Source organism: Dendropsophus ebraccatus, chromosome 6 (assembly GCF_027789765.1).
Source record: "Dendropsophus ebraccatus isolate aDenEbr1 chromosome 6, aDenEbr1.pat, whole genome shotgun sequence".
In the NCBI taxonomy this organism is placed as follows: domain Eukaryota; kingdom Metazoa; phylum Chordata; class Amphibia; order Anura; family Hylidae; genus Dendropsophus; species Dendropsophus ebraccatus.
In genome coordinates, this window is record NC_091459.1 from 104,364,346 (window position 1) to 104,636,518 (window position 272,173).

At 43.0% G+C, this 272,173-nt stretch overlaps 6 protein-coding genes across 24 annotated transcripts; 3 read left to right on the forward strand and 3 right to left on the reverse strand.

Moving 5' to 3' along the window:
- Nucleotides 1-380: 380 nt before the first annotated feature.
- Nucleotides 381-105,465, forward strand: KIF1A (kinesin family member 1A). 12 transcript variants are annotated; one of them, XM_069975489.1, is made up of 50 exons: nt 381-466; nt 32,594-32,702; nt 46,598-46,674; nt 47,776-47,955; nt 50,136-50,201; nt 53,012-53,190; nt 53,698-53,809; nt 56,025-56,102; nt 56,891-56,956; nt 58,060-58,077; nt 58,468-58,543; nt 59,277-59,355; nt 62,298-62,440; nt 63,584-63,783; nt 64,696-64,775; nt 64,895-64,970; nt 67,332-67,411; nt 69,803-69,909; nt 69,990-70,073; nt 70,688-70,868; nt 71,253-71,325; nt 72,469-72,562; nt 72,761-72,909; nt 74,533-74,711; nt 75,695-75,832; nt 76,475-76,702; nt 79,384-79,502; nt 79,578-79,663; nt 80,039-80,174; nt 80,503-80,668; nt 81,009-81,099; nt 82,882-83,000; nt 86,169-86,224; nt 90,020-90,128; nt 90,307-90,373; nt 90,458-90,542; nt 91,790-91,895; nt 92,642-92,668; nt 94,036-94,059; nt 95,875-95,989; nt 97,748-97,881; nt 98,858-98,919; nt 99,228-99,373; nt 99,785-99,997; nt 100,518-100,595; nt 101,178-101,302; nt 101,966-102,103; nt 103,260-103,452; nt 103,787-103,905; nt 104,439-105,465. In XM_069975489.1, exons 2-50 carry the CDS (start codon nt 32,597-32,599, stop codon nt 104,479-104,481), a joined length of 5,406 nt encoding a protein of 1,801 aa, XP_069831590.1. In that variant the 5' UTR covers nt 381-466; nt 32,594-32,596; the 3' UTR covers nt 104,482-105,465. The 12 variants fall into 12 exon arrangements, with proteins under 12 accessions (XP_069831590.1, XP_069831593.1, XP_069831591.1 ...); XM_069975492.1 differs by having other exon boundaries at nt 63,650-63,783; XM_069975490.1 differs by lacking the exon at nt 94,036-94,059.
- A 17,422-nt stretch (nt 105,466-122,887) lies between these two features.
- On the forward strand, nt 122,888-137,833 carry ILKAP (ILK associated serine/threonine phosphatase). 2 transcript variants are annotated; one of them, XM_069973904.1, is made up of 10 exons: nt 122,888-122,974; nt 126,512-126,634; nt 132,334-132,448; nt 132,607-132,713; nt 132,784-132,877; nt 132,965-133,052; nt 133,907-134,028; nt 135,838-135,957; nt 136,179-136,260; nt 137,217-137,833. In XM_069973904.1, exons 1-10 carry the CDS (start codon nt 122,932-122,934, stop codon nt 137,343-137,345), a joined length of 1,023 nt encoding a protein of 340 aa, XP_069830005.1. In that variant the 5' UTR covers nt 122,888-122,931; the 3' UTR covers nt 137,346-137,833. The 2 variants fall into 2 exon arrangements, with proteins under 2 accessions (XP_069830005.1, XP_069830006.1); XM_069973905.1 differs by lacking the exon at nt 135,838-135,957.
- Nucleotides 137,834-138,377: 544 nt separating this feature from the next.
- On the reverse strand, nt 138,378-148,428 carry LOC138794969 (adipolin-like). Its single transcript, XM_069973906.1, has 8 exons — nt 148,142-148,428; nt 147,114-147,320; nt 142,847-142,958; nt 140,487-140,644; nt 140,018-140,126; nt 139,781-139,865; nt 139,613-139,685; nt 138,378-138,678 (listed from the first exon to the last, which is right to left on the reverse strand). Exons 1-8 carry the CDS (start codon nt 148,265-148,267, stop codon nt 138,580-138,582), a joined length of 969 nt encoding a protein of 322 aa, XP_069830007.1. The 5' UTR covers nt 148,268-148,428; the 3' UTR covers nt 138,378-138,579.
- A 3,788-nt stretch (nt 148,429-152,216) lies between these two features.
- KLHL30 (kelch like family member 30) lies at nt 152,217-166,959 on the reverse strand. Its single transcript, XM_069973907.1, has 8 exons — nt 166,909-166,959; nt 159,183-160,001; nt 157,570-157,726; nt 156,705-156,791; nt 154,931-155,086; nt 154,623-154,811; nt 153,720-153,865; nt 152,217-152,951 (listed from the first exon to the last, which is right to left on the reverse strand). The coding sequence occupies exons 2-8, from the start codon at nt 159,954-159,956 to the stop codon at nt 152,694-152,696; spliced, it is 1,767 nt and encodes a 588-aa protein (XP_069830008.1). The 5' UTR covers nt 159,957-160,001; nt 166,909-166,959; the 3' UTR covers nt 152,217-152,693.
- Nucleotides 166,960-191,657: 24,698 nt separating this feature from the next.
- SCLY (selenocysteine lyase) lies at nt 191,658-214,535 on the reverse strand. The gene is made up of 13 exons (XM_069975512.1): nt 214,445-214,535; nt 211,248-211,325; nt 211,050-211,162; nt 207,318-207,418; nt 206,448-206,613; nt 205,591-205,718; nt 197,583-197,747; nt 197,227-197,333; nt 196,814-196,850; nt 195,879-195,962; nt 195,413-195,512; nt 193,943-194,018; nt 191,658-192,359 (listed from the first exon to the last, which is right to left on the reverse strand). Exons 1-13 carry the CDS (start codon nt 214,480-214,482, stop codon nt 192,182-192,184), a joined length of 1,371 nt encoding a protein of 456 aa, XP_069831613.1. The 5' UTR covers nt 214,483-214,535; the 3' UTR covers nt 191,658-192,181.
- Nucleotides 214,536-214,556: 21 nt separating this feature from the next.
- AIRE (autoimmune regulator) lies at nt 214,557-254,649 on the forward strand. Of its 7 annotated transcripts, none has more exons than XM_069975508.1 (16): nt 214,557-214,843; nt 219,987-220,044; nt 220,298-220,448; nt 225,743-225,917; nt 226,551-226,688; nt 229,756-229,824; nt 231,576-231,674; nt 233,271-233,368; nt 235,189-235,269; nt 236,064-236,111; nt 236,243-236,358; nt 241,353-241,443; nt 242,922-242,995; nt 243,792-244,302; nt 248,602-248,670; nt 254,458-254,649. In XM_069975508.1, exons 3-16 carry the CDS (start codon nt 220,299-220,301, stop codon nt 254,473-254,475), a joined length of 1,737 nt encoding a protein of 578 aa, XP_069831609.1. In that variant the 5' UTR covers nt 214,557-214,843; nt 219,987-220,044; nt 220,298; the 3' UTR covers nt 254,476-254,649. The 7 variants fall into 7 exon arrangements, with proteins under 7 accessions (XP_069831609.1, XP_069831605.1, XP_069831608.1 ...); XM_069975504.1 differs by lacking the exon at nt 254,458-254,649 and adding an exon at nt 250,543-250,768; XM_069975507.1 differs by lacking the exon at nt 254,458-254,649 and adding an exon at nt 250,567-250,768.
- Nucleotides 254,650-272,173: the final 17,524 nt, after the last annotated feature.

Consider the following 272,173-nt stretch of genomic DNA (forward strand, 5'->3'; position numbering starts at 1 on the left):
ACTGACTACTTCTGGAGTGCATCCCCAATCTCTTTCACATCCATCCATATATGACGGTGTCTGATGAGTCTGTGTTGGGGCCCTGTAGTATCTGCACTGACGTCACGGCTCTCTCCTCAGCACCACCAGTGGCTACAGCATTGCTCCTCCTGCTCAGTATGGCTCTCTCTCCCCACCTGCTCTCCCTCCTCCTCCTCCCTATTCAATTCTCCATCTCTGCTTCTCTATGCATTCCAGCTTCAGCAGCCTGACCATCCCTCCTCCCCCACAACACAGCTTCAACCAACCAGCACAGACAGGCAGGGCAGGGACCCGGAGGGACAAACAGGAGGTCCAGGACAGCAGCACACACATACACACTGGGAGCTGTGACACAGCAATAGAGCGTTCCCACTAGCTGTCAGTCCAGGGAAGTCTGTCTTGATGCTCTACCGCAGAGGGAAGCAGTGACAAGGAAGACAGCCAGGTACCGCCCTTCATCCCTGTGTCTTTTTCATCCTTGTCTCATACATCCTCATCCAACCTATGGTGTGCCTGATGCACTGAACTGCTATTTGTTTTCCTATGTACCGATGGATGATCCTTGTCATTTATGCTTGTCTCTCCCCGACATCATTTCTGCATCCATGATACATTTAATGTGCCTTTATGTTTCGTTTTCTTGATCCTTTCCTTTGCTCGTCTTCCATGTTGCCTGCACTTTCCTTCCTTTATATATACCCAACACACTATGCCTCCATTCTGTTTCTAAGATCTTCCCCACCATCTTTCAATGCTATGTCCTTATTTTTCTTCTTCCATTGCCTTCCCTTCCTCCTTCTTCCTTGCTCTGTCTCCCTCCCTTCTCTCATTCCCATGGGACATTCCTGCACCAGGCATTTAACCCATTCATTACTGCAAGGGCCCTTGGTGCATCACTTTCTACCTATCAATCCGCTATCGCTTCTTGTCTATGATGTCTGACCAAATGTTATAGGGACACCTTGATGAATGATTGCCATTATTATAGGTGATGGATCATAAATGGGTCTTTGTAGGTCAAGTACAGATACTGTCGGTGGGCAATTGTCTATGTGGCTTCGCTTGATACATTTCTCACCAGTCATCTATTGCTATTTGTATTTCTCTTTTATATGTATCTAATACAATATCCAGTACATCATTAATGCATTATGTAATATATTTCCAAAGCACAACATGAAAACAAAAGACTGATATTGTTTATATAGGAACCTATGGTTTCTTGTCAATATCATGTATGTTTATATGACGGCTGTTCTGTTATTATATGATGATCATTGAATGAAGAGCTTGCCTTTGTGTCTGTTGTGGTTTTTATGTGACGTATGTATCCTGTTGAACAGCTGATGATACCACCTTATTTTTCTTGGTCCCCACCCGCCATTTTTTGCTGAGCTCAGGCTTGTAACAATACAGAGCGGCGTCACACCTGGGCCGACATTGTGATTGGGATGAATATACACTATCCATGGTTGGGTGGGTCAAGGTGGGGTAGTAACCACCCTCCTGGGGTATGACACTGCAAACTCTGGTGATCAGCCCGCCCATTGCGCTTGCTTCGCTTTTCTGGCAGATAATGTGTTTACAGACGGTACGGGGAGAGGTTCCGGGATAAATTATATGTGGATCTTTGGCAGAGCGATGATGGCTGAACGGTTCAGCAGGGAGCTGCACAATGAATCAAATCCTAACAGGATAGGAATTGCTACAGCTATGCTTTGCTTCTGGGTCTACATGACTGGTGCAATCACCTGTAATGTTGTGCCAGTGATATTGATCTCGGTTAGCCACTATATTGGAAATGATAGATGGTGAAATAGTCTGCAGATATGACTGGGCCTGAAAATGATATACCGACACAGCATGAGGCAAAGCTATTGGGTTTTGCTGCTATTTTTGTTTTATTATTGTAAATGTTATCATTTTATTCAGTTAAAAAAATTAAGACAAATCATGAGATGTTACAGCTTGAAATATACTTGGATGACTGAGCTTTGGCAACTGAAATCATTTTAAGATCCCTAATAGATAAACTAACATTGGCCTCTGAAACACATTGGTGTCAGAACTCAAAGTCATCATAGGTTTGTGCTAAATCATTACCTTCCTGGGTAAAACTAATACTGGAAGAGCCTATGTGACATGGCTGGACGGTGAATGTAACTTTAGCAATCAGGGAGCTACTGCTAAGGCAAATGGAATCATGGGGGACCTCAAAAGAAGCAAAGATGCCCACAGGGGACAGATTGTTCTTTCCTTAGATTGCACATGGAATATTATGTATATTTTTACCACTTGTTGAGGGCCACCATGGAAATTGAGGGAATAGGTGGTTGCAATAACAAAACGCCAGACTTGGGGTCATTCAGCTTGTTACAGAACAGTTAATGACAATCCAATCAGGGGCGTAACTGGAAAGGGCTGGGCCCCATAGCAAACTTTTCCTCTGCCGCATCCCATTGTAGGTAATCGCGATGTGTGTTAGCCCTCTTCTCTCCTGGTTTTCCCCCCAGTAGATAGTGCCCCTATAGTAGGCATCTTTCCTAGTGTCCCCCCTGTACATAGTGCCCCCCAAAATAGACATCTCCCCCATTATTCTCCCATGGTAGGAGTCTCCCTTGGTAGTATGATGACAGCACAAGAGGCCCATTGCATTGCAGGGATGGGCCCCCCTGATGTAGTGGGCCCCACAGCGGCCGCTATGGCTTCTACAGTGGTACTTACGCCCCTGAATTCAAAGTTCAAATATATCATTGGTCAGTACAGAGACCTGTCTGGAAGGTTTTACCATCATCATGATTATTTACTGTAAACAAGGAAAATATGGAAATTTCTGCCAAAAGATGTAGTGATGGTTAAAGGGGTATTGCAGATGTAACAAAACATAAACATACTCCCCCTGTAATGTCTTCTGGCTTCTCGCTCTTCTTCCTGTGTCTTAGGAAGTAGCAGCCCACTCAGCCAATATCTGGCTATAGAAATATGCAGAAATGGCATTGTCCTGTTTCAGTCAGTGATTGGGTGAGTGGGCTGTCCCTGTCTGATGAGTCGGTCTCAGAAATAGGAAGAAAAGTGACAAGCTGGGAGCTGGAAGACATCACAGGGGAACCATTTTTATAGTTACCGCAGTACAATAAAAGAAAAGTATACGTCCAGAATTTCTTGAAAGTGATCAGTTGAGCGATGAGTACATCCTAAGGCTATGTTCACACAACATCAAAATTATAGAAAAGACAGCCAATTTTGATATTAAAAAAAAGTCAGTTTTTTCCACAATTTAACTGACTGCAATGGCGATGCATTTAAGTCAATGGGAAGATGGACTTCCAATGCAAACAGTGTATTGAATAACTGACGTTTTTACCACGGACGTCAAAATAATGAATAATGCATAATGATCATTATTTTTGAACATCTTTTGCAAACAGCGGACGTTTTTTATTAGTAGTTCACACACAGTTGTTCTTTTGTCACTGTTCTTTCTCCGTTTTTACTATTAAATTCAATGGACTTTTCAATTAAGCCACACCCAAAGGGCAATTCATAACCCAAACTAGAATAATGTGCAAACACCAGTCATTGCAGTCAAGTGGAGGCCAGGCTGCTAAATGACGTCCGTCATTTTAGACTCACAATAAGGGACGTCATTTTAAAGGGAGCTGAAAAAAAACGTTGTGTGAACATAGGCTAATAGGTCTAAAAATCTTAGACAGGCAGGGGGTACGCAAGCATAATACAGAAAGCATTTTTACCCAGCCTCGTGCCAACAGAGCACTGACCGATTCCGCCAGTGTTCTGCAGCTTCTCCAGCTGCAATGATACATTCCCCTCTGATAAACTGCCCGTTCGGCCTATCAGTGACTGTGGTAGGATACCGCTGCACTCTATGACTAGCTGAGCGGGCAATCCCTCAGCCAGGCGGTGATAGTGCAGCTGGAGGAGCGAGGTATGTGACGTACCCAATTGCTGACCAAGAAGGACATCTGGCGACTGACAGCAGTGAGTGGGAGTGGTGCGACGGGGGCACAGGCATGGGTAAGTATACTTTATTTATGTTCCCACACACCCCTGCCTGCCTGAGATTTTTAACTTTGGTGGAAGTGTTCTTTAAATGTAGCTATATATATATATTACTGTATATAAAAGTTGGCCAAGATAGTTACCCCAGATAGTTGGGGAAATTTGTTGAATTTAAAAATGTCCCATACTTTGTTCCCATATTTTATAACTTCTGACAGCTATCTGCCCATGTCTGCAGCTCTGAGCATGGTATAGAGCTGACAGGTTCCATTTAAAAGACTTGTCCACTCTTACACATTGACGTCATAGTGGGAAACTCTGTGTTTGCTACAGCTGCTATATTAGTAGGATCATGGATACCACTGCTGTCTATTCACTCAGTTTTTAAAGCTAAGTAGGGGTTTGATGATATTCATAGCTTGATATTGTACCTCTTAATGCATTACTAAATAGAGAGCAGGTATTGACAATGAATATATACTAGCGTGTATATTTTATCTTTATTCATATTGTCATTAACAAGGTCATGTGAGGCCTATTGCCCCCATACCTGTTACCCATACTGTCTACCTTACATGTAAGCACTGTATATTCCTTGGTTTGTTACTACAATACAGTAGTTCTTAAATATGAATATATATACTTCCTTGTAGAGTAGATTTGGCAGTATATAGGGCACTATTTCAGAAACATTCAAAATAATAGCAGTACCATGACTTTTTGCTTTTTGGGGTATGTACCCTAAGTAGATTTTCCAACATATTATATATTAAAGTTTAAGACATAGCTGTTTAATCTGGTAATTTTGAGAATAAACTGGACTACTATTTTCTGACCATTACACAACTTGGATATGACAACTTGGATAAGTCTCCCATAGATTGAACACACGGAAAAGGTATTCTGCTCCCTCTTATCTCTATAGCATTCCCTCAAAAATAGCAGAAGTATAGAGGATATTATAGAGCAATACTGAGCAGTGTGTGCTCATGTAGTCTTTACAGTAGCTCTGCCTCTGCTTCTCTTCAGCCACCCCCGCCCTTTCCATAGACTATGGACAACAAGTGACCTAATCCCTCAGTGAACTGATACCCTCCAGTTTTTTTTTAGAATGAATGATGAAATTGGGGGGTGGAGGAAAGAAACAAGCCTCATAAGAAGAAAAGATGCATCTTTCTCTTCAAAAATATATATTATGTTTCTCATATTTGCTTAAAGTATTTTTTTTATTATTTATGCAAAGCTGGTTGAAAGGACAGCGACCATTTATATACTAAGATCTGAATTTCCTCTAAATGTCGTTCCCTTATCACATGTTCTTTTCTGTTCATGTGGCCATAAACATCATGTGGATGACGGCTATCAGTTCTGATGCCTCCATTAATAGACATACTTGGCATTAGAGCAATAGAGAAGGCAGCATGGAGAAATAAGTGGCTGCCATCCACCTCTTTGGAGAAACTAGAATGGATAGGAAAATTACATCCTGTCGGATCTGTGTTCCTCCCAGTGGCCAAGGGTCTGCCAAGCCTTAAAAATGTTAGATTCTCTATGGCCATATTTACTCTCAGATGGTAGTGCATTTCTGTCTGCTGGAGTACAGCACTCTGACTTATATATTTGTCTTTTGTTTGCTTATATTAAAGTCTTTGAAGTTCCTGCATCACTTGGTGTTACATATGAAAAGCCATTGCTAAAATGGTATGTATCAAAAGAAATGTATGATTCTGTGCAGGTAATGACACTGGATATGGAGACTACAAAAACATCTTTATGTTGAACAACCCATGCAATAATGCACAATACGCTCAGCTGTCCTTTGTGAATGGAGAACCTTAAGCAGGGATTGTTTAATATATGTACTATAAGTATACCCATGAAGGCAGACTTTCACTGCTAATGCAGCAATAAGTGTAGGTGATATCAAATGCAAGGTATATGTTTTCTATAGATGTGTCCAGGTATTAAAAATTCAAATATCTAATATTCACCAATGGATCTTTGTCAGCTCTGCAAATTTGGCCTAAATTAGAGTGCATACAATAAGTGGAACCATATTTGCTTACATGCTCCCGGCAGTGACTATAAGAAGGTTCTAGTTTGATAGGTAATGGCTAGGGATGTTTACATAAGGACCCAGATTGTATATTGCCTAAAAGGCAGAGTTTGGGTCCATATTTTTTTATTGAGAAAGCTGCAAAGTTTGGTGCAAGTTTTAAGCACTTTTTTGACACTTCTCTTTTTTTACAGAAGAGGCCTGATCTTACTAAAATGGGTAGGTTTTAGTAAATCTGGGCCATGGTTATGGGTATGGTTAGTAATAACAAACCGACAAACTACTTACCCATGAGCAGTATTAAATCTATTGCTTGTCATACCACGGGTGTTGCTATTGGTGACACCCCTCGCAAAAGCCTGTACTTATTGTAAGTCAGTGGTGATGTAATATAGTGATAAAGTTTCACCACTAGATGTCGCTATTATAGATATATGCACTTAATCTGTTGACACTATACAAATAAAATTATTATTATTATTATTATTATTATTAATAGCTGCACGGCTGAAATATGGAAAGGGATCTGTGGATCTGTGAACCTATGGGAGTATCTTCTTCTTTTGTCCTATCATCTCTCACTTTACTTCTTCTTATGCACTCTTCACCAACTAACAGCACATTTTAGATATGCTGGAGATAGGAAGTCACATGGGTAGAGGAAGTGTAGAGTAGTCTTAGTCAAGTTCCTGTATGATGAGGAAGTAAGACAAGACGCATCTAACAGTTTCTTCTCAAGCACTTTACAAAACACTATGCAGTGTTAAACCCCTCACAGGGGAGGACACGTCAGAGATAATCTAAACCCACGCCGTGGACTAGGAGAGTCACAGTGCAGGACGGTATCCACAGACAGAAAACAAGCTAGGAACTGATCCGGTCAGAGCAAAGTTGCTAAAGCCTACGAACTCTATATCGCAGCACGGTTGTCAGCAGTGAAACCTCAGTATTCCGCTCATCCCAGGTAACAGTCTGGGGCTTGTGTCACCCTCATAGGACGGGACACCCGACACTGGTGGGCATAAAGCGGTGCGAAGACCCAAAGGTCAAAAGACGGGCACATCATTCCCCTTTCTGTGGGTGGCGGTACCAATAGTCTGGGAGGGTCACTACACCACTCCGGCCCACCGTAATAACAGTCCAAGGGACCCCTCAGCAGCCCAGCAGGTCACTGACCACAGGGGAACAAGGTACAACCGGCCCTTTAAACTAAAAGCAGGTGTGCCACCATACCTCTGTGCCCAACCAACATTGGCATCACAACATAACATCACTAGGCCAACCACCACCACAGAGGAGTCACACTCTACCATCTAGCAAGTGAACGGCCGTACCTCCGCCATAGCACCGTGGGGGCTCACCACAGAACACTACCATAAAACATTGCCATGACGCAGAGCTGCATCCATCGCACAGTGGTGACCTATGGGACCCAATATGATCCATTGCATTCTGCTGCAGTGTCTGTTTTGATGATGTTGTAAGTTGACTAAACCTGCTTTGGCCACTTAGATAGTACAGTTGAAAAAAGACCATCAAGTTCAACCAAGGAGAGGATGGATCCTTCAGAAATAATGCCTTACACTACACTGTGCTACAACTAAAGCCCCGGGCCAGTCATTGGGCAAATGAGCATTTCTAGGAACACTCCTTCCTGCTATAAAAGGACCAGCAATCCATCCTGATTGGATTTTTTATTTGGCCTGCATGAAAGGGTGAGGTGGATGAATACACTAATTAAAATTGCTTTATTATATACAAAAATTATTATTGGTCTTAAAAGTGAGAACCCGTAGCAAAAACTTTGCTTTACATTTGAAAAAGAAAAAAAACTGCTTTCCATTTAATCAAGTAAATGAAGCATTTATTATGTTCACTCTCGAATCAGGTAAATGAGTCAAAAAGGCAATAAAAATGCAAAGCAATACACTTGGGCCACTGAGCACAAAGGCTGTGTACCGGATAAATTACATAATGACTCACACTTCAAAGGGAGCTGCACGCAATATAAGAAAACAGGTTGACACACAGATTGTTGGGAATATGGTACTTGGGAATTTAAGTGTAGATAAAAGATATTGATAGATGTGCTACCAAAGAGGCATATAAAACCCCATAACCACCAATAAGGCTCCAAGGTGACAAAATAATCATGTGCTTCTTAATAGAAAAAATATGTGATGTTTAACTTAGCAGCAAAGAGAGGATGGCATTAACCAAAGGCCTGTAGAAGGTTATGGCTGCTACTGCTGTCGCTTCCACCATCTCATGGGCATTTTTTACTTTACTGATGTACTGTATGGTTTTTGTGTTTTTTTTCCTTACACATTGTAAGAAAAGTTTTTCAAGATAAACCCTAGTCATTCCTAGCCTCTTAAGGAGCTTTTTAAAAAAAAAAAAAAAAAATCAAGCAAGACACTCTAGTATTTAATCATATAATCCTACTCCTATATTTTATCTCTACTCTCTCTTGCACACCATTAAATTATACATATTCTTCATTTATTGTCTATCTATACGATTTTTAAGTCCCTTATAATTCCATCTACATAAGACAAGATCATTCAAGACTCCAATAGCACATGGGTTAAATGGACGGCACCGTCAGAAATGTGACCTGTACTGTAACATCTGGCCCAGCCATGCATTGGATGGTGTAATATGAAAGCCGCAGCTGCAGTTTCATTGATTACTTCCTAGGGTTTAAGTTACTTGAGGTTACTCAGTAAACCTTGCTGTGTCCTTTCAGAGGTGAAATCTAGACGGTTCCTTCTTGTAAATGGAAAGGAATCAATATTGCAAACAGACTCCCTATATGTTCAAAGTATACTGTGACCTTTGGTAAACCTACATATCTATATTAGTAAACTGCATAAATAACAAACTTCTAATGTATTTCTTTAGATCTTTAGATTAGATTTAGATTAGATTAGATTAAATCTTTAGATTTAATAATGACGAGGAATAATATTACAGATTAAGACCCCGTTCACACTACGGAATCAGCGTGCAGATTCAGTACGGAAACCCCACGCGCAGACTCGACGCCAAATCCTGCCGTAAAGAATTGACATGTCGATTCTTTGAGCAGAGAGGCACGGAGCGCGGAGGCGCTCCCATTCAGAGAGATTGAAGGCAGGATTTGGCACCAATTCCGTAGTGTGAGCAAGGCCTAAACCTGTGGTGCTTTGTGGTCCAAAATTAGCTATATGGACCTAATGGACCTTGTTTTCAGTAATATTGTTGTAGCACAAAGTTTGTTAGCATTATGATCTCTACATAGTCTGAGAAAGTCCTAGCCATATCTTTTATCGCCAATATAATCTATATCTTTGAAAGAGAGCTGACCCATAATAAGTGCAAATTCCTACCCAGAATAATTCAACTCTAATTCAACTGGAGTCGTAATTGAGCAATTTGAGTTACAATGGCATATATACAGTGAATGGACACTTTATTAGAGACACCTAAACCATCACGATTGAAGCTTCCCTGTATGGAACATGACCGAAATTAACTAAATCAAGACCGGTTTCTGTGTATGTGTTTCAGTGTTATTCCACATTACAATGGAAAAAACAAGCAACTTCGAGCAAAGCTTAGAACTATGTGCTGATTGGGCCCAGGAAACTGTCAACATTATGGGTTTTCTCTTGCAGCAGTGTTAAAAATATACCAAGATTGGTGGGAGCGAGGAAAAACATCCAGCAAAATGGGATTCTGTGGATGTAAATAACATTGGATAGATAGGGTCAGAGGAGGATGTCAAGAATTATTCTGATTGGGCAGTCAGCATAGTCAAACAAATTACAGCCGAATACAACGGATGGTGGATGTGCTATAAATGTGCTATAAATAGAGATGGGTTCGGGTTTGAGTCGATCCAACCGGAACGTTCGGCATTTGATTAGCTGGGGCTGCTGAACTTGGATAAAGCTCTAAGGTTGTCTGGAAAACATGGATACAGCCAATGACTATATCCATGTTTTTCACATAGCCTTAGGGCTTTATCCAACTTCAGCAGCCCCCGCCAATCAAATGCCGAACGTTCGGGTTCGGATCGACTCGAGCATGCTCCAGGTTCGCTCATCTCTAGCTATAAAAGCAGAAGACCACTGGAAAGACTCCAGTTAGAAAAAGAGCAGAAAAGCTGGATCACCAGAAAAATATGAATCAAGATTTTTGTGGCACTATGCTAAGGGGATGGTCAGGATATGGCACGGGAAGCATGAGGCTAGGTTCACACGTGGTATTTTGGGCCTTCTTTAGGTCAGTAGTTTTACCAACACCAGCAGCTAAACTGACAGTGATAAAAACTAGAAATGAAAAGATTTCAACCATTTTCTGTGTTTTGGACCCACTCCTGGTTTTGGTACAAATACAAAAATAATGATCAAAATATGTTCAAATATACTATGTCAGCTGTGAACAGTTCAGGCTGGTGGAGGGTGTAAGGGCCCATTGACACTACGGACTCAGCGCTGAATCCAGCCTTCTATCTGTTTGAATGTTAGGGCTTGCACGCCTCTGCTTTCCACGCCTCTCCGCTAAAAGAATTTACAGAATTTCCATATTGTGAACGGGCCCTAATGGTGAGGGGAATGTTTTATTGGCACATCCTGGGTCTTCTGATACCTGTTGAAGGATGTTTGGACAATAGGGCTTAAACACTGTAGCCCTGATAAATATACTGTTAGTGTATACAATTAATCTTGTGTTACAAAAGTATATCCATAGATAAAGATGAGCAGATTTCATGAGCAGATTAATTTAGAGAGGTTTTGTTTAAAGGAGAAGTCCGGCGAAACTTTTTATTAAAAAAAATGTGTTGCCCCCTAAAAGTTATATAAATCACCAATATACACTTATTACGGGAAATGCTTATAAACTGCTTTTTTCCCTGCACTTACTACTGCATCAAGGCTTCACTTCCTGGATAAAATGGTGATGTCACGACCCGACTCCCAGAGCTGTGCGGGCTGTGGCTGCTGGAGAGGATAATGGCAGGGGGGTGGTCAGTGTCCCTCCAGTGCCCTGTGTCCCTCAGTGTCCCCCTGCCATCATCCTCTCCAGCAGCCACAGCCCGCACAGATCTGGAAGGCGGGTCGTGACATCACCATTTTATCCAGGAAGTGAAGCCTTGATAAAGCAGTAAGTGCAGGGAAAAAGCAGTTTATAAGCATTTCCTGTGATAAGTGTATATTGATGATTTGTATAACTTTTGGGGGGCAATACAATACTTTAATAAAAATTTTCGCTGGACTTATCCTTTAAGGTGAGCGGTAAAAATTTGTTTCATATTCAGGCTATGTTTATATTATGTAGAAACAACTGTCATATTGTTATGAAATATGGCTATTGTTTTTACACAGTGTGAACATAGCCTCAAGGTCATTCAGATTTGGCCCTATACTTCCTTAGCTAGACCACAGAAGAATTCCTGCTCTCCATATAGTTTCTATGGTGCGGTGCCTTTACTAGAATACTATGGAAACTATATACTGAAGAAGAGGCTGTATTTGTTATCTAGTGCCTAACAGAAGAGGGATAGTCTTATACAGCGAGTATATCCAAAACTCTATTCTAACTGGAAAAGTTGGGGGTCATCACATATGCCGGAAAATATCGAATCTGTAACACACATATATTTGTATATAGAAACTGCATAAACAAGAAACCGCCAAAATATTTTCCTACATGTGAGTTTTAGAAGCACATGTGATGATATATAGAGTAAGCTTAAGATACTGTGATATATACTGGGTATATGTTCCCAGACAGACCACCAATAGTGAGGATTGTTTGTTCCCTGTAAAAGGGCCAGTGATCAGCCAATGTACTAAATAATGCTCGTTCATTGGTTGATCACATCTTTTATACAGACCCCAAAATTTTTTATATTAACCACACATTGTATAAACGATGACAATAAAAAGCTACATGAACATATGTACTTGTGGAATGGATTTCTAACATAGGAGGTTCTACAATTGGAAACTTTAAAATGTTCCCGTCATGGATAGGACTGGTCTATAGTTGTACAGGAGGTTTCATGTTCTTCTGCACTCTGCAGCTGCAGAGTGCATGTGGGTGTTTATTTACGCAGTGTGTACGGTATAGGCACCTGCATGATACTCCGGCTGGGTCTGCATTGTGCGAGAGCGCAGTCACCACTACCAGTAACATTCTCATCCGCCATCTGTAACATCAGAGGTTTATTAGCCAAATCACACATGTAATAACAAGCAGCTGTTGCATATGACTGGTGGACGTCATCCTTTGACCTCATTCACAAATCTCTCATGGTAGGTACAGCTGTAATGGCCGACTATAGCTTCATCATTCATTTAGTGCTATGTAATACATGCAGATCATGTCACACCCTGTCACCAGCCTGTATTACATCATGCCAGTATTAACCCTTACTTGTAGTTTAGCATTCTAACAGTGGCAATAATCATTAAATAGCTGCAGTTAGTGATTAGCTGAGAGGCCATTACTGCTGTATGGTGTATGGCAGGAGATGCAGGGGACAGAGGGAGCTCCAGAGGATTAAGGTTCCGCAGAACAATATCTATGAAATGTGGTGTAGTATTGGGCACTACTGTACAATAAAGATATAATCATAATAGACATATACATGGCCAAGCTGGCAACCAGTGTTCATGGAATGAATATACTGTAGTATATAGAAAGATTAAAAAAATTGGTCTGGGTGTATGTATTTTTTTTTATAGTACTTTTAGCCAAAACCAGGAGCGAAACCAACACAGATAAACATTATAATGAAATGATTTTAACCTTTCTCTGTGTTTTAGATTCACTCCTGGTCTTGGCTAAAAATAAGCTCCACGATGAGGAACCACAATACTACACATGACCCCAGCTTTGGGGTTATTTATTTGGGGAAGACAACAGTTTAGGGGTGATTGAATAACTACTGTATATGTAAGGGTATGTTCTCACAGGATAAAAATGCTGATAATTTTCCAAAGCAGAGATTCCACAGCATGCGGTTTCCCTTAGGGTACATGCACACTACGGAATGGCGGCGAAAAACCTGTCGCGCATTCCACAGCTCGCACCCGCTCGCGGACCATGGTGCGTGCGTCTCCGCCCATGTCATAGACATCATTTTATGCACGGGCGGATTCCGTTGTCCATCCAAAGAATGAATAGGTTAATTCTTTTGACGGAAGATGGAATCCACCCGTGCATAGACTGGAATCTATGACATGGGCGGAGACGCGCGCACCATGGTCCGCGAGCGGGTGTGAGCTGTGGAATGCGCGACAGGTTTTCCGTCGCCATTCCGTAGTGTGCACGTACCCTTAGAGCATAAAACATTTGGTTTGGATTTGCCACGTAAGATTTTGAGTATATTAATAGCTTAAAATTGGAAAAAAGAAACACTATAGGGGATAGCTATCATGGTGTGTGCCTGGTGCAAAAATTTGTAACATGTTATGGTTACTAGTTTTCTGGAGAAGGGTTGTTGATTTCTGTTTTCTAAGATGCTGAAAATGGGCTTCTGCCTAATGTGGGTATTGCCTTGTTCTCTACACTGCAGAAGCATGTACTGAACTGTATAAGCTTTAACTAGAGATGAGTGCAACTCGCCCCATAGGCTGTATCTATGTTTTCCCAGTCCTACTTGGGCTGCATCCAACTTCTTCAGCCACCGGTAATAAAATGTTGCATACTTGAGTTGCTCTCATCTGTAGCTTTAGCTTACCATTCTACCATGATATATGCTGAAATATGACAGATTTGAGGTATTAATTTTCCCATGATTTTTTTCTTTATATACATTCTAAAAATATCACTTCACACAACTCCAGTGAGTACGGCAGTAAAGCATCAAGTTTATATAGTAGTGCACAGTATTAAGCTGTCTATTGACCCATCTTCTATATGGTTTATTTAAAGAGCTTAGTCCTAGCTATGTTTGCCTCTCTATATCCGTAGTTAAGTAAATACCTTATATCACTTATCTTCCCTTCCCACATGATTTTCTAGCCTCTCGAGTTCATCTGGCACCCATTTGATTTGTGAGTGTCTTTGTCATACCTGTTACTTATGGTCTATGGCTTGTAATGATTGCAGATCAATTTGTGCAGCTATATTGGAAAAGCTGACAGCTTTGTGGAGCCATTTTATTTTACTGTAGATGGTGCTGACTGATGTCTTTTGTGTGCGTGACGTATACCATCCCAGGGCGAGCATTTATTATAAAAACATGACGCATCCCGCTTCGGCAGCACAACAGCAGTCAAGGCTCGTACTTCACAATGGAGTCTAGAAAGATGAAATGGAAAGATTGAAGTGGAATTTCTGTATTCTTCTATAATATTGTGGGCTAAGTAAGAGCATGGTGCGGGGATGCTAAAATTTCAAGTTCTCTTTGGAGAAATGATGTTAATATAATGAAGGAGATAGGCTATATATATATATATATATATATATATATATACACACAGTATATATATATATATATATATATATATATATATATATATATATATATATACAGATTTAGCAAGTCCCAGAACAGATGGACTGGTTGATAAAAATATTTTCCTTTCAAATCAACTGGTTTCAGAAAGTTATATACTGTAGATTTGCAATTTACTCCTATTTGAAAATCTCAATTCTTCCCATAGTTATCAGCTGCTGTATGTCCTGTAGGAAATGCTGTTCTCTTTCCAGTCTGACACAGTGCTCTCTGCTGACATCTTTGTCCGAGACAGGAATTGTCCAGATCAGGAGAGGTTTTCTATGGGGATTTGCTGCTGCTCTGGACAGTTCCTGTCTCAGCAAGAGATGTCAGCAGAGAGCACTGTGTCATACTGAAAAGAAAACAACATTTCCTGCAGGATATACACCAGCTGATAAGTATGGGAAGATTTAAGATTTTTAAATAGAAGTAAATTACAAATCTATATAACATTCTGAAACCAATTGAGTTGAAAGAAAAAGATTTTCACTGGATAACCCCTTTAAGTTAGAACAACCAAGGCTACCGGCTGATCAGGGGCATAGTAAAAAAAAAAAGTATTTATAATGTATTCATGCAAAGTGGCGATAGTTTCAAGTTGCGAATGTCAAACAGCAAAAAAAAAAGAAAGAAAAAAAAAAAATAGTGTTGTTCAGTCACCAAAAAGATTGAGATCAACTCTCTGGAATCAATGAGACATAGAGGAAAGACAGATGAGGGCTGAGATCATTTGTGTGATTGACCATCGATGTGAATAATTCTGAGCGCATTTCTGACTCACTACCTGGTAAACATCTGATGCATGCTACATTGGGAAACTGAAGGAGGAGGAAGAGGAAGTTCAGCACTGGGCACATGGTCCTATAGCACCTGGGTAACCAGACTACAGTAGGTAGGTGAGCCATCGCACTAGAGTGACTCAGCTGCTGAGCTCACTGCTAACAGCAGAAAACGGACAATGCAGCTTGGCAGCAGCCATGCCATGTCATTTCCCAGTGACAGTATAAGGCCTCTTTCCCCAGTGCAGGTTTGACCAGAATTTTGCCACCTGCCACAATCAGGAATGACACACAAACATAGATTTAATTAGTGATCACTTCCCAGTAGATCTCGAGTAGAACATACAAAGTCCCATGTATATCAGAGAAAATATAACATAAAAATATTTTTACTCAACAAGGGGACATGCCATATAAATACTATTAAAATGTAAATTTTATTAACACATAAAAATACATAATACAAGTATATACGAAGAAATCCACGCAGAAATTATTGGGATACTGGGTGCTAGTAGAATGAAGATTTAAGCAAGGGTCAATTTGCCCACTGAATCTCATAGAACATAATAGTATGCATGTAACGCTGAAAACTGATCAGTATATAAGTATACAGGAAAAACATAATACATATACCTGTGCCTTTAAAGACAATATAGTAAAGGGTAAACAAAAGAAACCCCTTATATCAAAGAGACACAGAAAGGCTGTATGGAAAAATTACATTACCAAAATACCATTAGGTCAGATCTAAGATAAACGAATACACACAGAACAATACTGACCATGTTTTGCAAATACGCTTCATGAAAGAATGGTAGATGACCATAAAATTTAAATTTATATATACACAATAACCAATAGGGAAGAAAATATACACCTGGACCTGTTAACATATAATGCCTGCAGCAACGGCAGTGGAGAACACTATAGAAACTGGAGTGATGTAAAACGCTATAGTAGATATCAGTTCACTTGTTTAATACATCATTAAAAGAGTGCACTATTTTAATTTGTGTGTGGTTTTTTTTATATATACTTTTATAATGTTATTAATAAAATTCATATTTAAATGGTATTTATATGGTGCCCCCAATTGTATAATACTGAAGGGGTATTCTGCTTAAATATAACTTTTGATATGTTGCTGCCCATGGTGAGCCTACCAATTCCTTCCATGCTTGTTATTATCTATCTAGTCATCTTCTCCCATTTACTGCACCATAATCTGCATGGGAATTAACTCCTCTTCGAAACTTTTCTGGTTTAGCTTTAAAGTACTCAAAATATATAAGGTTTTCCAGTCATCATCTCCAGTCTGTCTATTACTGGAAGAGGAGAAGCAGCTGTCTATGTACTAGGAGAATAATCTGTCAGGGCCACAGAAATGCTTTCAGCGTCTTCTCATTTCCTTTATGTTCCACTTGCTAATCAGCAGAGGGAAGAGATATAGAGCTCTCAATAATAGAAAATATATTGCAATGTCTCTACTGGCATATCAGTAATGTGCATAACCGAGAGGGTCGTATGAGCTTCTATAATGAAAAGGTGTTTACCCCAGCTAACCTTACATGTGCTGTAAACATTCATTTTCTACTTAAAGGGAACCTGTCGTCACTTTCATTCTGCTTCATTTAGAAGTTAACAGGGCGATCCTAGGAAGGTTTATCTTTACTTTTCTGGTTAGTGATATTTTGGGTTGTGCAGATGATAATTCTCTAAACTGGCGGAGCAGTGTGGTGAAGGGTGCAAAACATTAAAGCGAATGTACCATCAGGTATATTCCCTTTAAGTATAGATATCAGTTGAACGGTGCTGCTGCCACAGTGCTTTTTTTAAACCGCGGCCTGGTTCCTGCACATGGTGCCGGTCTAATACCAGGCACCAGCCGGGCTGAAGCACTGGAGGCAGGCTGGCCCGGCCCCAGTGGAAGGAAACCCTTGACGTGGCCCTATTAGAATCAATGTGCATGGGCAACCTTAAAGTTGGCACATCTGCGGCCGCGCACATACCTCTCGCCGCACTGCTGCTGCCCTATCTCCTGCTCTGTTCCGGGGCTCCTCCTCCGGCTCCCTGTCAGCTCAACGGGCGCGTCCCTGTCTCCTAGGGAGCGCGAGCACCAACTCTGCTATTATTTAAAGGGTCAGTGTGCTTTTAGTTGGCTGCTGCTCTGCAGATCTCCTATAAATTGCAGCCCTGCCCCACCACAGGTGTTGGAGCCTCTACATGCTTCCCATTGGTGTGTGGCCCAGCTCTCCTGTATCCAGCCTGTATCCTGCCCAGCGGTTCCAGCCATTCCTGGTTCCTGCCATCTGACAGCTGTCTCTGTTCCAGCCGAGCAACCTGCTGAGTGCCTGTGTATTTGCCTACTTGTCTCCAGCTGCACCTCGCCACCGCCACTAGCAAGCCAAGCCAGGGGTAGCGACCTGGAGGTCGCCTGCCGCAGCAAATCCATCCTGCCTTGCAGCGGGCTCTGGTGAAGACCAGCGGCCCCTTAGACTCTGCTCCCTGGTGCGGCTTACGTCATTGCTAGTAGTGGCACAGGGGAACCACTCCCAGCGTTACAAAAGTCCCCAAACACCCTATACTTTTGTCAGCCATACCTGCCAGTTCTTGGTAGTGTCACTGTTGGGCCAAATTTTATCCACTTCCTGATGACACACACACACACACACACATATATATATATATATATATATATATATATATATATATATATTTAATGCCTTTGGTATTCAATTGTACAGATTATGGGTCACATGGAATCTCAAATGATTTGTCAGATTTTTTTAATGTATTTTCTTTTAATAAACAATTCACCTTTATTACTGAATAGAGGCATATTGAATAGGTAGAATGCAAAAGTGGGGTCATCTTTAATGGACTTTTTTTTTACTGAAAGAAATGTACAAGTAGATGGGAACCTATGTGAATAAATGATATGTACGTATCAGAGTTGGCACATGAACAATCCAGGTAAAACATGATCACTGTCCCAGTAGTAATATTTATCTGAAATCTATTTACATCACAGAATTACTTTATTTTAATAGACTTTCCATGAAACATCAACTTCCCATTCAGACTTCACTAATATTATAACTAGAATTCAAATAACGTCAAAGTCTCATAAGCCTATAAATAGCCCCTTGAAATGTTTCATGCATGATGGTTAAACAGTGAGGCCAAGACCTTGTGAAAGATTTATCAAATGAGTTCAACTTTCTTCACTTTGAAACATCTGATCAGCATTCAGCAGCAGATCTGTGATTACAGTATACGGAAAACTCCAGCTCTGCCGTGATTCCCAGACACAGTCTCCTAGGCAATGTCAAAGGCAGCCTGCATGATAAACCATAGACTAATAGGAATGGAAACGCAGGCAGTAGGATGGGGCCCCGCACTGACAAGGCTCTCAAAGAAACATAAGGAGTTTGTGCTACTCAGGCTTCAATACTGTAATCTATTACTGACCCTATCAATGACCAATGTGCTGGTCAGTAACCATACTAACACATTTATGTAATATAATATTTGTAGCTAAAAGATAAATAAGGGACCCATTACAAGGGGTGATTACTAGCCAGACAGGTGGATATTACCCCGCGTGGGCCAGTGTCCAGTTAATAAGCACTCATTCATTGACTTTGTTTTTACCCATCAAATAAAGTCACTCATTGGCCACACATCTTCCCAGGCAATAGGTACTGTATTTTCCGGTGTATAAGATGACTCCTGACTTTTAGGGTACAAACTCACTGGGCGGATCCGCAGCGAGTTTCTCCCTGCTTGTTTTGGGGCTCCCGGTGTCTTCACGTCCCACTCAGCCAATCAGTGCGCTGCGGCGGGGCAGTGCACTGATTGGCTGAGCGGGACATGCCGGGGACCCCCGAAGCAAGCCAGAGCGGGGACCAGGTGATGTATACACTCCAGCCGGCGGGGGGTTAACGGGGCGGGCTGCGGACAAACTCGCAGTGGGATGTGCATCCTGCTTCGAGTTTGTCTGCCCATAGAGGGTACAAGGCAGGGTTCCGCAGCAGGTCTTACTGTGAATTCTCGCTGCGGATCCGCCCAGTGAGTTTGTACGCTTAGGGTGCCTTCACACCTACCGGATCCACAGCGGATCTCACTTCTGCGGATTCAAAGTGAGAACCGCTGCGGATCCGGGATTGACATCCTGCTGTGAATATGTGCTTTAACTCCCTGGTGCCCGCAGCCCCGCCGTCGCATTCCCGGCGCATCCCTCCATCCCGGCCACATCCCCCCATCAGCCCACCCCCAGCCCGGCTGAGTGAGGCTGCCGGCTCCGGTCCCGCTCAGATCAGCTGAGCGAGACCGGAGTCGGGAGCCTCACTGCAGCCGCGCCGCCGAGCAGGTAATGTATGCTCGCGGCGGCGGGTCGGAGATGGGCTGATGGGGGGATGTGGCTGGGATGGGGGGGATGTGCCGCCGCCAGGGATGGGGGATGCGACGACGGGGCTGCGGGCACCAGGGAGTTAAAGCACATATTCACAGCGGGATGTCAATCCTGCTGCGAATATGTGCTATCATAGGGGTGAATTGATACCGGATCCGCAGCGGTTCTCGCTTCGAATCCGCAGAAGTGAGATCTGCTTTGGATCCGGAAGGTGTGAAGGCACCCTTAAGAAGATTGTGAGGGGTTCGCCTTATATGCTGGAAAAAGTTAACTCCTGCCTGTCCACAGTTCTGCTTCATTCAGGCAGGAGTTAACTGCAACTAAATAAAGAAAAAAAAACACAGTTAACTCACCAGGGGCCTGTTCCCGGCATCCACGCGTCTCCTGTCCCGTTCCCGACACAGGCAGTGTGATGTACTCTGCCTGCGCCTGCGATTCCCGAAGCTCTCCCGAGCAGTCGAGCGTCTCATCGGAGCTGCGGGGAGAGCGACAGAGGCTTCGGGTAGTGTGTATGGAGGTATTCTCCCCTTGACACCCTAAGGCCACATCCACAAATTTACGTCCGCAAAGCACCCGTATTCAACCATCATTTTGTGGCTCCCATTGACTTCCTTTGAATAACCTGTGCTGGATAACAGCCAAAGCCAGACGTGTGAACAGGGCAGTATAGGAATCAATGGGACTATAGTTTGTCTGTAATTGCGCAATTACGGACAAAAATTGTGAACACGTGAATGTGGCCTTAGGCTATGTTCCCCCTACATTTTGGTGAGTATCATTACCAAACCAGAACCTATACAGAATAAAACCATAATAAAAAGATTTGCACACTCTTGGTTTTGGTAAAAATACTGACCAAAATGGGAGCATAGCCTCACCCCTCTTTTTCAGTCATGATTATAGGAAAAGATGCCATAGCAGTTTGCCATCAGTCAGAAATATGTCACCCATACATTTTCACGTTGTCACTTCCTATAATATATTTTGCATACTTCATTGTGTGACATCTCTATGTAGGATCTTGTACATCCACTCTCTTTAATACGGTTTGGAAGACATGACAGGAAAGCAAAGCAAAGTAATTTTCTCTTTGCCTGCATGCCCTGGAACATTGCCCATTCGGCTTCTGAATGGATGATATTATGTGCAGAAGGCCTGGTCGGCCATGCTGTGTGAAAGAATGGAAGCCGGGCCATAGATGAGAAGGACTACTGTTGCCTAGCAACTGAGGTTTATGTTAATGAGCCGAATAATGACATTTCTAAATAAATCGTCTGATCACTACCTGTGCCCCGTGTCGGACAAGTGACAATGACCGGCCTCCGCACATGTACTCTTATTATCAGGAACATTTCTTGCCTAATAATAAAGCAATGATGTTTCTGCTGTATGGATATAGCACAACTTCATGATTATATCGTGAATCACAATACATGGCCGGTTAAATTTAGGAACAAAGTGTTGTTACAGGTCTACTATAATGTTTCTTATAGATATTTGTGACGTTCTTATGACGCAAAGAAAGGGGGTAATTCATCCAGAATCCTATAGAACAGGGAGGAGGAACCTGTGGCCCACCATCTGTTGCAAAACTACAATTTACATCATGCCTAGACAGCCAATGCTTAAGCTTTGGCTGTCCAGGCATAATGGGAATTGTAGTTTTGCAAAAGCTGGAGCCTGCCATAGTGAAATCTAGGTACAGCCCTATTTTTATCAACGAACTGTATCTGCTACTGCAACTTAGCCCCATTTAATAGAAATATTTTTTGAAGTGTGTGTGTGTGTGTGTTGGGGGGGGGGGGGCTAGGAAACCAGAATAGCCAGAGGAAACAGAGGGAGAATGCATTAACACTCTGCAGATGTAGTCATTGGCCTTTTATCTTAGCAGTTGAAATGTCATAGAGGTGGTGCTGAGCCACAGCATGCTTGCCTCCTCCCCTGCATGACTCATGTACAACTTTTGGTTTCCAGCTCTGTATGTCAGTCAGTAGCGTGGGGGAGGGAGAAGACATGCATGCTGTGCTTTGGAGCAACCTGTGACACAAGCTACTTCAAGATGATTTTACACCTCTATAATTGGCCATTTGCAGAAGTGTAGTTTGTCATACCCTCTTATCACCCATCTAAATGGAGCTGACGGATTAGCTTTATATTAACATAAAAACTATTTGTACATTCGCTTTAAGCTCTTCACATGGATAGAAGGGCGCGGGGATGCTGATGCCGTAGTCCCTGTTTTGAACAGCAGCCCGATTCCCGCGTACGGTGCCGTTCTATTCCTGGGCACCAGGCAGGGGTGAAAAACTGGAGATGGGCCGGCCCGCCCTCAGTGAAAAGAAAACCCCCATCCCTCTATGATGCAGCTCCATTGATTCTAGAGGGGTAGGGGTCTGTCCACTGGGGGCGGGGCGGCGTTCCCCTCTCCAGCACTTCACCCCCTGGCCGGTACCCAGGAACTGTGTCGTGGTTCAAAAAAAGGACTGCAGCACCGACTTCCCTGTGCCAGCCCCATTCAATTCATCTGATGGTACATTCGCTTTAAATGAACATGGGGATTGTTGATTCATACTGAAACGGCTTTGGTCTGTAGTAAATAATGTCTTTAAAACCCCTTCCCGCTAAAGTCAGTAAATGTACTGACTTGTAGGATGAGAGTTCCAGCACCAGTCAGTACATTTACTGACCTGCTTCCAATGCTCGCTGTTTACACAAACAGTGCCCGGGAGCTGCAACTAAACTGTCAGCTGATAGCTGACATCTTAGTGTAACTACCTCTGGACCCCCAAAGGGGGTCCAGCATCGGCAATCGTCGGCATTGGTGGATCAGTAACGGTAATTGGTGTGGTAAAAAACACATAGGATTACATTGGAGTCTCTGGAAAGAAAATGAAAATGTTAACTTTTCACTCCTACTTTGCAGTTATTCCTGTGAAATGTCTTAAGGGTGAAAAACTGGTATGAATGTCAATTTGAATACTTGAAAGGGTGAAGATTTCAAAATGGGGTAAATTATGGGGACTTCTAGTATACAGGCCTCTAAAATATACTCCAAAACTGAACTGGTGCCTAAAGAATTTCTGAGTTTGAAGTTTTCATGAAAATTTTGAAAATTGCTACTAAACATTTATGGCCTCTAATATCCTTAAAAAAGTAACAGCATGTTCACCAAATGCTGTTAATATAAAGTAGACATGTTATAGATATGAATTAATAAATAATAAATGACGTATTACTTTTTACCTTATTTGCAGAGACTTTCAAATTTAGAGAAATGCGCTTTTTTTAAAATTTTTTACAATATTTTGGAGTTATTCACAAAAAAATTCTAAAGATATAAACTCAAATTTACCACTAACATAAAGTGGAATATCTAACGAAAAAAACAATCTTGGAATCACAAGGATATGTAAAAGCATTCCCAAGTTATTAATGAATAAAGTGACACATGTCATATTCATAAAATTTGCCTTGGTCCTTAAAGCCATTTCAGGCCTGGTCCTGAAAGGGTTAAATTAAAAAAATTTCAGGTGAACTTTGCCAACAGTAATAGCATACTTCAATCAATATAATAAATGATCGTAAAACGTCAAGTGCGCTCTACTCTGACCCCACTAATATTTCTCAGTATTAGTCTGTAGTGCTGCCTCTAGACAAATGTATCAGTTAACAAGACATAAAATATCTAGACATCATGGAGGAGAATTAAATTAAAGAGTATTAGTGCCTAGTAGAATACAGAGCAGAGTACACTGTGCAGGTGGGAGTTCTGACAGGGGCTCATTGTACAGTAGCACTATACTGTACACCGAAATCTCACCAGCACCATCCTCTCCCCTGGAACAGTGTACTCTGCTTTGTGGATCGGCACTAAACCTTTAGAGCTGATGGGACCTTTAGGGCTGCCACATCTTCCCCCAGCACAGTACTCTGCTATGCACCGTCACAGCGGACCAGCGCTACCATCTGTGACCTGGTCCCAATCCATGGACTGGTGATTGAGGATTTCTATGAGAATTTGCTACTGCTCTAGACAGTTCCTGTCATGGACAGAGGTGGCAGCAGAGAACACTGTGTCACACTGGAAAGAATACACCACTTCCTGCAGGGGATACAGCAGTTGATAAGTACTGGAAGACTTAACATTTTTAAATAGAAGTAAATTACAAATCTATTTAACTTTTTGATACTAGTCGATCTAAAAGAAATAAAAATCAGCTGGAGTTCCCCTTTAAACACTATATTCAACGTATAGAAGAACAAGGATCCCTGGAAGTGATGATAAGGCCCATACAGAGCACTAGATTTCAAAATCATCCAGTCTGTCTGGAATTACAAAAGGAAATAGAAGGACTTGAGCATCTGCATTTATAAAACATCTGTGGTTAGTTCTCCAAGATGTTAGGAACAACCTCCTATAAAACTCTTAATTGATGAAAATAACGGTGCGTTTACACAGGCAGATTTATCTGACAGATTTTGGAAGCCAAAGCCAGGAATGGATTTTAACAGAGGAGAAATTTCAGTCTTTCCTTTATGACCTGTTCCCTGTTTATAGTCTGTTCCTGGCTTTGGCTTCAAAAATCTTACAGGAAAATCTGTCTGTGTAAACGCACCATTAACTATTAACGCGTCTATTTCTGAAAGCCTTCTCACTTTGCAGCATTTTCCCACACCTGTCTATAACTTTTGCACAGTTTTGTATAAGCCCTGTGGTCCCTTTCCTGCTGTGTGCCTTCACCTAATATTTATAATGAGAGCATGATAGGTCAGTGCAATCTCTAGTGCATAATCTGAGCGCTCAGTGGGGAGCCACCTGATCAGTATTCCTAAGGGTGCGTTTACACAGAAAGATTTATCTGACAGATTTTGGAAGCCAAAGCCAGGAATGGATTTAAAAAGAGGATAGATCCCAGTCTTTCCTTTATCACCTGATCCCTGTTTATGGTCTGCTCCTTGTTTTGGCTTCAAAGATCTGTCAGATAAATCTGTCTGTGTAAATGCACCATAACACACTCACTGTGTATCTGTGACTAAACTGGACAAGGTTCCAGGCATAATTTTATTTAATTACAGATATTCTTCTATTTTAAAGGTAAATAATCCTCCAAAGAAAAAAAAGAGACCCTTTGTGTAATGTATAAATCAAAATGAACTAGATTCTTATATAGTAATCCATACCTTTATTATCTAAAATAATGTATAACAATAAATTGCAGTAAAAAATCAGAGAACCACACATGGAAGACAACAACCCAGGAAAAGCAGTTTAGGGTAACCTCATGGTACAGGCTGCACAATGCTGTGAAATAGTGGATGAGGTGAAAACATCGCACAAGTCACCGTGTAAAAATAAATAAATATCCAATCTTTCTAATACATGGAATCATGAATGAAATGTATAAACAGCCATCTACAATAAAGTGACTAGTGCTATATGGATAAATAAAGCAAAGTGCAGAGCATACCCATAACACAGTATTACTGCTGGTCCTGGATGCCGCCAAAATGCCGCCAAAAATGGGGTTTGGCGGCATCCAGGATGAGCAGTAATACAGTGTTATGGGTATGCTCTGCACTTTGCTTTATTTATCCATATAGCACTAGTCACTTTATTGTAGATGGCTGTTTATACATTTCATTCATGATTCCATGTATTAGAAAGATTGGATATTTATTTATTTTTACACGGTGACTTGTGCGATGTTTTCACCTCATCCACTATTTCACAGCATTGTGCAGCCTGTACCATGAGGTTACCCTAAACTGCTTTTCCTGGGTTGTTGTCTTCCATGTGTGGTTCTCTGATTTTTTACTGCAATTTATTGTTATACATTATTTTAGATAATAAAGGTATGGATTACTATATAAGAATCTAGTTCATTTTGATTTATACATTACACAAAGGGTCTCTTTTTTTCTTTGGAGGATTATTTATATTTTGTTGAGACTGTGTTGGTTACAGATATCTCAGTAGCTCTATTGAGAGTATACTATTTAGATAGAAAGTGTGTCTTCATTTTGGATATATTCTATTTTAAAGGGCAGATAAGTATCCCAATGTATTCCGGGTTTACAGATGTCAAGTACTTCTGTCACTGAATAATAGAGTGTTACAGTGGGAAACAACTTGTGAAGAATACATGTACGTTTAGTTGCTTATCTAGTTATAGCCTTTATAAGAATTTTTGTAATAGATCCCTTGCTTGTTAGAATTGCTGCCCATGGCAACAGAACACAGCAGAATTTTTAGATTTACACATTAAAGTCTGGATAAGTTGTTGTTAGGGTGCATTTACACAGAGAGAATTATCTGACAGATTTTTTAAGCCAAAACCAGGAACAGACTATAAACAGGGAACAGGTCATAAAGGAAAGACTGAGATTTCTTCTCTTCTCAAATCCATTCCTGGCTTTGGCTTCCAAAATCTGTCAGATAAATCTGTCTGTGTAAACGCACCATAAGGCTATGTTCACACTACGTATCTTTCCGGCCGTAGTGCGAACCGCGAATATACGCACGTAGTTTTGAGGTTGATGCGTTTGCTTGAAAGTAAATGATATACGGCCGCACAATGCACACTACGTATGAACTTACGACCGGATCGTATACGGCGCCGTGAAAAATGAACAAGACCATTGTTTGAGGATGGATATGTTCGAACTCACGGCCATGGATTTCCATGCGGTCCCGTACGGAGTACTTATTTCAGCCAAATTAAACTTGATTTTTCGATCCAAAAGGTTCTGTGAGTTTTATTGGGCTGGGCGAAGATTTCCAAGTAAATGACCTGCTTCAGATCACTTCGAAACAAGCTAGGGAAGCAGAACTGTACTACGGGCGTATGTTCGCGGTTCGTACGCATCTGGCCGCATGTCGATTTTTCCCACGCCCGTAGTTTCAGCCGCACATATACGGCGGCGTACGAAATGCGGCCGGAATCGTACGCAGTGTGAACATAGCCTTAGACTATGCATTCGCATAGCCTTCAAAACCTTTAACCTTTTTCACATTTTGTTATGTTGAGACCTTGTAATAAAAAAAGAAAATATTTCCCCCATCATTCTGCACTAAATACCCCATTATAGGAAAGTGAAAACAGAATGTTAAAAATTATTAAGGTTAGCTTCACAAGTACCGTATCGCTGCGTTTTAAACGCTGCATTTTTATTGCTATGTTTTTGGTGCGATTTTTACATGCGAGTTTTGATTTTCACATGAAAATCATGTGAAAATCAAAACGCGCATGTAAAAAACGCAGCGATAAAAACGCAGCGATACGGTACGTGTGAAGGCACCCTTAAAGCGAATCTACCACCAAGTTCCTCACTATAATTTTTTTACACACACTGTTGGTGGTGTGGTTCTTTTTTGAACTACCACCCAGTTCCCATGCACAAGGGCAGTTTACTCCCAAGCTGTGACCCAGCATGAAGCACTGGAGGCAGGCCCGCCGTCCCCCCAGTGTGACGATCACCCCTCCCCTCTTTGACACTGCTCCATTGACTCTAGTAGAGGGGGTTTCATCACACGGTGGGCTGGCGGGCCTGCCCCCAGTGCTTTGTGCTGGGCTGGTGCTTGGGAATAGAACGTTTCTGTGCACGGGAACCGGGTGGTGGTTCAATAAAAGGACTACAGCTCCGGCAACCCTGGGGTCGGCACTGGTCTATTAATGTAATAATACCCATTGCGATGAACCTGGTGGTACATTCGCTTTAAATTTCTATTAAAAAAAAAAGGAAAACTAAAATGTTGCATGAACATACGTATACGTACTATGACACTTGAACTTTAGCTTTTGTCTCATCCCATTTCTTAAAATAATCTCTGAGATGTTTATACACCTTGGTTGGAGATACCTGCAGTAAATTCAGCTTGGACACGCTTTGGACTTGTCTGTATAATGTGTCACAGCTGACAATGCATATCAGAGCAAAATCAAGCAACGAGGAGGAAAGAACTGCCTGTAAAGCCCAATCTAAGTAATCAGGGGAGAAGTGCATTGGTAAGAGGGCTGTTTTTCAGCTGCTGGGAGAGGGAGACTAGTCGGGGTTGAGGGAAACCTAGATGGAGCAAAGTATCGAGATTATCTGTACTTTAAACTGGGCTACCATGACAATGACCCTTAGCACACAGGAGTATCTTAGGGACAACTCTGTGAATGTTTTTGAGTGGCCCAGCCAAAACCCTGACCAGAATTTATTAGAACATCTCTGGAAAGACTTGAAAACGGCTAATACATACTGTAGCAAAATATGAAAAAGTGAAAGAGTCTGAAGACTTTCCGAATGCATTGTATGCATAGTAGTGGTGACTGTACAAAGCATTCATGAGAGTACTTCATGCTAACTTGAATACTCCTTGTACCAACTTGTTAGTCAGTAATGGCCTGATCTACAGGGGCTGCTGCGGCTTGGACGCATTGTACTCAGCCTCATCTGGTGATAATCTTTTTTGCTATATTCATTTAACAAATATTCTGTACTTGCAGTTACTGATGAACTACTCATAATCCAGTAGCTGCACGCATTGTAGCAAAAATTATAAACCATTGAAATCAAGGTAGATGTGAAAGAAAAACTCTAGTTGTATATATATTTTCGAAAATAAGATTCTTTGCCATTCTTAACCAGACACAATCCTCACCCTCACGTGAAAGCTACAAGCTATGCTCTATAATTGAGAATACCCACAGAAATAATGGCGGCACATAGGGTTAGGCCTTAATAGATTAGCTAGATGTATGTGACGGCTATTCGGCTGTCATTCAGTTATCCTGTATCCTCAGAATAGGGCATAACAAGTGTATATGATGCCAAGAATGGTGACACAGGTGACCCTGGAATGAATGGAGCTCACCGAGCTTACGCCACCACCGCTACATTCATTATCTATGGTCCCAGCAGTTGGACCACCACCAATCGGTTTGTTTCCCCTATCGTTTGGAAATGAGATGGAAATGTGGCATAAAAGTATTGGCCTAACTGGTGCTAGATGTGCTATAGCGTTATATTAAGGAATATACACTTATTAAGGAAAATACACACATGAATGACATATACCTGTATAGTGTCTACTATGATTAAACCAAGTACGTTAAATAGCAATGTCTGACCCATAAAGTGAGTTGGAAATAGCTCACTTTCTTTAGGCATCCATTTTCTCCTATAAGAATCATGGCTAGTATTATATCTCAGTTCTGTGATATTTATGAACATCTACTATCTTCTATACCTGATCATATAGGATGCAAAGAATGCCAGTGTGAATGTATGCTTATACGCAATGACTGTAAAGTGAATAAAGCTATAAAGGAAGCCCTAATCTGTGTGGGTGCTGGGTGCTGCTGGCTCCCGTCCATAGAGGTCTCACTCCAGGAACGTGAGGAGGATTGGCAAGCACCTAATGTTGTTCACACACCTTAAGATACTTTGTAACATGATCTATGTAAAGCCTCTGGCCCAGGTTTATGAAGTGTGTGCCTTACTGGGTTACATTCACCTTCAGTCTATCACAAACTGTTCAATAGTTTAGCAAATAAAGTAGAGAGGCCATTTGGTCAGGAACAACCATATATGTGTCGCTTTAAGGGATTGACCTATTAAAAAGGTATTCCTAGCTCATACATTTATAGCAAATCCACAGGATACCACATCTGGAACCCAACCTATGATATTTAAAGGGGTTATCCAGCGAAAATCAAATCAAATCAAATCAACTGGTGTCAGAAAGTTATATAGATTTGTAATTTGCTTCTATTTAAAAATATCCAGTGTTCCCATACTTATCAGCTGCAGGAAGTTGTGTTTTCTTTTCAGTCTGACATAGTACTCTCTGCTGCCACCTCTGTCCATGTCAGGAACTGTCCAGAGCAGGCAAGATTTGCAGGGATTTGCTGCTGCTCAGGACAGTTCCTGTCTCGGTCAGAGATGTCAGCAGAGAGCAATGTGTCAGACTGAAAAGGAAACAATATTTCCTACAGGACATACAGCAGCTGGTAAGTATGGGAAGACTTGAGATTTGTAAATAGAAGTAAATGACAAATCTATATAACTTTCTGAAACCAGTTGATTTGAAAGAAAAAGATCTTAGCTGGACAACCCCTTTATGATGTATCCTGTGGTATAAATGACATAAATGGGTAAGATCATACTACTTCTTTCAAACAACGCCTCTCTATATAGTAATGTCATAAACCATTGTCTATATATGGTAAACTATAGTAAACTTTTGAAAAAAAACATGTATAGTTATAGTAAAATCCAACACATCTTATAATAACTACTTGGAGCTCTAATACTGTAAGCACAAACATGACATGAGCTTAGGTAGTGCAATGATCTGCAGATCAGATATTTTCCACCTCACGCACAATAAAATACACGAAGGATATTGTAGAAATGATCTTTATATTTCTATAGCAATAATGTGCAGCTGTGTGATGTCATCGTCCTGCACCAACCAGATCCTCTAACACCACATAGATTGCATCCTGTTTTGAGTGCAGGGGTGTCCATACCAGTATAACCACAAAGGCTTATCTAGTATAGCAGCCATTGAGGATACTATGTGTGTGCCAGAACTGAAGAACATCCAATTATTTATAACAAGCTTCCATTTAAAACGTTTTTAAGATTCATATAATACGCTAGCATACATCAAATGGATCTTGACTTTTGCCTTACAACTAAATGATTGACTTTTATAGCAAAGCTCTTTATATTTCTTAAAAAGGTCTCCAGTTCATCTGTTTGTATACCGTCCCGGCTTCATCTCCTCCCTTCTATAAAGCTAAATAAATCCAGTACGAGGGGCCGTTCATTCATTGTATGTATAAAACATAGTATAACCTGTTAGCTGTGTATGTCATATAATGCTAGGCACACCACCAAGAGTTACAAAAGAAATATATCCTCTATTCAACATGTAAATACAGTACACACATAAAGTAAGACTCTAAGACCCGGTTCACACTACGTTTTTGCAATCCGTTTTTTTCCCCCGTTTTTGTAAAAAACTGATGTAAAAAATGGATGAAATTGTGGGCATCCATTTTAGGCTATGTTCACACTTTGTAAAGAAACACGGCTGTATTTCATAACAACAGACGTATTTGCGCAAACAACGGCTGTTGTTGTTGTTATGAAATACGGCCGTGTTTTTTACGTAGTGTGAACATAGCCTTAATCTGTTTTTCCATTGACTTCCAAACAACATTTTTTTTTTTAAAGGAAACAAAAATGAGGTTGACTACGTTTTTGTGTACGTTAAAAAAAAACGGATCCATTTTGATCCTTTTTTTTTAATATGGGAAGTCAATGGAGAAACGGATCAAAACGGATGCACACAAATGCATCCTTTTTTCTGCTGGTTTTCATCCATTTTTTTGCAAAAAAAAGGATGAAAAAAACTGAACCCAGCCTAACCCAGTTGAAAACATTTAAAATAATTTAATCTTGGAGAGACCTATCCAATACAAAGAGTCCCTACAGCCAACAGACAGCCAAAATAACGTAAACACAATGGAGGAGATTTATCAAACTGGTGTAAATTAGAATTGTCTTAGTTGCCCCTAGCAACCAATCAGATTCCACTTTTGATTTTTCAAAGAATCTGTGAGGAGTGAAAGGTGGAATCTGATTAGTTGCTAGGGGCAACTAAGACGATTCTACTTTACACCAGTTTAATAAATCTCCTCCAATATATAGACCAAGCCTCACAACATGTATATCTCTACTAACATTCCATAGTGCCAGTGCATGATCATAAAGCAAGTGTAAACATATAGTAAACCTCATATGTAAAGAAAGTGACAAGTGCTAGTTAGAGGCTGGATAGATATCCCCATGTGGAGCATCCCCAGCTGACTTTGGCTCTAAACTAACTGATGCGTTACGACTAGAGATTAGCGAACCTTGAGCATGCTCGAGTCCATCCGAAAGCGATCGTTCGGCATTTGATTAGCGGTGGCAGGCCAAAATGGCGTGTGGCCAACTCAGTGCGAATGCGTAAACAACTATGGTACTGGCTTGTCCTCAACCAAGATGGTGCTCTGCTACATTATCAATATTATGCACATGCGCTCAAATCATTATTGAGTAGTGGTTACTTCAAATCCCATGTCTGAACTCACAAACCGAACCAAGATGACACCCACAGTGTATGAGAACTCTAGCACTAATATGCCTTAAATTCAAATGGGGTTCTGCTACATTACCAATGTTAGGCGCATGCGCTCATATCAGATAATTGAATAATTGGCTTAGATAGGAGTGATTATGGCTTTATATTTAGTTTGTGCAGTTATGGTACATTTAGGCTACGTCCCCTTTACTGAAAAGCCCCCTGTTAGACAGAATGCAGAACTCTTCTTTCAGGGGGGAATATTATCATGGCTTCATACATATTTAGCAGTATTATGGAGCTCCACTTTTTACATAAAGTGCTGGTATTAGATATGAACAATAGCCCAACATGTTACTAAATATGGCACCTTTCATAAAGGGATAAGCCTGCTTATGTCTTCCCTCCTTCCACTGTTATGCGTCTTTACATATGACATGAATAATTGATATGGTGAGCTCCCATCTGCTTGGCTGTAATAATGTCAGCTCCTCAGACCCAAGGAAGACGTCACCGCGGTCACACAGCATTGTCTGAATGTGCAGGAGAACAAGAGACTGTTGTATTCTATGCGTCTAATCCTTATGTGTATACTGTATGTCTCCAGTGTTATGCCGCAGTAGAGTCACAGTTTGCTGTAAGCTATGAATCACGCTCAAGCTGCTTCTTTACTTTGCAGGAAATGGCGGGAGCATCGGTGAAGGTCGCAGTCAGAGTGCGGCCATTCAACTCACGGGAAATCGGAAAAGATTCAAAATGCATCATCCAGATGTCTGGAAGCACCACCAGTAAGTGTCATGTGTATTGCTGCTATCACCCCCACAGGTAGATGGGAAAACTCCATCCATTCACAGTGACAATCATTTCTATTCTGGAAAATGTTTTAGTAACCTGTGGTACGAGTAACCATAGTGGTCAAGCCTGATAGAGTAATCTAAAGCAGGTGTCCTGTCTGTGCATTAGGATATAGCAAGCAGTGCAACACTAGTGCAACATGGTGGGATCAGTCCAGACCTCCCCCCTCCCTTAGTAGTCTGACCGCTAGGATCCGAGAACTGCGCTCCTTGGACAGATTGACGGCCTCTCTAAATAATACAATAGAGATCTTTGAGTCCACATGGTCCCTGTGGGATTCTTATGATGTCTCCCCGACTCTTGCTGATGGACGGCCCTAGAACTCCCTACCCCCCTTCTTTGTCCTTCCTGTCTTCCCTTGTTTGTCCTGTTTGTATGCTATCTTTGGTAGCGGAATGGCGAGTTGGCTCTGTTTTGAGCTGGTGGTTTCAGCCTTGTGCCTTTATCCTACCATTCCGGTCATGGTTATGGTGATGACCCCCTAGATGAGAAGCTGTCCTCCTGATGTCCTGTTTTTCATTTAAGCTGGTTAGTGACAGTTTTTGCTGCTGTCTTTATATTGAAAACCTTTCATAAAAAATAGTTATAAAAAAAAGAAGTTTGATGCAGGCTAAAGGAGTCATGGAAAACATGAATACAGCCTATGGTGTTGGGATAATGATTGACTGGATGTCTTTGGTTGCTGCCTCCTTCATCCTGGCTGGCTGTAATACAGGCTGGTGTGCTGTTCATTTGCAGTTGAAAAATTTGTGTATTGTAACCCCAACAAAACTTTTTCAACACAAGCTTCCTTAAAGGGGAAGGAAGATATGTCTCTTCCCTTCCTTCTTGGTGCTATTCAGTGCAGTTAGTAGCTGAATCCACAGGCTGGAGCACCGTTAGGAGCACTGCCCCGTCCCCATCACCCTGAGCCAGCCAGCTGCTTCTAATAATAATCATTGGAGCAGGCCTCCAGGCTCGGTGCGATGGCGGGGCTCAACTACTAACTGTACAGGAACTGCATAGACATACCATCCTTCTTGGCACTCCGTGCTCATTAGGGGGCTATCAGCAGCTTAGATTAGTCTAACCTGCTGATATTTCCCCTTTAAATTTTGGGCATTGAGCCAATAGATATAAAATAGTTGGGCAATGGGGAAAAGAAGCCTATGGAAAAGTTAGAAAGAGATGAAAGCAGAGAAGAAGAAAAAAAAGAAATGATAGTACATATGCGATACATTGACTATTATAAATGAAGAACGGTTCAAGAAATCCAGCACAACCAAGGGCATCACGCCAGAAAATTTCTTTCTAACCGTGGCCATCAAGGCCATCAGTCCAATGTATGTGGTCAGCTTCAGACAGCGTCCAATCCATCCTGAATAAAATGCATATAACAGAGAATGTATCTACTTCTGTGTGAGGAGTGCCCAGTACTTGGCAAACAACAGGGATTCCCAGTGCATACAAGGATACAGAAGAAATGAAGAGCCGAGTCGATATGATAGATGGGAAAAGTCAATAAACAAGGAAAGAGCAAGGTGGCTTCTCTTCCTGCTGCAGAATTGAACTGCTGTATCGCACAGAGATAAAACAGCTGGATAGTCTGACATTATTTAACAGGAATCTATTATGCAACGTAAATGCCATGTCTCAGTAACTGCAGGAACCACTAGAGGGCGTTTATCTCTGGAGTGTCTAGTTTCGGGTCTATTTGAGGGAACTGAGGCTTTAGGCTGCACTGATGGCCGCTGGTGTTATTTTATTCTGCTATGACCCTTCCTTTTTCCTGTGCCCCTTGGCTCGCTCTTTTGACTCTATCATTTTGTCTCTATGGTGTCGCTGGGATTTGGCATGGGTCAGGACATGCTGACTGGGCACTGTTTTCCTGACAGAACAAAGGGCGTCTCTGTACGCACATAATCCCCTACTGTTGGGCAGAGGAGGCGGAGGGCACTCGCTGTCAGCTGGTGCATGAGCACAGAATGAAAACCGGTCACTACAGACCCATTAGCTCAGAACAGAGTTAGGCGTCGGATGCTAGTGGGTTAGATGAGTTAGTAAAAAAAACTATATGCTAAGAGATGGGTGGGTTATATGAGGGTAAAAAACTATATGCTAAGAGATCCCTTGCTTTCTTTATCAGACAGTTTTAATATTCACAATCACTTACAATGTACAAGTTAGGAGTGTTATCTGTGCAGTTGCAGCTACAGATTTATCATACATAATAAGGGTATTCCACTCAAACATAACTTGTCATACGTTGCTGCCCATACTGCGACTAACAATTCCTTTCATACTTGTTATTATCTATTTAGTCTCTTTCCCCCAATTCTGAGCTGCTGCTTTCTGCTAAAGGCACATAAAACCGTGTGTGAGCTTTTCTCTCCATCTCCCACTCCTCCCCCCACCTACTGAGACTGATGTAAACAAGTCCCTGGCCGGCTGTATCTGCAACTTTGTAGCTTCTTTATAATGCTGGGAGAGTTAAACTGAGGTCAAGTTGTTCATGAACTCATTGTAATTAATCCTCACAACATTACAGGTTTGCAATAAAATAGCAGATAGGGACTTGTTTACATTAGCCATCCCAGAAGAGAGGGGGAGATGGAGAGAAAAGCTCACTCACAGTTTTTTGTGTCTTTGGCAGAAAGCAGCAGCTGGGAGAAGGAGACTGAATAGATAATAACAAGTATGGGATGAATTGTTGGTCTCATCATGGGATGCATATAAAAAGTTATGTTTGGGCAGAATATCCCTTTAATAATAAGAATTTTTTTTTTTTCATTACAAACTCCCAATGCAGAACAGTTCATACATTACCCTGCATGTATCTAATGTCATCCATTAGAGAAGTGACGAGAGAGGCTGGGTTACCTGCAACGATTCTACCTATATCTCATGATGGTGCTTGGGATTATTATCATAACTGAAAGCACTTATGTACTGTATATTCTTCATCAGGGGACTGTCAGATATCTCCTTATTTTTCAGATCCTAAAGTTTGGGCGCCTTCCTTATAAGCGCTTTCTCGCACTTATATTTTTAATGTGTTAAGCCTTTTTTAACAGATTGCTGCTAGTGCATATAAAACAATAAAAATTATTACCTCTTCGCAGTCCCCTGGTGTCCTGCTGTGGTTTCGCTGGTGTCCCCTGCTGATTTCTGAGCCTCCACTTCAGAGAGGAACTCACCCGGGAGTGACAGCTTGCTCAGCCAATCACTGGCTGAGTGTCTGTTACATCTCAGTCAGTGGAGGCTCTGCAGTCAGCGGGGGGACTTCAGCGAAACTGCAACAGGACACCAGGGGAGCGCAGACAGGTAAGCATAGGATGTTTATTGTTTTATATGCACCAGCAGCAGTATGGTAAAAAATGGTGAACGCCGGAAAACCCCTTTAGGCTAGGCTTACCATTTACCATGGTGCACTGCAGCAGGCCCATCATACGCAATCAGTAAGGCCACTTCCTATGCGCATATGTTTATTTAGCTGGACTTGGTAGTACAGCAGAGCATGCTTAGTATCAACCTTAATAAACATAAGTGCGGGAAGTGGTCACTTGTTGAATACATTCAGGTCTAATGAATGAGCCCATTGACATATATTGCTATATACCTCGGTATCACTTTTTCAACAAGATGCCAATGTATACCTGGCAAGCACTGCATTAATGCAATATGGAGCCTGGCCTTAAAGTGACTGTACCACCAGGCCCAGGCTGAAGCACTGGAGGTGGGCCGACCCACCCTTGGTGGGAAGAAACCCCAGCCCCTCCATGACGTGACTCCATTAGAATCAATGGAACCAATGGTTTCCTCCCCCTAAGAGTGGGTTGGCCCGCCTCCTCTGCTTCACCCTGGGCCTGGTGGTACAGTCACTTTAAAGGGGTACTCCAGCGGGGGGGGCTATTTTGGGATCTGGCCGGGGAGGAGGTGGCTGAGAGAAAAGACGTCCACTCACCTCCCCGGATCCAGCGGCGGGTCTCGTATCGCGGCGCTCCGGTCCCCGACCGCTTCCTGGTGTCTGACACGGGCTTAAGACGCGACGTCTCAAGTCCGCTCAGCCAGTCAGTGAAGGAGGCGGGATCTGTTTCAAGTCCGCTCAGCCAGTCAGTGACAGAGGCGGGATCTGAGCGGACTTGAAACGTCATGTCTCAAGCCCGCATCAGATACCAGGAAGCGGGAACTGGAGCGCCGTGATACGGGACCCGCCGCTGGATCCGGGGAGGTGAGTGGATGTCTTTTCTCTAAGCCACCTCCTCCCTGGCCAGATCCCAAAATAGCCCTCCCGCTGGAGTACCCCTTTAACACAGAAAGCAGTCTGAAATCGTAAAGTCATTAGTCAATCAACGACAGAACAGAGATCGGATGATCAATCGCATCTCTTTTTTAATCAGTGTCCATCGACTAATAATGGGATCACATGTTCAGGTTTTTAAATTGCAATTATTGAATATAAAACCAAGAATGGAGTCTCGGTCTTTCCACTATAAGTGTCCTCCATTCAGGATTTAATTCTGGCTTTGTATTCAATAATTGCAATAAAAACATGAACGTGTAAGCACACCCTTAGGCTATATTCAAACAGTTTTGTTGCTCAGTATTTTGGTCAGTATTTTTCAATCAAAACGAAGAGTGGATTGGAAACACAGAAAGCCTATATTCACACACTGTTTAAATTGACTGGATGGCTGCCATTTAATGGAAAATAATAGTGATGAGCGAATACTGTTTGATCGACTAGATATTCGATCGAATAGTAAGGTATTCGATCTATCGAATATTATCGAATAGTTTGCCGAATATTCGATAAATATTCGATAAGCGTTCAAATCCCCCAGCTTCCGGTCTTCACCTCCAAGTGGTCGAATAGATGTTTTTTAATAATCGAATACTTGTTCCCATAGACTTTAATCGATCGAATATCCGGGAAATATTTGTGTGAATATTCGAATATTTCAATATTCGCTCATCACTAGAAAATAAATACCATTATTTTAAAACAACTGCTGTTGTTTTGGAATAACAGCCATTATTTTCCATTAAATGGCGGCCATCCAGTCAATTTCAGCATTGTGTGAACATAGGCTTCCCTTACGTCCCATTGGCATCACAACATATGGGGTAAATTCGCCCCTGCGAGCCCCTGGGACGAAGGAATATTTAATGAAAAAATAACAATTAAATTTTAATCCCCTCCTCCATGAGGTATAAATAGGCTCCACCTCCCCCTAGACCTCAGTCTTTTTTTACTTCGTTGCTGTTAGCCCTAGGGGACTTTGTCCCTCCTCCGTTTTTATGCTTTGTTAACCTGTTGCATTCAGGTTTTCTCTCCAGGTAATGATTGCTGGGATGCCGCTGGAGCCGGTGTCCAGGTAGTATCCTGATATTTGCTTCTGCAGGTCTTAGCTTTTAAGTTTTTCTTACCTAGTGCGTCTTGGAACGCACTCTGCGTGTCACCCGAGCCGCTGGCTTTTCTTCCAGTCGCATTCGACTGTGGAACGCATCGGCGATGCGTGCGTCTCAGCACTGCGGCATCAGCATCATGTCACTTCCGGGGGCCGGCAGCGGCGCGCGCTCTCTGCATGCTGGATTAGCTGTGTGTTCAAGGCAGAAGGTAAGCTGTTGCTACCTCTAGGTCTGGCTGTCTTCCTCTGGAAGGATTTTCTGTGGCTCATTTGGATCTAATAGAAAACATCTGAGTGCAAAGTGCTGTGATCTCTCTTCTATATACTTAAAAGTAAGTGTTGCTGCCACCTAGTGTCTCTTTCCGATATCACTCTAGCCAGGCTAGTGGTTTATATGTATTGTAATACATTGATTATTTGCAGATGTCTGAAATGGAGACCAGTCCTGCTGCTGGTAAAAGACCTTCTAAGGAAGCACTTCATGTGCCGAGTGTGAGACTCCACTACCTGACGGCTATGGATACTGTAGGAGAATCATTTTTTCCAGATAAGATTCATCCTTTCTTTCATAAAAATATTTATGAATGCCTAAAAATATTTATAATGCCTAAGTACGCTGTCCTTCATGCAGACCTAAACCTATGAGGAGCCTGATGTTCAGGATGTAGTTGTATGGGTCAAGGACTATGTGCAAAAGACTTTAGCGGCTAATGAGAATCGCCGCCCATGTCCTAAGTTAAAGACCAAATGGAGTATTTCTCTCTCTACTCCCAGCCTGTGAGTATATTACTTTATGGCTGTAGGATTATGGTCATTTTCAGTTTTACTGTGATTGATGAAGTTAACTCATCATCTTCTTCTAAACCTCTTCTACTTCTGAAGATGAGAGAATTATTCAGGGGGTATTTCACAGCTGATAGAATTCACAAGCCCTGCAAAGCTGTGCAAGCTGAAATACACCCTGAGGAAATAGAAGAGGATAGGATTGGTCCTCCTCAAAAAAGCCTAGGGCTTTTTCTGTGGGTAAGACTTCATTGTCTATGTTACAGGCGCAATGGAAAGAACCGGAAAAGGCTCCGGGTTTGAGCAAGAGGTTTAAGACCTTATATGTTCTCAAGGAAGAACAATGTAAGGACTGGATTGAGCCTCCAAAGGTGGACCCGGCCATAGCCAAACTGTCGAAATGTACTGTGCTGCCTGCGGAGGACGGATCCAATCTTAAGGATCCGATGGATAGAAGGGTGGAGGTAGCCCTCAAGAGATCATATACGGCAGCGGCAGCCCAAGGGGCAGTCTCCATTTCTTCTTTTGAGGTTTCTAGAAGCCTAAGAAGATGGCTGACCAAGGTCCAGGAAAATTTGGAAGGTAGAGCTAGCAGGGACAAGGTCCTTCGCTCCTTAAAAAAGGTCATTATGGCCATTGACTTCCTCTGCTATGCTGCATCTCAGGGAACCAGGTTAGCGTAAAAAAACTAGTACGCTCTCAACCGCTGCCGAAGGGCGCTATGGTTAAAACCCTGGGTTGGAGATGCTAACTCCAAAATTCAGCTCTGTAATATGGAGTTCCAGCCAGGTAGGCTGTTTGGCTCTGAGCTGGATAAATTAATGGAGGAATTGTCTGACAAGGAGGGGAAGTCCCTACCATTGTCCTATAAGAGCGGTGATTCCTTTCGCAGAGCAAAATCTCCTCAGCGAGGCAAAGGGAGATACCAGTACAGAGGTTGAGGAAGAAACTATTCCAGAAGAGGTTCTGGGAAGCAGCAGAATAAGGACACCAACAAGAAACCAGACTTCTGACGCAGAAGCTGTCCAGTGGGAACACGTCTGAGTTTGTTTCTCCCTGCCTGGGAAGAATTAAGAAAAGATCACTGGGTGTTAAATATTATTCAAAATGGTTATGTCCTTTATTTATCATCTCTTCCTCCTCCAAGATTTCTTCTGTCAAGAAATCTTAAGCCAGAAAGACACTTAGTCCTAGAGACAGAAATTCTTTACCTCCTTTCCATTGAGGCTCTAGAGGATGTTCCTCTTTCCGAGATCGGTCAGGGAGTTTACTCCCCAGTGTTACTAGTGCTGAAGCCATCCGGAAATTGGAGGCTTATTATAGATTTGCGATATCTCAACAGGTGCATCGTAAAGAAGACGTTCCACATGGAGAACATAAGATCAGTAAAATCTATCCTCCAGGAGGGAGATTTTATGGTCACCATAGATCTACCGGATGCATATCTTCATGTACCGATTCTGAAGGCTCACAGGAGAGCCTTCGCCATCCAAATCCAGGGGAAGGTAAGACACTTACAATTCAAAGTCCTTCCATCCGGAATACCTCCACACCCTTTGTTTTCACAAAGGTAGTGTCACCATGATGGTTCGCTTCCGTTTACAGGGGATAAAGTTATCCCTTACCTGGATGATTGGTTGATTATGACTCAGACTCAGGATCTTCTGAGAGTTCAGTTGAACTATGTCCAGGACATACTTCAACAATTAGGTTGGCTTATGAACATAGAGAAATCAGACTTAATTCCTAATTCCTCCTCGTCAGGTATCCATAAGAACATAAATGCGCTTTCTATGGCTCCTTGCCTCAGCTGCGGACGCGGTGCCATGGGCGTTATGGCACATGAGATTTCTTCAGAGAGAAGCACTAACAGTATGGAACCGAGGACTGAAGGACTTGGATGCGATGATGTTCTATCGACTCAAACAAGACATTCTCTAATGTGGTGGAGACAAGTCAAACATGGAGTTTTATTTTCAGAACCACACTGGATAACCATCACGACAGATGCTTCAGGAACAGGTTGGGGAGCTCATCTGACAGTCATCACGACTGCAGGATCTTGGAGTCAACAGGAATCCGCTCTGCCGTCCAACGTGAGGGAGCTTAGAGCGATTTACCTAGCTCTTCTTCATTTTTCTCCTCCTATTTTACAGAGAGCAGTCAGAATCCGGATGAACGACATGACCTGTGTGGCGTACCTAAACAGGGAGGTACCAGATCCCCTTCTCTCCTCAGGGAAGTAGAGAAGATTTTTCTGTTGGGCAGAAACCAGAATAACCAGACTCTCTGCGATTCATATCAGGGGTGTCGACAATATATTGGCGGATTGACTGAGTTGAGGCCTGACATTACCGGGGGAATGGTCTCTCTCAAGGAGAGTGTTCATTCAGTTAACCCAGAGGTGGGGGCTTCCTCAGAGAGACCTCATGGCATCAGCAAGCAATGCCAAACTGAGGAATTTCTGTTCCCTTTACAGGGCAGACAATCCCACGGTAGTGGACTCAATGACAATACCACGGACATACCAGCTGGCGTATATCTTTCCTCCCATAGCCATGATTCCCACAGTTTGACGAAGATCAGTCTAGATCAGTCGTCAGTAATAATAATAACTCCCTTCTGGCCGAAGGGGTCATGGTTCACCCTGCCCATGAATATGAGCAGAGGGGAATTTTGGAGATTACCTCTGCATCCGGATCTAATATTCCAGGGTCAACATCTGTGCAGGAATCTTTCCAGCCTCAGCTTGACAGCTTGGAGACTGAGAGGACCGTATTAGACTCTAGTTTTTCTGAGAAGGTATAGTATACCCTTTCTCACGCTCGTAGTAGCACTACAAATAAATCTTATTCACGGATTTGGAAGATTTTCAAGATTGGTGTGCAAGCAGGAGTATTGATGGACTTAAACCTTCTACTCCACAGTCATTGGAGTTTTTACAGGAAAGCTTCTATAAAGGATTAAAACCTAGTTCCATCAAGGTGCAGATAGCAGCCCTCTCTGCACACCTAAACTCACGTTTCTTTCAGATCTTGGAGGTAAAGAATTTTGTCAAGGCTAGACTAGGCCTTACCTGGTAAAGCAGGTAGACCCATGGGACTTATCCTTTGTGTTGAGACGCCTGTGTCTTCCTCCCTTTAAGCCTTGGGAGGAAGTAGACTTCAAGTTAACATTGAAAGTTTCTCTTTTACTAGCCATTACCTCTGCTAAGAGAGTTGGAGAACTTCAAGCCCTTGACTCCGCACCTCCATACGTGATTTTTTCCCAAGACAAAGTTATCCTTAGGTTCCTTCCAGGATTCCTGCCTATGGTGGCTTCATTTGCCAACATCAACCAGCCTATAGTATTGCCTGTATTTTCTCCTACTGGATCATCTAAAGAAGACTTGGATCTTTCTTTATTGGACATATCCAGAGCTATCAAGATCTATCTACATAGAGTAGGTGATTTTCGTAAAGACGAGAATTTCTTTATCCCTTTCACAGGAAAGAACAAGGGGAGAAAGGCTTCAAAACCTTCAATATTCAGATGGATCTGTGACTCCATTGCCTTATGTTACTCCTCTGCTGATCTGGATCCACCAGAATTTACCAGGGCTCACTCTACTAGAGCTGTGGCCTCCACTTGGGCAGAGCGTGCCGCTGTGCCACTTGAGGACATATGCCAGGCAGCTACCTGGTCGTCTTTGACTACCTTTGTGAGATATTTCAGGCTGGATACTTCTTTCTTGTCAAGAACAACCTTTGCAAGATCTGTTCTTAATGCGGACGTAATAAATAACCCACCCATTGGGGATAATGCTTGCTAATTCCCCATATGTTGTGATGCCAATGGGACGTAAGGGAAGCTAAAATTATTATGTTAATTTGTTTTCCCTAAGACCCATTGGCATCACAAGACTCCCTCCCTGTGTTTTATGTTTCTTTATAATTAGACTGAGGTCTAGGGGGAGGTGGAGCCTATTTATACCTCATGGAGGAGGGGATTAAAATTTAATTGTTATTTTTTCATTAAATATTCCTTCGTCCCAGGGGCTCGCAGGGGCGAATTTACCCCATATGTTGTGATGCCAATGGGTCTTAGGGAAAACAAATTAACATAATAATTTTAGCTTTCTGTGTTCTTAATCCACCCCTGGTTTTGGTTGAAAAATACTGACCAAAAACTACTGTGTGTGTAAATATAGGCCTGAGGCCTATTCTCACATACCTAGCAATGCATGCGTCCGAAACAACCCCCCTATGCATTCACCAATAGCCATGGGATGTTATTAGGCTTGCAAAATACAAAGGTATTGATATGCACAGCCAGAGGGGCAATGGTATAGATATACAGAAAACAACAAGAGATATGTAAAAAAAAAAAAAAAAAAAAGCACTAGGTGTATGTCACACTAAATGACAGGCATACCAGAGTAGTAAAATCTAAAAAAATAAAAAATAGTAAAATCTTTATATATTACAATATAACAGCACAAATATATAATGCCCCCATAATTAAAAACTAGAAATTTACATTAAGTTTCTGTTTGCAAACTTTCTTCTCCAGGCAGCAGGGGTCAAATGCCGATTTGTTTGGGGGTTTGCAAACCCGAACTTACTGTAAGTTTGCTCGTCAGACTTCTTCAGGTGTAATAAGGAGAGTATGGGGCATATATCAGTCATAGGGTGCATTTACACAAAGATCTGACAGATTTTGGTAGCCAAAGCCAGGAATAAATTTGAAAAGAGGTTAGATCTCAGTCTTTCCTTTATGATCTGATTCCTGTTTATAATCTGTTCCTGGTTTTGGCTTCAAAGATCTGTCAGATAAATCTGTCTGTGTAAACTCACCATTAGATAACATAAATCATTAACAATAATAAAACAAACCTGCAGTATGGGGGATACCACTGGAATGATTGTACACTTGTATAAAGATGGCTGCTGTCATCTGATCAGCTATGGACTGTACATGTGTAAGCAGATGTCCTGGCCACACTGGTGACTATGCTAAAAACAAAGTAATATGTCGCACATATTGATGTATTAGCCTTCAAGCAGTAGCTGCCTGTAGCCAATTCCACCCATCTGAGCGTAACAAACATAAGCTGGTCATTAAGTTAACTCTTGCTGTGCTGAAATACTAAACCAGTTGTTCTTAAGAGCCACAACACCCCTGGTCTGCAATATCTGAGGTGTTGTTGCAATGTAATGACCACTTGGTATAAAAAACATAGCTCCCAGAGGACATCAACAACTAAGAAAGCTGATATTGAAAGAAAAATCTCCCAGACATAGAAAAATACATGAATGCGACAAGCGAATCGCTTTGTTAGCTCAGCAATCTGCTTATCAGCCGGCTGCCTTTTAAAGGGGTTATGATCCAGCGCTACAAAAACATGGCCACTTTTCCCCTACTGTTGTCTCCAGTTTGGGTGGGTTTTGAAACTCAGTTCCATTGAAGTAAATGGAGCTTAATTGCAAACCACACCTGAACTGGAGACAACAGTAGGGGGAAAAGTGGCCATGTTTTTGTAGCGCTGGATAACCCCTTTCCGGTTGCCTGGAGAAGCTGGAAATTACCCAGGTCTGGATCCAGCTTTTCCAGGCAACCGGGGTGGAGCAGCACAGAGCCGCATAGACTTTAAAAGCAGCAGGCTGATAATCAGATTGCCGAGCTAACAAAATGATTTGCTTTGTTTGTACTGCAAATTCTCTAATCTCCAGTGATAATGATGAGTGGCTTCATATTAATACATATAGGGGGAGATTTATCAAACATGGTGTAAAGTGAAACTGTCTCAGTTGCCCCTAGCAACCAATCAGATTCCACCTTTCATTTCCAAAGAGTCTGTGAGGAATGAAAGGTGGAATCTGATTGGTTGCTAGGGGCAACTGAGACAGTTTCATTTTACACCATGTTTGATAAATCTCCCCAATAATGCATAACATTGTATATAAAACGCCTGGTACTTAGTTAGAATACTTTTAAAGCCAGGGTGTGGGAATAGTATTAGAGTACATATTAGAGTCCATACAATTCGAATTCCGATAAACAGAATATTTGATGCACAGTCCTTTTCAGGTACATTATAAATCAGCCAACTCCAAAGTGGAACCTCCTATGAGTTCTCCAACCAGTGAACAGTTAGGGTCCTATTAGATGAAGTGATTTAGTTCAGACGTTATCATGCAGGCAGGGTCATGGTCAGGAGTAACCTAGTAAAAAAAACCCACAATGGTGAGATATACGGTACATCCCCACCCAAATAAAAAAAAAGAAGAAACTGGGTATAAATTAAATGTGTACTGAGTGTAGACACATCAGTTAAAGTGGAATGCATGTAAATGATTCCCTGTAACTAAATATTGGTGAAAAGTAGTGAAATGAATAACTAGTGATGCGTACACTAATGAAAAATATAAAAAAAAATACAAACCTGCACATTCATGATAAGGTTCACACAACGTTATTTTTCATGATGGGTTCACACAACGTTATTTTTCAGAAAAGAACGGACACTGATTGCAATGAAATCAGCGCCCGTTCTTTTCTGCAGTTGCGACATTGCATTTTATTCAATGCAAAGCTGTCTGCTGTGTGCCGACATGATTATTTTAACGTATGCTCTTTAGAACATGCCTATTATTTCCAGTTGCTGTTCACCGAACAGCGTCTGTAAACAATAACTGTTCACAAAATGTAAAGTACGGCCGACAGCTACATGTTACTTTGTGGTCAATGGTAAATTGAATTGCGGGTACACCCAACAGTGCCCTAATTTAATTGTAAAAAGATAATGTTCCTGCAGCCGATACTGCTGTATCGGCTGCAGGAACATACTGAACGCCACCCGCGTCTGGTGTTATAATATGTGTGAACATAGCCTAAAAGTGTCACACAATATATCCTAAAGCCAAGCAGGACAAAATATGGTCTAGAGCAAAGGTGTCAACTTAATCCCTTCAGCTGTTTCAAGACTACAATTCCCATCATGCCTGGGCAGCCAAAGCTAAAGCTTTGGCTGTCCAGGCATGATGGGAATTGTAGTTTTGAAACAGCTGAAGGGACTGAGTTTGACATCCCTGGTCTAGAGGCAATTATAAAATAAAACCTATACACAGTAATTCCTTAATACATGGGTCTCCAAACTGCAGCCCTCCAGCTGTTGCAAAACTACAACTCCCATCATGCCTGCACAGCTAAAGCTTTGGATTTGGCGGTCCAGGCATGATGGGAAATGTATTTTTGCAATAGCTGGAGGGCCGCAGTTTGGAGACCCATGCCTTAATAGGACGATGAGGGACAAGGCTATGTAAAGTTTTTATCCTTTTTTTATTGTATTAATTTTGTGTTCCGGCCATTTATTGTGACATACACTTTGTGCTTTTTTACAAGCGATAGGATTGGTCAGCAACATTGCATGGCAATTGGTGAACGCATTGGGGGGGGGGGGGGAGCTGGTTTTAGCCTCATGCATTTAAGGTCTGTAAACATTCCCTACATGATGCCTGTAGGATACTCATTTACCACTAGGGGTTAGGAGTATGGTGATGTTAAGCGGTAACAGAAGATTTTGTAAGCAGCAATGTCCTGGCTGATGTATATTGTTGTCTTTGTCTCCATTTGCATTGAAATATTCCTAAAGTTGCTTTTCATCTTCTTTACAGCGATTATCAACCCAAAACAGCCAAAAGAAACTCCAAAAAGCTTCAGTTTCGACTACTCCTACTGGTCGCACACTTCAGTGAGTATCAATGAGCTAAACCTACACATCCATACATTGAATAGATACATAGAATTTCTGTTCAGTAGGTCGGACTATAAGAAGGACCCTATTACCAGATGGAGCAGATCCAATGATTATTACAATCTGGTTGACAGTGATCGTTCACAGATATGGAGAATAAGGAAAAAGGCAGCGGCATATAGATATGGCCAATTCTGATAGGATCTACCGACACTTTAAAGAGCAGATGCCACCAAAATTATCCTCTACTTAGTCCACAGATCTTTAGCCAGCTATAAATGGTCACAGGAAAAAACTTATTATACTAAAGATGAGCGAACTTCAGAAAAGTGTCCGGGTTCAGCCATGTTGCCAAACCAAAACTCTCAGCCTTCAACTCGCGGCGTCTGGAGAAATTGTATGCCGCCCTACTAGGACTGCCAGGAAAACATGGATACAGTCCATGGCTTGGGTTTGTCCACATGGCTGAACCCGAACACTTTTCTGAAGTTCGCTCATTGCAAGTCATATGTCATAGACATCTTGCATCAAGTTACGTGGCAATGATACTACATACATGCGCTTTGTAGGTTCTTCACAGAAATTCTAAATATAACAAGACACTATAAGGCACAGGTGTCAAACTCGCATCACTCCAACTGTTGCAGAACTACAATACCCATCATGCCCGGACAGCCAAAGCAAAGCTTTGGTCAAGGCCTGATAAGAAATGTAGTTCTGCAACAGCTGGGGGGCTCAGCTGTAATGCTGCAGGTTTTCTGCTTCCAGAAATGGATCCAGCAGGCTGGAGATATACTTCTCACTCCTTTAGAATCCACTTCTGGCTTTGGTCTATTTGCCGCTGCAGCATTTCTGCTATGGTTGTTCTTAGCCTGACTCTTCAGTTCTGCACTGTGCCATAGAGAGAGGCGTTGACTGCAGTAATTTTGCAGAATTTTGAGGTGAAAAGAGATGGAGAGGAAAGCGGTGACCATCACTGTTACACTGGTAGTAAATATTTTGTCTTATTCCCTGTGAGATTCTTTAGCACCTTAAATGATATTGTGACATCAAATATTGAGAGTATACTCTGAAACAATGATATTGTCTCATACGCAGGATGAGGACAGTCAGTTTGCCGGACAACAACAGGTCTACCGTGATATTGGGGAAGAGATGTTGCTCCATGCCTTTGAGGGATACAATGTGTGCATTTTCGCCTATGGACAGACTGGAGCTGGTAAATCTTATACCATGATGGGCAAACAGGAGCCAAACCAACAAGGAATCATACCCCAGGTAATAACAAAATAGGGCTTCTCCAGACATCTATGGCAGCAGCTTACTTGGAAAAAAAATCCTTTACTTCTTACAGAGGTATGCAAAAATATTAGAGATGAGCGAACCGGGTTCGGGTTCGAGTTGATCCGAACCCGAACGATCGGCATTTGATTAGCTGGGGCTGCTGAACTTGGATAAAGCTCTAACATTGTCTAGAAAACATGGATACAGCCAATGACTATATCCATGTTTTCCACATAGCCTTATGGCTTTATCCAAGTTCAGCAGCATCTGCTAATCAAATGCCGAACTTTCGGGTTTGGATGGACTCGAGCATGCTCGAGGTTCGCTCATCTCTAAAAAATATATATTTTTAAAATAACTGATGTCAAAAAATAATACAAATTTGTACAATTTCTCTATTTAAAAAAAAAAAACTTCCAGTACTTATCAGCTGCTGTATGCCCTGCAGGAAGAAGTGTTTTCTTTACAGTCAGACACAGTGCTCTCACCTCTGTGTAAACAACTCAGCAGAAAAAAAGCTAGCTGTGTTGCCTGATTCACCACACCTATAGTAATAGTAATTTTATTAAGGATTATTGACTAATATATAAATACTTGACTTGAAACTTTACTATTGGCTGGGTACCCTTGGATTGTATACGTCAACATCCTATTTTGATAGGTTGGCAACAAATATGTGCCATGTAGGGTAGAATATTGAAATGAACGTTGCCTTATGCCGTAATATTGTTGTTCCTAAAGGAGAAGTCCCGCCCTGGCAAAGTTGTGAAAGGCAGCAGGGGCAGGGGAGAAAATAACAAGCTACCGTTGCTTACCTCTCCCCCTGCCTACGATAAGCAGAAGGCATTTTCCCCCAAGTTGTAATGATGTGGGGAAAATGCCCTTCCCGGCTGATGGACAGCCCACTCAGCCAATCAGTGACTGGAGCGGTGTCCCGTCCCAGTCACTGACTGGCTGAGCGTCCAGTCCATCTGCCAGGTCATGACGTTGGCTCTGCTGGAGATCCTGGAGCCCAGCGGGGGTCCTGGAACAGCGATCCAGCGCTAGGAAGGCACAGGGAGAGGTGAGTAAGTATTTTTTGTTATGTTCCTCCCGTACCCTTTAATTTGAAAAAAAATCCTGAGGCTGGACTTGTCATTTATTATAAAATATTGTTCTTCTGCTATGAGATACCTGGGTCAATTGTTGCTATTATTTTTTTTAAGTTTAAATACAATTTATTAGAGCCTTTTAGACTAAGTTTTGCTGCCTGACCAAGAATATTAGCAGCAATATGCAAATGATCCCACTGGATCAATATTCCTTCAGTTCTTGTCATTGCTATAACTATAATGTGCAGTGGGAATGGAATAGGGATCAGCCAAGTTTTATTTTGCTCATATTATCCAGACGCCTTTATGTTTGGAAACAAAATCACTTGGTGTAAACCCCAACTTTATAAGTCAATAAACACATTGGGTTATGACTGATGGGGGTCGGGCTCTATATCTACTGCCCATCACTGTTTATACTCATTTTTATGACATTGACCTCAGTTTCTACAGCAACACTGTAGATCTGCACCAATTCTCTTCAGTACATAAAGCTATAAACTATAAAAATATCCACGTATACAATAGTGAGGTTTTATATACATTCGGCCTGTCTCACCATGCTAGAAGGTCGCTGTAAGTCACAAGGTTATCCAAGGCAATAGACGTCATACCGTGAGGCACGCTTGTCATTCACATCATTATATCCAGCCGAGATGACATTTATTGTCTCTAAAGGTTTCACCTAAATAGCCGAGAGCATCTTTCTCATTTCCTGTCATTATAACAATGACATCACATATAGAAAATGAGCGTGCGGCGGTGTGTATGTATTCTCCTTAATTCTCCTATGTATTCTCTTTAAGGGTTCGCTGTCCAAGTGGGGGTTAACCTGCTGCTTTTAATCTCTTTAACCCCTCACTATCTGAATTATTCATTGATGCCTCACAGTCTATGAAATATTCAAGATATACTCTGCGTCTGTGAATTATTAATTAACCCTACACTGTCTGTAAAGTGTTAACCTCTTGATGACTGTGACTTGATGGCCCAAGTGACAAGTCATGTATATAATTATATGTATATCATATTTTATGTATGTGATGGGTGGCTAAGGGACATGATCAAACCTTTGTGTTTCAGCTCTGTGAAGATCTCTTCTCTCGGATCAGTGACACGACAAATGACAACATGTCTTACTCTGTAGAGGTATGTGCTATCGGACTCCATGACTCCACATGTAATAGGGATCAGGAGGAAGGTGGCAGAACAGTACATGGAATAAAGAATAAAAGTTGATTCTTCTTCTTCTTCTTAATATTATTATTATCATTATTATATGAAAAATGAATTTTCCATAGAGCAGTCTAAAGATCGGGTGACAGCTCCACAGCTTATGAGTCAATCCCACAGGGGGGTCTGGCTGATAGAATGCCAGAAGTGGCAGGCGGCTCCAGATTTCACTGCAGTAGCACATTTCGTATTACATGGAGCTTATTGAACATAATGGACAAAGAATGCAAAGTCACTGAGAGCAAAAGACTAGATAGATAACTGAGGTGCTTTCCACCTACATACTAATAGATTGGATGGCTTCTTATTCATCTGTATGTGAGGCAGGAAAATACATGTAAACTGCAAGCCCTGTTGCAGCCAGAGATTGATGGGGATGATTACAATATGTGTACAGCACTGCGGAATGTGTTGGTGCTATATTAAGATAAGGGGTAAATTCATTACACACCACACTACAAGTTCTAAAATATTAATACAGTGGTCCCTCAACATACAATATTAATTGGTGTTAGGACGACCATTGTATGTTGTAAGATAAGGGGTAAATTCATTACACACCACACTACAAGTTCTAAAATATTAATACAGTGGTCCCTCAACATACAATATAACTATGTTCACACTACGTATATTTGAGGCTGTATGTTTGAGGCTGTATAGCAACCAAAACAAGGAGTGGATTAGCCCCTTAACGACATCGGGCGTAAATTTACGCCCTGATGCCGGTAAGGGAGTTCAGAGCGGGGCCGCGCAGCGGCCCCGCTCTGAACCGCGCCGGTCCCGGGTGCCGCGTGTAGCCCGGGACCGTAGGTATTAGCGGGCACGGTCCGATCGCCGTGCCCGCTAATACAGTAATCGGATGCAGCTGTCAAAGTTGACAGCTGCATCCGATTACCGGACGCAGCGTCATCCCTGGTGTCTAGTGGGGAGATCGCTCCTCCGGGATGTTATCCCGGAGGAGCGATCTCCGCAAATGAAGCCGGCCGGGGACCGCTCCAAGATGGCGCCGTCCCCGGCTCGGCACTCGTTTACTTCCGGCTGCAGCAGCCGGAAGTAAACGAGTGCCTATCTCATGGATCTCTGCAGCATATCTATGCTGCAGAGATCTCAATGAGAGATCAAAGCACTTATACTAGAAGTCCCCCAGAGGGGCTTCTAGTATAAGTGTAAAAGTAAAAAAAAAAGTGTTGTTAATAGTAAAAAGCCCCCTCCCCTAATAAAAGTCTGAATCACCCCCCTTTTCCCAGGTTATAAATAAAAGTAAATAAATAAATACATAAACAAACATGTTTGCTATCGCCGCGTGCGTAATCGCCCGAACTATTAATTAATCACATTCCTGATCTCGCACGGTAAATGGCGTCAGCGCAAAAAAATCCCAAAGTGCAAAATTGCGCATTTTTGGTCGCATCAAATCCAGAAAAATTGTAATAAAAAGCGATCAAAAAGTCGTATATGCGCAATCAAGGTACCGATAGAAAGAACACATCATGGCGCAAAAAATGACCCCTCGCACAGCCCCATAGACCAAAGGATAAAAGCGCTATAAGCCTGGGAATGGAGCGATTTTAAGTGTTGTATATTTGTTGACAATGGTTTAAATTTTTTACAGGCCATCAGATACAATATAAGTTATACATGTTACATATCGTTTTAATCGTAACGACTTGAGGAACATTTATAACAAGTCAGTTTTACCCCAGGGCGAATGGCGTAAAAACACATTTCCCCCAAATAAACAAAATGCGTTTTTTTTTTCAATTTCACCACACTTTGAATTTTTTTCTGGTTTCGCAGTGTACTTTATGGAAAAATTCAGCCTGTCATTGCAAAGTACAATTAGTGACACAAAAATAAGGGCTCATGTGGGTCTCTAGGTGGAAAAATGCAAGTGCTATGGCCTTTTATGCACAAGGAGGAAAAACCGAAAACGCAAAAATCGAAATTTGCTCTGTCCTTAAAGGGTTAAAAACACAGAAAGGCTCTGTTCACATAATGTTGTAATTGAGTGGATGGCCGTCATTTAACGGCAAATATGTGCTGTTATTTTAAAACAACGGCTGTTGTATTGAAATAATGGCAGTTATTTACCGTTATATGGCGGCCATTCACTCAATTACAACATTATGTGAACAGAGCCTTTCTGTGTTTTTAATCCACTCCTGGTTTTGGTTGCTATGAGGACCTGACATGAGGACCAAATACAGCCTCAAATATACATAGTGTGAACCCAGCCTTAGTAATTAATTGGTATTAGGACGACCATTGTATGTTGAAACCATTGTATGTTGAGACCAAAACTCTATGGAAATATGGTCATTGAATCTGAAACCCCAAAATGAGAAAAAAATAAAGATTTAAAGGAAAATAAGCAGATAACTAATATGGGTAAAGCAAGTTCTTACATACAACAGTCAGAAAGAGCTACTGGAGACTGTAAATTGCTTTATAGAGGACTGAAGCATTTTCAGGGTCCTGTACAGATTACACAGGGTCCCAGAAAAATAAAATGGAGCTGTCTTGGCACAGGTAAAGAGCAGTGCAGGACATGTAGTATTGTACTGTAAAGAGTCACTAATAGTCAACCATTGCAGGCACTTCAGGGTGCCCACCATGTACAATGCTGGATTATATGTTTCACTGTAATTTGGTGTTTTGCTTGAGTTTCTTTTTCTTCCCAGAAGATTACTTATATATGCATATATATACCACTGCTTCTGCAGGTCAGCTATATGGAGATATACTGTGAGCGTGTTAGAGACCTGCTAAATCCAAAGAATAAGGGGAATCTTCGTGTCCGTGAGCACCCCCTTCTAGGACCTTATGTGGAAGACTTGTCAAAGCTGGCTGTTACCTCCTATCAAGACATTCAAGATCTAATGGATTCTGGCAACAAAGCTAGGTACTCTGCAGCATTATTGGAATGAGGGGGGTAGTGTCATAGTCTTAACTAAAAGATGATATGACCCCATTTACCTGGCCAGATTTACTTAGAGGGACATGCCTCTTGGTAAAGCCAGTGGGACCTGAGTCTGTCGGAGCCAATGGAAAGGACCAATTTTAAGTGGATTCCGCATCCAATTGGAAATTCCACCTCTTTTCCGTAATGAGCATGTTCCCTCACATAGAGAGTTTGGGGCTTGTAGTCACATGACATATGCAGAATTTCCCAACACCTTCTTTAGCAATCAGTCTCGCTCATTCTGTTGGCTTCACATGAAATAAAAACCCTGACCCAACATGAACAGTATAAGCAGTCTTTAATTATATACAGCACTAAAGAATCCCAGCATGACTTGTGATCCGGGGTACCTCAATAATAAACATGGGAACCACTCTTACAGGCCAATGGCCGGCACCACATCTTGTATGATTCTATATGCTGTAATGTTTGCTTGTGTCTTCACAGAACTGTTGCGGCTACAAACATGAATGAGACGAGCAGTCGCTCCCACGCTGTGTTTAATATCATTTTCACCCAACGTAGACACGATGCTGACACCCAGACCAGCACAGAGAAGGTGAGAATGGTCGATAATATATTGTAATCAGCACAAATAAAATTTCAGCTAAAAGTTTGTGGCTTTGTAAGTGTATTATAAGTACAGGTCTGCAATATGGCTTTGTGCTAAATGGCACATTGTCAGTAATATTTTTACCATCAGACTAGATGTACTGACATGCTAAAATCCACTGTACTTGTGAGGACATTGTTATTCCTAGCCTTTATGGTCACCTCTGTACGGCAGCCATCATTGGCTCTGAGGAGTATGACAGGACACATGAGCAGCTGTTTATTTTAAAGTGTCACTGTCGCATTTTTTTTTTTTTGCAGAAATCAATAGTCCAGGCGATTTTAAGAAACTTTGTAATTGGGTTTATTAGGCAAATATGCCATTATCTGCATTCAAAAACTTTCCCCAGGTCCCCCCCTCCCTCCACTTTCTCATTCACTGCTCATTATCAGGAAATATGGACTCATTTACATCAGACATGCCCTGTGTAACCAATGGAGAGGGTAGGGGGGAGGAGTGAAATTAGTCTCCAGCAGAAAACAAAGAATTACACTGCGGGACCTGTGTTAAAGCCCATATTCAGAGGTCAGAGAGGTCAGCGCTGACTTCAGAGGAGATAGCCTGGTGATGTAGCTGTAAATTAACTCTTTGTTGTCCTGTTTTGATGCCTCATCTCCTTCAACCCCTCCCCTCTCCATAAGAAAACCATAAAGACAGGGGGGAGAGCTTCAAACTGCTTTTTCATGATAAAAATGCATTTCTCGGTTAATAAACCCAATTACAAAGTTTATTAATTAAAGTTTATTATTAATCGCCTGTACTATTGATTTCTGCATTGTGCTGACATGGTTCCCGGCTGCTAAGTATAGATCTACTGTGCAGCTTCCCGACCATACCAGCCATGTCTGCAACAGTACCTTTACAAGGGGGAAAAAGGAGTTTTATTCCAGAAAATGAGGCTGGGAAGGGGCGGAAACTAGTCATATAGGCAGGGAGCCTCTGCAGGAATGATTGACAGGCAGAGAGACCTAGATGACTCATTGCCTCCCTTCTCCCAGCCTGGTGGGCCAGAATAAAACTCCTATTTCATCGATGTAAAGCTACTGCTGCAGACGCGACTGGTATGCTCAGGCAGCTGCACAGTAGATCAAGCTGATTGGTTCCCTTCAAAGCAATTTCTTTATTCTATTTTTTTAAATGTTAAGGGTGCCCTCACACACATTGGACTTCACAATGCAAATTCGGCAGCAGGCTAGAGAGTGAGGGACTTCTGGGGAAATGTGTCTCAACTTGACAGTATCTATGTAATTTAAATTCTTTGTACATAAGGTGTAGTGAGCCCCACCTGTTGGGTTAATATTAAACTGCAAGTAACTTTCCTACACTTAAAGGGAATCTGTCAGCTCACGGGCCTTACCTGAGGCACTGACAGTGTACTGTAGTTGGCAGTCCCCTAGTGAGCATGGTGCCTTTTTGAAATTTGTCGGGACAGTGGATCATGCACAGCCTTGGGTCTCCTACTGTAATGGAGAGTCAAAGAGAAGTTGAGCGTTTGTGCCGCACTCTAGCACTCCTCACCACTCCTTCCACCTTTTTTTAATAAAATGAAAAAAATAAATACATAGTAAACTCAACTAATTCGGACCTGATTGGAAATTCTTTGCACTTTTAGGCCATATTCACACATTGTGTAAACATCGATCGTTGTTTGACCCGGCTAGGTCAAAAAACGTCCGATGTCTGAGATGTTCACCTGGCCGATACAGTAGTATTTTCTAGAAAAAGATTCTTGCCTTGGATATCTGCTGTGAATCTATAATACTGGTAATTCTATTCTGCATCCCATCCTACTTCTATATCCATCCTTTTATCTCCTCTTCCAGTCTCCTCCTGCCTAAAAACTAAAATACTATATTATGCAGAACCCATTGGCGAAAAACTTCCATAGCGTTTTTAAAACTAAAACTCTATTCTATATATAGATTATATGAAGATGGTGGCAAATAAGGTTGAACCCATCAAGACTGATATTAAAGCTTTAGTCATGAAATATCATTACGGCGGCAGCTCTAGTGCTGTGGCGTCTGAGACAGTCATTTTGCAGACCGCAATACACAGATAACTATGCCGGACTTGTTCAGTGTCAGAAGGAGCCTCTTATGACATGCAAATTGTATTATGCTAATATTATTTGAGAAAATTGTATCCTTCTTCTTCACAGGTTAGCAAAATTAGCCTTGTGGACCTTGCAGGAAGTGAGAGGGCAGATTCCACCGGAGCCAAAGGAACAAGATTAAAAGTGAGATTCTTATATGCTTTATCTTGTTTGAAAAATGTTTCAATATAAATTACACAATGGTTCAAACAATAATGACTTCATCCAATTGTGTTGTCTATCATGTGATCTATTGTGTGGTCTAATAAATCCTAATAATTGTGTCAGCTAGACCAGGTATATAAGCCTATACAATTGCTATTCTGAAAGCTAGACTGTTCACTGTTATTTGATGCTACATAATTCCTACTATAGACATAGTTAGGTATGGCCACCATATGTAACAGAAGGCCTACAGGTATACTTATGCATGGCTTATATGCACCCAGGACATCTAGAAATGTGTTTTTATTCACAGTTTAACCAGTTTAAGGTGGCCATTTAAAATTTAGATAAAAATAATTTTTTGTCCTTCACAGGACTAGATGTTTGAATAAATAAAAGAAAAATCTCACCCAGATCAGGATGGTCTTCCCTTTAGGTATAGTTGTCAGTTGTTTGCTATAAAGACGTGTCTAAAGTTTTGATCTGACAGGTCTGAGTTAGAGATGAGCGAATCTAGAGTAGGAACGAAACAAATCGCTTTATTCCTATTGGGATTCTGCTAGTTTGGCTGCTGGCTTTGAAGTCGGCCTTGTTTCCTGCCGTTCCTCCCCGGGTGCTGGAAAAAGATGGATCCGGTCCTGGGAAACTGGGAGAATGTGGGGATGTGATAAATCCCGCCATATTTTATAAATGTGCATTTATGACCAATGCTGCCCTACATATATTATTCACTCTTGGTTCTTCTTCCTTTTCTTCTCCACCTAAAGGAAGGCGCAAATATCAATAAGTCTCTTACAACCTTGGGGAAAGTTATTTCTGCTCTTGCTGAAATGGTAAGTGTACCATAAAATTTCATACATCCTTATTGATCACAGATTAAAAGCACCAGCAGCCTTTTATTGTAGTCACATACTTAGGCCTCATTCACACCTCTATAGTTTTTATCCACAATTGCAGACAGAACATAGGACCAATACATTTTAATGGCTCCATTCAAACGTCTGTATATGTGGACGGAGCCATGGTTGACGGAGTGCAGACCAGTAACTACGGCATGGATCACTGTCTTCTATGCAGTGCTCTGTGAATTGCAGAGCACTACTGATGCACATCCATAGTGCGGTCCGCAATTGTGGGGCCACATTTACAGGCTTCACTAAGGATGGGTGTATGAGGCCTTAGGCTATGTTCACACAATATATATTTTCGTAAAACCATGGCCGTTGTACGTTACATTGCTTCCTGTGGGATCCCTGCCGGAGATTCTGTGGCCGCTATTTAGTGAATAGCGGCCGCAGAAGACTCGTCAGTTCTCACAATAGAGCGAGATGCTCAGGGTGCTTACTCTATTGTGTGCTGTGGGAAGTTCTGATGTGGGCGCGCATCAGAACTCTGTGGCTCCAAAGATCATCCGAGACCGGTCGTTCCGTGTCCTGGCCGGGTCACGGAACGGCTGGTCTCATACGCTATGTGAACATACCCTTACATAGCTAGTGGTTCGAAAAAAAGGCCACCCTATGAATGTCATACAACAAAAAAAAAGTGATCACTGCTTTTTTCATAGAGGCAGTTTACATGTTTATTTATAGTACTATATCACCTGCTTTCCTTTCGCTATAGTAAATTGAGTTTTGTCATCCATTATTCATAACTAAGATATTTCATACCTCTTTCCAACTTTTTGTTGGCCCTTTAAGAGCTGCCACCAACTCTCTCATATCTTAGTTAATTGATGCCCAAATGTGAATGTACAGTATATTTAAGATGTGGCCTAATCACTACTTTATAAAGGATATTACTGTCTTCTCTCGATGCTATACTCTTTGCAGTACAAGATAATATCCTGTTAGGGTTTAATGCAGTAGACTGGCATTGAGCGCTATAATTTGGGTAAATTACACCCATAGCTAATATCATTTCTCTTGTTTTTCCGCAGGACTCTGGAACAAATAAGGTGAGATTTTGGTTATTTAATATATTGGCAATAAATCAAACGGTCACATAGATACACACTACATACATATATACTGTATTGAGTAAGCTGGTATTAGAATATTAGAAGGTGCAGAACCACCTCAACCCCAGCTTTGAAGTTTTAAGATTCTTTAGGGCGGGTTCAGACTACGGAATTCTCGCGGATAAATTCCACGGAATTCCGTTGCCTGTGCACGCTCACGGCCGCGCGTCTTTCCGCCAGATCCATAGACACCATTCTATGGGCCGGCTGATTCCGCATTGTCATGTCAATTCTTTCGGCGCAATGCGGAATCAGCCGGCCCATAGAATGACCACAAGAAGCATTGGTAGTTCTACCATCTTACCTGCTGTTTATCTCCTTCGACAGAACAAGAAAAAGAAGAAGACAGACTTTATTCCATATCGAGATTCTGTACTCACATGGCTACTAAGAGAGAACTTAGGTAATGCATTTACATTTTACAATACATTTTACATATACACCATGCATGACATTCTTCTGTTGTAAATCAACATGGCTGATAAATGGCTGTGCCATCACTATAGTAGAGAATTTTGAGCAACAAAACAGGACTTACTGTATGTATCCTGAACTAATATATTTGTTCTAAGGAAAACATGTTTTCTGACAATATTAGGTGATTGCATATTGGTAGGTTATGCCACTACTTATTGATTGTGGGCGTCTGACTACTCCGACCTCCATGGATCTGCAGAATGATGGGGTTGCAGAACTGGTTTTGCCATTACTATTGATTGTTGGGGTCTAATTGATGAGACTTCTAAGGATCTGTAACATAAAGGTGGTGCAGCACTAGTTAAGCATTTTTAGCTACCTTAATTTTTTTGGTTCTGCATGTTGGTGCTCCTGGTCTATAATTTAGTTGTGTTACAGTTTATTTTTACAGTCATAGAACAGCTGTCCTTTTGTTCTATAAACAACCAAAATGTTATTGCAAATCCATATTGTGACAGATGGACCTATTGACTGATAGTCAGGGTTTTGTTAAGGCTTCCACACTTTAGTCAGAAAGCAGGGCTCCTCACACAATACTGTCCTTACTGTCAATAGTGGTAAGAAACTTATGACATAGGAACAAATGTATGATTGTTTTTAATATGTAATTTTTCTGGAAAACTTCAGAAAATGACCAGTTTTTGTATTGTGTCCATCAGGTGGAAACTCCCGCACTGCTATGGTTGCTGCTCTGAGTCCTGCAGATATCAACTATGATGAGACCCTAAGCACCCTACGGTGAGATGTTCTATCTTTTCCTCACCTCTAAAGCAGACACATGTCACCCAAACCCAACAAAAAAAGCAACTATGTATTTTCAATAGGATCCTGCTTTTAAGGTAGTCGTGGGTTCCCAAACATACTGGGCCATGGTACACATGCCATGTCTGCCCTTGGTGTGGATAAAACACCATATGCTTTCACAAGTTGCATAAGGGATGGTCATGAGCATGGCAGTGCACCAATTTCAGGAATTCTTGAAGTGGGAAATAGGGAAAACAAATAGAAGCCAAATGAGGTACATGGCATCATAAAAAGGCAAACACAACCTGCCAAGAGAAGGCGATATCGGCCTGTGGCAGAAGGAATACAGTCAAATGCATAGTAAACAGAACCATGGAAAACATCATGTCAACTACTAGTACCTATGAAAATGAATGATTGGTGAAGGCAAGACGCCAGCCCACACAAAAAACACAGAGACACACCGACGTGGGGAAAAACAAGAGGGTAAGGTGGGGGAGGGAGTGGTAGAAACGGATCAGCATACCCAGGTCACTATCCTTTTAGTTAGGTAGACCAGTGCGCACACAATAAGCGGCAGTCCCAGAAGATGTGAAGCAGGGCATCCACTGAGCCATTACATCTCCAACACACTGAAGGGATATTGCTATTCAGTTTATGAATTAATTCAGGAGTGTGGTACGAGCACATCAAGAGTTTGTAGTGGGTCTCCTTATAATTCGTGCAAATAGAAGAGGTAGTTGCCCTGCTCCATATCACCTGCCAAAGCTCAGGGGAGATTGTTATACCCAATGAAGCCTCCCATCTGTCCATATATTTGTGCCGGATCGGTGAGTCCCCCATAGGCGAGTTCAGAATTTGGTAAATAGCCGAGAGTAGGCCTCTAGTGGAGCCGCCTGCCCGTATCAGCTGCTTAAAGGATGTGGGTTTTGAGACCGTGAGGGAACCAAAGGCTGATCGCATAAAATGTCTAATACTAAAATAAGCAAGCAAGCATGCAAAAAGGATTGCAAGCAGCACAGCTTGGAGCTCAAACATCTTGTGGGTGCCGGCTGGATGATCCTGACCTTGGATCCTGGAGGATATATTCAAAAAATTCCAACAGCACTTCCCAATATCTTCAAAAACGTGAAATATTTATTCAATCACATCAAAAAAACAAACAGTGTGGCATAGCAAAAAATCAAGCGACGTTTCTCCCGTCTCACACGGGCATTTTCATTGAAAAGATCCAAATGATGTGGATAACATAGTGCTGTCTATCCTTCTTCGTTGCTACACTTATGATGGACTTATTTTATTTATTACTGTGTATTTCTTATTACCTTTATTATGAGGAACTTGCTAGTGGGTAATTTCAAGCAGTCACTCACTTTAGCACAAAAAGGGTTAACACTGCACATTGCCTTACAAAGAACTCACTGAAACACAATGGCACAGATGGACTTTGATTGCCTCCTATCAGAGAACACTTGTAAAAGATGGACACTTGAAACAACCAATGGAATGTAAATTTTAGTCACTTGTTTGATATAAAAGTTTGATTATCACTTGGGGATATGAGCTTGAAAATGCCCGTGTGAGACGGGAGAAACGTCGCTTGATTTTTTGCTGTGCCACACTGTTTGTTTTTTTGATGTGATTGAATAAATATTTCACGTTTTTGAAGATATCGGGAAGTGCTGTTGGAATTTTTTGAATAATACTAAAATAAGAGAGGTACTCTGATCCAGGGAGGTAATACTTTTCTCTAAGGGCCCTATTCCACGGGACGATTTTTATTAACATAATCATAAACGATCCAAACGACCGCTATTGCGAAAGACCTGAAATCGTTCACCCATTTACATGGAACGATAATCGTTACTTATGATCGTTCTTTTGGTCGTCTTGTTGTCGCTATTGCGTTCGTCACTACTGCGAACGACCGTACGACGTCTTATTCAATTCGAACGATTTGCGAACGATATTAAACGATCAACGATTTCTCGTTCGGTCGTTAATCTTTAACTGCTATTCAAACGAACGATTATCATTTAGATTCGAACGATTTAACGATACTCTGAACGATAATCGTCCCGTGGAATAGGGCCCTAAGTTTCTCAAAGGGCAGGAGGTTTTGCATAAGGGGGTCAACTATATCAGCGAATTGAAACAGTTTTTTACCAATCCAGTGCCGCACCATCGGGGAGGACATGCCAACCTCAAGGGAGGGCGTCAGTAGGAAGGAGATGAGAGGAGAATCCCGGGAGTATAGACCAAACTTTGATGCACATGCAGACCATATTTGTCTAGTAAAAAAGGATTGGGCCAAGCATGGGAGAAGAGGGGCAGGCAGGAGGAGCAGAAGTCCACAGAAAGGAGTTCGGGTGAATAGGGGCCAGCCACAACTTTTCTATGACTGTCCACAATTTATACGTAGATGGCGAAGCCCATCCTGATACCTGACATAGGTGAGTGGCCCAATAATAGTGAAGGATGTTAGGGGCCGACAGGCCGCCCTGAGTCTTACTATACATCATCACAGATTTTGGAATCCTATGACACTTGTTAGCCCATATAAAGCGGAAGGTCGCTCCCTGCAAAGCTTTCAGCTCACTCAGGGGGACCCGAACCGGGTTTCAAAGTAATTAAGGAGTTTTGGCAGGATGGTCATTTTAACTGAGGCTACGCGACCCAGGAGAGAGATATATTAGGGAGCCCACTTCCCCAAAAGGGCTCTAAGATCCCTAAACAGTTGTGGAAAGTTTGCAGCATATAAGGTGCTATACGTGGGAGTAAGCCTAATACGCAGGTATTTCAGGGATGAGGTAGACCACTTATATTTGAAATGAGGTGTTACTATTTCTTTATCCATGTTATGTCCATTGTTGTATTCTTTGAATAGTCTAATCACCATTTTAGTAGTCTACAATAGATGTTGTATCCCCTTGCAGATATGCTGACCGTGCCAAACAGATCCGATGCAATGCTGTTATCAATGAAGATCCAAATAACCGTCTGATCCGTGAACTTAAGGATGAGGTGGCACGTCTGAGAGAGCTGCTGGGAGCCCAGGGACTGTCTGACATCATTGATAGTGAGTGGCCCACCCCTGACTACATGGTTTTTGTATTAAAATACTTATATAGGTTAGTTACATGCCACACCTCTAGGGCATACTCAAACTGGCCTCATGGCAAACATACTTAGGAAATACATAGGAAAAAACTATTGTTGTTGAAGCAAATGTGTCATATTGAAAAACCAGTGTGATCCACCAACAAAAGTTATAGAGCAGGAGGAGCTGAGCAAATTTATATATATATAGTTTTGTTGGGAATAACTAGTGTTTTGTTCATTTCTTTAATGCTTAAGAGTCCAGGGGGTGGTCCCGCTCAATGATTATGGTGGGGCTTCTGCAGCCAGGGCTTGAAGCAGTTGGCTTTGTTAACTGTGTAGTGGCGATGCTCCGCATAAATCTGGCAATGGCACCAATGACGGCCATAGAACGCGTTAAGTATAGCTCTTAATACATTTTGGTTAGGTCTACATAGTAACACACCAACATGTTTTACTGTAACTTTGGCTAAAATGTGCCATGGCTTCTTTGTTATTTTATTCTGACCCATCTTGATATGTTTCTCTTTACTATTGGTACTATATGTTGTATAGAAGCCATATAACTTCTATAATCCACCATATAACCTAATGTCTCTGCTCAACACATCCAACTGTAGTCCTGAAATGCAAATATAATCTGATACATTGTGCGCACTGGATAAGGCGTGTGATGTATCACGTGACACATTATATTTGTGGCTCCTTGTCTCCTCTCATGTGATGTATCTACAACATCCAAACAAAGATTTCTTCTCTCGCTTCCCTGCTTGTCCTCAATCCCTGCCATCTACTATGACAAACTTCCCTTTACCTCCACTATTTCTCTACATCCTATATTTTATTTCTTTCTTCTCCCATACCATGAACTTTTATCCTTGTGCATTTTCGTGTATCTCTTTCATATAACACTATTACTTCTTTATTAACATTTCCTTTTCTTTTCTTTAACTTTCCTTTGTTCTTTTTTTCCTATTCTTCACCTCTTGTCTCATATCAATCTATAATATCACTTCCACTGTTTTGTACATTACATTGTACCATTTGTGTCTCTTCTTGTCCACACCTTGCCATGTCCTTCCTGTTCGGTGCCCCCCTTTTCTCTGGCTTCTGCTCTTTATAGATGTGTGTCCTGTGGATAACGCCAATGTCCTACACACGCGTCATGCTCCTGACAATCTCTTCACAGCGGTGAATGCCCTCACGGGTATGAGTCCTTCATCCTCTATGTCTGGTTTGTCCAGTCGAGCTGCTTCTGTCTGCAGCCTACATGAGCGTCTTGCATTCACACCTGGAAGTGAAGAGGCCATCGAGAGGCTTAAGGTATGCCCTACAAACCCAGTCTGCTATATGGGCTATATGGATGTTCAAAAAAAAAAAAAATTATAGTTATGAAGACTTAAAGGGGTACTCCAGTGAAATACTTTTTCTTTCAAATAACTTACTATCTACAAAAAAAATGTTTTTAATTACCATGTTCTGATCCCTATAACTTTTTTTATTTTTCCGCCTTCTAACCTGTATAAGGGATTTTTTTGTAATCTGTGGGGGTTTTTTTTCCAGACAAACAGTAGATGGGATTTTTTTGGTCGCTTTTTATTCCATCTTTGATAAGTGACCAAAAACAGCAATGCTGGCAAAAACATGATATTTTAACATTTACCCAATATGATTGTTTTTTTTTTTGGTTTAGGTTTCCTTTATATAAAAAAAATTGTAAACTGGTGATTTAAAATGTTAATGTTTGTTGTTTTTTTTTAAATATTCTAAACAAGTTCAGGTTTTGTTTTTTTTATAATTTTTTGTTCCTTTAAACATTTGATGCCTATACAGCTCACAGTAATACTATGGTATTACCTCGAACAGTTAAATTACCAATCTATTAGTACAGCCTTTCTGTGGTAAATCGTTCTTGCCAATCTACCAGGGCAGCCATGAATACCTTTAGAAGGCCTCAGACTAGTATGACAACGGATTGGCACCCCACAGAACCTTCACATATTGACATACAGAACCCCATTGGTACATGAATTTTTACCTCACAGGACTTTATGACCTTGATAAAAATTCCTCTGATTTCACAGACGTTCTCTTGTTTGTTTGGCAATTCCTATCAAACAACTTTTAGAACCATTTAGTCAACCCCAATGTCCAAGTGACCAATACTGCGCATACTATATGTACGTTACTTCAGCAGCCTTTCACTTGAAATAGTCTTTTATTTTCATTAAATAGGAAACAGAGAAAATTATTGCTGAGCTCAATGAGACGTGGGAGGAGAAGCTACGACGCACTGAGGCTATACGTATGGACAGGTAACTGATATAATAATCACATACTCTTATATAGATGTGTACCCCATTATTTCATGTTTTGAGCGGCAGAGACCTATGTGGTTGGCTGATGTCCATTAACAGTTTTCTTCTCCATACAGAGAAGCTTTACTGGCGGAGATGGGGGTTGCCATGAGAGAAGATGGAGGAACACTTGGAGTGTTTTCACCTAAGAAGGTAAATTAAAAAATTTTTATGTCCAACTTTTGTATTGTACGATATTTCATTTCCAGCGTATATACATGTTAATATGCATACCAATGTGATTAAATGGGGGGGAGTTGACTATACAGAGGTCCCTTGTATCCAGAGTTAATGTTCACACTACGGAATTGGTGCCAAAATTCTGTGGGAAACCGTCACACACAGACTATCCTTTTGAATGGGAGGGCTCGCACGCCTCCGCTCTTGAGTCCGCACTCGGGGGTTCCGCACGGAATTTTGGTGCTGATTCCGTAGTGTGAACAGGCTTTTAGTTTTTCAATTTGTAAAGACCTGGCTTAAGTGTAAATGGCTGAAACAGCCAAAATGCTGTTGTGGAGTAGTTATAGGTTTCCATTATAGGCATTTACATTCATTCTCCATTAATTACGTTACTGATATTTTTACTCATTTTTTATTATTTTGAGTTTTAATATGGTTAGCATTTTAGCACTGTTTTATATGGTTAATATTTGCTGATAGTAAAGTAAAGTTCTTCGAGGGCATTATAATTCTATGTGAGAGAATGATGGAAAATGAACAAGCTAAAATCAGGAAAGGTCTGGATATATCAGCCCTACCTTTTATATGCAGCATCTCAATCTCTGTAGAACCCTGCATTATCTCAGTACCAGAAAATCATATTTGTGTTGCTTATTTGCTGTAATCCTACTTGCTTCCAAGCTAGATGCACATTTTCCAAGACTGAACTGTAGAATCCAATTCCAAATAGCTGTCATGAATGGACAAGCAACTTTTTGGCCAATGGGTGGCTGTATTATTGAACGTGTATCTAGAGTAGTTGGTATATATATATATATATATATATATATATATATATATATATCTCAAACACATTTTTAATGCAGTATCCTTTTGGACTACACATAGCACTGAACTAGTTAGTTATTAATGATATGTTACACTGAGGCTGGCCTATGGCATATCTATACAGAATTCCCAAAATAATGAACAAGCTGATTTTTTTCTAAGATCCTTCCTCCTGCATGTGATTGGGATATGCAATTCACGATTCCCTTCCATTGGATGCAGAATGTCAACAGTTTTGATGAGTATTTTGGGGTGCAGAACCCCTGGGGAACATATAGCTGTAGAAACACAATAACAGAATAAACCTATAATAATAAAAAATATATTTGTGATGGTGGTCAAAGGCTAAGGTTGTAAGTTTATCACCTATGTTTTAATCCCTCACATTCTCATTGCATGGGAATATCAGATCAACACGGCACCTCTGGAAATGTACTCAGAGCTTGTTGGGGTTTATTCCCCCAAAGAGGTTGGTGCAGTATTGGTGTGCTCCTTTACTTTCCAGCCTCTACTCTTCTTCGCTGCATGCATAATACAGTGAATGTCAAATGTTATACAGATGATCAGTGCATTTACTTTAAAGTGACCATCGAGGCTCCACGCTCTGTATTCTCACTTCATTTACGGCATCTTTCTCAATGGTGGCTTAGCGGTCTGTAGTTATTAATCATACTGCACTAGCTGATCCACCTCTTCATTCACTGACTTCCTGGTGAGTCTGTTATGGGCTTGTGCTGATACACAGCAGACAGTCAGAGGAGGCAGAGCAGGGAGGAGGGAGAGAGCAGGATGAACCAGTCACGAGACTGGTGGTGTGCACCTTAGGTTGTGCCAAATATCGGCAATGTTCCTAGGAATAATTGTCCTGTGCAAAGGAGCCAGCGATCGGCTGCTTGAATGTTTTGCATGGCCATTAAAATTATTATTATTGGCCACACATCTCCCTTTCTAAACGGTGGGTGTGCTACTGATAACAATGCATTTAAATGGCCTCACAAACAATTCAGCTATCATTCATGCGGCCCCATGATTAGCCGAGCCTTGCGATCTCACAGATCATTGCTCATTTCCTGCGTCTCGTTGAGCAATGTAAAAGGGCACTTACAATCCTTGTACATACAGAAGCCTGTATAAACAGTGGGTGACCATCCCCTATCAATGTTGCACTTCTGACTGGACAGTTACTTTATTGTTTGTAATGTAGAAAGATCCCTAAATATAGTGTGAGATTGCAGACTGTTTTGGAGGGCATGCACTTTTCCAAACTGAACCATGTGAACGTTGGTGGACTCTATACTGTTGGAACATACATCTTACATACTTTGCACCATTCTATCCTGAGTATTTGTAGATTCTCTTCTAAGGTAATAGTCAACACTTGCAGGCAGAACTTATATTGCTGTGCCTTGCTAGTTGTATTGTAATCTACTATTATATCTATTTGTTTCTATGACTACTGTATATTTTTGAATTCTATGTCTACCATACCTTTTTTGTGTTCTTCAGACTCCTCATCTTGTGAACCTCAATGAAGATCCTTTAATGTCTGAGTGTCTATTATACTACATCAAAGATGGTATTACAAGGTGAGTACAGTACTCTCTCCCTATTTCTTTTCTCCCTCATTTTTTAGTGTTTGGTTTAGCTTTTTATGTATACAGTCCATGGTGGGCATTTAGGATGTGGCACAGACGCCATTTTGTGGAGAATAGGTCCCAAATGTGATTATTCAGCCGATACCAACCGTTACGGACGATAATTGTTTAGTGTAATAGAAGACAACGATCAGCCAACATGCACCATGTTGTCTTTCAACAGGCTGAAACGGCAATGATCAGGGGCTTTAATAGGGGCTTTAGAACAATGCCGAAAATGCGACAATGTATTTACACAGGGAATTATGCAAACACTGAGATTGTATGAACAGAATCCCTAGTGTGCCATACAGTGGTGTATGGATGATCTTGTAAAATAATTATGTATGTAAGTATGTGAACTAAGAATAGGCCAAAAGGTGTGGATGTCCTACTCTTAGGTATTCTTTTCCTTAAAGGGGTAGTGCGGCGGTAAAGAATTATTCACAGAATAACACACATTACAAAGTTATACAACTTTGTAATGTATGTTATGCCTGTGAATGTCCCCCTTCCCTGTGTCCCACCACCTCCACCCGTGTACCCGGAAGTGTGGTTCGCTATACATACCTGTCACGTGCCGACCCCCGTCTCCGATCTTCAGTCAGTGACGTCTTCGGCCGGCCGGCGAACAGCTCCGACTGTCCCGAATGCCGGCCGCACTCTGCAGCGTCATCCGATGCTCAGCCGCGATTGGCTGAGCATAACTGTGCTCAGCCAATCGTGGCTGAGCGGCTGATGACGCTTTGAGAAAACTATATCACCCTTCCTTCCCCCTTTTTTTCTCTTGTTTGCTTTCCTCTATTTCTTTTTTATGTTCATTTAGGGGTTACCTGAGTCCTGACATATTGCACACCTCTGTACATTATATTGTATGTGATACACTGAAATGTGAAATCAACATGTCATATGTATTGCTGGCCAATTTCGCTAAGTCCTCATGAACTGACTGCATAGCTGATTTGTCCCTGCTACCTTTATATCATTACAGTAATATATACAATAAAATGCATCAATTCAAGGCCCCTGGTAGCAGTGGCAAATATGGGAAGACGACAGAGCTAGCCGGCGGCCAGTTGCAAAAGAAGGGTCACATGACTCCTGTTCTTCCACGCCCTTTCCAGCCACTGCTTATCAGTCATTTGTCTTAGTACTTTTGAGAATCTAAATCACTGCAGACTGTGAATAGAATTACCAGGATGGATTCTGAAGTGCATGCAGTTAAAATTTCTGATCAAAATTAGTCAAAAGCTGTAAAATAGATAGCACGATAGTTTATATTACAGATAATGACGCAAAACACCTTAAATTCAACCCAAGTGCTTTGTAAGACAATGAAATATAGTAGCGCCTATTACATAGCCCCATGCCTAGCTCGATATTCTGGATAAGCGAGTGCTGATCTGCTAGATTGGCGCTCACTTACTGAGTCTATTATACGCTCGACTATCATATGGCAAGGGCTGCATGGACATCATTGCCTTAAGTTTAAAAAAGGATAAAATAATAAATGTTATACATACCTGACCACACTCCCCGGCTCCAAGCTTTTGCCAGCTGCTGCTGGAACTTTAGAGGCGGTCTCTGAAGTGACAGGCCACTTAGCCAATTACTGGCCATCGCGCTGTCCCGTCTCGTCAAGTGACTGGCTGAGTGGCCTGCCACTTCAGAGACCGGCTCTGGAGTTCCAGTGGTTGCTGCGGGACTGGGCAGAATTTTGGAGAACACTGGGGACAGGTATGTATAAAGTTGTTTTTTTTTTTTTATTACACAGTCATCAGCCATCGGCCACACATTGCATGGAGCTATGAGCGGCTGGAGGCAGATGATTTTTCTGTGTGTTGAAAGACAACGATCAGCCGATGATCGTTACTTTGGATGAACGTTGTCTTTATTACATGGAGCCGAAACAGAAAACCTCTCTAGCTCTGGGCAGCTCATGATATTGACAGAGGTGGCAGCAGAGAGCACAATGTTAGGCTGGAAAGTGTACATCACTTCCTGCAGAACTTCCAGCAGCTGATAAGCACTGGAAGACTTGAGATTTTTAAATAGAAGTAATTTACAAAACTATAATATATATTTTTTTCTCTGGAGTATCCTTTTAAATACTAGGTAAGTTTCAAATTAGAAATTTAATAGAATGGAAGATGCATGAAAGACATCCAGGAGATGAAAAAGACTTGATATTAATAGAGGACAAAAGAAGGTCAGACAGGTTTACATAGAAAAAAATTTTTTTATTCTACAGCATGAGGAATTATGGTTTTCGTTCTGTTTCTCTACACATGATTATCGGGTATGTAATATGTGCATTATTATTATTATTTTTTTTTTTTACAGAGTTGGACGTGAGGATGTAGAGAGGAGACAGGATATAGTCCTCAGCGGACATTTCATCCGTGAAGAGCACTGTATATTCCGAAGTGATATCACACCTTGTGGATCAGGTAATAAGACCAGATAATTAGAATAGCAAAATTGTCACCTGTAATATTTGTTCAATGTTAATATTTCTGCTCTATTACAGTTATAGTGACACTTGAGCCTTGTGAAGGGGCTGACACATACGTAAATGGGAAGAAAGTGACAGATGCGTGTGTGCTGAGATCTGGTAAGAATTCATTCCCTGTTTATAATTATTAATAAAAAAAAGAATACATTCCCTGTGTTTAGCCCATGTGATAAATAAAATAAATAAAAAGAACCCAATAAATAAACTACATTCACAGATTACATTCTTGAGGCACAGAGTAATAAGCCAGTGTCTATACTTCCATGTTAGTAATCTTATAGGTTTTTCAATAATGATAGTGTTGGCTGAATTGCCAGCTAGAGTGTACAGCAAGGATAGGAAGTCAATTACAGGGAAGCATGAAATACCACATTAAAGTAGCAAAATAACTTTATTTACCAATATATGTTCATTTATTTCATAGCTGAAAATAGGTTTTATTGTTTGAAAGGTGTAAAGTTTAGATTCTATGACTGTTACAGTAAGAGGCTGTGGAAGTATAGTCATAATCATTGAAGGTGCTGATTCATCAGGTGTAGCTTGGTAAGGAGATGACTAGTCAATGATTTACTGAATTATATATTACTGGTGAATTTTTGAACCCAACAGACAGGGGAGGCACAAAATGCGTATGGCCCATAATATAGTTACCATCTTATTTCCTCCTGGTACCATGTAGAATATGTGTTACCAGTGTTCCTTTTTCCATTTAGGTAATCGAATCATTATGGGGAAGAGTCATGTATTTCGCTTCACCCATCCTGAACAAGCGCGCCAAGAGAGGGAACGTACTCCATGTGCAGAGACTCCTGTAGAGCCGGTGGACTGGGCTTTTGCTCAGCGGGAGTTACTTGAGAAGCAAGGTATAGACATGAAGCAGGAGATGGAGCAAAGGTGAGTCTGTAAGGAAAGACAGGTCCTGGAAAATGTCATATATGATCACATGCCAATATAGTCAAATTATTGGTGTTCTAGCAGCAACACCCACCAATGATGACTATAAATGGATCCATTGTCCATTCGGGTGGCTTTGTGTTCAAAACCACCTCTTCATCCTCACAAGCTTACTGTAATTTCTACTGATATCAATGAAATGTATACGACTTTTCTCAGTCTATGAAAACTAACATCTATGAAAACTAACTTTTTGGTTGGATTAGATGTCTATTTCATGACAGGATAAAGTTTATGACGTATTTACATGTTCACTCATACGTTAGACATTATCGTAATCCTCCTCTGTATAATAAAGCTATGCCTCTACTTTTTCTCCATCAGACTTCAGGAGTTGGAAGACCAGTACAGAAGAGAACGTGAGGAAGCGACCTACCTTCTGGAGCAGCAGAGATTGGTAAGAAGAACATAATATGTACAGTCTTGGTAATGCCAAAACACTGTTGTTCTCCATTAGGCTATGCTCACACAACGTTTTTTCAGCTCCGTTTAAAATGACGTCCATCACTTTGAGTCTAAAATAACAGACGTTATTCTAGCTTGGGGTTACTAATTGGCCTTTGGGTGTGGCTTAATTGAAAAGTCCATTGAATTTAATAGTAAAAATGGAGAAAGAACGGTGAAAAAAGAAAAACTGTGTGTGAACAACTAATAAAAAATGTCCGCTGTTTGCAAAAGACGTCCAAAAATAATGATCATATCCATTATTTTCACGCTCGCAGTAAAAACATCTGTTATTCAATACATTGTGTGCATTGGACGTCTGTCTTCCCATTGATTTCAATGCATTGCCATTGCAGTCAGTTAAATCGTGGCAAAACGGACATTTTTTTTAAATAGTGAAATTGGCCGCCTTTTTGACGTTGTGTGAACATAGCCTAATACAGGCAACCTATGGATACGAATGGGCACTGTGTCGGTGCTAAAATCTAACACTTCCCACCAGACCTCCTCATAGGTTACAGATAGAGATGAGCGAACCTGGAGCATGCTCGAGTCGATCTTAACGCGAACTTTCGGCATTTGATTAGCGGTGGCTGCTGAATTTGGATAAAGCACCAAGGCTATGTGGAAAACATGGATATAGTCATTGGCTGTATCCATGTTTTCCAGACAACCTTAGAGCTTTATCCAAGTTCAGCAGCCCCAGCTAATCAAATGCCGAAAGTTCGGGTTCAGCTCGACTCGAACCCGGTTCGCTCAACTCTAGTTACAGCTGATCACTGGGAATCTCACCAGATATTTGACACTTTGCATTAACTCATTCACAATAGTATTGCATATTTAACTATAGAGACAATGATATATGTACATAATATACACACACATATATATATATATATATATATATATATATATATATATATATATATATGTGTGTGTTCTGTAATGCCTTGGCTTCAATGGTGCAAGACAATAGCACTCACCAGTAAACCATGTTGTTTCGTACTTGAAGGCCTACATGCATAGTAGCCAGTTGACCTATCCCTAGCAAGGGGACAACATATAACATATACACTCCTTGTCATTTACTCTACAGGATTATGAAAGTCGTCTGGAAGCGCTACAAAGGCAGATGGATTCTAGATATTATACTGAGGTCACTGAAGAGGAGGAAGAACCTGAGGACGATGGTAAATATGCTAAAATATCTGATCTGCATTCAGATGAATAAACCCTTCACATGAAATAGTAGCAAAGCACTTTCCTACATATGATCCAACATGCACATTTTTGCGTGATAATCCTCATCTCATTGCACCAATTTGTCATACGACTATTTCTCTATGAGGGCTAACCTACAATTAAACATATATGTTATTATGCTTTAGTTCAGTGGACGGATCAGGAGTATGATCTGGCTCTATGGGCTTTTCGAAAGTGGAAATGGTACCAATTCACGTCACTGCGTGACCAGCTTTGGGGCAATGCCATCTTCTTGAAGGAGGCCAATGCCATCAGTGTGGAGCTAAAAAAGAAGGTAATACTGACTAAAGATTGGAGAAACCTTCAGGATGTCTTCCAACCCCAACCCCCTCTCTATTTACGTTATATTTTTGTGTTCTAGTTTTGTTAAGTTAAAAATGTTCATTGATGTTCTTAACATATGGAAGTATGTCTAGTTCCCTAAATTGGATAATTAAAGGGGTACTCCAGAAAAAAAAATTAAATCAACTAGTGTCAGAAAGTTATACAGACTTATAACTGACTTTTATATATATATATATATATATATAAACCTCAATCTGTCCAGTGCTTATCAGCTGCTATATGTTCTGCAGGACGCGATCTATTCATTCCAGCCTAATATGCTGCTCTCTGCTGTCACCTCTGTCCATATTTGCTCTGGACAGTTCCTGACATGGACAGAGGTGGCAGCAGGGAGCACATTTTCAGACTGGAAAGAATACACCACTTCCTGCAGGACATACAGCAGCTGATCCTTGGTTTATATTCAGTAACAGCAATTAAAAACCTGAACGCGTGAGCGCACCCCGATAGAGCACCAACATATTCCTTAGTGCCAATTATCTTACGGTTTCCTTTCCCTATCTCAGACACACATATATACATCTAGGCCAGTTTCATAGATTTTCTAGCATGTGGGAATACATAGGACTACCTTGAGGAAACCCGTGCCAAACATAGGGAAAGCATAAAACCCTACAACTATATAAATAAAAAATATTAGTAGATTATAACCAAAGAAGAGATAATAAATGAATCAGTTATTTACTGATTAAAGGGGTAGTGCGGTGCTAACCATTTATTTACAAAATAACACACATTACAAGGTTATACAACTTTGTAATGTATGTTATGTATGTGAATGGTCCCCTTCCCTGTGTTCCCCCCACCCACGCTAGACCCGGAAGTGTTGGTGCAGTATACTCACCGCATCTCGTGTCGACCCCCGTCCGCCATCTTGTGACAATAGCGTCGTCTTCGGGAGGCCGGCTGAACCGCTCCATCCGTCCCTCATGCAGGCCCCCCTCTGCCACATCACCAGCTGCTCAGCCGCGATTGGCTGAGCACAGTTATGCTCAGTCAATCGCGGCTGAGCAGCTGATGACGCGGCAGAGGGCGGCTGGCATGAAGGACGGATGAAGCGGTTCGGCCGGCCTCCCGAAGACGATGTCATTGTCCCAAGATGGCGGACGGGGGTCGACACGAGATGCGGTGAGTATACTGCACCAACACTTCCGGGTCTAGCGTGGGTGGGGGGAACACAGGGAAGGGGGCCATTCACATACATAACATACATTACAAAGTTGTATAACCTTGTAATGTGTGTTATTTTGTGAATAAATGTTTAGCGCCGCACTACCCCTTTAATAGTTATGATCATATGTCAATATATATATATCTATCTCCAGAAAGTAAAGCAACTTACTTGCAGCAAATAGCTGGATGTATGAGACAACATTTGAACTTGCAATATGTAGAAACATGGGGGGCCCAGCCTTGCATAGTAAAATTCACTGGCTGTTTTATTAGACACCTGCTCTACCTAACTATAATAAAGAGCAATGCATCTTTCTACTGTCCTACCATTTCCTATAGGTATAATATCCTAACATTGCAAACTCCTCTGTCTTTCCAGGTCCAGTTCCAGTTTGTGTTGCTGACTGATACTCTGTATTCACCACTACCACCTGACTTGTTGCCCCCTGATGCCCACTCAGAGCGTGAGAAGCGTCCTTTCCCAAGAACCATTGTGGCTGTGGAAGTTCAAGACCAGAAAAATGGTGCAACTCACTACTGGACGCTTGAAAAACTCAGGTAACCTTTGTGCTTTATTTGAATAAAGTGACTAGTAGAGATGAGCAAACCTGTGTTCGTCCGAACCCGAGTCCTCTGCGTTTGATTACCGGAGGTTGAAGAAGTTGGATGCAGCCGTAAGGTTGCCTGAAAAACATGGATACAGCCATAGGCCATAGAGGTCTCTCTAGGGCTGCATCCAACTTTCAGCCTCTGGTGATCAAATGCTGAGAGTTCTGGTTTGGACAAACAGAAATGTGCTTGAGGTTTGCTCATCTCTAGTGACAATGTTAACTGTACTATGATATTTTTCATTGCTTATAAAAGTAGCCCAATGGTGGAAATTACCAACATAGAGGAGGGTTGTCTGCTCTGGATCCCCCCACACAATGAACCAGTGGAGAAAAAAGCTCTGTACTGGAAAATAAAAGAAAAATAAAATAATAATATAGTATATAAATTTGAAATTAGCTCATAAATAGGGATAGTCCACCTACTGAGATGGTAGTTTCCAATTTTAATGTTTATACCCAATACAAGCTAGCATAGATCTAGGGGAACATTTATGAAATGCGCCCCTTCTCCCTGGCGTCTGCCTCCGAACGCCTGGCTCGCCCAAAGGGCGGACTGACAGAGCTTGGGGTGTGTGAAAAGGCAGGGAGAAGGCGTGGCCTCCTCCCACGCCTCATTTATCATGATTTACGCCTCCTCGCAGGCGTAAATCATGATGCAAATCTACACCTGCTGGAAGCAGGTATAGATTTGGTACGCAGGTCATATATTAGGCCCTGCCCCCTTTTCTTCGGCCGGATTCACTAAGAGGCGTATGCTTCTTAGTGAATCCTGCCGGAGAAAAGGGGGCAGGGCCTAATATAAGACCGACGTACTTGGCGTCTTCGAAAATCCCCACCCTTGTGTTCGGGGAAAAGGTAGCTCATTGGATAGTACTTACATCTATTACAGTGTCCTTCCGTTTCATCAACCATACTTCACTATGTTCACAGGCAACGCTTGGACATGATGCGTGAGATGTATGACCGTGCAGCTGAGCTTCCATCTGGACTGACTGAAGACTGTGATAATGTAGTGACTGGAGGAGATCCATTCTATGATCGCTTCCCCTGGTTTCGCTTGGTGGGCAGGTAAGTTGCTCTTTTGTCCCAACATGGATACACTGCAAGTTCTCTTGGAAATCCGATAAACACATTTGGTTAGAAATTAAGCTCCCTGTTTACGCTAGTAATGCCTTATGTACCCAGGGCTTATGTATTGGGTTCTTGATTGTCCAATAAATAAATGCAGATTTGCTTTCTATTACTAGAACTCTACACTTGATTTATTATTAGAAATTTTCGGTTACTAAAATCCATTGGTAACAAATCGTGAGATGTAGAAAAATCTGGCTACATAACTGTATAGATCCAATGAGGATACCATTATTCATTGGAATCAGACACAATAAATAACACTGATCGTTGATAATCTACTGTTCTCTTCTAACAATATCTTGATTCATTAATGTAAGCTTATTTAGCAGGGAAAATTTTTCTTTCTGCTCTCGACCTTGCTTACTCATTCTTCCCTGTTCCACAACTTTTCTCTGTCCATTGGTTTGTAGCCTTTCACTCATAAACTTCTATTTTTCTGTGTACCCCTGCTATTTTTTATATCACCAGTTTGTATTCCCAAGCCCTTTTCCAAGCTCCCTTGGGTTTTCCAGCCCTGGTGTGGAATTATCAATTCTGTTTCATACTAACCTCCACCCTCCCCCTTTCTGATCTCAGCTCACCCTTATTCACCACATGCATGAGCGACAGCATGGCCGAAATAACCCCCTCCCCCACCCTCTCAAGCCCTGGCTCCGAGGGCCCTGAGCCAGCCTCTCAACTTGAAGAGGAGGAGGGTTTGGAGTATGATGAGGAAGAGGAAGACGGATCCCAGAAGCATCTCTGCTGTGCTGTCAGATCCGACCCGTTTCACGACCGTTCCCCTCTGTTCAGTGTAGTGGGAAGGTTCGTCAGGTCTGCCCAGAGCATGCTGGGAAGCAACCAGCTCTTTCAGGGTGATATTCTTCCCTACAGCCGCACTGCTGGTGTGCACCAACGTCCAAGGTCTCAGACCATCTTATAGACCTGCAATGCAAAGTAGCACCATGCAATAGGTCACTTTTTTACAATATGACTTGGTTCTCTAATAATTAGTTATTTATCCTCATCCAAACAGTAATTGACAATATACACATAATATCAAACTTTTTCGAGCTCTCTGACCAGTCATGTTGCTAATGTATAAGCAGGGGGCTACTGGAAAGCGATCTATACAGCATTGCAGGGAAATGTAACACTAGTACATAGCAAAAACAATAGCATCTCAGCCTCTCTTCCCTGTTGAATGACTTTTACATAGGTCACAAAGTTTAACCCTTTCACGACCTGGGATCATTAATTCCTCAATGCCCAGGTCATTTAAATACATCAGCTTATGGGATCATAATGATCCCATAAGCTGATGTCCCTTGAGTCTGCCCCCTCTCCGCTGTCCCCTGCCGCTGTGCTTTCCCTCCTGACCCCCACCGGCTTCCGTAGCCTGAGGCTTCCAGTTTCCATGGCTACCATCGGGGCTCTGCGATCACTTCGCAGAGCCCCGATGGACACTGGACAGAGAATTCTCCCTCTGTAGAGGGAGAATTATCTGTCTGGAGCCCTATAGATGATGCGGTCGTGCTGACCGCAGTATCTATAGGGTTAACTCTCAGCACTGGAGCGTGGCTCCGATGCTGAGAGTTGCGTTGGGACCCCGACTATTACCGATAGCCAGGACCCGCCAGGGATGACACAGGCACAGCTCCTGCGCCTGTGTCATCCTGGATCGTTAATTAACGTCGCTGCAGCTTCAGCTATGGGCTGCAGCGACGTTAATTAACAGTGGAGCGGCGGGAGGGAGTTAAAGAGCATGCTCACAAACATGTGCCATAAAAAGAAATGGGGTCTGGAGATGTTCGTAGTGTCTAGGTCCATGTGGCTTGCCTTAATGTATATAAATAGAATTTATAAAATAAAGAAAAAAGAAATAGACTGGAAAAAATTCTAGTATCTGGATTCAATCAGTAAAAACAAATCTAAGCGATATATTCTCTTTAACGGTTTAGCCTAAATACTTGAATAGGAGAGTCTACTGTATATAGTAAAAGAAAAATATAAACTATCAACAAATGATTTCAGTCTAATAAAGCAGTGTTAACTGATATAATAGTTTACAGGCACCTTATACACGGAGCAGTATCATGCTGGTCCCAGTGCTCCCATACTAGTGTTTTCATTTTATGATACGTGCTTTGAAGAACAAATACATTGCAGGCCATTGTGATAGGGAAGGAGCTAATGATCCCTAAACAGTCTTAAATGACTAATACATGGAAAACTAATTTACAATACAAACTAGGTGCTGTCTGTTTTGGATAATACCAAATAATCTGTGAGGCAAAGACCTCTGCCATTGGGGAAGAGTCATGAGCCCCCCCCCCCCCCAATAGACATTACATGGCTGGTTGTTGATATATGGAGAATATATACGCTGAACCACCAGACTTGGAGAAGATGACCAGAACGAGAGAATTACCACACAGCCATTCTTCAGCTTACCCTGAGATTCTAGGGGATGGGGGGATTTTATATACACCTAGTATACCTATACACAGCACTCACTTGTCTATCCCCACTGCATTTTGTGTTATTAAAATACAAATGAAACCTTTCATACCTTGCTAACCTTGCTACTTTTATAATGATAACTTTTATTATGTCAACTGTCCCACCACAAGTAAAATTCAAGGTGTTTACCACATTCAGAAAGGACAGCCAATATGTTCCAATAAAATACCATAGAAGTTTATTCTCTCTAATGTATTGTAGTTTTATAGTCAGGCAGACATCTCACTGTATGTCCATGGCATGCCAACCGCAGCAGATTCAGTATTATATAATAAATTCAATACATTTTACTGCCATGGACAGTTGCACTATATGGTGTGATTTATAAGGACCATCTTTACCAACAATCTAAGGAAAGAGCTGGCTCCTTCTCATAGGTCTCTGTTTCTTTTTGCTTTGTTCTCTTTTTCTTTGATTTGTTTCAGGTTTTTGCCGGCACACCCATACACCTTTATGCTCTTCTGCTGGCCTTTCCCTCACACAGAACACCAGGGTCCAGATGGCCCTCCTCACTGCCTCCAACCCTCCCTCACCTTCACGTTCCTCCCCATGTTTATCAGTGTTCACCACCTGGTCTGTCTTACCATCCCATTCCCCTATTTTCTGCTGTGGCTGACCCACTTACCCACTAGCTGCTAGTGGCTGCCCACCTCACATATGTGTTTTTAGCTTGGCAGCTCTTGTTGTGGTGTGAGCTGTATCCCTCCAACTAAATAATTGCATTGTGTATCCTGACCTTTTCTTTCTTGTTTTTCTTCACCCTTTTCATTCCTTTCTACCTCTTACTTTCTCAATGATTCTTCATCCTCCATCTCACTCATAACTGGTCCTATCACGCTATCCCTCACCTCTGTGCTCATCTCATCATCAATCTCCACCATTCCACGTCCTACTGTCCTGGTCTCCTTCTCTTCCATCTACTTCTACTGTTTTCCTTCTACCTTCTCTTTCTCTCCTCCCGTAACCTATCTCCCACTCTGCAGGGCCTTTGTCTACCTGAGCAACTTGCTGTACTCTGTACCTCTGGTCCATCGAGTCGCTATCGTTAGTGAAAAAGGAGAGGTGAAAGGATTCCTACGTGTTGCGGTTCAGGCCATTTCTGGTAAGGACTGCCAAAGCTCTCATATGGTAAAAAAACTTTTGTTTGTAATTGTGATAAGTTACTGTTTGCTTTCAGCGGATGAGGAAGCCCCTGACTATGGCTCTGGAGTTCGGCAATCTGGAACAGCCAAAATCTCCTTTGATGATCAACATTTCCAAAAGGTGAGAAATGTTCACTCAGGCTAGGTTCACACTATGTAAAAATGATGGACGTCTTGCATAACAATGGGTGTCATTGTGCAAATAATGTCCATTATTTAAAGAATGCGGATGATGGATGTTATTATGAAAGAAGGGCGTTATTTTTTACATAGTGTGAACCTAGCCATTTCCATTTTATTTAAAGCTTATAGTAATAGATTTTAATGCTGGTTGTTCTTCGTTATCTTCATACAGGTTTTTTTTTTTTTTTGTTAATCTTTCAATATTTATTTAATTAATATAATTAAGCTAAATGACTCAAAATCATTTAGCATTAGAAGATTTTTTTTTACAGATTTTTTTGTGTCTAACTCTTTTTTATACCTTTTCTGGCAGTTCCAGGCAGAGTCCTGTGCAGGTATGACCCGCTCAGGCACATCTCAAGAGGAGTTACGAATAGTTGAAGGGGGACAAGGCCAAAACCCAGATTCTGGCCCAAGTGCAGATGAGGTCAACAACAACACTTGTGCAGGTAAATATAACACCTGGGTCTAGTGAAGAACACTGTGATAGTGCTGTGGTGTACAGAAGAACCATAGACAGCAATATAAGCTCATACTCAGAGTTGGATAATACAAGACTTCGACTTACTACTGATTTTACATGGAAGGCACATGCAGATGACAATAAGAATGCATAGCACTATGGAAGCTCTCAAGTATCGACATTGCTAAGGCAGATCCCTGCATATTGGTTTAGGCCAGAGAATGATTATAAGAATAGGACATGTGAAGTTACTGTATGCTTATTACAGCTTTTGCATTTCTAAATATAATACTATGCTCTTATTTGTCTCCCAGCTTCTCAGCAGGCTGCTCTCCTTGACAGTCCTATAAAAGCTTCTCTTGACCTCACAGATGGAGGTGGTCATCCACTAAAACTGGGCACCATGTTTACATTCAGAGTGACCGTCCTGCAAGCATCTAGCATCCCTCCGGAATATGCCGACATATTTTGCCAGTTCAAGTTAGTGTCTAGATGAGTCATAAAACTTTACTTGGAAATATTAAATGAATGAATGTGTGTAACCAGTAGTAATGAGCACAACTGGAGCAAGCTCTAGTCTGACTGTTCAGCATTGGAAAATCTGTGGCTGAAGAAGCTGGATGCAGCCCTACGGCAGGATCCATGTTTTTCCGGACTCTAATTTTTTCAGCCACTGGTATTCAAATGGCTAAGAATCGGACTTGCGCATGCTTGTGTTGCTCTCATCTCTAGTAACCACTGAAAAGATTCAAGTACGATGCAAGGAGTTATGCCTTTTATCCTGAAACACATGCAAGGTAATAAATCTTATATCTTATAGCTTCATACACCGCCATGATGAGGCATTTTCTACTGAACCCTTAAAAAACACCGGTCGAGGACCACCCCTTGGTTTCTACCATGTCCAAAATGTAAGTCAATGGGCGGTATATAAATGATGGTTTGTTAGAAAATTTTATTAAAGCCTATGGACTCCTTTGTAAACATTTTTAAAATTCTTGCTGCATGCATAGTATGTCGGGAAAACACTTTCCCCATAGGTATTTTTTGCTTCCTTTGGCGTCTACAGCCTCTGCAGCTTGCTGTGTGAGCTTTACTTTCTCTCTATACTTTCTCTCTCTCCTGCAGACTGCATCGTATCTGTTCTCCTTTCTTTCTCCAGCTTGTCTACTATCAGATGTGTGTAACTTACTTTTCCTCGCTGCTGCTAACAGTAAGGCCTTATTCACATGAAGTCCCATAAAGTAAAATATGACATGGCCTAGTGCGGAGCGTGATCATGGCACGGATTTCCCAATACAGGTCTATGGGATCAGTGTTTTTCATGGATTCCATGGATGCCACATCCATAGAATCCATTAAAAACACTGATGTGATGGCTCTAGTACTGAAATTATTTGGGTTGGGGGGGGGGGGGTGAAGGCAAACAGGCAGTGACTCCCTAGCCCACACAGATTTTGACTCTCCAGCTCCCCATCGCCCCCTCACCTACCTTACCTCACAGGGTCTCCTTGCTGCCTCAGTGACAGCCTGCATGGGGGGTCAGCTTACCCAAGGGGCGGAGCTTGCTAGCAGACATAAATTACAATCCTTAAAAATCAATGGATGTGTGAATGAGGCCTAAGAGAGCAGAAAGTCCATTTGACAGACTTGTTCTTTTCTTTTTCTTCTCGAGCAGCTAAATGAAAGTTGCTTTATTACTAGAGATGAGTCCATCCGAAACCGAACTTTCGCCATTTGATTAGCGGTGGCTGCTGAAGTTGGATAAAGCCCTAAGGCTATGTGGAAAACATGGATATAGTCATTGGCTGTATCCATGTTTTCCAGACAACCTTAGAGCTTTATCAAAGTTCAGCAGCCACAGCTAATCAAATGCCGATCGTTCGGGTTTGGATGGACTCGAACCCGAACCCGGTTTGCTCAGCTCTATTTATTATACATAAAGGAAACAGATCAAGAAAACAAAAATAGGTGCAAAGATGTCCATATCCTTTTAAAAACATAAATTAACAATTAAGATTGATAACCAAAGAAATTGTACAATTGGATAGAGGTATACAAAAAACTTTATTACAATAAATCAATTCATAAGAACAGACGGGGGCTGTTGTGCCAGACAAGGGGGTAAGATTTCAGTGTGGGTCCTGTGGTATAATTACTTTTTCTGTATGGATATATAAAAATTTCTGCCTGTATTTTGGGTTTATTTCCAAATTTATTTATTTGTTGCACTGTTGCATGCTCCCTGGGGTCACATACAGTCTCCGCTCTATGTGTATGTATGCACTTTGTTTAATTTCATCTACTTGGCTTTTAATCACTTGTTATGAGCTCTTCTTGCCATACAAACAATGACCACTAGATGGTAGTGTTTCATTAACTTCTACCACAGTATACTTGTTTTCCATTTCTGTTATGCCACACTGACATCATCCTCCCCCTCTGGTTTGACCTCTGTGTTCTATCCCATACTTCATTTTAATCTGTTCTTATGAATTGATTTATTGTAATAAAGATTTTTGTATACCTCTATCCAATTGTGCAATTTCTTTGGTTATCAGTTTTGTATTTTTGTTGCACAGTAGAATACTGTAGGCAGGACTTTGTAGGTTTTCTAACAATTAAGATTGTTTGCCTCATAAAGTAGAAAAGGGATGTAGGACATATTGTAACCCACAGTCTTTTTGTATTAGATTGCAGTGGAGGTTACCCAGTCCTTTGTGGAATATGTGAAGACGCAGCCAATTGTATTTGAGGTATTTGGACATTACCAGCAGCACCCATTCCCTCCATTGTGCAAAGATGTACTGAGGTAAGTTCTCTGGAATGGATAATCCCTAATAATTGCACACTTCTGGCAGCACCACTATACAGTGACACCTGTACACCTTCATTCACCCCCTAATTCAGGCCAGATTTCATGTGATAAATTTTCAGTTGACCATATATAATTTATGATATCCAATTTCTTTGAGGAGATCGACGCTATAAAACTCCACTTTTCAATGCTATGGCTGATTGTCTTAAAGGGGGAGATTTATCAAACATGGTGTAAAGGGAAACTGGCCCAGTTGCCCCTAGCAACCAATCAGATTCCACCTTTCATTTTTCAAAAAGTCTGTGAGGAATGAAAGGTGGAATCTGATTGGTTGCTAGGGGCAACTGAGCCAGTTTCACTTTACACCATGTTTGATAAATCTCCCCCGAAGTGTTTAACTCTACTCTGTTAGGCCTAGATCAGGGCTCAGTGGGTGGTGATTAACATAAAGATTAAAGGGGTGTTGCGTTCAAACATAATTTTTCCTATTTTCCTTGGTGTGACCAGGGCCGCTTCTGCCACGAGGCAGAATGAGTATTCCGCCTCAGGCGGCAGATTCTTGCGCCCTGCAGGGGGCGGCAGACAGCAGCCCTGCAGCCGCTCACCTGTCCTGCGCCAGCCGCCCGGTCCCACCACCAACGCTCACCCCTGTCCCCCGCCGAGCTCCCGTGCTGTCAAGTCAGCAGCTTTCATGGTCCTCCAGCAAGTTGTGAGTGCCCGGGGTCAGCGGGGGCCGCGATGAGCTGGGACAACGGTTATCGTTGGCGGCAGGATGGCGGCGATGACAGCCGCTGACTGACGGCGCAGGAGCACGGCAGGGGACAGCAGTGAGCGTTGGCGACGGGAGTGCTGCGGCAGGACAGGTGAGCGGATGCACGGCTGGAGCGCGCGCGCGCGGGGGGGGGGTGTTTGTATAGGGGGGTGGCGGGTACGTGTTGTGGTCCGGGGGGGGGGGGTGGTGCTAGTGAGGGGGCGGCCGCCTGTGGTTTGCCTCAGACGGCGAAGACCCCGGAATCGGCCCTGGGTGTGACTAACAATTCTTTCCATACATGTCATTATCCTTTCGGTCTCCTTCTTTCTGGTGAAGACCCAAAAATCTGTGTGAGCTTTTTTCTCCCTCTCCTTCCCCCTTCCTTCCAAGATGGCTGATCAAGTCCCTGTCAGGCTTTTTCTTCAACTTTGTAGATTCTTTGTAATGCTGGGAGGGTTAAAATTAAAGTCAAGTTGCTGATGAACTCACTGTGATTATCTCTCCTGGCATTACAAAGTTGCAGATAGGGACTTGTTTATATCAGCCGTCTTAGAAGGGAGGGGGAGGAGGGGGAAGCTGAGAGAAAAGCTCACACACAGTTTTTCATGTCTTCAGCAGAACGTAGCAGCTCAGAACTGGGAGAAGGAGACTGAATAGATAATAACAAGTATGGAGTGAATTGTTAGTCTCACCATGGGCAGCAACATATGAAAAGTTATGTTTGAGTGGAATACCCCTTTAACCCCTTAGCGGCCCATGACGTATCTGATACGTCATGGTGCCGCGGGGGGTGTTCAGAGCGGTGCTGATCCCGGCTGACTTGTGCAGCCGGACAGTGCCTCTATTAGCAGGCGCGGGTCCCGTTTCTGTGCCGGCTAATTAAGCCTCTAAGTGCAGCTGTCAAACCTGACAGCTGCACTTAGATGCTGTGCTCTCCCTGTCCCTGGTGTCTAGTGGGACGGATCTCCCCCCAATCGTAGGGGGGGGATCCGTTCTGCTGCCCGTGCCAGGCCTCAGCGTCAGAAAGACGCTGATCCCGCCTCGGCTATAGATTGCTATGGCCTGCAGCAGGCCATAGCAATCTATGACCGATCTGATGGATCTTTGCTGTGTATATACACAGCATTGATCTCTATGAGAGATCAGTGCTTTTTATATACAAGTCCCCCAGGGGGACTTCTAGTTAAAGTAAAAATAAAAGTAAAAAATTTTTTTATTAATAAAAAATCCCCTCCCCCATTAAAAGTCCAAATCACCCCCCTTTTCCCATTTTATAAATATAAATAAACATATTTAGTATCGCCGCGCGCGTAATCACCTGAACTATTAATCACATTCCTGATCTCGCACAGTAAACGGCGTAAGCGCAAAAAATCCCAAAGTGCAAAATTGCGCATTTTTGGTCGCATCAAATCCAGAAAAAAATTTATAAAAAGTGATCAAAAAGTCGTATATGCGCAATCAAGGTACCGATAGAAAGTAAACATCATGGCGCAAAAAATGACACCTCACACAGCCCCATAGACCAAAGGATAAAAGCGTAATATAAGCATGGGAATAGAGTGATTTTAAGGAACATATATTTGTTAAGCCATCAGATACAAGAAAAGTTATACATGTTACACATCGTTGTAATTGTAACGACTTGAGGAACATGCATAACAAGTCAGTTTTACCATAAGGCGAATGGCGTAAATGCAAAACTCCCCGAAATCAAAACAAATTCCTTTTTTTTTTCAATTTGACAGCGCAAATGATTTTTTTTCAGTTTTGCAGCATATGTTATGGAAAAATAATGCCTGTGATTGCAAAGTACAATTGGTTTCGCAAAAAATAAGGGCTCATATGGGTCTCTAGGTGAAAAAAATGCAAGCGCTATGGCCTTTTAAACATAAAGTGGAAAAAGCAAAAGTGCAAAAACGAAAATTGGCTTTGACCTTAAGGGGTTAAACATTAGTAAGGCGATCATCATTCACTTCCCACCGAACGATTCATAACACAGTGTATACATTTTGTCAGATGTGTTCCATAAAACCAAGGGCCACTCTTGTCTGTATGTGTGACCTTAAAGGGACATTAAACCTAGAAATGACTAATAATATTATTGGGATTGCAGTATTGCAACAAACAGTCTGCAGTATTCTGTGGATGTTCTTGAAACAATGATTCTTGTAGAACTCTCACAGAGAATGCTGGGCTTATTCTGCTTCTAATCTGTTGCATTTTTGGCTGGGGAACAGCTGATGCGCCGGACTTAGCCAGGGGGGTGGGGTTAAATAATATTTTTGTTCTCCTGCAAACATGGAAATGGGTGTTGAGAATTTTACATATTTTTTTATACATTTTACCCATTGCCAAATAACCTACTGTATATATGTCTTCTTTAATGAATGTATATTTTCTTCCTACAGCCCCCTGCGTTCCTCCAGACGTCTTCTTCCCAGGGTCATGCCACTATCCAAACCAGGTAACAAGATGCATCATGTGTGGCCAAAGATTTGATATTGAAATGGATTCATTCTTAGCATACACACTCAATACATTCTGTATACGATTATTAAGTAATTTATATCATTTTATTACCATAGCTCTATTATCTATTTAGTAGTACAAGTCTATAAACTTAATGCTGTTGAATTCATATACTAGGCTCCACTCACACCTAATTTTAATAATGTAGCAATTGGCGCTTTGACTTTATTTTGCAAATGGTCCAGATGGGCATTGACTTTAAGGCTATGTTCACACAATGTAATACAGCGGCTGTAGTTTACTATGGCCGCTGTATTCAGCTGCAAACTACAGCCGGTGTACTACATGTTCCTGTGGCCAACACTGCCATATCGGCCGCAGGAATATTACCTTTTTCACATTTGGATTGCAGGAACCTTTGGGTGTGCCCACAATCCAATTAATCATTGAACACAAAGTAAATTACACCCGGCAGCCATACTTTACATTGTGTGTGCAACTATTTTCAACAACAGCTGTAGTGTATACTGTGTGAACACACTACGGCCATTGTTGCATTGAAATCAATGCAAACATATTGATTCAGTTAACAACGGCCGTTCTTTTCACTGGAAAGAATTAATTCATTGTATGAACATAGCCTTAATGGTGTCTGTTGAGAGTCCTGCTCACCAGGTTATTCTTACCATCAACCAGCTAAACAAAAAAAAAACTATAACTGGGACCTTGTAGCACAAGTGCGACAGAGCTTTATATGAACAGGAAATCATAGCTGAATTGAGGATGAGGATGGGCTATGTCAATGAGTTACACAGAAAAAAAAATCAGTTAGGGGGGCATTTATTAAATGGTGCTGATTTTTTGGTGCAGATGGGCCTCTGCACGTGCCGCATTTAACATTTTTCAATAGGAAAAAAGTCAATGAAACCTCCACCAGCTTTGAGCTGGCTTAGGTTTCACTATGTGCGCACAGAGGGGCTCTGGTGGGCACAGGATTTATGTAGGGGCATTGGGTCTCTACTTAAATCCTGCGAGCTTCTGCGCCACGGGACGTTTTCAAGCTCAGCGCAAAAAAAGCCGGATTTAATAACCGTCCCCATTAAGCCCCTAATACAAGGGGCGATCTCTCGGAGCAAGCGAGCGCCGACCTGTCAGATCACTGCTTGCTTTTCCCTCATTTCCCATGCATTGGAAGCTGGAAAAAAGCGACTCTGTACCCACAATCTGAAACCCCTAAACCGCTTGTACCGTCAGATATCTGCTTTTACTCCAAGATCTGTCCTGGGGTCCGTTCGGCAGGTGATGCAGTTATCTTGCAGATCTTGGATTAAAAGCAGCTATCTGACGGTATGAGTGGTTGTGGGGGAGGGGGGGTTCAGATTGTGTGTACAGAGTCACTTTAAAGAAGTTATCCAGCGCTACAAAAACATGGCCACTTTTTCCCCTCTCTTGTCTCCAGATTGGGTGGAGTTTGGAACTCAGTTCCATTGAAGTAAATGGAGCTTAATTGCAAACCACACCTGAACTGGAGACAAGAGAGGGGGGAAAGTGGCCATGTTTTTGTGCTGGATAACTGCATTAAGGATTGTAGTGACTTTAACACTGGCCATATTGTGATGGATACATGACGGGGTCACCATAACACCATAAACATATGGGTCACCATAACAGCAGGTCTTCTGGGGTTTAAGCCACCAATGACATTTAATCAGGGAGCTCAGTGCCTCAAACTACAGGCCCATCTGTCATCTTGTAGATTTACAAATACAAAAATACTCCTGAGTTGTCTTACTAGAGCATCTACTTTCCCAATGCCCTATGATAGACATCACAGAGAGAGCTGCTTGTCTTAGGACCACCACCCACCACCAGTATCCTGAGCAGAGAGCCCAACCTCTTCATATATTACATGGAAGACCTTGGCAAGCTGCAGCTTTGCTGCTATAGAAGGCTTGTTTTGATGACATGATTATTATTATTGTATGCCTTCAGAATAATTGTATTTCTTTTTTTATAATATCACAATAAGACGCCATGTGAATTTCCCTTTGTATTTTTTTTCTAACACGCACTATTTTTTTTTTCTTCACTCTCACTATTTACTGAACTAATTATAATCTACAATCTATTTCTATGGCTCCTTTCAATGCAACTCTATTGGCTGCTCTCCATAGGCTTGCATGCCCCATTTCTTCCTCCTTCATTACACTCTACTTTCCATATGCTGAGTTCACTGGTCCCTATACTATCTGCAGAGGAGGAAAACCTAAGCAGCTGTATTCTAAGCTCAGTTAAAGGGCCAGCACAACATGAGCCTTCAGTGCTAAGAATGGCTGGTGCTGTGATGAAGGCGCAGAAACATGGTGCGTTTGGATCCTCTTAAGGTCACTGACTCTGTGTGTGTTGCACTTTAGCCTCCTTGTTGCATGGGCGGTGTGTCCTTCACCACTACACTATATAAGCTGTGATTGTTAGTACACTGGGTGCTTTCACACCTCTGGGTGCTTTCTTTTCTGTGGATTTATAGTTGTTTGCAGCTTTGTTCCTCGTGACCTCCAGGTTAGCTTTTAGTCTTAACTAGAAATGAGTGAACTTTGAGTACGTCTTTGACTTTGTCTGTAACTGAACTCTTGGCATTTGAATACTAGTGGCTGAAGAAGTTGGATACAGCCATAGGCCACATTCACACAACGTAAGTTTACATTAAACAATGGCTATTTTTGCAGCTTTGCAACAATGGCCGTTATTTAATGACGGGACGATTGCATTGAACTCTATGGAATCCCAGCCGGAGTGTATACACACTGTTGACATGACTGTTGACATGTCAATTTTGTGCGCCCACTATTCATTGAATAATGGACACACAAAATTGACAGTGCAGACAATGTAAAGTGCAGCTCTGGCCGCACTTTATATTGTGTGCTATGGTTAATTGGAATGCGTCCGCATTCCAATTCAAAAGAAATGAAGTTCTCCCAGCCGATACTGCAGTTCAAAGACGTTGGCCGCTCAGTGACACATCACAGAACTGCCACTTTCTTACAGCGTGTGAACCCAGCCATAGGCTGTATGCATGTTTTCCAGAACTCCCTAGGGCTGCCTTCAGCTTCTTCAGCCTCTGGTAATCAAATGCCAAGAGTTCGAGTTCGGACAACCCCGATCATACTCAATGTTTGCTCATCTCTAATCCTAATCCTGTAATTGTAACCAGAAGAAGCAGATACTGTATACATAGCAAGACCCAACTAGCAGTAACAAATTACTGGGAGAGTCTAAGAAACTTATTACCTTCTTTTATAATCAGAACTGTGGTTAAATAAGAAAAAAAACTATAGATTATTATTTCAATAATAAGCAACACATTATATATAGACTTACAATGGAGCCCTTCTCCCACAACGGGATGGAAATCTCAGCGAAACCGGGAATGATGAAATCCAATGTGTATATTGTAATTCCTCACGTGTTGTTCTGCTGAAGATTCTAGGTCCCCTTTTTCAGCGTTCTGCTTACTGTCGAGTATTTAAAGTATTTAGCTTAATTCCAATCGGTTTATATTGGGAATAATTACAAAGCAGGATTCAGTGCATTCCTGTGTCTCATATCTACATTAGATTCTACAGATTTGGACCAAGACAATATTATTTCCAGAATTACTCTGTGCAGTGCATGGAAGCTACAGTATTTATATTACATTTATATTATTCACACTTCAGACTCCTGATATTAGTGAGGTTTGCACATTCTTAGCCATTTCTCAATAGATATTTGTTGCCTTGTTTTCTAGTTCCAGCCACTAAGTTAACAAGACAGCGCGTTCCCAGTACCGGCCAGTGCCATTGCAAGTATGACTTGATGGCGTTCTTCCAAATCTGTGAACTGGAAGCAAATGGAGAGTAAGTACCAATGATGCATAGTTTTATATATAGTGTGTGGGGGGGGGGTTCATTTACTGTTTGTGGTGCCCCCCCCCCCCCCATAGACCTCAATTGGGTTTTTCCATGCTTTAAAAATCTTACTGTATATTGCCAGTTTGTAATTCCTCTCGGATATGATTTTTATTCTCCGTTACAGTTATATTCCTGTGGCAGTAGATCATGGAGCTGGTTTACCCTGTCATGGCACCTTCCTTCTCCATCAGGTAGAAGTATCCTTTGTCTTTTGTCTCTTTGGATTCCCAAAGTTCTGTGATCATTCCGTCTGACCAATACTGTCTCCCACGCAGGGAATTCAAAGACGCATCTCTGTGACTCTTGTTCATGAAGCAGGGGCTGAGCTGAAATGGTTAGAGGTGCGGGAACTAGTAGTTGGTAAGTATGTCCTCTCTAAATGGCCTTTTGAATTTGAAATGTTTAAAGGGGTATTCCACTCAAACATAATTTATCATTTGTTGCTGAGACTTATAATGCCATACTTTCAATATATTAAGTCTCCTTCCCCTGAGCTGCTGCTTTCTGCTGAAGACACAAAAAACTGTGCGTGAGCTTTTCTCTATGTTTCCCACACATCCCAATTCCCTTCTGAGACTAAAGATGTAAACAAGTCCCTATCTGCTACTTTCTAGCAACTTTGTAATGCTGCAGGATAATCATGGTGAGTTTATCAGCAACTTGACCTCAGATTACAAAAATATTACAAAAGAAGTTGCAGATAAAGGTAGCCAGGGACTTGTTTACCATCTGGAAGAGGAGTTGGAGAGAAAAGCTCACACAGTTTTTGTGTGCCTTTAGCAAAAGCAGCAGCTCAGAACTTGGGGAAAGAGACTGAATAGATAATAAGTATGGAATAAATTTTTAGTTTCACCATGGACAGCAACATATGAAAAGATATCTTTAAACAGAATACCCCTTTAAACTATCTGCATGAACATATCAAAAACTGAGATTTCAAAAACATTTTAGGAAGAATTTATCAAAACTGGCGTATCCATATGTTGGTCTAAAGTTAAATTCCTCCCCTCTTACCAATGTTGAAATCATTGGGGCCTTTCCGTAAATCCAGTGCATCCAAGGCTCCCCAAACTGGATAATCCAACCTTACAGAGTGCAATGCTTGGCCTTTAGTTGAGTGGCAGCCACAAGGGCAGTAAACTGGACCCCCTGTTGTTAGACTGCATCAAAGAACATGTTGTAGGGGACTTCCTTTGGGCAGGGGGAGTAAAACTTGGGGAAATTCACCATTTCACACTAAGATTTTGGGTTAGTGTAGACATAGCACCATGAATCAAGAAAGAGATTTAAAAATGGGCAAAAAGTTATAAAGTAGGAAGAAAAGTAGTAACTAGAGCAATGAACTTAAACCTGCAATACGCAACAAAAGAAGAGGCACGCTATCCTTTACAATGGTACAAGAAATGTGTCGTCTTGCATAGGGACCATGTGAAAATTTCACTTACTTACTTCTATTAAAGCCATTAAATATATTTTGCCCTTTACTTATTGATTTTGTCTGGAAAAATGAATAAAGTGAACATTCACCTTGACCATCCTTTTCATATTTCATCTTACTGAACACGTTTGTAGAATAAAACCTAAATCTAAGTCTTGTCACTTTTTAGGAAGGATCCGTAATACCCCAGAGGCGGATGAGTCTCTAATTGACCCCAACATCTTGTCCTTGAACATTCTATCTGCAGGCTATCGTCCCCCAGAAGGGGGTGACAGGTAAGTTTTCATGTTGACCTTAGTGGGCGCATAAGATTGAGGACAAGCCTTTATGGAATATGGCATATGGGAAATACTAGAAAGGTTCCGCTATGAAGCTTTGTTTGCCTCCTACTCTGCTTTCGACCTCTTCATTAAGCATGAAACAGAGAAACTAGCATGAGCTTCCCCCACACCCTCACCCAATTTTCCTTTTTACCTCACATATCCCCAAACCCCAGTCACAACATTTCAGGCCCTGTATCATCATCCTTGTACTTTAACACTTGACCTTATTCTTTAGCTCCACCTCGTCCACCAGTAATCCCAGTCATTCCATCCCCTGTTCACAGCCCTCCCTTTATCATGCATAGTTCTTTTCACCATATGTGTTAACTTTTTCTTACACATCATCTGCAAATGCCTAGGTTGTTCATTCGACTCCTTTCACACCCGTCACATTACCACTGGTGACGAAGATCTCCTTATAACACCTATCTCCTTCTAACCCACATAATCCTCCTTTATTAGTTGTCACAAAGCCCCCCTCCTAGCACTCCCAATCTCTCTACTACACTGCCCTATATAACCAAGGTTGATGGTCGCTTCCAGGCAAGAACTGCTGTAGTAGTGCTCTACTTACTAACACCTGTCCATTCTCCATTGATTGATATGCAGACCTCTGAATGAATGTGTTGGGATACATTGGGGCTGATGCTTCCCGTTCCCCTGATGCCGGCACTAACGTCTCATTATTTGTATTTCAGGCAGTTTCTTGATTCTGACACACCTAGGTATTTTATTTTTTTTATCATTTCTCAACCCAACTACCGATCTTCTCCTTCCTCCCCTCATGCTGCCATTTTCCCCCACCTGTCTTGTTTTTCCTCATTTCCTGCTTCCCATTTTGAGTTTCCTATTCTTTACTATAATTGTTTTAATATGCACTTTTGGGGCTTTATTAGTTCTAACAATCTTATTGATGTTAGTGGTCTTTACCCTCCATTACCAGCCTTGTCTATTTCCTGGTCTTCGGTCCATGCTATTCCCTGATAGCGACAGACATATATGTATATATTATGTATAACTAATATCCAGTAATGCATGGAGAAAGAGAATCCTACGTTTAGAGCTTTTAATGCCAGAGGGAGAATGGTGTATCTGTAAACATACAGCACTGTGTTGAAGTATTATCCCCCTTCCCAATTTTGACCCCTTCTTCTATTTTTGCATATTGTTCACACTTGAATGTTTCAGATCATTACAATACTTTTCAACTCTTGGAGACATAGGCAGGCTCTACAAGTAGATCACAGATTTGCCAATTCAAGGCAGTGCAGAATTTTATAAGCACAAAGAAAAAGTGGAAAAAGCGGTGTCTTTCCTGGCACAGTCTGTCTGGACCAGGAGTCTGATGTCTGGATCACTGGGTTTCTTCAATGTTACCAGACACTGACTGCAAGTTCTGGTGAAAAAAGTTTATTTGTATTCAGCTATGCATTTTGAAGAGGCCACCCTCCTCTTAATCAGGCAACCACATGCCACTGCTGTTGAAGGCTATTATGGTTGTAGCGGGGTCCTGTCTCATCCGCTGAATGGCTGAGCTGCCTTGAGACGTCACATCTCAAGCCGCAGATCAGACCAGGAAGCAGCAGCGGGACGGGAGAACGGGGCGGTGCGATCCAGGACCTGGCACTGGAATCGGGGAGGTTAGTGACCGTCGGCCTCTATTTCCACCCCTTCCCCGGCCATATAATAAAAATAACCCCAGCCCGGAGTACTCCTTTAACATGTCTATTAAGTAATCTATGATTTCCATAATCCCAGGATGCTGGTGTGGTAATTTCAGTGTTGAGGAGTGCATATTGCTTTGTAAAGAAAAGCAAATTACTGTGTATAAAAAGAAATGACCTCACTGAACAGAGTGCTGTCTGTGTTGGATACATTTACTATGACTGCTGGATATTTTGTAGAAGCATTTATTTGGTTTTAGAAGTGGAAATACATTTCTAGAACCTCAGGGACATTGCTAGATCCCTCTCCCTCCATGCATTGCAATGATTGATCTTTCGTGTGTCTGGGTCTCCTGCCCCACATTGTATTGTTTTGCCCCTGCCACTTGCACTCTCTCACTCTGTATATTTGGGGCTCCTACCTTCAGCAGCCAATCCGTGTGGGGCACCAGGTACTCACTTCTGATATTCTGCCCTTGTCTCTCTTGTTTGCCTTTCCTACGTCCTATGGTTATTTCTACCTTCTGTTTTATTCCTTCCTAAAGTCCAGTTCCATAATACTTCTATTCCCCATATAATGTGTTTTTCAGAATGAGGTTTATTGTTCCTTGTATCCTTAGTCGTAACAGAACCATTACTTGTGCCAGAACATTTAATGTACAGTCCATTTAGACCTTACGTCATTGTACGATAAGTCGATAAAGCCATGTTCTCTTCCTTTACCTACCACCAACCTTCCACTAGTATATAGTTCATCTCATTTTTCCCATCTCCCTATCTCTTTAATATTATCCTAGATCCTCATATATCGTCATACAGTACGTTTCCAGCCTCTCCTTTTGCTCCTCTTACCTGTCTCCTTCCCTCATCCGTTGCTACTCTATATTCCTCTTCACCATTATATCCTAAGAGCTAGATCTTAGTCTTGCTTCTTCCCATCAGTTTCCTGCTCATCTTCTCCTTTCTATATGCCTTTCTTATTGGTATTGAGTTGTTTACTGTGTCATATTGTGGGGTATTGTTTGAGTGTATAAGGATACACATTTAGAGGCAGTCTATGCTTGCTATATAAGCACCAAACAGTAGCTGAGAACCTGCCATCAGAAAATTGTCTAGTTTTAATTTTCCATTTTACTATCTGTATTATAAAGTAATCTTGAAACCTTAATAGTCACAGTTTCCCCTCCCCTATTGGAACAATGACTTCTGTACAGGTCACAGGGCAAGCTCTAAACACTTTCTTATAAAAGCCAATGATCCCCCCTGCCTTCCATTGTTTGTTGTAATACATGCGGCTGCTGTAAAGCATACCTTCAAATGCTGTTAACAGAGCAGAAGCTCAGATAATATGGGTGCCTTTATAATAAAATAAAAGTATATAAACTCTTCTCTGCATAATTGTATATTGGCATTGCATCTTTAGCCACATTGAGGCTATGTACCCACAACGTCTTTTTTGGCTCTTTGTGTCCAAATAATGGCCAATATTTTAAAATGACGACATGATGGCCGTCATTATGAAATACTGGCAATTATGTGGATGCAAATGGCCAAAAAAAGCCATTGTGGGATCACAACCTTTAAAAAAATTTTTTGTAGGTTTAGGCCTTTTTCACACTAAACTTTTATGTAACATGAAAATGTGCAGGTTACTAATACAAAAAGAAAATTTCTTAAACCCACAAAAAATATAAAGAGGGAGAAATGTAATGTAAAGCCTGAAAACACACATTTACTTTGACCACTTTGCACATAGACTGCTGTACATATGTGTATCGCTATACAGTACATGGATAAAACTATTTGTCAGTAATGGTCTTGTGATGTACATGGCAGTATGCTGCTTCACACTCTATTTACCACTAGTACATATGTTATCATTAATGCAGTGTTTTAGCTTTTTCATTTCTGATTTCACCACTTTTACTAACACAGCCCAAAACCGCACCAGTATCCGAAGACCCTCCATAACTTGTAAACATTACAGTATAGCATGGAGGCAGTGAGCATTGGGCGCGTTGTTTTTATGGTTCAACAATATGTATTGGATCAACCTCCTAAGTAGTAGAGTCTGTTCCCCTTCGCTGTTATTTGGGGTTGGAAAGTGTCCAAAACCTAGCACCTCTAAATTTTTAATGTAAAGGAACAGATTTACCTTGGTAAATAGAGTTTTTGGTGTAATGTATGTTCTGTGTGTCCCAGTGAGTATACAACCTAGCACCTATATATATTTGCATCAGGAGTTTAACCATTTCCTCTCATGACAGGACATTCTATCACTTTGAAGTAGCATGGGACAGTTCTATGCACAACTCCCTACTGCTGAATCGTGTCACTCCATACAGAGAGAAGATCTACATGACACTGTCTGCCTATGTAGAGGTAGGACTTCACAAATGGGTTGCAACACATTTGGACCATATGGGTCAACATGATGTACTCTTTAGGCTGGGTTCACACTAGGTATATTTCAGTCAGTATTGTGGTCCTCATATTGCAACCAAAACCAGGAGTGGATTAAAAACACAGAAAGGATCTGATCACACAATGTTGTAATTGAGTGGATGGCCGCCATTTAATGGCAAATATTTGCTGTTATTTTAAAACAACGGCTGTTATATTGAAATAATGGCCGTTATTTACCGTTATATGGCGGCTATCCACTCAATTTCATCATTGTGTGACCAGATCCTTTCTGTGTTTTTAATCCACTCCTGGTTTTGGTTGTAATATGAAGACCACAATACTGACTGAGATATACGTAGTGTGAACCCAGCCTTAAAATGTAAAGTAGGTCCCTTTCTTGAGAACTGTGAAGTTGTCATCTCGAAAGCTTGCATTTCCTAGTGCAGTAAGCCAATGAAAAAAGGTATCTTGTATCTACTGGTGGCCAACACTCTACTACTGTGTCTATTAAATAGAATGCTAAACAATTGTATAGTCTATAAACAAATGACACGCTTATCCATCACAGGGGGATCTTAGTCCTAACATGCTACGACTAAGATCCCTCTGTGATCGAAACGTTTCAGTGGTTGGAATTTGCTGTTTTTATGTGGAACTTTAATCAGAAGTGCCGGATTATCCCTCTACTTATCTTGGATACATCCACATGGTGGATTGAGCTGCGGTGTGTGGTGGGGTCTCACTCATACTGGAGGTGTTACTGCATACTAGGTGGAAGAGTACCACCAACTCCCTTTCGCTCTTAGGTGACCATGATTAGAGTTTGCTTTAAAAAACTGCACTGTTCTTGTGAATGTAATTCAAACAATGAGATGTGACTATGTTATGCTTGACCAAAAGAAGCTCAAAGCCAATGTTTAACTGTATAACACACAAATTTAGTTAATAACTATAATTTCCAAAAATAAATATTAAGATAGCAGATAGAAGCTATGGATACCTTTGCACTGATTTTTTTTATTGTTGATTTGTTTCCTGAATGCAAAATGAAAAGAAAAGAGAAAAACTTTCCAAATAGTCCTTAATAAAATGTCCTGTCATTTAGCTGTTACTCAGAGAAACATAAGCCCATCAGAATAACCTTCTTCTCTGTGTGTAAGAGATAACAGTCGGAACCAGCTCAAAGAGTGGACAGAGGGGAGAAACTTTGGGGGACAGCTCACACAGGCTGGAGAAAGAGAGGAGAGCAAACAGAAGTCAGCCTTCTGGAAAAAAATCACATAGGCTGTGTACAAGTATAGGGGAAAAAAAGCTCATAGTGCAAGTTGAGGAGGCTGTAGAAGCAAAAGTAATCACAATTTTAATAAACATCCCTTAAGATTTTTTAGTTTTTGGAAAAAACACATTTCAAAGGTAACCATAGCTTTTATTTATAAATTTAAAGGGAATCTGTCACACAGGAAACTGGGACAGAATCCACCCTACCCCTCGATAAAGCTTTTGTTACTTACCCTCTCCTCTTGGTGACGTTCAGGATGTGTCGCTGGGAGCAGAGGGTAAGTAACAACAGTTTTATTAAGGGGAAGGCTGAGTTTTGCCCCAGTCTCCTGAGTGACAGGTTCCTTTTAATGGCACAATATGGGCCCCAATTTGTTTTTTCACATGTTCAACTATATTTTGGATAAAGGAATTTAATTCAAATAAGGCAAAATGAATAAAATCTGGTCCTTACAGATGGAGAACTGTACACAGCCTGCTATCATCACCAAAGACTTCTGCATGGTCTTTTATTCTCGGGATGCCAAACTGCCTGCATGTCGTTCCATTAGAAACCTATTTGGTACAGGCAGTCTCCATGCTTCTGAGAGGTGAGTTAATAGAAAAACAGATGACTGTTGTTGCATACTTATGTTATCAATGGGTCGAGCTCAATACAGGGGTCTGGAAGTGCATGTCATAACTAATGTAAGAAAGTGTTGCTGTAACAGTACTCATTACAGTGTCATATGTACTTAATATTTTATATGGTTCCTCTGAAAGATGAAAATACTACGAGGGCAGGAATGGGGAACCTTTGTCCCTCCAGCTTTTGCAAAACTACAATTTCCATTATGATTGTACAGCCAAAGCTTTAGCTTTGGCTGTCCAGGCATGATGGAAATTGTAGTTTTGCAACACTTGGAGGGCCAAAGATTCTTCACCTCTGCTCTATGGTGTAGAGGCATAAAGCATAATGTTAATTTTTACCCATATATACTGTATAGTTGTACGAACTCTTTTATGTGTGGTAACACCAATTCAGTATTTAATACAATCAAATTGTACCTGGAAAATTTTCAAGAAATTTCTAATAATGTAAAAAAAAATTACATCAGAAAGGTTTTTCTGGAGACCACAAAACTTTATAAATTACTGGGGATGGACTGAAAAAAACCCAACAAAAACAAATACTAACCTGTCCCGCTGGGGTTCCCGCTGTGATGTCATGCTGTCTCCTGTAGCTTCAGCCACTTCAAGGCAGTAACGGCCTGCTCAGCCAATCACTGATTGGAACGCGCCCCCCCCCCCTCGCTCATTGATTGGTTGAGGAGGCTGTCACTACAATAAAAAGCTTGTCACAGAAGTGACAAATAGCTGGAGGTTCGAGGAACAGGTGACATCACAGCTCCTGGGCACCGAGGTAGGTGAGTACTGTGTTTGTTTTTTCCAGCCCACCCCCAGGAATATACAAAGTTTTTTTAGTCTCTGGAAAATCCCTTTGAAAGCATAATGCCCCACATGGTGGCATCCGTTTGATGTGTCTACTATAGCGTCACACCATGATCTTCATTCTTACTTTTACAGTAACCGTGTCACTGGAGTATATGAGCTAAGTCTTTGCCGGGTTGCAGAAGCCAGCAGTCCAGGTGAGTGGCATTTTAATATATTGTGATATAATGTGCATTTTTCTATTATCTGAAAATACAGTCAAAATGTACTTGCCGTATTTATTGGCGAAGTCTGAGATCTTAGACCACCACTGATTTTAAGAATTAAATGGCTCTTTAAAAAAAAATGCCTGTGAGCATCATGTAACTTCTAAGCCAACATTAGAAGTCATGGTTGGATATAAAATTTTAAAAATAAAATCAAATGCAAATTTTACAAATGCTCCCAAATTGACGCTTATGCTATTTTGTTTTTCTTACCATCCTTCCTTGTCACATTTACCCAGGGATGCAGAGAAGACGCAGACGTGTGCTAGATACTTCCGTAGCATATGTGCGGGGTGAAGAGAACCTTGCAGGATGGAGGCCACGAAGTGACAGCTTAATTCTTGATCATCAGTGGGAACTGGAGAAGCTCAGCCTACTTCAGGAGGTATCTACTAGATCCTGTCACCTATAATGGTTTCCAAACATAGATCACATTGTATTTATATTGAGCTGAATATACAGTGTCATTCCCCATTGTCTTCCAGGGGAATGGCAGTCACATGACATTGTGTACCAGTTTTCAATTGTAATACTTTGATGACACACAATAACCTCATACACGCTGTAAAGTCAGTATACTCACCATCAATTCAGTATATTGCCAAAGTACATGGACATGGCAACCACCACTACCTTACAGAGTGACAAAATTGTGATAATATAATATATTGCCAAATTATGAAATATAGAAAACATGGAATCTTCCAGAGGTTTATTATTGATAATAATAATAATAATAATAATAATAATAATAATAGTTAAGTGGTTTATTATCTATCTTTGTTGTACTTTTTAGGTTGAGAGGACCCGACATTACTTATTGTTACGTGAGAAACTGGAAGCCACGCTCAGGGGAGCGACAGACACACTTACGCCTTCTCCTACCGATGAGATGCTTCCCCTCAGCCCCACGTGTCAGCTGGCACAGCCCCAAGAGGAAGGCTCCCCCAATGTGGAGGAAAATCCTTTGGAGATGGCTAGTGAAAGGCAAAAAGAGCTGGCTGCCAAGGTAGTTGGGTGTCCCTTTATAAGAACAGTATAATGAAATGGATATCCTATATACTAAGAGATTCGACTCCCATTTTCTACTGAAGGCTCTTTTTTTCTATTAAGCTGGCCATGCACATTAGATATGTCAGCAAAACCTGCCAATTCTAGCGGGACCAGTCAACCATCTAATCGATATGGAAGTTTTGGGGAAGAGAGGAGTCAGGCATGTTGTCTGATGATTTTGACCTTGAGAAAATATGCTGCTGCCCAAAAAGTTTTACATTGTTTTTCTCCCTTGAAAGCACATGCACATTGGGCTATTTGTACTTGAGGAATTGGGAGAGATAGCTGTTGGTTAAACAAATGTCTGTCCAGCTGCTTTCTTATGTGACTGGCTAGCTTTAAACACTAAAAAAATTTTATAACTTGTAACAGTTGTCCCAAGTGCAAAATTCTTATTCACATGCTTTAGAAGGATGTTATATAGATCCAGAAAAAAAAACAGGTTTTTATCTCTAATCTCATAATGTTTTTTGCAGTGTCTTCGTCTTCTCACCCATACCTTCAACAGAGAATACACCTATAGTCATGTGTGTGTGAGCGCCAGTGAAAGCAAGGTGAGAAAATGTCGATGTGTCTATCTTAATACAGGCTTAAAAAAACTCTATGGTAAGTTCAAATTCTACAGCAAATCCAACCTGAAATCTACATTTAAGGGGTTGTCTGGTGAGCAGAAGGCAGCTAAAGCCTTCTGCTCGTTGGCACTCACTTTCTGAAATTCCACGTCTTGGAAGTAAGCCTTATGAGATGTGGTGGAGGGGGCTAAGTCGAGGTCATTGCATGTGGGTGAAACTACAATGGCACTTGATGTCCAATAGCTGCATAGTGCCTCCTACATTGACACTGTGCAGCTATTGGACTCCATGTGCGGGCATGTTTAGCGACTTAGCCCCACCCCCAATATCGAAAAGGAGGGGGGGGGGAGAAAAAGTTTCAGCACCAGCAAGCAGAAGGCGGCTAAAGCCTTCTGCTCACCAAACAACCCCTTTAAATCATGCTGATATTGGTGTAGAAAAATTCTGCTGCTTGGGTATGAAATATCATGCACATATTCAATGGACTTTTGTACAGTACTGTTTGGTAAGTAATGCTATTTACATAATGGATAAGGAATAACTTGTGATAATGTGTATTTTCAGCTGTCTGAAATGTCAGTGACTCTCCTACGTGACCCCTCTCTTCATGGCCTGGGGGTCTCAACTCTTACACCCTCTAGTACCTGTCCCTCCCTGGTAGAAGGACGATACTGCAGCCCAGAGAACAGGTCAGTACGGACCACCGAGAAGATCGTAAAAAGCAATGAGGCAGCAGCTGGGGGGTGAGGGGGGCATATGACTGCATTGCAATAGCCTTATGTCATCAATAGGTTGAAGGAAATGGACAGGATCTCTGAAGTGTCAAATGCAGGACAACAGTATATTAGAGATTTAGGTTGTAAATGGGGGATGTGCGGCCGATAGCAATATATTTATTGGAAATATTTAAATGGCCACAGGAATGACACAGTTATTGTTCTTGTGGCCCGGCCATTAATTTTGCCTGAGGGCACTGCAAATAAGTGCTGATTTCGCACAGCCTCATATCAGTCTGTGAAAGAGGACCCTTTTTTCTGCCACTACCACTACTCCTGTTTAGCAGAAAGTTAGCTACAACTTTGTGGCAATGGACTGGTAGTATTGGACAGTATGTATCTCCACACTGGAAAGCTATTTGCAACAAATGCATAAAAACTGCACAAAGAAATGTAATAGTAAGAATTACAGGCATTACTATGCAGAATATGAAATGGTTTATTTCTGATGTATATGTAGATTTAGAGTCGTTCTAACAAGGTGTTCTAATGTAGAATTAATGTAATGTAGAACATTTTATTATACAAGTTGCATATTGGTGTCCTAATTTAACTACACTTTTCTAAACTTTTCAGCCCCCAGCCTTTCTCCCGTGCATTTAGCCCAGAGAGGGATCTTCCTAGCCCCTCAGGAGAGCTGCAGAAGTCTCCCAGTGGTGGACTCAAGACCCCTCTTAGGTTGTTTAACCCTGATATACAAGAAATACGGGTCAGGTATGTATTAGTTTAGACCGGAGGTAGCATGGATATGGTAGTAATGTAAATATATATATATAATTGAAACTACCTGCAAATAGCAATAAAAGTTAAAGAAAGACACAGTATGTCCATTCAGGACAGGGAGAAGATGTGGATCAAGGGGAGCGCTATGGGTAACTTTAGAACCCCAGGGGTTCTTGGTAAAGCATTAAACAACCAAGGGGACTATGTATAATTGAATAATCCTAAAAGTATATTATTGAGCCCTGTACAGTTCAAGAAATATAGTTACAGAACTGTATGGAGAACATCGATACATCATTACCTTTGTGTATGAATAGAGATACATATTATAATAATAACCATTGTAGAAGTACACAGTGGTGTTTATGGGGACTTTGCAGGTACAGATACATATATATACATATTACAAAATGGATACAAATACATATTAAAACAATAGCTATTAGAGCTTTACACGGTTAGGCTATGTTCCCACGTAGTATTAGACCGGCTGTTCCGTGACCCGGCCGTGTCACAGAACGGCTGGTCTACGAAAAGATCATCCTGGCCGGTACTGCAACACCGGCCGGATGATCTTTCACGACGCAGAGTTCTGATGCTGGCACATCTGAGCACGCACGCATCAGAACTTCCCACAGCACACTATGAAGCGTGTGGCTGCAGCCGCTCGCTCCATAGTGTGCACTGACAGGCTTTCTGCGGCTGCTATTCACTGAATAGCAGCCGCAGAAAACTGACATGTCAGTTTTCTACGGCGACGCAAGAAATCCCGGCTGGAGCGCGTATACTATGTGTATTTGCTCCGGCCGGGATCCCATAGAAGATAAGGCAGCGTGTCCTTTCATACAAAGTACGGCCGTTGTTGTCGATTACAACAACGGCCGTACTTTTACGAAAAGATAAGCTGTGGGAACATAGCCTCTTTTAACATATTTTTAACCCCTCCATATGGCCTACAGCATATTTAACATCTGAAACATCATTGTTCCTTATGATTCTGGGAGCTCAGAAACTGTTAAAATGTTTGTGCTGCCGTACTGACTCAGACTGTGCACAGAATGCATGAATGCCCCCTTACAGTAACTATAATATCTGCCATATGATTTAGAAATAACAGAAACATTCTCTTCTTGAATTCTTATTACAGCCCTATTGTCTCTAAGAAGGGGTACCTGCACTTCCTTGAACCCCATACAGGGGGCTGGGTAAAAAGGTATGTGGTGGTTAGACGTCCATATGTCTACATCTATAACAGTGACCGTGATCCGGTGGAGAGAGCCATTCTCAACCTCTCACAGGCCCAAGTGGAGTACAGCGAGGATCAACAGGCCATGCTGAAGGTAGGGGCATACTGTATTGACCCATATTATCGGTGGAGGAAAGGTCTTGTAACAAGCTGTCCCCTTTGTTCTTTGAGAGATAAGCTGCCACCAAAACAGTCTGGTTGTAGCTCTATAGAAACACAGGAACATGTGACTATGCTTAATGTTCCTGTGTATGGAAAGGATGTGAGAGATGTCTTTTATCCTGAAAGAGATAGGCTGCTGCCAGAGCATGCATATCTTACTAAAATGTATCACTGTATAATGGACACTCTGTAAATAACGTAAAAAAAATCCCTAATTCTGCTTCTCATTTATTGCTCATGTCCAATCTATGTTTTTACCCCTGCAGACCCCCAATACTTTTGCTGTGTGCACACAACATCGTGGCATTCTGCTGCAGGCCAGCAATGATAAGGACATGCATGACTGGCTCTACGCCTTCAACCCTCTCCTGGCTGGCTCCATTCGGTGAGGCTGTGGGATGGATTACAGGGAAAGAATGGTCCTCTACCTTACACGGGTAGAAGTGATCATTTCTGAACATTTTTGCAGAGATTCTTTATGAAGGAAATGCAGGCTGGATGCAATGTGCTCAATCGAAGACATACTTACATATTTATTTAAAAATCTATATTTATTTAATCTATGATCAATTGCTGTAGTGTACAAAAGGTTCCATGAGTTACTATTATACTATATTATTTATATATATTCTTGTACTACAAGGTGTCATTTGTTGCTATGATCTATATGCAGATATAGAAGCTATAATCTATAGGTGTAGGTTATATGTTATAGCTTGCTGTAGGTTGTATATGTTGTAGGTTATAGGTAACCTGTCTTAGTTCCCTATGGTTACATATAGGACTAATAGAAGAATAGACTAGAATCAGACGTAGGATTGGTCATATGTACTCAGTGTAGGTTGTACAGGAGAAAACAACTCATCTCTAAGTTACTTTCTTTCTTTCTTTTTCTTTGTTTCTCTGCTCCTCTCTTAGGTCCAAACTGTCTCGACGCAGAACAGCCCAAATGAGAATTTAATGGGATCCCTGCACTCCTCTCTATTTTTATCAACTTGTTAATCCATGAATTAATTCTCCCCATACCTGCACATTACAACAACCCCTATCCTCTGTACCCCATGCTCACGCTCACTTCTGCTCCCACTGATGATCTGCACTCTTCTCACTGCCCAGGGAGGTATCTTCAGGCAGTCTAGATGTTGCTGATAGATAGCTGATGGTTATGCCTTACCAACATCTGGAGAGTCTCAAGGTGCCCTCTGCCAGTGTAGGGAATCTTGATGTGCTGCACTCTTAACTGGCTATTTTCCCTGTCTTTCCTAACTATACCATAGGCGGGGGGCAGGGTGGTTTGATGTCTATATTGAGGAAGGTCTTACTTGGCTTATGTAATGTCTTTCTGGTTTTATTAGACATAATTTGTTAACTCTTAACAAGTGTTAAGCTAGTCGCCAGAGAAAGTGTAAGGTAAGACCAAGAGCAAGCTGAAGCCCACCGTCATACAATGGTAACCAAATGATATAGGTTGGCACATGCCTAAGCAGCACCCATCATCACCTACACAAAGAGAAGGTGGGTCTAGTTTGGTCTAGTCTTAATACTTACTAGTACGAGGCTTCTGGATTCTCTGAAGTGAAGGCATCACAATGAGGATTTAGGGAGGTTTATTGATAATGTTATAACATTTACCCTGCATAATCTAGCGTACCATGAGGGTAGGTGAAAGACACTTGTATATACTTCCATCTTTGTAATATCATACTCAACATAAGACCTTACAATCCTTACACTCCTACACTTCTTGAGGCACAGAATGTTGCAGCATATCAGTTTCCTATATGGATATACAGTATGGGGTAGCAAGCAGGTTTAACTTAACAAATTGATCATGTAAAACATAAGAGGCACAAGAACTAGAACATTTAGAATTCCTGGCTCCAGGGGCATTACTACCACCATAGCAGGCATAGCCGACTGCTATGGGGCCCCCCGCATCAGGGGGCCCAGTCCTGCAATACACTGGGTCCCCTGAGCCGTTATCATTTGCAGAATCTGATGGCCGATCAGGCAGCGAGCACTTACAGTAATATGTTAAAGGTTACGACCACACTTGATGAGTTTGTGGTCAGCCTTTGGGAGGAGCGGGTTATGGGGCACCAAAAGTCAAAAGTTTGCTTTCGGTCCCAGCCATCCCTAGTTACGCCCCCCGGCTGGCTCCATGATACTAAAACCCCACTGGCTAATATAATACAAAACTATATAATACTAGGGCATACTTATGTCATTGCTGTATGTGCTAGTCAGAACATTTATGCTTAGTATGAATTAAAAGGCATATTATAAAATATATAATCCTTTTCTGCAAAAACATTGCGGACCATTTCTTGGATTTTATTGTGTATTACCACACTGGTGATATTCATGCATGGATGTGTCATAATGTTCTCAGAATGGATTACCACCGCCTAAAGCTAAGACCTCATATAGATTAGAGAATTGTATTTCCAGTTATTAATGCCTCCATCATTACAGTCTATGGATTTTCACATTTTAATCAAAGATCAATATATCTTTAGGCAATCCAAAGACAGGCCATGCACTTTAAGCCAAAGAAGGGTAAAGTTATTTACAACGGTTTCTCCATTCTTATGCACTTTAAGTATAAATCTCATAAGAACCAGTGTCTTATAGCCCACTACCACCTGTGCTTTGAAATATAAGGGCAGTGTATAGCACACTGCTTCCTTACCCCGTTGCCTGCTCGTACACTTTCCTACACAGTGAATGGCAAACAAGAAGAACCCAAGATACATAAGAAACAATGATATGAAGGCGATAGAGAGAACATAAAAAATAACATACGGCATGGTTAATAGGTTCATTATTGTGGGCCACTCTTGGCTTGATGTGAACTTTGTTAAATTTGATACTTGGGATTCCATGTACTAGCAGAGAGGACTTGATATATTCTGAGGGTCAACCAGCCCTAGAGACGACAAAGTCCGATCATCTCTTACATGGACAAGTGTATATCTTAGGCCAGCAAACCTACAGAGGATACAGTCCAAGAAGCATGAGATCTTGCTATAGTTTATGTCCCGACAAGAGTGGCTGCACATGAAAGTGACTCCATATTCTCCATAGAGAGAGAAAAGTATACACTATGTGAAGTGGGTTCAACAGCGAGTAGGCGCCATAGCAAAGAGAAAAATCACTTTCTTTTTCATCTGTATGACACACAGAATAGGAAGACTAATGGTGCTTATTTGTTTCCATCTACTTTCCATAATCCTTAGGTTGATCCCCCGCACATTTATTTAATAACATTGTAGGACTTATGGAGAGGGGTTTCTGCACAGATTCTCACCACCCTTTAAGGGATTACATGGGCCCCATAGGAGCTGCACCGTGTGCCTCATAGTACATTCACCTTTCCACTCATGTTGTTACATTGTCATTTTTTGATTCATAGCTTTTTCATTGAAATACAAGTAACAATGTCATGACGTTTATAAAACCCTTGTCCACATTCACGTGAAGTGCAGCCTTCTGGAACCGCGAAGAATCATCGTAAATTGTACCTAGTGTTAAAATGAATTATTCCATGCACTATTGCTTTGCTGCTTGGGTGAGAAACTTGTTGCTTTCAAACTTAACAATGGCTGTCTTGTATACTCTGTTATTGTCATGTCAATGATTGGTGGGAGTCTGCCTTGTAGGATACAGAATTGTGTATGTTGTAATGGTTATAGTATAATATTCGCAATCAGATTTGTGTTCCGATCAGATCAGCGAGGAATCACAAAGATGTCACACGTCATATTTCTACACAAGTTTGTCGGCAAAATAAATTAATGTGATAAATGATCCATTTAACATATACCCTTACTATTTGTCAGCTTCCTTATTCAATGCAGTGACAGCAGCATCACAATAAGAACTGACCGCAATGACCTCCTACTCAAGAAGACTGTTTGTTTTTGATGTATGATACCCACAATACCCCCCCAAACCACTTGTACCTTTGGATAGCTGCTTTTAATCCAGATGATTCAGTTATTGTCTTAAAAAACAACTTTTAAACTTGCAGCCCTGTGTCAAACTGGCGTAGCCTAGAGTGTCTGTGCCCTAGGCCTGCGACACTTCTCAGCCCTCCTCATCATTAGGAATGCCCCGGCAGAGATTTTTCCTTTTCATCACTGTGCAAATGAGCCTTAACGATCCAGCACATGTACAGTGTTTAGACAAGTGATGAACAGGAGAAATCCTTCCTGGGGCATTCCTAATGATGAAGAGGGTGGGGAGGAGGGACGGAGGGTCAGTGCAGGCCTAGATCACAGACACTCTAGGCCACGCCAATTAGACACAGGGCTGCAAGTTTCCAAGTTGTTTTTTAGGACAATAACTGAATCACCTGCCGAACAAACCCCAGGACAGATCTTGGATTTAAGGGAGCTATTTAAGCTCTCTTAAGCTATATAAGGGAGGGGGGACAGATTGTGGGTACAGAGAAAACCCGCCACCATAAAAATAGTTTATTTTAACGCCATACTATAAAGCAGGGATGATGAATCTTCGGCCCTCCTGCTGTCACAAAACTACAATTCCCATCATGCATGGACAGCTAGCTTTGGCTGCCCTTGCATTATGGGAATTGTAGTCCCAAATAGGCATTAGTGTGGGCCCCATTCTCTTTCAATAGGGCATTGTATCTGAATCTTCAGTGTGAAACAATGTTTTATTTAAATCTTGTGGCAGAAAACAATAGTGATATAGAATGTTAGCACATCCCTAGTAAGTACAGGGTACTGGGAGTCGGTTGAGTGGTTGGGCAACTGGGCATTATTGGACTGCCTGGCAGCTATGGGTACCCAAATCTGAATTATGTACAGTAACTGGTGGAGCCAGCTCAGTCAAAGACAAACTAAAGTGTACACCACCTTAGCCAGGGGGTCTCAAGGAGTTGTTATGTTACCCTTAATACTCAAGTACTCATTTGGTGCTGTTGCACATGGCTATATGTATTGCAGAGTAGTGTAAGGATGTATATATACAGTATATCTTGTGATAAAACTATAACCCAGCTGTGTATATTCACTTTTTATTTTCCATGTATATTAGGACACTTCATGTAACACAGCACAGTACAATACTTAACAGTCACTAAATTCATTTTAAGAGTAGTCACCTAGCTGCATACTATGTCAATTTCCAGCTTTTATATTTACTGTGGCTTATGACTTGAACCAGGAAAATGTCATTTACAGTTGTGGCGATTACATTTGTGCTTGTTAATATGCCTTAAATGGAAAAAAATTCTAAAAACTACAGTAAATAAATTTCAATGACTGCTTATGCTTCAAATGTTTCTCTAACTGGCAGATGCTATTATGGTCTCCTGTTGTATAATAGAACTTTGTATGTAAAAAAGTATGTGGGAAGTGTTTCATACATGTCACAGTTTACATGTGTTTAAATGTAATTTATTACACCGTGACGGGTACAGTATGGTGGATGTTATGACCATATAACAGAATGGTTTACAAAAAATATTTGGGATTTGCTATGACAAACATTCTTACACAGCTTACATTACATTTGCCTTTAAAGTTCTTCCAGTGACAAAAGTATCTGAACAAAACTTTGGCCAGATTACTGATAGTATATAATAATTATTTTGTTATAATTAAATATAATTATTCATTGATTTTTATTCTGGTTCCCTGCATGTGATTATGGGGCACTCATCTTGCCTGAGCACTTATTGGCTCCTATGGAAGAGTATTCTAGGAATGCTCTGTGACCTATATATAGGTTATTGTGCAGGAAGAGGCAGGCAGTTAGCTGTGACCATCACCATTTTCAATGTTAAATACTGTGTTATCTGAGTACGGAATAATAATAGAGGTGTTAGCTCCCAGGTTCACAGACTAGAAAATGTTCCTATTAATATAGACCATCGGCAACAACGGCTGTACTTTATGCGCCTGTGAACACTGCCTCTACTTCAATAGGATTCCGGCCGATCTGATACAGAGTGTGAACATAGCCTTAAATGGTAGACCATTAATAGACCAACAACTAAAAACAAGCACCTTACATTTTTAGAACATGATTCAAAGTTTTTTTTTTCTTAAAGGAAATCTGTCATTATACTGCATTAAATGCATAAACTAGTGACAGAAATACAGAACAATGTATTACTTTCATTATTCTGTACAGCCGTTCTCCTGATATGCAGGAGAATGGGCTTTGTGCTGCACCACTCCTTCACCCTTCAGCTGCTGACTGACAGCTGTCTGCCTATGCACAATATAGATAGACAACTGCCAATAAGTGGATGGTGGGCGGAGTGTGCTGGTGCTCATGAATATATAGAACTACTGAGCCAACACACATAATGGAGAGGACTAGTTATCGTTCTTGTTATTTAGGAGGATAACTTCAAATCACCTGCAATGTAAGTGATACATCATTCTGTTCAGCTTCTCAGATGCATGCTAAGACTACAGGGGAAAGTGCATACCTGTCTATTCCACACATCACACAGTGTTCCTTCCATAGTCTGTGCTTTGGACTGGGTATAAAAGTCAGGGGCAGGCCACTCACAGTACTGACGAACACTAGTGTAAATCTCTCTAATAAAGATTAATAATTATTTTGGCTAGGAAAACTTAACAAGGCAAAGAGGACGACAGCTAAAGTCTACTTACAGTGTTAGTTGTGCTTTTAGGTCAGGCTCCGTGACTTGGACACCAATCCAGATGAAAATTCAATTTACATGTAACAGTTGTCTAAAAATTTCCAATGAGATCTCTGGCTCTTCACCTTCCATATGGGCAACTATATTCACCTTATTTATTTAAATATGTATGTATTTTACTGACTATAGTACAAATATGTTTTCTTTATGCACTGTATCATGTTATACTTGGCAATGTAATTTTAATGAAATAGATGTTGAAATACAAGTGCAGCTAAATGTGCAGAAAGTATTGATGTTTCATTCTGTATCTCTTAACGCTTCACCTTATAACCTGCTGCTTTTTCCTGGAAAAAAGGTCACTTTTTGGTAACATCACATTTATTATATTCTTCTCTGTTGTAGTGTATGTCCGTAGACAGTATATCCATTTTTACATTTAAGATGAATTACAGATGTATATGCTTAGGTTGTTAGCCCCACCGGGTGGTGAGAGGTATACAATGACTTATACCTCAGGGGCATTATTGGTTCCCTTTGATAAGCTGGGTACTGAGAACACTATTGTCACGTGTAATAAGAATTGCCATTAATTATCTAAAAACAAAAAAATATTTCCATAATATATCCAAGGATCAGTTCTCCCCATGATCTCAGAAATCTGTGTTCTCATCTTTAAAAAAAAAAAATCCAATCTGAAAAGATCCAAGAGGAGACAAGAAGTGGAAAAATACCCATAATGGTTTGGGAATAAATCTATCCTGGAGGAACTACTTTATACCCAAGAAGATCCTGTACACCTAAAAGACTCCATATTCCAATAGAGATGAGTGAAATTTACAGATTGGCCAACGATTAATTTAGTCTGAATACATTTGTACTGCTTTCAAAATTCTCTGGAAAAGTCAAGGATGACTAGCTGAGGTCTGAGGTCTCCTGGGGCAACTACCAAACTTTCTGCAGTTTGTGCAGACTAAGCTAATCAATAGCGGAACCATTGGTTTCCACCACATTAGAATCAATGGAGCCAGATCATAGCGGTGTGGGGGTTTCCTCACACTGGGCATGGGCCGGCTCGCCTCCAGTGCTTCACCCCCGGCCGGTGCCCGGGAAAAGATTGGTGGCGCTCGCGGGACCAGGCCGCGGTTCAAAAAAAAGGACCACAGCACCAGCTTCCCCGTGCCGGCGCCGTTCTATCCATGTGCAAAACTTAAAGTAGATATACTGTAGGTACATTCGCTTTAAGTGTTTAATGTGTGTCCATCAGCTGTGCCTGGTATTGTAGCTTCTACTAAATGGGGTGAAACTGGCTCAGTTGCCCCTAGCAACCAATCAGATTCCACTTTTCATTTTTCAGAGTCTGTGAGGAATGAAAAGTGGAATCTGATTGGTTGCTAGGGGCAACTGAGCCGGTTTCACTTTACACCATGTTTGATAAATCTCCCTCAATGTCTTTAAAATATTACATCACATATTAGTCACATGCAGAAAATTATAGAATATAAAAATATCCCTATATAACCTGTCATATTTTTACTGACTACACTTTCAATGCTGGATCCTAGTTTAAGGGGTTATCCAGGGGGGAAAAACTGCTGCTTTCTAGCAAAAACAGCTCCACCCATCCTGTGTGTGGTATTACAATTCAACTTATGAAACTTTATGAAACTTAGCAGAAAAACCCACACCGAAACTGAGGAAAAGAGTGGTTCTATTTTTTGGAAGAAAGCAGACATGTTTTTTTCAAGCGTGGATAACCCTTTCCAATGATGTACACAAAGGAGTCTTCATAGCAACATCCCCCTTGTGAGACCTTATGGCAAAGCAAAATTTCCCAAAGCGCACTGTAGAGTACCAGGTTCATTGTGAGTTCAGCAGTGAAGCACAAAGTCCAGGTATAATGCCTCTCATCAGCCAGTGTTATTAAGAACTTACTACTGTACTAATATTAAAGTGTATCTCCAATTTTTTGATACATTACCTCATTGCGGCTAATGTAACACCAAATTCCCAGAGTTCCTATCAGCCAGGCACAGACCGCCATTTATGATAAGACTGCTGTCTAATATTTTATGTGGCACATTTCTTATTTAGAAGTACTGTAAGCTGCCACTATATCCCCTACTGTATATGACAATGACGGAGAGCGGGAGTAGTCTAGAACTGTATGTAATCTAATATATGACCTTCACATGCTCATTTAATTTTTATCACTGTACAGTGCATGAGAGATCGCTGTGTATACGGTAAATCACAATATACAATGTAAAGTGTCTACCAGTAAGCACCATTGAATAATCTGTCAGCTCTCGGTATATGAGAATGAAGTATATGTTATAAGATGATAAGAACTGTGTAATATAACTGCACCCCTGAGTGCCTCATTGTGTTAGTCCTGCTACATTAGATGGTACTGTAACCAATGAAACTTAATGTGTTCTGGGCCAAATAATTCTTTAGAAACCTTATAATTCATGGAAAATAAATTATTAAAAGTATGAACAATAAATGTTTGAACAAAAAGTTTTAAAAAAATTTCTCTCTTCAAAGTCTTTTTTTCTGGGTGTTCAGTGGGTTATCGACCATTGTTGTCTCGTATGCTCTTCTCGGCCCTGTTACTTTGGTAGCCACCTCAGGCTTTGTGTCCTTTGTCTTGTAACTATGATATGTAATACTTGGGATACAGGTTTGTACAGATCAACGCTATTTTATTTTCTTTTGAATTCTTTTAGTTTCAGAGCATTGTCCAAGAGATTGTGCTGTAGGTGGTTCCTAACCGGGAAAGGATTCAAGATCCAGGGCTACCAGGCTCTAAAATACTTACTGCTTTAATAAATGTGTAAGTCATGCAAATAATTATTTTGGATTTGTCGTCTTTATCACAGTTACATAGTAGATGAGGTTGAAAAAAGAAGGTTTACCATCAATGTGCTCAGGGATTCTTTACTGTACAAGTAGTAAGCAGGATTCTTTACTGTATGACTTTGATTCACTAAACAATGGTTACTAGAATCCCAGAGATAGGATGTTGATCCGTGGATCCTAATATAAAGCAACTCACATTTACCTCATTAGGGTGTTTGCCATTTTCTGGATCAACCGTTTAGGATAGTAGGTTGGATAGTAGGTTTTCAAATCATTTAATGTGAGAAAGTTATACAGATTTGTAATTTACTTCTATTTGAAAAAACAAACAGACTCAAGTCTGGATACCTATCAGCTGCTGTATGCCCTGCAGGACGTGGTGTATTCTTTCCAGTCTGACACAGTGTTCTCTGCTGCCACCTGTTCGAGACAGGAACTGTCCAGATCAGTAGCAAATCCCCATAGAAAACCTTTCCTGCTCTAACAGTTCCTGTCTCGGACAGAGGTGCCAGCAGAGAGCACTGTGTCAGACTGAAAGGAATACACCACTTTCTGCGGGACATATAGGACTTGAGTTTTTTTAAACAAAGGTCATTTACAAATCTTTATAACTTTCTAACACCAATTAAGTAAAAAATCCTTAAATTGTACTGCAGTTCCAGTAAAAAAATTCTTTTTTTACATTACTGGAAACAAAGAGGAAAGTGGCAATGCACCAGATATCTTTCTCCCAAGCATCTGGGCAGAAACAGGGATGTGTAATAAAGGCTCTGTTTATATATGAAGGACACAGAAACTGTGGGAGCTGCTCGTGCTTGGCAGCAGATGAAGCAATATTCTTTACTTTTGGGCTCGTCTACAGCCTGTTTACCGTGTGCACATACCCTGATATACCCACTTTTCCCAACACCAGCCAACAGCTTGCACAAAACAGCCTAGATGCTGGGCAGTTCATCTTTTAAGGCTGTATCACACAGCACAATAAATAGGGGGAAGCAAACTGACAGCAAAAAGTAAAAAATCCTTTAATTGTACTGTTTCTGCCAGCAGACTGCCGCTGACTTCACCGGGGAGACCCTCCTGATGCTCCCTGCAGCCCCTCCTGCTGCTTGCTGCCGTGCGTGGAAAAGCACATGAAGCGAGCAATGAGCTGTCAGTTTGCTTCCCCCTATCTATTGTGCTGTGTAATACAGCCTTAAAAGATGAGCTACCCAGCATCTAGGCTGTTTTGTGCAAGCTGTTGGCTGGTGTTGGAAAAAGTGGGTATATCAGGGTATGTGCACACGGTAAACAGGCTGTAGACGAGCCCAAAAGTAAAGAATATTGCTTCATCTGCTGCCAAGCACGAGCAGCTCCCACAGTTTCCGTGTCCTTAATATAAAAAAAGAACCTTCACTACACATCCCTGTGTTCTGCCCAGATGCTTGGGAGAAAGATATCTGGTGGCATTGCCACTTTCCTCTTTGTTTCCAGTAATGTAAAAAAAAGAATTTTGACTGGAACTGCATTGTCTTTAGTAATGACCCCAGGTTCTGTTTGGGATCGGATGATGATCGTATTGGAGTATGGAGGCCTTGTGTCGAGCTCTTTAACCCTGCCTTCTCTGTGGAGTGACACACTGCCTCAACTTGTGTTCTGATGATCTGGGAGCCATCACATATAACAATCGGTCACCCCTAGTAGTGATACTAAGGGACACTAATTCACTGAATTCCGGCCGCAGAAAACTGACGTCAGTTTTGTTCCGGCGCCGCATTGGGCTCCCGGCCGGAGCGTGTACGATGTGTGTACGCTCCAGCCGGGATCCCATTCAACATAAGGCTATGTCACACCGCAAAACTACGGCCGTAGTTTTACGTAGTGTAAACATAGCCTTAGGGTATATCCACACTACAGAGTCCCGGCGGATCACCCGCCACAGATTTCGCAGCTCAACTCCACTGGCGGGTGCGTGCATCACCGCTGGCCCCATAGGATTCATTCTATGGTTTGGCAGATTCCGCGTCCACCCGAAGAATGAACCCGCTCAAGCCCCTTAAAGGAGAAGTCCGGCGAAAATTTTTATTAAAGTTTTCTATTGCCGCCGAAAAGTTTTACAAATCACCAATATACACTTATTATGGGAAATGCTTATAGAATACTTTTTTCACTGCACTTACTACTGCATCAAGGCTTCACTTCCTGGATAAAATGGTGATGTCTCCAAAGGCGTTTTAGCTTGGGGTCACAATATGGTTGACATAGTCTGCATGGCATCTGCCCACCTTGCTTTCAGGCTTTACTGGATTTCTCCCATCATTCGACTCTCCTCCTGGAGAATCTTCCAAGACACGTTCCCTTGAAGAGGGTCTGAAGATAACGATTTTTCATTCTGTTGATGATCTAGTAGCATCGCTGTTGCATTCTGATGTTCAAACTTTGAATAGAAGGGAGGCATTTCCACTTCTTCCCATTTCAGCCCTAGGTGGTTCTACTCCTGTTGGCAAACAGGACAAAGCTCAAAATCCTACCTCCCCCACTGTTGCAATGTGACATGTCAATTCCTTGAGTGGAAAGCAGCGGCGCGTAACAGATCACATTGAGATCACAGGCAGGCAGGTGGGATTTAGAGTGGAGTCCACGACGCGGGTTCCGCTCGGAATTTCCACCTGTTTTGCTCAGAGTGAAAGTACCCTAATAAGTAGCCTGAACCTAAAGGTACATGCATAGTCAGTACAATGCTTTGTAGCAACATATTACCTAATTTCAGTGGCCTCTTACAGCAGAATATTGCATCTTACAAAATAGTTCAGGAAAGGTCTGCAGAAGTCTTCAAATTCCCCAAATCTAAATCTCTGTGTGATAAAAAAAGGAGGCTGCAACTTAAAGGGGAACTCCGGATAAGAAAAACTTGTTTTCTATTAAAAGTACATTAAAAGTTAAATATATGTGTCTATACAATGTATAACCGTATCTGTGCGGTTCTGCCACACTGGTAGCTGATAGAAATCCAGGAAGTGAAAACAAAAATGGCATCTGTGCAAATCCACATTGTCTCCTGGCTGGATCACCCAATCCCCTGAGTGATTCACCATCTCTGACTGGCCCCAAGCAGGTGTTGCACTGATTTCTCTAATTGTGCAGAAGTGTGCAGTAAAATTAGGGCTGTGTTCACACATGTTGGAGTGTCATTGCAGTACTGCAGCGTATTCACAAAAATGATGCAGTAACACAAGTAAATGATGCTAAACGGCAGAAAGGATCAGAGCCTTATTGTGGGGCTCAACTTCAAAGATAACAGATGCTTGATCATAATACTGTATGTGCATGAAAGTGAAAAGAAAAAATAATTCAAAAAGTTCTTTACTTTATTCCAATATCAGCGTTACAGGTAGAGAATACAGCGTGCTGTGTGGTGTTACAAGTAGAGAATGCAGCATGCTGTGTGGTGTTACAGGTAGAGAATACAGCTTGCTGTGTGGTGTTACAGGTAGAGAATACAGCTTGCTGTGTGGTGTTACAGGTAGAGAATACAGCGTGCTGTGTGGTGTTACAGGTAGAGAATACAGCGTGTTGTGTGGTGTTACAGGTAGAGAATACAGCGTGCTGTGTGGTGTTACAGGTAGAGAATACAGCATGCTGTGTGGTGTTACAGGTAGAGAATACAGTGTGCTGTGTGGTGTTACAGGTAGAGAATACAGTGTGCTGTCTGGTGTTACAGGTAGAGAATACAGTGTGCTGTGTGGTGTTACAGGTAGAGAATACAGTGTGCTGTGTGGTGTTACAGGTACAGAATACACCTTGCTGTGTGGTGTTACAGGTAGAGAATACAGCATGCTGTGTGGCGTTACAGGTAGAGAATACAGCATGCTGTGTGGTGTTCCAGGTAGAGAATACAGTGCTGTGTGGTGTTACATGTAGAGAATACAGCGTGCTGTGTGGTGTTACAGGTAGAGAATACAGCGTGCTGTGTGGTGTTACAGGTAGAGAATACAGCGTGATGTGTGGTGTTCCAGGTAGAGAATACAGTGTGCTGTGTGGTGTTCCAGGTAAAGAATACAGCGTGCTGTGTGGTGTTACATGTAGAGAATACAGTGTGCTGTGTTGTGTTACAGGTAGAGAATACAGTGTGCTGTGTGGTGTTACAGGTAGAGAATACAGTGTGTTGTTCAGGTAGAGAATACAGCGTGCTGTGTGGTGTTACAGGTAGAGAATACAGTGCTGTGTGGTGTTACATGTAGAGAATACAGTGTGCTGTGTTGTGTTACAGGTAGAAAATACAGCGTGCTGCGTGGTGTTACAGGTAGAGAATACAGCGTGCTGTGTGGTGTTACAGGTAGAGAATACAGCATGCTGTGTGGTGTTACAGGTAGAGAATACAGTGTGCTGTGTGGTGTTACAGGTAGTGAATACAGCATGCTGTGTGGTGTTACAGGTAGAGAATAGAGCGTGCTGTGTGGTGTTACAGGTAGAGAATACAGTGCTGTGTGGTGTTACAGGTAGAGAATACAGCGTGCTGTATGGTGTTACAGGTAGAGAATACAGCGTGCTGTGTGGTGTTACAGGTAGAGAATACAGTGTGCTGTGTGGTGTTACAGGTAGAGAATACAGCGTGCTGTGTGGCGTTACAGATAGAGAATACAGCGTGCTGTGTGGTGTTCCAGGTAGAGAATACAGTGTGCTGTGTGGTGTTCCAGGTAGAGAATACAGTGTGCTGTGTGGTGTTCCAGGTAGAGAATACAGTGTGCTTTGTGGTGTTACATGTAGAGAATACAGGGTGCTGTGTGGTGTTACAGGTAGAGAATACAATGTACAGGTAGAGAATACAGTGTGCTGTGTGGTGTTACATGTAGAGAATACAGTGTGCTGTGTGGTGTTACATGTAGAGAATACAGTGTGCTGTGTGGTGTTACATGTAGAGAATACAGCGTGGTGTGTGGTGTTACAGGTAGAGAATACAGCGTGCTGTGTGGTGTTACAGGTAGAGAATACAGCGTGCTGTGTGGTGTTACAGATAGAGAATACAGCCTGCTGTGTGGTGTTACAGGTAGAGAATACAGCGTGCTGTATGGTGTTACAGGTAGAGAATACAGCGTGCTGTGTGGTGTTACAGGTAGAGAATACTGCCTGCTGTGTGGTGTTACATGTAGAGAATACAGCATGCTGTGTGGTGTTACAGGTAGAGAATACAGCATGCTGTGTGGTGTTACAGGTAGAGAATAGATCGTGCTGTGTGGTGTTACAGGTAGAGAATACAGCGTGCTGTGTGGTGTTACAGGTAGAGAATACAGTGTGCTGTGTGGTGTTACAGCTAGAGAATACAGCATGCTGTGTGGTGTTACAGGTAGAGAATACAGTGTGCTGTGTGGTGTTACAGGTAGAGAATACAGCGTGCTGTGTGGTGTTACAGGTAGAGAATACAGCGTGCTGTGTGGTGTTACAGGTAGAGAATACAGTGTGCTGTGTGGTGTTACAGCTAGAGAATACAGCATGCTGTGTGGTGTTACAGGTAGAGAATACAGTGTGCTGTGTGGTGTTACAGGTAGAGAATACAGCGTGCTGTGTAGTGTTACAGGTAGAGAATACAGCATGCTGTGTGGTGTTACAGGTAGAGAATACAGTGTGCTGTGTGGTGTTACAGGTAGTGAATACAGCATGCTGTGTGGTGTTACAGGTAGAGAATACAGCGTGCTGTGTGGTGTTACAGGTAGAGAATACAGTGCTGTGTGGTGTTACAGGTAGAGAATACAGCGTGCTGTGTGGTGTTACAGGTAGAGAATACAGCGTGCTGTGTGGTGTTACAGGTAGAGAATACAGTGTGCTGTGTGGCGTTACAGATAGAGAATACAGCGTGCTGTGTGGTGTTCCAGGTAGAGAATACAGTGTGCTTTGTGGTGTTACATGTAGAGAATACAGCGTGCTGTGTGGTGTTACAGGTAGAGAATACAATGTACATGTAGAGAATACAGCGTGCTGTGTGGTGTTACATGTAGAGAATACAGCGTGCTGTGTGGTGTTACAGGTAGAGAATACAGCCTGCTGTGTGGTGTTACATGTAGAGAATACAGCACTGTGTGGTGTTACAGGTAGAGAATACAGCGTGCTGTGTGGGTGGGACCACAATGAAATCATAAATTACTGCAAATAATTCAGTAACACAATGAAACTGCAATGTGTGAACACAGCCTAGATGTTCTGCAACAGCTTTGGGTGGGGAATAGGCAGGGTGAGGGACAGCTGAGGGAAAGCATTGCATCCTGGAACCTGTAGTACTGTGTACAACTGATAAACCAGGAAGTGCAGAAACACAAAACAGAACAAACCCCCCAAAACAAATGGATTTTTGGTAGTTTCAAAATTGTAAAAAGATAGGTAAGTAATGCTTTATGCTTCTGCATGTTTAAATTTTTTTTAACCTCTACCTGGAGTTCCCCTTTAAGACTTAAAAGGAATGTGTCAGCACCCAGGCCTTACCAAAGGTGCTGACAGTGTGCTCTAGGAGGCTGGCCACTTGCGAGCACAGTACCAGTGCATTCTATACAATCTTGGGTCCTGTACTGTATTCAAGAGTCAGAGAAGTGTAGTGGTTTGGTGTATGTGCCGTGCTTTGGCACACCTCACCACTTTCTCCTCCCTCTTTGCTATTTTCAACTGGCTGGCCTTCTGCTCGCTCTAGTCATTATTGCTGTGTGTGCATGCGCCACAGCTGACAAGGGCCACACACCTTCTTTACAGTTTCTGCCAGGCCAAGCACTTTTAAGTCCCTGTTTGCGCAGGTGCCATAGAACAGAGGAGCGGCACACGCACAATGAGTATCCCAACTGAGGGCATTGGCTTTATGTCCTCAATGCATGTGCGCCGCTTGTCTGGTCTATAGCGCCTGCGCAAACAGTATCTAAGGAAAGAGCATTGCCTGGGAGAACATGGCATATGTGCAAACTGTAAAGATTCACACACAGCAGTAATGACCAGAGCTAAAAGGAGGCCGGCCAGCTCAAGGGAAAAGTGCTGAGGCCTGCCAAAACACCAGACTACTACTCCTTTTTGACTCATGATTACAAGACGGTACAGGACCCAACATTGCATAGAATCTACTTCACGAACGCACTAATGAAAGGCAACATGCTCAGCCACCTACTGTACACTGTCGGCACCTCGAGTAGGTTACTGACTAGAGTTGAGCGAACCTCGAGCATGCTTGAGTGCATCCGAACCCGAACGATCGCCATTTGATTAGTGGCGGCTGCTGAACTTGGATAAAGCTCTAAGGTTGTCTGGAAAACATGGATACAGCCAATGACTATATCCATGATTTCCACATAGCCTTATGGCTTTATCCAAGTTCAGCAGCCACTGCTAATCAAATGCCGAAAGTTCGGGTTCGGATGGACTCGAGCATGCTCCAGGTTCGCTCATCTCTATTACTGACAGATTCCCTTTAATGGAGTCCTCTAAGCTTAGAAAAACATGGACATTTTCCTCCAGAAACAACACCACTCTTGTCCTCAGTTTGGGTATGGGATTTTCAACCCAGTCCCACTGTACTAAAGCCAATCATTGACCATAAGGGTCACATGACATAGCAATAGCTGCATCATATTTCAAGTGTAAAAAGACTTAGGGGGATGGCTGTTTTTTGACATTCTCTGTCTGAGGACAGGTTTGGTGTCCACTAAAAAAAAAAAAAAAATCAGTAAACGGTCATTTATTTATAGGATATTAATAGGCTTGCCATGATAGAAGAACTTTAAAATAGTTTATTTAAAAAAGGCCATTATTGCATTCTTCTTGGAAATTGTAGAAACTACAGGAATTCCCTGGAGTAATTTTGAAGGTTGCATCTGTTGGGAGATGTAGTGAAACTGTATATAGGACTTCCGCAGCTGTTAGCCAAATCGTCTCAGCCAACCCCATCATCCTAATCCTACTAATGTCCTAATTTCCCATTCTAAGACTACAATGCTCCTCCTGCATGGGCTGGTGTTAGATATGTTAGGTTGTGGGTGTATTATTTTCTAATTCTGTACTTCTGTGTGTGCATATATGGTCACCATTTTGACTTGTGTCTACCCATGCCTTCCATGTGTGCTTAAATAGCAAATGTAGATCAGTTTCTCAATGTCAGCAAGTTGCATACAGAATGCTATATCACATAACGTGAAGGGATTGACAGGGAATCTTATGACTGAGACCCAGAGCAGTCTTAACTTTTGATATGCCTCATCATGTTAAAAGTTAATATAAATACCAGTGTAGAAAAGATGATAATCCCCTATGTCACCACTGGTAATCTACAGGTATTATTAGGCAAGCTCCTCCTCTCCATGCTCCTCTCTATCGGCTCAAGAACTTTGCTCTCTCCTGGTTTTCCTTCTACCTCTCTGACCGCTCCTTTAGTGTATCATCTTCCTTTTCTCTTACTGTTGGGGTTCCCCAGGGATCAGTCCTGGGACCCTCTCCTTTTCTCACCTTACACTCTACTCATTGGGCAAATCATCAGCAGGTTTGGTTTACAGTACCATCTCTATGCTGATGATACCCAACTGTATACCTCCTCCCGTGATATCACCCCCGCACTCCTACAGAACACTCCTATCTGTCTGCCGTCTCTAACATTATATCTTCTCTATTCCTTCAATCTTGCTAAGACTGAGCTTCTTGTATTTCCTCCCTCTGCTAACTGCCCTCCACCTGACATCTCCATCTCTGTCTGTGGTGCAACCATAACCCCTACACAAGAAGCCCGCTGCCTTGGGGTTACGTTAGACTCTGATCCTCCCTTTACTCTCCATATTATATCTCTTTCCTAATCGTCCTTCCTCTAAACTCCCCCCCCCCCTCCAGTCCATTCTCAATGCAGCGGCCAGGCTCATCTCCCTGCCCAACCCCGACACTGGCTCCAATACACAGGATACAATACAAACTGCTCCTGCTCACACACAGAGCTCTCCACAGTGCTGCACCTCCCTACATCTCCTCCCTCATCTCAGTCCACTCCCGTCTTCAGGACTTCACCCGAGCTGCACCGGTTCTATGGATACATTACCCAGACTCACCACCAATACCCAAAGCTTCAAACGTGCCCTCAAAATCCTTCTTTTCAAACAAGCCCATCAGGTTCTCTAATTTGGTCAAACCCCCCCAGTCAAGCACTAAGACCTGTACATACAGGCACTGGCAGATTTACCTGCACTGCCCAATCTATAAAGCTGGCCGGACCATAGCAGTTTAGTCTCCAACCCTTCCCTCATAGTCTGTAAGGTCCTCACTCCTCCTGTATGCTTTATAAGTACACGTGTAATGTCGGACTTCTATGTATGTGTGAACCCCTAGAATTGTAAAGTGCTGCGGAATCTGTTGGCGAGATATAACTAAATATTATTATTTTATTAAGGGGAAAAAAAATCTGCTTCTCTGTATGTCAGTTGCTATGGAGTGAATGCAGAGAGGTGCACAGGGATCAGCTGATCACTAGGACTGCACAATCTACAGCACTGGGTGCAGAAGCTCCAAGACTTGTCATCTTGTAAAGGAATAAATGGGGATAACATACAGTCCTATGTAAATTACATCACTTTCTTCCCTTCTGCCTCTGAAAAACACAGTCCTATGTAAACAAGGACAGTGCCATGTAAAGAGAACGCTCACCCCTTCAGCAACCACTTATACAGTCCCATGTAAATTACATGTTCCCTTCTATTCAGTCCCCTTCTCCAAACAGTCCCATGTAACAGTACAGTCGCAGTACGTGGCTCCCTGCAGTCACATTCCCAGCACAGGCAGAAAAGCAGCTACTTCCGGGTTTGTTCTGTATACAGCGCGGCTGGTCGGAAAGCTCCGCCCCTTCCTGAGGAGGCTCTGCCCATTTGTCGTGACGTCATCCCGTCCAGGAGCGCTCCATTGTAGACACGGCCCTCCGGGATGGAGCTGTACGATGAGCTGCCCGAGCCGCCGCGGGCTCCAGGTGAGCACCGAGTACACGCACCGCTATGGCCGCATGCACACCCGCAGTCAGCGCTGGGAAGGACACCATAGGAGTCGCACTGGACGGCGCTGTGGTCTCTATACGCTGCAATGCACATTACAGTCTAATACTGCTATGCCAGGCTACAGGGCAGATAACGCAGGACTGACTGAACCAGTAGGGGGCGCAGAGTCCTAACTGGCCATCACACATAGCTGAGATGGGACAGCAGCGCCCCCATGTGGTGGCACAGAGCCTGTAGGGGGAGCTGATGTCAGGTCCCTCCAGTGATGACATGTCCACCACTGCAGCCAATCACAGCTGAGACCTTAACACATCACCACTGCAGTGATTGGCTGCAGCAGTCACATGTTGCGTCTTGTGTCACATGTCATCACTAAAGTGGAATAATAAAGGCTGGCAGGGGCCAAGGGGAGGTGCAGCAGGGCATCAGTGAGGTGAGTATTACATCTTTGTGAGCTGCTTGTAAACATGTCATGGCTCTGGACAATGCCTTTAATTAGATAGCCTATTGCATTTAAAGGGATTGTCTAACACCAGGATTTGTGGTTTACAGGCTCGGGTTGTAGTAATAAATTAAAACACATCCCAGCAGTCATCTCCCAGCTGAACAGCTCTGCTTATGTTTAGGAAGAGCCTATTCAGCCATTCATTGGCCGTAGTGGTGACCGGAGATGCCTGATGATAAATACCGGAAGTCTCACTGCACCTCACATAGAATTACATTGAAAAATTACAGATCTTCACAGCAAAGAAGCAGTGGGGACCCTCACAATGCTTATGCCTCTCCTGTCAGAGGGACAGACACACATTTCCCCAGCAGTGTCATATTAGACAGGGACCGTTATTACATCTAATAGGGTATATGGAAAGGAACACCTGCTTACTGTTATACTGTATATGCCTATATATATATATATTCTTCCATCTCCAAGGGCTGTGACCTCTGGAAAATGTTTATCATTAATGATTAATAAAGACCTGGTTTCAAGGATTCCTCATTCACAAACACTCTTTTTCCTGTCATATGTAAGTCACAGTCCCTCTGCACACAGGATGTACAGTTTATGGCTCTATGAAGAGAATTAGAGAGTACTCGGGAGAAAGAGTTTTCAAATTAACTGGTGTTATAAAATTACTAAAGTTTATAAATTACTTCTGTTTAAAAAATCTCGAGTCTTCAAGTACTTAACGTGTTTCCCTGAAAATAAGACACCCCAACTACTCTACCCGCTTGCCTCAAGTAAGGCATCCCCCAAAAAATAAGGCACCCCCTACTCTAAACTCTGTTTTGTGGTATTTCTCACTAGCCAGAATCCTGCTCCACACTGATGAGGGGCAAATACCCTGAAACAGCTGTCTGTGGATGGATACCTGGGTGGGGTATTTCCCTGGTCATGTCATGTTAGAAGGTGGTTTCCTTGATTGGAGACCCCCTTTAGCTTGGTTTTTCTTTCCTGGTAGAAGGTCTGGCGAGTTCACTGACATTGAGAAAAACATGAGGACATTTGTGCTGTGTTCTGGTTGATCTCCCTGAGGGCAACCATCATTCCTTTAATAAGTACTGGAAGACTTGAGATTTTTAACCTCTTAAGGACCCATACTGTACAGGTACGTCATGGAATCCTGTCACTTAAAGTGACACTGTCACTCCCTTGGTGCATTCTGACATCTCTACACAGGTGTAAAGGGTAAATTTAGCGTTGTTCATACCTTATTTCATATCATACGTCATGGCGTTTGTTCAAGTAAAAAGTGTCCTTTTATCAACAGCAGATTGTATTAAGTGGGCGTGGCCTCACAGCATTAGCACCACTTAACCCTGCCCACAGCGGCACAGTTATCCCCGCCCCCTTGACACCTATTGTAAAGGGGGTGGGGTCTAGACCTTTCGGCCAGCCTGCTCCAATGGCCGGCAACTTTTTACTTGAACACGCACCATGACGTATGATATAAAATAAGGTATGAAAACCACTAAATTTACCCTTTACACCTGTGTAGAGAAGTCAGAATGCACAAAGGAGGTGACAGTGTCACTTTAAGGACCCGTACTGTACCCGTACGGCATGTAGCCCGCCGGTGCTTTGAAGTGAGCTCAGGACCTGAGCTCACGTCAAAGCATGTGGGAACCGGCTGTTATATGCAGCCAGGTCCTCACAGTCAATGACGGGCCGCCGTGATCGTGTGGCCACCCGCCATTAACCCCTGCAGTGCCGCGATCAGAGCACTTACATCAGTGGCAGGAGCTGTGCTGTGTAACTGCGGGGGTTCCGATCGTTCTATCTGACTGCGGAGGTGTCTTACCTTCCTCCCGGCAGTCAGATCGGCAATCACTGTATAGAGTCTTCACAGGCAGGCTCTATGCATTGATCGCAGATTGCACTGCACTGCTATGCTATGGCATAGCAATGATCAGTGTGAGAAATCCAATGTAAAAATGTTAGTCCCCTAAGGGGACATAAAAAGTGTAAAAAAAAACAAAAAACACACCATAGCCCATCCCAAAAAAAAGTTTAAATCACCCCCCTTAACCATTTTATAAATAAAACACATAAACATAAATAAACAAACATATAATATACCGTAGCGGGCATAATTGTTCGATCTAATAAAATAAATTAATATTGTTCCCGCACGGTGACTGGCGTAAACAAAAAGCGGTAAAAAAAAAAAAAAAGGATTGATTATTTTTATTACATTTTATTTAAAATAAAATCAATAAATATTGATCAATTATGTCTCATGGTATTAAAAAAAACTAGAGATCATGACGTCCCATACAGCCGCATACGTGAAAAAATAAAACGCTGTACGAGTCACAAGAGGGCCATTGTAATCACACCTATTTGCAAAAAAAAGTTTTACTGTTAATAAAAATAGTAAAACATAAGAAAAGCTATATAACCTGCATATCGCTGTATTCAGACTGACCTATAGAATAAAGATAAAATGTCAGTTTTACTGTAAAATGCATTACGTAAACGGAACCCCCCACCACACACACAATTTGTAGAATTGTATTTGTTTTACCCCACTGTTCCTGAAAAAAACAAGCCCTCACACAGCCCAATAGATGAAAAAAATAAATGAGTTATGGCTCTTAGAAGACAAGGAGGAAAAAACAAAAACGCTAAATTGAAAATTGTCCTGGTCCTTAAGGCCATTTTGGGTTCTGTCCTTAAGGGGTTAAACAGAAGTCATTTACAAACTTTCTGCTACCAGTTATTTTACTAACCTTTTTCTTCCTCGGAGTACCCCTTTACATTCCCTGCATCGGTCTACCTTTCTCTAGGATTTGGTTCTGTGCCTATAAATCTTTACCCTCTGCTTCATTCTCATGTGTTCTTCTCCCTGAGAAGCATGGTGACTAACACAAGCAATGCTCTTAATAATAATAATAATAATAATATTTATTTGTATAGCGCCAACAGATTCCGCAGCGCTTATTTAAATATATATATAAATACATTACAGGTTATATATTAGATTATACTATTATATTTTATTTTATACTAGCCCCAGCAGGATCTCCCCCTGACCCTGGACCTCCAAACGGTAACTCTAGTGTGAAGCGGAGAGCAGAAGCCAGCGGCCTGGACAGCTGTGAGGGCGCCCACCAGGAAAAGAAAGTTTGTAAAGGTTTTCACACAACTTAACACTGCACATGGCGTTTGTGTGTCTGTATGCCGTGTATTTATTGAAAGACTTGTCCAGAGGTAGATTTTTATTCCTAAGCATGCTCATGTTGGTACCTGCCACCAATCCCTACTGCTACTATACAGACTTTGCCAGTCTTGCTGCTAAGAGCTTCCCGTTGTCCAGCCCAGCCAGTGGCTGAATGCGCAGTGACCCACCGCGGTGAGTGATAGGATTTCTAGGACAGGATGATCTGAGCTGAAAGGCACCAGCTGAGGATTGACGGCTGGAGACTACATCTGTTCTTATTTTTCCTTCTACCCTGGGGATATTCCATCCTGGGGATATTAAAATATATCTCTGGACAAGTTGTTGTGTCCCTGTCAAAAGTTTTGCTTGGTCAGGAGAATTGTGTGCTAAGCGCTTCACTTACCACTTCCTTGCCTATTCCATCTTGCTGCAGCAGACGCCTCCATTATAAGTCTACGAGACAGACAGAGAGGCGAGGAGAGAAGTGCCCAGCTGCACACTTCTGCTTGTTTTCAAAGTTTATACACAATAGTTCCAATGGACATTTACATCATTATATTGGTTTCTGCCTAGCAGAGATTGATTCCCAACATTTTACTCTGTCCAGAAATTTACCATATGATAGCCTTTCTTAACAAACAATTACACAAAATAAGGCTATGCGTTTTAAAAGTTTACATAATTTTATTAACACGATTAAAAATCTCATAACATGTAATAGTGTAAAAATGATCCAGCAGAGACAAACAGAAACCACAGTATTACGGTCATATAATCACATAATCAAGTATGGGCAAGCGTCTACAGGGCATAAGTATCAGCACATGCAGTGTATCCACATGGCCTCAGGGCTGCTAAACGCAGACTTGCATAACCTGAGGATGTCTATCTAAGATGGAAAGTATAAATATCCCTTACCCATAGTGGAGTCTGGCGTCTGTAACCCCCTTTTTACACTGTTACATGTTATGAGATTTTTAATAGTGTTAATAAAATTATGTAAACTTCTAAAACGCATAGCCTTGTTTTGTTTTCAAAGTTGTCAAAGTAAAAAGTTTTTTGCAAATGACAGGGACACGTTAATTCTTATAAGTAGGTTTACCTCTCCCATGTTACCTCCTGGTCTTGGGACATGATGTTGCAGACCCACTCAGCCATTCAGAAGCAGGACACCACTACAGCTGCTGAATGCCTGAGCGAGCCTGTTACGTCACGTCTTGACCAGGAAGCGACCACACGACAGGGGACCGGAGCAGCAGAATGGGGGCGGCATCACTGGTGCCAGGGAGATAACTGGATGTAATTGTTTTCACCCAACCCCTCCCTGGGCATTGCCAAACAAAACATGAGAACATGAGTAAAGCATACTTGCCTATCCTCGTGCCCCATGGCACCACTACCGGGTCTCACTGACAGCCGCTGAGCGGGCAATTGATCAGACGGGTCATGACATTGCAGCTGGAGGAGCCAGGAACGATGAAAATGACAGCTGGCGTCCGGCAGCGAGACCCGGGAGCAGCACTATGGAGGCACAGGGACGGATAACTATAATTTATGTTCCCGCCTTCCTGATCTATTTTTTTATATAATTTCATGCGACTTTTTTTTAATAGCCATCTGAGTGCTACCAGGAGAGTGTGTGTCCCCCTCACTGTCTGACAATGTCTAGTCAATGTTGCCTCCACCAGTGAAGGGGCATGCTCCCTATTGGTAACACCCTGTTGGCTATTGTCTTATGCATTTCTGTTGTAAATAACAGAGGAACAGCACAGAGCTATAAGAGAAGATGTCCCAGAGTTATTGTATAGGGATACATGTATTTACCAGAATAGACCAGTCAGAAGAGGTCACAGGTCATCTTGTTTTTGTTAAAGGGAACCCGACAGGCTCCCGACCCCCCGCTACAGCCCCCTATACTCACCTGATCCCACCGAGTCCCGCTTCTGGATCCGGTCGGGTCACGGAGATATCAGCCGCTGCAGCCCGGAGCGCGCGCTGAGAGATGAGTCCAACGCTCATAGAGAATGACGGAGCGCTGGACTCTCCGTCATTCTCTATGAGCGTTGGATTCCTCTCTCAGCACACGCGCCGGGCTTCAGGAGCTGATATCTCCGTGACCCGACCGGATCCAGAAGCGGGACCCGGCGGGATCAGGTGAGTATAGGGGGCTGTAGTGGGGGGTCGGGAGCCTGTCACTCCGGCACGGGGGGTGACAGGTTCCCTTTAAAGTAACAATATTTACATTGATGCATTAAAAGCTTATGTGGCAGGTAGATTAGTTATACTGGGGCCATCAAGCCTAATTTTCCTGCGGTGGTCACCATTCATAGCACTCACAATGCTGCTGTCACCTAAATCCTTGTTTTATCATTTGTTATATTTATATTTATAAATATTTATTTTCACTGTATATATAATTAAAAGTTACACTTTAATTCCTTACATCTGCCCCCCACCTCCTCTTCCCTTTCCTCAATATGTAAATCTGGATGGTGCTGTAAATTTTTGTGTTACATCAGAAATAGTGTTCTGTTGTATTTTTAATAATGTAATCAATGGAAAATGGGTTTGGCAGTATGGCATATAGCGGCATTTGTACGTAGTACACATCTAATTTTACCAACCTGGCTTCATGGCACAACCTATCATACTTTCACGTTGTTGTTGTTTTAGGACAGCTCTACACACGCACATTGCAGATCGATTTCTTTGCTGAAATTGTACTATCTCATTCATTTTCCTGTCACTGTACACCATTGCACACATATGGAGCAAGTCTATCCTATGTGGACTTTATTGGCAATGATGTAAATACATGGTGTGATTTTGACTGTCAGGGCTGCTCCGCTCCCTGCCACTCCTCCCAGGATGCCAGGGAAAAGCTGGATCCAATCATGGGCACCTGAGGTGGAGCGGCAGGGAGCGGAGCAGCGCTGACAGGCAGCCAAGTTGATCAAATGAAGCACCTTGTTTGATTTAGACAAGCGATTTGTTCATCTCCAGTTTTGATATTACACACCCTCACGCCACTGCCATGTTATCGAAAAAAGTTGCTTTTAAATCAACTGGTGTCAGAAAGTTATACAAATTTTTGAGTTGTATTTATCAGATTGTATTACTTATATTACTTATGTATTATATATATCATCATTCCAGTACTTATGCCCCTGAGGAAGTCATGTATTCTTTCTAGTCTGACAGTGCTCTAAGCTGCCACCTCTGTCCGTGACAGGAACTGTCCAGAGCAGCAACAAATCCCCATAGAAAACCTTTACTACCTCTGTACATTTCCTGACATGAATAGAGGTGGCAGCCAGAGCACCATGTCAGACTGGAAAGAACACACAACTTCCTGCAGCAGCTGATAAGTACTGGAGACTTAATTTTTTTTTAAATACAAATCTATAACTTTTTTTACACCATTTTTTTTTTTTTACCGGAGTACCTCTTTAATATATGTAGGCGTCTGTTACAGCCTATATTTACTAGAACTTTGTTTTCTTTAAAAAAACAAAAAACAAAACACATAGCTTGTGGTTTTTTAGAGCAGATGGGTGAGATGAGCCCTGCTGTAAGCTGAGGCCATGAGACTCCTAACCCTCATACACAAATTGTCACATAAATTAGGAGCTACAACCACAAGGGGGCAGAAGGGAACAGAGGAATCTTTTTCTCCCCCTATTAAGCATTACTGTGTGTTATGTTACAAGATGACTTTCAGACACTTCAGATGGTATCTTTGTACAACCAGTATTAAAATGACACCTCATGAATAAAGCTTAGAAAGAATCACAGGCCTAAAAAGATGGACCTCTACAGCTCTGCACATTATATTTACTAGGAAGGAAGAGGAGATTCTTAAAGGGTTCATATTGTATTAGAAAAAAAAAAGTCTGACATGTCTTGAAGACAAAGATTATACCATACTTCTGCCACATTTAAAACAAAGTGCATATGATACAAATTAAATAAATGTAATTGCTATTACATTTATTGATTTAAGTAAATCCTTTAATTAAACGTCGGACGTCTGAATGATCTTCAGGCTATGTTTCCACATCTGCATTCTGTACGCAGCTGAAATTTCGCTCCCGTTTCTTCTCCAATAGCCGTGTGATACCAGCAGTACTGTTAGTGGGGGTCCCAGCTCCCAGACCCTTGATAATCAAAACTTCAGACGTGTCAGATTTTTTTTTTTCTTTTTAGCAGTAGGTACACTATGCCATCATTTTGACTGCTTGGGGTCTGACCTTTTGGACCACCAACAATCCAAAGAATGGAGGGGTTGTAGTTCTGTTTTAGTGCCATGACCCCTTCAAAGTCTTCCTGTGATGCTGTGCAGGAAAAAACATTGAAGTGGCACAGTGCTAAACTAGCATATCTTTGTACCATCAGTACATGTAGTGTTTCACTTGAATTGCGGCAAGGTTCCCGTGTACGGTGGCGTTCTTTTTCCGGGTATTCCCTGGGTGCCCAGGAATAGAATGGTGCCGTACACAGAAACCTGGCCGCAATTTAAGAAAAGGACCGCGGAACTGGCTTCCCCGCAACGGCACCACTTTATCATGTGAAACACTTAGAGTGTACTGGTGGTACGTTTACTTTAAGAGGTGCACAACTGCTTCATCCTGGTACCTCTCAGAACAACAACCATCACTCCTTTTCATATGCCTGGGTGCAACAGATACACTGCTGGTTTAGTGGTGAGGCTATATGCTTCAGAACCTGGATGAAAATCTGCCCCTTCTAGATCCTTTCATTCTTTATTGTAGAATACAGAGCATGTCATGCACATACATTAGAAGACACAGAAAGAAACTCACAATGCGTTTACAACTGAAAGGTCCTTCTTGACAGTCCTTGTCAGGTGAGGTCTTATTCACACGTCCTGTAATCTACGAATCTGTATTTCTGTACTTGACTTAGTGCACATTGATCACCAACCCTGAAAAAAAGAACATGTCCTAGTGTGGTCCCAGATTTTTAATTTTTTTTTGCAGATTCTCTCATAGAAATCAATAGGATCCGCTATTTTCTACAGATTGTAAACTTTTGGCATGCGTATTTTTGTAAAAAAAAAAAAAAAAAAAAAAAGATGAGTCATTAGTTACATGTGGAAAGGTTGTGTTTAGAGATGAGTGAACCTTGAGCATGCTCGAGTCCATCCGAACCCGATCGTTCGGCATTTGATTAGCGGTGGCTGCTGAAGTTGGATAAAGCACCAAGGCTATGTGGAAAACATTGATATAGTCATTGGCTGTATCCATGTTTTCCAGACAAGCTTAGGTCTTTATCCAACTTCAGCAGCCGCCGCTAATCAAATGCCGAATGATCGGGTTCGGATGGACTCAAGCATGCTCAAGGTTCGCTCATCTCTAGTTGTGTTTCTAAAAAAAAAAAAAGGTTTAAGGAAATATGGCCCAATCCGTAATTTTTAGTTAATTGTACGGGTGAATAGTGAGAGGAATCTACAGACATGAAAAAAATACTGACTGTGTGTATAAGGCCTGAATTCTTTAGCCTCTTCTAAGTGCAGGATATGATAAAGGGAGGGAGGCAGCTGCCCTGCATTTGTTTATATAGTAGGTGAGGTCCACTGTCCATCTTATGCAGTAGTGCAATGTATATAAGCACAGACTTAGCTGGAACCTTTTCTTTTGTCTTATATGTAGAAATTGTCTCATTGAAAGCGCATGTAGCAGAAAGAAGGGGAGAGAGGGAAGAGTTACAGGATGCACACACGGTTTGTGATCTGACCGAGGAGTGTCGGCCGATGCTGACTAACATGTAAGTATAACAAGAATCACCATTTCTATAGAGACTTTATTATTTCCCCATTTATTTTTGATTAGATATAATGTGACAGCATATGTAGACAGCTGCCTACAAGAATAGTTTATTTCTTTCCTAGCACTATTAACCCCTTAGCTGGTTTTCTCTTGTAGATATCGATTTTCCTACTATGCTGTCTTTGACGGTCACGGTGGGAGTCGGGCTGCACGATACGCAGCACACAACCTGCACCGGAATCTTGTGAAAAAGTTGCCACGAGGTTAGTAAAGGTTGTTACGTTACGTCACCGTGTATTAGAGATGGGAGCCTCATACAGCCTTCCTTTACAGGAGACGGAGGCAGTGTGGACAAGACAATAAAGAAGAGTCTGCTCGATGCCTTCAAGCTGACCGACGAAGAGTTTCTGAAGCAGGCAGCCAGCCAGTGGGTGTCGGACAGATTGCTATGATCGTGAGATCCAACTTATATGTGGATTCTTACCTTGTCATTTCCATCTGTTCTGCTCTGTAGGAAGCCTGCATGGAAAGATGGCACAACAGCTATTTGTGTACTGGTTGCAGATAACATCCTTTATATTGCCAATCTTGGGGACAGCAGGGTGAGCACTAAACCTAACACTTTCTCTCATCTGAAAACAGCCTTAGGTGGAAATAGCCATTGTGTTATTTAAAGGGAAACTAAGAAGAATCTAACCTGTTTTTATATTCCCATAGGGCCGGGCCACTAAGAATCAAGGTCATTTTCTTACCCTCATTATGAGCGCCATTTTCGGTGTATGTAAGTTGGGCTGTATGGTGCACTAGGGACGGGACTACAGCCCAAAGGGCCCGTTTTGTACTGAGCAAAACAGGCCGAAATTTCAAGCCGAAACCCCGTTGCGGACTCCCGCTTGGAATCCCGCCTGCCTCACTGTCTCAGTTTGATCTCTTGCTCGCTGCTGCTCTCAGTCAATGTCAATTCTTTGAGCGGAGGCTGCAAGACATCACATTGAGAAAGTGAGGCAGACGGAATCCACAGTGGAGGTTCGCTTGGAATTTTCACCTTTTAAGCTCAGTGTGAACGGGGCTCTTTGTGCACCACTCCAGCTTGCCCTTCCTTATGAATATCGAGATGGTGCTCTGCAGTGATGTATTTCCGTTGCTCATCACAGCATATTTAAAAGAGAGGGGGCAGATTGGTGCACTAAGGGCTCTAGTCCCACCCTCACTGCACCATACTGCCTAATGTACACATTGATTAAAGTAAATATTTACCAAAAATCAGGATTTGATAGGAAAATTGGCTTCATACCCAGCGACCCTGGCCCTATGGGAACATAATAGCGGGCGCTTTATTATTATGTATATATCTGTCATTATTGTTATCAATATTGGATTTTTATTGGGATTCTGATGTTTTATTCCGTGCCAGACCTCCATTATAATGCTCCTTTGTACTGTTTTATTGAGCTAGGCTTTGCTGTGTAGAATGAATGAAGAGACCCAGAAGCCCACCGTTTTAAGCTTGAGTAAAGAACACAATCCCACCCAGTATGAGGAGAGGATGAGAATCCAGAGAGCAGGAGGAAATGTGAGGTGAGCGTCTCTACCATGTGTCACATACGTATGTATACCTAGCTGTTCGGCCGTATATGGGGACACTATAAAACCCTAGTCTCTCTACTCTAGTTCAATCCCAAATCTGCTTATAGTAACCTACATATTTATAGACTATGGATTTGTGGGAGAAACTGGCATATGCAACCTGGCATGTTCTTGAGTTTTGTGTCTACAATTATTTCATAACATTCTCCCTTCAGGGTGGAGGAGCCCCTAGCTCTCGGGTGTGTACAGTTTTCTGCAGAATCAGCAAATTCTGTGAAATGCCAGGCAGTTATCTGTATAAGCCACACTGCAGGCTCTGCTCTGCCCGCGGGTTAAATTTGCTGAAAAAGTTTCACCAAGATATGGACTGTGCGATGCCTCCCAGCTGAAAATCTCTTACAAAAGACTCCTGGTAAAGATATGCAGGCTGAGTACTGAAGGAGAGGGTTTTTTTTTTTCCTTTTGCATTTTACAGCATGTATATTTGCCTGCACAAAGACATTGCTTTATATAGTGTGAGTAAAACCACATAAAATCACGGCTGCGCTATTAAAGATTCCTGGAGCGTTCACATGAGAAAGTTTGAGTAATTTTTTCGTTTCATAGACTTCTCATTTAAAGCATACCTGTCATTAGAAAGAACATTGGACTTGTCAAAAGTTTTCATCAGTCGTGGTCTGAGTTTTCCTTTTCCTGCTCTGTGTCCGTCCAACCTGGACAGCCTCATAGACTTATTGATTGATTGTGTGGGCGTCCAGCTCAGAGAACACAGAGCTGGGAGAGAACGCCCTGCGTACAGACTTTGGTTTGTTCTGTTGATCGGTCGCGGTCTGAACTCTCAGATCCCGACCAATCAAAACTTTTGACATGTCCCCCCCCCCCCCCCCCCCCCCCCCCCCCCCCCCAATGACAGGTGTTCATGAAGCACTCATCAGCCCTGCTATATAGGGGGAGATTTATCAAACATGGTGTAAAATGAAACTGGCTCAGTTGCCCCTAGCAACCAATCAGATTCCACCTTTCATTTTCCAAAGAATCTGTGAGGAATGAAAAGTGGAATCTGACAATTCTACTTTACACCATAAAAGTAAATCTCCCCCATAGTGTATATCTTTATGAAGGTTATTGAGCAGTCAAGCAATGAGAAGATTTCTCTGCAGATTGTCACTCCAGACTACTGAAGTATATAAGCTGTAGTCTGATCAGCAACAGTGGTAAATGTCATTTCCTGACTAATAATCTCAAAACTTTGCAGCTTAAGCCAACTAAAATCTACAATTAGACAAGACAGTTAAGTTTACACTAAGAATTAATTAGTGTCCCTGTTGCTTAAAAAAGGAGATTTTTTTTTTTTCTACATGTCCTTGAAAAGTGCCGAAACTTTTGATAAGTTGTTTAGACACCCAAAGATCATTACATATAGCCAAGAGAAGCACATTACTACACATTTGTCTCTGGCTCACAGCAACCTGCTACTCCTTGCAGGAGAGGGTCTCCATAGATTTACAAAGGCAGACAGAAAAGTCAGAGAGTGAAGCACTTAACTAAGCGTTTCTCCTAGCTATATCTAATGATTGGTGGTCTGAAAGCCCACTCCCTGTCTGATGAAAATATTTGGCACAAGTCATAAGGTTTTTTTTTTTCTCTCCCTGTTTTTAAAGTAACAGTGCACATTTTAATCGTCTCTAGTCTCTTAATTGTCTCTTAATTGATCTCTAGATTTGGAACATTGCTACTTTTCCATTTTGCTTCTGCTTTCCTGGCAAGTTTCTTTAAGAAACACATACATTTGTTTGACAGAGACGGACGAGTCCTTGGGGTGTTGGAGGTCTCACGTTCACTGGGAGATGGGCAGTATAAACGCTGTGGTGTCATAAGTGTCCCAGATGTGAAAAGGTGTCCACTTACTGACAGTGACAGGTAGGTGTGCCTATTGTGACTGCACAACCATCTATCTCTGCAGCCATATGCGCTTTTGAAAGGTCAGACATGGTCAGAATCGCAGTAGCTGGCTTTGTTCTGGGTATTAGATTTCTGGTGATCCAGAGATTTATTCTGATTGCCAGATTTGGAGTCAGGTTAAAGGTTGTACTTGATGCACATATCATCAAAGTTAACATAATTTCTTTTTTTGTTCTAAGGTTTGTTTTATTGGCCTGCGATGGCCTTTTCAAAGCCTTCTCAGCAGAAGAAGCTGTCAATTTTATCCTTAGCCACGTACAAGTAAGTTTATCTAACTGCAAACGTGTACGTTAGCCCACAGCACCATATTGGTATAGTGATGGGAGTGGGCAGATCCTGCAGCACGCTATACTATAATAGAGTTGGTGTTAGCTGGAATAAAGGGCTGACATCCTGTTGTAATAGTTGGGATTGGAGCACAAATCAATCCTGGTTGTTTGACAATGAAGATTCCGTGGCCAAACTGAGAGCAGCAGCCAAGGTCCCTCTATAAGCCCATCAGTGGCCTGCAATGGGCTTGTGGTCTAATGGGTTACCACTGGAGGTCTAATAGGCTCAGGTCTGTGCATGCAGCTACTAGTGTAGCACAATCAGGTATAATACATTGCAATACACAAGTATTTCTGTGTATTATCCAAACAATCAAGGTTTTAGATGCCATACTTTGACATTGTAATTGTCTGATTAGTAACAACTTGCATAAAAAGCAGGAATAAAATGTGTTAAAAAATTAGCATTTTTTTTAAATTAAACCTAGCAATAGGAATAGGAAGACTGGGCAATGCATGACTATGGTCTTTGATTGGCTTTGTATTCCTGTGTCATAACACATTAAGGAAAGCCTAACAGGGCTTAGACCCGCCTCCCTCTTGATTATGTCATTGTCACAAAATGGCTGCCACAGAGCAGCCTGGGGTCAACAGTCATTAGGTAAAAATGAGTTTACTTCACTTCCTGGTGTGGGGTTGAGGGAGGAAAAGATAGGGAAGGGGGCAGATAGGTGATTGAAGCATATTACAAAGTTATATAACTTTGTAATGTGTTTCAGTTACTGGGAAAAAGCTTTTTGCTGGAGTACCCCTTTAACATTCTTTTTAGCAGTCAATCACAGCACTGCTTTTATATATGAGAAAATAAATTCTCATGATGTTTTCTTGGAGTTTCCCTTTAAATTGAAGCTTGCTCCAGTACTTTGATGGAATCTTTCTCATCCACAGGATGAAGGCTCTCAAACAGAAGACATGGATGCTCGATACGAATCTGCCTGCCACCGCCTTGCAAATGAAGCAGTGCGAAGAGGCGCCGCTGACAATGTCACTGTGCTTATAGTGCAGATACAGCACTGATGTTTTGGTAGGGGAGGGTGGGGTTCTTACTAAGCATTTGTTAAGGCCAGGTCCATATGTGCTGAAGGTGGTGTAACAACAAGCCTCAACAACACAATAGAAACCATGGCAAAAAAGTGCACATTATCGCAGGCGGCCAAATATTTCTCCCATTGTTCATATTAAGTGGGAAAAAAATGTAGCAGCAAAACATCCAAGCCAGGATGCGGGGACCCTGATGCAGGAGCAGCCGTCGTTCTTTTTGGATTGTAAATAAACCTGTGAAGTTCTTGTCGATCCAACACAGTGCCATTATGGAAGCTTTCTCTGAAATACTGGGACATTACTTATGTTTGGATTTATATTAGGGCAATGACGTTATTTAATTTTGAAAGCCTTTGAAATATATATTATACAGAGGGCTGTCATTGAGGACCTTTGGGGGTTATGTATGTTTGTGTTGGTTTTATTCTCCAATATATTTCAGTAAAACAGTTTGACATTTCATGTACTTGGTGCCCGTTTCTGTGTTTTATGAGAAACCACCCTTGGGTCATATAAAGGGGTTATCCAGTGAAAACCTATTTCTTTCAAATTAACTAAGTTCAGAAAGTTATATAGATTTTTAATTTACTTCTATTTAAAAATCTCACGTTTTCCTATACGTATCAGCTGCTGTATGTCCTGCAGGAAATGTTTTCTTTTCAGCCTGACACTGCTCTCTCCTGACATCTCTGGTCAAGACAAGAACTGTCCAGAGTAGGAAAGGTTTTCTATAAGGATTTGCTACTGCTCTGGACAGTTACTGTTTCTTACAGATGTCAGCAGAGAGCATTGTTTCAGACTGAAAAAAAAAAACATTCCCTGCAGGACATACAGCAGCTGATAAGTAGGGGAAAACTTGAAATTTTTAAATAGAAGTAAATTACTAATCTATATAACTTTCTGAAACCAGTTGATTTGAAAGAAAAAGATTTTCTCTGGAGTACCCCTTTTAATCTTGATCTTGATGGGACAGAGCATTTAAACATAATTTTCAGCCAAGTGAAACAGTTTTCATTTGCTTTCTTTATTTAGAAACACCCAGAAACATCCCATTGGTCCCATAGCCATCATTTTTTTTAAGTTATAAAATATTAAATGGAAATTATTAAATTATCATAATAGAAAATATAAAGGTTACTGTCCTGGATATTAAATCTTCTGCCGTTCATTTGAAGAGGGGAAAAAAACAAATGTAGAAAAATGTCCGGGCTCACTGTCCTAAGAGCACACCACTGAAGTCCGAGCTCTTCACCACCACAAGCCAAGAGTCCATCCTGTTCTCCAAGAAAAGTGACACATACTGGCCCGCCTGTGGGGAATAAAGCTCTGTTAATCCTTTATCATATTGAAATCTATGGACATCTCGGCGATGTTTTCTTTGCACTAATGTTGATAAATCCCATCTGTAGTCCATTATGCCTCAAAGCAGCTTTGTTGCACTTGGCTTGTTTCATTAGGGAATACTGCATACAAAGACTAGAGAACAGCTAGGAGTTTGATGGCTGTAATCATTCTTCCATGCTGCCGGAACCACAAGTCATTAGGGCGGTCCCCGGTGGCTTCTCCCCACTGGCCTTAATGGGGTTGTTCACCAAATTTCTTTTTTTCCTTCAAATCCAATGCTGCTATAAGTACCAGAGATTTGTAATTTACTTCTATTAAAAAAAATCTCCAGTCTTCCAGTACTTATCAGCTGCTGTGTGTCCTACAGGTAGTGGTGTATTCTCTTCAGTCCGACACAGTGCTCTCTACTGCCATCTCTGTCCATGTCAGGAATCGCCCATAACAGTAGCAAATCGCTATAAAAAAACCTCTCCTCTCCACACTGCAAAGAATACCCCTTCTTGCAGGACACACAGTAACTGATAAGTACTGGAAGACTTGAGATTTTTTGATAGAAGTAAATTACAAATTTCAGGCACCTTCTGGCACCAGTTGATTTGTCAGAAAATTTTTGGGGGTAAACAACCCCTTTAGTTGATAAATCTCTCCCAGTCTGGACATTGGAAGAGATCTATCAATCAAAGCCAAAAGAGCGGGGAGAGGCTGCCTGGGGACAACCTTGATGACTTGTGGTTCGGGCAGGTTGTTATGACAAGTTCTCTGTATGCCGTCGCAGTGATACGCAAGCAGTTTTGGGTCATTTAGATGTACAGTTAAATTCAGGACTCGTGTCACAATACAGATGCAGGAATATAGCTGTATTACACTTGCCTTAAACCAGTATAAGGCCTATACTTTACCTGAACATACAGTACTCCATTCAGTGTGACTGTAACCTCATTGCTGGTGAAAGTGCCTATTTGCTGCAGGGACCTAGAGAAAAAAAAGTATTTGTATGTGGCTAGAACCAAACTCACATTGGTTTAGAAAGTTATTGTATTTTGCGTTGATCCAATAATGTTACTTACAGATTGTCTTGGCAGAGGGACAGGATACAGAGCTGCACTCTAAGAAAACCCAGGACACCCCTGTGCTGAGCGTATTCCTGAGGCTCTGTAAATACACAAGTGTCTGAGTTATTCACATGGTTGTTTCTACATCTGCCATTGACTTTGATGGCACAGCTTACACTATACAATCTCATTATTAACCATAGATCTCATGGTCCAGCTCGGCATTGGATGACCTTTCTTGCTGTCACTTACCAATGCGGAGTCTTGCAAAGAAGGCATAGAGTCCGGTGACTGGAGCAGTATATCGGCCGCTGGTCACATTCAGGCCAGCTCCTCTGTAAAATGATCCCTCTAAAAGCGGCTGCAGACAGAGATGTTATTGTGTTAATACCGTGAGAAGAACGCAAAGGGCAGCTGTCATTTTTACATGTATGTTGGACATTGTTTAGCCTGTGGACCATTGTAGAAAACCTAGCATGTGCTCTACCACCATTCTTGTTATAATGATAGCGTTGTAGCTAAACGCTTCAGATTCTTTAGTGGCAGGATGTATTGTGGAGGATCAATAGCTCTCTGATAACAAGCCCCTTCTATTCTCTCCTTTTACTCTATGATCTGTATTTATAGGAAGGTGGAGGAGCAAATTTTTTAATTTCATAAAGAACAAGGCCAGAAAGTGGTAAGAACCAGAAGAACCTCTTCCTCCTCTTTAATCGCTCACCCGTTGATAATTCTGAAGTTCTTTTATAATTCCAGGTTCCACATGAATATCGCTGTCAGTCCTACAGGTGAAGGCAGCCAGCACTTTTGAAGGGAGCACAGGTGAAGGACTTTCAGGAGTCAGGGCATTCTCACCATCCTTCTGTTTCAGCAGAATATCTGTCAGGAAATGGACATTTTATGGCACAAGCACTTTACATCTGGAATAATTATAGGGGTATTCATAGTTCAGTTTTGTATCAAATCATTAAATAGTTTTTCTGGGATTTTGTGATGTGCCCACTTCTTGGTGGTGGGGTGCCAGTACCTGGCAACACTGCCAATCAGATGCTGAGCCTATATGTGCACAGTAAGGCTGGGTTCACACTACGTATATTTCAGTCAGTATTGTGGTCCTCATATTGCAACCAAAACCAGGAGTAGATTAAAAACACAAAGGATCTGTTCACACAATGGTGAAATTGAGTGGATGGCCGTCATATAACAGTAAATAACTGCCATTATTTCACTACAACAGCCGTTGTTTTAAAATAACAGCAAATATTTGCCATTAAATGGCGGCAATCCACTCAATTTCAACATTGTGAACAGAGCCTTTCTGTGTTTTCAATCCACTCCTGGTTTTGGTTGCAATATGAGGACCACAATACTGACTGAAATATATGTAGTGTGAACCCAGCCTAAAGAGAGGTGGAAGCGCATGGCTCTATTTGTATAGTGGCCACGCTGAGTAACAGCAGCTCTGCTTAAATTCACTTTAGTAGCCCAGCTAACACATGGTGTATAGACCTAGACCGTCTGCTTTGGCTCCATTCGTGGTGTATTATAAGTGCCACTGCTCTGACAGATTAGCAGGGTAATAGATATCGACATCTCCCACATAAGATATTAATGACAGTTCCTGAGTATAGGCCAAAGTCCCTGTCAGAAATCCCTTTAAGATCTCTGCCTCCTATGGTTAATTGGAACTGTCCTGACTCAATACCTAGGCCGCAAGTGTGAGGGTCTTAAGACATTCTTACTGTGGATGTCTGTACTGATCCAGTACTCACACCAAGGGACAGAGAGTCAAAAAGTGACAACTCCACTGGAAACAAGGATGACGTTTTATGGATGAAATTCTTGTAGTCGCAAAAACAGCAAACACAATGGGGGAGATTTATCAAACTGGTGTAAAGTAGAATTGGCTCAGTTGCCCCTAGTAACCAATAAGATTCCACCTTTCATTCTAAGCAACTAAGACAATTGTACTTTACACCAGTTTGATAAATCTCCCCCAATATGATTATGTGCCAGAGAAAATGGAATCAAACGTGACCGTCTTACTACAACATGGTGCTATACAAGCAACCCAAAATATATAACCTTTAAAACAGGATTTTTTGTAATATAAATAAGTTATCCCTTAGAAATTAGAAATACTGTTTAAGGGCCCTATTCCACCAGATGATTATCGTTTGCATAATCATTAACGAGCTCAAACGACCGCTATTGCGAAAGACCTGAAAACGTTCACTCATTTCCATGGAACGATAATCGTTACTTATGATCGTAATTGCGATCGTTTTTCTTCGCTATTTATTCGCTATTGCGTTCGTATCTATTGCGAACGACCGAACAACGTATTATTCAATGCGAACGATTTGCGAACGAGCAACGATAAAAATAGGTCCAGGTCTTATAAAGCAATCAACGATCTCTCGTTCGGTCGTTAATCGTTAACTGCATTTCAACCGAACGATTATCGTTTAGATTCGAACGATTTAACAATAATCTGAACGATAATCGCCTGGTCGAATAGGGCCCTAAGTCTCAGCTTATTGAGTCTATGAGCACACTATACAAATCTGCGGCAGAATCTCACAGCTGACCAGCAGATCCGCATGTGGATTATCCTCCATTGTCATTCAGTAGAGCTAATCTGCAGTCTATTGTGACAGTGTTAAACATGCTGTGGATTTTTAATTTTTGCACAAATTATTTTCCTTCGGTTGTAAATGCCAATGGAATTTTTGTGAACTTGGGATTTCAGCACAGAATAAGGACCTGAATTCTGGAAGAATCTGCAGCATGTGAAGTTGGCTTTAGAGTACTGCTAGTATATTGCCTGATATATGAATGTTTATTACTACTACATGTAAGATGCAAAGCCAGATAATATCAGACTTGTGCTATATTTGCTGCAAGAAGAATGAGAGTAGAGGCATAGGGAAATGATACAGGATACATAGGGGAAATGTCGGATATATGGGTTATAATAGATTATCAGCTATTATTTTCTCGGCATGACATGTTAGTAACAATGAAAATGTCTTGCTCGCCACTACATAACATTAGGTTCTGACCAGCAATGGTACTTACCGCTCAGGAGCTGCAGGAACTGGGAGAGCTTCCTCTCCCTGAAAACATGATTGATATGGTGATTGTTGTGCCTTGATGGTGCTGGAGGACCAACTGGGCCTGAGTGATGATTCTGAGAGTATACAAGCGGTATAATGAAGTTTATTCCAGGCCTTCATAAGACACATTTAATCAAAGTGTTTGGAGAAAGTTGTAAAAGTTAACAGGGTTGTATGAGATTAGAAATAGTATCTCCATTTTTTTTTATTTTTTTTTTTAGTAATGGAGCTATATGAGTTACATTTACTCTAGGAACTTCTTTTTACATAGGTTTTTTTTGCAGGACATCTCACTAACCTGTTTAAAAGACAGATGAGATGGTCTCTGCTGCCCATAGTAACCAGTCATAGCAACTTTTGTTTCATATTCCGCTGTTGAAAAACTAAAGCTGCACTGATATTGGTTGCTACAGGTAGCAGAGAGAAAGACCCTTTTTTTTTTTTTTTTTTTTTTTTTAAAGCACTTTATGAATCTGGCTAATGGAGTCCAACATCATAATCTGCAGCAATCTTTTAGTGGCTAAAGGTCCTTTTAGATGGCCCAATATAAGGCATCTATGGAAGCAAACGAGTGGCGAACAGTGAAATCAGCGCTAGTTTGCAGTGCCTTTACACTGCACGAATGATTATTTATTGGCCAGTGCAAAAGATGTGATCAGCCAATGAGTGTGTGTTTTCCCATTCCTTGGCTGATCACTGACACTTTTAGTGTCAAACATATAAATTTTATTAAAGGACAAAAGTTAGCAGATATATCATATAGTGGCCTACATGGCCATCTCCAAACAAGGAAAAGGTAATAACAGGAAAAATAGATCCAGTGTACCGTTACATATCATGAGGTAATACATGCATCATATAAATGACATAAAGTGGGACCAGTTATGCAAACTTAGAGAGATACATAGTAAGAAATATCCGCGACAAACGAAGAATTAAACCAAGGGGTCCAGGTCTTCTCATAGAGGGCAACCGTATCAGCACGTATGGCTGCTATCTTTTCTGAGAGCATAATTTCGTTCACCCTTATTATTATTTTCTCTAAATGGAGTTGGGATTGCTTCCAACAAGACGCTATATGGATACGTGCTGCCAGGAGAATGAATTGTGAAAGCTTAAATAGCTGGTTCGGCATCTTAGGTGGGCGGACGCCAAAAAGACAAGCTTTAGGGGTCTTAGGGTAAGTGTGTCCTATAGTTGTTCTGATTACATCTACCACTGATCCCCAGAGCGCTTGCACAATGGGACATGACCACCAAATGTGGTGCATAGTGCCATTTACCAAACAACCCCTAAAACACAGCGGAGAGACGTCTGGGTATATGGCATGAAGCCTGGCCGGTGCGTAATAAGCTCTATGGAGAACTTTAAGAGCAGTTTCTATCAGAGAAACCTGCCAGCTACCCTTGCTAAGAAATTCACTGCTTGTCCTCCACTGGAGGGGGGATAGGGAAAAATGTAGGTCTGCCTCCCATTGTACCATATAAGGCAGTTTCACATCTATCGGTAGGGTATTAAGCATAGAATAGAGTAGAGATAACATACCAGTTCTAGAGGGGGTAAAGAGTGCTAGCCTCTCAAAAGTAGTCGGAGAAATCTCCCTAGATTTAGGCAACAGTGACCCAAAAAATGAGAAGACCTGGCGAACCCTGAACATTTCAGAAGGAGGTGCCTTAGAATAGGCCAAAAACTCATCCATGGTATACAATCGTTTGCGGCATAGGAAGTCGTAAGGCTTAGTATACTTATTGGTAGTCCACCAGTGGAACGCATTACGGGACAACCCTGGTGGGAAAGAGGGGTTGCCTAACAATGGTAGCAAGGGAGATACCGGTGACTGCAGATTTTTCTTAAATCGGACCCTACGCCATAGGGCCAAAGAATATAAAACTATCTGGGCAGAGGTGTGCAATTTGGGAAGAGTAGGTGTATGGGACCACATGAGAGTAGGCAAGGTATGAGGGGCAACCAGGTCAGATTCTAATTGGACCCACTGTGGGCGACCACTAGTAACATTTACAAGCATCAGTTGCGCTAGCCTGGCTGCCTGATAATAAGTAAAGAGATGAGGAACTGACAGACCCCCCGACCTTTTGTGTACAAACATAATCTTTTTTGCTATCCGTGGCCTACGTCCGTTCCAAATAAAGCGAAGTATATCTCTCTGTAGGCCCAATAGGTCTGAGCGAACTAGGGGTATTGGGAGACACCGAAAATGATAAAGCACCCTGGGTAACACAACCATCCTCACCGCGTTTATCCTTCCCAACCAAGACATATGAGGAAAGTTCCATTTAGACAGATCAGTTCAGATTGCAGAAAAGAGAGAGGGGTAGTTGGAAGAATACAAAGTGGAGAGAGAGCTAGTGAGCTTAATGCCCAAATAAGCAAGTGACTTGGGAGGGGGGGGGGGGGGGGGGGGGGGAACCAAAATTCAGTGACAAGAGTTTTTGCTGAGACAGGGGAACATTACAATATAGAGTCTCTGACTTCGCTTGATTGATTCGAAGGCCAGACACTTTCTCAAAGTTAGACAGGGTCTGAAAAAGATTGGGAAGGGAAACCAAGGGGTGAGTCAGTGAAAGCAGAGAATCATCGGCAAATAGATGAAGTTTATAGGAGTGGGAGGCTATGTCAACCCCTCGTATATTGGGATTGTGACGTATTGCTGCCGCCAGGGGCTCCATTGCCAGCGCGAAAAGGGCTGGTGACAATGGACACCCCTGTCGGGTGCCCCGGGAGATAGGTATTGCGGACGCACAAGAAGAAGGAAGCTTAAGAAAAGCTGAAGGAGAAGAGTATAGAAGGTGTAAAATCTTAGTGAACGTGCCTCCAAAGCCCATACGATCTAACACTCCAAAGAGGAAGGCCCAGGAAAGGCTGTCAAACGCCTTCTCTATATCAAGTGCCAATAACATCATCGGCGTAGAAGAGGCCTTGGACCAGCTAATAATGTCAAGGACTTTGCGGATATTGTCCAGGGCCTGCCTCCCAGGAATGAATCCCACTTGGTCATTGCAGGTTAGATGAGGGAGAAGAGGATTGAGGCGAGTAGAAAGGATAGAGGTGAGAATCTTAGCATCTAAATTAATTAGGGAAATAGGCCAATAGTTCGTAGAAAGGGTAGGGTCTTTATTAGGCTTGGGGATAAGGGTTATTAGAGCATCTAGAAATTCTGAAGGGACATTCTGGCGATTGGATAAGGAGTTATAAAATGTGGCCAGAGGTTGAACTAGATGTAGTAAGAATTTCTTGTAGTACATAGCCGAAAAGCCATCCGGTCCAGGCGCTTTGCCTAGCTTCAGACGGCGAATCGCTTCTGTGATCTCCTCGGCTGTGATAGGGCTATCTAACATAACCCGGTCACTTTTAGAGATAGATGCTAAAGGGAGTGAGTCTAAAAAGTGCTGAATTCTAGAGGAGGGAGGGGGGGAAGGGTCAGCATAGAGAGAAGAATAAAAAGAGTGGAAAAGTTGACAAATCACTGACACTTTTATAGTGGCCAATTAGCATTTCTAGCAAAGGCTGTTTTCACTTCGTTCTCCCAGCTCCCATGCACACAAGTACGTTGAGGAGCCAGGAGAATGAACGCTAAGGGACTATGCCAAGCCAGGTGAGTATGAGTATACTGGTCGGGGGGGGGTTACCATGGGAGCAGACCACGCACAGGCCCTGTAGCAGTTGAGTGGTCTGCCTCCATGGTAGCTACGCCACTGACTATCATGCTTCTGTAGGTTGGCTGGAGTCTATAGATAGGTTTACTGTATGTGCAGGTAATTTGGTGTGATAGGAGCAGGGTCAGAGACATAGCCTTGCATTAGAAGATACAGAAGTAGATGTAATTTATACCTGCATTTTACATACTGGTCTTTAGCTGATCTGTGCCGGAGATCTGTGGCTGTTCATACCTCATCTAAACTCTACAGCCATTAGGAACCGTGGTATCTTCCCCTGGCCTACTCTCTAGAAAGGCAAAAAGTCACAGATTTTTTTGCAAAAAAGGAGCTTGCACAAAAATCTGTTACTTTTTAGTGTAAAACTGGCAAAGAGCAATAATGAATCCCCCCCTCCATATTCTTTTGTAAGATTCAAAAAAATGCAAACTAGGATCCAGGGGTTCATCTTTTGCGCTTATAAATTATCAGATTTTTAAAATCTATTTAAAGTGATTTTTTTTTCTTAATTTCTATACATTAACATGTAAAATGTTATATAGTAAATCTTCTTACTCGCCAGGAATCCTCATGACCCTTTCTTTTATTCTTTGCTTCACGGTCAGAGTTCTTGAGAAAAAACAGCCAGGAGTACTTGGGGGACAATTTTGGAGATTGCGCTTCTGTCCCTTTCCTCAATACCTTCTCCACAGTGGTGTTATTGTTTTGTGGGGATGTAAACGGGGGTATCCTGAGGGAAGGCAGAACTGTGATGGAGGTGTCCTATAAAGAAAAAAGTATATATCCCATTTTTACTCTAGAACAGTCATTCCCAATCTATTGCTTAATATTCTATTGTTACTGAGCCATAACATATAACTAGAAGCGGTCTCCCTATAACTATGTGATGTCCACTCCAGGAGAGACCTGTGAATACCGCCTGCTTTCCCATGCCGACTGGTACAGAGAACAAGATTTGTAGTCAGTGAGTGTGAGCCCAACCTCAGTCTTGTCACTTAAAGCCGGATGTTTCTGAGTGTCTGTTCGGAGAGAATGCGGACATCATACTTTCTCCTTCACTATAAGATGCTTACGGACAAATCTCAATCTCCTAATACTTTTTTATTACCCCCCCCCCCCCCCAAAAAAAAAAAAATAAATTAAAAATAAAACTTAAATAAAAAATAAAATAAATAAAATTCATACTTAACTTCTCAAAATTGTAATGTGCATGTACCAAGTACCAAAAACGTTACCCGGTAACGTACCCGGTACCCACAGAACATGGAATATTATAAGAAAGAAATAATACTTTGTCCTACGAACCTATAATTATATTGCTAGTACTGTTGGTAAAAGGATATATTGATGTTGGGGCTACCACTGGTAGTATTCCTCCTATAAGGTATCTTATATTAGAAAAGATATTGGACCTGAGAAGCTTATGATGGTTTTCAGGATTGTTGGTTCTGTTCTCTGGTGTACATTGTGCATCTACAACCACTGACACTCTACCTTCACCTCTGTTGTATAGACGTCTTCATTATAGGCTTAAGCAAATCATATGTTACTGATAGATTAAAGAACTCATGTAAATGACCTACCTCAAATTTAGGTCCTCTGTTCTTATGGGTGCAGGCAGGACAGGCGCTGAGAAGAACCAGAAGGATCCCCATACTAATGGTCATGAGCACACAGCGCAGGGGAACAGGCTTGCCATCTGTATTCATTGTACTCTCTGGCCTATGTTTCTTGCAGCTATCTTCTCTGTATTAAGGAAGTCACAGTACATGAGGTCCACACACAGGTGTCCTAGAGAAGATCTCACCTTGATGCTTCCTATATTGAGTACAGTATGTTGTTCCTTGTGCTGTTGCCTCTGCTCTGGCAGTATCTCCTCCTTGTGGCTGTCTTGTCCTCTGAGTTTAGATAACAGTGCACTGTACCCAACGCCCCACACGCACACATATTGAGGAGCTCAGTGTATTTTTGTGTGTTGGTTCCAAGAAGCAGGGTTAGAAGAAATTTGAGTCAGAGTAAAGTGTAAAGATGCAGTTAGGAGGTGGAATACTCGGCTTTTAATTCCATTTTGGCTCTTGGAGGTCTTAAACATGCAAGTTCTGCGCCAGTATTTACCTGTGACCAATGTTCCCTCTTAGTCGTGTGCTTTCAGGGGGAAATCGTTGTAATAGGACTCGTACTAGAGAGTCTCATTGGGGAATCATCACTTAAATATCACCCTGTACTACATATTTATTGGGATAGTTTTTCTTCCACTTACAGAGTATTTATTGAAGGTCACATAGACGTTGCTATGTACACGTTCCCATCACTCTTGGTTTTGACTTTTGGAAAAAGTTGGTCTTGACTTTTCAAAAATAGGACAGTGTCTCCCCTGTGAAGAAGCCTGTTTACTGTAGAAAGGCCAGATGTCTACGGTGTGCACATAGAAAATGATGAGCCTTCAAATAAAGAACCTTCAATGTAAGAAAATCAGGGACAAATGGTAGAATTACCTCCGTGCACAGAGACTACACCAGACAGGCTTGTGCTAGATAATACACTAGCTCACATGAACTCTACAGGCCTTTATCTAGAAAAGAAACCAAAGAAAGGTGAAGTAATTTGTCAAGAATATCGGAGGCTGTAATACAGAAAAAAGGGGTAGCCAGATGTATCTGTCTATGTGATAAGCTCAGAAAGATGTAGGATTCATATATGTAAATGTATTCAGAATTTTTAATGTTAGAATACAGCTTGACAAGAAAAGAAAGGAATTTTTATTTTGAAATGTTCTACAAAATCTTTTAAAAAGGTGTACTCACTTGCCATGATCCCCTGCCGCTACTCAGCACTTCCTGGTCTCTGTCTCAACACAAGGAAATGGCACAGCCATTCATTGGCCGAAAAATAGCTAAGAAAGACTGGTGAATTATGCACCAGGACAATTAAATGGAGATTAGACAATCTGACAGTCGTCATGCTGAATTTGGAGATTGAGGCAAAGGGGTAGAAGTAGAAGAAGGAACTTTGTTCTCCTCCCTAAATAGTACAAGTTGTTGTAGCAGAAATGGTTTTGGACTAGAGAAGAATGAATTTCCTGCAATTCCATCCATTTCAGTTTATTTATATCAGCCATTGGATTTGGCTTGGTGCAGAGTGAGTATTGTAGTGAGTGTATGCAGAAATGCACAAATCTATTGTACCAGATGTTGCATGTCCTGCGTAACGAGGGATTGTCCCTTTGGTATAAGTTTTTTTTTAGTATGTCACCTTTGTTCAGCAGATTTAAACAATTTCTACACCCTGTTCCCGCTACATGCTTGAGCAGTGCTACATGTGTCTGATTTGTGCCTTTTTTATGGCCTGCAAGTATATGATGATAATGCATGGAGTGGATTTCTATGTATACATCCCGCTCTGGGTGGTGTGAACGCCAAGAATGGCAACTGAGTGATGACAATCATATTGGACTCTTGCTGGACATGAATATTATCCATTTTTTTATGATCTATACAAACCTTCAATAATTTGAATTTATTTTTTTTGTTGGTTGCTGAAAACTTTCAGCACATTTTGGTGAGTGGGTATTTTTAGGAACCCCCCACGTGACTTTATAGGTCATTACTTCTTTGACAGCAAAAATTCCTAATTCCACATAAAAAGTCCCTAACTTTATTAGCATCTGCAGTCATCTATGAAGGCATACCATTTATTTGTAATGACAAGATAGGGGAAATGCCCTGTGCCGAAACAATCTATATTGTTATTAATTACCAGGAAACTCTCTACAGATGGTATCACCAATGGTTATAAACCAGTTCCTCTTTCAGCATTCCATACACTGTATGGACCTGACATGTATGGGTGCCCTGCATGATCCATGTCAGTATTGTTTACATGCAGCTTTGACCTTGCAGCAGAGGTCACAGTGGTCAGATTGTCAGATTGCATTATAACTCTTTTAGTAAGTGGCCTATTTATCTGAAAATGAGCATATGCTTAATCCTAGACCACCTCCATAATCAACCCCATACCTAGCTTCCATTCCCCTACTTTCTAACAGTACATTTTAGAATTTTTTATTTATTTATTTATTTTTCAATATAACTATGTGAAACCAGAAACAAAACAAGTTTTAAAAAGGAGGTAAGCATAGATACTTAGTATGCAAAAAATTTCACAAAAATACAGAAATTAAACAACAGAGAAACTTCAACAATTAGCAATTAGAACGCTAAAGAGTTTATATAAATATATAAAGCAGTATGCAAAGAAGTATATACTATAAATACCTCCTACCTTATCACACCCTAATCCCCAGCCATCCAACCCACCCTAACCCACCCTTGGAGAGAGAAAGAGAGAGAGAGAGAGAGAGAGAAAAAAAAACACTTTAATTACTGCTTTACTATACTTAAAACTTAAAGGGGTGCTCCGGCGGGGGGCACTTTTATTGGATGAAATACATAGCATGTCAAAATGCACAAAGGAGGTGACAGTGTCACTTTAAAGGGGTGCTCCAGCGTGGGGGCACTTTTTTTGGGGGACCGGGAGGAGGTGGCTGAAATAAAAGACGTCCACTTACCTCCCCGGTTCCAGTGTACAGATTGACAATTCCTTGGAGCTGTGGAAGGATCACCATTCTAACTAACAAAACTCTATCGGCCATAGAAATGGGAAGGGACTTCCACACTTTAATCCTATCTCTAAGTTTATTAATAAATGGTGTTAGATTAACATTGGCAAACAAACTCCGGGGACCATCTTGCCCAAGCCAATAGAGGCTCCACATACAATGCAAATAAAAACGGAGACAAGGGGCATCCCTGACGGGTCCCCCTCCCAAGTATAAATAACTCAGAAGGGAGCCTGTTAAGGGTTAATCTGGCAACTGGCGAGTTGTCACCCAACCCAGAAAGTTACCACCTATACCAAACCTTTCCATCGTAAACCACAAGAAGTCCCACTCCACCCTGTCAAACGCTTTAGAAGCATCAAGAGACAGGATGGAGCAGGACCCCGGCTCACTAAACTCTATTCCAGAAAATAACCTAGAGATATTATTATAAATAGTCTTGCCAGGAATGAAGCCACACTGCTCCTCTCCCACTAATGACGTAACAACTTTAGCTAGTCGTAATGCGATAATTTTCGGACGGTAAGAACCAATATCCATTGGATCCTTGTCCTTCTTTAGAATTAAAGCAATGTGCGGCTCACTCATGGATTGAGGAAGGGTGCCCCTTTTACAGGATTCTTGGATTACCTCCAGCATTATAGGCAAGATGACCCCGGATACGTTCTTGTAAAATGAGAATGGCAAGCCATCCGATCCCGGGGCTGAGGACCCCGAGAAGGATTGCAAAGATTCCTCAATGTCCACTTATTTACACTCTGAGGTGTACCCTCAGAGGTATATAAAGTTGCAAAATGGCGTACAAATTCCCTCTCTATCTTCTCTCGCTTTTGCAATATCTGGCCATTATGGTCTCTTACTGCAGTCACGTCTTGCCGGCCTTTCACCAAATTAATCAGAAACTTATTGGGTTTTCCTCCTGTCAGAAATCTCTGCTGTCCAAGGAAAAGTATTTATGCTGAGCATTCTGTTTTATCCAATCCCCGTATTCATCTTGCACCATCGCTAATTTAGTGGCTGCCCTCCTCTGAGCCCAATCTGAGCTGGTGTGTAACATCCCTGCTATCTCTAGCACTAAAAGTGCAGAAAGTTCAACTACTTCTCTTTTACCGGCTAGCAGCTAAATGGCAGGACACTTCTAATGAACAATACAAAGAAAGTTGCTTCATTTTGCATTCAGGAAACAAATTTAAAAAAAAATTAAAGATGCCAATAACCCTTAAAAAAGCCATATGGTCATACATACATACATACATAAAAGGTGTTATACATACTATACTAAAATTATAAAAGTGAAAATATATATATAAAAACAATGTATTGATGTGGAATTGACCTGGCAATATTCACCAGGTTGTAAAACAGATTTCTGAAATACAGACAAAACAGCAAGCTCGGAAGCGAATGGTTATAGTCGAATACAGTTCTCTGTCAGAACACAATAGCCTTTTTAGAACCTTGTTGGTATATTCAACTTCATACTTGTGTTGGTTGCTATAAATATGGGTTACATTGAATCAAACTTCCATTTCTGTTTGTCCTTGGAATACAGATGTCCATCTGGAGGTGTCCATAAAGATAGAAGATGTACCATGGTACATCCATCGACTTGGCAAAGCTCCTTCCCGAGTCCAAGTATCTAAAGTGCTGTCATATGATTCCATCACCACACTATACTCTCGAGCCATGCCATGCCAATGGCCTCCTGTCACATACATCCTAGAACCAACAGAGCTCATACCACCATTCTCATGAAGAGTATGCAGTAGCTGCACCTAAAGGAAAACAAGATGACACTGACATTCTGCCAATATAGTTTTTTAACATATAATCATTTATAAAAAGCCATGTATTATACAGAGTTTAGCGATCAATGAAAGGGGGACTGAGCAATATGTTTAGTTTTAGCATGGACTTCTTCTACAGATGGTGAGACCCAGGCATCTGCTTGGTTTGTCTGGTGAGGCCTAGACATTACTTTGGTATTTTGGTTACAAGAATTATCCAGGACATTATGAAGCAAATACCCAAAGAGAGGGACTCGCCGTTGCTCCGGAAGCACTCATGCTGACAGGTACATCTTAAAGAGTGAGGCTGAAGACCAGCATTAAGGCTGTAGGAGGGATGAAGAGGGCTGTGGGTGGGCTAGCAGGGAAGAAGTCAGTAATACCATGTACAATGGGGCCAGTTTTATGACCATGATCATGTGATAGATCAACAGCTCCTGATATAGAGGAGAACCAGAGACTGCATGGAAGGTCATTTGACTGGTAGAAAACTCCCAATAACACTAAACTGACCAAGTAACAATGGTGTCATAGGGGGTCTGTAAATGTGTAATAGCACACTGCAAACAATAAGATATATGCATAAAATAAGATATTTTTAAATTGAACTACTGCTATAGAAAAAATTAAGTTCTTAGCATACTGTTCCAATTTACCAAACAGTGAAAACCATCCCACCATGATAAGGTGACCTCAATGTCTGTGTGACGTGTCAAAAGTTTTATGACAAGTAGTTGTTTACATAACCGTGCTCACCTTTTTCCATAAATTAACTTCGGGGAGATACATGTAAACTTTTTTGGTGTTGTCCGCAATGAGATACACAGCTCCCCCTAGGGCACAGCATCGAGGCGAGGACAGGTACTTTGGGATGAATGGTGAGGCAATGAGACACCAGCTGTCTAAAGGCCAGAAGAAACATAATCATTGCATACATAGACATAGTGGGGTCAAAAATATATATATTAGGTATATTTATATGTATTCTCCCTGTGCCCTCATTTCAGTGTCCCTTGGGCCAATATCCAACCTTCTCATTTGTTAGTAATGTATTTTCTTTGTTTTTTGTTTTTTTGCAATGATCACACTGTTGCTTGTATACACATTTCAGTTGGGGCATTAAGAGGCTCAGAATGGACTTATTTTTGTGATTAGGCTTATACATACATATAAGATATACATATTACTGTGATAAGTAGGTGTACTGTATATAGGTGGCAATGTGTTTGTAGTCATAGAAAAATAAAGCTCTGAAATATATTGCAAAATATTTATGCTGGTCATTTCTATCATATGGCATACCATCTGACAAACACTTAAAGAATATGTAGAGAAAATCCCGGCACTCACCTATCATTTTCTTTCATTTATTCAGTGCAGAATTGCAGATGCATTAATAGTTACAATCAGTGCGTGTTTTGGCCAGGCATGGACTTCATTTGCTGACTTAAGCTAATGAAGCCCATGCCTGGCAGAAACACGTACTGAATGTAACTATTGATGCACCTGCACTGAATAAATTAAAAAAAAAAATATTGGTGAGTGCCGGGATTTTCTCTACATATTGCTGGTTTCCCAACCACGAGCATCACCGACCCACAGAGCGCCGTCCTTCTCTTTCTAAAACGCTTAGAGAAGACATAAGTTTATACTAGATACCTGTAGATGGATTATAGCATTGAAGGGTCAGTGCATTGTACTTTATGGCACAGGATCCAACCAGGTACAGCTTTCCACCACATCCAACAGCAGTAAAGTTGCTGACATACTTCTGGGCAGGGCTTACTGATGACCATGTCCCACTATAAGGGTCATAACACTCTACTTCCACAGCATCCTGTAAGGTTCCTATTACAGGCAGAAGGATAATAAGACTATAAAGTCGCTGTTGAATATTTAGGATATAGGTCTTCTACCAAAAAATGATATGCATTATAATCTAATTGGTATATATTATAGTGACCAACCTCCAATGACATATATTTCCCCATTCAGAGAAGCACTGGCATGATTGGTCCGAGGATGACTCATAGGTGACAATGGTTTCCATAGTCCTTCATTCAGTACAAAGCGCCATCCCTGACGGGTAGACCAAGAATCGTCTCGAGAACCACGAGAGCCACCTACAAGGGGAAGAATTTAAAAGAAAGTGACACTGGAGTATACGTGCTGTACTTAAATCTATTACAACCTAAGAATAAATAATAATAAAAATATTTGATAATATGATGAAAATATATCTGGGTTTAATTGCTTTTAAGTAACAGTCAGCTGTAATTTAAGTTCCAAACTGTTAGATAGCTGTTAGGTCAAGGAAACACATGGTACCATTCATATATCTGTCTGTGCCTCCATAATGTATAAAATTGCTTTTGTTCTCCTCTGCAAAGTGTCAGGGAGAGGCTTTTCCAATGCCCTGATCTGCTGCAAGCTGGAAGGCCTCCCCCTCCCACCTCTTACTCTGCTTAAGGCTCAGCTTCCAGCTGACTTTCAATCTGACTGAGATAGGGATGGTAGGGGGAGCAAGGAAGCATTCCAGTATGTAGCAATTCATGGCTTGGGAAAGTCTCTTTAACACTTTGCATAGAAGAATAAAAACATTTTTCTGTTATTGAAGCACAGACAGATATATGAAAGTTACCATGTGTTTCCTTGACCAAACAGCTATCTAACAGTGTCAGCAGTTTGGGGGGTGACTTGTAGCTGTCTAGATATCACCTGGCAATTATCCTTTAGTGTAAGGGTCTTATTCCACGGGCCGAGGAGGGCCAGATCAACTATGTAAATGAGCGGCGATCTGCTAGATCGCCGCTCGTTTACTGGGCCTATTCCACGGCCCGATGATCGTTGAGCGAGGGCTGCAAGGACATCGTTACCGATGTCCTTGCAGCATCATACATTACCTGTCTAGGCTTCTTCTCCGCACTGTCTTCATCCCCGGGTCCCGCACGCTCTATCTTCAGAATGGCCAGTCAGGTCCCAGCCTGTGATTGGCTGAGCGCTCCGTCAACTGACCGGCCATTCTGAAGATAGAGCGCACAGGACCCGGGGATGAAGACAGTGCGGAGAAGAAGCCTGGACAGGTAATGTATGCTGCTGCTGCTGCTGCTTGTCAAATTGTCGGTCGCCTGCCGCGCACCGCTAATCAACCGTAGCAATGCGCGGTGGGGGAACGATGATTTTAGGTCTGGCCCTAAATGAACGCTCAGCCAATGACACGACCATCGGCTGATCGTTCTCTCTATTTCAATGAACGATGGGGCCGATCCGGCCGATTATCGTTACTGTGGAATAGGGCCCTAATAGGCCATACTAAAAGGCAATTATCGTTGTCTTTCTGCAGTAGGTACAGTCTGCTGGTCGTTGCCCTGCACAATAGGAGCTGTGGCACCAGACTGCCGCTACCTTCTATGGGCTGTCCTAAATATCGGGCCATCTAATACGGCCTTTGAGAATTCACGTAACATAACTGTCAGCTGAATGCTTGTTTGGGTGACAGCTAACTCTCCCAGTCCCCCCCCCCCCATATACTGTGCATGGTATCCAGGCTCAGCCAAGCTTGTATGCCATCTGGATAGAGGAAAGGGAAAAAACTGTACTTGACATTGGCCATCGAAAGGTTGCTATAAACATTAGATGGGTTCAGCTGACACATATCTGATGCACATAAAAAAAACGTACACAGATGGTGGCCTGAACATTTTGCCTATACTATTACGTACAGGCATGGGCTATACTCACCAGTGACGTAAACATCATTATTTAAGGATGTGACAGAGAATCCCCATTTGTTATAATCTGGGAAATCCGGCAGTGACATCCACATTTCTGTAAAGGGAGAAGAGAAGGTCAGAGGTGACATATTGCATCTTTTCCGATAAATATTACAGAGGAGGAAATGTCTGGTGTTTGCAGTACTGTAGTATCCTCTTAGTTATATATATTTAGATAGTGATGTAACCTATTGTAATGAGGCATCTAGCAGGCAGTGCTTGAATCCTTGTCGGCAATAATAATTCATCTTTAGGCGAGTCTTCTAGAGCCAATAATGATTCCCTTAAGATCAAGTCAAAATTAGAGGATAAGTGTGAAAGCTGTGTTGACCCAATAATAAGTAGTTGTATGCACTGTATCAAGGAACAATGATTTCAGTGGAGGGGTAATAAAAATTTCAGACAAGCCCCATAGAGGGTCATTATGACCTCAGTTTACCCTGTGTACACTGTCACATATGTATGGAAGCCATGATGGATGCCATATAGTGGGATCCATCATTTATAAGGCCCCATTCTTAACAACCTACACAAGACAATAAATTGTTTTGTTTTGGGTTTTTTTGTTGGTAAAAGTATAGCAGTGATCTGAGATACATGCTATACATGGCAAACATCAACTATAGAGTCCAATTGTAAAAAAAAAACAAAAAAAACATTTTATTGTTACTGGATAAAAATGAATGAAATAGTGGAATACTGGCCAGAGGGAGGTCCCGTCCATACATGCCAGAAAACCAGTTGGTTTAGCTGGTGATGACAGTGTTTAGGGAGCTTTCTTTGTGGCACTGACTTTGCTTTTAACAACTATTGGATGGTCAGATGTTACTCACTGGTTTTGGGGTTGTAATAAGCAAAGTTTGGTGATGTCCTAGGGGGTTCGTCATCATCTTCATCCTCATCATCCTCTTCCTCCAAAACCTTTCCCCCCACAACTACCAACACTTGCTGAAGAGATACTGATGTCTGCTCACTACGGCTCTTTGTTACCTGGAGGAAAAATGCAATGAATGATGATAGGCTATCCTCCCATAATATCTTACTAAGAGGTTCCCATTCAACGTGTCTATAATCCTTTCCAGCCTTTCAATGGTCCAGCTATAATTACCAGTGTAAACACAAGTAACAATAGAGTCATAGCTGAGAGAGGCGACACACATTTGCAAGGTGACAGGTGTGAGAAATGTGACACGACGTGTAAGCGATTACTGGCGGTGGGTGAGAAGAGATATAGCGGGAGAGATTAGTCAAGTGTCTGATGATAGCCTTGACAGGTGATATGGGTCATAGAAGTAACACGGCTAGGGCAGGTGATCCTGAAACATGGACAGCTCAGGTGTGGGAGCTGACACTGATGGATGATGAGACTTCATTACAACCTTGTACAGGATCATACGCTAGTGAAAGGTGACATAGATGTCGGAGGGTATAACAGATGTAAGAGTTACTTCTCAGAGAGGAAATTACACTGGGCAAGGGTGCGGGGCAGGTCATGGCTATGATACCACAGGTGATGTGTAGGCTGTAGACATCTGTTTTCTTCATCTAAACTACAGACTAATCACAATGGGGTAGATGAATAAGAACTATCTAGTTCTTAGATTAGAGAGTCTAAAGCATTGATGGGGAACCTTCGGCCCTCCAGCTGTTGCAAAACTACAATTTGCTTCGCTTTGGCTGTGCAGGCATGATGGGAATTGTAGTTTTGCAACAGCTGGAGGGCCAAAGGTTCCCCATCCCTGGTCTTAAGGCTCCCATACACCTTCAGTAACTGACAGCTAAACAATCTTTCGTCCATCAGTAATTTCTTCTGCCTAGCACCTGTCCTCCCCATACATAGGAACGTTTGGCACGGCCAAGGCCAAAGAGCTCTGGCAGCGGCTTAGCTCTACCAGAACAAAAGGGGTTTTGTGTTAATTTTCCTTCACGTCCAACCTCTATCTCCACCAATATCATCTGTCGGTTGTTGGTCGGGGGAAGCCCCATACACTGAATTCGCCTTGAGCGGCAGGTACAGCTATCAAGTATAAGGTGTACAGGGACCTTAAGAATACGTCAGATTTTTAACAATGGCTTTGTCCATTTGAAAATCTATTAAGTAGTGTAAGTTTACCATTTTTAGTTGGCTTGTAAGCTAAAATGTGCAACAAAATTTTGCACACAATTTTTTGGGGCACATTTTAGTCAAACCTCTTTGTACCAAAGCCTCAACCACAATCTACTAAACTACACCTCCTTATGAGCATGGCACATATATCCATTCTTTCTGTTTAATTTTGTGTGCAGATCTGTTAAATAATGTGTGCTGCTTTTTTTTCTGGCACAAACATGGCTTGAGTATATTACATTAAAATGGATACAATGTGATGCTTTGACTTGTCACACCAACTGAGGTCTATTGTCTCAATTCAGTAAAAGAGATATAATTGCAATCTCAGTAGAATACCTGCCCAATGTTCCTGCTGACCAGTGCCCGACATGTTTCTGATTCACTGATCAATGGCTCAGCATCCACTAGTTCTTGCAGGTAGTGGTCAGTCAAGCTTGATAACCTTGCCATGCTAAGTAACTCTGGGAGGTGGTGAGCCCTGTTCTCCACATCTTGTCTCACCCACAGTAGAATTGCCTTTGCCCGACTCTGCTCTTCTTTTACTTGCAGCAGCGGATCTCCTAAGTAATGAAGAAGACGCTCAGGGGGCAAAAGTAGAAATTCTTCTTCTTGAGATACAGCCTCAAAGTTCTCTTGTAGGAAAGACCAGGCCTTTGCAGTAACCTCAGGGCAGCCATGGGTTTCACCAAATTCCCATATTCCTAAGCAATTGGTGGCATCCATCTGTTGCTGCAAATATCGGATACAAACTTTGCGCACGGCAGGGAAATGAAGCTGGTTGGAGATGCGAATAAGTCCTTCTACATTGCCTTGGTTGATGGTGAGGCGACCGGTGTAAGAGAAATTTATTAAGGTCTCCAAGAACTCTGGATCTACCTCCTTGATTTCCACGTGTGCAGAGATGCTTTCTTGGAAGTTCCCAGTGAACATGGCATGGAAATACTGGCTGCAGAGAGCCAGCACAGCACGATGGCAGGGAAACTCCCGTCCTTGGACTCTCAGCGTAACATCAGAGAGTTGTGGATTAAACCTCAGGGACTGTAGACCTGCTAGAATGGAATCGGAATGGGAAGGGAGGCAGAATTCCAGGTCATCAATGTTCCTCACCATGCTTTCCTCTGAGGAGTCTTCAAAATAGGACCATGGACCAAAGGACTAAAAGAAAAGGAAACATGTCATAAATTTATGGTAGACTCTTAATAGACTACAGTATTTCATACAGAAGACCCTTAGGGCAATGTAGTCATACGGAAGCCTATGTTGCAGCCTTTCTTAAGAGATATATGTTGGAAGACCACCAACTTTTGGATGGGGTCTGAATTAACACCGCCCCTTTTGCAGTCTGGTCTGTGGGATTGTACTGCCAACTGTTGGCAAGTGCCCATTTAAATAAACAAGAAGCCATAATACATGATACTATTAAATCCGCCACTGTGTGGGGCCCTCTTTCTAGTGGCTGACTAATAGAGAGGGGGTCCCTCTTCTATGATGTCTATCTGTCATATTAGGAAATGGGAAAAGGGTTGGTCAGATAGGACACCATTATTCTGTGGAGTTACCAGCTTTAGATGGGGTTGTCTGCCACTTAGCCCCGATGGTGGTCAGGGTCTATCATGTCAAAATCTAGGCCTTACAGAGGACTCTTTAGGGACTGCTACAACCCTGTTTTAAACATCCTCGCGCTTTAGTTATATTATTTTGGAAGACATTATTCAGACAAATATTTATAGCTCAAAGCGCTATTGTTGCAGCCAGAAGTTTAGACCGCCATATAGTTTAGCATTGGTCATGTGCAGCCACATTAACTGAAATCATTATCACACCAAATTGGTCATAGCTATCAGATCAGTTCTGGCCGTCAGCAGCCACTTCCCTGGCAGCCAAAGTGAAGGTCCTTTCCAGCACTGCTAATTTTAGATTAGGCGAGAAAGGATTAATACATAAATCTGGCTTAATAACTGAACATCTGACACTACTTCATGACCCAGGGTGACCCTTCACTTACACTAAAGGACCTTCACTGACCCTAAACTTAGTGTCTCATCGTCTCAGTTGCTTTCTTTTATAATAGGGAGTGATTAAAGGGGAGTTTTTAGTAATAAGTCTGGGAAGGGGTTTTTAAAAAATAATAACCTGCCCTCTCCTCTCTGGCTCTACATGTATAGTACTGCTCTGTCCTGCTAGAGAGAGGTGGGGTAAGCTGCTGCCAGATTCCAGGCAGTTAAAATGGCTGATCCTCCTCCAAAGTACATTCAGAATAGACAAGAGTTATTTTTCTATGAATATATCAAAACCAATAGGTTTTTCTTATTGTGGATAAAAGTTTCATCTTAAAATTTCGACATAATACTTTACTGTCCAACTGTAAGAATAGAACATGGCCTTTTGGGATTGGTTTAGGTTTTGCTGTTTGGGCATGCAGGGTATTGTAGTTCTACAACGGCTTTGCGACCTCTGATGTACTGGATATGTTCCTGACTTTTCCTCGATAACAGATTTCCGGGGAGGAAAGGAGCAGCATATTAAAGGGCTTGGCCACTTTATAGTAAAATTGTCCAGTGTACAGTATTAGTAAGTGTACTCGCTGTATATACTGACAGCATTTCCCTGTGTACCTCATAGAGCTAATATCAGACATCCCTCCTCCAGGCTGGGCTGCCCTGTTCTGTCGTAAGTCTGTCCATAAGATGGCCAACATGGAGTAGCATGCGACTATGCCCCGCCCCCGGTGTCCACCACTGAGCCTGTATATGCCTATGAAGGACCCAGGGGGTGGGGCATGGTCACATGCTCCTCCATGTCGGCTATCTTATGGACAGACTCACCACAGAACAGGACAGCCCAGCCTGGAGGAGGGGAGTCTGATTTTAGCTCTATGAGGTACACAGGGAGCTGCTGACAGTATGTACAGTGAGTAAACTTACTAATACTGTACACTGAGCAATTTTACTATAAAGTGGCCAACCCCTTTAAATCTGCCTTTTTGTTCAGGAGGGGGGGGGGTTACAGAGATGTCAAGAAGCAGGTTACTCCCCCTCTCTGCACTCAAAATACATCCTGAGAGTACATGTATATGGTGCAACTGGCAGGAATAGCTGTTGGCCGACCGCTATGTAATCACTAAAAATGTGATAAACACCATTGGTGCTGTACAAGTTGTAGATGGTGTACAGTTAGTGTATGGTTAGCTTTAGTTCTTGTTAGTTCTTTTTTAGCCCTTCATTTTTGCAGCTTTTATTTTTTACCAAAGAGGCTTGTAATGTATACAGATCTAAAAATATGAAAGCTCATTTAGCTTTGCAGGTTATGACAACAGTCCTAAAGCTAAATAAACTTTTTGAAGTAGAGTTCAGGTCAATTTGAGCTCGCTCAAGTCTCATTGTTTGGCGTTTGATTACTTATGTAGAAAAAGTTGGATGCAGCCCTAGGGAGTCTTGGGAAACATGTATAGATCCTATGGCTGCATCCATGTTTTCCAGGACTCCCTAGGGCTGTATCTAAGTTTAAGGCCCTATTCCACGGAACGATTATCGTCCGTACTCGGCTGATATCGGCCGCTACGGACGATAATCGTGCCGTGGAATAGAGTGCAACGATCAGCCGACATCGTTCATGTCGGCTGATCGTTGCAGTCGCTTGTTTTTCAACATGTTGAAAAACAAGCGACTGATACAGCAACGATCTGCTGCCGTCGCTCCGTTGAATAGGAGCATCAGCAGCAAACGCTGCTGTATCCTATGGGCTGCCCGGACGATCTAGCGATCACCCGGGCAGCCCCCCCGCAGCTCCCCGCCACCCCTCCCACACTCACCCACTCGCTGCAGCCGCTTTGAATAGCGGCGGCAGCGAGCGGGGAACGAGGAGCAAACAAGCGTTGAGAGCGCTCGTTTGCTCCTCTAAACGACCCGTGGAATAGGGGCTTAACTTCTTCTGCCACCGGTAACCAAATGTCAAACAATCGGACTCCAGCATGCTCCAGTTGCGCTCATCTCAATTTCCCTTTAAAATTCGCTGTTTGATCTTAAGAACAAGAAATCCCCGGCCTGCTGTGATCATGTTATCTGGTGTATAAAGTCCTCACAATGCCTCTATATTCAGCGTCCATGCTGCTTAGCGACATCAGATTAATTACTAATGAGAAAACCAGAGCCTTCATGTTGCCCGGTGCTGAGAATCTCTCGGAGCGCAGCCTCTTCTCACAGTTACCTGCACTTTGTCTCTATAGTTTTATGCACAAATAATACCTTCTCAGTTAATGAGTAGAAGATTCCCATTAATATTTTATCTCTGCTATTCAGCACAGCTCCATATTCTGATGATGGGAGTAGTTGGGATACGGTATTGGATTTACTGTAACATTTTATTTGGTTCAATATGTCCAAGGTTTTACATACAACAGGTTTCTGTTATAACCTTTATGGCAAGATCTGTCACATGCCTGGAAACAGCGTCTTCCAACAGACCCTAGTGGTTTACATTAGGGTTCACCATTCTGATGGGAAGAATAATATAGCCTCCTGTGTTATTCTTCATCATCAGTTATGACAGCCCTGTCAATGAAAGTACCACGTATTATGTTCTAACAACAAACCAATTGTGTGACTACAATAGGTTTTAATACATATAATATAATACATACATATAATACATATAATACATATAGAACAGACTGCGCTATTAGGCTAGAGCTACACAGTGATTCTGGCCTCAACAGGGGTCCCATGACTAAAAAGTACTGCGTCACACTGCTTTGCAGCTAAGGTCAGGGAGTTGGGTTGTGTTGTGACCCACAAGTGACTGTGACCTGAGAGTCACAAGAGAACCATCCGACACGCATGCATGTCGTATTTCCTATATATAGATGTGATAGGAGATCAGAGTCGCAGAGGTGGAGCAGGGACCTTGACCTCTCTTAATTCCCACCTTGCATGTACAGAGACAGAGATAGAGAGAGACTGGGTTGCAGCATCTAGTAAGTGTTACAGGGTCACCCCAATGCTGGACTCACAGTAGCAGAGGAAGTAATTAAAGGGGTACTCCAGAGACTAAAATATTATTTCTAATAATACATTGCTTTAATAACATTATCTTACTTTGCAATATAACTTTATTAAAAATGAAATATTGTTTTTTATTTAAATACATTCTTCTACTGACTGACAGCAGTAAAGGACAACACTGCCCCCTGATGAGCCCCCGCACACAGGGATCGTGTCAGGCAGCCTCCCCCCAGGTACTGTATACAAGAATATACAGTGCACAGGGTTGAACAGGACCCTTCTCTGTGTATTGCTGTGCGGCAGCACTAGAACAGAGAAGGGGATCGGGAACTGCTTAGATAGCCCTGCAGTTCCCGACACAAACATTGGTGGCAGCAGAAGGGGCCGTGGTCACCTGTACTGCTGGTGCATGCATACATTTCTTTCCTAGTGAAAAAAAACTATGAATCTGCATTACAATATTCACATTACGGTAAAAGATATAAATGGATGGTGCAGCCATTTACCACACCAATCTGTTCAATAACATGAATGGATCGGTTATGGCCACACGTGTGAGCCTAGCCTTTTATACTAGATTATTAGCTGGTGACTCAAATAACCCCACACAATCCTGATTAACAATTCACTGTGGAGACGGAGACAAACAGGTAACGTAATACAACACAGTTTCATGACATACGGTATTTAGTCATTTTCGTACTATGTAAGGGAATGAAGCTGGTCACAAAGCTCCTGCAGAGTGATTCCTGCTCCCAGCCATTTACATTGTGTCAGGCTTAATCTGCTTTGATGAGAGAGTGTTAAAAGATGTTCCAGAATAGGGTGGATGTTTCCCGTTTACTAGATAAAGACAAGTGGACCTGTATCTCCCATTCATACTTACTGTAAAATGGTGCAGATAATACTCAATGTGCTGGGCTTAAATGTGCAAGTGAAAGAGACATTCTACATCTCCACAATGATAAAAGTTATCAGCTGTCTAAGCAGAAAGAATCTCCAAAGTGGCCACCAGAGACAATTGCAAATTCCCATAGGAGCAAGTGTTTAGCAGGACATTGAGAATCTTGCAATTCGCCTCCACATAGTCATCAAAAGGCCTTATTACACCAAGCAATTGTTGGCCGCATTGGGCCATTACGGCCAGTAATTGCTTGGTGTGATAGCTACTATTAACAGGCAACGATCAGCCAACATGCACAATGTCAGCTGATCCTTGTCTTTCAACATGTTAAAAGATTTTTCAACGCTAACGATGGTCTGCTGGCTGTGGCTCCGTGGAACAGGAGCGGGGGCAGCAGACCCCCACTATCTCCTATAGGCTCTCCGGCCGCAGCTCCCCGTGGCCCCTTCCCCCGCTCGCTGTTGGCGCATGTAATATACTGTAGCTGGCAGCAAGCGGGGAATGAGGAGCAAATGCTTTTAGTAATAACAGTGCTCCATTGTAATGTTATCCAGTACATATGAAAAACTAACGCCAACCAGTAGAGTGTTTTTGAATACTAAAGAAGATGTAATGATTCTGGTAACCACATTGTTCCAATATTTTATTTAAAGAGGCAATCCATTTTTTCTATCACTATTCCTACTGTTTCATCTCAGCTCTGTCGTATCCGCACATTTTTATTACTGCATCCGGGTCATGTGACCTATATACCTCTAAATAAGCGAAGACACTATAAGTATACAGTCAATGAAGCTGAACTGTCATCATGTTAATTATGAGGCTATGTTCACACAATGTATATTTTTGTAAAATCACGGCCGTAATTATTACGAGAATATACTTTGCATTGCTGTCTATGGGATCCTGGATGGAGCGTATACACAAAGTATACGCTCCGGCCGGGATCCCTAGCGGCGCCGCAAACAACTGATATGTCAGTTTTCTGCGGCTGCTATTCATTGAATAGCTGCCGCAGAAACCCATGTCAGTGCACACTGTGGAGCGAGTAAATCCAGCCGCTCGCTCCATAGCGTGCAGTGTACAGTTCTGATGCGGGTGCGCACTGCAGTACCGGCCGGGACGATCTTTTCGGAGATCGGCTGTTCCACGACCCGGCTGGGTCATGGAACAGCCGGTCTCTTACGCTATGTGAACATAACCCAACTGTGTGACAGGATCTGTTTACTCATCATCAGTAACTGATGCGAGTTCCTGTGTAGCTTGGTTATATAGGAGGTTCTGGTAGAGATGGTGACCTCATTGACAGCACAGAAACACATATTTTACCGGGAGGTCAACATGACATCACATGACCTAAACAAAGGGCAGGATTCCAGGGATTTTCTGATAGAAAGGAACAACTAAATAAGAAAATATTAGCTGAATTATATATTTTTCAGGATGTCAGGGGTCAAAAAATATATAGATGCACCCAACAGCCTCAGTCTAACCATTGTTTGACTATAAATCTGTAGAAGCATTTATTATTTTAGTTTTTTATGATTTTGTTTCTGTCCTGTGCATGATACTATAATAGTTAATCTATTCTATACAGTCAGATGTAAGCCCAGGAAAAACAGCAAGTATTATGGCATGAGATTGTGCCCCTCTGGCCTGGGCTCCACAAACATCTTTAACATTGAAATCCCTGTAGTTTGCAGTATAACATTATATCTAAAATTAGGCTATGGGGTTGTATTGCATTTGCAAAAAATCCATCATTGTTAATTTTTTTCCCCAAAACTATGTGCCTGAAAAAGCCTAGTGCTACAAAGAAGGATGCCACAAGAGATTGCTGCCCATCATGACAACCAATCTTTCCCAACATATATCTGAAATAAATAAGAACATGAACCAAACTATCTCTGTAATTGAAGGATCACACATAAAACACTACAAGAAATAGCGACTGAGATCTTTCTTCAACAAGACACGTATTGAAGCTTAAGCAAAACCTCCTCTCAAAATAACCAGTGACATGAAAACAAGCATGGCGGGACCTCATATGATAAGGTTTATGTTCACTATAGGGAGTTTACATAAGAGTAACCCAAGAACTCCTCCATATTTAGTTTCCTCCAATATATTATTCCCCGCATTGCCATCAATAACTCACCAGATCTGGACGCACAGGATGGCCGTGTGTATGTTCTGCAGATTCATACAGTATTTCTAGTACATCTGAGCTAAGAGCTCACTGGGATTATTAATAGATCGGCCACTGAATGGCAGTCCCCCCGTCTGGCACATTCCTCACTCAGCTGCCCCCTCCTCAGATTTTTAAAGTTGAACACACACATATATACTTCCAGGCATCAGGATAGTCCCAGGGCCATATGGTTAATGCAGGACAATGAAGTTCCTACACAGTATTTTTGCTCAGTATTTTGCAACCAAAACCAGGAGTGGATTAAAAACACAGAAAGGCTCTGTTCACACACTGTTGAAATTAAGTGGACTGCCGCCATTTAATGGCAATTAATTTCCGTTAATTTAAAAGAACGGCAGTTGTTTTGAAATAAAGGCTTGTTATTTGCCATTGAATGACAGCCATCCACTTAATCTCAACAGTGTGTGAACATAGCCTTTCTGTGTTTTTAATCCACTCCTGGTTTTGGTTGCAAAATACTGAGCAGATATACTGTGTGGAAACATAGCCTAAGGGTGCGTTCACATATACAGGATCCGCAGCAGACTTGATGGCGCAGATTTGATGCTGTGTTCAGTCATTTATTTGCATTGATATCTGCAGCATCAAATCTGCTGCGGATCCTGTACGTGTGAACGTACCCTTAGTGTGCCTTCACACGTAGCGAATCGCAGCGGATTCCAGGCACTGTAATTTTGAATAGGATTACATACTTGCAGCAAAATTTTCATTCCGCTGCGAATATGTAAACGCCGGCCCCCTTAACTTGCGGCCAGAGGCATACATTACCTGTTCAACTCTCCAGCTTGGTTCGGAGCTCCTGGCATCCTGACATCCCACTAAGCCAATCAGTGTGCTGCCCCTCCATCTTTAAACTTGGCAATCATGTGCACATAAGCTTCCCTGTCACTCTTTCCTTTAACCCCATCTACTGTCACCTAACTTCTAACACCTAATTTCTCTGGCAAATAAATGCTCATTGAGAAGCAAACTCCCTTCCATGTTTGCAGTGTTGCAATTTGCTTATTGAGATCTACAATTCGGGCAGCTGAAAATGAAGGTAAAGAAACTACCACCTTCCTCATTGTTTATCAGCAGGTTAGAACATTTCCTTAAAAGAAGTCTTCTAGTCATTTATACATTAATGGCCACAGAAAAGGCCATGCACAAGTGATCGGTAGGGTGTCAGTGTGGTGTCCCACCATGGGTGTTTTCTGTGTCACACCTGTTGCAAAAGTTTTTTTCTCTAGGTTAAGTGGTGATGAAGGTAGCATTCTGTAGTTTCACCACTAGATGTCAGTGTTCTGTGAGTAAACTCTTATGCATTGCACAGCTGAGGTAAACGAAGGGTTACTGATTCTTATGTATTGTGTACTTTTATTGACCAATAGGAGATGCTCTTTCTTTCTAACCTATAACTTCTCTTCTTTTCTTTGCACACTCCTTCATTCCTTTTCACCACTCACAGGATCTCTTACATACCCCTGTAGGAACTAGTCACTGTGTGGGAGGAAGTGTAGCAGTAGTCTTACCCAGATTCTCACAGAAAGACAACACACAGAGCAAACATCCCTGCTGTAGCCAAGCCAGGGTCTGGCTCTGCCAGGACCCTTGTCCGGGACAAGTCTAGTCTAGACAGTGTGGTCTAGCTAGTGAGTTCCACACACATCATCTCATCATGCACACTCATCATTCACACCATGCACACTCCCATCATCCACACTCTCTTAAAAGGCACACACTACCACTCACTCTCATTCATACAATTTCTCATTCTCACTCTCATTCATACAAAAAAATCACTTTAATCACACACATTCACAGACAAACATATACCTATACTTACATCTTGAGTGACCTCCGGGAGGATCGGCGGGGCCTGGAGAAATCGCACATGCTTGGGAAGCAGTCCTTCTCCGACGGGACATCTTCCCTGCGCCGGCACGGAACATAGAGCCCACTATGCATATATGAGTATGCATAGTGGGTGGGGCGGGCTGGGCGGGTCGCGGTGGTGCTCGGGGCCTACCAGCAACGCCCCACATGCTCTTAAGCAACTAATTTGCATAGGGACAATTAGCGATTTAAGAAACAATGCGAGGGAAAGAGGGATGTAATTAACAGCAATCTACTGATGAGGTCCTCTGCTCCTGCAGCATATCAGCAGGTTCTCTGGGAAGAACCTGCTGATAGTGCCGCTTTAAGCACTAAAGTCTGTACCAAGATCTTCTATCTATTGCCAAAGTGTTTTGTATTATTCAGAGACTGCACAGTAAAGCTGTTCTATGTTTATCATTTTTTCCCCTTTCTGTGGGTGGCGGTACCGATTAGTCCTGGTGGGTCGATTGCCACTCTGGACTACCATGACAGGAGCCCAAGGGACCCCTCACAGCCCGGCAGGTCACCGACCATTTTAGGGGATAGTACAGCTAGCCACAACAAAACAGGTACCAACATCACACCTGTGTGCTGGACTAGCATTGGTGTCACAACATTACCAGAGCTGTACAACAGAACCGACCAACCACCACAGAAGTGGCGTCACTAGCAACATCATAGCACGTCACCAGTCCAGCAGTACCACATCAACACCAGACATTCCCACCAATCAGTTGTCTGGGCAACACATATATAATAAATGGGGCCAGTGACTGTACATCGTACATTGTGTAGTGGTGGTACTAAGTTGCTGCAGCTCTGTTTCCATCAAAGTCAATGGGCCATAAGATGCAGTAACCCAGCACAGCTAAAACAAAATGAACATGTATATATACCAAAGCTGAGGCTCGCCCGAACAGCTCCCCAGTGATGGGTACCTGGTATTGGCCAATCATTCATTATGTATAGATGTCCTATCCTGAGGCTATCAATATTTCCTTGGCTACAGATCCCCTTTAAGACAAAGTATACTTATAGATTAAAACACAGTCACAACTTCCCACACTTATTATTTTGATTTCCCTCTTCCCACATCAGCAGATGCTGCAAGTGATTCCACTGGTTGCATTGGGAAATTGTGTTCAGAGATATGTTTTGCAATGGTAGCTTTGCCTCAAACATACTGTACATATATTCAATTATACAACATAATCAAATATTATTTGATGACTGTAGTGAAAGATGAAAAAAATCTGAAGGAAAATCCAATCATTGTAACTCATAAAAACTCATAAAGACATTGCTAACCTAAACGTATGAATATACAGTATAAAGTATAGTAAATACAGCAATGTTGTAGCTTGTATCTTACATGATATCTATTTCTATGTCATCTAATATAGTATATATTTTATATATAGTTTACAGTGGAAGGTTTATTATTACTTAATGCTCCTTATCGCCACTATCTAATTGCCAATAACCACAGTACATTATGAGAGGCAATCCTTAGCATAATGAGTAGGCTTTAGAGTAAAATAGAAGTCCTCGATGTAACTGTGAAATTATACATAGAACTAAATACATGTTACTCCCAGCACTAATAACTCTTTATGAGTCTGTACCAAATATCTCAGCTTCCTTCTCTTTCCAAAATGAAAAGCTTCGATCAATACATTGACATATATCTTGGCTATCACTAATTTGGGGATTTCTGCTTTGCTTCACCTGCTCTGCCTCAGGTCCAAAAAATCGAGCTTTGATGTCCTCAAAACCATCAGACCAGGAGCGCCTTCCAGTGGCTATCTCCTGTAAGACAGTGCAGTGGAACTCTCTAGCCATTGGCCAGCCGTAACGTCCCAGCTGATCGAAAACTTCAAAACAGAGCAAGTGCCTCATCCGTCTTTCCTCTTCTGGTAGATCTTGCTCAAGAAGTCGGAAGTATCCCAACATGAACAAGTCCAGAGTAAGACTGTCATGATTCATAGGGGTCTGGCCACTAGATGTTGATAGAAGGCGCTCAGGTGCCTGGTGAGTTGATGATTGTTCAGAAGAAGTTGGGACATTAGGGGACACTGAACGCCAGCTTCCAATAAGACGTTGCACTGCGGTTCTTTGCTTCAGTAGTGTTTGTAGAATTCCACCAACACGAGGGGCATCATCCCCTTCTGAAGAATCTTTGACACTTCTAAGTTCATCACTGTCCTCCGTGTTCTGGGATTCCACATTTTTTCCCTTAATGTGAAACATGATTTGATGTGTTCTTCCCCTTGATTCAGGTTGCCTTTTGGTCATTCCATCATCAGATGTATTAGCTTTTCTTGTTTGTATGTCCTTTACTATTTTAAGCATATTGGGAATATTGTTAGAATGCTTTGTATCCTGGGCATGGTTATCCTTTACAGATTCCTGGGAATGTGTGGTCTCGCGTAATGTAGCATGCATAGAATACGCCGACCTCTTCCAGTGGCTTAAAAACAAGAGCACAATGCGTTCTTTCCTTAATGTCCTAGAGGGAACAGGAGACCCACGGAGTGAAGGAGACTCTTCTGAACTTATCCCGGAATCACTGGTGTCTTCTGGTTCTCTTTTTACAAGAGAAGACTTGACTGGAGATTGACCACGTGGCTGCTGTTGCTTCTCAAACTGAACCTTTAATCTACGTACTGATACCCCACACTGTACAAGCTCTTTCATCGGAGAAGGTGAAGGAGAACGATGTTTTTGTTGAACAGGCTTCTTTTGCATCTCCTTAGTAGAATCTGGCGTACCATTAGTGGAGGACAGAAGACCTGAGATAGTACTGATCACGTCTGACATACATGTACACCATTCTGGGTCCTCTGTCTGCTGAAGAAGCTCAGTATTGATGCTGACATTGATCAAAGGGGCTGGTAGACGAGCTTGCAGCTTTTTCACCTGCCTCTTTAATTCCTTCTCATATTGCTGACATTCTCTGCGCCGACGAAGTCCTTCCATCTGTCCATCAAAGACACGGAGCTCCTCTTCAGTAACTAACTCCCCATATGGACCCAGTAGAGCACTTCGTGCACGAGAATAGCACAATTGCCCCTGTAAAAAGTAATAAAGTAAGTATGATGGTTATCTAATTGTTATCATACCCATCTATAACACTTGATTACTATAAAACAGTTCAAGGAGGCTTTGTGTCTGCCAGCCTGTACTCATATTTTCATAGTTACATAGTTAATGAGGTTAAAAAAAAGACAAGAGTCCATTAAGTTCAACTTATAACCATACTGTGATCCAGAGAAAGGCAAAAACCCTTATGGGGCAGATGCCAATTGCGTCATCCCTTCAGACTCCAAAACGGCAATCAGAATCAACATTGTATCACATTTAATCTAATGCTCATAACTTGTGATGTCATATTTTCCAAGAAAAACATGCAGGCCTCCCTTGAACTTGTTCATCCTATTAAATAAAATTTATTTTTCATACATTTATATACTGACAAAATATTCATGGAATCTCTTTTCAGAAGAAGCCATCATAAAAACATAGAGACAAACAGACCACTGGGTCCATCTAGCCTGTCCTTTTAGTATTTCCCTTCTTATTATCTTAGGATAGATATATGTTTATCCCAGGCAGGTTTACATTCTATTATTGTAGATTTAACAACCACATTTGCTGGAAGTTTGTTCCAAGTATCTACTACTCTTTCAGTAAAGTAATATTTTCTCACGTTGTTTCGTTGATCTTTCCCCCATCTAGCTTCTCACTGTCCCCTTGTTTTTGAGTTCAGCTTTTTTCTAAAAACAATTCCCTCCTCAACTAGATTTAGACCTTTAACATTTTTAAAGGTTTTGATCATGTCCCTCTTTTCCCTTCTTTCCTCCAGACTATACATAGATTCAAATCCTTAAAGAGGACCTGTCACCCCCGTGCCGGGGTGACAGGCTCCTGACCCCCTGCTAGATCCCCCTATACTCACCTAATCCCGCCGGGTCCCGCTTCCTGATGCGGTCGGGTCACAGAGATATCAGCTCCCGAAGCCCAACGCGCGCGCACACAGCAGAGTCCGACGCTCATAGAGAATGAATGGGGAGTCCGATGCTCCGTCATTCTCTATGGGCATCGGACTCTCCTGTGAGTGCGCGTGCCGGGCTTCAGGAGCTGAAATCTCCGTGACCCAACCGCATCAGGAAGCGGGACCCCGCGCGATTAGGTAAGTATAGGGCGCTCTAAAGGGGGGTCGGGAGCCTGTCACCCCGGCACGGGGGGTGACAGGTATCCTTTAAGTTTTTCCTGATATGGTTTATGCCTGACACCCTCCACCATTTTTGTAGCCCGTCTTTGGACCTATTTTATCAATATCCTTTTTTAGATGAGGTCCCCAGAACTGGACACAGTATTCCAGATGTGGCCTCACCAGAGCTCTATACAGCGAGATCACAATCTCCCTCTTCCTTCTGGTTATACCTCTAGCTATACAGCCCAGCATACAATACGCTTTCCCTGCTGCCTGGTTGCGCTGGTCAAGGCTTTCAGAAATCACTATCCCTAAATCGTTCTCCTATGAAGTATTTGCCAACACAGAAACGTCGATATGATACTTGGATAGAGGATTCCTCCTCCCAAGTACATTATTTTACATTTTGAAACGAATGGAAAATTGCGAGCTATAAAATATATCATATAGAATGGAATGCAAGTATTAATTTGATATGTAATATATTCTATTATCTAGTATCTTTATAGTAAGATTACCGGTTTGGCCTCTTCTTCTAGGTGAGCTTGCAATCTACGCACCATCACCTGCCTCTTCCATTCTGGTATTGATCTTCCTTGCTCATCATGTGTAGGCACCAAAGAGTCTAAATCTACAGTGGCTCCAGATTCGGACAAGTTATCTTCTGCTTGACTACGTTCTCCCTATAAACAACAAAATGAGATCATGAGATGTATTGGAATACTCTAAACTGTAATCATTTTTGAACGTTACTTTTTTTTTTATTAACGTCTTTATATTACAGTGTACTTTTATCTAGAGAGGCATCACAGATCAACAAAGTAACAATCTATGATAAGGAAATTATACAATGTAACAGAAGGTTACTTAGATATAGTTACTCAGACTCACAGACTGAAGGAAGACCCCAGTGATTCTTGCCTTCTGAAGACACTGACTTATTTTTGATCTCTCCGAGAGTTGTAGTACATCTTGTAGTTTCCCTGTAGCTTGTGTAAGCGGACCCCTCTGGAAAAAAAAATATATATATATGCCACTGAACAATGTGAATATGATCGGATAGGATAAAGATAATATAACTCCTAGATGAGTACAAAAGCCATAAAAAATGCACAAGTTTTGTTTAGGTCTAAATGTTACTAAATGAAATATAAGTAACTATTAAGGTTTGTCCAGGATTATAGAATAGCTTGGTTTGGTATTCCATCTCAGGTTTGTTCACCTGCTGGTTTCTGGGCAATCAAGTACACCCGAATCAATACCAAACTCCTTATAATGCACGCTTTTATATGATTTTTCCATGCCATACAACAAAGATCAAATACAAATAGTATAACTAAATGTGCATAATAATGGAACCAAGTTCATTGTCACAGTGCTGATTTGGATGGGGGGAAATCCTGGACAACCCCTGTAGAAAGTAATATACAAGGATGATAATGTAAGCATGAGATGAAATAATGAAAGCATAGGAGAAAAGTAAGCGCAATGGAGAATAATAAGCATTCCATTAGCAGTTGCGTACAGTGTTGGTGAACAATGCCGTGATCTTGGCTTTGGAAATGTAGCGTCGTCCGACCCTCTTTTCAGAAATAACAGCTTGGTCCAAGGGCTCCATATTGGCACGGGAAGTCACATCTGTAGATTTTGTTCTAATTTTCAGCTCAAGGAGCAGCCATTAGGTAGAGTCTTGCATGATTGGTTATCAAAGGATCTTCATTTGGGTCACATTGATAATGCTGCTAATCCGCAGGTCTCCTCTGCCTCACATAATTCTCCCCTTTCATGCATTTACCTGTAATGTAAATTATATTAGGCTACTGCTCCCCTCTCACTTTCACACATCATTACCCTACTTAAATATGCTTCATGCTTTGCCTCCCCAAACACCTGTCCTACCACCAAGAACCAGACACTGTGGCTGACACTTATCCCTTCCCAACAAACCTGTCTGTCGGTGTCTCTCTCAGCTGACCTGGCTGCAATGGAAGGCACAGACAGGGGATCGTGTGGCAATAATAAGTGAGGCATAGCGGCAGAGGGAGGCAGGGATCTTGGTGTAGTATGTCTAGAAGGAGGGGGGCTCCATAGGTATGTGGGTTATGTTACCTGCACTTATTGTGCTACTGATTCGCTTAACTGCTTCCCCCACCCACCGTCACTTACAAATAGCCCCCCTGGACTGGTAGATGTGGAGATCATGTAACTACAAGGCAAGATCTGTGGCACATCCGATTCATTAATGAAATGAGACACACGTCGAGCACCTTGGGCAAAGGTCAGTGGAAATAAAGGCTTTTCACAGCTACTACAGACCTGCCAGACCGAGAGGAAGACAGCTGGTGATGACAGGAACAGTCTATTACCAGAAGGCAGGACTAGCTTTACGCTTAAAGGGGCAACAATCTAAACGATAAACAATCTCATTGTTATAAAATCAACTTTAGGGTACAAACCCACACACCGTATACACAGCAGATACGCAACAAATACGCAGCAGATTTGTTGGTACAGATTTGATGCTGTGTTCAGTTATTTAGATATAATCTGCTGCGTTTTTGCTGCGTATTTGCTGCGTGTTTGCTGCGTATTTGCTGCGTATCACAGCAGTAAATACGCTGCTTATACGGCGTGTGGGTTTATACCCTTATAAAATTTTCAGATTAAGCTTTTGAGTTTGTAAAAGTGACATATTATTAGGCCTTTTAAATATATCTTTATTATGGCCTGCAAAGACTATGATAAAGAGTACTGCCATGCTGGGCCTGGCTTTTGTGATACTTTCGGAAAACTTTAATCCAAAGATGTGCAAGCTACATATCAAATGCCTCCTTTATCTGCAATGGTCTTATATTATTGTTCAAATGAAAGGGGATATAAATTTGACATATGTCCATACACCAAAATGACTGCAGATGATGATGGCCATAAACTTCCTGCTGTTTTTCATTATAAGTAGGTCTCGATGATTCAGGTTGCATTCACATCACATTTTGTGTCTCCCAGTCAAGAATATATCAAAATCAGCTGCTGACATGGAGGAATGTGTTAACTCATGGCTCAATAAAGTTAACCTATCCCAGGAAGCTAAGGCCCCCATCCGGGGTTGTTGTAGGTACACCAAGGGCAGTCTGTGCTTGTTTTCTGCCTCAGCTAAAGGAGCAAAAGAGGAAATTTTGGTAATGTCAATTTTAGAAGGTTTATATTAGAGGCTATTTATGCCAAGTAAGTAGGGATGTTCAAGACAATTTATGGAGCAATGTTTAAGGTGTATATAATAGATAGTTGTCTTGATATAATTGCCCCTAAATAGTGTATGGCTTTGGTCTGCCAGTTAGTTGAGATGGAGGGGAACCAATTTTTTCCAAACTATAAATGTAGGCACAGACCCCAGATTCGATAACCGCCAGAAGTAATCTATTGGGGTCTCTAGCAAGAAGTCATCTGCCATTACTTTGATTTTACAAAGGAGCACTGGGAAAGGACAACCCTGTCTGGTCTCTGTAAAAATTGTTAAAGGTAACCAGTCACCATGAAAATATCTTTACAGCATCAAAATTTAGGAGAAAGAGAGAGGGCGAGATGTATCCTGGGCTTAGACACGAGTTGGTATTGTTGTGTATGTATTTTAAGTAGATGACTTCATAAAATTGAATCATAAGGGTAGCTAGACTGAGAAAGAGCTACTTCTTAGGCTTCAGTCACACATTCAGTAGTTTTTCAGGACTGTATAGTATGTCAGTAATCGTTGTCCACAATCCACAAAAAATATGTCTCTGTAGTGTATCCATAATCTGTATTTTTGCAGATGTGCAAAAATGGGAAGGTGATATGTAATTTTTGCGGACATTATGGGCACTTCCATAGACTTTTCTAAGTGAATCTGTGCCGCAATTATGATCCGTACCCGATTGTGGCTCCAGTGTGCTGAATTGTGATATTACTATCTGCATTTCTTGTTCTGTCCCCTTCTAGAAATAGGTTAAATTCCTTGCATTCAGACACTTATCCTAAAGCAAATGTACCATCACAGGCACCAGCACCGGAATCCTGATGATGTGGTTCACTTTTCAAAACACTGCTGGGTTCCCATGCTCGGAGAAGTTTTCTGTTCGAGCACTGGCACAGCTAGGAGCAAGAGAGGCAGGCCCAGCGTCCCCTGGTGTGACCATATCCCCTCCCCTCTGTGACACATCCCTGCTTGATTCTAATGGAGACGTCACCGAGGAGAGGGGTTATGGTCACACCAGTGGGCAGGGCACCTACCTCCAGTACTCCGAGCCGGTCCTCAAGCAGAACCCGGCAGCTTTTTTAAAAAAGAACCGTACCACTAGATCCCCAGGTTGGTGCCGAGCAGGTACTAAAAAAAAATATTTCAGTACATGTGATGTTAGATTTGTTTTAATCCTGTAAAAAAGGAGATTTTTGAATGGATGGTTGAACCACCTCTTTGCAGATTTTTAGTACATAACTATGTATATACACTCACCGGCCACTTTATTAGGTACACCATGCTAGTAACGGGTTGGACCCCCTTTTGCCTTCAGAACTGCCTCAATTCTTCGTGGCGTAGATACAACAAGGTGCTGGAAGCTTCCTCAGAGATTTTGGTCCATATTGACATGATGGCATCACACAGTTGCCGCAGATTTGTCGGCTGCACATCCATGATGCGAATCTCCCGTTCCACTACATCCCAAAGATGCTCTATTGGATTGAGATCTGGTGACTGTGGAGGCCATTTGAGTACAGTGAACCCATTCTCATGTTCAAGAAACCAGTCTGAGATGATTCTAGCTTTATGACATGGCGCATTATCCTGCTGAAAGTAGCCATCAGATGTTGGGTACATTGTGGTCATAAAGGGATGGACATGGTCAGCAACAATACTCAGGTAGGCTGTGGCGTTGCAACGATGCTCAATTGGTACCAAGGGGCCCAAAGAGTGCCAAGAAAATATTCCCCACACCATGACACCACCACCACCAGCCTGAACCGTTGATACAAGGCAGGATGGATCCATGCTTTCATGTTGTCGATGCCAAGTTCTGACCCTACCATCCGAATGTCGCAGCAGAAATCGAGACTCATCAGACCAGGCAACGTTTTTCCAATCTTCTACTGTCCAATTTCAATGAGCTTGTGCAAATTGTAGCCTCAGTTTCCTGTTCTTAGCTGAAAGGAGTGGCACCCAGTGTGGTCTTCTGCTGCTGTAGCTCATCTGCCTCAAAGTTCGAGGTACTGTGCGTTCAGAGATGCTCTTCTGCCTACCTTGGTTGTAACGGTTGGCCATTTGAGTCACTGTTGCCTTTCTATCAGCTCGAACCAGTCTGCCCATTCTCCTCTGACCTCTGGCATCAACAAGGCATTTCCGCCCACAGAACTGCCGCTCACTGGATGTTTTTTCTTTTTCGGACCATTCTCTGTAAACCCTAGAGATGGTTGTGTGTGAAAATCCCAGTAGATCAGCAGTTTCTGAAATACTCAGACCAGCCCTTCTGGCACCAACAACCATGCCACGTTCAAAGGCACTCAAATCACCTTTCTTCCCCATACTGATGCTCGGTTTGAACTGCAGGAGGTTGTCTTGACCATGTCTACATGCCTAAATGCACTGAGTTGCCGCCATGTGATTGGCTGATTAGAAATTAAGTGGTAACGTGCAGTTGGACAGGTGTACCTAATAAAGTGGCCGGTGAGTGTAGTATTATGTGTGAACTGTTTTAACAGGATTTAGTGACATACTTTATGGGAACAAATATCTCCAGACCCTATTCTTTGTATAGGACACATTAGTGAGCATGCTCTGTAACCCTTGTGTCTTGCAGAAAGGTCATTCCATAGGGGGAAAAGCAGAGATGCCACTGTGTCCTTTCACACTGGTGTCACCTTTCACTATAAGGCTATGTTCACACAATGTATGAGACCGGCCGTTCCGTGACCCCGGCCGGGTCACGGAACGGCCGGTCTCTGCCCAGATCATCCCGGCCGGTACTTAAGTACCGGCAAGATGATCTTTCCAGCCGCAGAGCTCTGATGCGGGCGCATCAGTGCGTGCCCGCATCAGAGCTTCCCATAGCAAACAGTGAAGCAAGCGGTCGGAGCCGCTCGCTTCATTGTGTGAACTGACATTGAATTGCGGCCCCAGAAAATTGACATGTCAGTTATTTGCGGCCCCGCACGGGATCCCGGGCGGAGCGTATATGATGTGTATACGCTCTGGCCGGGATCCCATTGAAAATAAGGGATTGTTCCACCCCGCTAAAAGTAAGGCCGTTGTTGCCGATGGCAACAACGGCCGTACTTTTACGTAGTGTGAACATAGCCTAATGCTGTATAGATCATTTTCTAGAAGCCCCCTCCTTATCATCACAGACAGAACAGGAAATATCATCGTAGTATTAGGCCTAGTGGCCAAAATGAAAACTGCAAGATTTTAGGATTATTTTATAATACAGGCTGTAAAATGGAGAATAAAATTTTAAAAAAATCACCAAAAATTATTTAAAAATATCTTCAAAATAAAAACTTGATTTAGACAATAGGTCATTTACCAGGGGTGTGTTGGAAGTCCTTGCACAGGGATGTACTGGGATGGCTCAGCTATGTGGTTGATGTGCTGTCCTGCTGGATCTAGTAGGTCATTTTTCTAGACTTTAGAGCTATTATCGTCTGCGTCAACTGCTCTCAAGGGCAGCTTCTCTGGATCTGTAAATGGCTATTTTGGAATGATTTTTGGCTTTAATTGCATGGATAGAAACAGAGCTCTTCTGATCCAACGCAGTCACTGACTAGCTGAATGGGCAATCACTCAGCCGGGCCATGAAGTTGCTGCTGGAAGAGCCGGCATCAGGACCCTGGAGTGGTAAAACCGAGGCACGAGGAGGGAAGTGTTATTATTTTCACCTTCGTGGAATTTCTCCTTTAATGTGACAATCGATAAAACCACACTGATGGTCGGAATAAGTTTGTCGTTATAGTTAAAGCAACTCTGTACCCACAATCTGACCCCCCCCCTAAACTGCTTGTACCTTCAGATAGCTGCTTTTAATCCAAGATCTGTCCTGGGGTCCGTTCGGCAGATGATGCAGTTATTGTCCTAAAAAACAACTTTAAAAACTGCTAGCCCTGTGTCAAACGGCCGTGGCCTAAAATGTGTATGCATTAGGCTGGCACAACCTCTCTGTCCCTCCTCCCCGCCCTCCTCATCATTAGGAATGCTCCTATTCATCAGCTGTGTCAGCACAGCACATGGGCTGGATCGTTAAGGCACCTGTGCAATGTTCAGACAAGAGAAAATGTTCTAGGGGCATTCCTAACGATGAAGAGGGCGGGGAGGAGGGACAGAGTGGGTGTGCCAGCCTAATGCATACACAATCTAAGCCCCGGCCGTTAGGCACAGGGCTGCAAGTTTAAAAGTAGTTTTTTAGGACAATAACTGCATCACCTGCCGAACGGAGCCCAGGACAGATCTTGGATTAAAAGCAGCTATTTAAAGGTACGAGTGGTTTGGAAGGGACAGATTGTGGGTACAGAGTCGCTTTAATTAGTGGTTAGTACTGTTGTCTTGCAGTACTAGGGCCTTGGGTTCAAATTTAACCATGGGCAACATAATGCACAGAATCAGAATCCATTTATACTCCCCATGTCTGTGTTTCCTCCACATACTACTAACAAATGAACTGGCTTTATCAAGTTGGCCCCAGTGTGTGATACAGCTAAATCAGACAGGTGGCAGGGAATGATGTGACTGCACCATTGGTTTTATATATATATATATATATATATATATATATATATGTGTGTGTGTGTGTGTGTGTGTGTGTGTGTGTGTGTGTGTGTGTGTGTATGCTGCATTGTGTTTCTTATATGTAAATGAACAATAGAGGATGAGTCACAGGAAAACCAACAGCGCATCATTCGCCATCTCACTGTGATTTTGTTCTCATTAACATTTTATCTGGAAATTTGGCAGTTTCCCAGAAATCTGACCCCTTTCTACCTTTGTGCCCCAGTGGTTTAATGCAGATCAAAGTGCATAGAGAAGACTTTATGTGACCCAATGCATAGTCGCCCTCGCTCCTCCATACCATTGTAGTCATTTAGTAGTGTGGGTCATATTGTCAATGACCTGTAGGAAGTTACTAGGGGACAATGTTAGAGAATAGACTGAAGACGTCTGCAATCTCACAGGTAACATTATGTGTGTGTGTGTATATATTTATAATAAATGGTCCTAGAAATGTCAAATCTTGGTATTGTTACACAACAAGCAAATGTTTTTGAATGAAAGGTTTTGGCTGAATATAGCAATGTTAGCACGATACAGGCATATAGCCCTGACAACCAGTGTCGGACTGGAGTGCCTTGGGCCCACCAGGGGAAATTATTCTTGGGGCCCACCCTTTAGCCACCGCACTTATCTATGGCAACATTAATAAGGGTCCATTAACACAGCGTGATATGGGGCAGTGTAGGGCTGCAAACGACTGCTAATCAGCAGGGCAGGGATACACAGAGATATGCGGCCAACAACAATGATTTTTACAGACGCAGAAAAGATCAAATCAGCCTGCTATGGGGCATTTGCGTGTCAGCTGATCTCTGGCACTGTTACATGGGGCTTCCTAGGAGCGCTTGTTACCTATAATTGGCCTGTGTGATTGGCTATAAGACAATTTTCTTTGCATGATAACACTATATACCAAATCCAGTATACTAAATCCAATAAAACACACTACCAGATTACAAGTAACAAATAATACCACCACATACTGACTAACACCACCACTGCTACTCACTAATACCACCACATACTAACACCACCACATACTGACTAATACCACCACATACTAACACCACCGCTGCTACTGACTAGTACCAGTACATACTGACTAACACCACACTGTTACTGAATAAAATCCTCTGTACACAGACCACTCTCACCTCATACAGTCATATAGAGGCAGAACCAGCTCTACACAGGCTCTATACACCATATACATTACAGTGCAGTAACATCAAGTGACTCACAGGGGACGTCTTCTCTGATCAGCGTTCTTCCCTTTTCAGTTTCTTCTCCATCTGCCCTGGGCCATTATGAAAACTTCTCCGAGCCACGAATCCACAGAATCTGCCAGACAGAAATATTAGGCTCCTCACTCTGGCATCATCCTCATCTCTATACACACTGCACATCTGTATTGGACCCTTTACTCCCTCTTTCAGTGGGTAGCCCTGACACTATGTAATATATATATATCGCCCTTATAGTATATACCCCCTCTCTGTAGACACCTTATATATGTTCCCTTGTTCAGTCTTCCATATAGATGGCCCCATGTGCATCTAGTATAGTAGAAATCCCCCTCTGTGCAGTCTCCGTATAGTAGATGACAAACTCTGTGCATCCCCTATATCAGGGGTATGGTAGATGAAGTGTCGGATCCTCGGGGTAGGCGGGGACCACAGGAGCCAGAATGACGGCGCTTCACGGCTTCAGGTTTAATGAAGTAAAACGATGAATTTTAATGGTCTCATAAACAACGCGTTTCGAGGCATAAATTGCCCCTTTGTCAAGTAGGAGAGACATCTGCTACGGCTACTACCTCTCTCTTCACTGATAGTGCATACAGGTGTTGTGTTCTTAGCACAACACCATCAGGTGAGCAGTTTTATTATCAGCTTGTTCGACCTACAATCTGTTGTTTACGTTATCACCCTATGGCGCCCTTTCCACTTTTTTAGCCCTACTCTATATCAGGGGTAGGGAACCTTGGCTCTCCAGCTGTTGCAAGACTACAACTCCCATCATGCCTGAACAGCCACAGCTAAAGCTGTCATTTTGCAACAGCTGGAGAGCCAAGGTTCCCTATCACTGCCCTATAGTATATGACCCCCTCTGTGCATGCCCTATTGTATACCCCCCCCCCCCCGTGTTGTCTCCCTTTTAAATGGCACCCCTATGTTGTCCCCCTTATAAATGGCTCCCCAGTGTTATCCATCCCCCATATAGATAGCCCCCTTATGTTGCCCATCCCCCATATAGATAGCCCCTTATGTTGCCCATCCCCCATATAGATGGCCCTCTTTTGTTGTCCATCACCCTTTATAGCCAACTTCTGGTGTCCATCCCCCTAAACAGCCCCCTTTAGTTGTCTATCACCCTATATAGCCCCTTTTGTTGTCCATCCCCCTAAACAGCCCCCTTTTGTTGTCCATCCCCCTAAACAGACCCCTTTTGTTGTCCATCCCCCTAAACAGACCCCTTTTGTTGTCCATCCCCTACATAGCCCCCTTCTGTTGTCCATCCCCCGATACAGACCCCTTTTGTTGTCCATCCCCCATATAGTCTCCTTCTGTTGTTCACCCCCTATATAGCCCCCTTCTGTTGTCCACCCCCCTATAAAGCCCCCTTTTGTTGTCCACCCCCTAAACAGCCCCCTTTTGTTGTCCATCCCCCATATAGCCCCCTTCTGTTGTCCACCCACATATATAGCCCCCTTCTGTTGTCCACCCCCCTATATAGCCCCCCATCTGTTGTCCACCCCCCCCATATAGCCCCCTTCTGTTGTTCTCCCCCCTATATAGCCGCCTTTTGTTGGCCATCCCCCATATAGCCCCCTTCTATTGTCCACCCCCCCATATAGCCCCCTTCTGTTGTTCTCCCCCCTATATAGTCCCCTTTTGTTGGCCACCTCCCTATATAGCCCCCGTCTGTTGTCCACCCCCCTATATAGCCCCCTTCTGTTGTTTTACCCCCTATATAGCCCCCTTCTGTTGTTCTCCCCCATATATAGCCCCCTTCTGTTGTTTTACCCCCTATATAGCCCCCTTCTGTTGTCCAACCCCCCTATTTGGCCCCCTTTTGTTGTCCACCCCCCTATATAGCCCCCTTTTGTTGTCCACCCCCTATAAAGCCCCCTTTTGTTGTCCACCCACTAAACAGCCCTTTTGTTGTCATTTCCCCATATAGCCCCCTTTTGTTGCCCACCCCCCTAAACAGCCCCCTTTCGTTGTCCACCCCCCATATAGCCCCCTTCTGTTGTCCCCCTCTGAAAAAAAAAGAAAAAAAAAACTCACCTTACAACACACTTCCCCGTCGGTCGCGAGTCCTCTTCTATCTTCACATCAGCAGCATCCTGGTCCCAGGCTGCACGTCGCCTCTGAGTTCAGTGTGCGCCGCGGCGGCTGGGACTTCCGATACGCGCTCCCAGCCGGAAGTCCCAGCCGCCACCGCGCACACAGAACTCAGAGGCGACGTGCTGCCCGGCCCGGGACTTCACCAGGATGCTGCTGATCTGTCGGGGGCCGGGGCAGAGGTGACACTGACACTCTTGTGATCGCAAGCAAACGCTGCTTGCGGTCACAAGAGTGATTGACAGCGCGGGAAGCCTATGGCTTCTCGCGCTGTCAATCAGCACACTACATTTAACATTGTTACGATCGCTTCCAGTTAAAAAGGAAGGTGCGGCACCCAGCGACCAAGTGGGCCCCCCGGGAGCACGGGGTCCCGGCTGGAGACCACATTGCTGCAGTCTCCAGCCCTGTGTCCCATGACAGGGGTGGCCCAGTCCGAGCCTGCTGACGACCATGGCTGCTTTGTTTAAAGTTTTTTTATTTGTTTTATTGAAAATGTGAAGAGTACAATAAACATCGTATTCACAGTGAAATTATGTGCAACGAGTGCGTACACAGAAACATCACAAAGAAAAAGATAGAAAATGTACAGTGAAGAACTTTATATAAAGTGCTAAATATAGTGTAAATCTGAGACTTTATAGGAAACATATATAGGTTGTGTGACTATGGGCATCGGTATCACATAGTTCTGAGTACTTTCTCTGTTTCATTTTAATGTTATCTACTTAAGTGACCAACGGAAGAGTCCATGAAGTACAATCTAGGAATCCGCAGTATCAGCAACACAGGCTGCAAACAAATCAAGTGTGAATTAGTAGGCACATATTCCATCAGATTCCTATGTGTATCCAGACCACATCTATGTGGACTATAAATGTATTAGCAGCTAGATGTAAGGGTCGGATCATCATTCTCATTTTTTGCTGGTGTTTGGTCATGACAACACTGATAAGATGTAATTGTCACCTCCATGTCTTTCTACACATAGGCTGGCAGCCATAAGAACTCAGTAAGCTAAGAGGCTGAGATTACACACTGAGCTTACTACACAGTAACTACCACATTGGTATAGGAATTTCTTTAAGATGATGATCCAGGACAATGTAAAGTGCCCATACAAAGGAGAATGTAAATCTATTTTTAAAGTGGAGAACCTTTCTAATACAATAAGGAAAATTCAGGTACTGTACTTACCACCCTGTTGGAGGTCAAAAGTACAGTGGATGCGCTGGCAGCTTTCCCTTCCCAAATGCGAAATATTTCTACCCACACATAAATATGTTGATGAATATCTTGGCAGGTAAATGGCTCCTGCCAAATCCAGCGCTGTTTGGTACTATGGAGCCACACAGCTTTCATGTAATCATATATAGACTCCAAATACGCAGCTTTACTTTATTGATTGTACATTGGAATTTACTAACTTCCTCTTATGGCACTGAACAGGGCTGTATGTAGGACTTAAAGTGATATTGTCACCCCCTTTTCATATAAGGAATTCTCAGCACCATTCTTGAGCTTATATTCTGGACATTTTCTACTGCAGGCAGGAATATGGGACATGACAGCTATGAAGCCCCGCCAATACGGCACTGTCCACCAACAGTAACATGCATTTTTGTGGGGAGAGAACACTAAGAAATAATTTATACTGTAAGTGTCAGGACGGGAAGGTACATTATGAGACGAGACAGTGGGCCCTGAAGCTGAACCCACCCACTATCCTTACCTACTTGCCTCAGTCGGCCCTAGGCAGCCGCGGACAACCATGAAGACATGCCCTACACTTAATAAATGTAACACTGAACAAGACAGACAGACAAACACAATATGGGAGAGTCGAGAACCAAACGGACTATGCAGTACAAAATCAGGAAGCAAACGGATAGTCAAAAGGTCAGGCAGGAGGTCAGGTAACGAGTCAAACAAACAGAGGTATTAGGAACGAGGATCTCAGGAGTAGACAGTGGGAGCTGGGATCAGGGTATAAACCTTAATTGCCAGCAGGGAATAACTGGCTCTGCTTTCATTTATGAGGATCAAGAGCCCGGTCCAGATCCCCATTGGACCAGCGCTCTGACCCTAAAGGTTCCGGACGGGTAGAGGCATCTGTCAATCAACAAACACTGCTCAGCTGCAGCGATCAAGGCTAGCAGTGAGCAGTGTGCCAGGAGGCTGAAAGAAAAGCGGGTGTGTCAGGCAAAAAGTAAAAACAGACCCAGTTCACACCAGGCTCACTGCACATTCCTGACAGTAAGATAATAAATGTCCAAAATATAAGCTCAAGAATGGTGCTGAGAACTCCTGATATGGAAAGGGGGTGACAATATTACTTTAAGGCCCGTTTACTCAGGCCCATTATTGGCAACAAGCGTTGATCGGCTGATCCCATTTAGTGTGCGGCAGTAAAATCTATTGTTATCGGTCTAAAATCTCTCTTAACAGGAGATGTGCGGCCAATAACAATGAATGTTAATGGTTGTATGAACGATGCAGCGATTGTGCCATGTACAAAGGCAAAAGGCAATACAAACAAATGGCGATGTAGCTGATTGACACTCGAAGATCAGAGAGTGAGAAAGAACCCTTATGTGCCACCAATTTATTAATTAGTTGTATAAGAATTTCTAATAGGTCAACATATGCATAAATAGCAAAAGTTTTTTCCGCTGCTACTCCGTATATGCTTTACTTGCTGCACTATAGCGGACTATTCCCTTTTCCCGGAAAAGGAGTGCAAAGGACCTCACCCTGTGGGTGATCAGGCGTTGCAGCATGGATGAAAGAAACGTATTCCTGCAGTCCAATAAAATCTAAAATGCTTGGCATTTTCTAAGTTTTTTGTATGTAACGATTTTATGGAATTAACACAATAAATACCGGATTTTATTGGACTGCTGGAATACGTTTCTTTCATCCATATGCATAAATACATGCTTTGAGTTATAGGTTTGTGACAGAGCAAGTCATTTTTTGCCATTTTCTTTTTTTAGCCTTTACACTTGTGTGCTGGAAGTGGGCAGAGCTGAGTAAAGTGGCTTTGACAGGATATAGCCATGAGCGAATTTACAGTATAAATGAAGCAAATCGCTTTATCAGCTCTGAACTCAATGCCGCTTCTCCCTGGGTGACTAAAAAAGTTGGATCCAGTCCTGGGAAAATTCTCCTAAAGCGTCAGACAACAGGCTAATAAGCTGACTGCCGAGTGATTTACTTCATTTATGGTTACCAATTTTTTGGAGTCTGTGATACTAATTTGGGTGACATGTAAATGTAGGTAAAGAACCACTCAATGACCACGCCAGCTGTTGACAATGTATGTGGCCTTGTTTTACACAGCAGAACCTGTACATTTTTTGGTGTAATTTGGAGGTGCATATAAATCACTTTGTAACTGACCTAATTTTTTTTTTTTGCAGCGTGAATATGAAAACTACGTTTTGCCATTGTTTTTATTTATTTAAATAAATAACATAGTAAACTTTACCATTTTAAACCTTTGTTTCATAGTTATAATCTATTAGTATACTCCTGTATACTGACAGAAACTAATAGAAGATTGTTTTCAGAAAAAGACCACTTGGTCCATCTAATCTGCCATTTTAGTATTTCCCTTCTTATTATCTGAGGATAATGTTTATCCCAGGCAGGTTTACATTCTGTAGATTTACCAACCACATCTGCTGAAAGTTTGTTCCAAGAATCTACTACTCTTTCAAGGTTTTCAATTAAAAACACTTCCTTCCTGAACCTTATTTAGTATTTATCTATAAAGTGTTCGACCATGTCTCCCCTTTTCTTTCTTTCCTGCAGACTTTACAGATTCAAATCCTTAAGTCTTTGCTGATATGTTTTATGCCTCATACCCTTGACCACCATTTTTTTGGTAGATAAGGTCTCCAGAACTGGACACAGTATTCCAGATGTGATCCCACTAGAGCTCTATACAGCGGGATCACAACCTTCCATACCTCTGTTATGAGCTTATTCTGTATGTCTGGAACACGGGAAGCCCCAATAGGGACTGATGTGTGTTGGCAATGTGCATACAGCACTGTAGAATATGGTACTATACCAGTCACAAGAAAAGAAGTCAGGTGTACTTCAGCTCTGTAAGTGACTATGACATACTTGTGACCTTGCTCTACAGAATCGGTACAAAACAGCACAAATCTTCAGTTTGCAGGATCATGTAAACAACTCATTTACAACATGCACTGAAGTAGTATCTTGTTGCTAGCCCATAGAGGGAGTACGGTGTCATCCACTCAGTAAAGCAGCCTTATTACCAGTGTCTCTATAGATAATACCATGTACAAGTGTGAGGTGCTTAGTTACCAGGGAGACAACGCCGGTCAAGTAACCACCGGCAGTGTCTATTACCATTTTATGTATGACCATGAAACAGCAAATGCAGAACTATTTTCTGGACAAGACGTCTGAAAGAAGCAAAGTGTTATACCCCAGCTATTCTGACTGCATCAGATGTCCAGTAGAAAATTATTTGCAATAATTAAGTGTAATACTATAAAAAATTAAATAAAAAAATAAAATAAACTTTATACAATATAAAAATAAAACACCAATGTGAACAATATGTAAGTTTGTCAAAAACTAAATGAAGTTCAATCATCTTCACAAAGAAACAAAAAAAATAATTATTACTTTGATGAAATACAGTGAAGCCTTTGATTCTGGGTATAATTTGTTCGGGAAACATGCTTGTAAATCCAAATCACTTGTATACCAAACACGTTTTCCCATAAGAAATAATTGAAACACTGAAGATTTGTTCCACAACCCAAAAATGAGGTAGGTAAGGAGTCTGTATCAATAAAAAAAGACAGTAGAGAAGGGGTTAATTACGTTAACTCTCGCTCTAAACACAACTCCCCAGGCTGGTGCTGGTACTAGTGATTCCTAATGATGAAGAGGGTGGGGAGGAAGGAGAAAAGCAGCTATCCAAAGGTACAAGCAGTTTGGGGGGGGGGTCAGATTGTGGGTAGAGAGTCGCTTTAAGTCTAAGGCCTGTTTTTCGCATGTGTACTTGCGTCGATGAGTTGTGGGGGGAGTTTGGAATAGTATTCACTTATCAGACTTATGCAACGTTTGTTAAAATTGTGACAATCTAACCCAGACGTGTCAAACTCAGGCCCTCCAGCTGTTTTAAAACTACGATTTTCATCATGCCTGGAAAGCCAAAGCTAAAGCTTTGACAGTCCAGGCATGATGGGACTTGTAGTTTTGCAACAGCTAGAGGGCCTGAGTTTGACATCCCTGGTTTAACCTTTTTTTCCCTCTTTTCCCCCAAACATCAGTTCTATGAAATATGCTTAAAATAAAAGCCATCTCTTACCAATGGTATGTAGAGAGGTTTCTTAAAACTAGTGTTTCCTTTAATTTCATACATGTAGTGCATTTGTTTTATAACAGCAGATGGAAGAAAAAAATAATATTTAAACAGACTCCATATCAAAAATGTAAAATGACACTGATCACATAATTGTACACAATGACCCCTCCTGCAGAATAAATAAATGAACATAAAGGCCGGCCTTTCTGTGACGTGTGGAAGCTACTGCACTGCGAAGCACACCTTGAGAGGAGTGATTACATGCAGTACAGCCCAGGACCTGGGACTAGGTAGGGAAAAGGACCACCCTGATGCCTAGTCAGAGATCACACACACAGTACAGCCTAGGACCTGGGACTAGGTAGGGAAAAGGGCCACCCTGATGCCTAGTCAGAGATCACACACAGTACAGCCTAGGACCTGGGACTAGGTAGGGAAAAGGGCCACCCTGATGCCTAGTCAGAGATCACACACAGTACAGCCCAGGACCTGGGACTAGGTAGGGAAAAGGACCACCCTGATGCCTAGTCAGAGATCACACACAGTACAGCCCAGGACCTGGGACTAGGTAGGGAAAAGGACCACCCTGATGCCTAGTCAGAGATCACACAGTACAGCCAAGGACCTGGGACTAGATAGGGAAAAGGACCACCCCGATGCCTAGTCAGAGATCACACAGTAAGAGATTACACACAGTACAGCCCAGGACCTGCAGGGATGGGACACACTTCACAGCCTCCTATCTGCAGGAGAGGAAAGCTGAACTGAAGTATGGAGAGGCATGTCAGGTTTTTATCTTCACAGGTTTCCTGTCCTGTGGTGGGAGGTCTTCTTCAGTGGCGCTGTCAGGGTAAAATATGGTGATTGGTTCCCTTCAAACATGTTCAATTTTTTTTGCACATTATCATCAGGGGGCAGCCATATTGTTTGAGCTTTCTGAATAGCATATACAAATATACTATACAGTAAGCCCTCATGGACCTGTAAGACAACATGCTGGAGGAAACACTGTTTTCTAGGAATGCCTTTTGACCTGTGCAAAGTGCATTGTGAATGACCTGATCCCGAGCTACTGGAGAAAAGTGGGATATTGGTAGTTCAAAAATTTTTTTTTATAAAAAAAAAAAAGAAAAAAAAATCTGCTGTATTATTTCCAGTCTGACACAGTAGTCTCTGCTGCCACTAATGTCCATGTCAGAAACTGTCCAGAGCAGCAGTAAATCCCTATAAAAATCCTCTCCTGCTCTCCAGATCGCAAAGAAAAAACTTCCTGCACAGCATACTGCAGCTGATAAGTACTAGAAGACTTACAAATCTCTGGTACCAGTTGATAGAGTGATAAACTAGTGGTCCCATAACACACCTAACATTTATGACTTATCCAAAGGATAGGTCATAAATGTTAAAGGCTGGAATAGCTCTTTATGACCCATTCCACTCAATAAATATTAGCTTCATTATTGCACTGATTTACCAAAGGTCGACTTCTAAGTGTCAAAAATTAAATGCCGCAACGCTGATTAAAAAAATATTAACAAAATAATATAATAATAACAACAATCTAGCAGTCCTCTCTACTGGGGTGAGAGGGAGAGATTACAATTTATTGTTAAGATCCTGTCTTAAGGAAGAAGTTCGGCGAAATTTTTTATTAAAGTATTGTATTTTCCCCCCAAAAGTTATACAAATCACCAATATACACTTATTACGAGAAATGTTTATAAAGTGCTTTTTTTCCTGCACTTACTACTGCTTCAAGGCTTCACTTCCTGGATAACATGGTGATGTCACTTCCTGGATAACATGGTGATGTCACTTCCTGGATAACATGGTTGGTCAAAACCCAACTCCCAGAGCTGTGCGGGCTGTGGCTGCTGGAGAGGATGATGGCAGAGGGATGCTCAGTGTCCCTCCAGTGCCCTGTGTCCCTCAGTGTCCCTCAGTGTCCCCCTGCCATCATTCTCTCCAGCAGCCACAGCCCGCACAGCTCTGGGAGTCGGGTAGTGACATCACCATTTTATTCAAGAAGTGAAGCCTTGATGCAGTAGTAAGTGCAGGGAAAAAGCACTTTATAAGCATTTCCCGTAATAAGTGTATATTGGGTAATTTGTATAACTTTTGGAGGGCAATACAATACAGTAATAAAAAATTTCGCTGGACTTCTCCTTTAAGTTATCCTTTTTGCACAGTTTTGTTAGGAATCGCCCTTATTTTTGTTTCTGAGTTGTATCCCACGCCCCCTTTATTGTTTATGTAGCATTTCTTTTAAGCCATTCCTGTGGCCCCACTGCCATGGCCACACATACACCTGTATTAGCCTGGCCACCTTTCTCCCCAGCAGCAGAGGTGAATAGAATAGACATCCTATGCAGCTGTCCTGGGAACATAACTACAGTCAGTAAGGATGCCTTTTACACCCCAGTGCTGCTATTCAGAATGATTGATTAGAGGAGAAGGACGGCCTGGTATATGTTATCACAGCAGAACCACTGCAGATTTCAGCTAGTGAAGAGCTTAGTAGCCAGGATGGGTACTTATGCCTCTAATAGATGGTTTATGTTTAGATTTGTCAAGTAAGGTGGTGGGAATACACCTTTAGTCTTTCCATAGCATCACATAATCTCACTCTGGTCATGTACACAAACATTCTATCAGTTTGTCGGTTCTGTCTTCTTAGTGTCTTTACTTTCCAGCCTTCGTGCAGCTTGTTCAAGATCTTTAACAATCAAATCTACATCTTCTTTAGTAGTGTCTCGGCCCACACTCAAGCGAATGGCACCGCGTGCAGCATCAGGGGGCACGCCGCTACTCAGCAGCACGTGTGAGGGGCTGTGGGAGAAGTATTTCATTTTACACACATATAGAAAGGTAAGCACTTAAAAAGATAACAAACTCACTGTCTTACATTTCTCTACTTCCTGCTGCCCTACCAAATGTATGCAAGATTAGGCAACTGCTGTTTTCCATAGTATCCTTTGGAACTTGGGATGCTGTCTAATTTGTATGGAGATGTCTGGAGATCTCTTCAGGCTCGCTTATAACGTTCCCTAAACTTGTTTCCCCCTTCTGTTGTTTCCCTCGCTCTATCTCTGACGGTTCCTGCACTCTATATGTTTACTTGCAATCAGACATTGGCGTTGTTGCTGGCTCATCCTGTATTTCTAACTATGTACAATGGCTGGACCATGGAAAAATGAAGCACTTATGCCTGGTGTCAACCCAAGTTGTAGTCTGTAAGCTCCAACGAGCAGGTCTCGTTTATACTTTGTATTTTTATGTTATTTTTATTTATTCTAATTATTTAACTGTGTATTATGTACCTCTGTACTGTATGCATAGAAAAAAAGGGCTGCGGAATCTGTTGGCGCTATACAAATAAATGTTTTATTATTATTATTATTATTATTATCATTATTATATTGTGACTAGAAATAAGCAAACTTTGAGGGCGCTTGGGTTTGTCCGAACCTGAAGGTTCTGCATTTGATTATCTGTGGCTGAACAAGTTGGATGCAGCCCTGTGGTTGGAAAACATGGAAACAGCCATAGGCTCTATCCATCTTTTCCAGGACTCCCTTGGGCTGCATCCAAATTTTTCAGCCACCGGTGCAAGTGTTCAGGTTCGGACAAACCCAAGCATGCAAGGGGTTCGCTAATCTCTAACAGCGACACATCTTTTTTGCAATTCTATGGGGTTTGTCTAGGTCCCAGACACAGAGAAAGGGAGAGGAGCACACAGCAGCGACCTACTAATCAGTCAGGGTCTAAACACTCAGATTCTGACCGATAAAAACCTTTAACATGTCTCTCTGACAGCTTTTTTTTTTTTCTTTACTAAAAAGGTACTCTTAAAAATTCTCTGTATATAATCATAATAAATATATATATATATATATATATATATATATATATATATATATATATATAAAATTCATCGGACAACAGCCTGATTTCCTGGTGCAAGACTGTGGTTTGTTAATATGAGCGTTCGTGTACCATATTGCAACCTAGATTTACCAATCTACATGAAACAATAATAGCAACCAATCACAGCACTCAATGTACTAGAGCAATATAAGCAATGAAAGCTGAGCTGGGACTGCTATGGAAAATTAGACACATTTTGCCCCATGCTGATTGATAAATACGGATATATATATTACATCAATAATACAATTTTTTAAAAATCTTTCTAAGTGGTAGAGAGTTCTGAGAAACAATGGCCATTAGCTTTTCCCACTCATTGCTAGGGATCTATAGGACACAGCCCCAATACTATATATACACTGAACAATATCTGTACACTATAGTAAAGAACTTTAGAAAACTGACAGCGGGGTGTACATTCCATAGGACATACAGACCGCTATCAAAACATGAAAGATTGAATCTTTGTATATTATATTTTCTACCTGTCCCCTCTGTCTGAGTGACATGCTGCTCCAACACTTGCCAGAAGGTACTCACAGTGTGAAAGCCACTCACGGCCTGCAATGAAGAACAAAGGTTAAAGTAAAATTGTTTATAAAAAGACATAAAAGCATATCTGAGAATACTGAGATCTTAGCTGCTCAACCCTTTTAACTTTTCACTCTGCTTTCTACTAACAGTATACTAGTAGACTTATTTATATCAGTATATGATGCCTGTAAACAACCACCTGTTCAAGCATACCACTGGTTGTTTAAAAGGGTATTCTGGGGTTTTAAAATGATATGGAGCTGGGGCCCTAAAAGTAAAAACCTATACCTACCCCCTGTCCCTCAGAGTCCCTCTTCATCTAAGAGACCAGGGTTACAGGGGTATAGTAGAAGAGTCCAGAAAATGAGTAGCTGCAGAGTTATAAACCTCTGGCTGTTTTTCTCTTCTGTGTGCAGATTCCACTGATCTCCCCATCTCCTGCTTGTCTGAGCTGACACATGGAGAATGGCTGAATCTGCTACTCATCTGACACCCTATGGTGTGAGCTAGGTGAGAAGTCACATGTCACTGATCCATCACCTTCTGGACTTCATCATGGAAAAGGTGGGTGACATCATAATGAAGAATACAGGCTCAACCACGATGACAGACAACCCATAAATGGTACTTCAACTAAAGTATACTGTACACAAAGCATACCCAAACAGCCTACATATTATTCTCTGTCATAATGCTTCTTTAACAAGCATTTAACAACCACCTTTCATCCTAGACTCTCTTCACAATTACTGAAGTCCCGGTTGCACTGCCGAAACCATAGTTTTTTTCTGATCACAGCAGGTGTGGACATGAATGGCTGTGTTCCACGCTTCTTCTAGCATCTACATAAGCACAGTGGTAATGTGCATGCAGTGGTAGTGGCCATAATAGTACATCAAGGTGCTTTAACTTTATAACCTTGACATGCTATTGCATATAGTTGTGGTAAGGGGTTAAAGTAAACATACTATCAGAAACACCGCTTTTTTTTTTTTTTACATTACCTGATCAGCACGGAGATCCCAGTGGCGTGGTCCTTTTTCTAAAACTCTGCCTGGTTGCCACACTTGGTGCTGTTCTTTATCCACGCACCGGCCTGGCCCTGGTGTCCCCCAGTGTGACGATATCCCCTCTGCTCTGTGACGCAAGTCCATTCATTCTAATGGAGCTGCATCACAGAAGGGAGGGGATATCGTCACACTGGGGGGCACCGTGCCCACCCCCAGTGCATAGGGCCAGGCCGGTGCAAGGAAAAAAGAACAGAGCTGAGTGCAGGAACCAGGTGGAGTTTTAAAAACAGGACCACGACACCGGGATCACCACACTAACTTTGATAGGGTAATGTAAAAAATAAATAAATAAAGCAATGCACCTAATGGTCATCGATCAAAACATGAACAGGACTAAAAAAAAATGCTCACCAAGGACAGCAGGTTTAAGCAGTGACACGTTACAGGTATTCGGGAGACGCTCCGTGCCGGAAAAGTGAGAGTTAAACCGGATCTTATTGCCAAACGCAGTCTACAATACAGGAATACATCAAAAGGTCATATCCCATTCTAGCATTACTATAGGAACATAGCACTGTCATTGCCAGTTACAAAGCTACTAGATTAATATTATTACACATATTGTTCTGCTACCAGTTTAGCGTCACTTTGCTATCAGACATCTGACACACAGCCTGACCCAATAATAAATGAATAGGAAGTTTCTCCAAATTTTACAGAGAATAAATTGTTTTCTTGAAACTCTCATTTTTTTTTACTTTTCTTTCCTTCATTAGGGACTCAAAATAGATTACATATATATGTGTATATATAATTTCTGTACAACCATATGATAAAATTATTTTAACATTAGCCATGCTCTGGAAAACCTGCTTACTTGTAACCTTTCCTCCATATAGTCCCGAACACTTCTCATGTGATTCTCATAGGCGGCACAATGTAAGCTGACTAACTCAGCAGCCTGCAAGGTGAACAAGACATTGCTTCAATTCATAGAGACAAAGTCAATTAAGAAATCAAAGTCATGAAAAAACTTAAAGTGTCACTGTCATTTGAAAGAACTTTTCACATCTCATAGAGACATGTCAAAAGTTTTGACTGGTCCAGGTGGGAGTGTTCACACCTGTACCAATTGTGAGAGCGAGACAGGAGAGGACTGTGCCGCAGGGTGGTGCGCTCCCCGCTGTGTCAATGAAAGAATCAGGCTCCATAGACTAACAAGTGACACGGAGCTGAGAGGACCACGCTGAACACTCAAGAGTCAGACCGATCAAAACTTTTGTCATGTCTCTAGGACATATTAAAAGCTTTTTCAAACAGTGACACTTTAGGCCGGGTTTATATAAACTGAGCCCCAAAAAACAAGTTACAAAAAAAGGCATCCTATGCATTGAATACAGAGATTTGTGAATGTCTCAAACCTCACTACAGTTTACTTTTTATAAACTTTAATGTCACTGATGACAGAAGGTGTATATGTCCTTCCAACAGGAAAAACTATACAACTAAATCTCAAAATGTCCACTGCTTTATAGTGCCAGGACATAGGCTGTTATCAGAAGTATCTAGCACCGGCTTGTCTCCCTATCTAAATAAACATCCATGCTTGATGGAGCACAGCATTTATATTAGTGGGAAAGTTGGCACAATAAGTGATTAGCTTACAGATAAAAAAAAAACAAAAAACACATGATCCCCACAAGATCTGAGTCAGTTCTAGCGGCTGGATTCCCACCAATCAAAAATGTATTTCCTATGACAGTTTTATTGTAGGGCACATGCAATAAAATGTGACAGATAGGCTATACGCACCTTCCCAAGTCCTGCGATCATAGGTGTATTCTCTGTCCTGTAAAAATGGCAACATCTTTACAAATCAGCAATAATCCATAAAGTATCATCTAGATTTACAATAGTATCTAACTATGGATCCGTGTTACGATATTCTCTAAGCAATAATAAATACATGGTAATTCCTACATTTAGGTGGCCAGACATTACAAGCTGTTGATCTTTCTCTTTAGCTTTCTGCCTTTCAGACAGTTTACATTTGCATCAAAGATTTTATTTCTGTCTGCTATGTGGTGGATTGAAACACAAGGGATCCCACCAAGCCTTATAGCATAAGATTACACTATTTTGTCTGCAAAAAACAATAAAATCCTGAATAGAGCTCAGCTGCTGCAATTACATATATTTCCAAGTAAAGGTAAAGCATTGCTTACCCTGGCCTGTAATTACGCTCCTGTCCTCCTCCATATAACATTGGTAGTAAAGGAGTTTTGTGTCCAATTTCATTCACATACAAAGCCCCAATACGTGGCCCGTAAAACTGCATAAAACATAATAGACTGCATATAACGTATGACAATAACAAATGTATAAGGGAAACAGAAAAAAGGACACTATTCTGGTCAGACGACTGCAGCATTTAATTTTTTTTAAATTATGGATACCCCATTTATATGTCCAAACAGAAATGCAGTTTTCATATAATAGCAATACAGCAGCACTCCTCGGTGTATACTCCAAGGGGCTATAAGTCTGCTATTTGTTACAGAGTATGGCAACTTCTAACTACCTTGTGTCCTACAACGGTCAAATAGTCGACTCCCAACTCTTGAACATCCACAGTGATCTTCCCCAGAGCTTGTGCGGCATCTGTGTGTAAGAGAATGGATGGGAGACCCTGGGCTTCTCTCTGTTTAGAAATGGGGGCCAAGTGCTGCGATAGTTCACCAATAGGCTGTAAGGAAGAGTCAGCTAACAGTTACACAGAAATACACAAGAATAAAAAATTACATATGTAGAGAAAATATGGAGCATTTATAAAGACCAAAAGAATTATTCAATTTATAAAGTTAGAGCCAAGAATATAATAAATCTTAAGGAAACTTTGTTAAAGCTGGAAAATGGAATTAAGCGTCACTGGACGCAGGAAGCAGTGGAGACAGGATGCCTGGAGTAGGTCTTTATGCGTCGTGCTCACAATTTGCAATGGTCTATAAACTTAGAATTTCTAAAAGGTGTCATCTGTCTAACTCCCTATGTTATGTCTAGACAAGGCATCATGAAACATGTAATTACCAGAGATACTGAGTGCACACAGTTATCTTATGGGACAGCCTAATTTTCCCAATATTATGCCGATTTGGTCCCGCTGTTGCCCATGTGACCGGCACTATGACTGATTGCCACAGTGAATGCTCTGTAGACCACAGTAGTCGAGGTGAAAATTGCACCATTAGAGGGAGCAGCAGGACTGCAATGGCATCATATTGGTGGAATAAAGCCACTCTAGTAAAAGAAGTGTCAGTGCAGACATTGAAAATGAACTTACCACAAGATTAACTGAATAAAGATTTCCACACCGTTTCATCAGTGCTACAGCGCTACCTATGCCTTATATTGCTCGGGAATCGGGCAGCAGTATGGTACTGCTAGAATCTATCTGTGCCAATTAGATGGTAAGGAGATCTTTATTTAACCCCCTTCGCGTCAGTAACATGTATATATACGTTCCTACTGCACATACCCTGTGCAGTAGGAATGTATATATACGTTCCTACACTGACGAGGGCTTTCTGATGTGAGCAGGGGCGCTGCAGAGAGAGCGATCTCCCTCACATCAATGTCCAGGGCCTGGAGGTAATGAGAGTCAGCTGCGATCCAGCAGCTGAGTCTCATTAACCCCTTAAACGCCGCGATCTACAGCAATCCTGGCGTTTAAGATACTCAGTGACAGATCAAGCATCAAGTGATCGGAACCCCTGCAGCTAAGCTTCTTACCTCAGTCATGTCGGATCTGCGATCTATGTGTAGAGTCTGCTCTCAAGCAGGCTCTATACATAGATCGCAGATAACACTGATCTATGCTATGCTATGGCATAGCATAGACCAGTACATGCAATCTAATGATTGCATATTTTACTGTGAATAAAAGTATTAAAAAAAAGTGGAATAAAAAGGTTTTTAAAAATATATAAAAAAAAACCTTATAACCCCACCCCCAATAAAAGGAGGAGTTTTTACTCACCGAAAACTCTCTTTCTCGTAGTCTTCATTGGGGGACACAGACACCATGGGTACAGGCTGCTGCCACTAGGAGGCTGACACTAAGAAAAAACAAAGTGGGCTATACCCGCCCACTGGCACTGAGCTAATTCAGTAGTGAAAAAGCAGTAGGAGGAGCCGAATAAACAGAAAAAAACAGTCCACACTCAAAATCTGAAAACACAGGCCAACAGGCAACTATTAAACAGACAGAGGGTGGGTGCTGTGTCCCCCAATGAAGACTACGAGAAAGAGTTTACGGTGAGTAAAAACTCCTCCTTTCTCATGCGTCTTATTGGGGGACACAGACACCATGGGACGTCCAAAAGCAGTCCTTTGGGTGGGAAGAAACAGAGTGGAGCTAAGAAGAGGAAGAAGCTACTGCCGCCTGCAAGACCTTGCGGCCCAGACTCGCATCAGCCGATGCAAAGGTGTCCACACGGTAGAACCTCGAAAAGGTGTGCAGCGAGGACCATGTAGCGGCCTTGCAGATTTGAAGAGCTGAGGCCCCATGACGGATAGCCCAGGAAGCCCCAACCGAACGAGTCGAGTGAGCCGCAATCCGGAACGGGGGAGACTTACCCTTACTCCGGTAAGCCTGAGCGATGGCGGAGCGGACCCAGCGGGCAAGGGTCGCCTTAGACGCCGCTGACCCCTTCCGAGGACCCTCAGGGATGACAAAGAGGGAGTCCGAGTTCCGGAGAGACTTTGTCCTGGAGAGATAGATGCGCAGGGCGCGAACCACATGCAGATTGTGTAGAGTGCGCTCCCGCGGATGAGAGGGGGCCGGGCAGAAAGAAGGAAGAACAATCTCTTCGTTGAGGTGGAAGGGGGAAACCACCTTGGGCTGGAAGGAAGCCACGGGCCTAAGGACAGCCTTGTCCTGGTGCAAGACCAGCAGGGGAGGATGGCACGAAAGAGCTGCCAACTCCGAAATATGCCTGATAGACGTGACCGCCACCAGGAAAACCACCTTAAACGAAAGGATGGCCAAAGGCACATCCCGGAGGGGCTCAAACGGTGGAGTCTGCAGAGCATCCAGGACAAGGTTCAGATCCCACGGAGGAACTGGATGTCGATAAGGAGGCGCGACATGCGCCACCCCCTGGAGAAAAGTCCCGACTTGGGGAACTGACGCCAAGGGCCTTTGGAAAAAAAAACAAAGAGCGGAGACCTGGCCCTTAAGAGAGCTCAGGGATAAGCCGGAGTCCAGGCCTGCTTGGAGGAAGGCAAGGAGTCGCGCGAGAAAGAAAGAAAGTGGTGGTGCAGAACAGGCTTCACAATGACGGAGGAAGGCCCTCCAACAACGATAATAAATCTTTGCCGAAGCCGGCTTCCGGGCCCTAATCATGGTCCTGACGACCGCATCCGAGAAACCGCGTGATTTCAGAATCCAGGTTTCAATAGCCACGCCGTCAAACGTAGCGTGGCTAAACGCGGGTGGCAGAGCGGTCCTTGAGTTAGCAGATGTGGCCGGTCTGGGAGACGCCAGGGAACGTCGGCGGCGAGGTTCACGAGATCCGTGTACCAGGCGCGCCGCGGCCAGTCCGGGGCCACGAGGATTACCGGAACTCCTTCCGACCTGATCTTCCTCACCACCCGTGGCAGGAGCGAGAGAGGAGGAAAAATGTAAGGGAGGCTGAACTGATGCCAGGGAATCACCAAGGCGTCCGAGGCCAGAGCCAGAGGGTCCCGCGTCCGGCAGACGAACCTCGGCAGTCTGTGGTTGAAGCGAGACGCCATCAGATCCACATCCGGTGTCCCCCACCTGCGACAGATCTGGGAGAACACCTCGGGATGCAGGGCCCATTCCCCTGGATCCACTCGTGCACGACTCAGGTAGACGGCCATCCAATTGTCCACTCCCGAAATGTGAATAGCGGATAAGGCAAGCACGGTTTTCTCCGCCCAGGAGAGGATCAGCGCCACTTCCATCATGGCGGCCTTGCTGCGGGTCCCGTCTTGATGATTCACATATGCCACAGCGGTGGCATTGTCTGTCTGTACCTGAACGGGGAGACAGTGGAGTTCTGACTGCCAGTGCAGAAGGGAGAGACGAATCGCCCGCAGCTTGAGGATGTTGATGGGAAGGCAAGCTTCTCTGGGTGACCATGATCTGAACAGTCAGATCGTTCCAAACTCCTACCCAGCCCTGCAGGCTGGCATCGGTGGTTACAATCTACCAATGAATGGGCAGAAAGGAGCGACCCAGGGAGAGGCTCGGAGACCGCAGCCACCACTGAAGATCTCGACGAAGGCGAGCTGGCAGGTTCACCCGCTGATTCAGGGAGGGGAGCGACCTGTCCCACCGAGACAGCAGGAAGAGCTGCAGAGGACGTGAATGAAACTGGGCAAAAGGTATTGCCTCCATAGACGCCACCATCTTCCCCAGCACCCTCATACAGGAACGTATGGAAACTGGGCGGTGACCGCAAAGAGCTCTGATGTCGGACTGAAGGGACTGCAATTTGTCTTCCGGAAGGAAAACGCGGGCCTGCTGTGAATCCAAGCGCATTCCCAGAAAAACAATGGACTGGGAAGGGATTAGGGAGGACTTTGGGTGGTTGAGCAGCCAACCGAAACGTGAGAGCGTGTCTAGGGTGATTTGGAGGCTCTCTAAGTTCTGGTCCTCGGACGGGGCTTTGACGAGTATGTCGTCCAAGTAAGGGGTTACTGAGATTCCTCGAGCCCGAAGCAGAGCCATGACCGCTGCCATGGTCTTCGTGAACACCCGAGGAGCCGAAGCCAGGCCGAACGGGAGAGCCACGAACTGATAGAGCTCTGCCCCTACTGCAAAGCGCAGGAAACGCTGATTGCAGGGAAAAATCGGCACATGAAGATACGCGTCCTGAATATCCAGGGATGCGATCACAGAGCGCAAGGACTCCATCCGAAAATGAGACAGTCGGACATGACGATTTAGACGTTTGAGGTCCAAAATCGGCCGTACCGAACCGTCCTTTTTTGGGACCACGAAAAGATTCGAATAGAACCCGTGAAAACGTTGAAGAGGAGGAACGGGGACAATCACTCCCTTTGAGAGAAGTGAAAGGATGGCCTGGGAAAAAACGGCCGCCAGGGCAGGGGACCTGGGGGGACGAGAGAGGAAAAAACGATTGCGAGGGATGGAAACAAACTCGATCTTGTAACCTTGTGAGATTACTTCTCGCACCCAAGCATCCTGAACGTGAGAGAGCCAAACCTCCTGAAACAACAGAAGGCGGCCGCCTACCTGGGGAGAGCCGGGTGGCGGAAAACCTTCAAGAAGAGGCGGGCTTGGAGGTGCCCGGCTTAAAGGAGGCGCGGGAGGCGGCGGGTCGCGCCTGCCAGGAAGAACGGTTCTTGGAGAATCCAGACCTCTTGTTCTGAGGGACCGCGGATTTCCCGGAGCGAGCCGGCGGAAGCGACGGAAAGGAACGAAAGGAGCCTGGTCTGCGACAAAAATCCTGACGTTTAGGGCGCTGCTGGGGAAGATTGGTACTCTTCCCCCCCCGTGGCGTCAGAAATGATGTCATCCAGCCGTTTCCCGAAGAGACGGGAACCAGCAAAAGGGAGACTGGTGAGAGACCGTTTGGAAGCGTTGTCAGCCCACCATTCACGAAGCCACAGGGACTGGCGGATGGCTACAATATTGGCTGATGCAAAGGCCGAGCAGGCTGCAGCGTCCAGAGAAGCCGAGCAGAGGTACTGAGCCGCGTCCTGAATTTGTTGGGCGAGGTCAGCCAGGTCCTCGGCTGATGAGCCAGAAATAAGACCGTCCCTCAATTGTTTAGCCCACACCGAAATGGACTTAGACACCCAAGTGGAAGAGAGTGTGGGAAGGAGAGAGGAGCCGGAGGCCTCGAAAGCTGACCTAGCTAAAGACTGTCAGTGGACGCATTGTCCAGCGGAAGAGTAGTGACCTTGGTCAAGCAAGAAATCGGGGGATCCACCGAAGGCGGACCTGACCAGCGAGACACGAGGTCTTCAGGGAAAGGATAAAGAACCGACAAGTGTTTGGGTTTTGAAAAACGCTTGTCTGGGGTCTTCCAGAATTTGGAGAACAAGTCATCAAATTCCTTGTGACTGGGGAAAGTGCTACGGACACGGTGAGCGCTTTTATGAAAAAAGACCTCATCAGAAGGCGAGGTCCGGAGAATCCTTCAACTGGAAGGTATCTTGGACCGCGGCCACAAGGCTGTCCACCGTGGAAGCCATGGGGGAAGCATCTTCCGCGTCAGAGTTGGAAGTCAACTCCGAGCCCGACGGATCTCCAGGCGAACGGGACCGCCTGTTCGGAGAGACATGAATAGGAGCCAAACTGGTTCCAGGGGAGCCAGAGGAAGAGCGTGAAGAGGCACGACGAAGGCGCTTGCAGGAGCGGCTCCTGTCGGGGCGGATACTAGAGCCCGCCGGGTGAGAGTGGGCAGGCACAGAAGAAGCGGACAGGCCATCAAGAGCGGCTGCCACAGACTGAGAGAACTGAGCCATCTGTGACACTGACTGGCAGAGGAAACGTGCCCAGGCCGGGGCAGACTCCTCTGACTCTGGAGGGGGGTCCTGAGCAGGGGACAGAGACGAACTGGACTGCAAGGAACAAGCAGCGCAGAGAGGCTGAGAGTGACCAGAAGCAGATTTAGTGTTACAAGACATACAGAAATAGTAGGTAATAGAGGAAAGAGGAGGTTGCTGACGGCGTGTGGAATCAGATCTTGAGTCAGACATAATGAAGAAAATGAGAGGGCAATTGAAATCTACATATAACATATAATGAAAATTTTTTTAACTTGTGTGCTCCTTCAGGGCAGGCAGCTGCTGGAGGAGGAAGGTGTCACAACCAAGCAATACAAGCAGGCACCCAGTAGACTGTGAAGCAACCGAGCCTGCAGAGTAACAGAAGACACACAGTAGTCTGAGAAGCAGAAACAAAGGCAACAGGGAAAAAACAGCATAGATAGTCCCAGACAAGGGAGCTTACCAACGAATCAGAGGAAACCAGGTAGAAGAGAAAGGCAGCGGTCCGGACCGGCACAGGGCGGCTGCAGAGAACAGGAGGAGTCCGCAGGAGGAGAGAGGATGGGAGTTGTAGTCCCACTGCTGATGCCTCTGGCGCTGTGAGGAGGATGCTGTGCTGGAGGGTCCGCAAGGGATCACACAGCGTGCGGAGTGACATCAGCCGCTGGCCCGCGCAGATCCGAGGCCGCCCACTGGAAGTCGCGGGCCGCGGACCGGAAGTTGCGGGTCGTGCGCGGTCCATAGGAAAAGGGGGGCCCCTGGAACAGGAGAAACCAACATTCCGGTTCCCCCGGATGCGGAACTCCGGAGGGGGCAACCAAGTCTGCTGCACAGAAAAGGGCGCGAGGAGGGGCGCGGGAACGCTGAGAGGGTAAGAAGGCGGGCTGAGGACACTGCAGAGGGGGGAACCGAGCCCTCTGCTGCAGAGAGCCCAGCCAGGAAAGTCGCCCGGAATAGGCCATGGGAGGGGGCCTAGGGACCACAGAGGTGACGAACCCAGGGAGAGAGAGAGAGGGGAGACTAACTTACCCCGATGCCTTTAGATCTTCTGCCAGTACTGTGCCGCGCTGCCGCGCTCAACTTTGGGAGGCTGGGCAGGCAGGGGCTGGCGGAGCAGATCCGCATGAAGGAGCAACAGACAGCAGGGCTAGTCTGTGTCCTGGGCGCTGGGTCCGGCCGGTGGCAACCTAGGGTAAACAGCCCCTTTCCATTTAGGTTCTGTGCCCTGGTTGCATAAAGGGGGGATCAGGGTGAGTCTTTAGTGACCCACCGTGCCCCAACCTGTAGGAAGAGAAAAGCAAATAGTAATAACAAAAATATAAAAGAAAAATCAAGCAGAAACTGGTCTGGAGTAACCAGACCTGCGTCTGCCTCCTACTGACACTAAGCTAAACTGGATTAGCTCAGTGCCAGTGGGCGCGTATAGCCTGTTTTTTCTTAGTGGCAGCCTCCTAGTGGCAGCAGCCTATACCCATGGTGTCTGTGTCCCCCAATAAGACGCACGAGAAAGTTTAATATACCCCTTTGCCCATTATAAAAATAAAAATAAATATATTACATATCGTAGCATGCGGAATTGTCCGATCTATAACATTATTGTTCCCGCACGGTGAACGGAAAAAAAAAAAAAAAAAAAAACGCACCAGGATTGCTGATTTTATTAAATTATATAATCACAAAAAAATTAATAAAGAGCAATGAAAATGTTTCTGTTACAACAATATGATATTAATAAAAACTAGAGATCATGGCGCAAAAAATTACACCCCAACCAGCCCTGTAGGTGGAAAAATAAAAGTGCTATGGCTCTTAGAAGGCGGGGAGGAACATTGCATTAATTTGACCCGGACATACAGGCATCAAAGGGCTCTGTCTTGAAGGGGTTAATCTTGTGGTACATTCACTAATTAAATCAACAAAAATAAATGCCTGGTGTGCTGCTTTACAAGAAATAATACGAGCACAGGTGTTAAAAATAGACTGATACAATATTTTCTTTATATCTTTGGCTGATGCCTGTAGTCCTGTATATGCCCACTCACCATGATGACCCCTGTCTCATTATTTGCCAACATGATTGAAACTAGACAAGTATTTGGACGAAGAGCTGCGACAACGTCATCAACCTCCACACGCCCTGTGGTAGTGGACACTGGAACAAAGGTGACCTCTGGATGAAATAAAATATAAATTGTAAATGTATAATAAGATATAAAAAGTAACAAGGTAACATAAACCAAAGTGCACAGCTATGATTCTGATACCATAGAACTACATCAACAGTAACATAATATAGCAAATGCCAAGATATTTACTAAGGGCAAATGGTTTCTATTCCTGTTGGCGCAGAATATACACATTACGTAATTTTAAGAATGAGCAATCCAGGTCCTCTTAGGGAGCCTTCACACCTAGCGACTCGCAGCGTAAATTACGCTGCGAGTCTGTCAGGTCCTTGCAGATCACTTTCACTACATACACGCAGCTGTCTGAACGACCGCTGCGTGTATGTAATTCTGCCGGCCCCTTAACCCCTTCAGCTCCCACCCGGCTCCTGCTCCGCTCACACTATGTATACATTACCTCTCCTCGCTGCACGGGTCCCGGCGTACTGCTCTTCCGCCCGGCCAAACAGTGGCTGCGGCTGGGCATCACATTGATTGGCCGGGCGGGAGAGCTGTACGCCGGGACCCCGTGCAGCGAGGACAGGTAATGTATACAGAGTGGAAGCGGAGAGGGAGCCGGGCGGCAGCATTACATACACGTAGCGGTCGTTCAGACCACTGCGTGTATGTAGTGAAAGTGATCTGCCAGGACCTACCCGACTTGCAGCGTAATTTACGATGCGAGTCGCTAGGTGTGAAGACACCCTTAGACTGATAAACACGAGAAGGCTTACCAGCTCTATGTGCTGTTTGCAGGTGTTTAAGAGGCAGAGCTATAGAGTCGTGCTCCACATTAGAGGTAATAATATGTGGTAATGCATTCTTCAGGGGGCTGCTTTCTTCTTTCTTGATGCCAACATTGAAGTACTCCACAGCCGAAAACAATACCATGTTGTTGGCCTGAAAGAGAAAAGTTTACATTAGGTCCTGTACACATTACGTGTCCTTCTGGTAAAAAAAAAAAGGTATGAACTATTTTTATAATTATTATTATAACATGAAAGCTTATAGGTAATGGATGCCACTGTATAGAATCTGTCATAGACCTCTGTTGGAGGTATATGATTTTTTTTTTTTTACATGGTTTCACCACTAAAAAACACAATAACCACATCTCTATACTTCCTCCTGTAGCTATATGAGGTTTTGCTTATGTGGGAGGAAAAAAAAACGTTTTTTTGTATTTAACAAAAAAATTCACAGAATTTTCTTATTAATGTGTTATCAGTAAATTATAAGTTAACAAAACATCAGGGGGCCTATTTGAGCAGGACAATTTGTAGTTTTTATTGGTACCATTTTGGGGTGCACTGCAATTTTTTTCCCTTTTTAGGAGAGGGATGAACAAAAAAACTCTGCTTTTTACTAAGACGGATAAAACCACAATGTTATAGTTGTATATAATTATGTGGACTTTTTCCCCATAATAAAGCATTTTCTAAGGGAAAAGGGCTGTACTTTTTTTTTTTTTCATCTGAGCATTTTATATAGCTTTTTTTTTAATTTTTTAGTCCCACATCTGGACTTGTGATCGCCCGGGTTGATTTTACAATAGAATATATTCTTCTTTCTGGTCCTTTTTACTGAACGGCCAATAGACTCACTTCAGTGCCTCCAGAAGTAAAGATGATGTCTTCTGGCATTCCTCCTATCATCCTGGCCATGTTCGCCCGCGCTGTGTCTATTAGTTGTTTGGCCTTGCATCCTGCAAAAAAAGACACACATCAGTCATAACATCAAGGCCGTGTTCCCACTTTGCGGTGGCCACATGCAGCCAAACCTAAACATTGTACATACTATGAACAACTTTCATGCCAAAAGTTTTTTTTCGTTTTTTTTTTATGGAAGTGGCTTCTTTTAGGAGGATAATGTACCCAGCCACACTGCAAAAATTGTTAAAGAACATGACAAAAACTTCAAGGTAGATGAGAGAGCATCTGTAGGGATGTGCTGAAAAAGTCTGGCAGCCCCTTAGAGGACAAATGGAGAGCGTGGCTGTGGTGGGCATGCAGGTATGGCGAGTACTCCATTCATTGTGTTATTGGGACAAGTGGGGGTCCTAGCAGTCAGACCCCCAGCGACCAGCTTGTTATCCCCTATTGTATGGTAGGAAACATTAAGCTGAGATGGAAATACCACTTTAAAGGATGTTACTAATGTCTTGGTGCTAGATACCAAAACACACATTCACAGATCTGTGAGATGGGGGGGGGGGGGGGGGGCATGCTTCATCAGCATAGTAAAAAATACACACACACACACATTACTTATTTGGTTATTCCCATAATGAAAAGTTCTTTATCCCTGCAGCAATAAATGGAAGCAGCAGTCAGCTAACTGGAAGCATTTACAATGCTGTACATGTGTACCAAAGCTGTAGACAATCACTAACTACTTTAACAGAATTACTTTTTAAACTTTAAACACCTCCACTTGGTGGACTACACATGTAGCAAATGTTACTGTAGATGACGAGCCATGTTAATGTGATAGGCCTAAACACAAGGCCTATGGCCCGCATTAACAATGCATTAGCGTTACAGATAAAAAGAACAGCACGGAACGGACTGAAAGGCAATGATGCTTGCTTCATCTATATTCATGATTTTCTGCTTTATTTTATTCTTTCACATGATTAACTTTGCTCTTCTCTCTTTCATGTAATTCAATTAAACTACACCTGTGGTTACCAATGATTTTTATAAACCCGTATGATTAAAGGGAACCAATCAGCCCGTTTTGGCTGATATGGTTCCCTGCATCGCTGTATAAAGCTGCCGCTCAGCCTGCGGGACACAGTGTCCACGGCTGCAGCAGCAGCAGCTTTATCATGGAAAAAAACAGTTTAATAGCCCGGCCGTGTGAGAGGCAGAGGCGGGGAGGTAGTCATCTGGGCAGCTCCCCGACATGTCTAGTCACCGATCTCTGCCTGTCAGCACACTTGGAGGGGATGATTGACAGGTAGAGAGGTCCATTACTGGCCTCTCTGCCTGTCAATCATCCCCTCCGAGCGACACTACGTCCCGCAAGCCGAGTAGCAGCTTTATCCAGCGATTCAGGAAACCATATCAACCAAAACAGGCTGATTGGTTCCCTTTAACTCTTTAGTGTGGTGACAAGGTGAACCCCTTAGAATTCTCTCCAGGGTGAACAAATATTTCTCGCTTTCTCCCTTTTAGGGGTGGGGCCAGGGCTAAGCTGTAAGCCTGAAGTACACATAGCCAATCATAGCACATATCCCTCCCTGCTATGTCATAACACAGTGCCACAAAAAGTGCACCGTAATGAACAATCTGTACTGTGCTACTGGATGATATACTGTACACTAAAAATTATGAGCATAAATATCCATAAAATAATCCACTTTATTAAAACAAAATCATCAATACATGTTAAAAAACAAGGGATTTAACAATGTCAAAAATGCAGCATAATATGCAGTATAATGAATTACGCAGTAACTGGTTCTCTCAGATGCTTTCCTGTGCATAATAAGCCCGGCTATTACTTCTTGTGTTATGTCCTGATCTAGCTGTTACTAGAGACAAAAATTCTCCTTGCAGAGAAGCAAGAAATCTTAAAGTGACACTGTCACCCCCTTTTTACATTTTGACTTCTCTGTTCAGGTGTAAAGGGTAAATTTTGCAGTTTTCATACCTTATTTTTTATTGTATTTTTTATTGTGGTACAAAGGAAGAAAACCAGCTTACCCCCTCCACTGAGCTTCCCAGCAAGGGCTCGCACTCCAACAGGTGTTCATAGTAGATGCAGCAAAATGATGAGTCCAGCTCCCGGCAAGGTGGGATGATATGCGCTTTATTGAAACCTTCCGTCACCGTACACACATAATGGCATGCCCCCAACAGAGAAGCGGTCTAGAAGCTGAAACGCGTAGGCTTCTCTGTAGGGGGCATGCCATTATGTGTGTACGGTGGTTTCAATAAAGCGCATATCATCCCACCTTGCCGGGAGCTGGACTCATCATTTTGCTGCTTATTTTTTATTATCTGTCATGGTACTTGTTCCAGTAAAAAGTGATCTTTTATCATCTGCGGACTGAGTTACCTGGGCCGGGCTTCACGGGCTGCCCCGCGATGTCATTGCGCACATAGGCCCCGCCCCCCTTAACAGCCGTTGGTATGCAATTACATCACGGGGCGGGGCCTATGGTGGCGGTGTGGGTGGGGCTACGTGGCGCTTCGGCTGTGAAGCCCCGCCCAGGTAACACAGTCTGCAGATGATAAAAGATCACTTTTTTCTGGAACAAGCACCATGACTTACGATATAAAATAAGGTATGAAAACCCTTTACACCTGTGTAGAGAAGTTATAATGCAAAAAGGGGGTGACAGTGTTACTTTAATGGCCAAGGCTTTAGAGCTCTCTTTGTAGTCATTTTCAGTTATAGAGTTGATTTACAAATACCTTATGCATCACACTGGCTATTAATAGAGCAAAGTTGTTTTGAAATGACAGAGCTCAATTAAAGAAAACAGATGAAAAGTATCTGTGAGTAAACTCCAAAGCCAAAGTGACAACTGGCATGCCGACCAACATTCCTTATAAGATGTTTTCTGAAATAAGTCAAGGCCAATGGAGGACCCAGGGCAATAACCATAGAGTATATAGACAGCGCTAAACAACACCCAGATCAGCAAACATGACAGACTCAAATGTTGGCTGCCTTGGCCCAATCATTGCATAATTTTTTCCTATGATTTGTTGTTAGGGCCACAAGCTAGTTATAGTTAAATTAAATTAGCATATCCCCTATTCCTGCTGTTTTAATGATGCTCGATTTCTGCAGACATCTTTACACAGGTTATTCCCAATCACTGGCTAAAATGGATCACTTTCGCTACCAATGAACGAATGAGTGTCAAAAAGCGCTAAACAGGGAATGGACATCTTCAGAAGAGTGGGTAAGGATTGCTTTCTTTTTTTAAGCCAGCCCAAGCCCTTAAAAATATTTTCATAGTTCTGGACAACACCTTGAAAAGGGTTTATCTAGGATTAGAAGAACATAGTTGGCGCTTCTAAAAAATGCTCCACATATTCACTGAGCTGCAATACCACACACATTGGATGGTGCAGTTTCTGGAAAAAAAGCTGAATCTTGGATAACCCCTTTAACATATCAGGACGAATTTCTTTTTACTAATACTAGGACAGTGTAACCTTAAAAATTTGCACCAAAAGTTTGGACAAAAAGATCATTATTAGCCAGTTACTTATTAGTGCACCAGAATTTAAATGTATTTGCCGTAATAAACATGCTGCATTATTCCCTGGTGTTCACTTTGTCATTATGGTCGCCGTCACCTATAAAAACCTTACCTGCACTGTAACTGCTGCTGGGATTCCCCCAAGCCTTCTGCAGGGCCTCGGTGACAGCTTCCACCACTTCTGCAGCAGGAGGAGTAGTTGCATTGTAGTCTAAGTAGACCTTACTGTCCAAACAGTAGTTTACAATAGGTCAGTTACGAAGTGTGGAAAGACAGCATTTCATATTGACATGATGCTTGTGTAGCTCACCCATTAGCTTGCGTCTCTCCCTTTTCCAGCCCTTCCTTCTCTTTTCCTGTAGTGTAATTTGCTGCCATGTGTGGAAAGCTGAAAAGCAAGAAGTATAATAATAATTAATATTATTATTATTACTAATATGTGGAAGACAGTTGCATACTACGGAGGCAGGTGAGATTTTAAGAAATCTTATTCACATTGTGCAGAAAAAAAAATACATAGGAATTGACCTGCAGTGAAAATTTTTAATTCACAGAATATCAATTGTTGCAGATGCTGCAGATTTATCCCCCCCCCCCCCTCCAATGGCTTCTATAGGGAGGGCAAAATCCACAATAAATGCTAGGAATTGTGGATTAAGCAATATCTAAGAATCTACAGCAAAATCTCATGTTGCAGTTTTTTTTATTGGGAACTGTCTGTAGGAGGTTCCCACTGTAAGTGTATTAAACCTGTGAGAAAAAGATTGTGAGTTGGGAGGTGAAGCCAATCACTTCTCCTGGCTCTATGTAATGTCGGGGTCTCAACAGAGAAAAACACACCGATCACAACTTTTGACTAGAAATAAGCGAACCTTAAACATCCTTTGGTGCAGATTTACCAGCAGAAGTGCAACGGATTTTCCACTGTGAAGAATCTGCAGCATTTTTGTCCCATGTGAAGGTACCCCAATACTCAAAGTAACCGGACATGGCATCAGTTACTATAATGACTGTTCTTGCTCAGTACAATTAAATTTTCTTTGTCGTTATTAAAAAAAAAAAAAAAAAATGTCAGAGAGACATAACAAAAGTCTGTGATCCAACAGCACTGAGGAACAAGGTTCAGAGACTGGCAGTGGAGCATAAGAGATACACGCTGGAGTGTAGGTTATCCTGAGAACCAACCAAGTAACATAAAGCAAGGAGGAGTCCAACAGCATCCAAGTTCAGTCTGAGATCTTCAGTTTATTGCAAATCCATGAGCAGACGAGCAACGTTTCAACCTCAGAGGGTCTTTATCACGCATGCTTCATAAAGACCCTCTCAGGTCAAAATGTCAATTGTCTGCTCATGGATTTGCAATAAATTGAATTATCTCTGACTGAACTTGGATGCTGTTTGACTTCTCCTTGCTTTATGTCAGAAGGACATGTGATAAGTTTTGACCAATTTGGGTATGAGTGTGATGACTGCGACCAATCAGGAGAATGAGCCAGTAGTAGACTACACTACCGATCAACAAAACACTACTTAAAGGGGTTATCCAGTGCTACAAAACCATGGCCACTTTCCCCCTACTGTTGTCTCCAGATTGGGTGGGGTTTTGAAACTCAGTTCCATTGAAGTAAATGGAGCTTAATTGCAAACCGCACCTGAACTGGAGACAACAGTAGGGGGAAAAGTGGCCATGTTTTTGTAGCGCTGGATAACCCCTTTAAAAGGGTACTTTCAGTCATTTTCAGTGTATGGCCAGGGAGGGGGTGGATATAGAAGCCGCCGGTTACTCACCTCCCCGGTTCCAGTGCTAGGTCATGGATCGCGCCGCCCCGTTCTCCCGTCCGGCTGCCGCTGCCTGGTCTGAGCTGCGGATTGAGAAGTGACGTCTCAAGGCAGCTCAGCCATTCAGCGGTCGTAGCGGAGTCCTGCCTCGCCCGCTAAATGGCTGAAACCTGGGAGGTAAGTGACCGGCGGCTTCTATATCCACCCCCTCCCGGCCGTACACTATAAATTACCCCAGCCCAGAGTACCTCTTTAATAGGAGAAACTGCATCATGCAACAAAAAATATGGCGATGTGCACCCTATTCTAGAAGGACACACCACAGTTCACAATGTAAATCATATAATTTTTTTGAGTGCACATTCTCAATATGTCAGAATAAGTGACATTTGACTCCATTGTATTTAAGGGATTGTCCAGGCTTTAAAACATTACCACTTTCTACTAGAAACAACACCTTTCCTGTCCTCAGTTTCAGCAGTTTTGCAGCTCCATTCCATTGAAGTGATTGGAGCTGAATTGTAATACCACACACAACCTGAGGACAGGGGTGGTGCTTTGTTGCAAGAAAGTAGTTGTGCTTCTAGTAATCCTGGACAATCCCTTTAAAGGGAATGTACCATCAGGCCCGAGCTGAAGCACTGGAGGCGGGAGAACCCACCCCCAGTGAGAGGAACCCCCCGCCCCTCTATGATACGACTACATTCATTCTAAAGGAGCTGTGTCATAGAGGGGTGGGGGTTTCCTCCCACTGGGGGTGGGTTGTCCCGCCTCCAGCGCGTCAGCTCGGGCCTGATGGTACATTCACTTTAAGAATGTGCGATTAGAAAAGCACTAGCTGCTGTTAAATACGACCGAGTGGTTATTTGACAGAAACCCGGGGCTCCCCTGCACTGTGTGAACGCAGGCCCTATTCCACTGGACGATTATCATTTGCATAATCGTTAATGATTAACGATCTCTAACGACCGATATTGAGAAAGACCTGAGGACGTTCACTCATTTCCATGGAACGATAGTCGTTACTTATGATCGTAATTGCGATAATTTTTTCTTCGCTATTGCGTTCGTATCTATTGCGAACGACCGAGCAACGTCTTATTCAATGAGAACAATTTGCGAACGAGCAACGATAAAAATAGGTCCAGGTCTTATAAAGCGATCAACGATTTCTCGTTCGGTCGTTAATCGCTAACTGCAATTCAACCGAACGATTATCGTTTAGATTCGAACGATTTAACCATAATCTGAACGATAATCGTCCAGTGGAATAAGGCCCTTAGAATCTGAGCCTGTTTCATACAAAGATATAACTACACCTGCCATAAGCAGTCGGGTTCAGAGATAACTCAGATCCCAGCCGTGTAACCTCTTAGATGTCTCCTTATCTCTACCTACAGTATAATCTAAACTGGATTAGCTATATCCATAAGGCAACATGTCACATAGAAAATATCTGTGATCATCAGGTTTATTACAGAGGATAAATAGCCAAATTGTAAAGAAGTCACAAACAGGCGTCCCAATGTGTAAGAAGGAGATGGAGCACAGCAGTTTGCTTTCCAGCTGTTACAAATCTGATTCCCATTATCACTTTGACAACCTCAGAGCTGGGCACACTGGTTTACATTGTACCTGAGCACTAGCAGTGTATAGCTGCCATATACATGTGATAGTGATCTCAGCTGTTCAATACATAGTCCACAGGTCAGTGACTACTCTACTCACATGTGTGCGAGCGCAGGGAGCCCGGATGAGACAACCATAGAGCGCACTGCTGCGTACAGAGCGTCTGACCACCATAGAGTGCAGGGGAAAGAGCGTCTCAGAGCGCAGGAAGTCTCCTTATTGGAGGACGGGCTGGAGGTCGTAGGTTACCGGGATAAAATAAATTACTAGCGTGGCCTTCGCTTTTCCTAATGCTTCAGTCGGGGGTCACGTTGTATCCCTGTACAGTGCGTCTCCCGTTATCTACCAGCTTCCATCACCTTCTATCCGCTCAGGTGGAGGTGTATTTACTGAAGGAACATCAGTGTGTTCGGGCTCTCAGCGCCCTCTAGTGTTGGAGGCTGCGCTGCAGGCCATTTTTCTGAATAGCTGAGCCAAAACTCACAGCCCAAACGTGTTGTAGGTATATTCACACCCCAATAGGGTGAGGCTACTCTGGCAGCCATGGGTTATAAGACCTATAATCGCCATGTCATTACTAAGCAAGGCAAATGGTGCAGCAGTGTGACCCACAAGTGGCTGTTACCCAATAATCACACAAAATCGATCTCAGATTTATTACGGCAATCGTTGCCGTTTATGGATCTCAGAGCGACCTCGCTTGTATTGTGTAGCTGCGACTCAGAGCGTCATGGCCGCGCGGCTCTGTCACTACAGTGCTGCAGAGATTCAAACTGTTTCACCGCTCCCAGCATAATATTGATACATGATGCCGGGTGGGGAAACTCCACTACAGGGCTTCCCCGTCCGTTTTATCCGTCCGTAAAATATGGGATGTGGGAATAAGCCCTCAAGGTTCGCTTATCTCTAGTGCAGAGGAAGACAGCCATAGAGCCTGGAATGGAGGTCTGTCCTTTAGTGATGGGTCCTGTTTTAGGCTATGTTCACACTACGTAAGAGACCAGCCGTTCTGTGACCCCAGCCGGGTCACGGAACGGCCGGTCTCCGGACGGATCATCTCGGACCGTACTTAAGTACCGGCCGGATGATCTTTCGGTCGCGGAGCTCTGATGCGGGCGCATCAGCGCGCGCCCGCCTCAGAGCTTCTTATAGCACACAGTGAAGCGAGCGGCCGGAGCCGCTCGCTTCACTGTGTGAACTGACAGGTCTTTCTGTGGCCGGAATTCACTGAATTCCGTCCGCAGAAAACTGACATGTCAGTTGTTTGCAGCGGCGTATGGGATCCCGGCCGGAGCGCACACGATGTGTGTACGCTCCGGCCGGGATCCCATAGAACAACATGCATTGTTCCACCGCGGTAAAAGTACGGGTGTTGTTGCCATCGGCAACATCGACCGTACTTTTACGTAGTGTGAACATAGCCTTATGGTGCGTTTACACAGGCGGATTTATCTGCCAGATTTTACTGGCATTGACATTACTGGCTTTGGCTTTCAAAATCTGTCAGATAAATCTGCCTGTGTAAACGCACCATTATGCTGGGTTTACACGGTGCGATAATTCGCCCGATCGTACGATTAACGATTTCGAAGTAACGATTTTTTTTTTTATAACGATCAGCGTTTAGATGATACGATATATCGTACAGAAAATTCGTTTTGCGATCGCTTAAGCCTATCTCACACGTAGGTAAAATCAGTGAACGACTGTTTACACGGAACGATCGGCGAATTTTTTGCGAACGACGATTTAAGAACCTGTTAAAAGATCAAAATGAACGATTTTTCGATCGTTCGCCGCGTTTACACGTACGATCATCGTTCGAATCGATCGTTATCGCGAAAATTCGCCCGATAATCGTTCTGTGTAAACCCAGCATTAGTCTCAGATGCAATGATTAAACTGGTCTTCATGAGGGAATGTCACACCTTACCTCTCAACTTTTTGGATGGCCAAAGAGGGACACTTGTGGTTCATGCTAGGAAAATTTTACAGGCATTTCTTTTTAATTTAAGGATGCATGTACACATCCAGGATCTGCTGCAAATTGATGCATTTAGTTACATCGATATCTGAAAATCTGCAGCAGATCCTGTATGTGTGACGGCATCCTTAGGTCGCATTCACACATCAGTAACGCTGTCTGTAATTGTGGACCCAAAACTGCGGACAGGGTTACAAATGTGTTTCAGTTCCTGTCCACATTTGCAGGTCCCCACTGTCATGTAGGTGACACAGACGCACAATGGCTTCATTGTTTTGTTGCAGCATGGATCATGTCCCCAAATAGATCAGAAACACCTACAGATGTGCGTATGGGGCCATAAAACTTAATGAGTCAGCATGTGTGATAGGGGCCATAATGTCACATGATTCATGTGAATATAACAGTTTTTAGGATCCAGCTTGCACCACATGATAGAACAATATGCAAGTTTGGGTCTATTATACAGTAAGAAACCAGACACTTTCTTCATTGAAGGTTTATTAATGCCAATCTAATTCCTAGGTCAAAAAGAGGGACATGTAAGGGGCAAAGAGGGACATGGGTCAAAAGTAGGGACTGTCCCTCCAAAAGAGGGACACTTGGGAGGTATGGTCACACCAGTCCTACTACTGGGATTATAATGTTGGGGGGCATAATGTACATGTACTGGACCCCTCTAGTCTTTATTCCAGGTACTCTAACAGCTCAGTGTTACATTGATTTGGATGTGGAAGCATTGGTACAGCCATTTCTCCAAATAGTCCTAGGAGCCTCAACACAACATCAGACTCTACAGTATGTTACCACTGTGAGCATGGCTACTATGGCCTCCAGTGCCTCCAGACTAGTTCCCATTGAGCACACCTAGGACACCATTGGTCTGCAAATTGCCAAGGAAGCTGCTAGCAGCAGATATTAATGATTGTAAGGCGTGTAGGTGATGTATTGGCATGTGCGTGCATGTATCTCTGTGCATGACGCTTATATTTGATGCAAAATTGATTGACATGTTTTGTTTTCATTTTTTCATCACTAGGACATGAGTAAAATGTCTATCGATTCTGTTACTTCTATAAGGTTTTCTTTTTGGTGTTGTAGTTTTAGTGCTGAGAAGTGTAATGTACATTTTACTCTTGGCTGGAATAACACATACAATTTTTGTAGCAGTTTTTTGGTATGGGCAACAAAGGATAAATGTACGCCATAGTGCAGAAAAGTCACAGTGCTGACTGTTTCCATGACTGAGCAGCTGCATGCAAGCCTTACATCGCCAAGCACAAGGCTGAGGGTTGTATGGATAAAAATGGCACACTCACATTTAGTGGAATTATAGTGGATGGCCGCCATTTAATGGCAAATAACGGCCATTATTTCAAAACAACTGCGGTTGTATTGAAATACCAGCTATTATTTAATGATGGCCATCCACTCAATTTCAACAGTGTGTAAACATAGCCTTTCTGTGTTTTTAATCCACTTGTGGGTTTGGTTGCAAAATACTGACCAAAAATAATATGTGGGAAGATCCCACCTGCTGTGTCCTAGTTCAGGCGAAAAGTCTTGTTATTTAGCCTTGTTATACATGTAACTCACTCTCTCTCTCTCTCTCTCTCTCTCTCTCTCTCTCTCTCTCTCTCTCTCTCTCTCTCTCTCTCTCTCTATATATATATATATATATATATATATATATATATAATCAGTGCAGTGCAGTGTAAACATGCTCATATTTACCACATTCTGAAGTTATTAGGTATGTGGTGTAGATGGTGGCTTCTGGAAAGTCCATGGTTTTACATGGGGAGGTCAGAAACAGATAACAGATATCAGGTTACATTGGGTGGAGATGATTAAGAAAAACAACTCGTATGTCAGAAATTTCCGTCAGTGATGGCCTGACTTCAGTACTAACTATATAACGCTCACCAGCCTTGTACGTAGAAGCTTCTATCATTCACTAACCATCCTAATAATATTAGCAACACAACATCCACTCAACCGGTATATGCTAGAATTTATAGAGGTTTATAGGGCCTCTTCATGCTGTGCTCTGTTATACGTACAGTACTGTGCTAAGGTCAGATTATGAAAATGCTGCAGAGTGAGACTGCTTTCCAAAATTAAAACGTGTCAACAATAGTTTATTTTTATCATTTAATACAATTCAAAGTGAATGAACAGAGAGGAAACTAAAACCCATATCTGGTGTGATCACCCTGCAAAACCATCAGTTCTTTAAAGGTACACGTGCATAAAGTCCGGGATGTTGTAGGATTATAGTCAGGTGTATGATTAGCCAATTACACCAAACAGGTGATAATGATTATCATTTTATATGTAGGATAAGGCCCCCTTCAGGGTGCGTTCACACGTACAGGATCTGCAGCAGATTTGATGGCGCAGATTGGTTTTGCCTTGAATCTGCAACTTCAAATCTGCTGCAGATCCTGTACGTGTGAACGCACCCTCATGCTTCTGCGGCCATTTTTACATTAAAAAAACAGATCATAAAGCCTTTCAGGAGGGTTCAGGAAACTGTGGGAAAACTGTGCGTCTGTCAGGGTAAATGGGGGTGGGGCTTTATTTAAGACAGGCATACGAGTACGCTAGTCTTCCCTTCTTAGTTACCAGTGGGACCCATCTACTGTTTGGAGAAGTTTGGCCAGAGGTACTCTTCATGGAAGAATTTTCATACCTTCCATTTGAAAGCAAGGCCAAGTAACTCAATTGTGCACAAAAACATAATAACTGGAGTGCAGATATACAAATAAAGCAACATTGCAAGTAGTCTTGAAAAATAATGTGGGCCCTAGTGATGATTGTACTATAATCCTGTCACATGTCACATTATCTAGTTTCCTATTATGTTGGAGGGAGCCTTATGACACCACAGGTTAAACTGACTGCTTTCTCCCATAGTTTTCATTGTAATAGTCAATATTACTGATGGGCTGTAACTGTTTATGTGTGTCTCAGCAGTGTGTTATATGTGAATGTATGTAGATGGACGGGAGCTCTATAAGCTGGCTTTGACATATGTAAATCTGTATGATTGCACTACACCTTTACTGTCACTACGTATTGTTTATTTGTAAGAGTATGTTTTTCTTTATTTTAAGATTTAAAAAAAAAAACTGAATTGTTCCACCAAAGGTTTTCTTCTGTTCAACATTTTTACAGCAGAATTGTGTTCATATCTTCGGTGTGAGAATCGCTGAATAAAAAGCCTTCTGCATTTGCAATGCTCTGGCTCCTTGTCTTGCTTTTTATAGGTTTTTTCCCCTACCACTAATCTCCAGGGTACCAACAATATTTAATCCATATAAATCTATGTACCCCATACGGCGTTTTAATGCATCATATGAAACCCATAAGAAACGTAACTATTGCCACATTTGTTACTTAATTTATACCTCACTTTTCACTTTAGAAGCCTTATTTTATGTGCAGCATATAAAAGGTGTTGGAGACTAGACCTAACCAGCAATGATGAATGTCCCATTATTCAATTACTCTTACTTGATTGATGCACCTTGCTCAGTTTCAGCGTCTTACTAATGAACCTTATCATGCTAGGTGACTTTCTGTAGAATAGGAGGAGACCTCTGGTTTTCTGTATGTTATTGGTTAGGTATCTATCTACAACTTAATTTACAGGTAGTATATAGGAAGCTCCTGCCTACACATGAGAAGAGCACTGGAAATCAGAAGTCAGGTAAGAACAAGTGGGACCTGTATGGGGAATGTGCAGGGCACCTATTATAACTTACTACAGCTGGGACAGCATTGTCATATGTGCTAGAGCGGTGGTTTCCAGCCTGGGCTCTCCAGTTGTGTAACCACTAAGCCAAACTTGCACCAAAACTCACTGTAAGGTTAAGCTGGGAGTGTTGGTTTTACAAAAGCTGATGATTGTAATAAATTTCATATGTTAAGATTTTCTTTGTAATCTTCTGCATTTCCAACAGAATGTCTCAGCAGGAATCTCCTCCTAGTGCGACAGATCTGAGAGCGCTCCTCAAATGGCACCGCACCGAAATCGCTGTGGCAATTACTGACCTCTTCCCATTGTTACATGGTATGATGGACAGAGACCTTGTATCCGAAGATAGATTTCAGGTGGGTCTACTGAACCCTCAGTAGTGCAAATGAGTAGTTACTAATTTAGCTGTAAATTATGGAAGTCCTCAGGGCTGTCTTATATAGCGCAATTCTCACATATATGCTTCGCATGTTTTTGGATGGTCACAGATGGACACTTGGGGGGGGGGAATGATCATCCCTGCACCTGTCGTAAATCTATTTGCCAATCTACATCTCTAATCTGACGAACGGGCAAAAGGGAGCTGTAAGCGCACAGGGGACGCGGCCTCTTTTTGTGCACAATTTATTAAGATTTATGCTTATAACTATAAATAATATAAAAATCGATGCCAAACTCAGAGCTGGTGTAGGTTTTTTGGGACTACTGCAAGACATCCTTAGATTTGTCACATATATGGAGAGGTGCGTGCCTCTTAGTAAATCCTGCATGGGACATGGGGGACGGCAATTAGCTGTTGAACAAGGAAACTTGTTCGTCAGCTGATCACTCAATTGTCACTTGCATAAAAATCACTGTAAATCGGCTGCATGTCTCCATGTGTAATAGGGGATGTGCAACTGACGGCTGAAAAAAGGGACCTTTAGTGCAGTCCTTGTCCATGATCTAATAGGCTCAGTAAGTAAGCAGTGATCAGTAAGCTTGTTGCTCATTTATTAAAGTGAATGTAACACTTAATTTACTGAAAAAAATAAAAAAATTATACTACCTGGTTGGCACCGGTGCTTCGATCCCCGTGACACCTCCTAAAGTTTTTTAAGAGGGTTGTGGGTCAATTTACAGCATAAGGCTGGGTTCACACTACGTATATTTCAGTCAGTATTGTGGTCCTCATATTGCAACCAAAACCAGCAGTGAATTAAAAACACAGAAAGGCTCTGTTCACACAATGGTGAAATTGAGTGGATGGCTGCCATATAACAGTAAATAACTGCCATTATTTCAATATAACAGCCGTTGTTCTAAAATAACAGCAAATATTTGCCATTAAATGGCGGCCATCCACTCAATTTCAACATTGTGGGGGAGATTTATCAAAGGGTGTAAAATTTAGACTGGTGCAAACTGCCCACAGCAACCAATCACAGCTCAGCTTTAGGCAGTGCTGAAAGGAAAGCTGAGCTGTGATTGGTTGCTGTGGCCAGTTTGCACCAGTCTAAATTTTACACCCTTTGATAAATCTCCCCCTGTGTGAACAGATCCTTTCTGTGTTTTTAATCCACTCCTGGTTTTGGTTGCAATACTGACTGAAATATACTGACTGAAATATACATATACTGACTGAAACATACGTAGTGTGAACATAGCCTGAGGCTGCGTTCACACTACATATATTTCTGTCAGTTTATTTCAGTCAGTATTGCAACCAAAACCAGGAGTGGATTAAAAACACAGAAAGGCTCTGTCCACACAATGGTGAAATTAAGTGGATGGCAGCCATATAACAGTAAATAACGGCCATTATTTCAATATAACAGCCGTTGTTTTAAAATAACAGCAAATATTTGCCATTAAATGGCGGCCATCCACTCAATTTCAACATTGTGTGAACAGATCCTTTCTGTGTTTTTAATCCACTCCTGGTTTTGGTTGCAATATGAGGACCACAATACTGACTGAAATATACGTAGTGTGAACCCAGCCTAAGGCTGGCCTAAGGTAAATCTTTCTAAATATGTCTATGGTACTATTGGTCTTCTGTACCATGGCTCGTGTAAAGAAAAGGACCATTCACCTGCAGAATTTTTTTTAAAGGATCCTGCACCAGTACCCTTTAAGGCTGGGAGTTGTGGCTGTAATAAGGATACAAGTCATAATATGCTTGTGTGAAACCAGCCTAAATGGGCAGTATTGTCAGACTACTTTTATAGGAGCAGCTTCAGTCTACACATCCAGACTGATATTTTAGGCGGCTATCCAGATTATTTTGATTGGTGCAACACACCAGATTGTCAGAGAAGTTCAGACCACAAAGAGACATTGCCTTTATTAGTGGTGCCCTATAAACAGGGGATGGGTGAGTCCATGGAAAACTCTGGTTGTGTAACGCCTGGAGAAGTGGATCCACTGGACCGTCACTAGCGATGGCACTAACCTCACCAGGGAGCGGAGTCTAAGGGGCCACTGGTTTTCACCAGAGCCCGCCGCAAGGCGGGATGGACTTGCTGCGGCAGGCGACCCCCAGGTCGCTACCCCTGGCTTGGTTGCTAGTGACGGCAGGCGAGGCGTGGCAGGAGCAGTAGACAGGAGATGGTGCTGGCAGAGGTCTGTAGGCGTAACCGCAGGTGACAGGCTGAACACAGGAGCAATAGTGTAACAGAGGAGCAGGAACCAGGAACGAGGACTAGGGACCAGGTAGCGGACAGGAATCAGGAACAAGGACTAGGGACCAGGTAGCGGACAGGAATCAGGAACAAGGACTAGGGACCATGTAGCGGACAGGAATCAGGAACAACAGGGAGCTGGGCCAAACGCTATGGGAAGCATGTAGAGGCTCCAACACCTGTAGTGGGGCAGGGCTGGAATTTATAGGAAGTGATTAGTGCACCTTCCAATAAGGGGCGGACTGGCCCTCTAAATCTGAGACAGCCGGCGCGCGCGCCCTAGGAGGCGGGGACGCGCGCGCCGGCCGGCACAGCGGGTGACAGGAGCGGGGCGAGGTAAGGCGCCCCCCGGGGCGGAACTAGTAGCAGCGCCGGGTCCCTGTACATGAACCCCGGCAGCTGCATGGAGAGGTCGCAGCGGCAGTCCGGAGCACGGGACGCCGCCGCGGCCGTGACAGTACCCCCCCCCCCCTTTGGCCTCCCCCTCTTTTTGCCTGCAGATGGAGGCAAATCAGTGATGAAGTCCATCCCTATGTGGCGAGGGGATGTGGATTTGCGGATGAAACCCTTCTGTAAGTTCTCCCAGATGTAAGAGGACATGGCCTCAGTCTCGGGTACGGAGAGAGGGTACACCCGACCTTGTGGAGGAGAAGTTCCAGGAAGGAGGTCTATGGGATAATCGTACGCCCGATGAGGTGGTAGAGAGTCCGCCTCTGTGGCAGAGAAGGCATCAGGCAAGTCTTGGTATTCCGCCGGTAGGCCGGATAGAGGCTTGGCGGGGTCGGGTGACAACATAGAGTACTTGGGCTGAGGTGACCTCAGACACTGGTTGGAACAGTCCTGACCCCAACTAAGAATCTCCCCGGTTCTCCAGTCCAGCTTAGGGGCATGTAATCGTAGCCAAGGGAGTCCCAGGAGGATGGTGGAAGAAGAATGGGGCAGGACGTAGAAGGAGATCTTTTCCTGATGTGAGGTGCCCACCTGGAGGACTAGAGGTGCAGTCTGGTAGTGCACATGGTCGGTAAGAATCTCGCCCGTGACCGAGGAGATAGTCAGGGGTCTGGCTAGTTGGGTCACGGGTAGCCGCCATCTTTGGACCAATGTTGCTGCAATAAAACTGCCTGCTGACCCAGAATCGAGAAAGGCAGTAGTCTGGTGATTTTGTCCCGTGGGTGTCTGGATGGAGACTGGCATAGAGAACCTTGGAGAGGTGGCATTCACACTTAGGGAGGCCTCTCCCACCGGACCTAGGTGCTGGCGTTTCCCGGACGCTTGAGGACGTTGGGGACATCTCAGCCGAAAGTGATCCGGACCACTGCAGTAGAGGCAGAGATTCAGCTCCAGACGACGAATTCTCTCATCAGGCGTCAGGTGAGCCCATTCCACCTGCATAGGAATCTCCGGAGTCGGCTGGGACACCAGAACATCAGGATTCTGGAAGCCCGGCGCCAGCTGGTGATGGCGACGGGACAGGCTTAGTCGCCGTTCATGCCAGACCTCCTCCTTTCTCTCAGAAAAACGAGTATCGACCCTGGTGGCCAGTAGGATGAGTTCGTTCAGGGAGGTAGGTAGGTCTCGGGCGGAAAGCACGTCTCTCACCCGACTGGACAGGCCCTTCTTGAAGGTAGCTATTAGAGCGGCCTCATTCCAGTCTAATTCCGCTGCCAGGGTGCGGAACTGGATGGCGTAGTCGCCAACGGAGGAGCTCCCTTGAGAGAGGTTGAGTAGAGCAGTCTCAGCCGAAGACGCACGGGCAGGTTCCTCAAAGACGGAGCGAAACTCGGCCCGGAAGGTTCGGAGATTGGCAGCAGCAGGGTCATCTCGGTCCCACAGCGGCGTGGCCCAAGCCAGAGCTCTACCCTCCAGTAGGCTGATGATGAAAGCCACTTTAGAGCGCTCGGTGGAAAACTGACTACTTAAAAGTTCAATGTGCATGGTGCATTGAGTCAGGAATCCTTTGCACAACTTGGAGTGACCACCGTATTTGCTTGGGAGGTGGTGTGCGCTGGGCTATAGTATGCTGCTGTAAGGCGGCAGTGAGTTGCTGGATCTGCTGCGACTGTTGCTGGATTTGTTGAGCCTGTTGGGCGACCACTCGGGCTATGTCGCAGATATCAGGCACCTCGCCGGGATCCATGGTTGGAGCCTACTGTAACGCCTGGAGAAGTGGATCCACTGGACCGTCACTAGCGATGGCACTAACCTCACCAGGGAGCGGAGTCTAAGGGGCCGCTGGTTTTCACCAGAGCCCGCCGCAAGGCGGGATGGACTTGCTGCGGCAGGCGACCCCCAGGTCGCTACCCCTGGCTTGGTTGCTAGTGACGGCAGGCGAGGCGTGGCAGGAGCAGTAGGCAGGAGATGGTGCTGGCAGAGGTCTGTAGGCGTAACCGCAGGTGACAGGCTGAACACAGGAGCAATAGTGTAACAGAGGAGCAGGAACCAGGAACGAGGACTAGGGACCAGGTAGCGGACAGGAATCAGGAACAAGGACTAGGGACCAGGTAGCGGACAGGAATCAGGAACAAGGACTAGGGACCAGGTAGCGGACAGGAATCAGGAACAACAGGGAGCTGGGCCAAACGCTATGGGAAGCATGTAGAGGCTCCAACACCAGTAGTGGGGCAGGGCTGGAATTTATAGGAAGTGATTAGTGCACCTTCCAATAAAGGGCGGACTGGCCCTTTAAATCTGAGACAGCCGGCGCGCGCACGCCCTAAGAGGCGGGGACGCGCCTGCCGGCCGGCACAGCGGGTGACAGGAGCGGGGTGAGGTAAGGCGCCCCCCGGGGCGGAACTAGTAGCAGCGCCGGGTCCCTGTACATGGACCCCGGCAGCTGCATGGAGAGGTCGCGGTGGCGGTCCGGAGCACGGGACGCCGCCGCGGCCGTGACAGGTTGTAATGGTGTAAACATCAGTTTATTTAGTTGACTATGGTTAGATGATGGCACCATTAATGTGACATGTTATGGGCTTGTCATTCTTATACAGGAGACTCAGCGTGCTGGTGAAGAAATAGGAGCACAGAAAGCTTCTCATGCTCTTCTTACTTGGCTTCTGACTCGGGATATGCACTATATCCGTGGCTTTTGGTCACTCCTGTCCACAGAGTATATTTTGAAGAGTTACCCTCACTTATCAGGAATCCAGAAAGCTCTTCAGACTGGTAAATACACTACACTCAACATTCAGCCTAGGCCACCATTGGTTTCCCTATTGTTCAGTAAAATTACTGAGGATACATTTGTGCACATTTTCAAGATTTCTTCTATGCTAATGACTATATGTTATTTCCTATCTTTGCTACTTAAAGGGGCACTCCGGTGAAAATGTTTTACTTTCAAATAAACTGGTGTCAGAAAGTTAAACAGATTTGTAATTTACTTCTATTGAAAAATCTTAGTTCTTCCAGTACTTATTAGCTGCTGTATATCCTGCAGGAAGTAATGCATTCTTTCCAGTGTGACGCATGAACTGTCCAGAGCAGTAGCAAATCCCCATAGAAAACCTTTCCTCCTTTGGACAGTTCCTGACACAGACAGAGGTGGCAGCAGACAGCACTGTCTCTGACTGGAAAGAATACAACACTTTCTTCAGGACATACAGCAGCTAGTAAGTACTGGAAGACTTAAGATTTTTAAATAGAAGTATGATACAAATCTATTTAACTTTCTGACACAAGTTGATTTGAAAGAAAAAACTTTTCACTGGACAACCCCTTTAGACATTGACTATTCTTGCTATTTTGGTCATTGAGTCTGGAGGTTTCTCAGTTATAGTTTTTTTATTTCCTCTTTAGCTTCAGATAAACTCTCTCAGCGCAAAGCTCGACGCTCTTCTTCCACTACCAAACATTCAGACCATCAAAAGCTGCACAAGAAAAGAAAAGCTGGAGTAGAGAAGGACTCTGGAGGTGCTGTGCAGCTATTTGGCACTGGTAAAGTGACATGAGTGACAAGTAGATTTGGACAATTACCAAAGTAGTGAATCAATGGAGCCCCATTATAGAGGGGTGGGGACTTCCTTCGCCTGGGGGTGGGCCGGCCCACCTCTAGTGCTTCACCCCCGGCCAGTGCGTGGGAATAGAATGATAGAATGGCTCCGTATGCGGGGATCGGGCTGCGGTTCAAAAAAAGGACCGGGGCTTCCCTGCGCCTGTGTGCCTGAGGAGTACCCACTAACTGTACAAATATATCACATGTCAATGCAGAGATCTCAGAGACCAAAAGAAGGATTCTACACTAACATAGAAGAGGATTCTTTACTGTAAGAGCAGAGAGACTATGTAACACTCTGACTTAGAAAATGATCATAGTGGATACATTTAAAGGAGAAGTTCGGCAAAACTTTTTATTAAAGTATTGTATTGCCCCCAAAAGTTATACAAATCACCAATATACACGGGAAATGCTTATAAAGTGCTTTTTCCCTGCACTTACTACTGCATCAAGGCTTCACTTCCTGGATAAAGTGGTGATGTCACGACCCGACTCCCAGAGCTGTGCGGGCTGTGGCTGCTGGAGAGGATGATGGCAGGGGGCACTGAGTGACACTCAGCATCCCTCTGCCATCATCCTCTCCCGCAGCCACAGCCCGCACAGCTCTGGGAGTCGGGTCGTGACATCACCATTTTATATGAATATATAAGTATGAGTATAATACTTATATATGAGTATAAAAATGATCTTCATACCTTTCTTGAGTATATTAATGTTACATATGTATACAATATTATTCTGACTGACCTGTTAGTCTTTTTTTCAGCCTTTCAATCGATGTTGCCATTCCTTTCTTTTTGAATGGCTTAAATGATTAAGCAATTTTTTGGTATGGTTGTTGATGTGATTGTTCATGCAACAGTTTGCTAAAAATCCTATGCATATTGTTTGTATTACACCCAGAGATCTGATCTAGTGTATTATGTAACCAGTTGATCAGATTGATCAGTTTTGTATTGTGGTTTAGGTTTAAATGTCTTGTACAGACGATAACTGTCATGTACAGAAACAATAGGATCATAAACCTCATTACAAAACCATAGTTTAAATATAGTAGCAGTCAGGGGCAGTCTTGGCATTTCTGGGGCCCCAAGCAAAGTCATGTCTGGGGCCCCCCCATGCCCCCCCTCCTCGACATGCGCTGCCCCCCCCTCCCCAGTAGTCCTCTTATAACCCTCCTACCACCATACAGAGATTACATATCACCTCAAAACTGCTCTGAACAAAACAGGAAGATATTACCAATGATGCCATAACATAATACTGCCACACCATGACCCCTATCACTACAGACCCTATAACAGAGTGCAGTTACATCCAGTGACTTACAGGAGGCGTCTTCTCTGATCAGCGTCTTTTACTTTTTTTTCTTTCTCTCTCCATCCAGCCTGGGCCACCTTGAAGTCTTCTCCCGGCTGGTAATCTTTCCTCCAGAATCTGTCAGAGAAATATTTTAGGCTCCAACACATACAGTAGTTAGGTCCCCTCTATGTCTATATAGTAGTTACGCCCCTCTGTGCCCCCACAGATTAAAGGTGTCCCTGTGCCCCCACTTAATAATTAGGTATGTTCTGTGCCCCAGTATAGTAGTGAGGCATATAGGCACTTCTGTGCAGTCCCAATGTAATTAAGACCGCTGTGTGCTGCCCCCAGTTATATAGACCCCTTGTGCGCTGCCGACAGTAGTAAATACCACTTGTGTGCTGCCCCCAGTAGTATATACCTCTTGTGTGCTGTCCCCAGTGGTATATAGACCCCCCTGTGTGCTCCCGCAGTTATATATAGAGCTGTGTGATCCCCCAGTTATACATAGCCCCCCTGTGTGCTCCCCCAGTATACTATATAGACCCCCTGTGTGCTCCCCCAGTATACTATATAGACCCCCTGTGTGCTTCTCCCAGTCGTATATACCCCGTGTGCTCCCCCCAGTTGTATATACCCCCCGTGCTGCCCCCAGTTTTATATACCCCCTGTGTGCTCCCCCACTTGTATATAGCCTCCCTGTGAGCTCTCCCACTTGTATATAGCCCCCCTGTGTGCTCCCCCTTATATAGCCCCCCTGTGAGCTCCCCCCGTTTATATAGCCCCCCTGTGCGCTCCCCCGTTTATATAGCCCCCTGTGCGCTCCCCCCGTTTATATAGCCCCCCTGTGCGCTCCCCCCGTTTATATAGCCCCCTGTGCGCTCCCCCTGTTTATATAGGCCCCCTGTGCACTCCCCCTGTTTATAAAGCCACCTGTGCGCTCCCCCCGTTCATATAGCCCCCCTGTGCGCTTCTCCCGTTTTATATAGCCCCCCTGTGCGCTTCTCCCGTTTTATATAGGCCCCCTATATATAACACACAAAAAAACCAAAAAAATACATTTTTACTCACCTGGGTCCGGCGTCTTCTCGTCTCTTCTCTCTTGTGGCCGCGGGAAGTGTTTCCCCTGCGGTCACATAAGGACGCTCTCCCGTTGTCATGGCACCGGCGCTCCAGTGACGCCTCGAGCGCCGGCACCAGAGACACAGAGCAGCCTCTTGTGACCACAGGGAAATCACTTCCTGCGGCCACAAGAGTAACTGACAGGGAGGGAGCCAATGGCTCCTGCCCTGTCAGTGCCGCTGCTGCCTGTAACTATGTGCGCTCGTTACGAGCGCACATAGTTAGCCGCAGCGGTCTTGGGCACCAGAGCGGGGCCCCCCTGGATGTCGGGGACCCACGCAATTGCGTGGTATGCGTGGTGCCCAAGACCGCTACTGGTAGTAGTGTATATATAGTAGTAAATATCTATGCAGCACACTACTGAACTTAAAAAAAAAAAAAAAAAAAAAAAGTTTGTTTAAATCAAATACACACAGTATGTGTGTGTGTGTGGGGGGGGGGGTTGTATACAGGCAACATTCACTTTTGATATTTGTAAAATTGATCTTTTTGTTGTCAAAATTTGTGTGTGATGGCCCACTCTGATTGAATTCGTATTATTAGTATTAATGGTTTGACTTGGTAATAATTTACTCCAAATAGGTCCTCCACCTAAAACAAAGCCACTTCGTAAAACCGAGAAACAGGAGAAACTGGGGTCCTCCTCACACTGTAAGTCACTAGAGTCAATGAATTTATTTTTTGGCGGTGTGAGCTGTAGTTTTTATCGATATCACTTCAGGTAACATACTACTTTTTGATCTCTCTGTAACTTTTTCTTGTTTTGCTATATTGCAATAGTTCATACATTTTCAAATGCACCAATGCCAATTATTATTAGCAATTGGCATTTTGTTTGTGGTTTATAGTTTAAAATTGAGAAATGTTTTTTTGTTTTTTTTTTATTAAATTTAATTTACTTAGGGGTTTAATATATACATTTTTATTATTATTTTTCTTTTACTCTACTTACTCTACTTTTCTTCCTCTGCACTGTTTTAGGAAATTTCATATGCTAATGAAACATTTTGATCTACTGGTGGGTGGGACTATAACCCCCTTCTATTAGTAGTTAATATTAGCAGAAGAGAGCAGCAGTAGTCCCGTCCTCAGTTCACTAAAACACCTAATTAGCATATGAAATAAACTGCTATTATCCCAAAAAGTGGCACTGAGGATGAAGGTAAGAAATATACCTTCATCCTCAGTGCCCCCTGCACTATAGGAACATATCAGCAGTTTAGATGCCCCTGACCCCATTCCATTAGTGTTGAGCAAAGTTACCGAACATTCGGCTTCGGCCATACCTGAACACTTGCCATTTAACTCATGGCGGCTGGAGAATTTGAATGCAGCCCTAGGGATCCGTGGAAAACATGGATACAGCCGTAGGCCGCATCCATGTTTTTCTGGCAGCCCTGGGGCTGCGTCCACCTTCTCCAGCCGCCAAAAATCAAATATTAAAGGACAAGTGCCATGAAAAACTTTTTCCCAGTAATTGAAGCACATTAGAAAGTTATATAACTCTGTAATATGCTTCAATCACCTATCTGCCTCCCTTCCCTGTCTTTTCCCCCTCCACCCCCCACCAGGAAGTGTCCTGACTCACACAGACCTGATTACTGTCGTCACCGTCACCAGGCAGCTCCTTCTTGTGGGGATGAGTCATCAGCAGGAGGGCTGCTCTAGGTCCTGTTACACCAGCCTCCCCCTCCCCTCCTTGTCAGGTGACTCTGCTTGCTCAGCTTATCTTCTCTAGTGACATGACTCCTTCACTGAGTCCACTGCAGCAGGAGAGAGGGTATGAGGGGAGGGGGGAGCTGCCCATCTGCCGCAGTCAGTCGGAGGGAAGATAAGCAAGTGAGATGTGACAAGTGATGGCTTGCAGTTGTTCAGCCAATGGAAGCTGAGCAAGCTGAGTCACCTGACAAGGCAGGGGAGGGGGGGGCTGCTGTAACAGGAAAAGAAGCTGAGAGAAGAGCTTGGTGACGTGACAACAGTAATTAGGTCTGTGTGAGTTAGGACACTTCCTGGTGGGGGGTGGAGGGGGGAAAAGGCAGAGAAGGGAGGCAGATAGGTGATTGAAGCATATTACACAGTTATATAACTTTGTAATGTGCTTCAATTACTGGGAAAAAGTTTTTCATGGCACTTGTCCTTTAAGAGTTCAGGCTCAGTAAGTTAACTCAACACTACATACCATATCTTCCTAGTCCACATTTACTATACAGTACATGTATGGTGGATGTCACAGGCGGGTTAATATTTGTATTTTTATGGAAAAATATATTTTAAAATTTAATGACTTTTGCTTACTTTTTGTGTTATGTGTAGAGCCTGAGAGAGTAAAGAATATAACAGGGATTATGTCTTATGAACCCATTTATTATGCATGATTTGGTTTTGTTTAATTTTATTTGAAGCTCCACAAAAAGTCCCCACCACTGTAGATGATACTGAAGGGAAAGCTGCCATCCTCACTCTAAGTAAAGCATTGACAACTGACAAGAAGGCCAACACAGGTAGAGTCATGCCATTGTGTGTCCTCCATAAAGATAAGAAGAATATATTTCTGCAGAAAGTTACTTGTCTGGAATTGCTTCAGCCTAGATTTTGCCATAGAACTTTTGCAACACACTTAGAATTTCACTGTATTGAGCACTTAAACCAGCAGCGACAGTGTCTTTTTTTCTGGTTTCCCTGAGATCCGTGATCTGCTTGTAGTATTGGTCCCCTGGGCATTGCTCCCACCTAACCAGAGTCCTGTTCCACACTGATGAGGGACAACACACCAAAACAGATGTCTGTGGATGGATACTTGGCCCTGGTATTTTCCTGGTCATATCATCAGACTCTTAGGTTGGATATTGACAGAAGGGACCACTTATTATGGTGGTTTTGGTGGTCTCCTTACAGGAGCCATCTCTTTGTTAGGTCCTTCCCTGCAGGGATATCTGGCTGGTCCCATGTTTTGAGACTCCTAAATGAGGCTCTGGACCTTTTTGCATGTCATTTAGATAGTAAAATAGAAAGACCTCTCATATTACATGCCAACATGGCTGGACTGGGGCTATAATTCATCTTTGGCCTCTGACAGCGCACAGGTCCACTTACTGTGTGGTGAATGTGAAATATGTTTGTGAGCTTGTGAGTTAAGAGAAAGGACGGTGAGTGCAGCATGAATATATGTCATATATGCATATATAGCACACGTGGCACTGACTCACAACATGCTGCTGAGCGAGAGATGGAGAAAATTCAAATGTCCAATTTTTTTTTTTTTGCAACAAAAAGTACAAACTATCCCACAAAATACAGTATAAGCCGTGCACCTAATAAAGAATCTAAACTTACACATCCCTGTGCCCCTGCAGTGCAGCATCACCAGCTCTCTGACCGTTGCCTTTCTCCTGTTTCTCACGGCTTCCTGCAACATCACGTTCCTGCAGGAAGTACCCGCTTAGCCAGTTGTTGACTGCAGAGGTGTCCCACCCCAGCCACTAACTGGCTGTGCAGGAGCAACGCCACATCCTGGATCACCTTAGAATAACATTTGCAATCTGCTTTAAAGAAGCAGTTCACAAAAAATATTATTGGCCCCCCCGCTGGCGCTGGAACGTATACTTGCCGCAGCTGATCGGTGTCCCGAGGCGCAGCTTTGTTCCAGTCCCGCGGTGCCGTTCAAATCCGGCATGCGCTCACATCCGCTTCTGCTGTGACTCCTCTTCTCTGTCCTGTGATTATACACCGGAACTCACACACTTCCATGCATTTTCTATGGAAGCGCGTGACTTACTTTCAATTACAAGGCAGAGAAGAGGAGTCACTGCAAAAGCTGAAGTGAGCGCACGCCGGATTTGAACGGCGGCGCAGGACCAAAACGAATCAGCTGTGGTGAGTATACAGTCCAGCGCCTACCGAAGGGGGCAATAATACTTTTTTGTGAACTGCTTCTTTAAGTCCATGATTATTATTATTATTATTATTATTATTATTATTATTATTATTATTATTATTATTATTATTTTATTTTTATAGGGGACCTGTATAGGGGACTTTGTACCCTTTTACTACAGTTCCTATTTTATTGACTATTTACTTTACAAATCATTTTATAGAAAAGTCCAAACAGAAAGAGACAGAGCTGGAAGGGACAGATCAGAGCCGGAATCAACCCCTGAAATTGACTCTCCGTCCAAAATTATCCATCAGTCACGTAAGTGCACAGAACATAGAGGCTTCACATGTGTAACCATATAGAAGGTAATGAAAGTAAATTGATTATTACATGACACCAGTTTTGTAATGTTATCTGTTCCTGGAGCAGCCATGAGATTTCTGCAATATAATTATCATTGAAACTTTTGACAGAGACATGTCAGACCCCTACCGATTGTTATTTAGAGCCTGGACTGGACAAGCGTGCAGTTAAGTGCTTCACTCGACTCAACTCACTGTGATTGTCTACATAGGCTTACAATGGAGCCCGTCTCCTGCAGCAAGAAACGGAAGAAAGCATGGAGTGTAATGCTCAGCTGCACGCTTCACTCATCTCTATTTAACGATTGGTGGGAGTATTAAAAATTCAGACCCCAACATCTGTGTGACATGACAGTTTTATTTTTAAGTGTCATGGATGCTTTATGCTACTGTGCCTGCACGCAGTCACACTGGTCCCATACCTGCACGCAGTCACACTGGTCCCATACCTGCACGCAGTCACACTGGTCCCATACCTGCACGCAGTCACACAGGTCCCATACCTGCGTGCACTCACACAGGTCCCATATCTGCGTGCACTCACACAGGTCCCATATCTGCGTGCACTCACACTGGTCCCATACCTGCGTGCACTCACACTGGTCCCATACCTGCGTGCACTCACACTGGTCCCATACCTGCACACAGTCACACTGGTCCCATACCTGCGTGCACTCACACTGGTCCCATACCTGCACGCAGTCACACTGGTCCCATTCTTGCATGCACTCACACTGGTCCCATACCTGCGTGCACTCACACTGGTCCCATACCTGCGTGCACTCACACTGGTCCCATACCTGCGTGCACTCACACTGGTCCCATACCTGCACACAGTCACACTGGTCCTATACCTGCGTGCACTCACACTGGTCCCATACCTGCACACAGTCACACTGGTCCCATACCTGCGTGCACTCACACTGGTCCCATACCTGCACGCAGTCACACTGGTCCCATTCTTGCATGCACTCACACTGGTCCCATACCTGCGTGCACTCACACTGGTCCCATACCTGCACGTAGTCACACTGGTCCCATACCTGCGTGCACTCACACTGGTCCCATATCTGCGTGCACTCACACTGGTCCCATACCTGCGTGCACTCTCACTGGTCCCGTACCTGCGTGCACTCTCACTGGTCCCGTACCTGCGTGCACTCACACTGGTCCCGTACCTGCGTGCACTCACACTGGTCCCGTACCTGCGTGCACTCACACTGGTCCCATACCTGCACGCACTCACACTGGTCCCATATCTGCGTGCACTCACACTGGTCCCATACCTGCGTGCACTCTCACTGGTCCCGTATCCGCGTGCACTCACACTGGTCCCATACCTGCATGCAGTCACACTGGTCCCATACCTGCACGCAGTCACACAGGTCCCATACCTGCACGCAGTCACACTGGTCCCATACCTGCACGCAGTCACACAGGTCCCATACCTGCACGTAGTCACACAGGTCCCATACCTGCACGCAGTCACACAGGTCCCATACCTGCACGTAGTCACACAGGTCCCACACCTGCACGCAGTCACACAGGTCCTGGATGTCTAATCACATTGTCCCTATTTGGTGCAGTTAGACAAAGATCCAGTGTGATTGAACAGCAAAGGTATGGTGTGATTGTACAACACGAGCCCAACGGTCTTGTGCCACAGAATTACATTATACTACCTTTTTTATCTAACCCTTCCTTATAGCAATTATACTTTTAGTAGGTTTGCAAAAGTTAAAAAAAAATGAACTCTGCATCTTTATATCTTCATAGTGTGGTCCTACCAAGATCAGTGCTGTATGGCTTGAGGGTTATTTGTTGGAACCTACCAGTGAGCTTGTGCCAGTAAGGACTGTACGTACTGTAAGGAGGGTGAAACATGAACTACACAAGATCCAATCAGGGAAGTAATACAAGAGGACACTCAACATTCCGTGATGCTTTATTTCTTCAGTAACATATAGGAAACATCATGTACTGTGCACACAACGAGGACGCCAAAAACCGAGATAATGTTTATTATATATTTATAATTCTAATCACCATAATCATGGTGCTTGGTGTCCTTGTTGTCTGGTACATGAGGTTTCCTATATGTTACTGAAGAAATAAAGCATCACGGAATGTTGAGCGCCCTAATGTATTACTTCTCTGCTTGGATATTGGATTAATATAATATTGGATTATTTCTGACATCATATACTACTATGTGAGTAGTAGTAGTAGTAGTAGTATAGTATGGACTTGCAGAGTAACAAAACTAAGATATCCCGGTTCTCTATGGCGTACCTGACAAATAGTGATAATGTTCTCTACGGGGACAGGAAATTGCCCATACCATATGATACCTGATACAAGGTTAACAGCCTTTCCTAATAACATACAATTATAAATGTAGATATGTAATATAATTAGAGTAGAACCAACCCTTTTTTGCCAAGTCATAGACCACCATTGACTATTATTTCTTATATGACCATTAGTGTTATATAAGGCTGAATTTCTGCTAAGTGCTCCCTTTGTATGTTATTTATCAAAAATCGAAGTTTATTTTACCAAAAGGCAGAAAGAATATAAGAATACCTTTGTATGTGTCTGTCTCATAATAAAAATTATCATTCTTTTTTACTTATTTTTTTTCTATTTAGATTGGCCTTACTCCAAACCTTTCTGCTCCCGAGTTGTCACATCATCAGGTCTGTGTAACATCATTTGCTTTAGTCACATCAGGAAATTCTATTATATATCTTTTTTACTCCTTATTTGCATCTCTCTCTATTGCTCACACTTACAGTAGTCACCGACCACCATGTACTGTCTCTTCCAGAGTAATGATGATGAGTGTTCAGTGTGTCGTGATGGCGGGGAGTTATTATGCTGTGATGGATGTCCCCGGTCTTATCACCTATCGTGCCTGGTGCCTCCACTTACTTATATCCCAAGGTACTTTTCTAGTAAACATATATATATATGTGTTACTGTATCATCTCTGTAACAAAAGTACAAAATAATATATTTATACCCGCGTTGGTCGAGAGTGTCTTCCACAAGGATGTGGAAGACTCAGTGGCTAAGAGAAGGCTAAGAAAACATCCCCAGACTATAACGCTGCAACCACCAGCTTGTGTTCTTCCAGCAGTAGTTGCAGGGTGTTTGTTCTTTGATGTGTCTCGTCTGACACTTCTGATGGAGTAGAAAACGTGACTCACTGGGGACTTATTGGCAACTCTTTGCCGATCAGCTGAGATCCAATTACTAAACTACTGTAAAACTTTGTTAGCAAAGGTGTAGTGACCATCCATCTGCTTCTGAGGCCCATAAACAACAGGGTCCACTATTGTTTCTGGTCACCCTGGTGCATTTTGTTGGTGAGCTGCACCACTGAGGGGTGTCGGCCTGCCCTTGCACACCTTCATAGCTGACGTTCACCTCTCACATCAATGACACGCGATACTATGCAGTTTCCACATCGTTTATTTGCAATGGTGCGATTTGTCTGCTCACAATACCCTTTCACCACAGTTCACAGACTTAAAGTTTTGTAAATACTGCCACCCTTGGCTCTAAAGACAATAATCATCCCTTTTTGCAACTCTGCTAAATCGTTCCTTTTATTCTTGTATGTACCTAGGGGAACATTTGACCTTTTAAAAAATTGCTGCAGTTTTGCAGTGTGGTTTGTGGACTCACTATTTTCACCTGTGACATCTCTTAAACAAATGACTCACCAGTAAAAAACATAGAAAAACATTGCAAAACTGTGGACAATTGCTTTATAATGTGCGAAGGGTATTACCACTGCCACATCACACTACCACTGCAAGTAGACCGAGTTTTACAAGAGACAACACTGATACTTGTGACCAGGGGCTGGCTGGCAAATTTTAGCCCGGGGGGCAAGCACACAGCACTGGCCCATAAGTAGCAGGCTGGCGGCCCATCCTTTAAGGACCACTCTGACCCTTACCTATAACATCTTCGTCATTTGTGACCAAATATCCTACTGTGCCCTGTGAAGGGATCAGAAGTCACTTTCCTGTATAAGTCTATGGGGCGGCTCAGCGATGACACGGAACGTACCCATAGACAGATGCAAGGAATGCTGGGTGACCTCTATCGTACTGAGTATATGATGCTGGAAAGCTGGTTGACCTTCATCAAACTGAGTATAAGATGCTGTGAAAGCTGGGTGATCTCCATCATACTGAGTATAAGATGCTGGAAAGCTGGGTGACCTCCATCCTACTGACTATAAGATGCTGGGAAAGCTGGGTGACCTCCATCATACTGAGTATAGGATGGTGAGAAAGCTGGGTGACCTCCATCCTACTGACTATAAGATGCTGGGAAAGCTGGGTAACCTCCATCATACTGAGTATAAGATGGTGGAAAAGCTGGGTGACCTCCATCATACTGACTACAAATACAAGATGCTGGGAAAGCTGGGGTTTCAGTATTTTTTTTTTACAATAGTTTATATCACTGCTGTGGTCCTGTGGGTATAGGCATTCCTCTTTTTAGAACACCCCCCTCGTGTGTGCACCCCCCATTAGTAAAAATAATATAAAACAAAACAACAAACACACATACTTATATGTATCCTCTATGTACTCCTGTATATATGTATCCTCTATGTACTCCTGTATATGTCTCCTCCTGTATATATGTCCCCTCTATGTACTGCTGTGTATGTCTACTCCTGTATATATGTATCCTCTATGTACTGCTGTGTATGTCTCCTCCTGTATATATGTATCCTCTATGTACTGCTGTATATATGTATCCTCTATGTACTCCTGTGTATGTCTACTCCTGTATATATGTATCCTCTATGTACTGCTGTGTATGTCTCCTGTATATATGTATCCTCTATGTACTGCTGTATATATGTATCCTCTATGTACTGCTGTGTAGGTCTCCTCCTGTGTGTGCGTATATATATATATATATATATATATATATATATATATATATATATTCACGAGGGAATATGCAATGCAGGAAAATTTGGATCAGTGTAACTATATATATATATATATATATATATATATGTATATATATATATATATACACAGGAGGAGACCTACACAGCAGTACATAGAGGATGCATATATACAGGAGTACATAGAGGAGACATATATACAGCAGTACATAGAGGAGACATATATACAGCAGTACAGAGGAGACATATATACAGCAGTACAGAGGAGACATATATACAGCAGTACAGAGGAGACATATATACAGCAGTACATAGAGGATGCATATATACAGGAGTACATAGAGGATATATGATGTATCCTCTATGTACTCCTGTATATATGTATCATCTATATACTTCTGTATATATGTCTCCTCTATGTACTACTGTATATACTGTATGTATCATCTATATACTTCTGTATATCTGTCTTCTCTATGTACTCCTGTATATATGCATACTCCCCAACTTTTGCTGGGGGGAAAGAGGGACATAGCCACGCCCATAACTGCGCTCTATGACCCCATAGCCACATCATCTATTACCATTATATAAGTAACAAATATTATCACCACTCCTTCACCACATAGTTACTTATACCACCATACCACTGGTGCCTCCATCTAGGTAGGGTGTAGTAGTACAGGTATAGTGAATAAGGGGTGTAGTAGTACAGGTAAAGATGAGGGGTGAGGTAGTACAGGTATAGATATGGGGGGTATTAGTAATACAGATGAGGGGCATTAGTAGCAGTAGTACAGGTATAAATGAGGGGTGTATTAGTAGTACAGATGAGGGGGATTAGTAGTACAGGTACAGATGTGGGCTGTAGTAGTACAGGTACAGATGAGGGGTGTAGTAGTAATACGGGTATAGCTGAGGGGTCACTGGGGGAAACTGGGGCAGCTGGGGGTGACTGGGAGAGCTGGGGGTGTACGGGGCAAACTGGGGGAGCTGGGGGCGACTGGGAGAGCTGGGGGTGTATGGGGCAAACTGGGGGAGCTGGGGGTGACTGGGAGGGCTGGGGGTGTATGGGGCAAACTGGGGGAGCTGAGGGTGACTGGGAGAGCTGGGGGTGTATGGGGCAAACTGGGGGAGCTGAGGGTGACTGGGGGAGCTGGGGGTGACTGGGAGAGCTGGGGGTGACTGGGAGAGCTGGGGGTGTATGGGGCAAACTGGGGGAGCTGGGGGTGACTGGGAGAGCTGGGGGTGTATGGGGCAAACTGGGGGAGCTGAGGGTGACTGGGAGAGCTGGGGGTGTATGGGGCAAACTGGGGTTGACTGAAGGGAGACTGGGGACAGTTGGAGTTGACTGAAGGGGGACTGGGGCAGACTGGGGATGACGAAGGGGAAATGGGAAAGACTGGGGGTGACTGAGGGGGACTGGGGCAGACTGGGGGTGATTGAGGGGCACTGAGGCAGACTGGGGGTGACTCTAGGGGGACTGGGGCAGCTGGGGGTGATTGGGGCAGGAGTGCACATAGCCCTTCTCCTCTTCCTCTCACCCTGGCACACAAGTTCCCCTCCCCGCCACACATGCAGGTCCCCAGTCTTTGAAGGAGGCAGCAGGGACTGTAGTGGTGATATCACCTGCTCCAGAGACCGGGGACCTGCACGTGTGGCCAGGAGGGGAGCAGGACGTAATATTTATAGCTCAGGCAGGTCAGTCGCAGCTCTATTAGGCGGACTGCCCGACCACCCTGCACCTCACCTCCAGCCCAACACTCCACGCACCACCATAAGCCCGCCATGCACCTCACCTCCGCGCCGCCCGCTTGACCTGCACCTCTTGCCCGGCCACCAACACGACAATCCATGCTGCTCTGCCTGCAATGATTTTTTGTTAAAATTTAATTTAAGATTTTTACAAAAATCTAATTGATTCTAACCTTCTGGGCGAATTAATTTGTTTACTCACCCAGCCCTAATTCCTCTGTATGTCTCCTCTTGTATATATGTATCCTCCATGTACCCCTGTATATATGTCTCCTCCTGTATATATGTATCCTCTATATACTCCTCTGTATGTATCCTCCTGTATATATGTATCCTCTATATACTCCTCTGTATGTCTCCTCCTGTATATATGTATCCTCCTGTATATATGTATCCTCCTGTGTAGGTCTCCTGTGTATATGTATCCTCTATGTCAGGGATAGGGAACCTTGGCTCTTCAGCTGTTGCAAAACTACAACTCCCATCATGCATGGACAGCCTATGGCTGCCCAGGTATGATGGGAGTAGTAGTTTTGCAACAGCTGGAGGGCCTTGGTTCCCTACCCCTGCCCTATGGCCTGCTGTGTAGATGTCCTCCTGTGTAGGTACCTGGCTTCCTGCAGACACCATCTTCTCTGTCTTCAGGCTCTTCTAGCCCAGACACAGGAGAACCAGCTGGGAGGAGAGAGCGGCCTCTGGTGGCCGGAGGAAGATACTGCGTACAGCAGTTTGCTTTTTACCATAAGCCTCATAGGCTTATAGAAAGCATAATGGGCATAAAGGGGGCGGGGCTTACCGTCATGGGGGCGGGGCTTCAGCGGCCGCTTCCAGCACAGACCGGATCCACAGCACAGCCACAGGTAAATATGACTGAAGAGGGCGGGGCTGTAAGCAGGGGAGGCACTGAGGACTCCAGCCAGCTGTCAGCAGCCATGCGGCCCTGACAACTGGGGGAAGAGCGGCCCGGGGGGCATGTGCCCCCCTGCCCCCCAGCCCAGCCCGCCCCTGCTTGTGACATGCCCAGCAGCTTTGTCAGAACATGATCAGAGCAGCTTAAAGCCTTTAGATGTAAATGGGTAAAGAGATCTTGATGACGAATGATGATGAATTAAATCATTAAGTATAATAGAAAGTTTCAGATGAACATGAACATGAACATAAACCAAGAACACATATAAGTATATATACAGAATATGTATATAAAGGAGATGATTACTGTTTTTTCCTGCCGTCTACTTAGTGGAACATGGAGATGTGGCTCTTGCAAGAAAGATGGATCACCAGTGGATGAACGTAAGGACCTTACTGATAGCAGTGCCACAGTGCTGATGGTAAGGGTCAGATTATTTTGTTTTAAGGGAGTTTTTATTTTTTTTTATACCTGTATGTTTATTGAAATTTTATCGTGAAAATAAGAAAATCAGTTCAGCTCACAGTTTGGTAAAAAAAAAAAACAGATGACATAATAACCATTACCAGTATTCACAAACAAAGACATAAATCTAGCTGATCGTAATAAACTAGTTCATAAACGTCAGTACATTGAAAATACGCAAGGCCAATAAAACAGAACCAATAAAATGAAGTAAACAAGATGAGACAAGACGGGGAGAAAGGGAAGGGTATGCCGTTGCAGATCATGTTGTACAAACACCATCATGTTTCTTATCCTACCGGGAAGGAGGGTCATAAGTCTTGTTCCGTCCAATAAACATTCCACAGCTTCCAAATTGCATCAAAGGAGTCTAGTAGATTATGAAGAAGTGCCATTAGGTAGGGGTGGCCGTCAGTTTCCAGGTGCGAGCTATACTACATCAAGCTGCTGTGAGCAGGTTCCATAACACTTTTAAGGTCTTTGGGGCCAGTTGTTGGGGAGTATATAAACCCCTTCAAAAGTCATTGATGCACAGATGTCCAGGTCACAGGCCTTATTTTTCCAACTACAGGGCTGGTTGGGGGCTCAATTTTTTTCACCATGATCTATAGTTTTTATTAGTATCATATTATTGTTAAAGAAAAATTTTGATGGCTTTTTATTAATTATATATATTTTTAAAAATATGCAATCCTGGTGGGTGTTTTTTTGTCCTGTCTTCATTTACATGGTTTACAGTGATGGAACAATATTGTTAGATTTTAATAAATTGGACAGTTCCAAATATGTTTATTTTTTTTCTTAGATTAAGACAATGCATAAACAACAGCCGTTGTTGCACTGAAAATTGCATTGATTTTAATGCAGAACAGCCAGAAATAATTGACATGTCAATTATTTCCACAGCTTTACCAAACATTGTGCGTTGTTCATTACACTGTGTGAACACGTTTTTCTATTAAAAGAACGGCCGTTGTTTTAATTGTAAACCAAGGCAATTCTTGTCATAAAAAATTTGTTAAGTGAACATAGCCTTAAACTTTTAGGCCTTAATTACACAGCATATGAAGTTGCCTGTGATCACGATTCTGATTAATTTGTATTGGGCTATTCATATGATCCATGTCTATGGGATCCATGTTTTTCCAAAAGCTAGCAGTGCACAAATTTTAATGAATCTGCAAGTCATGCCTGTTCGCAGATGGAATTGTGTGGCTAGGTGGTGTAACATGCAGTGAGCAATGTGTGTTCAGGAGATTTTAGACACAGAAATTACAGAACACTATAACGGGAACTAAAGTAATCCTCAGCCCCATGGATAGCTGTATCAAACATAGCAATATGGCCCTATGTGGTAGTATTTCATTGGTGCGATCATTTAGGCCAAACTATATAATAGTTCCAAGTGAGTGTGATTTTCTTCTGTCTACACAGGAGTCTACAGAGACCTCCCCTACAGAATGCAGCAATGTCCATCCTGTTCCCCTAGAGAATGGTGGGTCATACAGGTAATGACTAATAAGGTCTATCTAAATGCATTAGGCTACATTCACACAATGCATTTTTCATGTGTATTCTAATATGCAGGTTAGGAGTACACATGAAAACAGTGGTTAATATCTATCACATTGTTGTTGTTGTTTTTTTTAATGGAATGTGTGCTAGACTTCAAACAAAACTATGGTGCAGATTTATTCTAAAACTTTGCTTGAAGTCCGCTAGAATTTTCAGCCAGATTCTTGACCACATCGGTTATTTGCATAAGATACACCCCTTTTTTCATACCCAGCTGAAAAGTATCTAAAAGTGATGGAAACGTGTCTACAATGCATAATAGATGTGGAGAAAAGTCCTGTATGCCACTTTTTTAGCCAGACACATTAGTAAATCTGAGCCTATGTGTATATCATGATGTCATATCCCGTAGTTCAGTCAAGAGATACCGTAAATAAGCAGAATGACAACTACTGGATAAATAGCTTCAGAGAATGATGTAAGAGATTATAGTATATAAGGATAAGGATGACAACTTGTACGTAAGTGCAGAATACAGAATTTACCCAGAGGTAAATTCACTTTAAATAATAAAAAAATTATATAGAGTAAAAGGAAATAATGCTCTGTGGTGGTGCAGCTTCACCTATAATGGGCGGACCACCAGGGGTCAGACGATTACAGCAGCAGCAGGAGGAATGTAATGTTGTACAGGACCTTAAAATCTTTTGGCCACTGAAATTAACGATTATTCTGAATCCTCCAGGAAATCCTTCCAATTATAATTCTGTTTGCTCCATTTTATTGCAGGGTAATACAGGACACACAGCTCTGCTCTGAACAGCATCACATATACAGCCAGCAAACACCCCAACCTAAGACGTGTCCTACACCCCAAACCTACTCCCAGCTGCAGCCAAAGAACTCCGATCAGCCCCTGCCCAAACCCCAGAATGGACCTTACTTAGTATCACACCCATGTCCCTCCCTAACCCCTCTTCATCAGATTTGTCCACAGCTTCCTTCTGGGCCCCAAGTTAGGAACTCCCAAAAAATTCACAATCGTGCACACCCATCCCAGATTCAAAGCTACAACGGAGCAGTGCCTCAGATTCCTCCTCCAAACAATGTTCAGTCCCAGTTACACCAGGCGGAGGGCAGTCTCCCTACAGAACCCTGTCCTGGACTCAATAGTGTACATCCATTGGAGAAGCCTCCAATCTCAGCACCTAGAACAGATCCCTGCCCTCCATTTGTACCAGTTCGAGGAGATATGGTGCTAGGCCCGGGAATATTGCAGACAGAACTGACTGACCCTAAGGTGAGTTAGTATCCTGGTGAATGAATTCTTGTCTATTGTTGCTGCAGTCTGTATTTTTCCCCAGTGATGTACAGAACTGCAAAGTGAGAATGCCTTCAAAAATAGAAGTCTGAATAGTTTATTTTTTTTCAGTTAGCAAAATGCACAGAAGAGAAGTCTAAGGACCAGTCCACACAAAGTAAAACTGGCGGAATTGTGTGGAGGAATTCTCTGTGGCGGAATCCCGCCAGCCTCCGTGTCCTACTGGTAGTCTATGGAAAGCTCACGCTCCTCCTCTCTCAGCGCCAAAGAACTGACATGTCACTCTCCACCGAGTGGAGAGGTGCAGAGCCTCCCATAGACTGCCAGAAGGACACGGAGACTGGTAGAATTCCACCAGTTTTACTCCATGTGAACTGGCCCTCAATGAAAGCAATATTTGGTACATGCCCCAGTGCACCAAGGTGTTGCTGTTTTTCCCTGCCTTTGCTTTAAATAAAGAATTAAAAAAAAAAAAAAAGAAAAGAAAAGAAAGCAATATTTGGTGTGATCACTTTTTGCCTTCAACATCAGTTCTTCTAGACTGTTCCAAACATCTTGGAGAACTTCTTTGGCCATCTTCTGCAGATGTAGACTTGCTAAAATCCTTCTGTCTCTTCATGTAATCCAAGGGAGACTCCATGATGTTAGGATCAGAATACAAATACTATTACATGGTTGGAGAAAGCCCCTATTACAGGGGTGATGCAGAGGAGCAAACAAGCGATGTCAGCGCTCGCTTGCTCCTCATTACCCACTCGCTGTCGATGCTATTACACCTGTCAGCAGCGAGTGGGTAAGACCTAAGAGGGCTACAGGGAGCTGTGGGGGGGCTGCTGGGTGATCGTTAGATCATCCGGGAAGCCCATAAAGATCGAGGTGGTCTGCTGCCGCCACTCCTATTCCACAGAACGAAAGCAGCAGATCGTTGCTATCTTAGTTGCTTGTCTTTCAACATGTTGAAAGACAACGACAGACAACAATCAGCCAACATCGTTCATGTTGGCTGATCATTGTCTTCTATTACACAAGGCGATTATCGGCCGATAATTGTTTTGTGTAATAGAGCCTTAAAGGGGTAGTGCGGCGCTAAACAATTATTCACTAAATAACACACATTACAAAGTTATACAACTTTGTAATGTATGTTATGTTAGTGAATGGCCCTCTTCCCCGTGTTTCCCCCCACCCGGAAGTGTAGTGCTCTATACATACCTGCCTCTTGACGACCCCCGTCCGCCATCTTGTGCCACTAGAACCGCTCCGACCGTCCCTAGTGCCGGCCGCCCTCTGCCGCGTCATCAGCTACTCAGCCGCGATTGGCTGAGCATAACTGTGCTCAGCCGTGATTGGCTGAGCATAACTGTGCTCAGCCAATCGCGGCTGAGCAGCTGATGACGCGGCAGAGGGCGGCCGGCACTAGGGACGGTTGGAGCGGTTCGGCCATCTGTCCGAAGATGACATCATTGGCACAAGATAGCGGACGGGGGTCGGCAAGAAGCAGGTATGTATTGAGCACTACACTTCCGGGTGGGGGGAAACACAGGGAAAGGGGGCCATTCACTAACATAACATACATTACAAAGTTACACCGAAAACTCATATGGGGAACACCAATTAATCAAAAATGAAATCAAACATATGTTAACAAAAAAATGTTTATTTAATAAATCACAGAAATTTTTGATTTAATTTTTGATTAATTGGGGGTTCCCCATATGAGTTTTCGGTATAGTTTGGTTGAGGTTGACATGTGGGGACATTTCATATAGTCCTTTATATGTTTTTTTGATCCTAGTTTGATAGGTGTTTACATTACAAAGTTCTATAACTTTGTAATGTGTGTTATTTAGTGAATAATTGTTTAGCGCCGCACTACCCCTTTAAGTGTTTTGCACGTAGGGTAAATTCTTGTCAATTGAGCAGTTGTTGTCTCCAAACTACAGATACTGTGTCACATATAGACACAAATGGTTTGAACTGGAAAACCATATAAGATGCTTGATTTCTATGCATATTAGATTGAACACTGTGGCCCAGATTTATCAGTCTGTCGGGACCGCACCACCGGGATCTCCACATTGGCGTCAAGAAGGTAGTGAAAAGAAATTCACTTAGGAAATGGCATATATGCTTAAAGAAATGAAGACTGAGCTGTGATTTGTTCCTATGGGTATTGTAGGTTTTGTTCTCAAACAGACTGATAAATCTGGGACCAAATATCTTTATTATGTGTCTCAGGGTATGTGCACAGCATACACTATGCATATGCAGAAACCCAGTAAAAAAGGTACCTGCAGTATGCCCGGGTGAGTATATTTTTCTACTTCACTGTAGTATATGGTTATTTGCAGGCCAGAAAGGAATAGTAAACTACAAAAGGTCACAAATCAAACTCAGTGAACCAGACCAAATGTAGTCACATGTACAGTACGACTATTTGTGGTCAATACAACCATGCTGTGGGATAGGCACACACATTCTGGTTTTGCTATTTACAATATATACATGCTGCCTGGGACTTTCCTGATGTGAACCATACCCTTAAAAGAAACAAAAAGTTTTCTGTTTTGTTTTTTATTATTATTTTATTTTTATGCAGATTTTTCCGCTTAGTTTGCTGCCTTTGAAGTCAATTGTCTTCATCTTTATTTTAAATGCATTGGAAGAATAAAGAAAGGATTATTAAGGAGGTAGATTATGGAGGGAACCTGTCATGACTGTTATGCTGCTCGAACCACAAGTCATTAGGGTCCCAGGCCGCTTTTCCCCACCTCTCCCTATACCCAAACAGGCATAGATCTAATGATCAAGTTGGTAATCAAATGGTAAGTTGTCACCATTGGGGACTGTCCTGATTACGCTTGGTTCAGGTAGGATGAAAGTGATAGCAGGGTCCCTTTAAATGATTAGGTGAAAATTGGCATTGCTGTAAATTCCTCTATTGAAAAACCTATTCTGCATCCATGTACAGCGAAAATAATTAACTAACGAATCAAGGCTCTAATGGCTATTTACACAAGATTTAGTTTAAAGCTGCTGATTTTCAGTCGTCCAGTTGGCTCTAGCAGATCTGCATTTACTATTCTGTAAAATCTTCATATTTATTAGCTGCAGTCACTCCATACATTACATATTATATGGCATGATTACAATTGAAGCAATGCTCTTATGTGATCCTTAAAGGATAAATGCCATGAACAATGATTACTGCTGTGACCCTCAGGGATCTTGAGAACAGGAGTTGTGACTCTCCAGTCTGAATGGAGTGACAGTAACTAGAATCAGCAATCACAGGCACTTGTTGCATGTGATCGCTGAGGCCAGTGACTGACTGCAGCAGCCCCATGCGCAGTGTACATTGAGGTTATAGGGACATTTCTGCTAGGAACCCCAGAGCAGCGGCAGCACTGGCCTGGCAGCAATCGAGAGGGTGAGTGAGTTTCTAGTACATTCCTTCCCAATCCTTGCCTCCTGGAAAAACCTTTTAAACAATAGATTGTTTTCCAATGACACATTACATTTAAGTAGGACCAAACCATTGCTGTACACGACAGCTGTAGCACATGAAAATGAGATGGATGGAGGAGCAGCTGCTTTAGGGCGATTTCACAAACAGGATTTTTTTTTTAGATGGCATTGCAATGCATTTAAGTAATCTTGCAAAATTTTATTAGAACCTTAAGGCAACTCTGTACCCACAATCTACCCCCCCCCCCCCCCCAAACTGCTCATACCATTGGATAGTTGCTTTTAATTCAAGCTCTGTCCTGGGGTCCATTCGGCAGGTGATGCAGGTATTGTCCTAAAAAAACAACTTGCAGTCCTGTGTCAAACTGGCGTGAACTAGACTGTCTGTGCCCTATTCTCCCAATCATCACACGTTAAAACAGTGCACATTTGCCTTAACGATCCAACACATGTGCAGTGTTCAGACAAGTGATGATTAGGAAAAATCCTGCCCAGGGGAATTCCTAATGATGAAGATGGGGGAAAGGAGGGGCGGAGAGGCGGTGCAGGTCTAGGGCACAGGCACTCTAGGCCATGCCAGTTTGACACAGGGCTGCAAGTTTAAAAGTTGTTTTTTAGGATAATGGACCCCCGGACAGATCTTGGATTAAAAGCAGCTATCCGAAGGTACAAGTGGTTTGGGGGGGTGTCAAATTGTTGGTGCAGAGTCGCTTTCACTTTATTTCAGGACAGCTAATGTCTCATTATTCATTAGTATATTTACTGATTTATGTATGCTATATCATGCTCTTATTGGTTATATATTCTCAGGGGGTGACTGAAACTATTGGCAGCAACCTGACATTGAGCCGCCATGAACTGGAGTGCCTTATTACTGAGGTGAGTTTCATTGGGTTGTGTTAACATGCAGTATCATAGCACTGGTAACATTTAATATACATAAACATAGGTATAGCTAGCCATATTGCTGACCACAAGATTTCCCCTATCCTTATATTGTATAAAAATAGTGTTACTCTTATAAATTATGATGTGACTGCACTAATAGACCTTTGTCCTTTATTATAGTAAAGTATTTCAGCTATGTGAATCTAGCTTATTCCCTGTATGCATACTTAGTTACATAAAGATTACTCTTATGTACACAGTAATGCAGTGTATAAAGTGTGCAGGAAACTTTTCTACCTCTGCAGTAACCCTTGATCACTCTTTATGTGGCAATATACTGTATATAGCTTTCAGATGAACAAGTCTGATCCTCTGTAATAAGTTTCCACTAGGAAAAGAGGAACAAGCCACTTCCAAACGTCACTATGGGTCAGTGGATTTGGCATGTTAACATCTGATGTCAAGGCAAAGTCAGAACACCTTCACACTCATTAGATCAGGAATGGGGAACTTTTGGCCCTCCAGCTGTGGCAAAATTACATTTCCCATCATGCTTGGACAGCCAAAGCTTCATTCAATGTCATTACAGTGTCAATGAGATTCAAACTTTTGGCATGATGTTGATATATCATGCTGGCCTGGGAAACAATCCAGGTCAGCCATTCACTGTCCCTAGGTGTCTAAAATTTGCGGGAGTGTGAATGCAGCCTAAAGCCTCTATACTCTACACTTTAGAGAGAGCAAGCGTCAGGTCAGCACTCGCTTGCTCCTCGTACCCCCGCCCGCTGCCAGCGCTAATACATGCGCCGGAAGCGAGTGGGTAAGAGCAGGGGGGCCGCGGGAAGCTGTTCTCCCCCATAAAAGATAGGGGGAAATACGGCCGATAATTGCTTTGTGTAATAGGGCCTTAGCACTTCCTTCCCCTGCTTGGAGCTCAGCTTGCAGCTGACTGTCAAATCAAGTGGGTTCAGGTATGGGAGGGGGAGTGAGAAGACATTCCAGAATGCAGCAGATCAGGAGCTTAGGAAAGACTTGCTAATGCTTTGCACTGGAGAATAAAAGCATTTTTCTACATTCTGGGAGCACAGACAGATATATGAAAAGTATGTGCCTCCTTGTCCTAACAGCAATCTAACGGTGTCAGCAGTCTTGTACAAAAATTGCAGCTGACAGATTCTGCATGAACAATCTAGCAATCCAGCCTCATGATTGGTCGAGCCTTGTGAAGACTGTAATCGAGTGCTGATCACTGAGACTGGCCCCTGCTTTCTGTAGCCCCTCGGCCCATCTAAAAGGTCCTTCAGTGTCCTACTGCTCTCTTCCTCTCTAGTTCTTACATTACTTACATTACATCTTCTTAGTGAAATGAAATAAGAGAAACAGATTGCTGAACTCAGGGAGACCAGCCAAAATGACAACACTGCCGGCTGCTAGTGAAAGCGCTCAATGCAGTGAAGTCCTAGGTGCATTGCCCCTTGGCTGGGTCCTTCCCGTAAGGATATCTGGCTAGTCCTGTGTTTTGAGACTCTTCAATGAGGCTCCACGGACTCCTCTTTTGCATACTTAGTGAAATGAAATAATCCTGTCAAAATAATCCTACATGCAGACTGGATTAACTATGTATATCCCCTTTCCTTATTGTCTACATTATGCAGTCATTAATCCCAGTGGAAAGTACCTTATAGGCCTCATTTGTACTGTATGTGAGATGGATATATTTCCACACTTATTGGAGTGTTTTGTTCCAGTATAATAATAGAATGATTCTGGGATTTGTTTATAGATCTAGCTATGAATAGAACTGTTTGTATTACCCTTGTGTAGTAATTGTGCACTTATGTGCTCATTTCTCTTCTCTGACAGAGTTCATTTGATTGCTTCTTACAGTGGGCTTTCCAGAATATGGCTCGTCCATTAACATGATGGGACAGACCTCGTCTCCTGCTTTGATCACAGCCGTCTTTTCTTAGAAGTTTCGGTTGTCTTACTATATGTTAAATATACAATCTTCAAATAAAACACCTCAAGATATACAAGAAAGAAGGCCAACATACCAGGAAAATCAGTTTAATGTGTATACATACAGGGGTCCATGCTGTATAGCAGCTGATTCTTATTATTTCATTTTAAAGGGGTAGTCCACCAAAAAAAAATTTCTTTCAAATCAACTGCTACCATGAAGTGCCAGAGATTTGTAATTTACTTCTATTAAAAAATCTCAAGCCTTCCAGTACTTATCAGCTGCTGTATGCCCAACAGGAAGTTGTATTATTTCCAGTCTGGAGAGCAGGAGAGTTTTTCTATGGGGATTTGCTCCTGCATTGGACAGTTCCTGACATGGACAGAGGAGGCAACAGAGAGCACTGGGTCAGACAGGAAAGAAAACACCACTTCCTGCTGGACACACAGCAGCTAATAAGTACTGGAAGACTTAAGATTTTTTAATAGAAGTGAATTACAAATCTCTGGCACTTTATGGCACCAGTTGATTTGAAAGAAATTTTTTTTGGGTGGACTACCCCTTTAACATTATTGTTTAAAACATAAAAAAAAAAACTTTGTTTAATGCCGCATGCTTTTATATAAGGCCCAACTGTATCACTTTGCCAAAATCTGATCATTTAAAGGGGTTATCCAGAGAGCAAAATTAGTCCTACCTCTTCTGTTTTCCTAAGTACAAAAATGGTGCGTGGCTAATCCATAAATGTTAGCGCTGCCCAAAAGACTCCAATTTGAGGCTGAATAAAGTAAAAACATTTATTAAGTGCACAATATGTACGCGTTTCGAGGAACAGAGGTCCTCTTCATCAGAATCGCAGATGCACTGCTATTCTGATGAAGAGGACCTCTGTTCCCCGAAACGCGTAAATATTGTGCACTTTTGATAAATGTTTTTACTTTATTCAGCCTCAAATTGGAGTCTTTTGGGCAGCGCTAACATTTATGGATTAGCCACGCGCCATTTTTGTACTTAGACTAGCTTTATTCCCACGGGAATAACTTGGGAGCATCCTGTTTGGGCTATCCTAGCTGGCTTACAGCCCTGCACTCTCCACCGAAGCACCATATCCTGGCATCTTCTGAAGACCTGGTACCCATTTGGGTGATATGCATAAAGCCCAAGGGGCTTGAAGGTGAGCACCCCATCAGCACCTTGCATTTTTAACTGACTTGTTTGCACGGTATCACACGAGGCGCTGCTGCCTGGCTTTTTTCTCTCTCCCTTGCCTTCTGTTTTCCGGCACTCCACTTCTTCCGTGTGCTTGTCCATGCTAAGAGGCGGACAGAAGCATATTGCGAGCAATGCCCAATAGCTTCCCGATGTTAGCTATGTTGTGGAATCATTGGGCCGCTATTGGACATTGCATGCGAACCCACCCTTACCCTAATTTTGGTGACTGGTTCTCACTAAGCTTCACTGTTAGAAACGCTTGTGCAACACTGTAAATTTTTGTGCAATACTCTTAAATGTTGTTCAAAACTCAGTAAAAGTCAAACATTTTTTAACAATTTGTTTAAAAATTTGCTACTCAAAAAAAGAAAAAAAAAAAGGACAAATTCACCCCCACAATGTCCTATTTGGTGGGGTTTGCATAAATGCCACCCAGTGTGTAATCCGGTTTCTAGGATTGTCTGAACAAAATTGTATACATGAACATTCCTGTAATTACAAGCAGAAACGGTAGATATGCTCAAGGCCATGTTATGGGTCTATCTTGTACAGGGCTGTAAAAAGAAACCCACAGAATCAGGTCCATACTATAACTTTAATTTATACAGTTTCATGATCATATGACATTTGTATGGGAAATATCTGTGTACATACAGTTCCTGAAGACACCTTATACTTGTGGCTCTGCAGCAGAGAGCTCTTAACTAAACCTTGAACTTTTGTCTAAGAGGCCTATGACTTAACTCTTTTCCCTCCAACCCAACAAACCCAACAGAAGCTCCAAGCACCAAAGATACAATGGCTCTTTTTCAGGTTTTTTTTTTTTTTTCTTCCACCAGACTGTAGTACTGGCAGGTACATCCCCCAAACCTGGGTCAGCACCCGTAAAGAGTACCTCCAGTTGTGAGGTCAGTTTTTTCAACTTTTTTAACATCTGTGAACAACATTGATTTTTCTAATATACATCAGTTTTGCATTCAGCACCAAAATATGTTTCCAAGGGCACATCCTCCCCACCATGCATAGCTATGCATTAGGAACCTGGGACCCGGGGCAATGTGAGTCTGTGGTGCCAGGTGTCATGTTGGAGATGGGAGCTATGGAGATGGAACGGGAAGCTCCATCTCCTAATGTGCTTTAACACAAATGTTCACAACTCCTGCCCTAAAGTGTACAAAATGATGTGTATATAATGCTGAATATGCAAAAGAAGAGCCCGTAGAGCCTCATCAAAGAGTCTCGAAACACAGTACTAGCCAGATACCTCTCGGGGAAAGACCCAGCCAAGGGGTGGCTCCTGTAAGGAAACCACCAAAACCGCCATATTAAGTGGCCCTATAAGTCAATGTAATGACAAGGGAAAAACCAAGGCCAGGTAACCATCCACATACAGCTGTTTCGGGGTGTTGCACCTCATTAGTGTGGAGCAGGATTCTGGCTATATAGGAGCAATGCCTAGTAGAGCCTTAAGAGAAACAGATCGCTGATCTCAGGGAGACCAGCCAAACTACAACACTGCCCGCTGCTAGTGAAAGCGCTCAATGCAGTGAAGTCCCAGGTGCATTGCCCCCTGGGAAACATGAATATGCAAAAGAAGAGCCTGTGGAGCCTCATCAAAGAGTCTCGAGACACAGGACTAGCCAGATATCCCTCCGGGAAGGACCCAGACAAGGGGTAGCACCTGTAAGGAAACCACCAAAACCACCATATTAAGTGGCCCTATAAATCAATGTAATGACAAGGGAAAAACCTAGGCCAGGTAACCATCCACATACAGCTGTTTCAGGGTGTTGCCCCTCATCAGTATGGAGCAGGATTCTGGCTAGGTGGGAGCAATGCCTAGCAGAGCCATAAGAGAAACAGATTGCTGATCTCAGGGAGACCAGCCAAACGACAACACTGCTGGCTGCTACTGAAAGCGCTCAGGGCAGTGAAGTCCCAGGTGCATTGCCCCCTGGGAAACATGAATATGCAAAAAAAGAGCCCGTGGAGCCTCATCAAAGAGTCTCAAAAAACAGGACTAGCCAGATATTCCTCCTGTAAGGAAACCACCAAACCACCATATTAAGTGGCCCTATAAGTCATTGTAATGACAAGGGAAAAACCAAGGCCAGGTAAACATCCACAAACAGCTGTTTCGGGGTGTTGCCCCTCATCAGTGTGGAGCAGGATTCTGGCTAATGCTGAACTCCAGGCATCGCTGAACGAAAATGAATGAAGTATTCAAATAGAAAACCAAATTAGTGTTGACTTTTAAGCTGTTGTGGTCACCACACGTTGGTTATCTATCCAAACATCTTTCCCTTTACTACGATTGACAAATCACACGGTCACATACTGAATGTGTTCTGCAATTTTGTGGGATTTAAATGGCTCTTTAGAAAAGACAAAATAGACCACATAAAAAACAATAGTCACTTGGTCTGGTAAATGGTTCTGAATTCTCTGAAATTACTCGGTGATTAAGAGGCCTAATATCTTAAAGGGAATCTGTTACCAGCAGTTTCACTATGAAACTTGTGGCACCAGAGTGTATGTCATTTAACATGTATACCAAAAATACACATGCTGCGGTCAGTCTAATAAACTTTCTCATATTATTACAGATTATTTGCAGCACATAATTTAGCTGTCTAGAGTCATTAGGGTGGTCTACAGGCACCCTCAGTTTGCTATGTCATTGTTGTAAGGCTTCCCACTCCAGCTCCAAACACACCTGCTGCTTCATGATCGACATGGATGAAGACTTATGGATTTGCTGTGTATGTCTGAAGATTTTCCCAGTGGACACACTATAGGTACCCACACACATTGGTGGAGGGACTGGCTGATTGACTAATGTATATAGGTGCCTCCTGACTCCCAACAGATGATGATGGGAAAGAGACAAGTTGGACTGGTATTTCAACTATCCAACTGTTTTTTTGCAAAAAGAGATATGACACTGCCAGAGTAGTACGGCCGCACATTACCCCTCTTCTCTCCACTAAGAACACATGAGCTGAACGTTTAAGTGTAAGGAGGGATCTGCAGTGATAGCTGTCTCGGGTGACAGCTATTGAAGGTGCATGGCCACCTAAAGTTGACATCACAAACATGATATGAACTGGGCCTTAGATAGGTCAACTCTATTTTTATGTGCGGTCAAAAAATAAATACAAACATTTGGATAGTATTATAACTGATCCACCCCTATGCCCTTTGGGTTTTTTTTGTGCCTCCATGTTATTTCTGGGCTGCCACAATAACCATAGTGAGTGCTAGTGAGATAGTAAGTTGCTGACCTATGACAGACTGTCTTTAAAGTGTACCTGTCTTAAAAAAAAAAAACTTTGACATGTCACAGAAACATGTCAAAATTTTTGATCGGTTCAGATCTAAGTGTTCATACTGATCAGGTGAATTAGCCAGGAGAAGTCCACATGTAGTGCATTTTCTCCCGGCTCTGTGTGACCTGGATGGCCGCATACTGTAAGGGCAGTCCAGGTGGTACAGACACAGAGAGAGCCATGGCAGCACAGACTTCTCTCGGCTCGTTCTCCTGCTCGGTCACAGTCTGAACATTCAGACCTCGACTGATCAAAACTTTAAACATCTCTCTGTGACTAGTCAAATGTTTTTCCTAATGACAGGTACACTTTAAAGTGCCACTGTCACTATAACTTTCAAAATCTAAATTAACTGTAGTTGTAGAAAAGCAGGTTTGCGCAGAATGGTTCGGGGGAACCTGATCGGGAGGTTTCTGAAGTAATATATGTCTTTTGGAATTATCATCATCTTTGTGGCTGCTATTCTTCCCACCCACGATAGTGGCAATGTGGAGTAGGTCGCCACGTCTGTGGATATGGTGATGAGGGATTTACAGTTCACTGTTCCTATTGTTTTAAGAGGGAATGTTAGAGTAATTCCCAGGTAGGGTAATTGGCCTGTGGACCATTGGAAGGGATATGTCCACTGTAATTGGGCCACAGTATGGGGGGAGATTCCCATGTTGAGGATAAGTGATTTAGAGGCATTTACCTTGTAGTAACTGGCATTGCCGAAGTTATGTAATATACTGTTTATAGTTTTTAGGGTGGTGATGACATACATAGCACAACGTCGTCCGCAAAAAGACCTATGCGGTGGTCTGTTGTAGCTATGGATATGCCCGTGATAGCCTGTGACTCTCTAATATGTTGTGCAAGTGGCTCCATTACCATAGTAAAGATCATAGGAGGTAATGGGCACCCTTGGCGGGTGCCATTGGTAATGTGAACGTAATTTGATAAGGTGCCCGAAGTATATACCTGAGCTGAGGGTACTGTGTACAGAGCCATAATTGCCATCAGGAAGTTTCCCTAAAGGCCAAACCTTTGCAACACCTGGGTCAAGTATCCCCAATGTACCCGATCGAACGCCTCCTCCGCATCCAAAGTGAGGAGCAGAGAAGGCGTTCGTCGGGCTTCAACAGCAACAATGATATTTATGAACCTGCAAATACCATCTAAAGTTTGTCGGCCTTTTGTGAAACCAACTTGGTCTCTATGGATGATGTCAGGTAACACATCCACAAGGAGCGTGGACAGAATTTTGGCAAATAATTTTAAGTGTGTGTTCAACAGGGATATGGGCCTAAAGTTGGCGGGAACATCTGGGGTTTTCCCCTGTTTGGGCAATGACATGAACTGTAATGTTTGAACCAGTTTTGTATTGTTATACCCTCGTTTTTGGTTATCCATTCTTGGATGATTACTGTATGGTAATTGTTGTTGTTCTCTAAAACCCAATAAAATATTTGAATAAGAAAAGCAGGTTTGCATTTGACATATTTTTTTTTTTTTTAGTTAGCATGCTTTAATGTAATGTAAATTGCAAAAATGCTTTATGTCACATCCCGTTGATTTAGATTTTGGAATTTAGAACAGAAGTGCCCATTAAACATATTTAAAGGTTTTCATCATATCCACTCTTTCAGTCTATAAAATCTGTGTTCAAACCCCACTTGTCAAGCATTGCCCAAAGGCAGGAAGGTGTCTTCCTCATGTGCAAAGGGTCTTTTCAAGGTCTTATATAATAATTTTAGTGACAGTTCTAGAACACAACAGGAATGTATGTTTCTATACTGATGATGCGAAATACACCGAATAATACGGATGTCCTTATATGGAGGACCATATGAAGCTCAGGGCTACTTGGGTATCTTATCTGAATCATATTCCGTTTTTAGCAACACATAGGAAGCTGTGGTATGTGGCAATGCACACTGCTTCTTTGTGATGGCCTACTATTCTGCAATTCTGAGCAGTTGCTGATTTGTAGAAACTTGTCCATATGAATGTCAGAACTAGTCCAGAGGATTTCAGCTGCTAAACACAACAATAAAAGGTCACAAAGGGCACAAGGTACAACAGGTCTGACCTACAGACTTTGTAATCCTACCTCTACCTAAAGTATATGATACTATAAAAGAGTCACAGTTACTATAGTTTAAAGTGTATAATAACTTTATTCCCTGTTGTTGCTTTTTGAACCTAATAGAGGAGTACCCTTGGTAGCCTGTATTCTACATACAGAGCAGAGATCTTCTGCAATGACAATGACTTGAATAAGAAGTATACATATACCAAAACTATATATGATGTCTCCTATTTTAATCTACAGGGGAGCATTACCCTACGGAAATATTCTGCAACTTGTGGCTCTCCAGATACAAATGCCATCAAACTCAGATGATAAGAGTTGTAGTTTTGCAATAGCTAGAGAGCCACATGTTGGAGAACTTTGCCCTAAAAAAACAAACAAAAAAAAAAACATTTTTTTCCTAAAGGGGATGTTATGTCTTTTTATGTCAGAAGCTTTAAAGTGGTTGTTTGAAAGAAAAGGTCCACTCAGCCAGTCATTATTGCCAGCAGTGAAGCCCACCGCCCCCTGTCAGTGATCGGCTAAGCAGGCATTTCCAGTGTGTCAGGATGATAGGAACAGGAAGTGGAGATCAGGGGGACTTAGGGTACTATTCCACGGGCCGAGCAGGGCCCGATCAATGATTTAAACGAGCGCCGATCTGCTAAATCGGCGCTAATTTACTGGGCCTATTCCATGGCCCGACAATCGGTAGCGAGGGCTGCAGAGACATCGTTACCGTGGCGGTCCCGGCCAGTGATTAGCTGAGCGGTCTGACAGCTCAGTCAGGCCGCTCCGGAGTTGATGCTGCACCGTGGGACCCTGGGAGGAAAGCGGAGGAGAAGCCCTGCTAGGTAATGTATGCTGCTTCTCAAATCGCTGGTCGCCCGCCGCGCACTGCTATTCCACGCAGCAATGCGTGGTGGGTGACCGATGATTTTAGATTTGGGCCTAAATAAACGATCAGCCGATGACACGATCATCAGCTGATCGTTTTCTCTATTCCACCGAGCAATAATCGGCCGAATCGGGCCAATTCGGCCGATTATCGCTCCGTGGAATAGGCCCCTTAGCAGTGGGGGATCAGTGAGGTAGTATTGGTATTTTTTTAATCTGATCTGCTCCTGTTTAAAGGAAACCAATAACCTCCTTGATGGAGTGTGAACTTCCCCAGTACAGCAATGCTTGGTTAACTAGGCATGAGGTCTCACTTTATTTCAAATTCCTCTTGGCTTTTGCCTGTGGATTGTGCGTCCATTTCTATTTACTTAGAGGATAGCTCAATTGACTCATTTCCTTCATTCTCTGCTATTTCTCCTATTTTTAATCTCTCTGTGAGGGCAAAGGACCACTTCGCCACTCTCTATCTCTGATTTATGCCGATGTCTCAACCTGATTGTAACCCCCCATCCTTCCTGCTATAATGTGTAGTTGCAGAGGACAAATATCCTGACCCTAGCCCACAGTGAGCTTGCAAAAAGCATGGTATAAGACTTTGTCACGCTTTTATGAAGTGCCAGTCAAACTGCACGTGATTTGGCTTGAAGCTGATCCTTCCTGCTGGCAGCGCGGCACCTCAAAGGGTCCCTTTTGCACATGTTTTGGTCCTGTCTGTCTCTATCAACCTTCTAGGACAAGGTGAAGAATGTGATCCGTCAAGTTACGGGACTAACCATTGAGCTCAAACCTTCCCTTTTCTTGCGCAGTGAGATCTGAAGTAAGAAATACAAGTGCTTGTTTTTGAGGTTTCTTGTCATAGAGGCCAGAGCCTGCCTACATTTGTACTAGAAGCATTTTAAACCCCCTCCTATTCCCAATACTGGATTATCAAAGTTAATGATAATGAGAATCAAAGACTTCATATCATCCCTCTATGATTTCAATACACGATTCACTAGGACTTTGTTCTCATAGATTAAATTTCAGGACACTGATTAGTATATTACCCTACTCAGAAGTGTTTCTTATCCTTAATTTGGTGCACCTCAGCCTCCTGCAGTCTTATAACCCGGACCCCCCCAACTTCCCCGACCTCTTTTATTCTTTTTTTCTTTTATTCTCTCCCTCTCCTTGCTCTCCCTGCTTTCTGCATTATCCCTTCTTTTTCCTTTCCTCTCCTCTCATGGGCCTATTGGTTGTATTAGTTGTATTTTGTAAAAAAAAATTAAAATAGTTAGTTAAAGGAGAAGTCCAGCGAAAATTTTTATTAAAGTATTGTATTGCCCCCCCAAAAGTTATACAAATGACCAATATACACTTATTATGGTAAATGCTTATAAAGTGCTTATTTCCCTGCACTTACTACTGCATCAAGGCTTCACTTCCTGGATAACATGATGATGTCACTTCCTGGATAACATGGTGATGTCACGACCCGACTCCCAGAGCTGTGCGTGCTGTGGCTGCTGGAGAGGATGATGGCAGAGGGATGCTCAGTGTCCCTCCAGTGCCCTGTGTCCCTCAGTGTCCCTCTGCCATCATCCTCTCCAGCAGCCACAGCCCCACAGCTCTGGGAGTTGGGTTGTGACATCACCATTTAATCCAGGAAGTGACATTACCATGTGATCCAGGAAGTGAAGCCTTGATGCAGTAGTAAGTTCAGGGAAAAAAGCACTTTATAACCATTTCCCGTAATAAGCGTATATTGGTAATTTATATAACTGTTGGGGTGCAGTACAATACTTTAATAAAGATTTTCGCCGGACATCTCCTTTAAATGGAAAATGTCATTGATCACAGGGTGTCCTGACAAAAAAGGACTATGTGCACGAGTAGTCTTGGCTCACTTGTCCTCGGCTTAATAGAAGCTCCCAATGGGTGGAGGTGCATGGAAAGCTGATTCAGAAGTCAGTACAGCAACAGTAACAGCATAATTTATTACACCTAGACCTGTAACCATGACAAGGGGGCATCCTTTATGTCTAGAGGAAAGAAGGTTTCACCACCAGCACAGACGTGGATTCTTTACTGTACAAGCAGTGAGACTACAGAACTCTCATGTAGACTCATCATGTGGACTGTGCCACATGATGTTGTCATGACTGATTAATTAATTAAGTTCAAGGGAGGTCTGGATGCCTTTCTTGGAATTTATAATATTACAAGTTATGGGCATTAGATTTCTGGTGATACGTTGATCCAGGGTTTAATTTCGATTGCCATTTTGGAGTCTGGAAATTTTCTCCCTGTGATGGGGCAATTGGCATCTGCCTCATAGGGGTTTTTGCCTTCCTCTGGATCAACACAGTAGGGTTTCTGCAGGTTGAACTTGATGGACTCTTGTCTTTTTTCGACCTTATTTAATTACTATAATGTGTAGTCCAACATCAATGTCAGTAAGTTCAGTTTTATAAAAAAAAAAAAAACATTTTTAGTAGTACTTGTATCACTAAAATGTGTTCTACTTTTAAAAACACAAACAACTACATGTTTCAAGCAATAAGGCTATTGGCTACTATACAAATAACTTAAATTCTTACCAAGCCGCTTACATCATGCAGAGGTGGTATGGCAGGGGTGTGACTCTCTGGCGGGCAACAGGATATGTCCATGTGCATTACCCAACATTCATTGAAACAATACACAAACTCACCTAGTTAGTACTTAACTAAACAAGTGCCGAGTCCAAAGAACAAGGTATTTTCTTGCCGGGACCTCCAGCATGTGTTCTTTTTCTGTGCAGTTGCTACCACAGAGAAAATGATCATTACATAGTACTCACTGTGTCAGTGTATGGCATGGACTGGACAGGTTTTTCGGAAAGAACATTTTTGTTATTCCCCTCTGGACTCTGGCTAATTGATGAAGAACCCGAATGACAGACCCATCCATTATTCAGAAATCACAATAGGGGTTGTGATATGCAAACTACCCACAAGCCATTCCGTAAGTGCCACTAATGTCTCAGATGGAATACTCCTTTAGGGTGCGTTCACACCTACAGGATCTGCAGCAGATTTGATGCTGTGTTCAGTTATTTAAATGAAATCTGCTGCAGAAAATCAGCTGCAGATCCTGTAGGTGTGAACGCACCATTAGGGTGCCTTCACACCTACCGGATCCACAGCGGATCTCACTTCTGCGGATTCAAAGCGAGAAACGCTGCGGATCCAGTATCAATTCACCCCTATGATAGCACATATTCGCAGCGGGATTGACATTCCGCTGTGAATATGTGCTTTAACTCCCTGGTGCCGGCAGCCCCGCCGTCGCATCCCCCCATCCCGGCCGTATCCCCCCATCAGCCCGCCGCCGCCCGCATCCCGCCACCGAGAGCATACAGTACCTGCTCAGCGGCGCGGCTGCAGTGAGGCTGCCAGCTCCAGTCCCGCTCAGATCAGCTGAGCGGGACCGGAGCCGGGAGCCTCACTGCAGCCGCGCCGCCGAGCAGGTAATGTATGGTCGTGGCGGCGGGCCGGAGATGGGCTGATGGGGGGATGTGGCCGGGATGGGGGGGATGTGCCGCCGTCGGCGGGGCTGCGGGCGCCAGGGAGTTAAAGCACATATTCACAGCGGGATGTTAATCCCGCTGTGAATATGTGCTATCATAGGGGTGAATTGATACCGGATCCGCAGCGGTTCTCGCTTTGAATCCGCAGAAGTGAGATCCGCTGTGGATCCGGTAGGTGTAAAGGCACCCTTAGGCTATGTTCACACAATGTATAAACAACGCCTATTCTTTGGCACTCAAAACAACGGCCATTGTTTTGAGGATCAAACAACGACGGTCGTTTTAAATTAAATTTACATTGAATTTTATGGACAAATAATTAACATGATCATTATTTCTATGGCTAAGGTAAACAAAGGCCGTTGTTCAATAACATTGTGTGCAAATCTTTGCAGCATGAACAGAACAATCATTGTTTTAATAGAAAACAAAGGCCATTCTTTTCATAAAAAGTAAGTTATTAAGCTATGTTCACACCACATATTTTTTATGACAAGAATGGCAACATACATGCCACAATATGACCATATTAACTATCATTAGCTGCGAGGCGGCCAAATGCCCCATGTAGCTCTCTAGCCTTATTGTCAGTGATCAGCTAATTTGGTCTGGCTTCTTGAACAATAAATGGTCCCCCATTACCTCTGTAGTGTATAGTACTCCATATGGAAAATAACATATGGAAAGTGTTTATTTCTGACGAGACAACTCCTTCTTGTCACATGGTTTGGCTTTGTGCCCCCAAGCTACTGCTCTGTGCTCTTTATAAATGTGATATGGAAGTATATAAATTATTAAGTATATTTTACAGACCAGAGACATGATTTACTAAACAGCATTTGGCTGTAGCCGGAGCAATGCGGAATGCAGACTGTGTAACAGTCCATGCTCCAAGCAGATGCACAGATTGTGAAAGCCACAGTGATATACATTGGCCCATAGAATAGAATGAGTTCTATATTATCCTCAATTCTCTGCAGTACTGTATATGGACCATTTTCTATGGCTGTGTGCAAGAGGCCCAAGGCTCTGTTCACACATAAGACCCAGAAGAGGCCGGGATCGGATCTGCAGGATACCTACACTGACAGTTACAGAGCCGTTGTAGGACGTGTGCAGGTTGTGTTAGTGTAGTGACCATATGTGTCCCTCTTCGGTTGTCCAAAAAGTTGGGAGGTGTGTGCTGGTTACAGGGCCAGTCTGAGGAATATCACATCTACAGCTACCTATGTAATTGCTACGTATTTTATTTAGTGTTCTCAGTGCCCTGACCATAAACTGCTTGGTCACAGGTGTGTTTATGTCACGGCCGCGGCGGTGTCCCGTGTTCCGGGCCGCCGCCGCAACCTCCTCCTGCCCCATGCAGCCGCCGGGGTCCTTGTGCAGGGACCCGGCGCTGCTGCTAGTTCGGCCCCTGGGGGCGCCTCACCTCTCCTCCGCTCTTGTCTCCGTCTGTGCCGGCCGGCGCGCGTCCCCGCCTCCTAGGGCGCGCTCGCGCCGGCTGTCTCAGATTTAAAGGGCCAGTCCGCCCCTAATTGGTTAGTTGCACCAATCACTCCCTATATATTCCAGCCATGCCCCACTACAGGTGTTGGAGCCTCTACATGCTTCCCATAGCGTTTGGCCCAGCTCCCTGTTGTTCCTGATTCCTGTCCGCTACCTGGTCCCTAGTCCCTGTTCCTGATTCCTATCCGCTACCTGGTCCCTAGTCCTTGTCCCTGGTTCCTGCTCCCCTGTTACACCATTGCTCCTGTGTTCAGCCTGTCACCTGCGGTTACGCCTACAGACCTCTGCCAGCACCATCTCCTGCCTACTGCTCCTGCCACACCTCGCCTGCCGTCACTAGCAACCAAGCCAGGGGTAGCGACCTGGGGGTCGCCTGCCGCAGCAAGTCCATCCCGCCTTGCGGCGGGCTCTGGTGAAAACCAGCGGCCCCTTAGACTCCGCTCCCTGGTGAGGTTAGTGCCATCGCTGGTGACGGTCCAGTGGATCCACTACTCCAGGCGTTACAGTAGGCTCCAACCATGGATCCCGGCGAGGTGCCTGATATCCGTGACATAGCCCGAGTGGTCGCCCAACAGGCTCAACAAATCCAGCAACAGTCGCAGCAGATCCAGCAACTCACTGCCGCCTTACAGCAGCATACTACAGCCCAGCGCACACCACCTCCTGCTGCTTTTTCTACACTTCGACTGGCTCTCCCAAGTAAATATGGAGGTGACCCCAAGTTGTGCAGAGGATTCCTGACCCAATGCACCATGCATATCGAACTTCTAAGTAGTCAGTTATCTACCGAGCGCTCTAAAGTGGCTTTCATCATCAGCCTATTGGAGGGTAGAGCTCTGGCCTGGGCCACGCCTCTGTGGGACCGAGATGACCCTGCTGCTGCCAATCTCCGTACCTTCCTAGTCGAGTTTCGCTCTGTCTTTGAGGAACCTGCCCGTGCCTCTTCAGCTGAAACTGCTCTCCTCAACCTCTCTCAAGGGAGCTCCTCTGTTGGTGACTACGCCATCCAGTTCCGCACCCTGGCGGCAGAATTAAACTGGAATGAGGCCGCTCTAATAGCCACCTTCAAGAAGGGCCTGTCCAGTCGGGTGAGAGACGTGCTTTCCGCCCGAGACCTACCTACCTCCCTGAACGAACTCATCCTACTGGCTACCAGGGTCGATACTCGTTTTTCTGAGAGCGAGGAGGAGGTCTGGCATGAACGGCGTCTAAGCCTGTCCCGTCGCCATCACCAGCTGGCGCCGGTCTTCCAGAATCCTGACGTTCCGGTGTCCCAGTCGACTCCTGAGATTCCTATGCAGGTGGAACGGGCTCACCTGACGCCTGATGAAAGAATTCGTCGTCTGGAGCTGAATCTCTGCCTCTACTGCGGTGGTTCGGATCACTTTCGGCTGAGATGTCCCCAACGTCCTCAAGCGTCCAGGAAACGCCAGCACCTAGGTCCGGTGGGAGAGGTCTCCCTAAGTGTGAATGCCACCTCTCCAAAGTTGTCTGTGCCAGTTTCCATCCAGACACCCTCAGGACAAACTCACCAGACTACTGCCTTTCTCGATTCTGGGTCAGCAGGCAATTTTATTGCAGCTACATTGGTCCAGAGATGGCGGCTACCCGTGACCCCACTAGCCAGACCCCTGACTATCTCCTCGGTCACGGGCGAGATTCTTACCGACCATGTGCACTACCAGACCGCACCTTTAGTCCTCCAGGTGGGCACTTCACATCTGGAAAAAATCTCCTTCTACGTCCTGCCCCATTCTTCTTCCACCATCCTCCTGGGACTCCCCTGGCTGCAATTACATGCCCCTAAGCTGGACTGGAGAACCGGGAAGATTCTTAGTTGGGGTCAGGACTTTTCCAACCAGTGTCTGAGGTCACCTCAGCCCAAGTACTCTATGTTGTCACCCGAGCCTGCCAAGCCTTTGTCCGGCCTACCGGCGGAATACCAAGACTTGCCTGCTGCCTCCATCTGCAGGCAAGAAAGAGGGGGAGGCCAAAGGGGGGGGGTACTGTCACGGCTGCGTCCCGTGTTCCGGGCCGCCACCGCGACCTCCTCCTGCCCCATGCAGCAGTGCCGGGGTCCTTGTGCAGGGACCCGGCACTGCTGCTAGTTCGGCCCCTGGGGGCGCCTCACCTCTCCTCTGCTCCTGTCTCCGTCTGTGCCGGCCGGCGCGTGCGTCCCCGCCTCCTAGGGCGCGCACGCGCCGGCTGTCTCAGATTTAAAGGGCCAGTCCGCCCCTAATTGGTTAGTTGCACTAATCACTCCCTATATATTCCAGCCATGCCCCACTACAGGTGTTGGAGCCTCTACATGCTTCCCATAGCGTTTGGCCCAGCTCCCTGTTGTTCCTGATTCCTGTCCGCTACCTGGTCCCTAGTCCCTGTTCCTGATTCCTATCCGCTACCTGGTCCCTAGTCCTTGTCCCTGGTTCCTGCTCCCCTGTTACACCATTGCTCCTGTGTTCAGCCTGTCACCTGCGGTTACGCCTACAGACCTCTGCCAGCACCATCTCCTGCCTACTGCTCCTGCCACACCTCGCCTGCCGTCACTAGCAACCAAGCCAGGGGTAGCGACCTGGGGGTCGCCTGCCGCAGCAAGTCCATCCCGCCTTGCGGCGGGCTCTGGTGAAAACCAGCGGCCCCTTAGACTCCGCTCCCTGGTGAGGTTAGCGCCATCGCTGGTGACGGTCCAGTGGATCCACTACTCCAGGCGTTACAGTTTAAAGGGGTTATCCAGCGCTACATAAACATGGCCACTTTTCCCCCTACTGTTGTCTCCAGTTCAGGTGCGGTTTGCAATTAAGCTTTATTTACTTCAATGGAAGTAAATAAAACCCCACCCAAACTGGAGACAACAGTAGGAGGAAAGTGGCCATGTTTTTGTAGCGCTGGATAACCCCTTTAATGATTTCTGCAGTAAAGCATAGGCAGTCATTAAAGGGTTAATACATGAGATGACTGTGGGCATTTATAGTTATTATGACAACCATGAGCTGTGAGGACAATCGCTTATGGTTCCAAAAAGTAAGGTACGCTGCTTGGATCAGTGCAATCTTGGATGTGCCAGTGGACCTTGAGCTTGACTACTTTACTCTTCCCTACCCTCGATGTAACATGGAGGTTCTAGCAGGGGAAAGGGGGTTGTCTGATTTAAACTACCCCTTCAACTGAGTCTCCACCTTCTTGAGCAGTGGACCTGTAAGGGTAAATGCACACTACGGAATGGCGACGGAAAACCCGTCGCACATTCAGCAGCTCGCACCCGCCCGTGCATAGACTCCATTCTATGCACGGTAGGATTCCGCCCTCCATCCAAACAACGAACCTGTTCATTTTTTGGACGCACGATGGAATCTGCCGTGCATAGAATGCTCCATACTCTATGACGCAGGTGGAGCCGCGTGCACCCACCACAGTTCGCGGGCGGGTGTGAACTGCGGAACACGCAATGGATTTTCCGTCGCCATTCCATAGTGAGCACGTATCCTAGGGGAGAAAAGGTACTTCCACCCAGCCATTAATAAGGTGACAGATATGGCAGCCAAATCTCTCATCCAGTGTAGTATATTTATAGTCTATTTTTCTTATGTTGTTTTCTGTAAATCAGATAAAATGTACAAACTATAAGCCCAGGGATAGGGCAACTCTCCCGCCTTGGCTCCCTTGAGGTTTCCTTCACAGGGGATTTTTCCTTGCCTGAGTGCTGGAGGGTGACTCTTTGTGAGTTGGGGGTCTGCCATTTTCACTGTCATGTGATTTTAAATAAAATAGTGACACCTTACAATGTGTTGTGTCTTTATTTTGTGTTCTTTGGTTTAATTTGCTTGGGAGTTTGGGGTCCATCACATAATGAACAAATACCAGCTTTTTCTATCATTTGCAAGGGACCGGCTTACATCTGGCTAAAATTCAGGAAAAAGATCAGGGAATGGAGCACATTCACTTTAATACCTGTGTGGAAAATGCCCCATGGAGGAGACTGTATTCTATATGGTATTGGTGGTGCAACTGTTAGTTTACACTTATTGTGGCACAACACTTAAAGGGAACCTGTCACCTCCCGTGCCGGGGTGACAGGCTCCCGACCCCCGGCTACAGCCCCCTATACTCACGTGATCCCGTCGGGTCCCGCTTCTGGATCCAGTCGGGTCACAGAGATCTCAGCCGCTGCAGCCCGGCGCGTGCGCTGAGAGATGAGTCCAACGCTCATAGAGAATGACGGAGCGCTGGACTCTCCATCATTCTCCATGAGCGTTGGACTCATCTTTCAGCGCGCGCACCGGGCTGCAGCGGCTGAGATCTCCGTGACCCGACCGGATCCAGGTGAGTATAGGGGGCTGTAGCGGGGGGTCGGGAGCCTGTCACCCCGGCACGGGGGGTGACAGGTTCCCTTTAAAACTGAAAAATGCTGGACAAACAATAGACTTTTAGTACAAATGTGCGCAGAGAGCAGTACAAGGCACCAAGGCGCAAGAGGGCACCTGACAATATTCTATAAAGTGGTGCCTTGGATTAGGAGCATAATTCGTTCCAGGACCGTGCTTGCAATCCAAATCCACTCTTACACCAAAGCACATTTTCCCATAAGAAATCATAGAAATGCAGACAATTAGTTCCACACCTCAAAATAATGATTTATTATTCTGAATAACATGTAATACAGATGAAACAAACATTCAGAAACAGCAGAATATGTGATATTATAAGTTACAGTACAGTAATGGAGAGATGGGAAACACAAGGGCTGACAGAGACTGCAGGGAACATGAGGGAATGAGCAGGACATATGTGGGTACATAATGCAGCACTCTCTGTCCAGGGAGAGAGGGGTTACAGCTATGGAGAGATTACCTTCACAGTCCTGTCCCCTGATGTAAGCCCCAGCCTGAAGTGGATCTGCTATAATTTGGAGGGTGAGGGAGACTTCCTGGGTCAGAGTACAGTGCTGTAGACCCCACTATGCAGACCATGCCCCTCTCCTGCTCGCGCTCCCACCCAGTACAGGGAGCTCTTACACCAAAGCAATGCTGTTAAAACAAGTCACAATTTTGAAAAACTGTGAGCTCTTAAACCAAAACGCTCTTAAACCAAGTTACTCTTAAAGGGGTTATCCAGCGCTACAAAAACATGGCCACTTTTCCCCTTACTGTTGTCTCTAGTTCAGGTGCGGTTTGCAATTAAGCTCCATTTACTTCAATGGAACTGAGTTTGAAAACCCCACCCAAACTGGAGACAACAGTAGGGGGAAAGTGGCCATGTTTTTGTAGCACTGGATAACCCCTTTAACCCCTTAACGACATCGGGCGTACCTATACGCCCCCGCAGGGTGGGCTTTAACGCAAACGGGCGTATAGGTACGCCCGATGTTTCCCCGATCGCTGTGTGTTCACACACAGCGGTCGGGGAAGATGGCCTGCTATAATGTATAGCAGGCCATCTCTGCTCGTCGGCACGGGGGGTGATTAACAGATCAGCATATAGCAGCTGAAAACAGCTTTCCGGGTCATCGGTGACCCGGTGGCCCGGAAAGCAATGGCCATTAGTGTCCCCAACAAAGATGGCGCCGATGCCACCCCCACGATCGCCGTGATAGGCCGGCCAGTACCGGCCGGCCCATCACGGCGATCATACTGTAAAAAAAAGTTTTGCCGGGTTCTGCACCCTCCAGCTAGGTAGCTGAGAGGTGCAGAACAGGTGTGTGTGGTGCAGGTGTACCATACTCACCTGATCTGGCCGTCCGGAGCGAAGATCTGCGGTCCGAGCCGTCCTCGCGTCGCTTCCGGGTTCGTTCGTCCAGCGTCGGAAATCTTCAGAAACACTCAGGTCTTCGTTTTCGGCGGGCCTCGGTAATCTCCGGCAATCTTCTCTCTACTGCCCCCTAGCGGCTGATCAGTGAATATCATTCACTGATCAGTTGCTTTGGGTTAAAAAGATTTTTTTTTTTTTTTTCCCCCAATTTTTTTTTTTTTACTTTTTTTGCGCCCTAACGCCGCTGAGTACTGATCACCATCCCATGTAAGTGCGCCACTGATCAGCAACTCCTCCTTTTTGGCGTAGGAGCGTTTTTCCCCCCTATATCCTACCGCCACTGTCTGCTGATAAGTGCCGCACGTAAGTGCGGCATTTATCAGCAGCTCCTTTCTTGGCGTAAGGATATTATTTTCTTACTGTCAAAAAAACTTAAAAAACACTACATTACACTACACTACATGAAATAAAGTTTTACAATAAACATTTACATACCCCATATAATAGTCCCCGTATAAAGATGGCCCCCAGGGTGTTTTCAGACGCATATGCTATTATTGCCTCCAACACCGAAACAGCCAGTGAGGATGAATGGGGGGGTTCGTTCTTTCCTCCATTCATCCTCATCATCATCATCATCATCCAGTGACATGTCTGGGGGTAGCGTAGCGTACGCTGCCCCCCAGACAAGTCTTTTCTGCCAGTACCGTCCCAATAAGAGATCACGGTATGGCGTGAAATTCTACAAACTCTGTGACAGTACCTCAGGGTACACTTACAGATTTAGGCTGGATTCACACGCTGTAACTGTGCGGCTGTATTTTTTATGCGGCTGTAAATGTGCGGGTGAAACTCCGGCCGTGGGAAAAAATAGACATGCGGCTCAAAACATACGGTCATTTACTTGGAAATCTGGTTCAACTAAAAATATCAAATAAAATGTTAAGAAAGTGATGGAAACACCTCTGGATGCATCTGGGAAAGCAGGGAACACAGTTTACATGAATCGCTATTACCGGGGTTTGCGATCCTCTGCACTATAGCCGATGTGTCTCATGGTTAATATATTGAATTAATAAAACACATTTTCTGTCTAATAAAGTCCCTTTTATTGTTCAATAATTAAATGTAAACGATTCCATCATTTTGCAATTAAATATACTGTTAAAATAAATATATATATAAATAAATGTATATTTATATATATATTTATTTTTTGACAGTATATTTAATTGCACAATGATGGATTCGTTAGAATTAAATTATTGACCAACGAAACTGAATTTATTTAAACGAAAATGTGTTTTCTTAATTAAATATTAATTAGTACAGGAAACTCCATAAGCCGGTAATTCATATGCCGGCAATAGAGCATTCTGTACTAATCATCACTTTACTTTAATGAAAACATCAAATGTTTCTTCTAATTATGTTATGACAATAGCATTATTAGAAGAAACATTTAGAATTATATGTGCGCTCAGCTGATTGGCTGATCGGCTCAGCGCACATATAATGAGCCGGTCCGCAGCACAGTGACTTCATTGTGCTGCGGACCAGCGAAGAGGACACATCGGGGTGAGTATAGAGCTCTCCCCACCCCCTCCCCAGCACTGCACCCCTCCCAACAAGGAAGGGGGGTCACTTAACCCCTTCCTTGCTGGGATGGGTGCAGTCTGACATCAGTCTGGCCCCCAAGGGGTTAAGGGGGATGCAATACATCCTCCCTTAACCCCTTGGGGGCCAGACTGTAAGCAGCGATCTGTAAAGATGCTGCATACTGTAAGGTGCACAACACCGCTCACAATGATGGGTGTTGTGCTCCTGTTTGTGTGTTTTTGTGTGTTTCTCCCTTTTTGTTTTTCAGATATCGGTATCCTGGGGATTACGTCGGATTCCATGGACTACGTCGATGACCAGCGTTTTTTTAATGTTTTTTTTTTATAAAATGGTCAATGAGGGGTGTGGGGGTGTTTTTATTTGAATAAAAAAATTTGTAAACTTGTGTCTTGTCTTTATTTCTTTACTTTATAGACTTAGTAGTGGAAGCCGTCTAATAGACGGAATCCATTACTAAGTCGGGGCCTAGTGTTAGCCGGTATAAAATGGCTAACACTAACCCCCTATTATTACCCCAGTACCCAATGCCACCAGGGGTACTGGGAAGAGCCGGGTGCCAGTGGTCCCGGAGCGTCAAAATTGGCGCTCCTGGACCGGGCGGCAGCAGGCTGGTAAGATTTAGGCTGGGGAGGGCCTAAACCAATGGCTCTTCCCACCCTGGTGTTACCAGGCTGCTGTCGTTTGGTTTTTAACCCGGCTGGTTATAAAAATAGGGGGGACCCTATGCGTTTTTTTTTTTAAAATAAATAAATAATTAAAAAAAAACGCATAGCGTCCCCCCTATTTTTATAACCAGCCGGGTTAAAAACCAAACGACAGCAGCCTGGTAACACCAGGGTGGGAAGAGCCATTGGTTTAGGCCCTCCCCAGCCTAAATCTTACCAGCCTGCTGCCGCCCGGTCCAGGAGCGCCAATTTTGACGCTCCAGGACCACTGGCACCCGGCTCTTCCCAGTACCCCTGGTGGCATTGGGTACTGGGGTAATAATAGGGGGTTAGTGTTAGCCATTTTATACCGGCTAACACTAGGCCCCGACTTAGTAATGGATTCCGTCTATTAGACGGCTTCCACTACTAAGTCTATAAAGTAAAGAAATAAAGACAAGACACAAGTTTACAAATTTTTTTATTCAAATAAAAACACCCCCACACCCCTCATTGACCATTTTATTAAAAAAAAACATTAAAAAAACGCTGGTCATCGACGTAGTCCATGGAATCCGACGTAATCCCCAGGATACCGATATCTGAAAAACAAAAAGGGAGAAACACACAAAAACACACAAACAGGAGCACAACACCCATCATTGTGAGCGGTGTTGTGCACCTTACAGTATGCAGCATCTTTACAGATCGCTGCTTACAGTCTGGCCCCCAAGGGGTTAAGGGAGGATGTATTGCATCCCCCTTAACCCCCTGGGGGCCAGACTGATGTCAGACTGCACCCATCCCAGCAAGGAAGGGGTTAACTGACCCCCCCTTCCTTGCTGGGAGGGGTGCAGTGCTGGGGAGGGGGTGGGGAGAGCTCTATACTCACCCCGATGTGTCCTCTTCGCTGGTCCGCAGCACAATGAAGTCACTGTGCTGCGGACCGGCTTATTATATGTGCGCTCAGCCGAA

Coding starts and splice junctions, on each gene's coding strand:
- KIF1A (XM_069975489.1), top strand. CDS start 32,597: ATGGCGGGAGCATCGGTGAAGGTCGCAGTCAGAGTGCGGCCATTCAAC. Junction 47,956..50,135: donor AACAAGGAATCATACCCCAG/GTAATAACAAAA, acceptor TTTGTGTTTCAG/CTCTGTGAAGATCTCTTCTC. Junction 63,784..64,695: donor AGGCCATCGAGAGGCTTAAG/GTATGCCCTACA, acceptor TTCATTAAATAG/GAAACAGAGAAAATTATTGC.
- ILKAP (XM_069973904.1), top strand. CDS start 122,932: ATGGAGCTGTACGATGAGCTGCCCGAGCCGCCGCGGGCTCCAG. Junction 122,975..126,511: donor CGAGCCGCCGCGGGCTCCAG/GTGAGCACCGAG, acceptor ATTTTATACTAG/CCCCAGCAGGATCTCCCCCT. Junction 132,449..132,606: donor CGGCCGATGCTGACTAACAT/GTAAGTATAACA, acceptor TTTCTCTTGTAG/ATATCGATTTTCCTACTATG.
- LOC138794969 (XM_069973906.1), bottom strand. CDS start 148,267: ATGAATACAGATGGCAAGCCTGTTCCCCTGCGCTGTGTGCTCATGACC. Junction 147,321..148,141: donor ACAGAGGACCTAAATTTGAG/GTAGGTCATTTA, acceptor TTTTCTTTATAG/GACACCTCCATCACAGTTCT. Junction 138,679..139,612: donor ATGGAGTACTGTATGTTCAG/GTAAAGTATAGG, acceptor TATTCCCCACAG/GCGGGCCAGTATGTGTCACT.
- KLHL30 (XM_069973907.1), bottom strand. CDS start 159,956: ATGGTGAGGAACATTGATGACCTGGAATTCTGCCTCCCTTCCCATTCC. Junction 154,812..154,930: donor GGAAATATATGTCATTGGAG/GTTGGTCACTAT, acceptor TGCCTGTAATAG/GAACCTTACAGGATGCTGTG. Junction 152,952..153,719: donor AAGTTAATTTATGGAAAAAG/GTGAGCACGGTT, acceptor GTTTTCCTTTAG/GTGCAGCTACTGCATACTCT.
- SCLY (XM_069975512.1), bottom strand. CDS start 214,482: ATGGTTGTCTCATCCGGGCTCCCTGCGCTCGCACACAT. Junction 197,748..205,590: donor ATGAGACAGGGGTCATCATG/GTGAGTGGGCAT, acceptor TCTTCCTTACAG/CCTATTGGTGAACTATCGCA. Junction 196,851..197,226: donor GAGCGTAATTACAGGCCAGG/GTAAGCAATGCT, acceptor CCATTTTTACAG/GACAGAGAATACACCTATGA.
- AIRE (XM_069975504.1), top strand. CDS start 220,299: ATGTCTCAGCAGGAATCTCCTCCTAGTGCGACAGATCTGAGAGCGCTC. Junction 233,369..235,188: donor CAAAATTATCCATCAGTCAC/GTAAGTGCACAG, acceptor ATATCTTCATAG/TGTGGTCCTACCAAGATCAG. Junction 241,444..242,921: donor GCAGTGCCACAGTGCTGATG/GTAAGGGTCAGA, acceptor CTGTCTACACAG/GAGTCTACAGAGACCTCCCC.